Genomic DNA, 266,653 nt, shown 5'->3' with positions numbered 1-266,653 from the left:
AAGGATAGAAAGATGATTAAGATACTTTGCGTTCCCTCAGAGCTCACTTGCTTACAATTTAGAAGTGAGATAAGACAAGAGACAATATAAATAAGCAACAACCAAGGCAGAATGTTACCAAATTCAGAAGAGGCACAATGGAAGTGTAAGGAGAGTTCAAAAGAGGGCAATCTGGCTGGGGAATCAGGGAAGACCTAGTGGAAGAGTCAGCATTTGGACTGACTATTTTAAGGATAGGTAGGATGTCAGCAAGCACAGATGGCAGTCAGTTCCAAAAATGGGCTTGTCACAAAGAATGGCTTGGAGCTATAAGTGTGGGTCTTCTCTGTCGAGTTTCAAGTGTTCCATTTGACTGGAATGTGGAGTACAAAATGGAGAGAGTACTAAGAAGAGCTTGAACAAGCGGATTGGGGCAAGATCAACAATAGCTTTGAGTGACTAGTTTAGCTCTCTGTACACTTTTCCTGATCACTGGAAAATCGGAAGGTACTTGAGCAGAAGAATTAAAAAAACAAGAATATGTGACAGAGACCAGATGTGACTCACAGGCCCCAAATGATTACTATCTGGCCCTTTATAGAAAAAGTCTGTTGATCTCTGGTGTCTGTAGTAATAGTAAATGTTAAAAACATTCGTCATAATATTTTTTCATTCTTGCATAAGGAAAGAAAATCCAATAAATACCTGCTGCCTTTGTTGCCAAGAAGACAACAGAAATTCCTAAGCCTTGTACATGATGGTTGCCCTTCTGTTTCTCTTATTTGGGTTGGGATTTAGTTGAACAGTGTATTACCTGCCTGGTTTATGATGACTTTGATCAGTTAGTTGTGTTACTGTATAATGTAACTAGTTTGACCTCAAAATACAGAGCCTTGAATCAGTAAGTATGGCTATTACAGAATTTTCAGCCTCTTAGATTATATATTTCTTTCATAAGTTATTCAGGAAGTCTAAGAGTTTTAGGAACATGGGTATAATTATAAAATCAGTGATAAAAAGCCAGTGAGACATAAATGCCAAGTATCTTATTTAATTCTTTTTTTTTTTTTTTTTTTTTTTTTTACAGATACAGAGAGAGTCAGAGAGAGGGATAGATAGGGACAGACAGACAGGAACGGAGAGAGATGAGAAGCATCAATCATCAGTTTTTCGTTGTGGCACTTTAGTTGTTCATTGATTGCTTTCTCATATGTGCCTTGACCCCGGGCCTTCAGCAGACCGAGTAACCCCTTGCTCAAGCCAGCGACCTTGGATCCAAGCTGGTGAGCTTTAGCTCAAACCAGATGAACCCGCGCTCAAGCTGGCGACCTCGGGGTCTCGAACCTGGGTCCTCTGCATCCAAGTATCTTATTTAAAATTGCTTTTTATGACCAAGTTGGGCATTTGGTTGCTACTGTATCCTTGTATGGAACGTGTTTGTATGTATTTTTATATTATTGTTGGTATATTTTCAGGATAAATTCCCAAAAGTATTATTTCCGGTTTGAGGGGTTAATACATATGTAGTTTTGTTAAATGTTACCAAATTCCTCTCCAATAGGGTTTTATTATTTTTTATATTATTTTTATTCATTTATTTATTTGTTTGGTTGATTGATTTTAGAGAAACATAAAAGAAGGAGGGGAGATAGATAGATAGATAGATAGATAGATAATGAACAAAGCATTCGTTTGTTGTTCCACTTAGTTGTGCATTTATTGGTTGCTTCCCATATGTGCTCTGGCCAGGGATTGAACCCATAACCTTGGCGTTTTGGGACGATATTTAACTGACTGAGCTAACAGGCCAGGGCCAGGTCTATACCGTTTTTAATTCCACTGCAATATATGAGAAGCACTATTTTAAAGTATTCATATTGTCTCTTAACTAAAATGTGACAGATTGTGTGTATCTCTAAGTTTATTTATATATTTATTTATTTGCAGAGGAACATTGAAGAAGCCGGTTGACTTTCCCCTTTATTGCTTTTAACCTTTTTTTCTTATTCTCTGTATGTAACACAGGCTAGCATTATTGAAAATCATCCCAGAAGTGAGACGTGATATGAAAGAAACATTCTAGGCATTTTTAGGGTTATAATAAACATCTCATACTCTTGTGAGCCCTAGTTTGTCCTCTTATTTAGTCCCAAGAAGTCATTTTCATCAGTGAATTCATACTATTTTAAGATATTCAACTAGTCTAGCTATTGTCTCAGTGGTATCTTGCTGGCCTGAGCTGTTTTCCTTTTGGTTACTTTTCAGGGACTATAAGTGGAGATGAACAGTTTTACAATAGCAGCTGCAGTTTTTTTTGTTTTTTGGGTTTTTTTTTACAGAGACAGAATCAGAGAGAGGGATAGATAGGGACAGACAGGTAGAAACGGAGAGAGAGATGGGAAGCATCAATCATCAGTTGTTTTTTTGTTTTTTTGTTTTTTAATATTTTTTGCAAGTGTGTGTGATTTTTTTTTTAATTTTATTTATTCATTTTAGAGAGGAGAGGCAGAGAGGAGAGAGAGACAGAGAGAGAGACGGGGGGAGGAGCTGGAAGCATCAACTCCCATATGTGCCTTGACCAGGCAAGCCCAGGGTTTCGAACCGGCGACCTCAGCATTTCCAGGTCGACGCTTTATCCACTGCGCCACCACAGGTCAGGCAATCATCAGTTTTTTGTTGCGATACCTTAGTTGTTCATTGATTGCTTTCTCATATGTGCCTTGACCATGGGCCTTCAGCAGACCGAGTAACCCCTTGCTTGAGCCAGAGACCTCAGGTCCAAGCTGGTGGGCTTTTTGCTCAAACCAGATGAGCCCACGCTCAAACTGGCGACCTCAGGGTCTCAAACCTGGGTCCTCAGCATCCCAGTCCCACGCTCTATCTACTGTGCCACTGCCTGTCAGGCAGCAGCTGCAGTTTTAAAGCTACAGTAAACATCCAGTTTCAGAATTTTACATCTCAAAATCAAAGAGAACCTTTTATGGTTTTTAAACTGCATTTACTGCCTGACCAGGCAGTGGCACAGTGGATAGAGCGTCGGACTGAGATGCGGAGGTCCCAGGTTCGAGACCCCAAGGTTGTCAGCTTGAGCATGGGCTCATCTGGTTTGAGCAAAAAAAAAAAAAGCCCACCAGCTTGGAGCCAAGGTCGATGGCTCGAGCAAGGGGTTACTCGGTCTGCTGAAGGCCCACGGTCAAGGCACATATGAGAAAGCAATCGGTGAACAACTAAGATGTCGCAACAAAAAACTAATGATAGATGCTTCTCATCTCTCTCTGTTTCTGTCTGTCTGTCCCTATCTATCCCTCTCTCTGACTCTCTCTGTAAAAAAAATAAAAATAAAATAAATAAACTGCATTTACTTCTGATTATTAAGGATTCTTTTTTTATTATTGATTGATTTTAGGTATTGATTAATGATTGATTGATTGATTGATTGCTTTTTAGAGAGAAGAGAGTGAGAGAGAAAGGGGGGGAGGAGCAGAAAGCATCAACTTGTAGTAGTTGTTTCCCGTATGTGCCTTGGCAAGCCTGGGTTTCGAACCAGCGAGTTAAATGTTTCAGGTCAACAGTTTATCCACTGCACCACCACAGGCCAGACATGATTGTTGAGGATTCCTAAGGGGACAGTGAGAAGGTTGGTGACTTGTGTAGAGAACTAATGGCCTGCTATCTATCCGTGCACTCAACTTCCCTTCTGTGTTGCCAGTGCTTACCTGGACTTCTGTCTTTCTACAGCAACAATGGTGTGGTTGGTGAATATGGCCAAAGGAGACCCAGAAGCCCAAAGGAAGGTCTCCAAAAGCTCCACTTACAATGTACAAAGTAGGTGATTTTTGTTTGGTAATTTCCTGGGTTTTAGGATCTTTGTCGTATCTTCTAGGCTAATAATGAGTTCTAAAGTGATTTTACTTTTTTCTTTGGTCATAAATTCCCTTGAGAATCTCCCGAAAGCTGTGGTAATTCCCAGTAAATAGATAACTATTAAGGAGTTCAGATGCCCCAAACCCCACAGAAAGGCACCCTAGGCTGAGAATTTCTGCCATTGAATACCATTAATACCAGTATGGAAAGGTTCAAGTTGAGGCTGATTTTGAAAAGAAAAAGACAGTTTTCTCTCCAAACATGTTAAAAATGAGTATCTCTTATCTGACATAGCCAGAATAATTTAAAATAATTTTATTTGAGATGTGATCGTGTTTGGACTGAGAAGATAAAATACTGCAGAGGGACATGGCTTTGCTTTCTCGGGGAGGACAATAAGGATTCCCGAGGGCGGGATATGGAAAGGCTCGTGTGGGTACTACAGAAGATACGAAGGAGAACTTGAGTTCGGAATTGTTATTAGAAAGAGCTGAACAGCAAAACAATATCAAAGTCAAGAAGAAAGGAATCTTCTTTTTTAAAGAACAGCTTATGAAGAAGCTGAAAACAGGCAGAGTAAAGGTCGCTAAGAGCTGGGAAAAGGGCCGTAGTTGCCTTTCGTCAGAAAAGGAAGCGTTTCTGTTTTACAGAGCCAGGAACCTGCTGTTTTAGCCCTTGGGTCACTGAGGAGGACACTTTCAACTGAGAATTCCTGGGACCCAGTCAGGCTCGTTCTGCAAGTGAGCAAGGCAGCAGTAAATGGTGGCATGGTACCAGCAGTAGACCTAGCAGGGAAATAAGAAATATATTGAAAGTAATTGCTGCAAGCCTGGTTATTGTGTTAAGCTAAAGAAAATTAAAAGACTGATTGTCTGTGAGTACATCTGTTTATATGTAGGTGAGTATGACTATGTATTTGGCCCATCAAGATTTTATTCTTTGGAGCTTATTTGGGGAGACAGAAACATTCAACAGGTAATTCACACAGTTGTGAGAGTCCTACAGAGGAGAAGTATGAGTTGCTATGGAGTTTATGGTAGAGGAATTTTATTCTGGTAAGTCAGTGAAGGCTTCCCTGAGGAAGTGGTACTAGATGGCCGCTGAAGAAAGGAATTGCTTTCCAGAAGAGGAAGCCACTGGGCAGCACCATGGAGTGAGGAGGGGCAGGGCCACCTGCAGAGTCCCTGGGGGGAGGGAGCTGCTGCTGGTGTCCGGGTGGGGCAGCTCCGGGTGGTATGGGGACTCTCACACTGCAGGATATTTCACACTCCCGGCCCCTCACCCACCAAGTGCTAATCGTGGCTTCAAGTATTACAGTGACCAAAACTCGTCCGTCCGTCAGTTATTTCCAAACACCTTCTGGAAGGAGGTGCTACCCTCCAGTTGGAAGCCACTGTTGGAGGAACTGGAAATTACACTGGAACAAGAGGGATGTCTGTACAAGGAAATAATTATAGCACTGGGAGGTTACCTGCCTGGGAACTTTGTCAAGAATTTGAGGATGAATTCATCATAATATAGAGAAAATTAGTTAAGGGGAAAAGAACCGAGGCATTTTTTTCAGGGAAAACAAGTACAAAAGAAGCTAATGTAATTAGACTCTATTTTGGTTATAGCAGAGTAGTTTCATTTTGAATAATATTTGCATTCTGACAGTATAAAAATGGAACTGAACATAAATTATGACACAGGGGGAGTGTGGAGAGAGTTAAGTTTACCTGTGTGCATGAGAATGGGAACTAGGCTTCACTTCTCTGTAGGAAGTGACTTAGATTTTAACCTGAAATAAAAACATCCAGATAAAGCACCATGTCCATGCTATTTATATATAAATGAGGATAGATCTCAGTTCCAAAAGAAACAGCTGAAAAGGTGGAAAGTAGGAGTGAGGAGGGAGGGGCAGAGCGGGACTGCTGTTTTCATGTATAAACCCTGTGCTTGTATGATTTCATACACTCCAAACCAGGGAAGGTTTCAGTTTTGTGGAGACCTGGTAAGAAGAAGAATACAAATACAAAACTTCAAGGGCCCCTCTCAGAAAAAATCGGTGCGAGGGAGAGGCCTGAAGTTTGCCAGCTTTATTTACTCATGGTAAACCTACCTCTGCTATGAACGTGTGCCATTTTTATTTAAAAAAAAAAATAGAGGAAAAAATGTATTATCAACTTCACTTAACGTGTATTAATTATTTTTTGATGTGGCAAAGATTTTCAACTATCATATTGTGCTCACAATTTTTAGACCGACTGATAGTCATTATGACAAAATGACTACCAGGTGTCCCCAAACTACGGCCGGTGGGCCGCTTGCTGCCCCCTGAGGCCATTTATCCGGCCCCTGTTGCTCTTCCGAAAGGGGCACCTCTTTCATTGGTGGTCAGTGTACTGGAGCACTGTATGTGGCGGCCCTCCAGCAGTCTGAGGGACAGTGAACTGCCCCCCTGTGTAAAAAGTTTGGGGACCCCTGGACTAGCCCATAAAAAAATACACTCCCCCCTTCCCTTCGTCACTAAAGCCAGTGCTGAGTGCCATTGGTTAGGAAGCTTTCAGCTGTAAACATCAGAAAACCTAGCTCATTTGCTTGAAACAAAGGAGAAATGTGTTCTTTTATGTGACCAGAACCCTGAGGTGTAGTCATTTTTGGGGATGGTTAATTTTGTGGTTCATTGGTGTTATCAAGGGGCCAGGTTCTTTCCAGCTTCCTGATGAACCGTCCTTAAGGAGAGGCTTGGTCCTTAGGCCACTGCTCCTCATGGTCACAAGATAACAAGTGCAGTTCCGGGCATCATATCCAGATAAGACAACATCCAGGGGAAGGAAGGAGTGCTTAGTGTCTTCCTAAGTTTCTCATCAAGAGTGAGAAATTCCCAGCAGGCTTTGCCTCATCACACATTGACTAGTACCAAACCCAAAGCCTCAGAGCTTTCTTTGGGAAGAGGAAGATAGGGGAGTACATGCTTGGCTTGGATTGATCAGGATTTACCGTCAGAGTCATGTGGGTGAGACTGCCCTCAGGAATAAGAGGACAAATGGCCGTTGGGTACGCAACCCACGGGCCCTTCATGTTTTGTGGTTTAAGAGCCAGTTAGCCTAGTTACAATGACAGACAAGTGGTTCTTGTTTCCATGTAATATTTTTAAAAGGTATTAAGAAAGTTTTCTGAATATTACAGTTGTCAGTTCTAATTTTCTTGAAGGCACAGGGAGTGAGTCACAAGACCCTGTGACAGAGAGTGATGATGGTGGCTTCAGTGAGGAGTGGGAAGCCCAGAGGGACAGTCGCCTGGGACCTCATCAGTCTACGCCCGAGTCACGAACTGCTGTCCAGGAACTTTCCAGCAGCATCCTAGCCAGCGAGGACCCAGAGGAAAGTATGTACATTGCTTTAGTGGAAACTCATGGATTCCCTTAGGTGCTGCAGCTTCAAACTCTCACAAAATGAAATGAATCAAGAGCCTTATAACAGCCCCACTTTTCATGGGAAGTGGCAATAGCTGGTGCTCTCATAGCACCATTTGTTAATGTCAGATTCTGCCCCTTGGGTTTTCTAAATTGGCCCTTTACAGCCTGATCTTTGGCATTTGTTTTATAAGGTCAGTGATTTCTTTGAAATTATCTTTCCAGTTAAACTTCATGGCTGTAATATGCTTGTGTACAAATACTTTATTAATACTTTATACTCAATGTTTCAGCCTTTTACATTATAATTCCCTTTGTAGACAGCCCCTCCTAACTTCAGATTAATATTTCCTCTATCTGGGACCAATATTAAACTAATAATTGACATTCTTTCATCATCTTAGCACCACCACACAGCCATCATTTTGTGTGTGTGTTGTGACCAAGACAGAGAAAGGGACAGATAGGGACAAACAGGAAGGGAGAGAGGTGAGAAGCATCAATTCTTCATTGCGGCTCCTTAGTTGTTCATTGATTGCTTTCTCATATGTGCCTTAATGGGGGTGGGAGAGGGGAGCTACAGCAGAGAGAGTGACCCCTTGTTTAAGCCAGCAACCTTGGGCTCAAGCCAGTGACCATGGGGTCATGTCTGTGATCCCACACTCAAGTCATTGACCCTGCCCTGCGCTCAAGTTGGATGAACCCGTGCTCAAGCTGGCATCCTGAGGATTTGAACCTGGGTTCTCTGCGTACCAGTCCTACCTTCTATGCATTGTGCCACTGCCTGGTCAGACTAAAGCCTATCTTTTAAACCTATAGTATTTGCTTGACTTTATCTTTTTGTGAAGAACTTATAAGGTTAAAAATGTTTGGCAGCCTGACCAGTTGTGGCACAGTGGATAGAGTATTGACTTGGGTTGCTGAGGACCTAGGTTCTAAATTCCGAGATTGCCGGCTTGAGCGTGGGGTTGCCAGCTTGAGTGTAGAATCATAGAGATGATCCCACGGTTGTTGGTTTGAGCTCAAAGGTCACTGGCTTGAAGCCCAAGGCCGCTGACTTGCGCAAGGGGTCACTGGCTCAGCTGGAGCCCCCCAGTCAAGGCACAAACGAGAGGCAATCAATGAACAACTCAAGTGATGCAACTATGAATTGATGCTTCTCATTTCTCTCCCTTCTTGTCTGTCTGCCTGTCTTTCTATCTCTCTCGCAAAAAAAAAACCCAAAACAAACAAACAAACAAAAATTTTGACAACAGAAACCCTAGGGCCTTTGCATTTCTGTGGAATTTTTAGGATCTGCTTGTCAGTTTTTAGAACACCCAAAACAATTTTGAAAGAGGAGGAAAATGTTGGTGGACTTACACTATTTTTTAAAAGTTTAAAAACTTTTATGCTCCAAAAGATGACAGTAAGAGACTTGTACACCCATGTTTTTGTGAGAGAGACAGAGGGACAGATAGGGACAGACAGAAAGACAGGAAGGGAGAGAGATGAACAGCATTAATTCTTCATTGCGGCTCCTTAGTAGTTCATTGATTGCTTTCTCATATGTGCCTTGACCGGGGGCTACAGCAGACCGAGTGACCCCTTGCTCAAGCCAGTGACCTTGGGCTCAAGCTGGTGAGCCTTGCTCAAAGCAGATGAGCCCGCGCTCAAGCTGATGACCTCGAGGTTTCAAACCTGGGTCCTCTGCGTCCTGGTGCTCTATCCACTGCACCACCGCCTGGTTAGCCAGACTTACACTTTTTTTTTTTTTGTATTTTTCTGAAGCTGGAAACGGGGAGAGACAGTCAGACAGACTCCCGCATGCGCCCGACCAGGATCCACCCGGCACGCCCACCAGGGGCGATGCTCTGCCCACCAGGGGGCGATGCTCTGCCCCTCTGGGGCGTCACTCTGTTGCAACCAGAGCCACTCTAGCGCCTGGGGCAGAGGCCAAGGAGCCATCCCCAGCGCCCAGGTCATCTTTGCTCCAGTGGAGCCTCGGCTGCGGGAGGGAAGAGAGAGACAGAGAGGAAGGGGAGGGGGAGGGGTGGAGAAGCAGATGGGCGCTTCTCCTGTGTGCCCTGGCCAGGAATCGAACCCGGGACTTCTGCACGCCAGGCCGACGCTCCACCACTGAGCCAACCGGCCAGGGCCCGGACTTACACTATTTGATTTCAAAACTTATTTCAGAGCCATTGTAATAAGGACAGGCATATAAATCAATGGACAGAATTAAGGGTCCATAAATAAACCCTTACATTTATGGTCAGTGATTTTTTTACAAAGGTGTATAAATTTCTCAGTGGGGAAAGGATACAGTCTTTTCAACAAATGGTACTGGGACAGTTGGATATCTGCGTGCAAAACAATGAACAACAAGCACTGCCCGCCTCATCCGTCCTGCACACATCAAATGAACTCAGAATGGATCCTAAACCAGAATGTGTAAATGGCAGAACTATCAAACTGCTAGTAGAAAACTTCATGACCTTGAGTTGGACAGAGTTCTTCAATACAACACTCAGAAAAAAAACTTGATAGATTGGGTTTTGTCAAAATTAAAAACTTTTATGCTCCAAAAGATGACAGTAAGAGACTTGTACACCCATGTTCATAGCATTATTCACAGTAGCCATGAAGTGGGAGCAACCCAAGAGTCAAGTCAATGCATAAACACAATGTAGTATATATGTGCTATAAAATATGATTGTCTAAGAAAGGGAGGAAATTAAAGAAAGAAAACAAAAGGAAATCCTGACGTGCTATCACATAGATGAGCCTTGAAGTCGTTATGTTAAGTGAAATAACCCAGTGGCACACACAACAAAGATACTGTATGATTTCACTAGTCAAAATCAGACACAAAGTAGGATGATTGCCTGGGGGCTGGAGGGAGAAAGGAAGAAGTTCTTGTTTAATGAGTAAAGAGTTTCAGTTTTACACGATATAGAGTTACTTCTGTGTATGGATGGTATTGATGGTAGCACAACAGTATGAATATATGTAATGTCCCTGGACTGTGTATTTTATCACAATTAAAAAAATGGTTTTAGCCCTATTCATATAGCTCAGTTTGTTAAGCTTCATTCTAAAACAGAGGTTGCCAGTTCGATCCTTAATCAAGGCACATACAGGAAGAGATTAATATTCCTGTCTCTCTCTCCCTTCCTCTCTTGCTAAAATCAATAAATAAAAATTAGTCTGACCAGGTAGTGGTACAGTTGATAGAGTGTCAACTAGGGATGCTGAGGACCCAGGTTTGAAATCACAAGGTTGCCAGCCTGAGTGTGGGCTCATCCAGTTTGAGAGCGAGGTCACTGGCTTGAGGATGGGATCATAGACATGGCCCTATAGTCACTAGCTTGAGCCCAAAGGTCGCTGGCTTGATCAAGAGGTCATTAGCTCAGCTGAGCCCCCTGGTCAAGGCACATATGAGAAGCAATCAATGAACAGCTAAAAGTGCTGCAACTATGGGTTGATGCTTCTCTTCTCTCTCCCTTCTTGTCTGTCTCTGTCTTGCTAAAAGATTTTAGAAAAGGGTTTCTTTTTAAACATTAAGAAAAGAAAAAGAAGCCACAGGCTGATAGAAAATATTGCAAATCATATTGCAAGTCCTATTAAAGAACTTGTATTTGGAATATATAAAGACTGCTTACAACTCAATAATAGGAGGATAAGCCAGTAAAAACTAGAAAATGCTCCAAACATATTTTACCAAAATGTTTACAATGGTTAAACACATAAAGATACTCAACATAAGAATGGCTGTAATCTTTTTTTTTAAGTGAGAGGTGGAAGGCAGAGAGACAGCTATTTTAGTACCTGAGGTAAAGCCATGGAGCCATCCTTAGAGTCTGGGGCCAACTTAGCTCAAACCAGTCGACCATGGCTGCTGAAGGGGGAGAGAGAGAGAGAAGGGAGAAGGGTGGAGAAGCAGATGGGCGCTTCTCCTGTGTGCCCTGAGCAGGAATCAAACCCGGGACATCTACATGTAGGGCCAACGCTCTGCCACTGAGCCGCCTGGCCAGGTTCTATACTTTAAAAAAAAATAGCCTGACCAGTGGTGGTGCAGTGGATAAAGTGTCAGCCTGGAACACTGAGGTTGCTGGTTCAAAACCCTGGGCTTACCTGGTCAAGGCACATATGGAAGTTGATACTTCCAGCTCTTCCCCTCTTCTCTTCTCTCTCTCTCTCTCTCTCTCTCTCTCTCTATCTCTCTCTATCTCTCTCTCCCCTCTCTAAAATGAATAAATAGGCCCTGGCCGGTTGGCTCAGTGGTAGAGCTTTGGCCTGGTGTGCGGAAGTCCCAGGTTCGATTCCCGGCCAGGGCACACAGGAGAGGCGCCCATCTGCTTCTCCACCCCTCCCCCTCTCCTTCCTCTCTGTCTCTCTCTTCCCCGGGCGCTGGAGATGGCTCCATGGCCTCTGCCTCAGGCTCTAGAGTGGCTCTGGTCGCAACAGAGCGATGCCCCGATGGGCAGAGCATTGCCCCTTGGTGGGCAGAGCGTCGCCCAGGGGCGTGCCGGGTGGATCCTGGTCGGGCGCATGCGGGAGTCTGTCTGACTGCCTCCCCATTTCCAGTTTCAAAAAAATACACACACACAAAAAGAATAATGCCTGACCTGTGGTGGCGCAGTGGATAAAGCGCCGATCTGGAAATGCTGAGGTCGCTGGTTCGAAACCCTGGGCTTGCCTGGTCAAGGCACATATGGGAGTTGATGCTTCCAGCTCCTCCCCCCTGTCTCTCTCTCCTCTCTCTCTCTCTCTCTCTCCCTCTCTCTCCTAAAATGAATAAAAAAAAAAAAAAAGAATAAATAAAATCTGTTCATAATAAAAAATAAAAAAAATACTAGCGATACGAAGTGTGGGTGAACATGTGAGGAAACTGGAACACTCAGGCATTGCTGGTGGGAATGTAAACTGGTACAGCCAGTTGGGCAGTAGGAATTTGACAATTTTCTAAAAAGCTAAACACAGTCATGTAACCTAGCAATTTCACTTCTTGGGGTCTACTCACTGAAAATGAAAACAGTCTGTCCACACAAAAATATGTATGTACAGTCATGTTCATGGCAGTGTTATTTATAGCAGCCCAAAAAGGAACACAGCCCAGGTGTCCATCAGCTGGTAAATGGATAAACACTTAAATATATTCATACGATAGAAAATTATTCATCAGTAAGAAGGAATAAACTGCAGGCATGCAAGTATCATGGATAAATTTCAAAAACATGTTAAGTGGAGGAAACCAGTCACAAAAGACTTCATAATGAATGAGTCCATTTCTATGAAGTGTCTAGAAAAGGCAACTTGTAGAGAGCAGTGTTGGCTTAGGGCCTGGGGTGGGAGGGGACTAACTCCACGGGCACAGGTATTTTCTTAGGGTGATGGAAATGTGGGGGCTGTGAAAATGCTTATGCAATCATTGAATTCTACGCCTACACAAATAGGTGAATTTTATGAAATAAATTGTACCTCAGTAAGCTGTGTTTTTAAAAGGGGATGATACTTATATAGGCCTTATGTGGATTTATTAGAACAGTGTAGACATAAACTAGGCATTCAATGGATGACTGTTATTATTCGTTGTTACTTTTGATATGTAACAGCAGCATCTGCGGTTAAGACCCCAGAGCCAGCCACACAGAATCTGAAACTCCTATTTTAAAAAAAGTCAGAAGAGAAAGAAAGAGAAAACCTGCTCAAGCCTGATTCTGTATGATGTCATTTACTGACTGCTCATTCCATGCAGGGTGGAGGCGCAGTGACATTTTTGAATTGTAAGATCATAGCAAAGAGTGACAAACTTTTTCTGTTTGTAATCTTTTCTTTTTAGGGGGAGTAAAGCTTGGATTGGGGGACTTCATTTTCTACAGTGTTCTGGTTGGTAAAGCTTCCGCGACAGCCAGCGGAGACTGGAACACAACCATAGCCTGTTTCGTAGCCATATTAATTGTAAGTATGCACTAATAAGAACATGCCAGACGCCTCGTCTCAGAACTCTGATTATGCTGTCCCTTTAAGGCAGTCCCTTTTTAACCCCTGCTGGGCTGAGTGGTCCAGTCACCTGGGGAGGAGCTTTTTAAAAACAAATAATTAAACCTCACCTAAGTAGTTCTCTGCCTCACTCTACATTAAAATCATCTGGGACCTTTTAAAACTGTGTGTGTCCCCACCCTGAGATATTCTGATTTAATTTATTTCAGTTTTTATTTTATTTTATTTTATTTTTTTACAGGGACAGAGAGAGAGAGTCAGAGAGAGGGATAGATAGGCACAGACAGACAGGAACGGAGGGAGATGAGAAGCATCAATCATCAGTTTTTTGTTGCGACATCTTAGTTGTTCATTGATTGCTTTCTCATATGTGCCTTGATCGTGGGCCTTCAGCAGACCGAGTAACCCCTTGCTCGAGCCAGCGACCTTGGGTCCAAGCTGGTGAGCCTTGCTCAATCAAACCAGATAAGCCCGCGCTCAAGCTGGCGACCTCGGGGTCTCGAACCTGGGTCCTCGGCATCCTAGTCCGACGCTCTATCCACTGCGCTACCGCCTGGTCAGGCAGGTTTATTTTTTATTTTTAGAGTTTCCCAGGAAATTCTGAGAAGTACTTCTGATTAGGAACTGCTGTTTCAGGCAGCTTAGATGAGTAGGAGATTAGCTGTGTTCATAGGGGAAGTGGAGTCCCACTGGGTCCCTGAGTCTGGTGGGGGGGCGGTTAGTGCATGCTCTCATGGAGGCCTGCTTACAGAGCCAGGCGCTTTCAAAACTAGAGTTTCAATAGCATGTTTCTTACTGATTTTATTTTTTTACTAGAGATGAGATCTCTTTGATGTTTCATATGCGAGTGAAATTATTATAGATGAGAGCCTTTATATTGCATTTATTTTGTGATGACACTTATGATTTATGATGAGGATATAACCGGTTAGAATTTTGTGTATTTTATTTATCTTTAGAGGTTAGTTTTCTGAATGAGTTGTGTCTTTTAATAAGAAAATTACTTGCCTGACCTGTGGTGGCGTAGTGGATAAAGCGTTGACCTGGAAATGCTGAGGTCGCTGGTTCGAAACCCTGGGTTTGCCTGGTCAAGGCACATATGGGAGTTGATGCTTCCTGCTCCTCCCTCCCTTCTCTCTCTGTCTCTCTCCTCTCTCTCTTTCCCTCTCTCTCTCCTTTCTAAAATGAATAAATAAAAATTAAAAAATTTAAAAAAAGAAAAGAAAAAGAAAATTACTATTCTGGATAAACCTGACATGATGCTGAGCCTCCAGAATTTATGGTTAGTGTCTCACTAACTACATTTAAAAATATAGTGAACACAGTATGGCTGCTCTGTGTTTCCAAGGCAGCAGCAACATACTTTTCGTAAACTTCTCTTGACATACTCTATGTGCATCTTTGCCCCCCGTCCCCTGCATAAAAACACTCTTCGCCTCTGGGGTTGTAGCCAGCCAAACTAAGCTCATGGTAGCCACTCAGATTTTGGTATTATTTAATTTTTTTCAAAAATAGTTTTACTTCTTTTCAGGTTCTGTTCTTTATCTAGAATTAGGGGACGAAGAACCAAGTCTGTTTAAGTAATGAGCTCTGTGTGGCAAAGGAAAATGAATGTTGTTTCCAGGTTGAATGGAAATATTTGTTCTAAAGTTTGACCTCAAAGGATTGTATTCAATTAACTAAATTAAAACTAAGACTTGTGATTGAGTTGTTTTGCACAAAATACTTTCATAATTCTGCCTGAGTTGTGTCTTTTCCCCTCTGCCCCGCAGGGTTTGTGCCTTACGTTATTACTCCTCGCCATTTTCAAGAAAGCGTTGCCAGCCCTTCCGATCTCCATCACCTTTGGGCTGGTTTTCTACTTTGCCACAGATTATCTTGTGCAGCCCTTTATGGACCAGTTAGCATTCCATCAATTTTATATTTAGCAGATTTGCGATTCCACTCCCATGGATTTTTCTTCTTTGACTATAATTAAATCTGTGAAGGACAAAGGTGATTTTCCTGTGTCCACATCTAACAAAGTCAAGATCTCCAGCTGGACTTTTGCAGCTTCCCTCCAAGTCTTCCTGACCACCTGCACTGTTGGACATTGGAAGGAGGTGTCTACGGAAAACGGTTTGAACATATGTCATTGTGGTGAACTGAGTCCCCTGGTGCAACTGCCAGATCCAAGGGACAAGGACAAGGCAAAGTGATGGGCCAAGAAGTTGCTTGCTTTCACCAGCAGTTTGACCCTTGGTCACAGGTGGATTTTACCCACACTGCAGACTCTCAGGACTACCATTATTAAGCGGTTACATGAAGCGGTTTACACCAAACAGGACTCATCATCTTAAACAACGTGCTGAAATCAACCTAGGAAGTCTGTGTTGAATCCTAAACCTGCTGAGGAGGTGCTGTAAGGAGAGCAGGTGCCTGAGCGAGATGGGAAGGTGGAAAGGGGTTCGGACTTTCACTTTCAGACTTTTTTGCTGCAGACTTACCATTTTTAAATAAGACTTTTTTTCACCTCAGTCAAGGCAGATAGACAAGTTGATTTTGACAGTTTTTGTTCTGAAGCACTGAGACTCATTGCCATCCCTGGTTGCCATTTCTCCCCAAGGCCAGTATGGATTTATTTGAAGTTGCTTTATCTTAAAAATCTTAACCTCAGGTTCCAAATTCAGTAATTTCTGGAAGTAATGGAACTAGAACTCAATGATTCTCTTTCACCCTTAGGCAAATTCTGGTTTTATCCCCAAATTCCTAACTTTGAGACATCCTTGTAGGTTTGTTTGCCCTGATGTTTCTTTGTTCCCCATCTCTCCCTCCGCTCCCCCGCAAGCCTCTCTCTCCTCCAGCGAAGACGACAGCTCTGTGGCAGCAGACGGTCCCGCATTCTGGGATGTTGCTCTGTGTGGTGCGGAGAACGTGTTGTGATACAGTGCTGTCGGCCGCACTGTCGTCACCTCGTCGGTAGCAAATACAGCGTGTGCCCAAAGGCGGTAGCATTAAAGAGTAAAATGGCCGGTGAAGTGCTGTCTGTCCTGGCTTTTCTTTTTTTAGTACAGCCCATTGTCTCTGGCTGGTGGTCTGTCAAGTCATGGTCAGTTGCATCAGTGCAAAGCAGGAGTTTGGGGAAGTCATTCTTACACTTGGTGAGCTGGGGGAGAACCAGGGTTGGGGAGGGAACCAGGTGCCAAGAGAAGAAAGAAGGGGCTGCAGCAGCCACTGGGACGGGATGAGCTCGTGTCCGGGGACAGGTGAACCTGTTGGGGTGCTCTGTGGTTCCCCGACCTTGCCTTTTGTTCCAGTGCACTCTGTGGGCTGGGCAGTGGAGCTCGGCCCGTGCACTTTGGTTGGACAGCGCACATAAACAGCTATTGCCATGGGCACATGGCACCTCTGAGGGAAGCTTTGCCAGGGCACCGGCCTTCTGTACCGCAGACAACCCTGAGCCCTGTGGTCAGCCGGTAAGCGTGCGTAAGGAACATGGTTTCCCTGTGGCTGAGGAAAGACCAGCTTTTCCTCTGGGTCCCACTGCTTTCTCTCAGCCTCGTATGTGATCTGGTTTGGGACTGGTTCTCCTTGGAGTTTTGAATATTTGCTTTCTGTCATGGAATAGTTCTTGAAACTAGCGTTGGGAGAGTGTCAGCACTAACCTGGACGTAAGGAAGAACGGGCTGCCATCACATCAGGCGGGTGAGGACTGCAGGAAACGGGCCGGCTGTGCAGAGAAAGGGGCGGGGGGGGGGGCTCATCTCCCTTTGTTAGCCCTTTCTTCCAAGATTTTTTTTCTGCTCAGTCTTATGGCAGTGTGGTGTTCTAGAAAGACACCATTCAACAGCTACAACCAGTTTGTGATTTGAAGCTGTCCTGAGGGAGCTCTGATTTAGAACAGTTTGTCTGTGCGAGGGCCCCAGATGTGCTGTATCTTTCCTGAAAGGCTTCTCTGAGGAGGGGCTATGTGTGTGTGTGTGTGTGTGTGTGTGTGTGTGTGTGTGTGTGTGTGTGTGTGTTTGAATCCACCCCATATGTTATTGTCCTGTGTGGAAAGATTCCGATAAATCTGTCACTTTCTACAGGGTAGAACCACATCTCAGCAAAGAGAGGACACGTCTTATTCTTGAAATCACCAATCTCAGAACACAGAACTTTTCCTTCAGATCTTTTTAGAATCAGTTCAGTCATTTCTGAAATATCAAACTGCTCATCGTCCACCATGAAAATTGGTTGTCATTAGAGAGAACAGTAGCAATTCCTCTGAGGGTGCCCCTCACATGGGCCAGCGGTGGCTGTGGGGCCCGACAGTACAGGGCATAGAGCAGGGGTCTCAAACTCAACTCAGCATGTGGGCCGCAGAGCAAGATCACAGCCGTTCGGCAGGCCGCACTAGGTCTACAAAAGGCAACTGTTACGCAACACTTTTCTCACTGCAGTTGAAAACAAAAAAAATCAGCACAAAATTGTTCGACGGGCCGCGAGTTTGAGACCCCTGGCATAGAGCCTGAGTGGCCACACCAAGCCTCTCAGGGAAAGAAGGAAACAGGCGGAAAAAGCGACCACTGATGTCTGGGTCTGACTGCCCTGCAGAAGAGTTTGTATACAGAATGCAGCTCCACACTAGCCTGAGAAAGTACCAACCATCTCTGGAAGATTTGTAGGGTTTTTTCAAAGAAGAAGGACTCCCTTTCCTGTTTTTGATTCTCAGGCTAGTGTGTGGTCTTAGGATCACAGCTCTCACTAAGTGGCTAAATTTCTTGTTCAGAATATAGAGAAGCTTTCTAAGCAACTTTAAACATTCATAAGTGGGCAAATTACTGATTTCACGACAGAATTAATAACTAAACAGGTGGTGTTTTTCCTTTTAAACTCCCAGATCTTTATTTTAAAAAGTTTCCCTTGGTTTTTGCCTGATTGGTGGTGACACAGTGGATAGAGTGTTGACCTGGGATGCTGAGGTCTCAGGTTCAAAACCCCGAGGTCACTGCCTTGTGGGTGGGGTCACTGGCTTGAGCATGGGGTCATCGGACATGATCCCATAGTCACTGGCTTGAATTCAAGGTCACTGGCTTGGCTGGAGGCCCCCTCCCTGGCCTGTCAAGGCACCTGTGAGAAGCAATCACTGAACAACTAAAGTGACATAACTATAAGTTGATGTTTCTCATCTCTCTCCCTTCCTGTTCCCCCCCAAAAAGAAAGTTTCCCTTGGTTTTAAAAACCATTCATAACAGATGCTTGAATAAATATATGTTTAGCACTTTTCCTTTACTTAGCCTCAAAAAAACTTGTATGTGTAGTTTTATTCATAATTTGTAGAATGTGAGACGGAAGTGAAGCCATCACATAAGATCCTCCAGGGTCAGGTGTGTCCAGGAAGTCTCTGACCCCAACTCCCCGCTGCCCAGCCGTGCATATTTCCCTGTTTGAGATCTAGACCTGGAAGAAAAATTGTTGTCACCAGTATGGTAAGATTTGTTCAGTCTCTTCCATGGTGCTGGAGTCTAAAGATGCAACGATGAGCCCTGGCCAGGTAGCTCAGTTGGTTAGAGCATTGTCTTGATATGCCAAGGTTGTGGGTTTGATCCCCAGTCAGGGCACTTACAAGAATCAAGCAATGAATGCATAAATAAGTGGAACAATAAATTGATGTTTCTGTCTCTCCTCATCCTAAAACTCAACATTTTAAAAAAGATGAATATGATCTGTCCTCAAAATACAGCTGTAGTCTCTTGTTTTCTGATACAGCCGTTCTTTAACTTTGCTAAAATATTGGGTACTTGTCAGTAACTGCTTTCACAGTGACTGTTATTGAGGATTTAGAAAATTGATGTTATAAAGGTGACTTGATTTCTTCCAGAAACCCATCCTTTCAGTACAGTACTTCTTTTTCTCTAAATTTGCTTTTGGATAGTTTATAAAGAACAGTCGACCCACCGTTCCCCTCACCTCCAAGGGTGTCCTGATCATTGAGCTTGGGAAAAGACATGAAAATTGGACACTTGGTTCTGCTCTGGGAAGACAATATCATATCACCATCATAAGTTTGAGCCCAGAAGTGATCCTTGTGATCTTTCCTGTTTTTAAATTCTCAAAACACAGGGGAAAGAAGACAGTGGTGCCCGCTCTCCACGACCCTCGTTGAGACAGCCGAGCAGAGTGTACCACAGAGTGTCATCGCGCCCCCTCGCGGGTCATCTGGATGGAGCTGTCCAGTCTTCCTCTCTGGTAGCCTGGAGCTGAAATGAGTCCCTCTTTTTTTTTTTTTAAGATTTTATTTATTCATTATAGAGGGGAGGGGGGAGAGAGAGAGAATGAGAGAGAGAAGGGCGGAGGAGAAGAAAGCATCAACTCCCATATGTGCCTTGACCAGGCAAGCCCAGGGTTTTGAACCGGCAACCTCAGCATTTCCAGGTTGACGCTTTATCCACTGCGCCACCACAGGTCAGGCATGAGTCCCTTTCTTGAACATCAAAGCCATTGCCCAGGGCCGCTGGCAGCATTGCCCTGAGAAAGTAGTTGGGTCCATCCTGGGCCCTAAAGTGTGAGGTATTAGCACTTCAGTCTCATCTGTGTAGCAGGAAAGATTTCCCAGGAAGCAATTTTTCTTTTAAAATACATCCCTGTTGCCTCAGGGCACATTCACTCACCCGTCTGGGGGATCAAGTACAGGATAGGTTTCTTTCCTGTGCAGCAGGCCGGCCGGGGCTGCAGGTGCAGCAGGACCATTGACTCTCGCAGGTTTATTGTCTGGCTTTTGCTTCTACAGACACTGCTTGTTACATGATTCAGACAGGCCGAATGCATCTTTTAAATTCTGGGTAAGATATTTTGCTAGATGATTGCAGATTTTCCTGTGTCTGTCAGAAGAATAAAGCCTGTGTGATGCCAGAAGCTCTCATTTTCTTAAGTGAAGGGAGTGTAATGTGTAACTGGGAGACTGCTCAGCAATGTCAGGAAACAGCTCAGAAACACAAATACATTGTTGCTGTCCTCCCCTCAGCACAGCCTGTGGATAACAGCAGGCCACATCTCTGAACGGTGCGATAGTAAATCTATTTATGAGAAGTCTCAGAATAATAGTTTCTGAAAATATATTTTTCTAGAAAATTTTTAATGTAAAAACTGTCAAAATAAGAACTTATAGGACATGTATGTATGTTGCAGTACAGTGCAAATATTTCATGTGCTAAAGGATAATCTTGTTAAAATTATTATTATGTAGGTCATATCAATGGGAAACACCAACATTACTTTTGTTTGTTTGTTTGTTTTTGTATTTTTCCGAAATGAGAAGGGATGGGGTAGGGGGGAGGCAGGCAGACAGACTCCTGCATGTGCCCGACTGGAATCCACCCGGTGTGCCCACCAGGGGGCAATGTTGGCCCCTCTGGGGTGTTGCTCTGCTGCAGCCAGAGCCATTCCAGCACCTGAGGCAGAGGCCATGGAGCCATCTTCAGCGCCTGGGCCAACTTTGCTCCCATGGAGCTTTGGCTGTGGGAAGGGAAGAGAGAGAGAAAAAGGAGAGCTGGAAAGGTGGAGAAGCAGATGGGCGCTTCTCCTGTATACTCTGGCTGGGAATTGAATCCGGGACTTCCACATACTGGGCCGACGCTCTACCACTGAGCCAACCGGCCAGGGCCACCAACATTACTTTTGTTGACCTGGTAGAGCATAGGTTGTCTTATTAGTCTGTCCTCAAATTCCACCGAACCTTTTAGTAAACAGTGAATAGTACATACAATGTTGAGAATTACTGATCAGAAATAAGTTTGTGGCATAAAAAACCAAAGCGGACCGTTGTCTTCAGAAGGAGCATGTAGAAGATGAACGTGTTCCTGCCTACAGTGACTCGGGGCATCGGGATAGGAAGGGTGTCTTTGTTCTCCTTGGGAATCGGAGGCATCGTTTGCTTTTATGAATCTTGTAGGCAGTGTCACTGGAGTCTGCCACAGAGCATCCTGCTTTTCCTCATTAGCTGGGAGAGGTGTCTGGGCCCCGAGGAAGGTGCTCTGGATGAAGAATGCCCTGGAGCGGGTTGGAGGGGTTGCAGTAACGAGGCTGGGTTTCCTTTTTTTTCTTTTTAATTGAATTTATTGGAGGAGGCTGGATATTATGCATCATTAAGGTAAGTACCACAGTTTCCTGTGGCCCAACTATTCTCTCTGGGGCAGAGGGGGTGGAAGAGGAGGAAGGAGGGAGAGACCCTGCTCACCAGTAGCTTAGGACGTTAAGAGTGAGAGAGTACCACATACTTGAGCACAAGCAACACAATTGTGACTCCATGGTGACTCACTACATTGAACTTGGGAATGGAGAGTAAAGGAGAGGGCCACAAAGGACAGGGTTTAAGATCAAGACAAGAGTTTCCTCCAGAAGCCTGACCAGGCAGCGTAGTGGATAGAGCATCAGACTGGGATGTGGAAGACCCAGGTTCGAGACCCCAAGGTCGCCAGCTTGAGCGTGAGCTCATCTGGTTTGAGCAAAAATTCACCAGCTTGGACCCAAGGTCGCTGGCTCAAGCAAGGGGTTATTCGGTCTGCTGAAGGCCCGCAGTCAAGGCACATATGAGAAAGCAATCAATGAACAACTAAAGTGTCACAATGCGCAACGAAAAACTAATGATTGATGCTTCTCAACTCTCCGTTTCTATCTGTCCGTCTATCCCTCACTCTGACTCTCTGTCTCTGTAAAAAAATAAAATTAAAAAAAGTTTCCTCCAGAAACATAAAATTTGAAGTAAATTTGGCAAGAATTAATCTGAACTGGCAAGAAGGCAAAGAACACATACTTACAATCAGGAAGGAGAGGAAGTATGGGGGAAGTACCTAAGGATAATTGTTTGTTTTTTAATTTTTATTTATTCATTTTAGAGAAGGGAGAGAGAGAAAGGGGGAGGAGCAGGAAGCATCAACTCCCATATGTGCCTTGACCAGGCAAGCCCAGGGTTTCAAACCAGTGATCTCAGCATTCCAGGTCAATGCTTTCTCCACTGCGCCATCACAGGTCAGGCAAGGATAATTGGTTTTTTAGTTAAGGTGATTTAGCCAGAGGAAACCTCAGCAAACAAAATCTGTTTCCATATTTACTTGGAATAGACTTTCTTCATTAAATGACTTGTAGAAACCATGGAGGATGGTGACCTGACCTACCACAGGGACCTCTTATGTTGCACCAAGGTTGGCTCTTACTTGGGCTGGCATTTCTGTCTCTGGTATGGCGCCCTCTAAAGGGAAGAAATGGAAGAGCATGAGAAACCAGGTCAGTAAGAGATCTGACTCTTGGGAGAAGGGGTGGGATACTCTTGATTCCTCTTTGTCTTTTTCTCTAAAGTTTTAAAAAATATGCCTGACCTCTGATGGCGCATTGGATAGAGTGTTGACTTGGAATGCTGAGGTCACCTGTTCAAAACCCTGGGCTTGCCCGATCAAGGCACACCACTCCTCCCCCCTTCTCTCTCTCTCTTTCTCTCTCTCTCCTTTCTCTAAAATCAATAAATAAAATCTTAAAAATTATGTAGTAACCCAGGGTCAATTTCACATGCAAAGAGGAAAGAATGTTAGTCTTCTCCATAGCATACTTCAAGGTAGACTGCAGGGAAATTTTGACTGATTTGTTTTTCTGGGTAGCCAACCTAGTCAGGAACCACTGAAGTCAAAGATATACATACAAGGATGATTTAAGCCTGACTGTGTGATGGCGCAGTGGATAGCGTGTCGGACTGGGACTCAGAGGACCCAGGTTCAAGACCCTTGGGTCAACCGCTTGAGCATGGGGTTGCTGAGTTGAGCATGGGCTCATAGACATAACCCCATGGTCTCTAGCTTGAGCCCAAGGGTCTCTGGCTTGAAGCCCAGGGTAGCTGGCTTGAGCAGAGAGTCACTCGCTCTGCTGTAGCCCCCCAGTCGAGGCACATATGGGAAAGCAGTCAATGAACAACTAAGGTGCCACAACAAAGAGTTCATGCTTCTTCTCCCCATCTGTCTGTCCCTCTCTCTGACTCTCTGTCAAAAAAAGTGCCTGAGCAGGTGGTGGCGCAGTGGATAGAGTATTGGACTGGGAAGCAGAAGACCCAGGTTCAAGACCCCAAGGTCGCCAGCTTGAGCGATGAACAGGTCCCCAGGGTGGGGACCAGCTTCCCCCCGAGGTGCGAAGGAGCTGGGTGCGAACATTCAGTCATCTGGCTTGAGCAAAAAGCTCACCTCACCAGCTTGGACCCAAGGTCACTGGCTCGAGCAAGGAGTTACTCGGTCAACTGAAGGCCCAGGGTCAAGGCACATATGAGAAAGCAATCAATGAACAACTAAGGTGTTTCAACGAAAAACTGGTGATTAATGCTTCTCATCTCTCTCCGTTCCTGTCTGTCTGTCCCTATCCTTCTCTCTGATTCTCTCTCTGTCTCTGGAAAAAAAAAAAAAGTCCAAACAACACTGTCTGCTAGATAAGTATATTTATGCTGAATTTGTGATTTTTTTTAAATTTATTTATTTTTACAGTGACAGAGAGATAGATAGGGACAGACAGGAACGGAAAGAGATGAGAAGCATCAATCATCAGTTTTTTGTTGCGACACCTTAGTTGCTCATTGATTACTCTCTCATATGTGCCTTGATCGTGGGCCTTCAGCAGACCGAGTAACCCCTTGCTTGAGGTGAGCCTCACTCAAACCAGATGAGCCCGCGCTCAAGCTGGCGACCTCGGGTCTTGAACCTGGGTCCTCAGCATCCCAGTCTGATGTTCTATCCACTGCACCACCGCCTGGTCAGGCTGAATTTGTGATTTTTAATGGTGTGCATCCCCTCCAGACATGGCTGTCAAGGTGAGGAACCCATGGTAGCCTCTCACATACCCATCAAATAAACTGAGGAGAGATTTTGGGGCTTTATCCTGCACCTAGATTTCTGTCCATCAAGAACTATAACTCAAGCCTGACCTGTGGTGGCGCAGTGGATAAAGCGTCGACCTGGAAATGCTGAGGTCGCTGGTTTGAAACCCTGGGCTTGCCTGGTCAAGGCACATATGGGAGTTGATGCTTCCTGCTCCTCCCCCCTTCTCTCTCTCTGTCTCTCTCTCCTCTGTCTCTCTCCTCTCTAAAAATGAATAAAATAAAATAAAATAAAATAAAAAACTTCTAAAAAACAAAAAAAAACTATAACTCAAATAATAATTTGAGTGTTTTTTTTTTGTTGTTGTTGTTTACTCATTGGATTTTCTTACATATGCTATAAATAGCATTAAATTTAATTGTTTAGTGAGATGACTGGGGGTTAACTTGCATGAGCCCAGTAGATGTGAACGTGTGATTTCTTCAGATTTTCTGAAGTGTTGAAAATGACCTCGGTGCCATCCTGCCATTGTCATCGTGGAGGTCTGCCTGGGAAGTCTTGTGGAGACTTCTAACCCAGCCTCCCCACTCTGCTCCCCCCAGTTCAGGGCTCAGCTCTGGAATAACCCAGCCAGAGGTCCCCTGGTTTGGAAGCATCATTGAGCCTGAGGACGGAAACGTCCCAGCGGAGGGCGGAAGGCTCTTCTCTCCTGGGTAACCGGCACAGGGCCCAGGAACCATGAGGGTGTCTGCCTTCATCCTGCCTTCTTCCCTGCCTGCTCTCTAGAGCACAGCTGGGAGAGCCGGGCCAGGCTTCCTGTCTTGTTGATGTGGCTACTTCGGCTCTCAGGTTACTGTAGTGGTCGTTTGGAAGTGAGCTCCACAGATGTTTAAGGGCTTCAGCCATTGTTAGATGCCCCTAGTGAAGCCGCCTGCCTGGGGTGAATGTGCTGTTGATGGCATAGCCTGGTTGGCTCTCTGCTGATGGAGGATACTCCCCTGAAAGCCAGAGCGGCATTTTGTACCAGCTGGGCCCAGGCAATGACCCCAGCGACAGGGATAGAGGAACCCGGGTCCTCTGCACCTGTCCACATGTAGCAGGTTATCCTCTGGGGGACTCTTTACCTAACAGGCAAGGATCAAAGTCCCCCTTTCTCATCTGTGTTATAGACAGACTCATGAGATCAGTCATAGACCGGTTACAAGTGATTACGTAACTTCTGTCATGAAAGCTGTGACTCACCAACGCACTCCAAGCATTTGATAATTGTTACATGAATTGATTTTTGTTTTCAAGTCAAATGCACTGGTAAACATTTCTGTGAGGGGAGGCAGCCATCTGACCGAAAGAGTTCCCACGCTAGTGGGAGTTCACCCCTACCAGGTGGGGACGCTGCCAGGCCCTGCTGACATGTCCCTGGCCAGCAGGGTCCGGGTGTCTTCCCCACCAGCCCCTGGCCGCTTGGCAGGCTCTGCCTGTCTGTTCCTGGCAGCACACCAGCCTGCTGGTGGGGCAGGCAGGGAGCAGGGCAAGGCCTGGCGCCCCTCACCCTCACCGGGCCCCTGCCCCTGGGGCTGGAGACAAGTCTGGCCCCATCTCCCCTCTGGGAACGTGGCCAACCCAGCTGTTTACCACAGCCCCTCCCTGATTCACCCTCTCTGCCCCATCCCAGCATAAGTTTCTCACCGCCCAGCCCCAGGATTCTGTCTCTGCCTGGGAGTCCCCCTCCTAGGCCAGGCTTGCGTCCTCCATTTCCCTGAGGTTTGCTGCTCCCGAGGCCTCCTCCTCCCCACCACACTCCTAGTGATTCCCGAGCAAAGCAGCCTTTGTCTGTAGCCTGGCTCCCTGCACAGGGAAGCCCTCAGACGTCTTGTTCATCCCGATGCCTCAGCCAGATGAGGGGAGCCATGTGGGCAAACTCACACAGACCGTGGGGGTGCATCACCTTCGGGAGTGACCTGCGCCCCAGGGTGAGGACCAGCTTCCCCCGAGGTGCGAAGGAGCTGGGTGCGAAATGCAGCATCCCATCCCCGCTCTCCTAGGAGTTGCTCACACAGTGCTTGGTGAATAAATGAGGTAACGGGTGGATTCAGGGTCCACAGGAAGGGATTTCCATGCAGGATGATGTCAACAAGGCACATGCGTGGGAACGTGTCTTAAGTAAGAACAAACATGAACCAGTTTTGCCCTTGTTTACAAGGCTGTGTAGAAAGTGTGGAGCCTGAAGTCAATTGGCCTTATTTGCTTAAGAGACCAGTATTTATAAATTGGTGGTCAGGGTTGAATCCAAACAGGAATCCTCCCCCAGAACACATTTGTGACATCTTAAGAAACGTATGGGTTTGTCCTGTGGGTCAATGTCACCATGCTAAATGTGAGAGGAATAAAGGAGAACACAGTTCTTAATGCTCCTTCTTATCCCTCACTTAACCAAGAAAAACTCCAGAGGAACATACTTGCCCCATAAAAACCAACGTCCACTGAACATTTAATATGAATGTGCCCCAGAGACAATGCTCAACCCGTCACACGCATTGTCTCGGTCACCATCAGCCCACCCTTGAGTAGGGGCCTGTTACCTGCATTTTACAGTGAGAAAATGGGAGCTTTGAGAGGATGAGGAACAGTCCGAGACTTACACGCAGCAAGGAAGTGGGCGGGGCTGCCCCACCGGCAGTGGGGGGTCTGAGGCCAGCGCCCACGCTTCTTATCTCGAGGTCAGAGCCGCCGGGAGACCTGCTTCTGTCCAACTGGATCGCCTCTCTGGGCCTTTGTTTTCTCCTTTGTAAAATGCAGCGTCTGATAACATTTCTCAAGTTTTCTCACTGAACCTGCTGTTGTATCTTGGAAGTTTATTTTAGTATTTATTTCTTATTTACATTAATCTACTGTCTTCTTTTGAAAATGAAGAAAATGGCATGCATGAAGGTTGACTTGCCAGAGATACCCGGCCAGTGAGGGTAGATGCCAGACTCCAGCCCAGCTGGCTGTCAGAACAGCTGTCATGCCTCCCCTCAACCCCGCTGGCTCCCAGGTGTGGGCCCACACGTGGCCCCAGCCATGACGGGATTCAGCAGGCACGTCATCTGCACACCGGGCTGATGTCGCTAACCAGAATCCCATTTGCTCTGTGCTATGTTGTGTTAAATTTGTATGTTCTACAACCCTTTATTGGTAATTATGAAACTCAAAAGGCTCTGAGCACTGAAAGGTCTCCCATAAATTTGTGAGACCTGGCCCTTCTAAACTCTGAGTCTTGATTTATCCTGTGCAGGTAAATATTTATGTTTAGCTTCGGAGCTACGAGTGTGTGTGTGTGTGTTTAAATTGATTTGGGAGAAAGGGAGAACATTGATTTGTTGTTCCACTTGCATCCATTGGTTGATTCTTGTATGTGCCCTGACTGCGGATCGAACTTGCAATGCTGGTGTATCAGGACGACGCTCTAACCAGCTGAGCCACCCAGCCAGGGCTGTGGGTGGTTTTTGTGTTGTCCTCTTTGGTTGGTGGGTTTTGATTCTGGGCCCTCCTGGTGGAGGTATATTATATATAGTTTAGTAACTTCTAAAATCTGAAAAATTCTCAATTCTGAAAGACATTTGGCTGCAAGTTTCTGATAAGGAATTGGGACCTAGCTATATGTAATAGGATTAGAGTTATAGAAGAGCTGTGAAAATAAAGAACCTAGACCTAGTTTTATGTCTGTCTGTCTTTCAGTGGCATTGTACCCTAAAATAGAGGTCCAGGACAACAGGTCCGAAAATTACTGAAGCTAGAGGAGCATTGCTAAGAACGAAGTTAGGAGCACTTGCCCCTCCTTTAGGTTGAGCTTCGGGAAGTCTGTTTCTGACTTGTGAGGCACTCACTGGTCCTCTGACTTTCTGGGTAATGTTTGCAGGCTTTTGGCACAAGGTAACAATACCTCTCAGTTTCTGGGCTGAGAATCATCCAAATAGAGCAGAGATGAGAAGTGCCCTGGGAGTGTGGTGAAGAGAGACCAGGAGGAAAGGATCCAAAGAGCTTGGCTGCTGGCCCCCGGGGTCCCGATCCAGGACCCCTCCCTCGCAGCCCACCCCTGACAGCAGCAACAGAGCAGGAGACACTGAGCCAGAAATTCAGGATCTGAGACAAGAGACGGATGACCTGACCTCTTTCCACAACGACTGAGCATTGAAGCCACTGCCGTAGGACACCAGGTTTGCTCCGAGGTCAGGGCGCCCCCCCTGGGCTGAGAGGGACCCTTCAGACCTGTGCTCGCAGGCTGGCCCCTCACCCCACACTGACGTCTCTCCCATTCAGGAAGCTGAGCTCCTTTAATGTCTCCAGGAGGTCAGGTGACTAGCTCCTCCCGAGAAGACTGGAGTGCAGATGCTTGCAGTGTGTGTGCACACACATGTGTGTGTGTGTGTGTGCGCACGCACATGTGTGAGTGTGTGTGTGTGCACGCACATATGTGTGTGTGTGTGAGTGTGTGTGTGTGCACGCACATGTGTGTGTGTGAGAGTGTGTGTGTGCACGCACATGTGTGAGTGTGTGTGTGTGAGTGTGTGTGTGAGAGTGTGTGTGTGCACGCACATGTGTGAGTGTGTGTGTGAGTGTGTGTGTGTGTGAGTGTGTGTGTGTGCACGCACATGTGTGAGTGTGTGTGTGTGTGTGTGTTCCCATGTGGAAGGAAGGGATGAGACTGCTGAAGCTGGAGCGGCTGGGTGGGAGCCCACCAGGCACCAGGCACCAGGCACCAGGCACCAGGCCAGGTGGAGAGAAAGCCCCTTCCTTCCCTTCGCCCTTGCTGCTCTGGCTCTGGTCTGCTGCCCCTCGCCCTTGCTGCTCTGGCTCTGGTCTGCTGCCCCTCGCCCTTGCTGCTCTGGCTCTGGTCTGCTGCCCCTCGCCCTTGCTGCTCTGGCTCTGGTCTGCTGCCCCACGTCCTTGCTGCTCTGGCTCTGTCTGCTGCCCCACGTCCTTGCTGCTCTGGCTCTGGTCTGCTGCCCCACCGCCGTCCTGCCCCAACTCCAGTGTTTTCACATGGTCTCACCCTCCCCCCGGTTCCCTTCCCTAGGATCTGGATTGCAGGTGGGCAGAGGGGGTGGGTATCTATCAGGCCCGATGTCCCGATGTCACTGAGGGACATCCCAGGCAATCTGTTCTTTCTCTCTGGTTGACCCTCATGTCTGTGGAAAGGGTTGGAAGCTGTATTTCAGCCCCAGCTTTGAGGGTGAAACTCCCCTCCAAAGGCCAGGTGGCTTATCTTAGGACAGACACTCGTCAGACTACTGAGCACTGCACTTCTCACTCTCGTGGTCTTGCTTGGTGTTTCAAGGTCCTGACTTGTCTATGCAGCAAGAGGACTGGTGTGGCATCGGGAAGCACATGGTCAGGTTGAGGGGCAGGCTGGCACTGAGGGTTTTAGCATTCCCCTCCCCCACCCCTGACCTTGACGGAATACATCAAGGGAATGTATATATGTGTGGGAGGGTGGGAGAAAGTGGAGTGATGAATAGAAGAATCCTCAGGTGTGAGGCGATCCTTTTTACTTTTGGGTTGCTAGTGGGCTGGATCATAGGTTCTGTGACTTTAAAAAAAATTTTTTTACATTTTTTTAAAACATTGTATTTATTGATTTTTAAAGAGAAGAAGGGAGAAAGAGAGAGACTGACAGGAACATTGATCTGTTCCTGTAAGTGCCCTGACCAGGGAGTGAACAGGCAACCTCTGTGCTTCAGGATGAGGCTCTAACCAACTGAGCTATCCGGCCAGGCAGTTCTGTAATTTTTATTGTGGAAATATTTGAATATTCAGGTTATAAGATTCATTTATTCTGAATTGACACACATTAGAGTGCAACACCTCACTAGAATGTAAACTCCCCAGGGGCAGGACAACCGATGTGCTGGAGTGGAGCCCCCCAGCTCGGGAGAGCTGAGTGCATGCTTCCCAACTCTGTGTCCAAGGACGGTAACTTTGTGGCTTGAAAACAGCCTTGGGGTCCTCGCACCATGGGAACCGATAGATGCCACAAAGCACTTTTCCTCCAGAGAGCTGGTTTCTAAACAGGTGCCACCACTGGCCGGGTCTCTCCCAGCTCCCGGCACAGAGCAGGCACTCAGATATATGCAGGGAGTGAATAAATGAGTGCACAACCCCCACCAAGTAAAAGCAAAGGCAGAAGAGGAGTAGTGTTTTCTAAGTTCCATTCAACAAATACTGTGCTAGGTGCTGCAGGGATAGAGTGGGCACTTGTTTTTTTGGGGTAGCCCAGCATCTGGACTTCCCCGCCGGGGAAGCTTCCAATTCTCCTTTCTCAGGTCCTGGCAGTCGGGGTGCAGACATGCCCCTGTTGGAGTTGAAGTCTACGAGGACTCTTTCTGGGGGTGGCATGGGTCAGTGTTGCCTAAAGTGGTGGTTGCAGTAGTCTGGTGTCCAGCGGGATAGGTCCTAACCAGAACTGCTCTTGGGCCATGAACTATTACCTTGGCAGGGGTTCCAGCCCATTTCTGTGCCTGATTCTCCAGCTTCCTGTCAATTCTTTGAGCTCCCAATGTCCTTCCTCTAAGCAGCTTTTCTGTTTCAGTCAATGAAGTTCTTTCTGTTGTTTGCTACCAAGAACCCTGTGTGTCAGGTCAGGTCAGATGTGCCGAGCTCTATTTGGGGAAATAACAGGGATCATAAATGGGAGGGAGCAGGAGCAGGAAGAGCCTTCAGGATGTAGACCTGAGGTGTGGCTGCTGGAGGCTGGCTGTCAATCAGCCATGCTTCCCACACCACACTCTCTAGAGGACACCTTCGGAGCACCACAAACCTCTGGTACAGGGCGCGGTGATGAAAATGACAGATCCCTGCCCTTGCAAAGTTTGCAATTTAGAGGAAGAGAGACAAATGTATCACTGTTATAGTTTGCAAGTGAACAGGAAAGACTTCTTGGAGGAGGTGCCATGAGGCGGTTGGGTTTTTGCCCTCTTCCTCTTCTCTCTAGCTTTCCGTCCCAACCCAACCTGACAAAGAGATCTGCCATGGCCTTGGGTCAGCAACCTGCAGAGCGGTTCCCAGCCCAGGTCTGCCTGCCTCCCAGGGCTGTGCTCCTTCTGCACCCTGGGCTCCCTGACCCCCATCTGGAAGGGAGTGTCTTGCAGCTAGTGAGTGGCTCAGGGCCAGTGTAGAGGGCAAGTTGCAATGGGAGGGATGGTCTTACACTTTAGTCTAGAATCTTCTTTCTAGGCCTTTTCTAAAAATTTTCTTTGAGACAGAAACTTCGATTTGTTGTTCCACTTATTTATGCGTTCATTGGTTGATTCTTGTATGTGCCCTGACTGGGGCTCAAACCTGAAAACTTGATGAATTGAGATGATGCTCTAACCAACTGAGCTACCTGGCCAGAACCTCTAGCTACCTTTTTTGTGTGTGCACATCAATTGTGCACTTTTTTTTTTTTCGTGAACAATTATGTGCTGGGCTTGTGCTCACAACATCCTTCTGAGGTAGTAGGATTTGAGATTTGAAGACCAGTCCTTGTCCAAGCCAGTAACTGTTGGAGCCCAGCTGGTGGCTCCAAGGCTGTGCGAACACTGGGAGTTCTGCCTCCCCAAATTCTGGGTCTTCTTTGCAGCTGGGTGGGGAGGAAGAAGTCATGGGCCTGCGTGTCTAAGAAGGGATCACAGAAGGAAAACAAGAACAGATCAGGAAGATGCCTCACTGCCCACCCCCACGCAGGAGAAGCAGCTTCCTCCTGCTTACGGGGGACCTCTGACCTTGCTCAGAAAATTCCTGGCTGATGGGGGCAGGGAGTGGGGCTTTTTGAATGGAAGAAACTATTTTCCCTTTCTAGAGAGGCTTTGGGTAATTCCACTCCCCTTTTCCTGCCAAGGTTTATCTTTGCCTAAGAATTCACACAAGTCCCCAGGGGCCCTGCTACACAGCTGCTGCTTCTCCTCTCTCCATTGATAGGTAAGAAATGGGTCAGTTTTAAAATGCTACGTTTTAGTAAGCATTTTGTCTGAGCAATGATGGCCCAGGGAGATGACCTGCAGGAACTGGGGTTCTTAAGAGGGGGTGAGCTCCCCACTGGTGATTTTTCTCTGCCCCAGGGGAGAAATGACTAATGGCTGGGGTAGGCAAAGGGCTGAAAGCAGAAGAGGATGAGGTTATTAAAGGGACCTCCCACCTCCCACATGCCCAGGGGCCAGTGCTGTTTTCCTGAGGATGGGTAATTTCTCATTCCAAAAAAAAAAAAAAAAAAAAGGATGGCCGGCAGAGTGCCTTGGTTTAGAAAAAGGACAACTAGAAAAGGATATTAAATTTATCACACTTATTGAGCCCCTTCCTTGATTCTATCTGGTGATGCAAGCTTTACCCTGAAGGACTTCATAGCTGAGAGAGGGAGATGCAGATTTCCATGTGAGATGCACCCTAGGTCGACTACAGCAGACAGGGACTGAGACTTAAGTGATGAGACTGGGGGTGGGGTACCCCTCTGCCCCCTGCGGTGTGGGGGAGGTTTAGAGAAGATGACATTTGATCCCGGGTCTTGAGGAAAGAGTAGGAGTTTGCCTGATAGAGGGGGTTTCCAGAGTGCATTCTGGGCAGTGGGAAAAGCTACCTGGATGGTGGGAAAGGACAGTACGTATGTGGAAAACTCGGTTGTGGCTGAAGTGTAGAATTCAGGGGAAAAAAGACAAGCGGGGGCTAGATGTGTTGTATGTGAGGTGGGTGTGGAGGGGGCACGATGGCACCAAACTGGAGGCTTGGGCACAGAGGAAATGGGATTGGAGAGATAACCAGTGCCTGCAGAGTGGAGGACAAGCCAAGGCTTGGCTCAGACCCAAGGGGGCAGAGGCCCTGGGCATCACAGGTCACCGTGGGGGCATGTCCTCCCACCGGGCGGGTTTGGGGGTGGGTGTCATCTGGGCGGGGTAGGGGAAATAGGGCGGGGAGGAAGTCAGCCAGGCAGCCTGGAGGAGAGAAAGTCTAACCTCCGCAGGCGTTCTGCGTGGCCAGGCTGACCTCCTGGGCTGTGACTGGCGCCGCCAGCCCTGCGGGCCGGGCCGTTCCTGGAGACAGGTAGGAAGGCGGAGGGGCAGCCATCCGGAGGTGGGGGGCAGCTCACCCCCGGGCTGCCGCAGGAATTTGCCCGCCTGGCCCTCAGAGAGAACGATGAACCCCCGCCCCCGGCTTTGTCCGCCGCGATGGGAACTGAGCGGGCCACTGCTCCGCACCGCGCACCCTGGGGCCGAGGCTGGGGTTGGGTCGGGGTTTGGGTCGCTGGCGGGAAGGAGTCGCCGGGAGCCTCCAAGGCTGGAGCTGGATGGACCGACGCAACCCCGGCGCCTCTAGCCTTCTGGGACCTTCCCCCGTTGGTCGCCGGTCCCTGCGCTGGGCCCCGAGACGGAACGCGCCACTCCCCGGCGGTGCCCTGGGGTCAGGGTCTGCGGAGCCCCGGCTCCGCCGTCGGGCCAGCACCTGTCCAGCCGTCTCGCGCCGCACGTCGGAAACAGCAACTTGCGGTCTTTGGGGGCTGCCCGGGCGGGTGGGGTGGCGCTAGGCACGAACTGCAGGTGGGGCGCGTTCGCGGTTGTGTTGGACGGACGGAGGAGGGCGTCGCTTCCCCCGCGTCCGCTGGGGACCCTGCCCGGGTGCGACGCGAGGGGACCACAGGCGTAAGCCCGGTGTTCTGCCGCGCGGAGGCGTCACTAGGAGCAATTATAAGTCAAGTTCTTTACTTCTTGGTTCTCTGCTTTAGCTTTGCTCACCCTGCCCCTAAAGGCAGTGACTCCTTCAGATAGGCATCACCTGCCGCTCGTCCCCGCCTTAGCCCCAGAACCCGGCGCCCTCCAGTAACGCCCCCTGCCCTCCCACACACTGTGTAACTACAGGGGGTGCGGGCGGAGGAGGGGTCCCCACCCGACTCTCCCCCGCCTGGCCCAGGAACCTCTAATTTGTGAAAAGAATGACTAAATGAATCATAGTTGGTGCTAAATTAACAGCATTGCGTCGTTAAAGGTGCCAGGTTGAATTCTGAATTTGGCTTACGTTTGCTCTGGTTTATCCTTGTAAACTGAAGTCATTTTATACTTAAAATAAAGAGAACATTGGTAGAATTACAGATTTTAAAATTTAAGCATACAAGCCAGTACTTGTTTAATGTTTTGTCCTGAACGACATTGCCTATGTCATTTTCCAGTGCAGTGACTTGTACGCACATACACATGCACATACACACCACACTGCACCCTGACACGCTGCACGCGCACACCAAACCCTACCAGGCGGTCTGTGCACGTGCGCGCACCACATTGCACACGCGCGCACACAGCTTGGGGGACTTGCTGTGGGAGCTTCCCCAGTACCGAGAAAAACTGGCTTGGATTTAAAGGAGGATACAATTAACATTTTTAAAGCACTTAAATTGAGTTTTTAAAATGTCTTGAGATTTTTAAAAAACCTATATCAACGAGGTTTTTTTTTTTATTAAATATGAACGAGTTTTTAAACAACTCGAGTAATGGCATTTTAAAAAGGAATCTCTTGGCCCTGGCCGGTTGGCTCAGCGGTAGAGCATCGGCCTGGCGTGCGGGGGACCCGGGTTCGATTCCCAGCCAGGGCACGTAGGAGAAGTGCCCATTTGCTTCTCCACCTTCTCCACCCCCCCTCCTCCTTCCTCTCTGTCTCTCTCTTCCCCTCCCGCAGCCAAGGCTCCACTGGAGCAAAGATGGAGCAAAGATGGCCCGGGCGCTGGGAGCAAAGATGGAGCAAAGATGGCCCGGGCGCTGGGGATGGCTCCTTGGCCTCTGTCCCAGGCGCTAGAGTGGCTCTGGTCGCGGCAGAGCGACGGCCCGGAGGGGCAGAGCATCGCCCCCTGGTGGGCAGAGCATCGCCCCCTGGTGGGCAGAGCATCGCCCCTGGTGGGCAGAGCATCGCCCCCTGGTGGGCAGAGCGTGGCCCCTGGTGGGCGTGCCGGGTGGATCCCGGTCGGGCGCATGCGGGAGTCTGTCTGACTGTCTCTCCCCGTTTCCAGCTTCAGAAAAATACAAAAAAAAAAAAAAAAGGAATCTCTTTGCTGAGTTAAAACAGTGAGTCTGATTGCTTTGATTCTGAACTCCCTGTTTTTCAACAACAATGAAATATTTTTAATTGCCCTCTTTTTCCCCTCTGAAACCCTGAAAGGAGTTACTCTTGAACTTTTAGAAGCCAGTTGTAGACGGGCCTTTCCTACCCCTCTTGTGTGAGTGGCGAGGCCGGTGCCCTGCGATGTCTCGGCCTTCCCTCCCGCCTGCCCCTCGGAGGGTCTCCGGGTCACCTGTGGGGAATTGGAAGGGAGGCAGGCGCCCCGCCCTCCGAAGTGCGCTCGGAGGCGGGGGCTCCGGTGGGGCGGCGCCTAGTCCGCCCGCCCGTTCCAACCCCGGCCTCTCCCGCAGGCCGAGATGCAGCTGCTCCTGCTCGTGCCCCTGCTGCTGGCCCCGGCGCCCGGGTCCTCGGTGAGTGTGGCCCTGTCCGGTCCGGTCCCGCAGGACCCTGCTGGGGAGACCGGTGCGGGCGGCAGCCCCGTCCCCCCGCGGTGTCGACAACTTCGTAGGACAGGGCCAGGGTCCAGGAGGAGGGGTGGGAGGAGGCGAGCCCTTCGGCCGAGCCCCTTCAGAAACAGGTGGGACCCTGAAGCCGGTGGAGGTGCTCAGCGGTGCTCCTCTGGCTGGGGCTGCAGTTTGCAGTTACAGGAACGGCAACTTCCCAGCATCCTCCCTTCAGAAGGTGCTGGGTGCACCCTAATCTGGGAACCCCTCTCCGGGGTGGTCTTCCAAGGTGGAAGGAGGGGCAATACTGCCACCAGCCAAGGTGCGGGGCTAGGTGGCCCATTCCACCAGTCACCTGCCGTCTGTGTGGGACCAAACTCAGCTGCCCCTTAGCTGTTTGGGCCCAGGGGTTTGGGGTGCCAGCCATTGTGCGCCCCCTCCCCCGAGGGTTAGCATCTGAGGCAGGGCTGTCATAGAACTTGGAGATGCAGGGGAAGGCTTTGTGTCTTGTGCTCTCCGGTGAGATAGCCACTGTGTTCACGTGGCCGTTGAGCACGTGAACGGTGCCGAGTGCAGCTGAAGAACTGAATTTTTTTTATTGGATTTGATTTTAATTAATTTAGATAGCCACATGGTGCGAGGGGCCACCACACTGATACCGATTTAAAGCGTGGACACAGCCAGCTGGTGATCAGAACAGCTGTTTCAGCCCAAAGGACAGGGCTCCCTGGAGAACATACTTAGGCTCTGAGGAGATGAGGGAATCTTCTAGACTGAGGGGCCCCCCTTGCAGGAAGGGAGGATCTGCAGAGCTGGGCTTGGTCCTGGAGGCTGCGCCTGCCAACTTCTCCTGGCATTGATGGGCTGGAAGGCCAGCCCCGTCCTGTCCCTGGGGAGCTCTTCCTGTCCCTGGGGAGCTCTTCGCAGGGAAGCCCCCCGCCCAGCCTTGCCCAGCCCTCTGCGAGGCAGGCAGGAGAGAGGACTGAAACGGCTGCCTTGGGCGGGCAGGGGGTGCCGCCTCTGGGGAAATGGGAGTGGAGGGTGAGCACCCCTAGGGCAGACAGCATCTTCTAAAGCCCCACCGACCCAGCAGGGGCCCCAGTCAGGGCGGCGGCCTAGAGCCCTCCTTCCTCATGTCCCCTCCACCCTCTGCCAGGTTCCCACCATCAACTCTGCCACCTCATAGTCCTTGCTCCTTAAATACGGTACCACGTCTGAGGTCCTTGCCCTCCTGATACCTGGGTGCACGAAGCTCAGTGGAGGGGTCACGGCACCAGTGTCGAAACCTCAGGACGAAACTCAGAGACACCTACAAACAGCTGCATGACCCAAAGCAAATCACCAGGCCATCCTTTAGTTTGGGGGTAATAATGCCTACTCAGGTTGCCATGCAGATGAAGAGTCAGGGGCCACAAAGTGCTCTGGGTCCTATTACGTGCTTCCTCCCTTGGAAACAGCTGAGTAGCCTTCTCCTTCCTCCTCAGCAGTGGACGAGCTCAAGTGAGGCTGGGCCTGCCGGGCTGAGAACTCTCCTACACGCTTCGCCGGGGTCGGGATCAGGGTCGGGGGAGGCCCAGGCTCACCGCTTAGTTGCACCTGGTCTGGTTCTAGCTGGGGCAGGACCCACCACAGGATCCCTAGTGCTGACAGGGGTCAGCCTGAACAGCGAGTAGAGGATGAAGGAGGAGTAAAGCAGAGGTGTGGTTCTGCCACCATACCTCCCTCACCGCGCCCCCCCACCCTAAACCAGTCAGGGGAGGCTTCCAGCGGCAATGGACTTCCAGTCCCCCTGCCCCGCCTCCCACAGGCACAGCCATCTCTCTCATACCCTCTCACACCTGTGCACACTGGGCAGCTGCCCCCCGAACCCCCGGTAGCCCAGCAGGAAAGGAAGCTCCTTGCCCCAGATGGAGTTGCAGGAGGCGGCAGGTGAGCACAGGCCAGCGTGAGGTGGACTGAACCGGCTGGTTCTGGCTTCACGCCAGCAGCTCGTCAGAGGGAAACTGAAGGTGCTTGTGCCGCTCGTGGCTGAACGTGCTTTCCTCCCTCGGGGCTGCAGTAGTGCACAGGGCACGGCTCTGGGGTCTGGCAGCCTAGGTCCCGCAATCCCGCCTGCTGGTGGCCCTTCCTCCCACGTGCTGGGAGGATGAGGCAAGGGGATGTTTGTAAGGCGTGGTACTTGGAAGGCCCTGTGCTCAGGCCTGTCCCCGCCACCCAATCCTGGCATCCACAGGTGGTTCCCCTTAGAAACACCGCATAGCCTTCTACCTCAGCGGAGTGTGAGCCCCGAGGTCGGGTTGTTCTGAGGATTAAATGAGAACGTGGGTAGCATGTGGACTTCTGATTGCCAGCTGCAGGGTGTCAGATCTTTCTGGTGGGAAACTATTAAGGTTATGTTACTGTTATGGAATCACAAACAGCAATCTTTAACAAGAGAGGCGTGATCCCTCTCTCACTTAAATACCCAGAGGTCAGAAGTCCGGGGTTGTTTGGTCTCACAAAGTCCTCTAGGCCCAGGTACTACTGTCTTTGCTTCACTGTCTGAAGCCTCCATTCCTAAATTACCTCATAGTGTAGAAGGCTGCTCCAACTCCAGCTATCACATCTGCTTTCCACCCTACCGGGAGGAGTACAGGAGAAAAGAAGAAGAACAAATGCACATGCGAGGAATCTCTTAAAGAGATTCCTGGGGGCTGCTGCCCAACACTTACACCTCACCGGTGGGAACTGACTGACTAGCCACGGTTAGCTGCAGGAGTCTGGGAAATGCACTTGTGTGCAGCCTGGCACCCAGCTAGGAGTCCAGGCTTCTCTCACGATGGAAGAAGGGGAAGTAGACACTGAGGGACCCCTGAGAGTCTCTGCCACAGATCGGCAGGAAGAAACCACAGACTCTCCCCGTACCGCTCCTAGGATTAGGTGAACTAATTTTAATAGGCCAGAACTACAGAAATTTCTGGAAGTAAGGTCACCACACAGGGCAGAAGCAGATGCAGCGAGGCTTGGTATAGCTTTCCCACTCTAGTTCTTGGTGAAACGTGGTGCTGCTTGCAGGTGACATCACCTGCACAGGTGGGGCCCTGCCTCCCTGAGAACCGCCCTGCTCTTCCGGCCCTGTGATCTCTTCCCTCCTGGAAAGCCTGCTCTGTTGACCCAGGGGCTCCATGCAAGGCAGTGTTCATTGTCAAACCGGACTCTGCACGGCCGGTGGATACCCTTGTCAGGAGAGAAGCTCTCTGCCCCCAGCATGGTGGTTTCCCCAACGTGCCTGGCAAAGAGCAGAGACTGCTGCTGGTGGCTACTGTGCCGGACGTGAAGACCCGCTCTCAGCTCCTGTGGTGAAAGCTGGCTGCTGCTGGAAATGATGTTCCGATGTCTGGCGGCGGTGCTGAGTTCCGGAGAGCGGGCCCTAGGAGGGGGAGCCCCAGACTCCCTGAACAGGCAGGGGGTGTCGTTTTCAGGCAGGGGGCTGGGTGAGCCTCTGAGTGCCCTAAGCCTGTCTTCTTCTCCAGACTCCCAAGGTGAGGCGGCAGAGTGACAACTGGGGTCCCTGGGGTGACTGGAGTCCCTGCAGCCGGACCTGCGGAGTGGGTATCAGCTTCAGGGAGCGTCCCTGCTACTCTCAGAGGTAGGGGAGGCCAGAACGGGCTGGCCTGTTAAAGCAGGACAGGAGCGAGGAGTTGGCTGGGTCCTGGGCTGGGCACCCTGGGACAGCGCTGCGTCACACGCCATGGATGTGTCCTGGGAATAGCATGGATGGAGTCATTGAAATCAAGTCATTTCCCATGTACTTACACTTGGTTCCCATAATCAACTCGACTTCGGAGGAGCTGGGGCCCTGCCTGCATCACCCCGACCCCCAATCTGTAGCTCCTTATGCAGCGTGGGCACGTGGCAGGTGCAGGAAATTCCTGTTGAATTAACCGTCTGCAACAGTGCTAACCTGTGCAGTTTCTCTGCCTTCAGGCTTTGTCAAGGATAGATATTTGCCACTTCAAGTGACTTGAGACCTAGGTGTCCTGTGCCCTGATAGGTCCTATAGAGGGATGGGTACAAAAGAAGGGGTGATGCCACCTTGCTTGTCAGTGGGTTTAAGTCACTGTTCCCAGAACCTTGTGTGAAGAGAAAGGTGAGAGATTATCCTTAGTGCCTTGTACTCATTTACCCCTTAAATGACAGGATAACCAAACCAGGTGGGGATATGTTACATCTTCTTTTATCTGTAAGAGCAGAATTTGGGGCTTCTCTGGAAATTTGTCTTCAGAGGCAGAGTGGTCCCGAGTTAGACAAACTCTAGGACAGTTAGGCTTCTGAGTCTCCTGCCAAATATAAGCAGGGGGCTCGGGGAGCTTCCCTGAGGGGACCTGTGTGTGCTGCACTTCCCGCCACATGGACTTGCTGCCTCTCTGGCCCGCGAGGAGACCCACAGAGGCTGACGGCCTGTGGGGGCCTCAGGGGGCGTTTGGGGTTGTGGGGTTGGGGCTTCCTAGTGCTCTTGTCCTGCAGGAGAGATGGGGGCTCCAGCTGCGTGGGCCCCGCTCGCAGCCACCGCTCTTGCCACACTGAGGTAAAGCCCAGATGGGAAGGGGGGACCCGTTTCCTAGACCCCATACCCAGCTGACATCCAGGTCCCAGGGGCCCACCAGTCAGTGCACAGTGGGGGCTGCATGGGAAGTCCCTTTCTTGCCCTCACCAAATGACAGAAGTGACAGATCCAACAGAGGGGAGCCCCGGGGCCATCCACCTCCCCAAAGCCGCAGCAAGGGTTTGGGGGAACAGGACCCCACCTCTCTGGGACCAGTGGGTGGGCAGACCCCAGGGGTGGCCTCACTGCCCCCTGTCTTGCCCCCTCCACCCCCGCAGAGCTGCCCTGATGGTGCCCGGGACTTCCGGGCAGAGCAGTGCTCGGAGTTCGACAGCCACGAGTTCCAGGGCCGGAGGTACCAGTGGCTGCCCTACTATGGGGGTGAGTGCAGGTGGGGGCCTCTCCTGGACTCCCTGCTTTCCCACCCTGGGTTTTCCAGCGCTGGTCCCCATTCTTTTGGGATCCCTTTTACACATTAACTTTTCATTTCACATTTCTCATTGCGTATTATAGACGCTTTGTCAATTACGTGTGAGAAGTTCCCGCGTTCCCCCAGCACGCGCCTTCGCAGCACAGCAGCGGCGGCCCTCGTGAGGTCTTTCCAGTCTGAATGCATTTCTCACACGAAGCCGTGGCTGTGCCTCTGCCGCTCTGAGTCCTGTTTCTGGCTTGTCTCCAAAGCACCCCTCAGGCTGCACGGGGCGGGTGGGGCGGGCACTGCTGAGCTTGGCAGGAGCCCTTGAGCTCAGGATCCCTGAGCCCGAGGGCCGGCTCTGGGGAACACTGAGGAGGGTGTATGTAGGTTGTTAATTTTTAGATCAATACATTTAAAAACAACTCCACAAAATGTGTATGTAATTAAAACATTACAAATGAGTCAGAAGATACCTTAGGATAATTACTATTATTATTTTTTTTTACAGGGACAGAGAGTCAGAGATAGAGACAGACAGGAACAGAGAGAGATGAGAAGCATCAATCATCAGTTTTTCATTGTGATACCTTAATTATTTTTTGATTGCTTTCTCCTATGTGCCTTGACCGCGGGCCTTCAGCAGACCGAGTAACCCCTTGCTCGAGCCAGCGACCTTGGGTCCAAGCTGGTGAGCTTTGCTCAAACCAGATGAGCCCACAATCAAGCTGATGACCTTGGGGTCTCGAACCTGGGTCCTCCGCATCCCAGTCTGACACTCTATCCACTGCGTCACCGCCTGGTCAGGCAGGATAATTCTTTTTTTTTTTTGTATTTTTCTGAAGCTGGAAACGGGGAGAGACAGTCAGACAGACTCCCGCATGCGCCCGACCGGGATCCACCCGGCACGCCCACCAGGGGCGACACTCTGCCCACCAGGGGGCGATGCTCTGCCCCTCCGGGGCGTTGCTCTGCCGCAACCAGAGCCACTCTAGCGCCTGGGGCAGAGGCCAAGGAGCCATCCCCAGCGCCCGGGCCATCTCTGCTCTAATGGAGCCTTGGCTGCGGGAGGGGAAGAGAGAGACAGAGAGGAAGGAGGGGGGGGGTGGAGAAGCAAATGGGCGCCTCTCCCGTGTGCCCTGGCTGGGAATCGAACCCGGGTCCCCCGCACGCCAGGCCGACGCTCTACTGCTGAGCCAACCGGCCAGGGCCAGGATAATTCTTTTGAGTATTAGTTTTCACCACTCACTGCAAATGACTTCTGGAAACTGTGGCCCTCTGGATTCCAAGTTATTCAACACTTATATCCTGTATGTGCTTTGGGGTGGGGGGAGAGGAGGCCTTGGCTAGTGGAGGTGTCACCAGTGGGGACTACTGCCATTCTTTGCACCTCCTGAATTCTGAGGTAAGCATATATTGAAAATAATTTAAATATATCCATATGATGGAAATGTTGAAATGTAGAGAAAAGGTTTAAAAGGGTCATTGAGGGATGCCTTCTTTGTTGTGGAGGTGATTACAATCCTATTAGCATTTTGGGGCCATTTAAACAATGTGTGTATAATATTTAAAAAGTTAAAAAAAGGCCCTGGCCGGTTGGCTCAGTGGTAGAGCATCGGCCTGGCGTGCAGAAGTTCCGGGTTCGATTCCCGGCCAGGGCACATGGGAGAGGCGCCCATCTGCTTCTCCCCCCCTCCCCTTCTCCTTCCTCTCTGTCTCTCTCTTCCCCTCCCACAGCCGAGGCTCCATTGGAGCAAAAGATGGCCTGGGCGCTGGGGATGGCTCCTCGGCCTCTGCCCCAGGCGCTAGAGTGGCTCTGGTCGCAGCAGAGCGATGCCCCGGAGGGGCAGAGCATCGCCCCCTGGTGGGCATGCTGGGTGGATCCCGGTCGGGCACATGCGGGAGTCTGTCTGTCTCCCCGTTTCCAGCTTCAGAAAAATACAAAAAAAAAAAAAGAATAAAAAAAAAATTATTTGAACCCTGGCCAGTGGTGCAGTGGATAAAGCATTGTCCTGCAGCACTGAGGTCACTGGCCCGAGCCCAGGGTTGCCAGCTTGATCCTGAGAGCACTGGCTAGATCCTGAGGGCACTAGCTCAATCCCTGAAGTCACCAGTTTGAGCCCCAGTCAGGGCACATATGAGAAACAATCAGTGACACAAGTAAGTGGAACAGTAAGTTGATGTTTCTCTCTCTAAAAAAAAAAGGAAAATAAAAATTAAAAAAGAAAAAATTAGCCCTGGCTGGCTGGTTCAGTGGTAGGGCTTTGGCCTGGTGTGTGGAAGTCCCAGGTTCAATTTCTGGTCAGGGCACACAGGAGAAGCGCCCATCTGCTTCTCCACCCCTCCCCCTCTCCTTCCTCTCTGTCTCTCTCTTCCCCTCCCGCAGCCAAGGCTCCATTGGAACAAAGTTGGCCCGGGTGCTGAGGACGGCTCCATGGCCTCTGCCTCAGGTGCTAGAATGACTCTGGTTGCAATAGAACAACGGCCCAGATGGGCAGAGCATAGCCACTTGAGGGCTTGCCGGGTGGATCCCGGTCAGGCGCATGTGGGAGTCTGTCTCTCTGCCTCCCTGCTTCTCACTTCAGAAAAATACAGAAAAAAAAAAAGAAAAAAAATTATTTTAACCCCACCTCTTTCTTAGGATCCCTGCTAGCATTTCATTCTGGCTTTTTTCACATTATTTTCTCTCTATTTTATATATCTGTAATTATGACAGAGTACTATTCTGCATTCTGTTATAAGCATCCTCCCATATTACTGTATAGTCTTCATGATTTTTAAAAAAATTTTATTGATTTTTAGAGAGAGAAGGGAGAGAAAGAAACATTGATTTGTTGTTTCATTCATTAATTAGCTGATTCTTTATTTTAACTTATTTATTTATTTTAATTTTATGAGAGGGGGAGAGGCAGAGAGACAGACTCCTGCGTGCATCCTGACCAGGATCCACCTGGCAAGCCCACTACGGGGCGATGCTCTACCCATCTGGGATCATTGCTCCAGCAACCAGAACCATTTTTTTAGCGCCTGAGGCAAAGACCATGGAGCCGTCCTAAGTGCCCAAGGCCAACTCACTTGAACCAATCTAGCCATGGCTGCGGGGGACGGGGTAGTATTGATGGGGGAGGGGTGGAGAAGCAGGTGGTCACTTCTCCTGTGTGCCCTGACCAGGAATCAAACCTGGGACATCCACATGCCGGGCCAACACTCTACCAACAGGCCAAGGCCTATTTTAACTTTTTTAAAATCAATTTTTATTTTTCACTTACAGTTGACATACAATATTATACTAGTTTCATGTGTATGACCCAGTGATTGGACATTATATAACTTACTGAGTGATCATCCTGATAAATCTTGTACACCTCTGACACCATACACAGCCACCAGAATATTATTGGCCAGTTTCCCCGTGCTGCATCCCACATCCATCCCATGACTTCTGCAGCAGCCAATCCATACCTCCTAATCTCATCACCCCTTCTTCCAACCCAACGCCCTCCCAGCTGGCAATGGTCAAAGTGTTCTCTGTATCTATGAGACTCTTTCTGTTTTGCTTGTTCCTTTATTTTGTTTTTTTAAATTCTATTATTGATATTTAAGTATTTATTGCTGTTTTATTGTTCATATTTTATTCATTTATTTATTTATTTTTTTACAGAGACAGAGAGTGAGAGAGGGATAGACAGGGACAGACAGATAGGAACGGAGAGAGATGAGAAGCATCAATCATTAGTTTTTCATTGTGCATTGCAACACCTTAGTTGTTCATTGATTGCTTTCTCATATGTGCCTTGACCACGGGCCTTCAGCAGACCGAGTAACCCCTTGCTGGAGCCAGCGACCTTGGGTTCAAGCTGGTGGGCTTTTCCTCAAACCAGATGAGCCCGCACTCAAGCTGGCGACCTCGGGGTCTCGGGCCCGGGTCCTCTGCATCCCAGTCTGACGCTCTATCCACTGCACCACCACCTGGTCAGGCAATTTTTCATTTTTTTTATCTTTATTTTTCTTCTTAAAGAACTCCCCCTTATTTTAGCAAGAGAGTGAGAGCGAGGAAGGGAGTGAGATGAGAAGCATCAACTCAGAGTTGTGTCACTTCAGTTGTTTACTGATTGCTTCTTCTGTATGCCTTGACCAGAGGGCTCAAGCCAAGCCTGTGACCCCTTGCTCAAGCCAGCGATCTTTGGGCTCAAGCCAGCAACCATGGAATCATTTCAATGATCCCATGCTCAAGCTGCCAAGCCTGCACTCAAGCCAGATGAGCCTGCACTCAAGCCGGCAACCTCGGGGTTTCAAACCTGGGACCTTAGTGTCCCAGGTCAATGCTCTATCCTTTGTGCCACTGTTGGTCAGGCTAAAGAAGACCCTTTAGCGTGTCCTATAATACTGGTTTGGTAGTGATGAAGTCCTTTAGCTTTTCTATCTGGGAAGCTCATTATATGTCCTTCAATTCCAAATGATAGCTTTGCTGGGTAGAGTAATCTTGGTTGTAGGTACTTTTCATCACTTTGAATATTTCTTGCCACTCCCTTCTGGCCTGCAAAGTTTCTGTTGAAAAATCAACTGACAGTCTTATGGGAGCACCCTTCTAAGTAACTGCTTTACTCTTGCTGCTTTTAATATTCTTTCTTTGTCTTTAACTTTTGCATTTTAATTATGATGTGCTTGCCTGGCCTGTGGTGGCACAGTGGATAAAGCTTCGACCTGGAACACAGATTGCTAGTACAAAACCCTGGGCTTGCCTGGTTAAGGCACACATGGGAGTTGATGCTTCCTGCTCCTCCCCCTTTCTCTCCTCTCTCTTTCTCTCCCCCCACCCCTCTAAAATGGGTAAAATAAAATTTAAAAAATTATGATGTGTCTTGGTGTGGGACTCTGTACTTTCTGGACTTGTATGTCTATTTCCTTCACCATGTTAGGGAAGTTTTCTGTCATTATTTTTTCAAATAGGTTTTCAATTTCTTGCTCTCTCTGTTCTCCTTCCTGCACCCCCATGATGTGAATGTTGGAATGCCTGAAGGTGTCCCAGAGGCTCTTTGTACTATCCTCAAATTTTTTTTGATTCTTTTTTCTTTTTGCTGTTCTGATTGGGTGTTTTTTGCTTTCTTATATTCCAGATCGCTGATTCGATTCTTGGCTTGATATATACTCTACTGTTGTTGATTCCCTGTAAATTATTCTTCATTTTAGTTGGTGTATCTTTCATTTCTCGCTGGTTCTTTTTTATGGTTTCTATGTCCTTTTTTTTAAAAGATTTTATTATTGATTTTACATAAAGGAGAGGATGAGGGAGAATGAGAATTATCAACTCATAGTTGCTTCACTTTAGTTGTTCATTGTTTGTTTGTTGTGTGTGCCTTGACTGGGCAAGCCCGGGGTTTTGAACTGGTGACCTCAGCATTCCAGGTCAATACCCTATCCACTGCGCCACCACTGGTCAGGCTCTGTGTCCTTTTCTATGCTTAGTATGTCTTTGTTGAAGTTCTCACTAAGTTCCTTGAGCATCCTTATAGCCATAGTTTTGAACTCTGTATCTGTTAGTTTGCCTCCATTTTGTTTAGTTCTTTCTCTGGAGATTTCTCCTGTTCTTTCATTTGGGACATGTTTTTCTGTCTCTTCTTTCTGGCTGCTTCCCTGTTTTTGTTTCTAGGTATTAAGTAGAGCTTCTGTGTCTCCCAGACTTGGCAGCGTGGCCTTGTGTAGGAGGTGTCCGGTAGGGCCCAGTGGCACAGCCTCCCCGTCACCCGAGCTGGGTGCTCCAGGTGCTCCCCTGTGTGGGATGTCTGCACTGTCCTGTTGGAGTTGAGCCTCATTTGTTGTTGGCGTCACTGGGAGGAGTTGACCCCCAGGCTGATCCGCTGCAAGGCCTGGCTGTGAGAAGAGTGGAGGAGCTGCTGTTCAGGAGCTGACCCTGTGGAGCAGGACTTGCTTCCGTGGGGCTTTGGTGCTCACCGTATCTGCCCCTGGGGCGTGTCACTTGTGGAGATGGTAGAGTTGTTCTCTGGTGTGGTTTAAAGCTGACCACCAGGTGCACTGACTCTGGGGCCTCCCAGGAGTTTCAAGGACAGTCACTGCTGACATCACCCACACAAGCTAAGGAGATGCAGATGGCTGCTACCTGTGCTGGGCTGGGAGGAGCTCAGGAGAGGAAGCTGTGTGAACCAAGGCCAGCTGCCGCTAGTGCCAGGCCCGGGGCCACTTAGCAAGAGGTGTAGGGTGTGAAGAGGCCAGATGCTGCTTGTTTGAGAGATTTTAGGAAAGTCCAAAGCATGAGCCAAGACAGGCTGTGTGGAAAAACACTGAAAACAGCTTGGGGTGTGGGGGCATAAATTGGGTGGGCGGGGTCTCAGGGAATCACCTCGCTGGGCAGACAGTGTGAGCCAGGTTGGTGGAAACTCAGATAAGGCACTTGCCTGCTGGCTCTGGGTGTGTGTGTTTGAGGGGTGGGGGTATCTCAGAAAAGGAACGGTGGCCTCTGCCAGCACTCTTGTTTGGCAGAAAGCTACCCTCCAGCTATTGTCCTGATGCCCAACAACCCAGTTCCTCCCCGCACATCTTTCAAGCTGCTGCCCAGTGCTGGCGCCCAGAGGGGGTGAGCCCCACTGAGTCTGTGCACAAGCCCCCAGGAGGCGCTGCCCAGGGCTCCCGCAGCCCTCTGGCTCCCTCCGCCTCAGTCCCCACTGCTTTTCACAGCCGGAAGTATGGGGACTTCTCTTCCCGGCACCAAAACCCTGGGCTGGGGGCCTAGTGTGGGGCTGAGACCCCTCTTTGGGAGGAACCTTCACAGCTGAGATGTCCCTCCCAGTTTTAAACCAGTACGTGTGGGTGTGGGACCAGCACGTCCGGCATCTCCACCTTTCCTGCCAGTCATGGGGTGGCTTCTTCTGTAATTCCCTACTTGTAGGACTTCCATTCAGCCGGATTACAGGCAGTTCTGAATGATGGTGGTTCTGTAGTTTAGTTGTGATTTTGATGTGGTTGTGGGAGATTGCGAGTACCCTCTGTACCTACGCTGCCATCTTGAGCGGAGTCAAGATGGTTGATTCTTGTATGTGCTCTGACCAGGGATCAAACCTACAACCTCTGCACATTCAGGTGATGCTCTTAACCAACTGAGCTACCCGGCCAGGGCCTAGTCTTTATAATTTTTTTTAACGGCATTGTTAACATTCTATATAGATAGATCATTTACTTAAAGAGTCACTGTTAACACTTGGGTTATCATAGAGAATGCTGAGATAGACCTCTTTGAGGGTCTAGTTTTTTCCTCATTCTGGGATTTCCTTTGGACTTGAGCTCCAAAGATGCAGCAGTTTCATGGAGAACATCCCCTCTCCCTGGGACGGGGGTGGGACTCTGAACCACTTGATGGGGTGGGGGTGCTGCTGCAAGGGCTTTCACCCCCCCCCCGTTTGTATGCCCTGCCTGCCCACGTTCCACCGAGGCTTGGATAAGCCTCGAACCTCACGAGCACCTCAGCTCTCCCCTTCTGTCTGCCCCAGCCCCAAACAAGTGTGAGCTGACCTGCATCCCCAAGGGCGAGAGCTTCTACTACAAGCACAGGGAGGCCGTGGTGGACGGGACGCCCTGTGAGCCTGGCAAGCGGGACGTCTGCGTGGACGGCGTCTGCCGGGTGAGGGGCCCCCACCCTGCGCCCCCCGGCCCCTGCGCCCCCAGCCCCTGCGCCAGCCGGGTCAGCGGCCCTCGTGAGCTTGATGTCTTCTCAAGACTAGCTTCTAAGCTGCCTTTCATCACAGCTGCCCTAGGACCCGTTCACCTTTGCCCTTTGAAAACTCTAGCCCCTCGAGATGGCAAGTGACAGACCCAACTAAAACTGACTTTAGAAAAGGCCATCAGGGATGGGTTGGCCGGCTGCAGGTGTAGGAGCACCGCTTCTGGCCGCCTCCGGCCTCCCTCTCCTGTGGCTCAGCGGCGGGGCCAGGCAGTGCCTCCTGTGAGGGGAAGATGGCCGCAAGAGCTCCAGGCTTCAGCCGCCCCAGCTGGCCACTCCCTGGGGGAGGGTGCCCCGTTCCCAGGAGTTTCAGCAACCTGGGTTGCCTCTGCTTGGTCTTAGCCTGGAGCTCTCCTCAGTCACTCTCTCTGAGCAAGGCTTACAGCCCACGGGTTTGCCCAAACCCACTGTTGGGGAGCCCTGTCCAAACTGTGGGAGAGAGGCGGTCCCCAAAGGAAAATGAGGGGTTAGTGCTAGCGAAGGGGAGGTGGGCGCTGAGCAGGCAGCGGAGGCGGTTGTCAGCCCCGGGCCAAGCCCGAGGTTTACTCAGCCTGGGGTGTTTCTAGGCTTCCTGGTTTATCTGGGAGTGTTTTTCAGATTCTTGCAAATCTCCAAAAAATTTTCCAGTAGAGCTACTGAACAAAATCCACATAGAAGTAGACCCGCACTCTTCCAACCCACGTTGTTCGAAGGTCAAGTGTAGTCGCTGCTCTTTCCCGACCTGGCCAGGCAGCCAGGGTTCGAATGCCGCCGTGCCCGTGACCCCTGCGGCCTCCCCGTCTCCCCCTCTTCTCTGCCTGGCAGGTTGTCGGCTGTGACCACACCCTTGATTCGTCAAAGCAGGAGGACGAGTGTCTGCAGTGTGGCGGCGATGGCACAGCCTGCTATCCTGTCACCGGCACCTTTGATGCCAATCACCTCAGCAGAGGTGGGAGGCTTCCAGAGGTGCCCAGGCAGTTGAGACAAGGGTCTGTTGCCTGTCCTGTCCTTGTCTGTCTCCTGCCCTGGCTGAGTCCCCCTCATAGTCCCAAGGGGGTCTGATCTGTCGCTCGGGTCATCCCTGAAAGGCCTGAGGTCATGGCTCAGGGTGGAGGCCAGACTGCTCCCCTGGAGCCCGTGGACCCGTTAAGAGTTGTGACTTCTGCCCACTCATCCAGTGTAATTAATCTCAGACTGCTGCCACCCACGTGCCCCTCCCCGTCCCTTCCCCACCTGTCCCCTCCCGACTCCGGTTGGGTGCTGAGCCTGCCCACGCGTCTGGCCTTTGTAGAGCGGTTTCTTTTCAAGAGCCCTCTTTCCCAGGCCGCCGGCCCTGCTGTCCCCTACCTGCCCTTCCCGGACGCTGTCTGTGCTGCCGGGCACCTGGCATCCTCAGGGCCCGCTCCTCCCTATGCCCGAGTGGACCCAGAGTCTCTCCGTTTCCCCAGGCTACAACCAGATCCTCGTAGTTCCCGTGGGGGCCACCAGTGTCCGCATCGAGGAGGTGGCTGCCAGCAGGAATTTCCTGGGTGAGGACAGTTTGGGTCCCGGGGGGCTGGGGTGGTGGCAGGGAAGCTGGCAGCCCTGGCAGCTGACAGGGGGCTCGCCCTGCACAGCGGTGAAGAGCATCCGGGGTGACTACTACCTCAACGGGCACTGGACCATCGAGGCCGCCCACGCCCTGCCCGTGGCCAGCACCGTCCTGCACTATGAGCGCGGGGCCCAGGGGGACCTGGCCCCGGAGCGGCTGCACGCCCGCGGCCCCACGTCGGAGCCCCTGGTCATCGAGGTGAGCAGGGCTGGCAGGAGAGGCCTCTGGGGTGCAGGGGGCACCTGGTCCCCAGGGACCCGTGGCAGGAGGGCTGTGGGAAGGTGGTGGTGGGGGGAGCGGTTGGCGACAGGCCTCAGTGAGGACCCCCCTGTGCAGCTCATCAGCCAGGAGTCCAACCCCGGGGTGCGCTACGAGTACCGCCTGCCCCTGAGCACCCTCCGGCCCGGCTTCGGCTGGGGCCACGGCTCGTGGAGTGACTGCAGTGCCGAGTGTGGCGGAGGTGAGGGCTGCGGCCCCGTGTGTGCGGGCGGTCCCCTCCCCGGGACACCCAGCCCTGCGGGGGAGGTGGACAAGTACGTGAGACAGCGCGTGTCAGGCGGGTCACCTTGGGGAAACCCAGGGTTTGGGGAACGCCATAAAGGACCCCCACCTAAGCTAGGAGAACCAGAGGGGGCTTCCCTGAGGCCGTGGCCTCTCACAGAGGAAGGTACTCCATTGGCAGTAGAGGCCAAGCCGGGAGCCGATGACCAGCTGTCAAAGCGGGGCTTGGTCACTCACAGATAAAACTCTGAGCCTCAGTTTCCTCATCTGTAAGTTGGAGGTGATGATGGCACTTACCCCAGGGGGTCATTTGAGGCTAATCAGGATGACCAGACGGTGCCTGGCCCCGAGAGGGCGCTTGGTGCCTGTTGACTCCCAGCCGCCCCTGTGGCCGGGCCTCTGCAGGTCAGCAGTCCCGCCCCGTGTTCTGCACCATCGACAGTGAAGTCCACCCTGACCACATGTGCCAGCACCAACCGCGGCCGGCCAGCCTCCGCCCTTGCAGCCTTCACCCCTGCCCGCAGACCATGCGGTGAGGCCCTTGCCGGTCCCCTCTACCCAGGGTGGGTCCCAGGCACTTGGATGGCAGGGATTGGGGTGCCTACGCTGATTAGGTGTTGAGCAAAGGGGTAGGGTGGCCGGGTGGCCCAGGGCTCGCCACAGATGTGGCTGGAGTGGGGGCAGAGGCAGCTGTCATTTGGGGAGGCTGTTGAGGGGCCTGAACACAGGCCCAGGGCTCTTCTGTCCACTCTTCCTCCTTTTTTTTTTTTTTGGTGGGCATTTTCTTGTTGTTGTTGTTGTTGTTGTTTTTGTATTTTTCTGAAGTTGGAAACAGGGAGGCAGTCAGACAGACTCCCTCATGTGCCCGACCGGGATCCACCCGGCATGCCCACCAGGGGGCGATGCTCTGCCCATCTGGGGCGTTGCTCTGTTGCAACCAGAGCCATTCTAGCGCCTGAGGCAGAGGCCACAGAGCCATCCTCAGCACCTGGGCCATCTTTGCTCCAATGGAGCCTTGGCTGCGGGAGGGGAAGAGAGAGACAGAGAGGAAGGAGAGGGGGAGGGGTGGAGAAGCAGATGGGTGCTTCTCCTGTGTGCCCTGGCCGGGAATCGAACCCGGGACTCCTGCACGCCAGGCCGACGCTCTACCACTGAGCCAACTGGCTAGGGCTTCTGTCCACTCTTGAATGCACAAACAGTGCCTAGACGTCCAGGCTGGTGGCAGGAGGGCTGTAGAAGGTATGGAGGGCCCATCTGTCTGAGCCCGCAGGGCACTTGGCTCAGCAGATGCCCAGGAGCAGGCCAGGGATCGGGCCAAAGGGCCTGCGGACGTCTGCAATGCCTGTTCGGCACAGAGACTCTCTTACCTGCACCAGCCTGGAAGTGGTGCCCGGCTGGGGCCCAGCGTGTGTGCAGGGACAGGTGCTCTGCTGGCCACAGGCTCCCTGTGGCTGGTACAGCCCTTCCACCCTCCTGGCCTTGGTGGCAGCTGGCCTCCTGGGATGGTGGTGGGCCTGGCTTTGCACGTATGCTGTGGGCTGCCCTGTCCTCTGGGTCCTTGTGCCCCAGGGCCAGGCAGGGCCACTCCAGGCCACTTCACATGTGGGTGAGCATGGCCCCTTTGACAGATGCCCCCAACTAAGGTAGGACCCGGAGGGAATGGAGTCTGGCTGGAGGTGCCAGGGCCCTGGTGAGAAGGAGAGGGGCCGCTGAGTGAGGACAGGAGGGTTGAGAGGGAGGCAGCGTGTGCAGGGCCAGCGCCTGGTGGGGGCAGGTGGCGAGGAGGGCCTGGCCTCTGGAGCGCTCTTTGCCCCTCACCCAGCTGCACAGGCTCAGACGGTCAGAGGATGGGCCAGGTGGGGGGTCCCCAGTGTGTGGGAGCTGGTGCTCTTTGGGTCTGGGCTCGGCCCCCGCTGCTTGTGGGGCCAGCCTTACTGACTCCTGCTCCCTGCCAGCTGGAAGGCCGGGCCCTGGACACCCTGCTCGGCCTCCTGCGGAGGCGGCTCCCAGTCCCGTTCTGTCTACTGCGTCTGGTCCGATGGGGCTGGCGTCCAGGAGGCTGTGGAGGAGGCCCGGTGCGCAGGCCTGCCTGGGAAACCCCCGACCTCGCAGGCGTGCGGCCTGCAGCGCTGTGCGGCCTGGAGAGAGGAGCCCTGGGGAGAGGTGAGGCCGGCCAGCAGTCGCAGGGGGGATCCGCCTGGGCCTTGGGCCTGGGGCAGGGCTGGGAGCTGATTCCTTTGCCATAGAAACAGACCCTGGGAGATAAAGTGACCCGCTGGGTGGGTGGGCTTGGGAGCTGTGGCCAAGACCGGGACAAGGAGCAGGTGCTTGGACTCCTGCTCCTGTGTCGCCTCCTCTAGGGTCCCAGGCAGGGCCGGAGAGGCTTGGGCTTGGCAGGGAGAAGCAGCGGAACATGTTGTTTGGGGGCAAGGGAGGGGCTCGCACTGTCTGGGGCTGTCAGTCATGACTTCCAACACCTGCGTGTCCAAGTTACAGACGAGGGAAGGTGGGAAGCGCACCGCAGCCTGGTGTCGGTAACTGTGGTTCAGACTGTGTGACCTCAGGGCAGTGACTCAGCCTCTCTGAGCCAGGGAGCGGGATGTGGGCAGTAGGATGCTGTCTACCCCTCATGCTGGGCTGGGGCTCCAGCTCTGTGATCCAGCATGGATTCTCTGGGGAGGACAAGCTCCTGCTGACGGCCTGGTCCTCACAGTGTTCTGTCAGCTGCGGAGCCGGGGTCCGGAGGAGGAGCGTCACTTGCCGGGGTGACGGGGCGTCTCTGCTGCTTGCCACAGCATGCTCTGTGGAGGACCAGCCGCCTCTCACTGAGCCCTGTGTGCGTGATGACTGTCCCCCCGTCAGTGACCAGGCCTGGAACGTAGGCGCCTGGGGTCTAGTGAGTACTTGCCACCCCCACCTCCCCCCAGGAGCCCCACCAATACCTGCTGCCTTGGTCCCTGGGTCTCTGGCAAATCTCTGCACACAGGCCCTCCTTGCGCCTGATGTGCGTCATCAGGCACCTTCCCCCTCCCTCCCTGCCTTCCTCCCTCCTTCCTTCCTTCCCTCTTTCCCTCCCTTCCTCCCTCCTTCCCTCCTCTCTCCCTCCCTCCTTCCCTGTCTCCCTCCCTGCCTCCCTCCCTCCTTCCTTCCCTCTTTCCCTCCCTTCCTCCCTCCTTCCCTCCTCTCTCCCTCTTTCTCCCCCTCCCTCCTTCCCTCCTTCCCTCCCTCTTCCCTCCTTCCCTCCTTCCCTCCCTCTTCCCTCCTTCCCTCCTTCCCTCTCTCTTTCCTCTTCTCCCTCCCTCCCTGCCTGCCTCCCTCCCTCCTTCCTTCCCTCTCTCCCTTCCTCCCTCCTTCCCTCCTCCCTCCCTCTTTCCTCCCCTCCCTCCTTTCCTCCTTCCCTCCCTCCTTCCCTCCTTCCCTCCCTCCTTCCCTCTCTCTTCTCTCCCTCCCTCCCTCCCTCCCTTCCTCCCTTCTTCCCTCCCTCTTCCCTCCTTCCCTCCTTCCCTCTCTCTTTCCTCCTCTCCCTCCCTCCCTCCCTCCCTCCCTCCCTCCCTCCCTCCCTCCCTCGCGGGTACCCTCCTCCCCACCTGCACCCTCAGGGGCTTGCTCCCATGCACGTAGCTCTCTGTCTATGTGTGGGGTTCTCTCTCTCCACCCCGTGGGCCCTAGTGCTCCAAGAGCTGCGGCTCAGGCACCCGGAGACGTCAGGTCGTCTGTGCCATTGGGCCACCCAGCCACTGCAGGAGCCTGCAGCCGTGGAAGCCTGCAGATGTGGAGCACTGTAACACGCAGCCCTGCCATCTTCCTCCCGGTAAGGACGAGGGGGTGGAGCCTAGGGGCCTGGGCAGACAGACCTCTTTGCCCCGCTGTAAACTGCGCCTGCAGGGTCTGCCTCGGCCTTGTGCGGGGTCAGCCATCTGGAAGGCTCTCCTCCCACATCTCTGCAGCCTCACGAGCCCCGTTCTCTCCCTCAGGGGCAGCACCCCTCAGCCCAGCGCCACCGCTCACTGTACTGCGCTCACCGTAGGCTAGCTGCCCTGTGCTGCAGTGCTTGTATGTGGCTTGTGAGGGCTACTAGTTGTAAACTTCTTGAGGGTGGTCCCCTCGCCCCCCACCACCCCACAGGACTTTGCTAGCGGGTGATACTCAGTGAGTGTCTGTTGAATGACAGTGACTGCATGCAGAGGGGGCGGTGGTCCAGGAAAGATGGTCCTTACACACTGCCCCTGCTCTGTCTCCTTGCCCCCGCCCCCATCCCCGCTGGGAAAGGGGGTGTCCCAGGCATGAGGTGCTGCGGGAGGAAGGGCACAGAGGCCAGCACTTGCGTGGTTGAGGATGTGACACGGAGGGAAGGTGTGGGCTGGGCTGGGGTGCGGGGCTGGCCTGCAGGTTCTGCAGCGAGGTGTCTTCAGCCCTGACGTACCAGTGATTGGGGCCCTGTGGGCCGTGATGGGCGCCCTGTGGGATGTGATGGGGGCCCTGTGGGCTGTGATGGGGGCCCTGTGGGCTGTGATGGGGGCCCTGTGGGATGTGATGGGGGCCCTGTGAGTCGTGATGGGGGCCCTGTGAGCTGTGATGGGGGCCCTGTGGGATGTGATGGAGGGCCTGTGGGCCGAGATGGGGGACCCTGTGGGCCGTGATGGGGGCCCTGTGAGTCGTGATGGGGGCCCTGTGAGTCATGATGGGGGCCCTGTGGGCTGTGATGGGGACCCTGTGGGATGTGATGGGGGCCCTGTGGGATGTGATGGGGACCCTGTGGGCCGTGATGGGGGCCCTGTGGGCCGTGATGGGGACCCTGTGGGCCGTGATGGGGGCCCTGTGGGCCGTGATGGGGGCCCTGTGGGATGTGATGGGGGGCCCTGTGGGCTGTGATGGGGGCCCTGTGGGATGTGATGGGGGCCCTGTGGGATGTGATGGGGACCCTGTGGGCTGTGATGGGGGCCCTGTGGGCTGTGATGGGGGCCCTGTGGGCGTGATGGGGGCCCTGTGGGATGTGATGGGGACCCTGTGGGCCGTGATGGGCGCCCTGTGGGATGTGATGGGGGCCCTGTGGGATGTGATGGGGGCCCTGTGGGATGTGACGGGGGCCCTGTGGGATGTGATGGGGGCCCTGTGGGATGTGATGGGGGCCCTGTGGGATGTGATGGGGGCCCTGTGGGCTGTGATGGGGTCCTGTGGGATGTGATGGGGGCCCGGTGGGATGTGATGGGGGCCCTGTGGGATGTGATGGGCGCCCTGTGGGATGTGATGGGGACCCTGTGGGATGTGATGGGGACCCTGTGGGCTGTGATGGGGACCATGTGAGTCATGATGGGGGGCCCTGTGGGCCGTGATGGGGGCCCTGTGGGATGTGATGGGGGCCCTGTGGGATGTGATGGGGGGCCAGTCGTGATCGGGGGCCCTGTGGGCCGTGATGGGGACCCTGTGGGCCGTGATGGGGGCCCTGTGGGATGTGATGGGGGCCCTGTGGGATGTGATGGGGGCCCTGTGGGATGTGATGGGGGCCCTGTGGGCTGTGATGGGGTCCTGTGGGATGTGATGGGGGCCCTGTGGGATGTGATGGGGGCCCTGTGGGATGTGATGGGGGCCCTGTGGGATGTGATGGGGGCCCTGTGAGTCATGATGGGGGGCCCTGTGGGCCGTGATGGGGGCCCTGTGGGATGTGATGGGGGCCCTGTGGGATGTGATGGGGGGCCAGTCGTGATCGGGGGCCCTGTGGGCCGTGATGGGGACCCTGTGGGCCGTGATGGGGGCCCTGTGGGATGTGATGGGGGCCCTGTGGGATGTGATGGGGGCCCTGTGGGATGTGACGGGGGCCCTGTGGGATGTGACGGGGGCCCTGCGGGCTGTGACGGGGGCCCTGCGGGCTGTGACGGGGGCCCTGCGGGCTGTGACGGGGGCCCTGCGGGATGTGACGGGGGCCCTGTGGGATGTGACGGGGGCCCTGCGGGCTGTGACGGGGGCCCTGCGGGCTGTGACGGGGGCCCTGTGGGATGTGACGGGGGCCCTGTGGGATGTGACGGGGGCCCTGCGGGCTGTGACGGGGGCCCTGCGGGATGTGACGGGGGCCCTGTGGGATGTGACGGGGGCCCTGTGGGATGTGACGGGGGCCCTGCGGGCTGTGACGGGGGCCCTGCGGGATGTGACGGGGGCCCTGTGGGATGTGACGGGGGCCCTGTGGGATGTGACGGGGGCCCTGCGGGCTGTGACGGGGGCCCTGCGGGCTGTGACGGGGTCCCTGCGGGATGTGACGGGGGCCCTGCGGGATGTGACGGGGGCCCTGTGGGCCGTGACGGGCAGTGGTAGGATTCCGATGGAGGCACATGGCAGGATACATAAGAACCAGTGGTCTGGAGTCAACAGTGCACCCGGGCTGGGTTCAAATCTCCACTCCATTGCCAGCCAGCCGTGTGGCCCGGGGAACTGCCTCTCCTCTCTGATTCCTGGTTTCCCCCTCCGTGCAGTGGGCTTAGTAAGCGTGACTTTCCAGGCTTGTGATGAGTCACCTGGCACAATGCCCGAACACACAGTGCTCCAGAAGCAGAGAGCTGGCCGTGGTGGTGGTGAGGCTGTGTGGGGGCCCTGGGCCAGGCTCCTGGGCACCTCGGCCTGGCCCCTGTGATGTACGAGGAGGATCCTCAGGCTCCTATGAGCCCAGCTCCCTAGAGCCACTCAGTACCCCAGGGCCCTGGACATCTTCCTGGAAGAGGTGGCCCTGAGCCTGCCCCTAGAAGCACTCACATGGTAGAAAGGAAGGAAATGGAGAGAGAATTTCAAGCCAGGCTGAGTTGTTAAAGAAATAACCTCCACAATGATTTTTATAAATACAAACATAATGTATACTCATGTGGTTAGTCTAGAGAAATTAGAAATATAGTATATGTAGAGAACCTTAAATTGCCTTTGATCTCACCTATTAGTGGTTTAGCATACTTGCTGTGGTGTGTGTGTTGTTTTGTACCTGCTTTTCCCCTTTAATGCCATTTGATATGTGACCATTTTCCAGTGGCATGATTTCTGGGAGCTTTGAAGAAGTTCATGATGGGAGAGAATTGAGGATTGTGATGTTTTCTGGTGGTTCGGTTCTATAGCTAATGCCGCAGGGCATACTGGCAGATGCCGAGGAGGAGGGCCCACGGAGCACAGGAGGAGGCCCACAGAGGGATGGTGTCCCAGTGGACACCCGGGCTTACCCAGGCGGCCTCTGCTTTCTCCTCTTTCTAGACTCTAGAGCAGCGCTTGCACATAGAAATAGAACACCAGACACAGATGTCATTTAAAATATTCTGAGAGCAACATTTAAAAAGTGAAAAGAAACAAGTAAATTTATACTTAATAATTATTTTATTTAACCCAACATGGTATTTTAAACATACAATTGATAGAAAAATTATGGGATAGTTTGCATTCTTTTTACACAAGACTTTTAAAAAAATTAAATCTTTGGAATCCAAAATATAATTGACACAGCCCAGCCCATCCAGATGCTAACATTTCACTGGCATATGTGACCAATACAGTTGACAGAGTAGATTCACTACCCAAGTTGTTGTAAACATAGGTGTTTTCCCAGAAATGAATCAAGCATTAGTGGTTTTTTTTGTGTGTGTGACAGAAACAGAGGGACAGATAGGGACAGATAGAAAGGGAGAGAAATGAGAAGCATCAATTCTTCATTGCAGCACCTTAGTTCATTGATTGCTTTCTCATATGTGCCTTCACCGGGAGGCTCCAGCTGAGCCAGTGATCCCTTGCTCAAGCCAGTGACCTTGGGCTCAAGCCAGCGATCTTGGGCTTCAAGTCAGTGACATTTGGGCTCAAGCCAATGGCTATCATAGAAATAACCCCACGCTCAAGCCAGTGACCCCACGCTCAAGCCGACAACCTTGCGGTTTTGAACCTGGGCCCTCTGCGTCCCAGTCCGACACTCTATGCACTGCACTACCGCCTGGTCAGGCTGAAGCATTAGTATTTATATTTAAAGTTAATCCTAATTAAAGAATTTAAAAGTCAGTTTCTCAATCACTCTGGCCACATTTCAAGCACGCAGTAACTCCGCCTCAGCCCAGGGTGTGAGGGCGGCGACACGTCTGTCCAGCTCTGTGCTTTTAGGGCGGGGGCGAGGCTGAAGGCACAGGTTTTGTCGATAGGCCGCCAGGGAGCCGTGCAGAGGTTTGGAGCTAGGCAGTGACACAGTTATTTAGGAGACATTGGGCACCTGCCTGAGGGTCAGACTGAAGGGGAGACAGCTGGATGGCGGAAGCCGGTGGGGAGCAGGCTGCAGAAATCGAGCACTAGCAAGAGCAATAGAAGTGAAGGGCCAGGTGCCGGCCTCGCAGGCTTGTGGAAAGGGGTCCTAGACTCGTGAAGCCTGAGAATACGGAAGAGACGCGTCACAGAAGGGGAGGCCAGAGGCAGGGTGGGCTTGGCAGAAGGGTGCTTCTCACGTTGAGGTGACAGGGACAGCAGGCGGGGATCCGGGCCGTCTGGGGACTGCATGCAGGGCCTGAGAGAACGTGGTAGGCGATGGTTTGAGTCAGGAGAGAGGTGTTGGCCTGGGTGGGATAGGCGAATAAAATGAAAACAAGATTTTACTATGTCATTATGGAGTCTTTCAACCCTAAATCATCCTTTCTTAAATAGTCCCTGGGGCCGGGCAAGATGTAGTCCATATGGGAATGGAATTTTCACTTACTTTTAAATAGCTTTATTCTATTATGCAATAATTGGCTTATTGTAGAAAATTTGAAAAATGGTAACAAATAGAAGGAAGAGACCCCCTCATCCCAACACACACACACACATACACGCACACACTCACACACACACACACACACACTGATGACGCACTCAGAAACTTCCACTGTGAGCATTTGGGATGTGTTCTAAAAGTCTTACTTTATTCATCATTATAAAAATAAATTCCTGTGGTGGTGCAGTGGATAAAGCGTCGACCTGGAACGCTGAGGTCGCCGGTTCAAAACCCTGCGCTTGTTTGGTCAAGGCACATATGGGAGTTGATGCTTCCTGCTCCTCCCCCTGTTCTATCTCTCTCTCTCTCCTCTCTCTCCTCTCTAAAATGAATAGATAATAATAATAAAAAGTTGGAGGGTCTTCAATAAATAAATAAATTCCTGTTGCCTTAATTTTCTTTACTCAGCCTTTTGCATTTTTCCCTATTTTATAATGAAAATATTTTACATAACTATTATATAAACATTATATACCATAAAATTCACACATTCTAGTGGTATATATAATTCATGATTTTTAAAAATTTTTATTTTAATGGGGTGACATCAATAAATCAGGGTACATATATTCAAAGAAAATATGTCCAGGTTATCTTGTCATTCAGTTCTGTTGCATACTCATCACCCAAAGAGAGATTGTCCTCTGTCACCTTCTATCTAGTTTTCTTTGTACCCCTCCCCCTCCCTCCTTCCCTTTCCCCGCCCCCTGTAACCACCACATTCTTGTCCATGTCTCTTAGTCTCGTTTTTATGTCCCACCAATGTATGGAATCCTGCAGTTCTTGTTTTTTTCTGATTTACTTATTTCACTCCATATAATGTTATCAAGATCCCACCATTTTGTTGTAAGTGATCCGATGTCATCATTTCTTATGGCTGAATAGTATACCATGGTGTATATGTGCCACATCTTCTTTATCTAGTCTTTTATTTTTTTTTACAGTGATTAAAGCCTTTAAGCAAACTCTTGGCCAATACAGCAAGAATCCATAAAAGAGTAGTGTCCTTAACATGTTCACCAAGTCTAAGCTGGCCCCAACACCATGCCAAATCCCTGAAAAATGCAACCCAACCCCAGTTCAGTCTGTTAGGAGCTGTCACAAGGAGCGGGAGTTCAGGAAAAGTCCACATCCAGGAAAAGTCCGCATGGCACTGGAATTGTTGTCACCATTCTATACTTTGCAGCTCACGTCCAAGTCCCAATGACCGCTGCTTCTAGCTGGTAATGATTCAGGTAGACTGGAAAAGCCATCTGCAGCATGTGTGGAGATGGAGCTTCTGTTCTCCTCTGCCTGGAGAGATGAGACCAGGTTGCTTTTCCCTGGAGCTCTGCAACTGTGGCATGGTAAAGAGAACCTTGGGATACACTAAGCTAGGTGGCAAAGGTAGGTTCATAATAGAAGTTGGCAAAAGGGGGAAAGAGAGCTCTAAATTAGGAGTAGGTCCCAGCCTGAAATATGAGTGGGGCATTGAGGTAGGAGGAAAAAAGGAAACACTATATATTAAACCAAGCAGCAGAAAATAGGACTATCAACACCCACAACAGAGATCTTCGAGGGAAGAATAAAAAACCTGACTATTCAGGCAAGACATAGTTAAGTGGCCCTTGTGCAAATGAGATCAGTTTAATTTTGAATATATAGAAGTTGAAGAGCCTGACCAGGCAGTGGATAGAGTGTCAGCCTGGGATGCAAAGGACCCAGGGTTGAAACCCTGAGGTTGCCAGCTTGAGCACGGGGTTGTTGGCTTGAGTGTGAGATCATAGACATGACCTCATGGTTACTGACGTGAAGCCCAAGGTTGCTGGCTTGAACAAGGGGTCACTCACTCTGCTGTAGCCCCCCTATCAAGGCACATATGAGAAAGCAATCAGTGAACAACTAAGGTGCCACAATGAAGAATTGATGCTTCTCATCTCTCTCTCCTCTTGTCTGTCTCTCTCTTGCAAAAACAAAAAAATAAAAACCAAGTTGAACTGTATAGTGAGTAGCTGTATACTCACCTTCTCAATTCTACAAATAGTACTTTGTTATATTTGCTTTTTCATTAGTCTCTTTCTGCCCATTTTTCAATCCAATTTTTTTCCCATTGATTTGAGAGAGAGGAAGAATGAGGGAAAGAGAGAAGGGGGAAATGAGGGGGGGAGAGAGAAAGTAACGTTAACTTGTGTTCCACTTAATTGTTCCATCTAGCTGTGCACTCATTGGTTGCTTCTCGTAAGTGCTCTGACCAGGATCGAACCTGTGACCTTGGCATGCCGGGACAACGCTTTACCCATGGAGCCACCTGGCCAGGGCAATCTAATTACTTTAAAAAAAATTTTTTTTTAAAATTTATTCATTTTAGAGAGAGAAAGAGAAAGAGCGGGTAAGAGCGGGAAGCATCAACTCCCATATGTGTCCCAACCAGTCAAACCCAGGGTTTCGAACTGGAGACCTCAGCATTCGAGGTCGATGCTTTATCCACTGCGCCACCACAGGCCAGACTCTTACTACTTTTAATGTGGAATCTTTTTATTGAAGTAAAATTCACACAACATACGGTGAAACATTTTAAAGTGTACAACTTGGTGTCTTTGGGTGTATTCATAGTACTGTACAACTCCCAGCTTTCCCCTAGTTTCAGAAATTTCCATCACCCGTTAAAGCACCCTGCACCCACTGAGTAATCCCTTTCTGTTAACCTTAGTGCCTTCCCCAGTAACCTGATCCGCTTTCTGTCCTCCTGCATTTGCTTAGTTTGGGTTTCCTCATAGAAAAGGACCAGGAGACCTCTTGTGACTGGTTTCCTTCGAGGATGTGGCTGAGGTTCTCCAGGTTGTAGCGTGTGTGAGCACGCTGCCCTTTTTGTAGACGCATAACATTGTTATAAGGATACACCGCCGTCTGCTCACCCGTTCATCTGCTGAGGGCGGAGAGGGCCGTTCCCCCCTTTTGGCTGTATTGAAAGTGCTGCTGTAAACATTCACGTGCAAGTCTCCATGTGAACACAGGTGTTCATTTCTCTTGGGTATGTGCCTAGGAGTGGATTCGGTGGGCTGTAGAGTAATCCCAGTGTTTAACTGTCTGAGGGATTGGTGGCTGGCATCGTTTTACGTCCCCACCAGCGATGTGTGACGGCTCCACTTTGGTATCTCGTTATGTCTTTGTTTAGCATTTCCTTAGTGACCAGTGGTGTTGCACATCTTCTCGTGTGCTTATAGCCCATTTGTATATCTTCTTTGGAAAAATGCCTGTTCAAGTTCTTTGCTCATTTTTTTTTTTTTCTGAAGCTGGAAACGGGGAGAGACAGTCAGACAGACTCCCGCATGCGCCCGACCGGGATCCACCCGGCACGCCCACCAGGGGCGAAGCTCTGCCCACCAGGGGGCGATGCTCTGCCCCTCCGGGGCGTAGCTCTGCCGCGACCAGAGCCACTCTAGCGCCTGGGGCAGAGGCCAAGGAGCCATCCCCAGCGCCCGGGCCATCTTTGCTCCAATGGAGCCTTGGCTGCGGCTGCGGGAGAGGAAGAGAGAGACAGAGAGGAAGGAGGGGGGGTGGGGGGTGGAGAAGCAAATGGGCGCTTCTCGTATGTGCCCTGGCCAGGAATCAAACCCGGGTCCCCCGCACGCCAGGCCGACACTCTACCGCTGAGCCAACCGGCCAGGGCCTCTTTGCTCATTTTTAATTGGATTATTTGTTCTTTCATCAACTCAATTTAAAAAAATTGTGTATCACTTTTTGGTTTTTGGAGTTGAGAGCAAACATAGATGCTAATTTTATATCTGGCTTTCCTTTTTGCTGAACGAATAATACTAGTATTTTCCATGTGATTAAAGACCTTTAAAAGGGTGTCTTATGAAATCACAGGTACTGCCCATGTCACGCCCGCTGTCCCGGGTTCCCCAGGCCCCGTCTGAGCAGTGGGCTGGGGGCCAGTGTTGGTCAGGGCTCGCCACGGTGCAAGCCCACTCCTCTCCTCCATTCCTCTGCATCCCACCCGGCTGCCTGGGCTCCCTGCAGAAGTCCCCAGCACGCAGGACGTACACACCAATCTCAGGGCCCCCTGGATGTCTTTGGGTCCTCGGGAGGCCCCTGCCTCGGGTAAGAAGCTTGGTGGAAGCCCCTAGCCCAGAGCCCTGGAGCTGGAGGTTGTGGGTGGGGTGAGCGGCTTGGGGGTGGGGTGGAGAGAGGTGGGTCTGATCTGGACACAGAGGAGGAGGTGAGGAACCAGGCGGACATCATGTGTCTTTTGCTTCCTCTTCTTTCTAGATTCCAGAGATCAGAGGTGGGCATCCCGAGAGCAACCCTCTGCTCGGGGTAACTCCCGGGGAGACCAGCACCCCCACCTGCCAGCCCCAGTCCCCGCCTCTTCTCTGCAGCCATCTCCACACCAGCAGCCCCTGTGGTCTGGCTTGGGGCCCCGTGACTGCAGACACAGCCCCCATGGGTGCTGCCCTGATGGCCACACGGTATCCCTTGGGCCGCAGTGGCAAGGCTGCCCTGGGGCCTCTTGTGAGCAGAGCAGGTAAGTGCCTCTTCCTCTTCACCGGGTCAGAGAGAGAAGAGGGTGTGTGTGTGTGTGTGTGTGTGTGTGTGTGTGTGTGTGTGTATGCATGCGTGCGTGCGTGCGTGTGTGTGTGTGTATGTGTGTTGGGGGTAGTGTTTGACAGGCAGGGCAGCCTCTCTGCTCAGAAAGGCGGGTGGGGTGGGTTGCTGAGCTCAGGAATGGGCCCACGGAGCGTGACGTCTCCAGCTGCCCTCACCCTGCTCCCTCTCGCTGTGCTTCCCCCTGCGCCCAGCCGCAGGTGGGGGTGGGGGGTGGGGGGGGTGGGCCTGCTTTCTCTGCAGAGCTCAACCTGTGGAGCTGTAGCTTCAGTCGGGCTCCTACTCCCTCAGGGGCCAGCCAGGCTTTGGGGCCGGCTCAGCCATATACTGGCTGTGTGCTGGTGACTTGGGCAAATTACTTGACCTCTCTGATCTTGGCTTCCTCTGCTGAGAGTTGGGAACAGTGACAGCAATTGGCTGGGGTGACTGTGAGGCTGAACCGATTCTCACGGTGCCTGGCACAGAGAGGGCTCTCTGATCCGGTCCTCCTTTCACCGTTCCCCTCATGGCCTGCTTGTGGGGGTAGATTAAGTGTGGGTTCTGACCCCCTTGCTGCCCCGTCTCCCGTCGAGCCTGATGATCAGGCAGGCTCAGGTTCATTCCCCTCCTCGGCTTTGTGGTAGGCGTGTGTGTGGAGGATTTGCTAACAAATCCTTATTTGTGTTCCCGTTGCCCTCCCTGCTGGCCACTGTGTGGTTGGCAGACGTAGAGAGTGGGCGTGCAGAATGGTTCGCCTCACACGCAGGGACACACTGTCTCCCCCTCGGACCCTCACCTGGTCACCCCCAGCATGGGAGCCTCGGGGTGCTGGAATCTCAGGCCCCTGGAAGGCCCTGGGTAGTGAGGGGAGGGCTGTGATGTCTGTCTAGGTACGGGTGCTGCCCGGACGGGGTGTCTGCGGCTGAGGGGCCCCATCAAGCTGGCTGCGCAAGGCCTCCCAGCAGCGCCGACTCCGGGAGCTGGCCGGGGTGGCGCGGAGCGGCCTCCACAGTAAGTGTCTGATTCACTGGACGAGGCCGGAGCCCGGCCCGGACCTGCTCTGGGCCGCTGTGCAGCTTTGGCCTTGGAGGAGGGGGTCCCTGAAGCCTGCTGGCCTGGGTTGCCCTCTCGGGGACACGCAGCTTCAGCGACGGTCTGCGGCTGGCGTTTCCCCCGACATTCTCCTAGCCGCTGACCGTCCCCCAGGGCCGGGGCTCTGCAGGGTGGCTCCCAGTCTCCCCCTCTTCCTGCCATCCCCTCCAGGCACGGGAGAGCCCCCACCAAGGGCCAGACTGATTCCCAACTTCCTCCCCAGGCGCCCCAGGCCCAGCAGGCCCAGCAGAGTGAACCCAGTGAGTGCCGGGGCTCCCAGTTTGGCTGTTGCTATGACAACGTGGCCTCTGCAGCAGGCCCTTTTGGAGAAGGCTGTGCGGGGCAGCCCAGCTATGGTGAGTGGAAGCCCTTTCTCGTCCCGGTGGGCAGGCTGGTCCCACTGTGCACCCCACCCCCACTCAAAGCCAACAGCCTTCCTAGGCTCAGCTCATTTCTTCCACAAGTACCCAGTGACCACTTACTAGGTGCCAGGCCAGAGGACAGAGCCAGACTGCTCTCATTTCCAGCAGTCTGCACTGGGGGCCGCCAGGTCGCTCGGGGGGTTGGGGAGAGTTGTAGGTGGGGATCCCACAGCGAAGGAAGGCCTGTCCTTCCTGGGGTCACAGACCCCTTCAGAGGCACAGACAGTGGAGGATGGTCAGTGTGGAATGGAGAGGGAGTCCCCACCCTGCCTGGGGTGAGTCCTGGAGGGAAGATATTGAGGCTGGAGCACAGGGCGCATGGGTGTGCTTCTGGGGACCAACATGGGCGTGTTGAAAGCCAGACAGGCAGGTGGTCAGGGCCGGCAGGAGGCTTTAAGCAGGGGCCAGCCATGGTCACATCTGAAAGTGGCAAGGTGGAGCAGACTGTGCTGGGGAGGGGACTGATAGAACGGGCAGGTGGGGCGGGAGGGAGGTTCAGAGTTTGGCAAAGGGCCCTGGGAACAGTGTGAGCATCTTCACAGGCCCCTGGGTCCTTATCCTCCTGAGCTTGTCAAGGAGAAGCCCTGGGTGGCCCTGTGTGCCCTTCATGGGTCTAGTCAGGGATGGGGAGGGTGGGAAGGAGTCAGTCCAGGGAGCTCCCAGGCCTGACCTTCTGGAGGGCTCTAGTTCTGTGGGTGAAGGTGGACGGGCTAATTGCAGAGGCTGTGGTGGTCCCAGGGCGGGGGTAGGCAGAGAACAGACGGTGCCCGCAGGGTCGGGCCAGGGGCCTGGGCAGGGTGGCGGGCGTGCTCCACAGACTGGGACAGGCTCCTGTCTCTGAAGGGACGGTGGGTACTTCTTGGCAGGGCTCTGCTGGGCAGCGTTATAACTGGCCACCTGGGTGACACGCACCCTTACCCTCAGCATACCCCGTGCGGTGCCTGCTGCCCAGCGCCCTCGGCTCCTGCGCCGACTGGACCACCCGCTGGTACTTCATCGCCTCCGTGGGCCGGTGTAACCGCTTCTGGTACGGGAGCTGCTACGGCAACGCCAACAACTTTGCCTCAGAGGAGGAGTGCATGAGCAGCTGCCGGGGGTCTCAACATGCACGCCCTCACCCCGATCCTGGAGCCACTGGCCAGACCACCCACAGAGAGGGTGGTGGCAGCAGTCTTGGAGGCCAGCAGCAGGCCAGTCGGCACAGGACTGAAGCCACAGTCCACAGACAGCCCTTGCCTTCTGGTGGCCTCCAGTGGCAAGACCGGGAACGTGGGCAGGGGGAGGAGCACCACACCCAGGCCTCGGGAGAAAGGACCTGGGGCCAGGAGCTGGGGCCCAGCACCCCCGGACTGGGCGGAGATGCCCGGCGGCCAGCACCGCCCTCCCACGGCTCCTCCTACAGGTGAGCCTCACCTTTCCCAGGAAGGGGGAGAGGGACCCAGGCCAGGAGCTGAGCCTGTTGCAGCTGAAACCCTGAGGTCAGCTGGCCCTCCCTCCCCATCCCTTACCTTGAATCCTCTAGCAGCCCTGCCCAGAGACCGTGCTCCCTGGGGAAGCTCAGGCTTCGGGGTCAGGCGGCCAGTACACATGGTGTCTGGATTCTCCAGCTGACCTTGCCGGGTCTACGCAGTTAGAAACGCTTATGGGCTTCGTGACTTAGCAAGTCCTCCAGCTTCTCCAAGTCTGTTTCTACACCTGTGAAATGATGATATTGTCTCACAGGTTCAAGGCCAATTCCATTTGCTAGAATTCTTGGGACTGTGTCACACTGATGAGAGACTTGGGAAGATTATAAACACAGTGGAACAGGAGTGCAGTTCCGTCCCCACGGGACTCTGCCGTGGGCCGTCTCCCCGGCCTCCCCCTCCCGGGGCCTGTGCTGCCTCTGCCGCGGCCGCAGGAACAGGTCGGGGTGGCGGTGCCGTGGGCAGGTTGGGAGGGCTGCTGGAGTGTGGCCTCCCGTGATGCCAACTGCCCCACAAGTGCCCGTGATGGGATGGCTGACACGCACTGAGGAAGGGGTCGTCTCTGGTCCTGGCACACAGGTCACTAGGGCAGGTCCTCACCCCCCACCTTTCCAGGATCAGCTTGGCGGGCTCGGAGCCCTCTCTGGTGCAGGCGGCCCTGGGGCAGGTGGTGCGGCTCTTCTGCCCGGGCGACACCTCCATGGACTCCCACATCAGGTGGCAGAAAGATGGGCGGCCCACCTCCTCTGACAGGTGTGCAGGGGCCCTCCTGCAGCCCTCTGGCTTCCTCTGGGATGGGAGAGGGAGTGTGGGGTTCCGGTCCCCTCTGGTCAGAGCGTTGGGGCCTGAGGGGGTTGGGGTCCTCATTGTCCTCAGGACCCAGAGCTCAAGTCCCCTTTCTGTTCGCTCAGGCACAGGCTGCAGCCCGACGGCTCCCTGGTCATCAGCCCCCTGCAGGCAGAGGACGCTGGCTCTTACAGCTGCGGCGCCAGGCCAGGCCGTGACTCTCCAAAGATCCAGCTTCGCATCACAGGTGTCTGTCCCCCTCCCCGCTGTGGGTCCCCATGGACCCCATGGTGGAAAGGACTGGCTGAGTGGGCCTAAACTGGGGCACCCCGTGACAGAGGGCAGGGGGCGTTGGTGGGCCCAGGCATCCCGGGGGGGACGGGACTGTGCATTCCAGTTGGGCTGGGTGGAGGCTTTGCCCCTCACGGTCCTCATTTCTCCACGTGCCCCCCACCAGCCTCATAGCCCACCCTTCCTTCCACCCCCTTCTCCCCACAGCTCACCCCTTGCTTCTCCTGGCCTCATGACAGGGGCTGACATGGCCGTGCTGTCTGAGGCCGAGTCAAGGCACTTCCCTCAGACCAGGGGCCCTGCCCAGAGCCACAGCCCTCAGGACTCCAGCCTAAGGGAGAATGCTGGGGGTCCGGGGACCATCTCCTCCACTCATCCCCGGCCCGCAACCAGGTGACAGGGTGGCAGGGTGGCAGTGCCCCCACCCCCCCGCCAGGGCCAGGGCCCGGGCCCGGGCCCATGGAGATCTCAGTGGGTGAGGGGAGAGGGAGGTAAATGGGCCCCAGGCCAGTGTGTGCTGCGGCCAGGCATGCTGCCCGTTCAGGGCTGTCAGGTGAGGACTAGAAACACAAGGCTCCCTGGGCTCAGCCCCCTCCCGCCCCAAGCAGGTGGAACGGGGCGGCCACAGCCCAAGACTCGGGAGCCGCGGGAAGGGAAGAGTATCAAGAGGAAGGGCCCGCTGTAGGGGACAGGCTTGAAGGACACAGTTCACAGAAGGGATGTGGAGGGATGGACCGTACTGGTCAGCCCCTAGTCAGGTGTTAGGGTGGGGTGGGGAGAAAGCTTAGGGGGCTGTTAGACGTTGCCCCGGGCAGTTACTGATGGGCCCCTTACCAGAACAGAAGGTGGTTTCAGGAAGCTTAATCTGGCTGGAGAGGGAGGAGGGGTCCCTGGCTTGTGAAGAGGTGCCACGGATGGGAATGGGGGAGACAGTGGCAGGGACCTCTCAGGGCTGTGGCATGCTTACTCTGCAGGCTGCGCCTGGTCCAGAACCAGCCTAGGGTGGTGGAAGCCCGTCCAGGACAGCGGATCCGGCTGACCTGCCGCACTGAGGGCTCCCCGCCCCCAGCCATCGAGTGGCAGAGAGATGGGCAGGCCCTGTCTTCTCCCAGGTTTGGTTAGCTCTCTCCCCTCCCTACTGTCTGCACCCCTCCCCGCCCTGTGCAGGCCCCTGGGGAAAGGAGCTGCCAGGAGTCACCTCTGGTGACGGGCTCGGCCGGGCCCAGGCCTTCCCAGTGTGGTTAGGGACTGAGCCACAGGCCAGTCAACAGGTGCTGGCCGAGGGAGGGAAGGAGGCGGTCCTAGTTCTGGCTGTAGTAACAGCTAACTCTGAGGGAGCCATGTGAGCGTGAGGCTGGTCTCCACTGTACAACCTGCAGAAGAGCCACGCTGCAGTAGGTGTTCTTCTGTCCCCCTTTTCCACACAAGCTTAACACCACACAGCTCCTAAGTGGCAGAACCAGAATTTGAGCCTACTAAATGAGTATTGCAAAAACCAGAAACCCAAATTATTTTGTATTGGAAAATTTGAAATGATTTATCGCCAGGGTTAAAAGTCAGGCACCTTCAAGTGCATGAGCGCTGGAGCTGGAGGTCAGCTGGCCCTCTGGTCAGACCCCGTTTTCTCCTGGAAAAGGAAGGCCCTGCCTCCTCCCACCTCTGCCCCCGAGGGACGGAGCCCCCTGACTCTGCTTGGTCCCCAGGCGCCAGCAGCAGCCCGACGGCTCTCTGGTCATCAGCCCGGTGGCTGTGGAAGATGGCGGCTTCTACACCTGTGTCGCCTACAGTGGGCGGGACCGAGTGCAGCGACGGGTTCAGCTCCGAGTTCTGGGTACGGTGCCGTCCTGAACGGAAGGGCGGGGCGCCAGTTGCCTTTAGGTGAGGTGGCACAGGTTGGGCAGGATCGGTTAACAGTGCCTCCTTCTTGCGCCCAGGGGAGCTGACAATCACAGGGCTGCCTTCTACCATGATAGTTCCAGAAGGTGACACAGCCAGGCTGCTCTGTGTGGTGACAGGAGAAGATGTGAACATCAGATGGTCTAGGTGAGGCTTACTCCAGGCGGGCCTGCTGCTGCCACTGCCACTGCCACTGCCACCCCCCCACCATGCCTCCCGGCCGGGTGCCTTGCCAGTGAGGCCCGGTAACCAATCCAGGGTTTCTCAGCCATGGCACTGCTGCCAACTTGGACCTGATAATTTTTGGTTGTTTGGGGCTGTCTTGTGCATTGTGAAATGCAAAATGGTGGAAAATAACCTCACCATTCACCCCTCATCATTGCCCTGGGTCTCCCCTCAGTGGAGGGGCTCCACTTACCCTGTAACCCCAGCTAGACACCTGTTGTTCTTGATTTCTTCTTCCCTTCCCCACATCTGACCCTCACTCCAGGCCCTGTGTTGCATGTCATCCACCTGTGTGCACAGCCGCTGACCCGGTCTGTTCTCAGGCTTGCTCCCCAGCGCCCACTGCAGTCAGAGACCCTTTCAAAGCACAAGTGCCGTGTCTGTCAGTCCTGCTTAGCTTATACCCCTCCGCTAGCCCCAGGACCCAGTCCAAACTCCGGACCAGAGCCATGTACACTTCTCTCCAGCTCACCCTTACCTGCATGGCCTTCCTTCAAGCTCCTGAGTCCCATGTTCCCCCTCTCTGCCAGCCAGCTGCAACCTTCTCAGCGTCAGGCCAGGCGACAGCTCGCCGTCTTCCTCGGGGGAGTCTCTCCCGAACACCTGCAGCCCCACCCCAGGGCCCTGGAGGCAGGGAGTGCTCAGCCCTTCCCCTGGCACCTCAGGACGCTCATGGCCCTTTGCTAAGGAGAAGTCAGTGTGGCTCCTCTCTGGGTCAGAGGCACATTTACAGACACTCGGTCACTGTGCCCAGTTGGTTTGAGTGTGTTACATCTGAGTTATTTTGCTTTGGTAATGTCCTAACTTTTTTTTTCCCCCTTTTTTCTTTTTTTTTCTGTATTTTTCTGAAGTTGGAAACGGGGAGAGACAGACTCCCGCATGCGCCCGACCGGGATCCACCCGGCACGCCCACCAGGGGGTGACGCTCTGCCCACCAGGGGGTGATGCTCTGCCCCTCTGGGGCGTCGCTCTGTTGCGACCAGAGCCACTCTAGCGCCTGGGGCAGAGGCCAAGGAGCCATCCCCAGCGCCCGGGCCATCTTTGCTCCAGTGGAGCCTCGGCCACGGGAGGGGAAGAGAGAGACAGAGAGGAAGGAGAGGGGGAGGGGTGGAGAAGCAGATGGGCGCTTCTTCTGTGTGCCCTGGCCGGGAATCGAACCCGGGACTTCTGCACGCCAGGCCGATGCTCTACCACTGAGCCAACCGGCCAGGGCCAATGTCCTATCTTTTGGGTACCTTGTCCCACCTCTTCCTTGAGGTGAGGGTCATCTGTCCACAAACAGGGAGCACCTGGTTCTGAAATGGTCTTTGAGGGCCTCCTCCTGGCCCTGGACAGCTCTCCCACTGTCCTCTCCCTTCCAGGAACGGGCTTCCGGTATGGGGCGATGGCCACCGTGTGCACCAGTCTCCAGATGGCACGCTGCTGATCCACAACCTGCGAGCCCGGGACGAGGGCTCCTACACGTGCAGCTCCTACCGCGGGAGGCAGGCCGTCAGCCGCAGCACCGAGCTGAAGGTGGTCCCGCCAGGTGAGGAGGCTGCCTGCTCTGAAGAGCGGGGTTGTGTAGCGGGCTGAGGAAGAGTGCGTCCGAGGGGCTCTGCTCCCAAGTCCTGGCTCAGCATGACAGTTCCTGGAGTGTGACTCGGGGCAGAGGCTGAACTGTCCTGAGTCTGTCCCCCTCACCTGCGCAGTGTGGGCTTACACCGCCTGGCGGGGTTGTAGTGAAGATGAAAGAAAGAGTGCGCATGACAGGCGTCTGGTAATAGCTGATGGACGATATTAAGTATCACTTTTTACACTTACTGCTTTAATTTTCAGAAATATGATTGACTAGAACTTCATAACAATACTTAAGGCACTCAGACCACTAAAATCTGTCCATTCTAATGAAGGTGGCAAAACATGGTCCTACGACTGAAAGTGCCTTTATGGCCCTCTGACCATGTAACCCAGAAAACAGGGCAGGGATTACTGTCACATCCTTACAAATGAGACAGACATCCGGAGAGCTCAAGTGATATGTCCACCAGTCCGCAGCAAGTTCATGGCGTAGCTGGTGCTACAGCCTAGGTCTTTTACCCCTCGTAGTTAATGTTCTTTTAACTAAGCTATTGCATCTGTAAGTGGGCAGAATTTTACTTGCATTATTCAGTAATTTGATGTTTTCCAGCTCTCGTTTTGAGCTGTTATATTATCAAATTTCAATGAATCTAGATACCATATTGTAATCTCCATTATTTTAATACCACTAAGGAAAAAAAGGATGCCGAGATACAATGCTAAGACACCATCAATTAATATGCAGTCCAATTTGACAGGTTAGAATATGAAAATAAGTGCATCTCAGAACTGATGAAACAGACTGGTTTAATGTTCAGACTCACAAGAGCTCTGTATTCAGATAAGCCCACCGGAGAAGGGAGGGAGCTCTGCCCTATGCCTGGCCTGACCATCCTGTGTACCCTCGGCCCAAGGTCATTGAACAGCAGGGGGCGCCTTGGGCCAGGTAGCCGGTTCTCACGGGGCTGGAAACAGACTGGGGGAGAAGGTGCCAGGGACTCCTGAGCTGGTCTGCCTGCACGTCAACGGTCAGGGCGGCACCAGGGGCACGGCTGCACTCGGGGTGTGCCCTGGGTTCCAGCTTGAGGGTGGGACCTGGCTCATGGCAGAAAGGTTGCTTAGTGAGCTGGACTGACACCCAGGCTTCCACTTTGTGAGCGCCTCAGAACAGTGACTGGGACTCACACGCAGGGCCCAGCCCAGTGCTCGGCACGGCTAGGTGCTCAGATACCTGGTGACCGAGTGTGTGTGCGCATGAAGGCGCCACCGTAGTGGCAGCACCCTATGCAGGGGTGACTTTTCCCCTGTGAGGATGCCCAGCAAATTGATCGTCTGTCTACAGAATAACCAATCTCGCAGGACTGAAGACAAACCCGAGTGCAGATAGATTTGAGAAAGAGCTGCTAGGACCCTGATGGTGTCTGTGATTAGCTACAGGCATGTCTGTATGGGAAACCGCCTTACAATCAGAAACTTGCTTGATCAAGGCTGGTGGGGCTCCTGCTGTGTGTGTGCACCGTTCTGATAGGACCTGCCTCTCGGAACAACACTCACAGCCTCCGTCGGCCATTTCTCTGTCACCACACTGGCTGAGAGTGTTCCTAACTTAGTTTGGGGGCATTGTGCTTGAGCTAGCCACACTCTAGTGTAAGGGACACACTTCTGTTGTGAGGACCCCTCAACCTTTTTGCCTAAAAGATTGGTTTGAAACAAAATACTCTAGGGGGTCACTCAGCTCTTTAAATGAGGGGGAGTGAGGTTATCGGGCAAAACACAGTTGAATATTCAAATTTAGCTCAGGTTACTGTGCGGCTGTTAACATCATCTCCGTTCCAGATGAGGAAAGAGAGGCACACAGTGTACGTACCGTGCCCAAAGGCAGCCTGGGGGTGAGTAGGAGAGCCCAGACTGGGCCCAGGGGGTCGGGCTGTGGAGCTGGTGTGCTGACCCTGATGCTGAAGCACCTACCCTCTGGGCCGTGCTAGGCTACAGCTGAGATAAAGCTGATATGAAAGGTACTGGTTTTTCAACCACATGTGTAAGTGGCTTGCTGATCATGTTGGTTCATGTAAGCACACGTGGTCAGCACTCTCGTTATACTGACATATCGAACCTTCTTAGTCACAGTCTGTTAGCTGCACTTTGGCAGGAAGCATGGGGTAGAGGGGTAAGCCTCCCCTAATCCAGGGGGGCTAACTTTAGGGAAGGTGCTACTCAGGCCTAAGCCAAGTGGGAGCGAGAGCCCCTTCCAGAAAGAAAAGGGAAGTAGCTAGGCCGCTTGAGTCCTAAGATGAAGCAGCAGAACGGAACTCTCACGGGCGTTTGTAAGATACAGAAGCTCCCAGCAGATGCAGAGGAGGCACCCAGCACTTGCACCCAGTCTATAGTAGTAGAGCCACTGTTCACAAGACTGTTTCCCCATCACTTCGCCTAACACAGCCTGCTTTCTCAGGGGGAAGAGAAAAACTGGAGCGGTGGGGACTAAGTGACTGGGATATGCTGGGACTGCTGAAGGCACAAACTTTTGAGGTTCGAGAAAACCAGCAGAAAGAGAGAAGATGGCGCTTGCCAACTCAAAACTTTCCTTAGGGCTGATCCTACTCTCTCTTATTCCAAATCTAGAGGCCAAGGCAGCCATCATTGAGCTCCTCAGGTCTCAACAGCGAGGGTAGGGAGTTAACTTCAAGAGAGATTTAATCATCTAGTCCGTCAGTACTGGACAGTCTGGTCGTCTGCGCACCAGGCTGGAAGACTGTCGGGAGGACCCCTGCACGCCACAGTAAGGCCAACAATGGATGGAATGCCTTCGGTCAAGGTGGTCGAGTAGGTAAATGCTGTGCTTGTCTCCTCCCATGATCACATCAGTCTACCTAAATTACAGAACCCCCTTTACTGAGAACCACCTGAAGAGCAGCTGAACAGAAGTCCTGAACCGAAGGACAGAAGCAGCCACGAGGAGACTGGTGGGAGGGGCAGATCCCACACCCACAATGTGGTAATTAAGAATGAGGAGGGATATCTTGGCTTCAGAGGTCCCCCTTGAGGAGTGAGGGGGTCCCAGCCCCAGGGCACCAGTGCCAAGAAGTCTCTCATAATATCTGGCTGTGCAAACCCCTGGGGACTGTGTCCAGGTGAGTTGCAGGGCTGCTGGAGTCCCAGGTATTTCCTTTAGAGGCCATGCATGAACTCACAGACTCACTCTGGGCTGCAGGGCGGGGGCAGCAGCTTGAGGAGTGCCAGCGACATACGGGGAGGAAGTGAAATGGGCAGCAATCTCTGGGCAGGAACCACTGCTCCTTGGTTGAGCCCTTCCTGCACCCAGCCAGCAGGGGCTGATGGGTGCCAAACCCATTATCCTGGCTAACACTGTTGGCCCTGCTCCACCCAACTCAGCCAGCCTGAGCCACTTCCAGTCACTTTTCCACAAAAGCAGCTGGCCTGAGCCTATGCTCTGAACTTGCGTAAAATCTCCCAAAGGTCCACAAACCCCAAACAAGCAGCAGCTGGCTTCGGTATGCCCTGTACCTCTTGCTAAGGGACCTCAAGCTTGGCACAAGAGGCAACTTGTCTCAACTTGCACTGTAACTCCCATTAGGTGGCCCGAACCTAGCATAAGGTGAGCCAGTGTTGGCCAAGAGTGCAGCTTCAACTAGGCGGTCCCAAACCCAGCACTAGTGCCAGCTGGGCTTGGTTTGCAGCTTAACCTCTCCCAAGCATCTTCATGCCCAGAACAAGTGGCAACCAACTGCAGATCACTTTGTAGCTCCCATTAGGCAGCCCCAAGCTGGGCACAAATGGTGGCTGACCTTGGCCTGTCCCAGAGCCCTTCCCAAGAGCCTCCAGAACCAACACATCCAGTGGCCAGCTCCCGCCCACAGCAGAGCACCACCCAATCAACTCCACAAACGAAATACTGGATGGGCCAACTTGGCTGGCATCAGAGCTCCACTAGAGCAACTCCTGATCCATGGGGTCAGCCCCTGCACAGCAGCTCGTCTGCTGTAGTAATGGCTGCTCCTTACAGCCAGCTAGCCTCAGGGTCAATCCCATCCACTGACGTGCCAACAGCAATCAAGGCTCAACTACAGACTGACCAGGCGGTGGCGCAGTAGATAAAGCGTCAGACCGGGATGCCAAGGACCCAGGTTCAAGACCCTGAGGTCGCCAGCTTGAACGTGGGCTCATCTGGTTTGAGCAAAAGCTCACCAACTGGACCCAAGGTTGCTGGCTCAAGCAAGGGGTTACTCGGTCTGCTGAAGGCCCACGGACAAGGCACATATGAGAAAGCAATCAATGAACAACTAAGGTGTTGCAATGCGCAACGAAAAACTAATGATTGATGCTTCTCATCTCTCCGTTCCTGTCTGTCCCTGTCTATCCCTCTCTCTGACTCTCTCTCTGTCTCTGTTTAAAAAAAAAGGCTCAACTACAACAGGAGGACTCATACAACCTACACAAGGGGACACTGCTCCACTGGGCCTCACAGGACATCTACCCATTAGGCTACTCTGCCAAGACTGGCAGACATAGCAGACCTACCTAATAGACAAACACAGGGAGTCAGCCAAAATGAAGAGACAGACATGTTCCAAATGAAATGGACACAAGCAATCTCAAAGTTCAAAACACTAACTATAAGGATGCTCAGTGAGGGAAAATTAGATGAACTCAGAACCTCAACAAAGAGAACTCATAAAGAAGATCTAGTCAAAAGTGAAGAATACAATAACTGAAATAAAAACAACATTAGAGGGAATCAACAGCAGATTAGATGAAGCACAGGCTCCAATCAGTATCTGGAAAACAAGGTAGTAAAAACCAAAAAATGAGGGTAGTTTAAGCAACCTTTGGGATAAACCAACGTTTGCAGAATCGGAGTTCTAGAAGAAGAGAGAGCAAGGGATTGAAAATTTGAAGAAATGACAGAAAATTTCCTTAACCTGGCAAAGGAAACACACACAACTGCAGGAAGCGCAGAGTCCTTAAACAAAATGAACCCAGAGGCCCACACCAAGACTCATAATTAAAATAAAAAAGGTTCAAGACAGAGAATCTTGAAAGCAAGAGAAAAGCAGTTACCTAGTAGGGAGCTCCCATAAGACTGTCAGCTGATTTCTCAAAAGAAACTGCAGGCCACAGTGGGATGAAATAGTCAAAGCAACGAAAAATAAGAACCTATAACCAAGGTGACTCTACCTAGCAAGGCTATCATTTAGAATTATAGAAGAGAATTTTTTAGACAAGAAAAAGCTAGAGTTAATCACCATTAAACCAGTATTACAAGAAATGTTAAAGGAAGAAAGAAAAAGATAAAAAATATGAATAAGAAAATACAGAAAAGGGCCCTGGCTGGTTGGCTTAGTGGTAGAGTGTCAGCCCAGTGTTTGGACGTTCTGGGTTCAATTTCCAGTCAGGGCACACAGGAGAAGTGACCATCTGCTTTTCCACCCCTCCCATCTCCCCAATCTCTCTCCTTCCTGCAGCCATGGCAGGACTGGTTTGAGCAAGTTGGCCCCTGACACTGAGGAGGGCTCCATGGAGCCTCTACTTCAGGTGCTAAAAATAGCTCAGTTGCCAAGCAACAGCCCCAGATGGGCAGCACATCACCCTGTAAGGGGTTTGCTGGGTGGTTCCTGGTTGGGGCACATGTGGGAGTCTCTCCTCTCAAAAAAAAAAAAAAATAGGAAAGAAAATATTTCACTGGCAAAGGCAAATAGTAAAGGTAGTGGATTAACCAACTATAAAGCTAGTACAAAGAAGATCATGTGTAGTTACAATAAGAAGTCAAGGGATACACACAAAAGTAAAAATTAACAACAAAGGTGGAGGGGTGAGTAAAATTTGCAGTGAGTTTAAAAAAGACCTCGGGCTCTACACTGAGAAAGTGCAGTCGAGGACTGAACCTTTTTTTCCTTGCGCAGGGGCCATGCTAATCTTCTCTGTATTGTTCCAATTTTAGTATATGTGCTGCCGAAGCGAGCACTGAACCTTTTTTTTAAAAAAAATTATTTTTATTTATTCATTTTAGAGAAGAGAGACAGAGAGAGAGAGACAGAAAGAGAAAGGGGGAGGAGCAGGAAGCATCAACTCTCATATGTGCCTTGACCAGGCAAGCCCAGGGTGTTGAACCGGCAACCTCAGCGTTCCAGGTCGATGCTTGATCCACTGCACCACCACAGGTCAGGCATGCAGTGATTTTAGAATACGTTCAAACTTAAGCAACCATCAACTTAAAATAGACTGCTATAAACATAGTTGGTATACATGAAGCACATGGTAACAAACCAAAATCTATGAGATATATAAGAAATAAGGGAGCCTGACCAGGCGGTGGCGCAGTGGATAGTATGTTGGACTGGGATGTGGAGGACCCAGGTTTGAAATCCCAAGGTCGCTGGCTCACCAGTTTGAGCACAGGGTCACTGGCTTCAGCTGACTGCATGATCACTAGCTTGAGCCCTAAAGTCACTGGCTTGAGCAAGGAGTCACTCGTTCTGCTTTAGCCCCACCCCCCACCCCCAGTCAAGGCACATATGAGAAAGCAATCAATCAACAACTAAGTTGCTGCAATGAAGAATTGATGCTTCTTCTCTCTCCCTTCCGGTCTGTCTGTCCCTCTTTCTGACTCACTCTCTCTCAAAAAACAAAGAGAAGGGAATCCAAACACACTACAGAAAGTCATCAACATATAGGAAAGGAACAGAGAAGAACTACAAAAGCAATCAGAAAATGGCAATAATGACATACCTGTCAATAATTACTTTAAATGTCAATTGACTAAATGCTCCAATCAAAAGACACAGAATGGGCCCACACGTACGCTGCCTACAACAGACCCACTTCAGATTGAAAGACATGCACAATGAAAGTAAAGGGATGGAAAAGGCATTTCATACAAATGGACCCCCCCCCCCCCCAAAAAAAAAAAAGCTGAGGTAGCAATACTTATGTCAAAGTTGTCAAAGTAAACTTGAAAACAAGGGCTATAATGAGATGAAGGGAATTCATAATGATAAGGGGATTACTCCAACAAGAGGATATAAATGACACATTAGAGCAGATGGACTTAATTGATATTTCAGGACATTTAACCTACAAGCAGAATATACATTCTTTTCAAGTGTATGCAGAACATATTCCAGGATACACCACGTTAATCAGAATAGACTGATAACTACAATTGAAACTGAATCAATAATAAACTCCCAACAAACAAAAGCCCTGGACCAGATGACTTGACAGGTGAACTTTACCAAACACTGAAAGAATACCTATCCTCCTCGCTATTCCGAAACAACTGAAGAGAAAGGAAGTTTCCCAAAATCATTTTATGAAGAAAGCATTAGTGTGATACCAAAACAAGACCAAAAAACTACAAAAACACTACAAAAAAAGAAAATTATAGACCAATATTCCTGATGAACATAGATACAAATATCCTCAACAAAATATTAGCAAACTGAATTCAGCAGTACATTAAAAAGATCATACACCATGATCAATCAAGTGGGATTTATTCCCAGGATGCACAGCTGATTCAATATCTGCAAATCAAAGTAACGTGATATACCATAAAAAATTATATCAATAAATGTACAAAAATTACTTGACAAAGTCCAGTATCTATTTATGATTTAAAAAAAAACTCAGCAAAGTGGAGATACAGGCAACATACTTCAACATGATAAAGGCCACATATGACAAACCACAGCCAATATCATATTCAGTGGTGAAAAGCTGAAAGTTTTTTAAGATCAGAAACAAAACAAGGATGTACACTTTTACCAACCACTTTTATTAAACATAGTATTGGAAGTCTTAGCCACAACACTCAGACAAGAAAATAAAAGGCATCCGAATTGGAAAGGAAAAAGTAAAACTGTCGTTATTTGCAGATTATATGATACTAAATAAAAAGAACCCTAAAGAATCCACCAAAAAATTATTAGAGTAAATGAATTCAGTAAAGCAGCAAGAATACAAAACTCATATTTAAAAATTGGTTGCATTTTATACACCAGTAATAAACTATCAGAGAAAATTTTAAAATCTAATTTATAATCGCATCTAAAAACATAGCTAGAAATAAATTTACCCAAAGAGGTGAAAGATCTGTACATGGAAAACTTTAAGACACTGAAGAAAGAAACTGACCAGGCGGTGGCGCAGTGGATAGAGTGTCAGACTGGGATGCGGAAGGACCCAGGTTCAAGACCCTGAGGTCGTCAGCTTGAGCGCGGGCTCATCTGGCTTGAGCAAAAAAGCTCACCAGCTTGGACCCAAGGTCGCTGGCTTAAGCAAGGAGTTACTCGGTCTGCTGAAGGCCCACCGTCAAGGCACATATGAGAAAGCAATCAATGAACAATTAAGGTCTCGCAACGAAAAACTGATGATTGGTGCTTCTCATCTCTCTCTCTCTGTTCCTGTCTCTATCTATCCTTCTCTCTCTGTCCCTGTAAAAAAACAAACAAAAAACCTGAAGACTATACAAATAAATGGAAACATATACCGCGTTCATCTATAAGAAGAATTAACATTATTAAAATGTCCATACTACCCAGAGCAATCTACAGATTCAATGCAATCCCTATCAAAATACCAATAGCAGTTTTTCACAGAAAAATAGAACAAATAATCCTAAAATTTATATGGAACCATAAAAGACCCTGAATAGCCAAAGCAATCTTGAGAAAGAATAAAGCTGGAGGTATCACACTACCTGATAACAAATTATATTACAAGTCCACAATAATCAAAACAGCTCGATACCAGCATAAAAAGAGACAGATTAGGCCCTGGCCGGTTGGCTCAGTGGTAGAGTGTTGGCCTGGTGTGCAGGAGTCCCGGGTTCAATTCCCGGCCAGGGCACACAGGAGAAGTGCCCATCTGCTTCTCCACCCCTCCCCCTCTCCTTCCTCTCTCTCTCTCTCTCTCTTCCCCTCCCGCAGCCAAGGCTCCATTGGAGCGGCGTTTCCCCAGGCGCTGAGGATGGCTCTGTGGCCTCTGCCTCAGGTGCTAGAGTGGCTCTGATTGCGGCAGAGTGATGCCCCAAAATGGGCAGAGCATCGCCCCCTGGTGGGCGTGCTGGGTGGATCCCGGTCGGGCGCATGCGGGAGTCTATCTGACTGCCTCCCTGTTTCCAACTTCAAAGAAATACAAAAAAAAAAAAAAAGAGACAGATTAATGGAACAAAACAGAGAACCCAGAAATAATCCCATGCCTATCTGGTCAATTAACCTATGACAAAGGAGGAAAAAACACATGGGGTAAAGACAGTCTCTTCAATAAATGGGAAAACTGGACCACTTTCTTACAGCATATACAAGAATAAACTCAGCTTGGCCTGTGGTGGCTCAGTAGATAAAACATTGACCTGGAATACTGAGGTCACCTGTTTGAAACCCCAGGCTTGCCTGGTCAAGGCACACAACAAGAAATAAACAAAAGGACAGCGTACCTAATGGGAGAAGATACTCACCAATGATACATCCAATAAAGGTTAATATCCAAAATACATAAGAAACTCATACAACTTAACACCAACACACCCCTCCCCACCAAACAACCCAATTAAAATATGCGCAGGAGTTCTGAATCGACATTTTCCCAAAGAGGACATACAGGTAACCAATGACCAACAGACATGAAAAGATGCTCAACATCACTAATCATTAGGGAAATGCAAATTAAAACCACAGTGAAATATCCTTTATACTTGTCAGAATGCCTGTCTTGGGCCAGTAAATGGTAAGAGCTGCTGAGGATGTGCTGTGCACTAGTGGGAGTGCGGACTGGTGCAGCCACTGTGGAAGTCGTCATGGCGGTTCCTCAAAAAATTAAAAATGCAACTACCATTGGAGCCAGCAATCTCAATTTTGGGTCTTTATCTGAAGAAATTCAAAACACTAATTCAAAAAGACATACACCCCTATGTTCAATGCAGCATTATGAACAATGGCCAAGACATGGAAGCATCCGTATCTTGTGTCTGTTGATAAGATTATTGGATAAAGAAGTGGTACATATATACAATTACTCAGCCATAAAGAATGAAATCTTGCCATTTGTGGACAACATGGATGGACCTGGAGGGCATGATGCTGAGTGAAACAAGTCAGGCAGAGAAAGACAGATACCATATGATTTCACTTATATGTGGAATCTGAAAAACTAAATGAGCCAACAAAACAAACTCAGATAACAGAACCAATCATTTCCAGAGGGGAAAGAGTTTGGGGGAATTGGGTGAAAAAGGGGAAGAGATTAAGAAGGACAAACTGCCAGTTATAAAAACAGTCACAGAAATGTCAAGTACAGCATAGGGGAAACAGTCCACAATATTGTGATAACGATGCGTGCTGTCAGATGGGCACTAGACTTACCGGGGTGATTGCTTTGTGAGTTATACAAACGAGTTATATAAATGTTGCACTGTTGTAAACCTGAAACAATACTGTATGCTAACTGTAATTGAAAGAAAGAAAGAATGGGTAGAAATTGTGATCCTTTCTTGTAGCTGTACATAGAGGAGTTAAAGGCTTCAGAGTCACTGCATTTTGGGGGGAATCTGGCAGTCCCAGTGCCACTTTCCTTTTAAGGAAATAAAATGGTAGGTGAGACTTCTCAGTGCACATCGAGCTCCTTCCCACTTTCTCCCCCGTTGTTCTGCAGCACTGGCCGCCCAGCCAAGGGACCCGAGAAGGGACTGCGTCGACCAGCCGGAGCTGGCCAACTGTGACCTGATCCTGCAGGCCCGGCTCTGTGGCAATGAGTACTACTCCAGCTTCTGCTGTGCCAGCTGCTCCCGAGTCCAGCCTCACGCTCAGCCAGTCTGGCAGCAGGGATGAAGGCCGGCTCTAGCCCCAGTTCTGAAACAATGCTGCAGGGCTGGGGACAAGGGCACAGAGACTCTCGCTCACCCCTCCGTGGCTGGCTAAGGGAGTTATCTTCTGGAGACACTGCCCCACCCCTGCCAGTATCAGCCTCCCTCTGAGTCCCAGCAGTGTTTGCATCTCCAATGTGACCACGGGTCGCTGAGTTGTCAAGAAGAGAAATCTGTTTGGAAAAGGACACCCTTTACTTTACAACTTCCCTCTTAATTTCTGTTACACAGGATCAGTTCACTGCCTTTTAAAACAAGCTACCAGGGTTCTCCTTCATTTAAAGCTGGCTAGGGAGGTCCTAACGATTTCAAGGATAACCCCTTACTCCTGCTGTGACAAGGAAGGATTCTTTGCTCTCCCACCCTTCTAGGTAGGTAGCACAGGGCAACAGCTTCAAACCCATCTGTGCATCCAGTTAACAGCGTAACATTTGTGAAAGCTCTGGGCGAAGTGAAATGTAACGTAAGGCTCAGTATAGGGATTTGGTGTGAAAGAGTAGCAGTTGCATTATTATTTGAGCATGAAAGAACTGGAAAGGCTCCTTACTGCCATCGGGAAGCTGTGCCTGAAGTCTTCCTTCTGAGGCCGACGTGCAGAACTGGCTAGGAAGACTGCCTCACACCTGTCGGGGCGGATGGCTGGGCTCGTTCAGTAGGAGTCTGAAGCAAAATGTTTGCTGCCAGATAAAAGCCAGACTATTATTAAAACCAGCAACAGCAGGATGGGGGTGACTAGTGGAGGGAAAGGCAATGTAATAAGAAAGTGGCTTCAGAAATGGTTTGAACTGGTAAGTCATTCTTCATCTCAGAACCTCCAATTCCTTGCTGCTAACAGAGGCCCGGATTCAGTGAGCTTGAGTCCCTTTCCACTTGAACTGTCCACAAATCCTCCAGAGGGCTGGCTGGGCTTTGGGACAGAGGTTATTTGGGAACACAGCACAGTCATTACAGGGAAAGGTTTTTAATTACCCCCTCTAGCTAGCTCTGGCTGGTGGCCAGGTGAGGAACACTTCTTGCTCTACTTATCATTCAACAAAGAAAACACGGACCAAGGCAGAGGTCTTTTCCTCTGCATTAAAAAATGTATATTGAACATCGCCTTTCAGGTACCATGGCTGGTTTTGCTATAGAAATTGGAAAATAAAGGCCACTTTCTTAGACTCCTCAGTTCTTTAAACCAGTATTTGACCTATTAGCGACACATTTTCAGAAGGTAAATTTGAGGTTAGCTAGCTCTTAGAACTAGTCACAGAATAGTGGGCTAAGGTTCAAAATGAGAGTAAACCTCAGCCTAAAACATTGGTTCTCAACCTTCTTCCATAGTGGGAGCCTTTTAAAAATGGAACCTGGGGTTTCCCTCTTCAGAGATTTGAATTGAGTTGGTTTGGGGTATGGCCCGGGCACAAGGATCCGAAAAACTTAAGTGATTCTATTGAGTAGCCAAGGTTGAGAATCCCTGCTCTGCCCTAGACCTCTGACGGTGCATCTTGTTCCAATGCAGATTCTGCTTCTGAGGTGCGGGGGTGGGGCTGAGGTTCTGGACCTCGAACCAGCTCCTTCAGGAAGTCCATGCTGTTGTCTACCACACTCTAGGCAGCAAGAATCTGGCATCTGAGATGCACGTAGGATCAACCAAAGCCTAAAGAATGAATACAAATATGAATTTAAGAATATACTGGTCCCGGTAAAAGATTCTGTAGCCAGCAAACTAGAGATCTGGAGCAGAGCAAAAGGGAGAGAGAGCAAGACCAAAAACTGGGAGTCGATTCATTTGCTAATAAAAGGAGAAAGAACAGCCCTTCATCGGCAAAAGCTTCTACCACGAACATTTATTTTTGTTAAAGCAGATTATAAATTCTCATCAGTACAAATATATATAACTTACATTTGATTGTAAGGCCAACGTTCAAAAGTAAAAATGAGATGAGATCTCACATTATTACCAGAGGTCAAGTGGCCACAACTGGCAACAGGATGCTCTGCTCACCACAGGGAGGAGGAGACGAAGACACGCACACATGCACGCACACGCACAAACACACACACACACGGACACACATCTAAAACCAGAAACTCCAGCCCCACAAAACTTGTGGGAACCAAACTTAAAGGATAAAACAAACCCACAAAAGCCCACATGACAAACCAACACAGTAACCTGCGTTCCAGTCTATGGATATGATGTCAAATTGTCACCTTAGTGTTAAAACAAGTAAAGGATTAACATAAGGAAACTGCAGCAATATATAAAAGAAAATAGTCTCTATAGAGCATATTTAGACTGATTCCATTAAAATAATGACATTAGAATTTCATCATAGAGGTTTAAAACCAGGACAATACTACTCTCATTTTATTTAAACTAGAACCTAGTGACTGGATTGGTCGTAAGCATGATTGTTGTTGCAATGTGCTACTTACAATGACTGATACCAAATAAGCTAGGGATCCCGTCTGCACCTCCAGCTTGTCCTCTTTACTTCAATCGGAATCAACGATAAATCAATCTTATGTACAATTTCTTACAGCTAACCCTTTTACCTTTGGCAAGATTACTTACAACTCGTACAACTTTTTGAGAACTATTTAAAATATTCTAAATGCATAAAAATAAAGATTTTGGCTTTTTTGATATATATTTATAATATTTATTCTTACTCAAAATGGAAGCTCAACTTTTACCCCTAAAATATAGCTCTGCTGGGCAGCTGCTGCTGTGCCCTCTGGGAATTCTGGCTGCACCGCTTGCCTCGCATCCCGGCCCAAGCACAGGCCACCTGTTCTTGATCCCTAAGACAGGCCGGTACTGAGAGGAGGCAGGTGCGTGGCCTGAAAAACAAAGGGAGATCGTTTTGCTTCCTGTTGTGTTTTATATTCCAGTAAATGTGCTTTGAATACAGATTCCTGTTCAGATATGTCTGCCTCTCTGTTGCCAGAGATTTGTAAGGGGCTGAGGCAGGAGGAGGGGGACAGAGGGCAGTATTTTCTTGGCTTTGTTAGCCTAACTAGGACAGCTCTTCTCTAGGAATGGTTTTCTCCACTTCTGTCAACAATCACCCACATAGCACTCTGCCTGGACGTGCTCCTTGGGACCTTTGCGATTAGTGAAAAGTGTACTGATCCAGGACCTCCACCCTCCCGCCCCTTGCCTAAGTACAGACAAGATACATAAGCCGTAGGGACTGCTCAAAGTTCAATTTCAAACGTCTTCTGTAAGTCACTGGAGAAAGGGTTGGTGGGGGAGGGGTTAGTACGCTGCTTGGACTTGCTTTCTAACGCGGCCCACTGGGCTTCGAAAGGATCCACCGGGCAGGTGCCTGCAGGGACCTCTGTGTGCTGGTCTCCTGAGGCCACCCTGCCGTCCTCCACACCATTGAAAGCTGCAGAGCCATTGAAGTGCTGAGCAGGAGGCTTAAAGAAGGGACTGGCAGTAGCACTGCTCGTCTCGTACGGAGGGAATGTCTGCTGTTTGACCAGGCTGGGGGACGGGTGGGGGTGGGCAGCCTGAGGGTGGCCTGCGGTGCCAAACACGTTGGCTACCATCTGGGAGGGAGTGATGCCCACCACAGGCACATTAGGGGCTGGATAGGGCATCCCGTTGGCCACAGGATAGGCCTGGGCAGGGACAAAGGCTGGCGGCAGGGGCGGGGCCACACCCACTGGCACGGGCTGGGAGGCGAGGAATGCATTCCCTTGGAAAGGCGGCGCTGGCTGAGAGATGGCAGTGGGCGGAGGCGGCTGGACAGCCGGCTGCAGAGGGACAGCTGAGCCCGGCGGCGGCGGCTGAACCCGGACACTCTTGGACACCTCTTCCAACCAGCGATCGGCCTCAGAGGGAGTGCGTCTGTGACCAGCCTGGAAGAGACCTGGAGAGGCAGCACCAGAAGATGGACCCCACTCGGTCCCTGGAATCAACAACATGGAGACAAAAGAATCACCTTTAGGGGCCTCTTTCCTTACCTGGTAACCTTCGTTATTAGAATGACTAACACGTGGAGCACATTCCTCTAGTGAGCTATGCTGTGCTAGCTGAGTTGTGAGGCAGGAGGAAGAGAACCCACTGGACCTTGCTGCTGTCTCAGCAGTGGCGAGGAGCTGTCTGGACGCGCTCCACGGCACTGACCCAAGGCAGCTGGCTGCCATCGGCAACCCTCCCTGCTGCTACGGCTCACCCGGGGCACAGAAAGCACCGTGCACAGGCCCAGGGGCCCCGGTGATTCACCTTCTGCTCTACCAGAACAAAAAGAAAAAAATCAGTGACTTGATGCTGTACCTGAGGCCCCTGCCTGGCTTCCAGACACATGTTGTCTTTCTGGTGAACTGCCTTTATTGCTACTTAAAATTATTTTTGGTTTTATGGTTAAATGTTCTTTAGAAAAATTAGAAAGTACAGGCCCTGGCCGGTTGGCTCAGCGGTAGAGCGTCGGCCTGGCATGCGGGGGATCCAGGTTCAATTCCCGGCCAGGGCACATAGGAGAAGCACCCATTTGCTTCTCCACCCCCCCCCCCCCCCCAGCTTCCTCTCTGTCTCTCTCTTCCCCTCCCGCAGCCAAGGCTCCATTGGAGCAAAGATGGCCCGGGCACTGGGGATGGCTCCTTGGCCTCTGCCCCAAGCGCTAGAGTGGCTCTGGTCTCGGCAGAGCGACGCCCTGGAGGGGCAGAGCATCGCCCCCTAGTGGGCGTGCCGGGTGGATCCCGGTCGGGCGCATGCCGGAGTCTGTCTGACTGTCTCTCCCCGTTTCCAGCTTCAGAAAAATACAAAAAAAAAAAAAAATTAGAAAGTACAAAAAATAAAAAATAGAGTGGCTTTTATAGCTTTTTTATGCCTGCCATTGTAGGAGGCTGGGTCTCCTCACCCTGCAGGCATGTCCACACATCTCAAATCCAGTGACAGACTCCCTCAGGGTAGGACCCAAGAAATCCATTGAATGAAAGTTCTAGATGATTCTGTTCTATAGTCTTAAGAACTAACTATTTCACCTCTTTAGTTCCCCATCCTTTCTTAATAGCTTATTTCCAGGAGAAAACATACTTTTCCTAAAAGGGCTCCTCCCTGGTTCCCACTCAGGCAAATGGCTGATTTTTGAACCAGGGTCACTTATCTGATCCCAGAATCCTCACCACCATCTGTGGCCACCTTACCCGAATGTGTGGCTGCAATTCCCTTGTTAACAGCATCAAGGGCATGGGCCCAAGGGTTGGTTTCACGCACAGGCATTGCTACGGGTGCTAGAGCAGTATGGGCTGGCTTAGCAGCAAGCACATGGAAGGCTGAATCAGTGCCATTAGCTACAATGGGAGCAGACAACATCAATGGAGTTAATTCATGCAGGGTGTACAGGTGACCCCTTGCAGCTGGGTCAGTCAGGCCAATGTGCAATACTGGTGGAACAGATAGTCAGAAAAGCTGGCGTTGAGCTAACCATACCATGTTGTAATGAATAAACAAACCTTTTGGCAAAGAGGGAATTAGAGGTTGTAATTAAAATGGCTATACTGAAAAAGTCAAATGACTGTTCTAGGAAACTATGTGTATGGGAAAATGAAGCCTAGAAAAACATTTTCAAATTAAATCGAACAGAGCTGCTTTGTCCTACAAGCAGCAAAAATCTAACTCTTGCCCTGGCCAGATGGCTTGGTTGGTTAGAACATCGTCTGGAAAGTACAGAGGCTGCCTGGTTCAATCCATGATTAGGACACATACAAGAACAGACTGATGTTCCTGTCTCTCTCTCCATCCCCCTTCCTCTCTAGCTAAAATCAATAAAAAAAATAAAAATAAAAATCTAACTCTGCATGACCAGGCGGTGGCACAGTGGATAGAGCATTGGCCTGGGACACTGAGGACCCAGGTTTGAAGCTCTGAGCTCTCCAGCTTGAGCCCAGGCTCATCAGCTTGAGTGCGGGGTCACCAGCTTAAGTATGGGATCATAGACATGACCCCAAGGTCTCTGGCTTGAACCCTAAGATTACTGGCTTGAAGGCCAAGGTCACTGGCTTGAGCAAGTGGTTACTTGCTCGGATGGAGCCCCCTAAGACAAGCACATATGAGAAGTGATCAGTGAACAACTAACATGCCACAACTAAATGTTGATGCTTCTTATCTCTCTCCCTTCCTATCTGTCTTTCTCAAAAAAACAAAAACACTGGCCGGTTGGCTCAGCGGTAGAGCGTCGGCCTGGCGTGCGGGGGACCCGGATTCGATTCCCGGCCAGGGCACACAGGAGAAGTGCCCATTTGCTTCTCCACCCCTGCCCCCTCCTTCCTCTCTGTCTCTCTCTTCCCCTCCCGCAGCCAAGGCTCCATTGGAGCAAAGATGGCCCGGGCACTGGGGATGGCTCCTTGGCCTCTGCCCCAGGCGCTAGAGTGGCTCTGGTTGCGGCAGAGCAATGCCCCGGAGGGGCAGAGCATCGCCCCCTGGTGGGCAGAGCGTTGCCCCTGCTGGGCGTGCCAGGTGGATCCCGGTCGGGCGCATGCAGGAGTCTGTCTGACTGTCTCTCCCTGTTTCCAGCTTCAGAAAAATACAAAAAAGAAAAAAACAAAAAGAAGAGGGAAAAAAAAAAAAAGAAAAAAAACCAAACAATACCAATGGGATAAATATAATGATGCTGTATTATATGCTAGGCACTATGTTAACAATACTTCAGTGTGCATTATCTCACTTAATTCTCTCAAAAACCTAATAAGGCTGGCATTATCCCCATATTATAGATGAGAAATCAAAGTTGGTATATGTTTTCATTTGCTTGATAAATCTGTAACTGTCTACAGAATCAATTTCATCTCCCTCTTTTGAAGATTTTTTTCTTTCAATAATGTTCTTAATATCCCAAAGCACCTCCTATTCTCTCCTTCTGTCCCTGAGCCTGCTCTTTTACTCTCCATCAGTTTCACCTCCTCAGCCCAGCTATCACATTTAATATGGAACAGACAGCAGGCACCTTCCCCTACCCTACCCTACAATCCTTCCCTCTTCAGGACTGGGCAACCATGCTATGTGGCACTGGTACTATTTACCTAGGGCTTACTAAAAGACTAGCTCACCCTTAGACGGGAGCCCCTTAAAGGCAGAGAAAGAAGTATGTTCTATTCAGTTTTACACCTACTGCTTTGTGAACAGGCATATCGTCAGTAGAATGTAACAGGTACTATATTCAGAAAGACCTGGTTTAAATCCTGGTCGTGCACTTTACTTTTTTTTTTTTTTTTTTTTTTTTTCTGAAGCTGGAAACGGGGAGAGACAGTCAGACAGACTCCCACATGCGCCCGACCGGGATCCACCCGGCACGCCCACCAGGGGCGACGCTCTGCCCACCAGGGGGTGATGCTCTGCCCCTCCGGGGCGTCGCTCTGCCGCGACCAGAGCCACTCTAGCACCTGGGGCAGAGGCCAAGGAGCCATCCCCAGCGCCCGGGCCATCTTTGCTCCAATGGAGCCTTGGCTGCAGGAGGGGAAGAGAGAGACAGAGAGGAAGGAGGGGGTGGGGGTAGAGAAGCAAATGGGCGCTTCACCTATGTGCCCTGGCCGGGAATCGAACCCGGGACCCCCGCACGCCAGGCCGACGCTCTACCGCTGAGCCAACCGGCCAGGGCCTGGTCGTGCACTTTGGGCAATTTACTTAACCCCTCTGAGCCTCCTTTTCCTTATCTGTAATGCTTATATCAAAGGCTTGTTGTGGGGATTAAATGAAATGAGAACATACATGAGGCCTTACCATGATGTGACAGGAAGCACTAGGTGCTCAATAAATTGTGCCCGTTCTTATTGGTATTCTAAATATTTGTCAGATGGAGTGAAAAGCTCTTTGGTGCACATGGCTATAAAGGTATAAAAGGCTTGATGGTGTTGTTTTAAAGGGACTCCTTGGAGGAACAGCATGCTGGAGCTTACCCCATGAGAACAGGGCAGTGTCCACAGCAAAGCTTTTCTGAGCTCTCTCACAAGAAATGAAGAGATGATGATTACAAGAAGCTCAGGTTCTAAAAGTCTATAATGTAAGTTTTTCAGACTTTGCTGAGCTCTGTGTTAATACCAACTGTTAACTCAGTATCCAAAAACAACTCTTCTATGCTATAAAGTCAGATTTTTTTAAATTTATTTTTTATTTATTTTTTAAAGATTTTATTTATTCATTATAGAGAGGAGGGGGGGGGAGCAGGAAGCATCAACTCCCATATGTGCCTTGACTAGGCAAGCCCAGGGTTTTGAACCGGCAACCTCAGCGTTTCCAGGTTGACGCTTTATCCACTGTGCCACCACAGGTCAGGCATAAAGTCAGATTTTAGAACACTTGTTATAGATGGTGACATGAACTCAAGAGCCTCTTGAGACAGGGGAGAGACTAGACGAGTCTGGGGCACCTCAGCCTTGGCACTACTGATACTTTGGGCTGGGTAGTTCTTTGCTGTGAGGGTGGCTAGCCCGTGCACTGGAGATGTTCAGTGGCATTCCTGGCCTCTACCCAGGTGCCAGTACCAATTACCCCTTACCTAGTTGTGAAACCCAAAAATGTCTCCAGACAACAAATGCCAAGTTTCCCTTGAGGGACAAAAAGAGCAGGAGTTGAAAAGCACTGCACTAAAGAAAGCGCAGCACCGAACCCGGCAGGCACTGCTGCTGGAGCCCGGGCGGGGCTCTGACTCCTCACAGTGAAGTGGCAGACAGAGCGGTGGCTGGGACCACAGATGCTCCCAGCAGAATGGGTGAAAGGCAGGGAGGTACATGCAAAATGAGGAATGCAGACATCTCAGCAAACAGGAAGGGGAACAAAGCACAAGGACAATGTCATGGGGAAATGACTCCGTCTGAGACATTAGCAAACAGGAAAATGGATGGGTCTGACCAGCTCTTGGAAAGCTCAGGATGCCAACTTACAGTTAGTGGGCAGCATCATAAAAATGATAGTTTCAAAGAGAACAACTGCACAGGCGCAGAGGGCACTAACCTTGAAAGGCAGGAGACTGTGGTGCCACCACTGTCACTGGTTTGGTCATTGGGGCGGATGAGAAGGGGTCCTCGGGGGGCATGCTGAAGGCATTGGTGATCTGTGAGCACAGGGAGCTGATGCTCTCGGCTTCCCCTTCTGCCTCTGGCACTGCGAGACAAACAGAAAGTGGTCCAGATAGGAAACTGAGCAATCCTGAAATACCCCAGCAAGATACAGGCGGCATTTTATACTGCATTTGTGAAAGAAAAAGTCTCAAGGAAAAGCAGCTTCAAAATTTTACTGACCACTATTTCAATGGCTTTTCCGATGAGAAGGTCAACAATTCACGTACTAAGGTCTAGCTGCCCCCTTGCACGTCCCCGGATTCCTTTATTTCCTCTCCTGGGCGACACTGTGGAGAAGCTGGTGTTCTCTTTTTGTGCCAACATGTTCAGTTAGCTAGATCTTTCTGGAAGACACGAGCAAGCTGTCTTCCAACCAGTTCACAGGGCTGTGGTGTGAGTCAGGTTCTGAAGCTACTTAGCAACTATCAGAAAACAGGTTCAAGTCAAGGGCCCTGGTGGATGCTCGGTCCTTTTCTCTTTGATAAGCTATGACAGTGTTGTCACTCATTTTCCTTCAAAGAACCAGGTAATAATCTGTGATAACATGAAAAAGTGAAGTGAGGTCCACGGCTCCTGAGGCTTTGTTCGCAAAGCCTTTGGGATACCTCTGTGTCACTGAGGAAGATATCTACGTGTGCTCTGTGTGCACAGCTATGAAAAGAGAATGATGGTTTCTGGTTCTCATTTGCTCCAGAAGGAGACTGAACACAGGTACTTAAAGCATCTGAAGTTTCAGGTTTTACAGAAGCTGAGAGCGGGAACAACCCTCAGTAATTGTCTAGTCTCCTGTTCTTTAGGCCTAGTTTTATCCGTCAAAAGAACTGAACTCCTGTGCTTTTATTCCGACACCAGTGAGAGTGCCCTGTTGAGACAGAGCTTCCTCGTCTTCTGTTGTAGCACTGGCTGGATGGGTCTCGGAGTGAAGGAAAACAGAGTCCAACAGAAGCACTGACCAGATCTGACACTTTAGCTCCGGATCTTATGATGAGGATAGAGCTACCGGGGCTGAGCTGTACAGAGGCCACACAAAGGACTGTGTGGCAGTCCTGAAAGGTAATGAATATGTGTGAGCAAGCCCACTGTCTCTGATGAACAACAGATCTTAGATTTATGTGGGAGGCCCGTTTAGAGTTTCCTCCCTATGGAGCCAACCAGCCACAAGGACAATCAGCACTTATCCCTTTCTTCTGGTTCATCTGACAGTAATGCTATTTAACTGGATATGTTTCCAAAGCCTTTATAATCAATTCCCTGCTGGGTCCCAAATGGCATAATAAGAATGGAAACTTGAGACCCTTGATGTTTGGACGCAGGTTAGATGAGAGGTGATAAGCACACTTCTATCAGGACAAGCCCCAAACTCTAATGCTCAGGCTCGGAATTCCCATCATGGCTCTATTACCTGTCTGTTAAAGAGAAACGAAGGATTTACATCTACTCCATGAACCTTAATTTTCTCCCAATGGGAAATAAATGACACAAGATACATCTAACCATAAACCAGCCTGAGGGGTGGTTGGGACGGGGGTAGGCTAGTTTGGGGGACTAGTATTTCCACTGGAAGTGACGGTAACATTTCAAGGCTAGAGCACCCAGTGAATCAGGCGGGTGCTTCGTTACCTGCATTTTTTATGGGAAAATCAGTCTTCCTCTGCATGGTGGAAGGCAGGTCATTGATGCGCAGGGAAAGCTGGCGTTTGAAGGGTGACATCTTCTGGCTAAGAGCAGGAAATCCTCGGAAAGAGCCTTGGCGAGCAAGTTGTTCAATCGGCGCGTGGCGGCGAGGGATGGCATGAGGATTGTTCATCTCCAGAGAGGCAGTGGCATCCGAGGTGGGAGAGGTGGGAGAGGACGGGGACGGCGCAGTGCTGCCCAGGGCCACCGATGACCCAACAACTGTTTTATCTGTTTCAGCTCAAGAAAGTCAAGAGAAAGAGGACCTTAACGATGTCTTCAAATAATCTGAGTTCATACAGCTGAGGAACTCAAAAACCTTCCTAGGTCCTTTGACCCATCACCTTCCCAGATTCTCTTATAAAAACAGGGTTCAGATCTGTTTTTCAAACAAACAAAAGGTTTAACCAACTACATGTCACATGTTATATCTACTAAGACACAAATATTAGATCTTTGATTCTCATGCAGTGATTCGTAATTTAAGACTTTGAACAAGATTACAAAAATAGTATGTATGAATAGTACCTATGTGAAGTCCTTAAAAAACTGATGGCTTATGGTTTTCAATGTTTGTCTGCTTATTTGTTTGGGGCAGAGGACTTTGGGAGTGGCAGTAAGAAAGGTCTAAATAGGCATAAGTCTGATCAGATGTTAAAGAATGTCATAAAGCAGTCTTTCAATCATGGACAATATGCATTGTGGCTCATTTGAATAAAAACATACAGAAGTAAAATTTTAAACTTAAATGTAAGACTGCTTCCATGTATCAGCTAAGTCCCATTTGAACGTGGAGAACCTCTCCTCTTTCCCTCCCAATTCTCTGTAGTTGCTGGGGCTCAGTCACTGTGGCAGCAGCTGTGTGTAGCAGTGTTATTTGGTGGTATCAAAGGAGATGCTTTCAGGCAAAAAGTCACTGACGCACACTAAATAACTGTACACACATATTAAATTTTCTAATAAAAAAGAGCATAGTGTTCTTTATTCTATGGTATCCTGGCACAACTGTTTATTAAAAAATGGGAAAAAAAATCACAATCTAATTTAAATTTAAATAAAAATATGTATTTTTTTTTTTCCTGTAGTTGGCAACGGGGAGGCAGTCAGACAGACTCCCGCATGTGCCCGACCAGGATCCACCCGGCACGCCCACCAGGGGGCTTTGCTCTGCCCATCTGGGGTGTCGCTCTGTTGCAACCAGAGCCATTCTAGCGCCTGAGGCAGAGGCCACAGAGCCATCCTCAGCGCCCGGGCCAACTTTGCTCCAATGGAGCCTTGGCTGCAGGAGGGGAAGAGAGAGACAGAGAGGAAGGAGGGGGGAGGGGTGGAGAAGCAGATGGGCGCTTCTCCTGTGTGCCCTGGCCGGGAATCGAACCCAGGACTCCTGCACGCGAGGCCGACACTCTACCACTGAGCCAACTGGCCAGGGCCTAAAATATGTATCTTTTTTAAGGGGGTATTTTTCCAAAGTGAGACGCGGGGTGGGGGTGGGGGGGAGGAGGCGGACAGAAAGACACCCACATGCACCCGACGGGAATCCACCCGGCATGTCCACCAGGGGGCGATGCTCTGCCCATCTGGGACATCGCTCTGATGTAACAGAGCCATTCTAGCACCTGAGGCAGAGGTCATGGAGCCATCCTCAGCGCCCGGGCCAACTTTGCTCCAATGGAGCCCTAGCTGTGGGAGGGGAAGAGAGAGACAGAGAGAAGGGAGAGGGGGAAGGGTGGAGAAGCAGATGGGGGCTTTTCCTGTGTGCCCTGGCCAGGAATTGAACCTGGGACTTCCACATGCTGGGTTGACGCTCTACCGCTGAGCCAACTGGCCAGGGCTCTTTTTTTTTTTTTTTGGCTTAAGAATAAGAGCTGTATTCAGGTCAGTATTATATTAATATTACCCAAAATGACTGTTTTAGAACTGAAAGAGAATATAGTAAAAAGTTAGCAAAATTATATTAATGTATATTTAAACTGAACTGTTTAATTCCAAAATATTTCTTGTTTGTTTCAACCCCAGCTATACACAAGAATGCAAAGCATGTTCCCCAAGCCCTACCACTTAGTTTGAAAATACACCCACCCCACCTTCAGGCACCAGGTTCCTGAGTAACTGGAATGCTGTGCAGGCATTTCCTCTATGCTGCCATGTGTACCTGAAAACAACTCATTCTGCACAATTCACATGCTGCTAAGACAGGGCTATAGGAAAAAGAGTGGGACGAGCTTGTCCTCACTGCCGCAGAACAGACAATACCTTTCTTGGCATCTTGGATTTGCTTCATGATCTCCTCTCTTTCTGCTTGTTCAGTGGCTGTTGTGATGCGGAATGATCCTTCTCTTGTAAAAGTGGTCCGACTGGCATCAAACGTAGCAGTCACTCCACACTCCTTCTCCCTCTTCTGCTTCCGTTCTAAGCAGGCTGCAAATGCACAGCCTACGGCGTGGCTCAATCTTTCACCCTGTATATAACAGAAGGTTCACAAAAAGTTAGTATTATTATTATTTTTTTTTTACAGAGACAGAAGAGACAGAGAGAGAGTCAGAAAGAGGGATAGATAGGGACAGACAGACAGGAACGGAGAGAGATGAGAAGCATCAATCATCAGTTTTTCGTTGCGACACCTTAGTTGTTCATTGATTGCTTTCTCATATGTGCCTTGACCGTGGGCCTTCAGCAGACCGAGTGACCCCTTGCTCAAGCCAGCGACCTTGGGTCCAAGCTGGTGAGCTTTACTCAAACCAGATGAGCCCGCGCTCAAGCTGGCAACCTCGAGGTCTCGAATCTGGGTCCTCCACATCCCAGTCCAACGCTCTTTCACTGTGCCACCACCTGGTCAGGCAAATGTTATTTTTTATTTTTATTTTTTATTTTTGTATTTTTCTGAAGCTGGAAACGGGGAGAGACAGTCAGACTGACTCCCGCATGCGCCCGACCGGGATCCACCCAGCACGCCCACCAGGGGGCGATGCTCTGCCCCTCCGGGGCGTTGCTCTGTGGCGACCAGAGCCACTCCAGCGCCTGGGGCAGAGGCCAAGGAGCCATCCCCAGTGCCCGGGCCATCTTTGCTCCAATGGAGCCTTGCCGCGGGAGGTGAAGAGAGAGACAGAGAGGAAGGAGAGGGGGAGGGGTGGAGAAGCAGATGGGCGCTTCTCCTGTGTGCTCTAGCCGGGAATCGAACCCTGGACTTCTGCACGCCAGGCCGACGCTCTACCACTGAGCCAACCGGCCAGGGCCAGCAAATGTTATTTTTAAAGTTACCGTAGCAACAATTACAAATGAGCTTGGATCAAAATAAGTCTGTTTTTACACAAAACAAAATGTTGGGAACTCGAGCTTAGATTTTGATATACTAATATGCTAAATTATTTTAAATGAATAAATTACCTTAGATAATGCTTATGATCCTTTACTGTAGCAGGCATTAGGTAAAGTGACCATCAGCAACCTATGTTTGTGTGAGCAGCCACTGGGACTGCCTTCTTAGTCAAGCTCCTCTGTCACTCAAGGTAGCTCTGGCCACCAGATTAGGAGACAGTGCTGAAGGTTCTAAGTCCTAAATCTTGAAATGCCAAACTCAATTTGACATTTAGGGAAACAGTGGGAATATTTACTAAGCATTTCTAAGAACCACTGGAAAAGCATGTCAAATTTCATGAGCTTAAATATACTGCCAACATGTCTGAAAAAAGGGTACAAATTTAAAACTTAAAATATATAAATACAACTCCAGCGATGAGAAGGGAGTCAGGTAAAGGAAAGCTTAGCTTTCTCAGTCCGCTCTTTTGGAATACTCCCCCCAAGTATGCTTTCCCATTCTAGCCCGCAGGGCGTTTTGGCTTTCTCCGATACCTTCTCTATTTTTCTAGCTCTCACCCCAACACCACCTCCCGACCACACACAGGCAAAAGTTAAAGCATGTTTTCATCCACACTTTCTACCTTTTTTTTTTTAAATTTTTATTTATTCATTTTTGGAGAGGAGAGGGAGAGACAGAGGGAGAGAGAGAGGAGAGACAGAGAGAGAGAAGGGGGGGAGGAGCTGGAAGCATCAACTCCCATATGTGCCTTGACCAGGCAAGCCCAGGGTTTCGAACCGGCGACCTCAGCATTTCCAGGTCGACGCTTTATCCACTGTGCCACCACAGGTCAGGCCCCCTTTTTTTTTTGTGACAGAGACAGAGAGTCAGAGAGAGAAACAGCTAGGGATAGACAGACAGGAAAGGAGAGAGATTAGAAGCATAAATTCTTCATTGTGGCACCTTAGTTATTCAGTGATTGCTTTCTCATCTGTGCCTTAACCGGGGGGCTACAGCAGAGCGAGTGACCCCTTCCTCAAGCCAGTGACCCCTTCCTCAAGCCAGTGACCCTGCGCTCAAGCCAAATGAACCCACGCTCAAGCTGGTGACCTCGAGGTTTCGAACCTGGGTCCTCCTCATCTCAGTCAGAAGCTCTATCCATTACACCACTGCTTGGTCAGGCCATACTTTCTACTTATAAAGGAATTAAACAGAAAAAACATACTTGTTTGTTGGAGGAGAGGAGGGCTTATATAAACTAAATATTGTTTTAAAGATACACTAGATTGATTACTAAGAGTAAATTTAATAAATCCAATCGATTGTTTTTACCAAGGTTATTTTTATTTTATTTTCATATTCTTGTTCATTTTACTTATTTATTATCGACTATATTCCCATGCACCTTTTCCCCCAACCCTCCTCCCAACCCTCTGTCTTATGGTAACCTTCCCTTTGGTCCTGTTTCTATGAGTCTGTTCTTATTTTGTTCTTTTCTTTTTTTTTTAAGAGTCCACATGTAAATGAAACCATATAGTATTTGTCTTCCTCTGTCTGACTTATTTCACTTAGCATAGTACCTTCTAGGGCCATCCATGATGTTACAAATGTCAAGATTTCATTCTTTTTTATTGCTGCATAGTATTTCATTGGGAATTATCTGTACTTTAAAGCATTTCCCTAACTGCATAATTAAGAAGTTAGAGATCGAGTCCTGACCAGTAGTGGTGCAGTAGATAGAGTGTTGTTGACCTGGGACGCTGAGGTTCCAGATTTGAAATCCTGAGATCACTGACCAGAGTACAGGTTCATCTGGTTTGAGTGCAGAGTCATCACCTTGAGCATGGGATCATCGTCACTGGCTTGAGCCCAAGTTCACTGGCGTAAGCAGGGGGTCGCTGGCTCAGCTGGAGCCCATGCCCACCCCTGCCCAGTCAAGGCATGTATGAGAAGCAATCAAAGAACAAGTAAAGTGCCTCAACTATGAGGCGCTCAACTATGAGGCTTCTCATCTCTCTCCGTTCCTGTCTCTCTTTCACTTGCTAAAAAACCCCACAAAAGTTAGAGATGAGGTAATAACTATCGGCATCATTAACAGTGAGAAGATATGTTTGAGAACAGTGACCCTTTTTGTGTTTTCAAAATCAAACCATGTAGGCAGCTACTCCAACATATAGCTCTGAGCAAGTAATTTAATTGAATTTTGTATGCCAATATCAGGTATCACAAGGAGAGGTAATGTTTGAAATGCTTCTTTGTCCCTAAAATTGCACATGACTATGAACTGTAAGATTTCATGTGACTGTTTAAAAACTGACAGACTGGCCCTGGCCGGTTGGCTCAGTGTTAGAGCGTTGGCCTGGCATGTGGATGCCCGGGTTTGATTCCCAGCCAGGGCACACAGGAGAGTACCCATCTGCTTCTCCACGCCTCCCCCTCTTGCTTTTCTCTCTCCCTCTCTTCTTCTCCCCTCCTGCAGCCATGGCTTGATTGGCCCTGGGCACTAAGGATGGCTCCATGGCCTCCACCTCAGGAGCTTAAAAAAATGGCTCTAGTTGCAACAGGACAAGGGTCCCAGATGGGCGGAGCATCACCCCCCACCCCCAACCCCCACCATGGGCTTGCCAGGAGGATCCTGGTCAGGGCACATGTGAAGTCTGTCTCTCCCTCCCCTCCTCTCACTAAAATAAAAATTAAAAAAAAAGACTGACAGACTGAATTCTTTATGGACTCACAAGCATTTCCATCTAACCTTTTAGGAGGATGAAATAAGGGTAGGTACGAAAGCCTGAAATAGGAGAGAGTATTGAGAGTCTTAGAACTTGTGTGCACTGTCACACAGCTCTATGACAAGGACAGAGCTATAGGCCAAAGAAGCTTATTCTTTCTCCTCAGGTTTAGGATACAAGTTCTTGAAGACAGATTGCTCCTCAAGCCTCATCCCAGACCCAGCTGGAGAAACAGCTTTAATAATAATAGTCACTATTTTTAGAGCAGTTATCATGTGCCAGACCCTATGCTAAGAGTGCTTATATTCATTATCTAAGTTTTCACAACTGTAATCTCCATTTTATAGAAGTGAATACTGAGGCTTAGAGAATGTTAAATAACTTGCCACAAATCCTACAGTTAGAATGAATGAGAATTGAGTCTGGAACTTAGATTTGATCCAGAGTCTAAGCTCCTAATAGATGTTTATATCACTGTCATCAAGAACTTAAAACAACCCTTTTGGTCAGCTTGACCAGGCAGTGATGCAGTAGATAGAGTGTTGGACTGGGATGTGGAGGACCCAGGTTTGAGACCCTGAGGTCGTCAGCTTGAGCGCAGCTCATCTGGTTTGAGCAAAGCTCACTAGCTTGAGCCCAAGGTCACTGGCTCGAGCAAGGGGTCACTCGGTCTGCTGTAGCCCCCTGGTCAAGGCACATATGAGAAAGCAATCAATGAACAATTAAGGAGCTGCAACAAAGAACTGATGTTTCTCATCTCTCTCCCTTCCTGTCTGTCTGTCCCTCTCTCTGACTCTCTGTCTCTGCCACAAAAAAAGAAAAAGGAAAAAAACACTCTTTTGGTCAATTTTAGAGTATGGTCACTACTTCTCTTCCAAGTTAAACCTTGGCAAGAGTTTACTGAGTTGTAGCCTTCATGAATGGCTATGCTTCCTTATTCTGTCTGGACTTTTAAAAACTCAGAAATTATACACTCATTACCTCACTGTAATTACAGCAAAGATCATCATAATCATGTGAAAGACTTGTCTTTCATGTCAGAATTTTGGGTAATTTACATAAGGGCCATACAGTAAGTTATTCTCTATTTTTTAAAAAAAACAAAAATTTCTACTATCCAACAATTTTTAGCACACTTCCTTACACCATAACTTAGTATTCTACTTTTTTAATTAATTTAAAACATACTCCAACTCAGGTTTTTTCATTTGTAATAGAATCTCTTTGTAAATACATTTATAAGCACCTTTCAAATGCCAGTATCTATCTTCTACCCAGATATCTTAGCAAACAAATACATGTAAGAACCTTTAAAACAGTTCTAATAATGAAGTTTCGAATAAAGTTTAGCAGCCACCCTCACTAGAACACTTCTACTTTCCTTTAATGACCTTGGATCTCAGCTAATCATCTGTTCTCTGAGGTGCAGGGTCACACCAAGACTGTGGATTACTTGAATAAAAGGAATGAAAGCAGGTTAGTTCAGGCACTCCCAAGTATTGTTAACAGCATGTACTTGTCAAAATTGTAGTGGAAACTGCTTGACTGAGCCAACCCAGAAGGAGCTTAGCTAACTGAGGCTAGTCATGAAATATCCATGTTGAACTCACTGTGTCCTTGACGGCCATGAAGCAATGACAGATCCAGCGCCGAGTGGTGCCATCACGACATATGTAAGAGAAGGCTCTATCAAAGTTCCTATCCGGGGCACAGAAAGACACTTTTTCTATTGTCTGGTCAACTATGAGGTCCTAGAAAAAGAGAAGCACAAAGGAACAGAAAACTTATGAGGTTATCCCAGCTTCTCAGAAGAAACACAGAGTGGTCATTTCATAATATAGAATCCTGACATCTAATGCACCGAGCCTATGGAATAGTGAGACCTGAGGCCAGCAGTCTGAATACTAAGAATCTGACCTCAGCGAGACCCCATGAGGCCCTCTGCCCAGATGCCTCCCTCACCTCATTTTCATGTTCTAAAACATATGCTTGCAGATTCTAATCTGATCATGGTAGACTGTATGTTTGATTTGCAATATATGTAAATCAAGATATTTAATCCAATTTCCATATAACTTATTTAATAACATTCCCAGATAGTTCTATATATACTTCTATATATTCAAAACAAATATGAAGCTATAAAATATCCCCTAATTTTTGTGAGCAGTATACTTATTAACTTATTGATCATTTAATTTTGAGGATTTTCTGTTTATATACTTGCTGAATGACCTAATATATACATAGTATACACATTAATCAAAATGTTCTTTTAAAGCTAGGGGCTCTGAGGCACCTGTGTGTGATACCCCCATGGTCTAGCATTCCCAGATGCTGAGATGGGGCTGTAAGTACTAAAACATACAATCAAACTAAATGGCGTATATACAGCATCACTGAGAATGCCCATTGTTCCACAAATTTGCCAACTTTTAAAAATTTTGCAATTTTGGTGGCTCATTATGATTTTATTTTTCATAACCTTGATTACTATGAATTTCCTCTTTACCAAAGTGATTGTCTTTGGTTGTCTGTCATTTTCCTATTGATATGTAAGAGTTATTTATATATTCTAACTATATGAACCTTTTATAAATTATACACATTGCAAAATTTATTTTCCACTCATAGTGGGTCCAAGAGTGACAATCCACCCATTACTGTGATTACATGTGGAAAGAACTAATTTATGTCAGTGCTATAAGCAGCCACCAGGGGGAAACATCACTTGCTTACTAACGTACAAAACAAAAACAGCCTCCATGTACAAATCTCATCCCAAAAAATTATAAAAACAAATTTTATCCAAAAAAATTATAAGAACTATGTAAGTTCTTAAAAATAATATAATTAAAATAATCGTTTCTAAGACTCATGTGCATTTAACACTACCAGTTCTCCTGAACATTAAAAAAAGAAAAAGCTTTACATGAAAGGTCAAAATAACTAACAAGCAGCTATATTAAGATCACATAAATGTATCAGGCAAGGGACCCATCAAACTGCTCTTTACCTGCCAGTCTTTCTCCCCGGTCCAGTGACATTTGAGTTTTTCTAAAAAACTGCATTTTATTTATTTATTTTATTATTTTTTTTACAGAGACAGAGAGAGAGTCAGAGAGAGGGATAGACAGGGACAGACAGACAGGAACGAACAGATGAGAAGCATCAATCATTAGTTTTTTGTTTTGCATTGTGATACCTTAGTTGTTCATTGATTGCTTTCTCATATGTGCCTTGACCACGGGCCTTCAGCAGACCGAGTAACCCCTTGCTCGAGCCAGAGACCTTGGGTCCAAGCTGGTGAGCTTTTGCTCAAACCAGATGAGCTCGCACTCAAGCTAGCGAGCTCGGGGTCTTGAACCTGAGTCCTTTGTATACCAGTCCGACACTCTATCCACTGCGCCACCACCTGGTCAGGCAAAAACTGCATTCTTGTTAAAATTCCTCCAGACTTTAGGTCTCTTAGAAAATTTAAATTAATGATTAATGTACTTACATAATGTACTTATGTAACTCTAAGGGAGGAGTCTATGTCAATATTCTTATTTAGGCCTGTAGGATCACTTTCTCTCAAATGCAAAATGCTACCTATGACTTGAGATATTGTGTGGATTCTAAGTAAATGTTAATAACCAAATGAACCACTTACTAGTCCTTGAGATTTCACTTAAGTCAGGTTTTCAGTTAAATAGCAGGTCCAGCCTGACGTGTGCTGGCACAGTGAATAGAGAATTGACCTGGAATGCTGAGACCTCAGGTTCGAAACCCCTGGCTTGCCCAGTCAAGGCACATAAGAGAAGCAACTACTATGAGTTGATGCTTCCCACTCCTCCCCCCCAATCTCTCTCTCCTCTTTCCCTAAAATCAATAAATAAAGTCTTTAAAAAAATAGTAGGTTTGCCTGACCAGGCGGTGGCGCAGTGGATAGAGCGTTGGACTGGGATGCAGAGGACCCAGGTTCGAGACCCTGAGGTCGCCAGCTTGAGCCCAAGGTCGCTGACTCCAGCAAGGGGTTACTCAGTCTGTTGAAGGCCCTCGGTCAAGGCACGTATGGGAGAGCAATCAATGAACAATTAAGGTGTCGCAATGCGCAATGAAAAACTAATGATTGATGCCTCTCATCTCTCCATTCCTGTCTGTCTGTCCCTGTCTATCCCTCTCTCTGACTCTCTCTCTGTCTCTGTAAAAAAAAAAAGTAGGTTCAAATATCACTTTCTAAAAATACAATGCTGTGGGGTTTTTTTAAGGAAAAAGAAGAAATTTCTATTTCTAATGTGGTCCATCATCTTTCAAAAAAAATTTAAACTGTGGTAAAAGGTCTATCATCTTTTACATGAAATTTGTGGGGGTAAACATTTTTTAAAAATGTGTAACAATAAAAACAGAACTCAGATCTTAACATTAAGTGAAAACACTTGGTGGGCTAAACATGCTGTGTCATGTAGAGCAAAATGCTGAGAAAATACTAGTTTTTATATGGTAAATGAGTAACGAGATTGGTTTCCTAAACATTAACTAGTCTCAGAAGACGTACTTTGGACAAAAGGGAAGGGTACAGTGACTGCAGCTGCTTGATGGCATTATATTTGGCATTAGGGATTAAAAACCACAAGAGCAGCTACATTTAAATTTATAAAAGTTTTACCTTAGTTTTTTCATCCACAACTCTGAGTCCATCTGCTGATACCCACAGGACTGCCTTAACTGCTTTCTTTCCAGTCTTTTGAGAGAAACCAAAAAGGAAGGAGGGGAGAGACACACATATATAATATTAAAAAAAAAAGTCATCTTCCATCATAAACACTGACTTCTGCCTTCCAAAACCATAAGTACAAATGTAGTCTGGAAGGTTGCCCAAAACCATATATTAAAACCAAACTGCAGAAACATTCAGGAAAAAACAAGCCAAAGCCATTATTCTAGAAACACAATGCAAAACAATATGATAAAATTAAGTAAAAAGGAATGGCTATATGGAACTAAAACCAAGATACCACATTCCATAAAGGGCAAAGAATTCATAAATAGATTCTTCACTCATTTAAGAAATAAACCAAGAAAACCAGGAGTCAGATAAATTTAAATACATAAGGAGTTACACCACAAGTAGCTTCTAAGAATGTATTTAGAGTAGAAAGTAATTCATGAATCTAAATTGAGATGCTGACCATTCAACTGTCCTTTGACCCCAAATGTATATATAGCTGGACCCTTGGTCACCTGAAATTTTCATGTTAAAAACCCAAGAGTTCTTCATTATTCCTTTAACACTCTTTAAAAACCATTACTTCTTCTCTCAGGATTAACACAGAACTAGTTTAGTTTTTAATTTGACATGAAATGCATGGAGACATTTTGGGGACATAGGAGAATTAAAAAAATATTGAAAATATTGTTATCATAACATGAGAAAGACTTCTTTTACACACAAGAATCACACGGAAACAAGCTGATGTATAACTTCTCCTGTGATGGAAGGAAAATGGGAGAGTGGGAGTTTGTAATGGAACTTTAATTTCTTTCTAACTGCTTCAAGGATACAAGCAAAATAAAACAAAAGCAAAGTGAAGGCTGAGAACAGGTATCCAAACACCATGAAAAGCATACATCAAAAGAGATCAGGTACTACAGGCTGGAGCAGCAGATTATAGAAGGGACAAAGGAGGATAAAGAAATGTTTACAGTTCTCCTCTCTGTGTGCCCAAGCCCGACACTCCTCAATATAAAAGGCATGGCCTTATTTAAATGAGCTGTGTGACCTATTCCGGCTCATCATCGCCATCACCGCCTGACATCTGATGAAAGCCTACTGTATGCCAGACTGTGGAAATACTTGAGTTCAAAGCCCACTGAAAGGTGACGCTCAGATAAACCAAAAAATAAAATAATACAGTGTAAGTGCTATAGTAGGGCTGAAAACAATGTATAATGATGTCAAAAAGGAGGCATGGTCAAATCTATTTGTGGAATTGAGGAAGGTTACTCAAAGGATAAGACAAACTGGGAAGTGAAATAATTTTCCTAAATGTCCCAGGTGGGGGTAGGGAGGGAGAAAACTGACAGAAGTAGTGGACATACCAGGCAGAAAGAACAGTAGTATAGGACACGGCAAGTCTGGGCTCTATAAATATTGGCTTGAAAGTAGGAGGGGTGAGCAAGGCCTGGTGGGAGTTAAAGACAGGCCTGCTAAAGAGCCCCAACTAGTTCTGTGGGCCATGGAGAGCTACTGGAGGAATTCAAAAACGATTAAACAGATTTACATCGTAAAAATTTCACTTTGGCAGCAGTGTAGAAGGGCTGGAAGGAGACTGATGGGAGGCAGAAAGACCACAACATTCTAAGTGAGAGGAATGAGGGTTGAGCTCCCTTGCTTGAGATAGGGATGGAGAGGAGAGAGTTTTACATGGTAAATGTAAGTAAGGGAGAAGTTGTGGATTCCTCTCTGGTTCCTGGCTTGGGAAACTGGGTAGAGAGGGTACCACAAACTGAATAGGACTTCAGTTTTAAACAAGCAAAGTTTGAGATGACTGTGCAATGTCTACATGGAGACGTCCAACAGGTAATTAGATGTATAGGTCTGAAGCTCAGTAGAGAATTCAAAGATAAAATTTTAGATTTGGGAGACATGAATCATGGGAATAATAAGAGGGCCAAGGACAGAAGAGACTATCAATAATTAAAGAATTGGGAAAAGGCCTGACCAGGAGGTGGCGCAGTGGATAGAGTGTCGGACTGGGATGCGGAAGGACCCAGGTTCGAGACCCTGAGGTCACCAGCTTGAGCGTGGGCTCATCTGGCTTGAGCAAAGCTCACCAGCTTGGACCCAAGGTCGCTGGCTCCAGCAAGGGGTTACTCGGTCTGCTGAAGGCCCATGGTCAAGGCACATATGAGAAAGCAATCAATGAACAACTAAGGTGTCGCAACGAAAAACTGATGATTGATGCTTCTCATCTCTCTTCGTTCCTGTCTGTCTGTCCCTATCTGTACCTCTCTCTGACTCTCTGTCTTTGTAAATAAAAAATTAAAAAAAAAAAAGAATTGGGAAAAGATGAGTTAAGTCTTTGAAATATGAGAAAAGGAAGAGCCAGAAGGACAAGAGGATGGGGAGAGATTCGGGTGACTGAAACTAAGGGAGAAGAGTTTCAGGAAGTAATGGGGCTTGACTTGGAGTAGAGAACACATAATACAATATATAGATGATGTATTATAGAATTGTACATCTGAAACCTACACAATTTTATTAACCAATGTAATCCCAACACATTCAATAAAAATTATTTTAAAATAGTATTCATAAGTATTTTAAAAAGTAGTAGTAGTAATAGGGAGGGGTTCAAAATGTCAAATGTTACAAAATGATCAAGTAAGAAAAGATGTGGAAAGTGTCCACTGGATTTAGCAATGAAGAAGACATGGTATAGTGATAGAGGCTGTGATGGTTAATTTTATGTGTCAAATTGGCTAGGCCAGTGGTTGGCAAACCGCGGCTTGTGAGCCACATGCAGCTCTTTGGCACCTTGAGTATAGCTCTTTGGCCAGTTTAGGAGTATCGTAATTAAGCTAATAACAATGTACCTACCTATATAGTTTAAGTTTAAAAAATTTGGCTCTCAAAAGAAATTTCAATTGTTGTACTGTTGATATTTGGCTCTGTTGACTAATGAGTTTGTCGACCACTGGGTTAGGCTATAGTTACCCAGATGTTTGGTCAAACACTAGTATCGATGTTATATGGTATGATTAACATTTACAATCAATTGACTTTAGGTGAAGGCGATTACCCTGATAACATGGGTGACAGGGCTCAGCCAATCTGTTGAAGGCCGTAAGGGTAAAAATTGAGGTTTCCTGGAGAAGAAATTCTGCCTCAAGTCTGTAACATAGAAATTCCACCCGAGTTTCCAGCCTGCTGGTCTGCTCTACAAATTTCAGACTTGCTAGCTCCCACAATTGCACGAGTTGTTTCTTTTCTTTCTTTCTTTTTTATATTGTGGATGCATTTATGGTACTAGTAAAAATATAAAAAAAAATACATGGAGACGATGAACATTAAATTCCTGATAGCACAGAGTAGGTCAAGACAAAAACAGGATATGGAAGAGAAGGGGTTAAACACGAGTCGTTTCTTAAAATCAACACCCCCTCTCTAAATATAGGTATAAATACAGATAATTTAAATATATATGAGAAAAAATAATGGTTCTGTTTCTCTGAAGGGTCCTGATTAACAGTGGTGGAAGTCAGATTTTGGTAGATTGAGAAGTAAATGAATGGCAAGAGGAGGTTATGAGTATTAAATATGTTCTTTGAAAATGCTTTTCTACAAAAAGGAGAGCTATAGGGCAATGAGGGACAGGCAGAGGATCAAGGGAAGTCTTTAAGAATTATAATAAATTAGCATTAATGTACCAGCAACAGAATAAACTTGGGAGTGAGGCAAACATGAGTCTGAATTCAGTGCAACTATTCATAAGGTAAGCAAGTTATGTAGTCCTCTGAGCTTCCATTTCTTAATCTATGAATTATCTGCAGGGCTAGTAAAAGGATCAGAGATATGTTCAGTACCTGGAATTTAATAGGACAATAAATAATTGATAACCATTTATCATCATGATAGGGGGAACTCAACAGTTATTTTAGTATGCGTAACAGTGGCCTTAGTTATAACCAATAAACTTAATGGTTACCAAATTAAATTAAAGCTTTGTTCCAGAAACTGGGATATCTAAATGGGCCTACATGACTTAATCAGATCTGCAAGCAATCCACCATTGTGCCCCTGGGGGACTGCAAGCAATCCACAATTGTGCCCCAGGGGTCTGCAAGCAATCCACTGTGCCCCAGGAGATCTGTAAGCAATCTACCATTATGCCCCAGAGATCTGCAAGCAATCCACCTTTGTGCCCCAGATCATTGAGCAATCCACTATTGTGCCCCAAGGGATTGCAAGCAATCCACCTTGTGCTCCAGGGGACTGTAAGCAATCCACCTTTGTGCCCCAGGGGTCTGCAAGCAATCCACCATTGTGCCCCAGTGGTGCTGATATGATCCAATTAACTTTGATTATGATCCAATTAACTTTCCCTTGAAATTCCAAAATTCCTAACCTACCCTTTTCTTTCCTTTATAAAAAGAATGGCTTGGGATGGAATGTAGATAATGCATTTTTAGGGTATATAACCCTCGTTTCCACAGACCATCAGCCATCTGAATAAAGCACCTATAAAGATTCAATCTCTGTCTCTACTTATTTGGCTGCGTGGTGACAGGCAGCAATGAATATTTCCAGTTTTGATTATATAATTAATGAACTTTAAAAAAACTTCTCCCAACAGTGAAGTTTCTTGAAAGAGTGATACCTTTCAACAACAGATCATGCTTATACGCTGAATGGGAAAGCTAGTAGAAAGATGGAGAGTGAGGATCCCCTAAAAGAGTAAGTTAGAAAACAAAGTCCTCCAGGTGGAAGGGGATGGTGCTAAAAAACAAGTGTTAGACAGAAAGGGGGATACTGCCCTTCCTTGAAATGGAGACACGGAGCGAGGCTGGGTAGAAATGAAGACACTTATAGAGGAGAGAGTGGCACGTGGAGGAAGTTTACTCCAGAGCGCCACAAATTTTATCTGTGCAGAAAATGAGGTCACCTACTTTACTTTGCGGGGAAAGGAAGGTAGACAGCGTAAGACAGAGGGATTTACAATAGCAGTCTAAGGGCAGTATAGTCCAGGGACTCACAGCACAAACTCTGAAACCAGGCTGCTGTCTAAGTTTGAATTCTGGTTCTGCCACTTACTCGACTTCTCTATGCTTCAGTTTCCATACCAGTATAAATGCAATAATCTTATATATCTCATGGGATTAGGAAGATTCAATGACTTAATTTCCACAAAAGGTTTAGAACTAAGATGATCATATAATTTCCTGTCCAAACTGGAACCCCTTTTAAAGTGAAACAAGCGTTATACCGGGGCTGTTTCAGGCAAACTGGGACAACAGTTATCCCACCACCACCAATTAACGGCCCACATTTAGTCAGTGCCCATGCTGGAAGGTAAGCTCTCTGAAGGCAGAGTTGTTTCCATCTTTATTGTTCACTGCTACATCCTTGGAGCTTAGAAAAATGCCTAGTACAGAGTAGTAGTTTAAGAAATATTTGTTGAAAGAATAAATGTGCTAAATATCTGCTGTAGAGAACAGGAAACAGCTGATCAGTGACAGAGAAGTGGCAAATGGCACTGAAAATCCCATATAAGAACTTCAAATTTGAAGTTTTATTAACCTGCTGATTGAGCAATTATAGACTGTAGTATTCAGTATCTGAGCCAACAGATAAAAGTACTTCAAGGTTGGGAGACTGATGGTAGGAAAAATAAAAGGCCATTTTAAAATGGGCTTGTTCCCCATTTAGTGTCCTTACCATATATAGGGAAACAGAACATTTTCTTGACCCAATTATACTGTTATGGAAACATCTCTACTTTTTGAGGTTGTCTTTATAATGGTGTTGGACTAACCTATCCATGAAGCACTGCATTGGTCTTATTTCATGGCCTCTGATCTCTTTAAAGGGAATAGATGACAGAAATTATTTTTGTATTTATTCATACACCTGGGGGCTACGTGTCACTCCAGTTTGCCATCTTACAGTTACCTCCACCAGTCTCTGATATTAAGTTTCAAAGACACCGTTAGCTAAAACTAAGTCCAGACTTCCCCTCAGATTCCATATTCTCTATTATTATTGGTAACTTTAGGTTCTTTCATTCAGATAATATAAACTAAGATTTCTAAGAAACTTTTTAGAAAATAGTAAAAGTCATAGACGATGGAGGTTTTTGCTTTTGTTTGCCCGAAACTGCCCACTTAAGATAATACCCAAGGAGATAAGAACAATTTAGCTAATCAAAGAACAACAACAACAAAAAGGATCGCCTGACCAGTGGTAGCACAGTGGGTAGAGTGTTGACCTGGGAAGCTGAGATCCCAGGCTTCAAACCCTGAGGTTGCTGGCTTGAGTGTGGGGTCACCAGCTTGAAGCCCAAGGTTGCTGGCTGGAGCAAGCGGTCACTGGCTTGGCTGGAGACCTCAGTCAAGGCACATATGAGAACCAATCAACAAACAACTAAAGTGCAGAAAATAGGAGTTGATTCATCTCTCTACCTTCCTGTCTCTCTTGCAAAAAAAAAAAAAAAAGAGAGAGAGAAAGAAAAAAGATAATCCAGAGTAAGTATGAAATGAAGAATTTATGTACATCTTAGTGACACAAACACTTCTTATTTTTTGTTTTTGAGAATAAAGCAAGTTTTATTCAGGTAGGGAAGAAAGAAAGAGGCCGGGGTGTGGGTGCCCCTGTGAAAGAAGCAAAAAGTCTGTGTCCAAGTAGATGCAGGCCAACTTGAGAGTGAGTTCGCCACAAACATCTCTTAAAAAAATGACAACATAATACTTCAGAAACTAGTAACAGTGTGGAAGGGGTAATGCAAATGTGAGACATTAAGAATTATTTCAGCCCTGGCCGGTTAGCTTGATCGGTTAGCAGGCGTCCCCAAACTACGGCCCACGGGCTGCATGCGGCCTCCTGAGGCCGTTTATCCAGTCCCCTGCCACACTTGCACTTCCGGAAGGGGCACCTCTTTCACTGGTGGTCAGTGAGAGGAGTACTGTGTGTGGCGGCCCTCCAATGGTCTGAGGGATAGTAAACTGGTCATAGTAAAAAGGGATAGTAAAAAGTTTGGGGACCCCTGGAGCATCAGCCCAAAGTGCAAGGTTGCTGGTTCAATCCCTGGTTAGGGAATACAAAGGAACAGATCAATGCCCACCCCTTTTTCTCTCTTTCCCCCTTCCCTCTCTGACTAAAATCAATGCATATATTAAAAACATTTTAAAAATAATTATTCAGGCCTGACCTGTGGTGGCGCAGTGGATAAAGCAATGACCTGGAAATGCTGAGGTCGCCGGTTCGAAACCCTGGGCTTGCCTGGTCAAGGCACATATGGGAGTTGATGCTTCCTGCTCCTCCCCCCTTCTCTCTCTCTCTCTCTCTCCTCTCCCTCTCTCCTTTCTAAAATGAATAAATTTAAAAAAATAAAATAAAAATAATTATTCATTATCATTCTTCCAACACTTCCTATTTTAATAATTTCAAGGTTATAGATAGAATTCACACTGACTACTGTCAATGTACTAATAACACAGTTTTACAACAAAGAAAACTGCTTAGTCTTTGAGGAAAGAAGGTGAGTCTACCATGGAGATAACGTCAGTAACTTTAAACTGAAACTGGTGAAATCTAAGTGGAAGGTTCAAGCTAACCCACGAGGAAAAGATGACAAATGTAGGTATAACTTTCAAGTAACCACTCAACTCTCTAAATATCCAACTTAGAATTTTTAAATTAACATCTGCCTTACATCCCTTTTATTATGGGTAGACAGAAACCCATGCAGAAATTGAGCAGGCTGACCACGAGAAAGTGATAGTAGGCAGTGGAACTATGACAAGTCACTCATGCTACAAGAGAGGCACAGGTAACCTGAACAGAAAACACCAGCGAAGAAACAAGTGGTTGCAAAAACAAGGAAAGGGTAACTTAAACAAGCTCAGTATACTCAAAGATCACTTCCCTTAGATTTAAAAACTACTCACAATAAAAGGCAACTGAAATAACTAATTACAATAAAGACCTGCCATCTACCTATCAATCTATCTCCAGAGGTTTTATGTTTGTTTGCTTTTTAGTAGACACCCTTTATAAAAAATAAATTGAAAAAGGTTGACGATCACAAGTTGGTGATATTCTTGGGTAGGCTGACAACTGCTCTTTCATTTTACATATTGGCGTTCTCTGGGAAAGTAATTGAGATTCCCAGTTGGATAAATAAGTTTTTGAATTGTTTAAATCAGAAGAGATTGGCATCCTTTTTCTGTGAAGGACCAGATAAATATCTAAGACTTCGCAAGCCATACATTCCATGTCATGACTATTTATCTCTGTCACTGTAGCACAAAAGCAGCCACAGACAATATGTAAACAAACTGACATGACTCTGTTCCAATAAAACTTTATTTACCAAAACAAGTTGTGTGCCACAGTATGCCAACCTGATATATATCATCTATACCCTGGAAAGTGATCATTAATTAAATCTTTTTGAAAAGATAATTCATTTTATCAAAATATTAAACCTGTTTGAAATTGTATCCCTGAATTATTTTTCTTCTCCATCTTTATTGTTGTTTTCAAACGTGCTTATCTCCTATTATTTTAAACTTGGATCTCAGGTGCTTTCCAGCTCCAAAGTTCTATGATTCTCCAAATCTCAGTGAGATAAGAACATGCAATTAATCAACATAAACAGAAGTAGTATTTGGAAGCAAGACAATTCTGCTGGGCATATGACAGATAAGAGCAGAAAGGTTAAGCAGATGTTCTAACGTAAGATAAGTAAATAAATGCTATAGACGCATGGAAGACAACCTGGCATACCTATGAGGTGTTACAAAGCAACAGCAGCAGTTTGGGCAGGAGGGGCAGAGTATGCCACTCGTTCTGAGCAACAGTGATTTCTCATTCTATTTTACAAAGTTCTTTCTACTACAAACCAAAGAGGTCTTCAAGAGTACCCAATGTGGCCTGACCAGGTGGTGGTGCAGTGGATAGAGCATCGGACTGGGATGTTGGAGGACCCAGGTTCGAGACCCCGAGGTCACCAGCTTGAGCACAGGCTCATCTGGTTTGAGCAAAGCTCACCAGCTTGAACCCAAGGTCGCTGGCTTGAGCAAGGGGTTACTCGGTCTGCTGAAGACCTGCGGTCAAGGCACATATGAGAAAGCAATCAATGAACAACTAAGGTGTCGCAACAAAAAATTAATGATTGATGCTTCTCATCTCTCTCTGTTCCTATCTGTCTGTCCCTATCTATCCCTCTCTCTGACTCTCTCTCTCTCTGTCTTTGTTAAAAAAAAAAAAAAAAAAAAGAGTATCCAATGTGTAAAGAATCAGAGGTCAGTCTTTCTGTCATACCGACACAGACATAACCCAGTCACTAGAGAAATAATATATTAATAGGCAACCATGATATTGGTGTGTCTTAACACTTCTTTCTTTTCATAGAAAACTTAGGTTCCTTTTTTTAAAACCGAAGAAGGGCCTTAAAGACTTATTTGATGACATTTAAATTTCTGAACAGAATTGTGTAATAAACAAATTTTGTTTTATAATTCCAAGAGTCAGAGAGTATTCCCAAAGGACAAAGTAGTGAAGGGAAAGAAAGAAACACAACTTTGTACAGGATTTGAGACTGGCACTATCTGTAATGGCCGCTGCATTGCAAGGACAGTCACTTTTTTTGAGAGAGAGAGAGAGAGAGACAGGAAGGGAGAGAGATGAGAAGCATCAACTCGTAGTTGTGGTACCTTAGCTGTTGATAGATTGCTTCTCATGTGTGCTTTGACTAGGGGGGATCCAGCTAAGCCAGTGACCCCTTGCTCAAGCCAGCAACGTTGGGCTCAAGCTAGCGACCACTGGGTCATGTTGATGATCCTGTGCTCAAGATGGATGAGATCACACTCAAGCCAGCAACCTTGGGGTTTTAAATCTGGGACCTTAGGGTCCCAGGTCAACGCTCTATTCACTGTGCCACCACTGGTCAGACAAAAGTACAGTCACTTTTATAATATTTAATTTTTTTATTTATTCATTTTAGAGAGGTGAGAAAAGGGGGGGCAAGAAGCATCAACTCCCATATATACTTTGACCAGACAAACCCAGTGTTTCAAACTGGTGACCTCAGAATTCCAGGTTGACGCTCTATCCACTGTGCCACTACAGTCACTTTTAATATGGGACACTAATATATAATATTTTTTGCATTTTCTTAAGTGAGAAGGGTCTTTAAAGGCTTTGGGGGAAAAAAATAAGGATGGTAGCATGTCATGAACCAAACTGCAAAGGAAAGAAATTTTGAGGCAATTTAGCTCTCTTAGTTTGCCAAATTACTTTAATTGAGGACGAGGAATGCAGAAATTATTCTAGTATTAAATTCATATTTCAAACATTTATAATAGCAGAAATGAAAATTCCATAGGCATCTCAAGCTCAACCACTACAAAGCCAAACTCATCATACCCCTTCTCACAATGAATGATTTCCCCATACCCGCAACTTGGGTCTTCTCTTGTTTTATACATACGTCCCTAGGTTGAATGAATGAGTTGGAGCATGGTGTCCTCATCCCAGTAGTTCTGTTACTTTGGTCTGAAATGCCTTTCTCATCTTAGTTTAAACGGAACTCATAGCTTTTTTTTTTTAATTGATTGATTTTTAGAGAGAGGAGAGAGAAGGAGGAGAAAGAAGCCAGAAGAATCAACTCGTAGTAGTTGCTTCCTGCATGTGCCTTGACCAGGCAAGCCCCAGGTTTCAAACCGACGACCTCTGTGTTCCAGGTCAATGCTTTATCCAACACGCCACCACAGGTCAGACCCAGAACTCATCATAGCTTTAAGTCTCAATCTTAGGTATCATTCTCTCCTAAAAACCATCACAATTGCTCACATTCTTCCTCTCGGTTCTTATTAATGTTACGCAATTTGGTAACCATTTTTCCAGTCTGATTTCTCCTACTACAAGGTGAACTTGAAACCAGTGCATTTGTCATTCATTCATTTATTCATTCACTAACTTATATTTTGGAGCAGCTACTATGGACCACATACCACTCTAGGCATTAAAGACTCAGCAGTGAACAAAACAAGTGAAGGTCTCTGTCCTCAGAGAGCTTATGTTGTAGTAAGAAAGAGCTGAACAATAAGTAAAATGTATGGTATGACAAATGGTGATATGCCCAAAGAAAAATAAAGCTAGGAAGAAAAAAATAGTGTGTGTATATGGAAGAGCATGGAATTTGGAATTTAAAATAGGGTCCTGGCTCTGGCCAGATGGTTCAATGAATAGAGTGTCATTCTGCTGCACTGAGGTCACGGGTTCAATGCTTGGTCAGGGCACACACAAGAAACAACCAATGAGTGCACAACTAAATGAAACAATGAGTTTATGATTCTCTCTCTCTTTCTCTTCCCCTTCTCCCCTTTTCATCTCTCTCAAATCAATGGGAAACAATTTTTTTAAGAAAAGGGTTGTCCAAGAATGGGACATTTCAGCAAAGAATGAGAAATACAGCAAGTGCAAAGATCCTGAGGGAGAAGCACACATGGTGTGCTCAAGAAATACCAAAAAGCTAATGTGGCTGGAACAGAGTGGGCAAGAGAAAGGGTGGGAGAAAGTAGGAAAAGGGAGAGAAGGAATTAGTGTATGGTAGCTACAAGGCCCAAAAGACTCTGTGTATGTCAGGAAACTACTGGAGGATCTGGGGCAGTGAAGCAACACAATCAGACCTCTGTCTTAAAAAGATTACACAGGCTGATATCTTGAGAACAGATGATCAGGGGAAAACAATGAAAACTGGGAATGCAGAATACTACTGCAATAATTCAGCTGAAAGAAGCAGCTTGCTTGGACCAAAGCAACAGTGGCGGAGAGAGTAAGACAGAAACTGTCTAGGTCCTGGTCCGTTGGCTCAGTGGTTGAGTGTCAGCCCAGTGTGTGGAAGTTCCAGGTTCAATTCCCAGTCAGGGAACACAGGAGAAGTGACCACCTGCTTCTCCATTCCTCTCCCTTCTCTGTCTCTCTTCCTCTCCTGTAGCCATGGCAAGTTGGCCCTGGGTGCTGATGAAGGCTCCTTACCTCAGGCACTAAAATAGCTCAGTTGCTAAGCAAGCAATGGAGCAGCAGCTCCAGATGGGCAGAGCATCTCCCGGAAGGGGCTTGCTGGGTGGATTCCGGTTGGGGCGCATGCCTCCCCTCCTTCACAATAATAATAATAACAACAACAACAACAACAATACAGAACTGTCGATGGGGCCTGACCTGTGCTGGCGCAGTGGATAAAGCACCGACCTGGAACACTGAGGTTGCCGGTTCGAAATCCTGGGCTTGCCTGGTCAAGGCATATATGGGAGTTCATGCTTCCTGCTCCTCCCCCCTTCCCTCTCTCTCTTTCCTTCCTAAAACAAATAAATTAAAAAAGAAAAGACACTATGGGTGAACTGGATATAGGATGTGAGAGAGAGAAAAGTCAAGATCAGATCCAGAATTTCTGGCTAGAGAATGGGAATAGAGTCGCTGTATATGAGATGGGGAAGACTAGGTGAGTGTAGTTTGGGAGAGAAAGATAAAGAATTTGGTTTATGACATGTTAGCATAAGATGTCCGTTGTGAAATGTCTAATAATGACAATGATATATAACATCCTCTATGGCAGGCCATTTTGTAAACTTTACTCATTTAATCTTCACAACAATCACATGAAGTTGGTATTCTCCTTTTTTTATAGGCAGGGAAACTGAGATAGACTGTTAAGAACCCTTCCAAAGGTTACACAGCTAGTCAGTGGCTGAGCCAGGATTACATGCAAGCAATCTGGCTCCCTAGAGTCTGTGCCCTCGACTCTTATGCAATACTGCTTCTAAGATGGAAATACCACTGTGGAGTTCAGGGGAGATGCTCAAAGATAAAAATTTCAAAATCATCAGCATTAGAGATGGTATTTAAACTCATGATACTGGATGAGATCATCAAGGGAGAGGTATAGTTGAGAAACGTCCACAGAAGTAGGCAGTATTATCAGAAAAAAACAAGAGTATGATCCCTAAACTCCAAAGGAATGGAGTGTTTCAAGGCAGGGGAGGAATGGGCTATGTCAAATGCTGCTGATAGGCTTAGTAAGGTGACAAGACCATCGGAATAGTAACACAGAGGAAGAACTGAAAAGAACAGCTTTGGTGCAGTGGTGAGGGCAAAAAGCTTGTTTAAACGAGTTTAACAAAAGAGCAGGAACTGAAGGCACTAAGAAGAAACCTTTTTTCAAAGGATGGTTTGTTTTTATGCTAATGGATGAACCAGTAGAAAAAGAAGACCGATTATGTAGGACGAGGGGGTAGCAGTGCTGGAATACGTAGGAGCTGGAATAACTAGAACCTACTAGAGCACCTAGCCTTAGCCAGCAGCATGTCCATCCCTGGAATGGGAGAGAAAACAGGGCATATGGGCAGGGATGCAGGTAGCTGAGTAGATGTGATAATGGCATGAGAATTTTCTGATTGATTCTAATTTTTTTTCAGTGAAGTAGGAGGCAAAGACATCAGCTGAAAGAGAGAACAGAATAAGAAATTCTGGAGGTTTAAGAAAAAAGAGGTAGGTATCAAATAGTCATCTAAAAATAAGAGAGTAAATGGGCTTTAAAAATGGGCTTGTTTATTTTTGTATCTGGATAGCCTAGGTTAGTCCCTAGCATGGTTTAGACCAGTATTTTTCAACCGCAGGTCAGCAGACCAGTCCAACAGAAATTTCATGCCGGTCCACAGAAGAGTTAACCATGATGTTCTATGGCGATTATAGACCCAATGATCTCAGTCAAATTTGCTTATGCTCAGGGTGATTTCTGCCTTAGTGGTCCCAAAATAAGTCTCCTATTTTCATTGGTCCCCAAGTGTAAAAAGGTTGAAAACTACTGGTTTGGACAAAAACTATGACTTGAAGTTTGGGAATAACTGGTTTTCAGAAATACAAATTAAAAAATGAATTTAAAAAACTCCAAAGGTTATTGAATTTTTTAATCTAGAAAAAGTCTGTGACCAAGTTATGTGACATACTTGTTGGTATGTCACAGGAAATAATAAAACCACGGATGAATGGAAATCTTCAGATTACTCTTGGGACATTTTGTTTATCTTCAGGAATTTGTTTATAATGCACTTCAAAGAGAAAAATAAACCAAATCCTAAAAGATGCATCAATAAAATGCAAGGAAAATAAAATTTAAAGATAAAAGGGCATGGGAATTTAAAAGACAGGAAGGAAAGAGGCAGCAAATATTCTAACACTTTTAAAGAAAAGGATCTGGAGTAAAAATAAGCACTAAGCACAATCTGTCACAGAGCAGAGAACCTGGGAAATCTAAAATAGAATGAATATAGATAAACGCACACTGATTTAAGAGGGCCAGAACACCATGAAATATTTTATTCTTGAGAATTGGTTGAAAACAATATAACCACATATTACTTTTAAACCATACATTGTCTAAAACATAACCATTTCTAATGACGGGATTTAACAATTGTAAAAGCATAAATACTTGAAAAAATATTTGGCAGTTCACTAATAGGATTTACTACAACAGGTATGATAATATTTTTGGTAATTTTAATACAGTTTGACATGGTTACCCACTTCTCCTTAAATCAAAGTAATATAATAGCCCTCAGAGGAGTTCACAAACTCAAATGCATTCAGGGTTAAAAGCAGGTAACAAAATGAGCGAGGTGGGCTGAGTGTAAGGACAATAGGGAGTTGCAGGGATTGTGGCAAACAGGCAACCCAAGGGCATAGTCGCTAGCTGCTCAGCTCAAGCACTGTTGTCACATAGAAAGTATGCTGTTTTGCCAGATCCTCTGATTCTTAAGAGATATCCTAGTTTTTATGTGGAAACTTTCAATGTTTGAAATACTGGCAACTAATCCAAATTTTATAAGCTGTGCACAGGCCACACAATGCATGTTTGTGGAAAGCATTCAGGCCCTTGAACAGTCTTGTGTCCTCTGCAACTAGGCACTTCTTCATTAATTATTGTTAAGGTATACCTGAGGAAAGCAAAGCCCAATACTTTTGAATGTGAGAACATCAATACGCAGTAGATGAAAGAACATGGCACCAAGTTTCAGAAACACTTGGGTTCAGGATAGGCACTGCCATTTATTACTGGCTGGGTGATCCCTTTGAGCTAATTCATTCATTTGTGAAATGCAGTTTCATGAACTATTCTAATTCACTGAGCTGTTGTAAGCAGCAAATTAGAAAGCAGGTTAAAGCATATGATAAACTATAAGCTCTATATAAATACAAGTAAATGCCTGTAAGATAACAGAAAATACATATTGGTCACAGCCCTCAGGTCCCGGCATAGAGCTCCTGAAACCCTTGTAATTTCGCATCATGAGCATCTCTTGTTCTAATATTTGGTCTTTGACCTGTTCCTGACACAGGCCTCCTAAAACCCTTATAAATTCTTAAATAATAAGAGCACTAGGAGCATCTTTTGTTCTAATGAGGTGACTCTGGGGGGAGCGCGTGGATTAGGGCTGGTCAAAAGAACAAGCTATGATTAGAAGCTTGAAAATTTCAGCCCTACTCCCCATTCTCCAGAGAGGGAACAGGAGCTGAAAGTGGAATAACTGATCATGCCTATGTGAGAAAGCTTCTATAAAATCCCAACATTAGGCTATGACAGCTTCCAGGTTGGCAAATGCATCTGCACTGGGAGGGTGACACACTCCAAATCCACAGGGACAGAAGCTCTTGACCTTGGAACCTTCCCAGACCTTGTCCTATGTATCTCTTTATCTGGCTGTTCATCTGTATCCTTTTTCATATCCTTTGATAAACTGGTAAACAGAGTGTTTTCCTGAGTTCAGTGAGTTGCTGTGGCAAATTAAACCTGAGGAAAAGATCACGGGAACCTCTGATTCGGAGCCAAGCTGGACAGAAGTTGTGAGTTACCTGGGGATCTACTAGCAATTGGCATCTGAAATAGGGTGGGAGCACTGTTGTTGGGCTGAACCCTTAATATGTGATTACAACACTCTCTCCAGGTGAAGTATCGGAGTTGAGTTAAATTGTAGGACACCCAGCTAGTGTTGCAGAGAACTGCTTGGTGTGGGAAAAATTTCCATGTATTTGGTGACCAGAAGTGAAGTGTTTTGTGTGATAAGTAAGGGAGACACAGGAGAAAGACTCATAGAAGGTAGACTAAACTGAGTTTTTCAAATACAATGATTTTAAAAAGAGACCTAATAGGGAAGTCTATGCATTTCACATTTATATGTTCAGACAGTTGCTCATAAAAATGGGAATATAGATTACTTAGCTCATGAGAGTCCTCAAATACATTAAAATTGAATATATTCTTGAATTCCCTAAAATAATGAGGTACTTAATGTAGCTACTTTGGAAGAAATTATTTCAGGTTCTCAGTTTTTTTTCCTTCTCTTTTAAGATGTGTACAAGCTTACAATGGGTTAACATGAGTCCTGTAACAGACCCAGGAGTATCTGTTCCCTGTGGTTAAAGCTTTGGTAGGCACCGCTCTCTCAGCTGCTGATGCGGGAATAGGGAAGTGACTAGGCAGTCAGGTCCAGGATGCAATTTAGGGAAAAGAAGAAGCAGTCCTCCTGGCCATGCCTTACAAATTCAGAATCAGGGCTAATGATTCTTACATCTACCTACTCTTATGCAAATATGCTTGAGAGAAACTTTTGGATAACTGTTGTTCTCAGTATCCTGGATCACTAAAACATACCTGATGTTAATTCTAAAAAAGTATCAAAATTCACAAAAAACTGTAGTGAGTAAACATTCCCTATCTTATACTGTCCTATGAGAGTCTTTATTTTCAGCTTTCATCAAACCACAACTGACCTAGCCAACTCAATAAACCACATCTCTTTCACCAGCCTATTTCTAGTAGAACAGTGTAGAAGTGAGCTGAATGAGCAACTTGAAAGATTTAAAAGGATCCAAAGTAAAGTTTTGCGTTTAAAAGCATATTTCTGGTAAGCTTATAAGCGATGCTTTCTCCTCCTTGGTTCCCCTTCACACTAACTGAATGATTTATTGTAATTTTTAAAATTGCATATTAGGATAAAATAACCCTGCCATAGAAAAGATTCTCCCTGCAGTAATGTAAGAAAACATTCTGATAGCCACATTTGTTCATGAAGGCCATTATAGATTTAACATCTTTAAGAAAATCCTGTAGGAGTCAAACTCACTAGTATGATTTAAATATCTCCAAATAAATAAAATGTTGGTTTGAACAAAAAAGAATCTTTAAAGCTATAATTAGTGAAAAAGTAAATTAACTAGAGGTCAATCCAAAGTTAATTACTATCTTTAAAGAAAGAGAGTAAGTTTCCAGGAAGCTATTTATTAGCATCTTTTAAGTTAAATCTTTTTAAGTTTGTTTGTAAATAATATGAAAACTGATTGTATAGCACAGTGAGTATGAGTGTGGGCTCCGGAGGCATATTATCTGGGTTCAAATCTTAGCTTCTACCACTTATTCTGTCTGTGAATTTAGGCATGTCACTTAGCCTCTGCAAAACTTCAGTTTCCTTGTAAAAAGGGAGAATAATAATTTCAACGTTAGTGTAAAGATAAAGTGAGATGATTCAAAATTTTCTTCCTCACGTGATTTAAATTTATCATGTAGCAAAACGCAGTGAAAACAGCCAAGAAGCAAGTGGGACCCAGCTCGGCTATCCAATATATGCACAGTGACCCTATTAGATATGGCAATGAAAACTGCCACCTTTGGATTGATTTTTTTTTTTTGTATTTTTCTAAAGTTGGAAACGGGAGGCAGTCAGACAGACTCCTGCATGTGCCCGACTGGGATCCACCCGGTACGCCCACCAGGGGGCGATTCTCTGCCCATCCGGGGCATCGCTCTGTTGCGACCAGAGCCATTCTAGTGCCTGAGGCAGAGGCCATGGAGCCATCCCCAGCGCCTGGGCCATCTTTGCTCCAATAGAGCCTTGGCTGTGGGAGGGGAAGAGAGAGATAGAGAGGAAGGAGAGGGGGAGGGGTGGAGAAGCAGATGGGCGCTTCTCCTGTGTGCCCTGGCCGGGAATCGAACCCGGGACTTCTGCACACCAGGCCGACGCTCTACCACTGAGCCAACCGGCCAGGGCCCGGATTTTTTTTTTTTTTAATTTTATTTATTCATTTTAGAAAGGAGAGAGAGAGGGAGAGAGAGAGAGAGGAGACAGAGAGAGAAGTGGGGGAGGAGCAGGAAGCATCAACTCCCATATGTGCCTTGACCAGGCAAGCCCAGGGTTTCGAACTGGCGACCTCAGCATTTCCAGGTCGACGCTTTATCCACTGCGCCACCACAGGTCAGGCCCGGATTGATTTTGATGTGAGACCTACCTTTGTTCCCCAATGCCACATTATAACTTTAAAAAATATATATTTTAACATGTTTTGTCTATATATCAAATCAATTTCTAATACTGAGCCTTCATAGAAAAGGCTGTTTTACCATAGTAGATGGTAAAAACTGATAGTCTGGAAAATAATAAAAATTGTGTAATTGTGGTAATGTGGATTGTTTTGAGAAATTCTAAACAGTCTATAAAAAACATTGCCTTAACAATTAAGTACCAATTAATAACGATGCAAATGTTTATAGGATTTTTTCTAGATATAGATCCCACATACTAAAAACTTGTTAATTTGACTCAGACTCAAAATATGGCTATTAAAAAATCTTATGGTAGGTAGGCCCTGGCCAGTTGGCTCAGTGGAAGAGCGTTAGCCCGGTGTGTGGATGTCCCGGGTTCGATTCTGGCTAGGGCACACAGGAGAGGCACCCATCTGCTTCTCCACCCTTCCCCCTCTCCTTTCTTTCTCTCTTTCTCTCTCTTCCCCTCCCGCAGCCACAGCTACATGAGAGCAAAGTTGGCCCAGGTTCTAAGGACGGCTCCATGGCTTCCGCCTCAGGTGCTAGAATGGCTCCAACTGCAGCAGAGCAACGTCCCAGATGGCATGAGCATCACCCTGTGGAGGGAATGCTGGGTGGATACCGGTTGGGCACTTGCGGGAATCTGTCTGTATGCCCCCCACCCCCTTCTCACTTCGGAAAAATACAAAAAAAAAAAAATCTTATGGTGACTTGTGTGGGTCAGTTATATGACTTTATAATTTCAGATTGACAGCAGTAACTAATTTAAACCATTCAATCTAAAATCCTTCAAATTTGTTTACATTTACTATAAAGGTGAACTAAACAAGAACATGTATAAATGTGTTATTATTAAAACCTTTACTTGAGAGGGAAATGGAAACTATTTGTTCTTTAAAACAAATTTCCAAAATAATAAAATGATCCAGTAAAAAAACCAATTGTGATGGAATTTTTATATTCAAATAAACTTTTTACACTCAGTTATCTATTGACAATAGTTTTATCTTATACTGTCTCAGTCTGTATTATTTTGTAACACTCAAAACTAAATGTAGACACAAAAATGTTAAAATACATTTACCTACTTATACATATATTACTTCTAAGGACATCTGAACATTAAACAATCATTACATGAAAAACATCTACAAAAAGAACATCCCATTATGACAGATATTTGACAAACTAATCAAGATAGGTTTTCTTAGACTGGTAAGTAGCCCAGGTTAAAAATCATAGGATCCCAAAGAAAAGTTTATGTACTTTCACTTACTTCACTTGAAATTTAACTTAGGTTGAAAAAAATAGCATTGAGTGTAAAATTTGGGATACATTTAATTTTCACTTGAATTTAATATTTTTTCCCATTTCTCTGTCAATACTGAACACTAAATACAACCCACTTGTTAAAAACTCAGCTAATATGCTAATATGAAGTTTTGTAAGATCAAATTAAATTTAACACCTAGTCTTAGAGACAACCCTTTGTAAACCTACTTTATTTATTTATTGGACTTTCCAAGGACTCGTCAGATTTAGTATCAACAGAAACAGGTAATATCATAAATAGCAACTTCCAATTCATTAATTCCATATATAGTCAAATCAATTCCTGAATTATAAAGATACCAAAGCTGTTATTTCTTTTCTTTTTCTTTATTTTAAAAATATGTCAGTGCTATACTAGGGGTGTAACTCCTTATAAAGCAAGCACAAATGTGGCATCAAACTTACTTTTCCAAAGAAGCCTTTGAAGAACTTCCTTTCCTGGAGGAACAGGGGGACAAGTCGAGCGCTATTATTGTATGAGCTAAATGTCCCACGGTTTCACACCAATAAGCACATATGGAAGTTGGGTAAAGGGCAAAGTAGGAGAAGGGGAGGGAGTGAGTTTTAAAGAGTTATCCATACCAGGAGTGACATGAAAATGCAGGGACACATACTGTATGGCCTAAGAATCCATGGAAAGAATGAGAAGAAATCAGAACCTGTATCCATGCAGAGCAACTAGTTAGTTTAGTATTCTCCATGTACTTTTAAAACAGAGATTATCCAAATTTGGTAGCAGAGAAAAAGATTAGGACATAGTGGTTTCCCAAGATTATATTTCAAAATTTCATAATAGTGAGTAGTAAACAACAGATTAGTCCCATATACATTTTTTAACTGAAAAGTAGTCAACTACATGGAAGTCATCAATTAAAAATCCAGTTCACATTCAAATGACCACATAATCACGTAACAACACATAAAATTAAATTATGAGTGTGCAGGAAGGGTCCTTGTCAGACTTTTTCTTACTGAGTTCAGGATGTCACTTAGAGAATCCTATTTATGCATGAGGATTCATTTGTATGTTTGCTGATCAATTCTACAACAATCATGGGGAAATAATAAATATGTTCTATTCCAAATATAGAATATATCATCTATAGAGAACACAAAGCTAATGATTTCACTGGAGCAGAGAAAACAAATATATGAGAGCAAAACCACATCTGTGGACCACAACTGAGATTTAAGAAATAGTTTTTTTTTTCTGTTTAAAAGTCACTGTTTTAGAATAAATAAACTTGCATGGACAATTATACGTCTACAATTCTGAAACTATGTACATGAAAGAGACATAGCTATTTATGGTCCCAGCACCAATTTTAAAGCATATACAATCTTTAAAAACTGGCCACCATTTAAAAATCTAAAGAATTCATTCAAAGTAGATGGGTTTTAATCTGCCCAAGCTAGCTTAATTTTCCATTTCCTTTTTTGGTTAAACTGTACCTTTACCTTTTATAACCAGTTTTTAATGATGGTCAAATGTCTAGAAAAAGATAACTGTACTGAAATTTGACTCTCTTAGACAATTTATAAAGTCATTCACACACTGAATAGTTTGCTTGCTCCCTAAGTTTTGAAAATGACAAACAGCATCAAATATTTCCATAAAATGTTTTAAACTTAAGATGAAAAAATAATAAAGTAATTGTGGTAGTTATCACAATAAGAGTAACTTTACTTCTGCTGCCAAGTTTGGGGATTCTAGTTTTGTTAGACTGTGAGCAACCATCAGCTTTTAAGGATGCAGCCAATGTTAAAAGATTCACCATTCTTGAGGGATAGGAAGATAAGGGAAAGAGATCTATTAATATTTAATTTAGTTCCCAGAAAAGCACTTGTTAAACATGGAGTTTGCCTTCTTTTTATAAAAGATCTCAGATGTTAATGAAAATAAGATGATGTGCAAAATGCATAAAAAGATAGTTATTAGATTAGAGAATATTTAAAAAACAACAACAATTAAGTTATGATTCTTTTACCTGCTAAAACAAAAACATATATTAGAAAAAAATATATCAAATAGTGAATAAAAAACCAACATATTAGAAACTGGTAGTACAATGAAACTAGTCTAAAATGAAGACAGAGAGAGAAACATTTACAGAGACAATGGGAAGAAAAGACCTTTGAAAAAGAAGGGCATCTTGGATGAGTGTCAAGCAAGATAACCAAAGGCCCGATGCAACTTTTACAGAATAGATTGATAAATGACATTATCCCTCACCCAGCACTGACTATAACATAAAGACACTGAAAATGAACAATAGATTGTCTACAGATAATATCTCATACGATCTAATCCTATGTGGCAAATCTGGAAATTATATCACAAAGTAAATTGAGTTAAAAATAGCTATAAGTAACTTTATGTATACAAAGTAAAAAACAATTTAAACATTTAGGCTCTGAGAAGCATATAAAGCAAGATAGTTGAAAACACTATCTTATTTAGTTATAGTATCTTTTCATTTGAGAATATTAAATTTGCAGATAACTTCTAATTGAAGTTAAAATAATCCCAACTATTAAGGAACTACTTCAAGGAAAAAGAAAACTATATTTGCAAACTACCCCGCTTTCTCAATTGCTCACAAACTTAAAAAACACTAGAAAGTTAGATAGACTTTTAGTTAAAAAATCATTTAAGTGATAGTCCTGGCCAGATAGCTCAATTGGTTAGAGCATCATCTGGAAGCACAGAGGTTGCTGGTTCAATTTCCAGGTCAAGGTACATATAGGAACAGCTTGATGTTCCTGTCTCTTTCTCTCTCGCTCTCAACTCAATAAAATAAATGTTAAAAAATAAAATGAAAAAAATAATTTAAGTGATAAGTTTAAGATGTTTGTTTTGCTACTTAACTGGTACATCTATCTGTGCAATATAATTCTTCAAATTTTAAAACTTTGGCATTTAAACTAGTTCTATAGATATGCTATTTTCCTTCAAACTGTAGGTTCACTTTTACATTTGCTTGCATTTATTTGAAACTCTGAGAGGAAGCTTTATGGACTATAGAAATAAATAAAATCAACTCCAGAGACATAGCTTTTGGCATAAATATGCATCTGGTATGTCTGACTATAGATGTTTGTTACAGGTTATAGATGTTTGGGTCAATGTTTGTTACGATCAATGGTAAGGGGGGGAGGCAACTAGAAATTTCTGCACAGTAAAGTTATGAATTTTTGTGGACTAATGTGATGAGACGAACAACAAGCTGAAGACTCCCAAATTTTAGGAACCTTTTCAGCGCAGCACTAGAAAGAGTATTTATATAGAGGAAGTTTGAGAATAATAAATAGGAAATTTAAATTGGTTGCCTAAAAACTTAATCTTATTTTTATTAATTTATAAATTTACTAATTAATTTATTTTTGAGAGAGAAAGAGAGACAGACAGGAAGGCAGAGAGATGAGAACCATAAACTCATAGATGTGTCACTTTAGTTGTTCATTGATTGCTTCTCATACATGCCTTGACTGAAAAGCTCAAGCCAAAACACTGACCCCTTGCTCAAGCCAGTGACCTCTGGACTCAAGTCAGCGACCATGAGGTCATGTTGATAATTGCACATTCAAGCCAGTGACCCTGTGCTCACGCGGTGACCTCAGGGTTTCAAACCTGGGACCTCAGCATCCCAGGTCAATGTTCTATCCACTGTGCCATACTGGTCAGGTTTCAATCATATTTTTAAAAATACATGTTTCTCTATGTAATATTATAAACATTTGCTCCAAGTTTCCTGGATAGGACTGGTCTGAAAATTTTTAAAGGACTTCTTGAATGAAAGTTCAGAAATGGTCAATTTCCCCTCGAAGTTCAAAAGTTTATGTATGTCCAGAAAAAGAGTCAACATATAAAAACTTCATTTTAGTCCTAAAATACCACAGAGACAGGCCCTGGCCGGTTGGCTCAGTGGTAGAGCGTCGGCTTGGTGTGCAGGAGTCCTGGGTTCAATTCCCGGCCAGGGCACACAGGAGAAGCGCCCATCTGCTTCTCCACCCCTCCCCCTCTCCTTCCTCTCTGTCTCTCTCTTCCCCTCCCGCAGCCAAGGCTCCATTGGAGCAAAGTTGGCCCGGGCACTGAGGATGGCTCTGTGGCCTCTGCCTCAGACGCTAGAATGGCCCTGGTTGCAACAGAACAACGCCCCAGATGGGCAGAGCATCGCCCCCTGGTGAGCATGCCGGGTGGATCCTGGTCGGGCGCATGCGGGAGTCTGTCTGACTGCCTCCCTGTTTCCAACTTCAGAAAAATACAATAAAAAAAAAAAAGAAAAAAAATACCACAGAGAAATAAGAACCTTTTAGAGATATGCAAAAGGATTTCATAAACTCTAAAACATGAAATATAATTATGGATGTGGTGATTATTATGAGATTTAATTTGACCACATATAGAGGACTGAATTCTTTTCTGTAAATTCATTCCAGAAATATTTTTTGAGTGGCTACTGTGTGCCAGACACTGTATTAAGCACAGGTATAATTTTTTTAAATGGGAATTTGGTTCCTATTTCTGGTAAAAATAAAAACTTATTAAATTTTATTATCTAAATAGTCCTGTATTCAAATAATCATGCTTATAGTTTATAATCTTCTTGGTTAAAAAAGTGTAAAGGTGCAGGTTCAATTCCTGGTCAAGTCACATAGTAGAATCAATCAATGAATGCATAAATAAGTGGAACAACGAGTTGTTTCTCTCTCTCTCTCTAAAACTCAAAAAAAAAAAAAAAAAAAGAATAAAGAAAAAAATAAAAAGGTAAAATAAAACAAAAATATTCACTCAACTAAAAAATTCTTTTTGGCCCTGGCCGGTTGGCTCAGTGGTAGAGTGTTGGCCTGGTGTGTGGATGTCCCAGGTTCAATTCCGGTCAGGGCACACAGGAGAGGTGACCATCTGCTTCTCCACCCTTCCCTCCCTCCCCACCGCAGCCATGGCTCGAATGGCTCGATCAAAGTTGGCCCCAGGGCCTGACCTGTGGTGGCGCAGTGGATAAAGCGTCGACCTGGAAATGCTGAGGTCGCCGGTTCGAAACCCTGGGCTTGCCTGGTCAAGGCACATATGGGAGTTGATGCTTCCAGCTCCTCCCCCCCTTCTCTCTCTCTGTCTCTCCTCTCTCTCTCTCTCTGTCTCTCCCTCTCCTCTCTAAAATGAATAAAAAAAAAAAAAAAAAGTTGGCCCCAGGTGCTGAGGATGGCTCTATAGCCTTGCCTCAGGTGCTAAAATAGCTCAGTAGCCGAGCAACAGCAGAACATCACCTGGTAGGGGGCTTGCCGGGTGGATCCTGGTGGGGGGTGGGGGTGGGCACATGCAGGAGGCTGTCTCTGCCTCCCCACCTCTCACTTTATAAAAAAAAAATCTTTATGGGTTTCTGCCAGGTAGTGGTGCAGTGGATAAAGCATCAACCTTGAATGCTGAAATTACCAGTTTGAAACCCTGGGCTTGCTGGGTCAAGGCCACATATGACTAGCAATCAATATACAACTAAAGTGAAGCAACTATGAGTTGATAGTTCTTGTTACCCCACCCTCTCTGTAAAATCTTTAAAATAAAGAACCTCTATGGTGAATAGTGGCTATCTCTGGGACTGAAAGAGATTTTTTTTAAATTTTATTTATTCATTTTTAGAGAGGAGAGAGAGAGAGGGAGAGAGAAACAGAAAGAGAAAAGGGGGGAGGAGCTGGAAGCATCAACTCCCATATGTGCCTTGACCAGGCAAGCCCAGGGTTTCGAACCGGCGACCTCAGCATTTCCAGGTCGACGCTTTATCCACTGTGCCACCACAGGTCAGGCTGAAAGAGATTTTATGTACTGTTTTTATTCATTTGTATTTTATACAATGAACATTTACTAACTACATAATAAACAGACGTTTCTATTTAAAAGTAGGTTTGAGCCTGACCTGTGGTGGTGCAGTGGATGGAGTGTCCACCTGTAATGCTGAAGTTGCTGGTTTGAAACCCTGGGCTTGCTCGGACAAGGCACATACAAATGTTTCTCACTCCTGCTCTCTCTCTCCCCACCTTTCTCCAAAATCAATAAATAAAAATCTTAAAAAATAATAATAAAGGTAGGTTTGAAAAAAAAAACCCTACATAGGTCCTGGCCATATAGTTCAGTTGGTTAAAGCATCATCCCAATATGCTCAAGTTGCCGATACAATAATCCCTGACCAAGGCAATACAAGAATCAACCAATGAATGCATAAATAAGTAGAACAACAAATGTTTATCTCTTTCCCTTCCTCTCAAATAAAGAAAGAAGCAAATTTAAATGCTTTTAAAAACCTAGAGAGTTAAGAGGGTTAAACTGCTTATTAAACAACTAAATAAATACTATCTCTTAATACTTTCTGGGCAAATTTAAACTATCCCTACATATTCCTCATTTAGAGAGTGAACATGTAACTATACTCTGAGTTAAAAGACTTTCTAAAGACTCATTCCACAGTGACCCTCTAACCGTAAATTATGTAAGTTATAAAACTTTAAATAACTATTTATAGTTTGTTTCAAGTCTATCTAGTCTGTTCACTGATTTGCCTGTTGTTTTTAGTCATTAGTATTATAATGTTTAAAATGTTCTTTAATGACTATAAGACAAATTATTGTGTTACTCTTTTAAATGTTCTCAGCTAAACTTATTTTCCCAGTGAACTTAAAATTATTTTGTTAAAGAGGAGACTGAATTTATATTTCTTGGAAAATTACATTACCTGAAACTGTATTTAACTGGGGAATATATTCAGGTGGACACGGCAAGTCTATACGTTATAGTTTCACGTACCATAACACATGGATAGAAGTCCCTTTAACATTATAACTGAAGAGCACAGGCAGACTAGGAAAGACTTCAATCACATAAGAATTTAATGACTTAAATTTTTTTTTTTTTAAAAAGAATTTAAATGACCAAACTCTAAGGTAAAGGGTATATGTGTGTGTATAGATATATGTGTACTTGTGTCTATATTGGTTTTTTACTTTTTTAGTTCTTTGCATGGTATAATTTTATTTTTTTCTTCCTTTCCATTTTACAACAGACTCAGGCATTTCTTCCAAAATATAATCCATTTCTTTGAGTGACTGCTTCCTTAATTTTATATTTTTTATATTGAGGAATTACAGAAGAAAGGGCATACAGAATGTACCGAGAAGCAGAAAAGTTTTGATTATTAGGTAAATTGAGGAAAAAAGCACTCATCAGTAGGCAAACTGGTAGCAGCCCACCATATCAGCAAACCCAAAGCAACACATATTTAATGCTATTTGGGCAAAGGCATGCAGAAGTAATGCTTAATTAAGGCTTTCAGAGCAAGGCGGGAGGCCACACGCTGGAGAGCAGGGAGGTTGTGAAGAGGGCTGTCAGAGTTTATGAAACAGTCTTCAAACCTACCCAAAATATGAAATTAACACTTTAATCTGAACCTTTTGAACTCTGAACCCATTCTCTTCTTTTATTAAATACAGAGGTATGTGCCTAGGATGTGTTCTATGTCATGACAGGCAAAGTAAACATTATTTATTTAAGAAAAGGATTCTGCATTTCAGGTACGCTGAAGTCTGTGCAAGAGGCAGGGAAATATATTGTCTGTTAGAAGGGTGCATAGAACGAAACTGGGAGTAACAGTCAAGATAATTAGGTCCTCCCAAAACACAAACCTCGCTAGCCATCAGCACAGATATCTCTATCTTCTATTTTTTTCCTGGAAAGCTGTTTCTTATAGTAAATTTAAAATCAATAATTTATAACACAGTTAAGACACTAATTATAATGGTTTTATCTTGACTTTAAAATATTCTTCACCCATAAGATTTCATACCACTTGTTTAACTGGGTCTGACTCAAAAGTACCTTTTGGATAATGTCTGGCCTAAATTGAAGAAGTTGGTCTTTATAATTTATACTTTTGGATGAACAACACAAATCTTCATTAGTGAACTCACATCTTTGCCTTAAGAGAAACACTGTTCCTACTGAATTGTGCATCCCTAAAATTTACTGAGCAAAATCTTTAAAGAAAATATGTACAGCATATAAACCAACACTGGCAATCATCAAATACATACAGCTTTCAATCTTTTTACAGCATCTTCACAGATGTGCATTCCTCTTGACTCATCAACTTCTACATGGCCGAGGTACTGCAGAAAGAAGAAAAAGTTTAGGGCTTTGGTTATGTCTACCGAGTAGCTACTACAGGGTAGGTATTAGATGGTAAAAATTGAATATTAAAACTCCTATACTCAAGAAACTCACAGCCATTGTAGAAAGTTAAGAATGTTACTTTACTTACCCTCAGTGTCCTCATATGAATGAGATTTATAATGTCTCAAAGAGTTATTATAGAAAAGTACATGGTAGGCACTAAATGTTATCTGAACCTATCAAACCTGAGAAATTATAACCGGTGCTAGACACAGTTACTGTATCTCTAAACATAAAAATAATCCTAAATATACATATATGTATGTATGTATGTACACACACATACACACATGCTTGTGCATACTGAGGAAGGCATAAATAAAAATACCAGCTATTCCAAGGCTGAAGAGTTCACATACTCCTTATATAGGGAACACAGAAGAGTAGGGCAGAAATTTAAAACAAAATTTAAGAAGGCAATGAATCTGAGCTTCAAAAGATGTGTAGAATTCAAAAAGGCAGAAATGGCAAGTTTGCGAAATATTTTAAGCAGAGAGAACATTACAAGTGTAGAACACGATAACTATATATCAGCAAGTACTACTATTTGGCTGGAATATGAGGCATATGCAGCTTGGAATTGGAATGCTAAAAGAATCTGTACTTAATCTAAGTGGCAATGAAGAACTAATAGAACTTTTTCTGGTAATATGATTCAAATTGTACCTTAGTATGGGAATAGTCTTGGATTAGAAAGCAGAAGGGATGGTGGCCATACTCCAAGTGTTCTCTTTTAAGAAGAAATTTAGGGTCTGGTTCTGTCCCACCCTTTACCCTGTCCCACCCACTGAATGAAACTGTAAAACTTGCACAGAATGCATGGAGCACCTACTTGAGATTTCTGTGAAGAGTAGAAGATAAATCAGAGAGGAATACTGAAATTCAAAGTATTTCTGAACTGGCAGGGAGTTTGCCTCCCTCCCCTGCCCTCCTCCTCCTTGGTACCTCATACTGTGACAGAGAAAACTCTGGGAAAAGCATATAGCTCTGGCTCAAGGGACCAGGCAAGGGAACTCCTTATTCTTGGAAATAAGAATAGCAATCCTTCTGCCTTTTATTTCTTTCTTCTCTGTCTTCTCTCTTATCCCAGCCCCAAGAAATCCTGTGGTTGTGGTGCTGCTGGTAATTAAATGTCTAAAGAACTGTTAGCAGCTGTAACTGAATAAACATCATATAAAACAACAAGAATGTTCTTTTTCACTGTGGATAAAAAGGGGCTCTGCAATAAGTCTAACAGAAAGTAACCTCACAGGGTGATCTGATCATAAATCCCCACTCGCTTTCCCATTTATTTGCTGCTATAGTCTTTTCAGTGATATAAGCAGTTATACGCATGGGATAAAATAACATTGGGCCATTGTAAATTGAGATGGAATAACCGTTTCAAATCTCTTCTGCATACATGGCCTAGACATTGCTTCCCTGTCCATATGTCCTTAACACTAAGGCTCATACATCTGCATCAATTATCTTACGTGGGGCAAACGATTACATGTGTGATGCGATGGAGCGCTCTTTACACAATGCTCTGTGTGTGGTGAAGAGAGTGTTGGAGTCCAAGTCTGTGGTTCCGGGTGGGGGAGCTGTAGAAGCAGCCCTTTCCATATACCTCGAAAACTACGCAACCAGCATGGGGTCTCGGGAACAGCTCGCTTTTGCAGAGTTTGCACGGTCTCTTCTTGTTATTCCGAATACACTGGCAGTTAATGCTGCCCAAGACTCGACTGACCTAGTTGCAAAGTTAAAAGCTTTTCATAATGAGGCTCAAGTTAACCCAGAACGTAAAAATCTAAAATGGATTGGTCTTGATCTGGTCAATGGCAAACCTCGAGACAACAAGCAAGCAGGGGTATTTGAACCAACTATCGTTAAAGTTAAAAGCTTGACTGCTTAGTGTATCCCAAGGTTCTCTTTACCACGCCACAGTTGCAGAGCTCCAGGGAAAAGCACCCTGGTCTCATCTCTCCAGGCAGAGGAGAACAGATGCTCCATCTCCACACATGTTGCAGATGGCTTCTCCAGTCTACCTGAATCATTAGCAGCTAGAAGCAGTGGTCATTGGGACTTGGACGTGAGCTGCAAAGTACAGAATTGTGACAACAATTCCAGTGCCATGCAGACTTTTCCCGGACTCCTGCTCCTTGTGACAGCTCCTATCGGACTGAACTGGGGTTGGGTTGCATTTGCAGGGATCTGGAATAGTGTTGGTGCCAACTTGGACTTGGTGAACATGTTAAGGACACTATTCTTTTATGAATTCTTGCTGTATTGGCCAAGAGTTTGCTTAAAGGCTTTAATCACTGTAAAAAAAAAATAGAAGACTGGATAAAGAAGATGTGGCACATATACACTAGGTATGCTACTCAGCCATAAGAAATGATGATATCGGATCATTTACAACAAAATGGTGGGATCTTGATAACATTATACAGAGTGAACTAAGTAAATCAGAAAAAAAAACAAGAACTGCATGATTCCATACATTGGTGGGACATAAAAACAAGACTAAGAGACATAGACAAGAGTGTGGTGGTTATGCGGGGGGGGGGCGGAGGGAGGGGGAGGGGGAGGGGCACAAAGAAAACTAGATAGAAGGTGAGGGAGGGCAATCTGACTTTGGGTGATGGGTATGCAACATAATTGAAGGACAAGATAACCTGGACATGTTTTCTTTGAATATATGTACCCTATTTATTGATGTCACCCCATTAAAATAAAAATTTATTTATAAAACAAAAAAAGCTTGAAATTTGCGACAGAAGCTGCAATTACCATTCTTCGAATTGATGATCTTATTAAATTGCATCCAGAAAGCAGAGATAAGCATGAAGGTTATGATGATGCTATTCACTCAGGAGCCCTTGATAACTGATTTGATTCCTTTTATTTATATCAGTGTCAGATACACCTGTCTTAAGCCTGTGTATTACACATTAAAGTACAAAAAAAATAAAAAAATAAATCCCCACCCGGCAGGTCAAGATGGGTCATGCCTCAGGTCTGTAACTTCCCTAGTAAAAGCTTATCTTTGCCTTAAGCAAGCCCTGTCCATTGTTTTTTTAAACACTTTTGTTTCTTAAATTCTTCTTAAAAATGGAAACCACGCCTCTGAGGAAGGGGAACTTCCTCTGTGTTCAGTGGACTGTGATTCCAGAAAGGTGGAGCCAACCCGCTTCTGCTTTCCCCCCCTCTCTCTGTATCTCCCACCATTTGGCCCTGGAATGGAGGTAAAATAGTGGGAACTTGTGGGAAACACAGGCATACAGAGTTTAAGTAACTTGCCCAAGGTCATTCAGCTAATGAATGCTCAAACCCAAGCAGCCTGATCCAGTCTTATAATGCTCTTATAATGAATTTTTCGTTTTTACTCCGATCTTTACAATGATGAATAATACATACATAAAACCAATGTAGAAAACTACTGCTGTACTCTGGTAACAAAATACTTGGGGCATCAATCACAAAAATCATAAACTAAGGCCAAAATAATTAAATGTCTAAAGAATTGTTAGCAGCTGTAACTGAATAACATCATATAAAACAACAAGAATGCTCTTTTTCACTGTGGATAAAAAGGGGCTCTGCAATAAGTCTAACAGAAAGTAACCTCACAGGGTGATCTGATCATAAATCCCCACCCGGCAGGTCATGGTGGGTCGGGCCTCAGGTCTGTAACTTCCCTAGTAAAAGGTTATCTTTGCCTTAAGCAAGCCCTGTCCATTGTTTTTTTAAACACTTTTGTTTCTTAAATTCTTCTTAAAAATTAAATTTATTGGGGTGAAACTGGTGAATAATAAGATCATATAGGTTTCAAGTGCACATATCTACGACACATGATCTGTACATTGCATTGTGTGCCCACCACCCAAAGTCAAATCATCTTCCATCACCATGTATTTGGCCTCCTGTACCCTTTACTACAGCCCCCACCCCTTCCTCCTGGTACCCACCATACTGTTGTCTGTGTCTATGAGTTTCAATTTTATATCCCACATGAGTGAGATCATATGGTTCTTAGCTTTTTCTGACTTATTTTGCTTAGCATAATATTCTCAAGGTATATCCATGTTGTTGCAAATGGCAGTATTTCATCTTTTTTATGGCTGAGTAGTATTCCATTGTGTATATATACCACATCTTCTTTATCCAATCCTCTACTGAAGTACACTTTGGTTTTTCCATGTCTTGGCCACTGTGAATAATGCTGCCGTGAACATAGGGGTACATTGTATCTTTGTGAATAAATGCTTCCCAATTTTTCAGGTAAATTCCCAGAAGAGGAGTTGCTAGGTCATATGGTTACTCTATTCTTAATTATTGATGGATTGATTGATTTTAGAGAGAGTGAAACATTGATTTTATTTTTATTTTTATTTATTCATTTCAGAGAGGAGAGGGAGAGACACAGAGAGAGAAGGGGGGAGGAGCTGGAAGCATCAACTCCCATATGTGCCTTGACCAGGCAAGCCCAGGGTTTCGAACCAGCAACCTCAGCATTTCCAGGTCGACGCTTTATCCACTGCGCCACCACAGGTCAGGCCTGAAACATTGATTTGTTGTTCCACTTATTTATGTATTCACTGGTTGATTCTTGTATGTGTCCTGACTAGGGATTAAACCTGCAACCCTGGTGTACCAGGACGATGCTCTAAACCAATTGAGCTACCTAGCCAGGGCCTGTTCTTAATTTCTGAGGAACCGCCATACTGTTTTCCATAGTGGCTTTTCCAGTTCACATTCCCACCAGCAGTGAATTGAGGGTTCCCTTTTCTCTACAACCTCTCCAACACTTATTATTACTTGTCTTGTTGATCTTGTCCATTTGTTTGTCTAGGTTAATACACCTTTGAAATGCCTTTTTTCGGATCACCTTCAAGGGAGCACATAATCTTATCCTGCAGTCTATCCAGTCAGAGATTTCCTTGCCTTGCTTTCTCCCATGTAATATAATCTTCCTTATGCTCCCCCCACCTAATTCTAAATGTATAAAAAGAAACTGCAAACTGTCATCTGGGAAACATTTTTCTCAGGAGCATTTGAGATCTCACTTCTGGCATGTAGTCAGTTTGGCTCAAATAAACTCATAAAAATTCTCTACAGGTCTGGATGTTATCTACATCTACATGGTGAATCAAATAACACATATATAAAGTTCTAAGCTGAAAGAGTATAGGGCAAATCTGAATGATATAAAACCAAGAATACACCCCCCCACACACACACACACACAATCATGCCCGCATAATGACCTTCCAGTCAAAGACAAATTGCATATACAACAGTGGTCCCTTAAGATTAAAATGGAGCTGAAGAATTCCTACTGCCAAGTGACATGTAGCTGTCTTAATATCCTAGTGCAAGGCATTACACAATACAGCTGTGTTACAATTACCTACAGTATTCAGTGCAGTAACAGGCTGTAGAGAAACAGATTTTTGTCACCCCAGAATATGTCTCTCTAGCATAAGGATTATTTTAGGCTGGCTAATTTTAACAAACAGCATACATGGAAAAAGCTCTAAAACTCAAGTAGAAGTTACCCAAGTATACATTTACCTTTGTAAGGGAAATCTTCATTTGTAAGGGGGTCTGCCTTGCTGTACCAGGAATAGGGGAATCAATTTATCTCTAGAAACTTTTATCACTGCAGAAGACAAGGATTTAAATCTGCTAAAGGCCTTATCCCTAGTTTACAGTTCTTTTCCTCGTAACCTTTCTTAACTGACACTCCCCACACCCAACATCTTCATTTGTCTTCAACTGAAGATTTATTGAAGGCGGTGGCTTCAGCCATTTTGGCTCAGTAAGAGATAGCATAAACTTTAAGACAGAGTCCACATTTAGTTGTCTTTGTTTACCTCTTTTTCTATTAAAAGAAAAAATTTAATTCAAAATTATAGGCTGTTAGAAATGTCAAGGTTTGGTGGTTCTGGCAACTATGTAGTTCCAGATGTTTAGATTGAACTCACACCCAGAAATTATGGAGTACTTTGTTACTGAAGACTACTTTTTCATCATTTAGTTATATGCTATAGTGATAGAAGACAGTGATGAATGAACTTTTAAAATAATTCTTTGGTTGAATTGAGCTCTACAAAGTATTATATTTCTTCATGTTCAGCTGATATGTAGCTTTTTTCAAAGCCCAATAATATATTCTTAATTTCTTGGTTCATTGAAAAAAGAAAATCAAGTACAAGGAAAGAGTAAAATCTCCACAACTGAGTTGTCTGGACCCACTCTTCTGACATTTTAAAAAATTCTGACCTTGGCCAGGTAGCTCAGTTGCCTAGAGTGTCGTCAGATATGCCAAGGTTGTGGGTTTGATCCCTCATCAGGGCACATACAGGAAACAACCAATGAATGCATAAATAAGTGGAACAACAAATTGATGTTTCTCTCTCCTAAATAAATTCAAAAAACCAAATTCTAACATCTCATTCTTGGCACATTGTTGAGTTTTCTAAATCTGCTCTTTTTAAAATTTAATCACTGACTTGAAATGCCAAATATATAATTACATTATCCTGACTTTTCTATTTTGTCCTACTGGTATTTCTAGTTTGGCAGCATAACATGCTATTTAAAAATCATCATAGTTTAAGAATATATTTTATATCTGCTTTGCATGATCACTTTCACTAATTATTCTCTTACAGAATTTTCCTGGATACTTCTCATGTTTCTTCCTTGGGATCAACTTTCGGGCTAATTTTAACCTTACTAGCATTTGGGATTGTCAGTGTTTGGGATTTTGGTCATTCTAAAAGATATGTAACCCATTATAGTTTTATTTATATATAATTTGTCTTTCCTTTCTGATTGCTTTTAGGATTTTCTTAGTCTTAGGTATCTAAGTCTCATTCATATGTTTGGGAAACAGACAAATATTTTTAGTAGCTTTATTGAGATATAATTCATGTACTATACAATTTAACCACTTCAAGTGTACAGTTGAATAGTTTTTGGTATATTATTAATTCTTTTAAACTGTGGTAAAATACAATTTAAAATTGTATTTATGTATTTTTTGTATTTACATAAAATTTGCCATTTAACCATTTTTAAGTATACAATTCAGTGGTATTAGTTACATTCACAATATTGGGCAAGCATCACCACTATCTATTTCCTAAACTTTTTCATCACTCCAACACAACCATTAAGCAACGACTTCTCAGTTCTCCCTTCCCCAGCTCTTGGTAATCTCTAATCTACTTCCTGTCTCTATAAAATTGCTAATTCTAGATGTTTCATATAAGTGGAATTGTTCAATATCTGTCCTTTAGTGTATAGCTTTCACATAGGTTTGTCTGTATAGCATGTATCAGAACTTCATTCTTCTAATGGTGGAATAATACACCACTGCATGTATATACTACATTCATATCCATTTACCTGTTGACAGACACCTGGGTTGTTTCCACCTTTTGGTTATTATGAATAACGCTGCAAACAACATTGACACATAAGTATGTGTTTACTCCTTGCTTTCAATTCCTTTTGTTATATACTTAGGAGCAGAATTACTGGGTCCTGTGGGGGAATTATATGTTTAGTTTTTTGAGGAACTGTCATGCTGTTTTCCATAGTGTTGTACTGTTTTACAGTCCCATCAAAATTATTAGGGTTTCAATTTTTCCGCATATTTGTCAGCACTTTACTTTCTGTTTAAAAAAAACTTATACCATCCTAATTGGCGTGAAGTGGCATCTCATGACATTAATTTGCATGCCCTGAATGACTAATGATGTTGAGCATCTATCTTTTCATGTGCTAATTGGTCATCTATCTTCTTTGGAGAAATGTCTGTTCATATCCTTTGCCCATTTTAAAATTGTCTTTAAATTATTTTATTTGTAAAAGTAGTTCTATATTTTGATATATGTTTTCCAACTATTTGCTGCTATTCTGCAGGTTGTTTTTTCACTTTCTTGAAAATATTCTTGATGCACAAAAGTTTTAATTTTGAAGTTCAATATATCTATTTTTTCTTTTGATGCCATATTTAAGACTACACTGCCCCAAAGTCATGAAAATTTACCCATGTTTGCTTTTAAGAATTTTATAGTTTAGAGCCTGACCTGAGGTGGCGCAATGGGATAAAGCATCAACCTGGAATGCTGAGGTTGCTGGTTCGAAACCCTGGGCTTGCCTGGCCAAGGCACATATGGGAGTTGATGCTTCCTCCTCCTCCTCCTCCTTCTCTCTCTCTTTCTCTCTCTCTCTCTCTCTCTCTCTCTTTGTCTCTCTCCTCCCTAAAAATGGAATAAATAAAGTTGTGTTGGGTTTTTCTTAAAAGAATTTTATAGTTTAATATGGTGTGAGGTAGGGATCCAACCATAATCTTTTGCATGTGGAAATCAGTTGTCTGAGCACCTATGGGTGAAGAGACAATTCTTTCCTCATTGAGTGCACTTAGCACCCTTTTCAAAAATCAAACAAACATAGATGTAACCGACTTTTATTTATCCTATTTGCTTCTTCAATTTGAGGATTCAAATACTGCTTTCAATGAATTCATCATCTTTTCTCCTCCTGAAAATCCCATTAGGCCTGTTGGTACTATTAGACTTTTAAATTTGTTCATCCATGCTTCTTTTTTTTTTTTTTTTTTTTACAGAGAGATAGTCAGAGAGAGGGATAGACACGATCAGAGAGATGAGAAGCATCAATCATTAGTTTTTCATTGCTCGTTGCAACACCTTAGTTGTTCATTGATTGCTTTCTCATATGTGCCTTGACTGCGGGTCTTCAGCGGACTGAGTAGTAACCCCTTGCTCGAGCCAGCAACCTTGAGTTGAAGCTGGTGAGCTTTTGCTCAAACCAGATGAGCCCGCGCTCAAGCTGGCTACCTTGAGGTCTCGAACCTGGGTCCTCCGCATCCCAGTCCAACGCTCTATCCACTGCGCCACCGCCTGGTCAGGCCATCCATGCTTCTTTTTTTCATATTTTCTCTTCATCATCTTGTGCTCCATTCTGAATAATTTCATCAAACCTATCTTTGAGTTTACCAATTCCCTTTTTCAACTAGGTCTAACTCACTAAATTCAATTTCAATAACTATTTTTCACTTTTAGAAGCTCAGATTTGATTCTTTGTCTAATCTATTTTTTTTCACTGTCCTTTTTTCCTTATGGTTTGAATTCAGTTTTTTAATGTCTTTAATTATTTTATATATACATATTTTATAGTCTAAATTTCAAGTTTTTAAAGTGCTGATCCTCTTGTTCTTTATTGTATCTGCTAAACATTTCCAAATATAATTTATAACTTTATTAAAACTATAAGATCATAACAGTGTGTACCTTATGGGATATGGGGAATAGGAGGAAGATATAAGGGTGATAAATGAGGGATGAGGCCCTGGCTGGTTTGCTCAGTGGTAGTGTCAGTCTGGCGTGTGGAAGTCCTGAGTTCAATTCCCAGCCAGGGCACACAGGAGAAGTGCCCATCTGCTTCTCCACCCTTCCCCCTCTCCTTTCTCTCTCTCTCTTCCCCTCCCGCAGCCAAGGCTTCATTGGAGCAAAGTTGGCCCAGGTGCTGAGGATGGCTCTATGGCCTCCGCCTCAGGTGCTAGAGTGGCTCTGGTTATAAAGGAGCAATGCCCCAGATGGGCATACCATTGCCCTCTAGTGGGCATGCCAGGTAGATCCTGGTTGGGCGCATGCAGGAGTCTGTCTCTCTGCCTCCCCACTTCCCATTTCAGAAAAATTGAAAAAAAGGAAAAAAAATAATGGATGAAAATTTGAGGGGTGAACACACAATATGGTATACAGATATGTGTTGTAGAATTGGACATCTGAAACTGGTATTAATTATTATATTTTAACCAGTATCACCTCAATAAAATAAAGAAAAATAAGTTCATCTTCACTGAAGCTCAGTTTTTATGGGGGATCATGCATTCCAGATTGTGGAGTGGTTTTATATTTGCTTATTAATTAGAGCCTAAGACCTACTATATATTAATTTGAGGATTCTTATACCACTCAGTCTATAGCATATGATGTCCAAATCCACAGCTTCATTTTTTCTTGGGAGACTCCTTTTTTGGGGGTGGGGAGAGACTTTTTTTAACCCAGGATTTGAATAAAGGCAAGATTCCTTGTTTGTTTTTTGTTTTTTTACAAAGGCAGAGAGAGAGAGTCAGAGAGAGGGATAGATAGGGACAGGCAGATAGGAACAAAGAAATGAGAAGCATCAAACATCAGTTTTTCGTTGCGACACCTTAGTTGTTCATTGATTGCTTTCACATATGTGCCTTGACCGTGGGGCTATAGCAGACCGAGTAAACCCTTGCTCAGGCCAGTGACCTTGGGTTCAAGCTGGTGAGCTTTACTCAAACCAGATGAGCCCACACTCATGCTGGCAACCTCAGGGTCTTGAAACTGGGTACCCCGCATCCCAGTCTGACGCTCTATCCACTGAGCCACCGCCTGATCAGGCTCCTTTTTTTTTGCTTTTCCTTCTAGTTCTCTATTTCACTGATTGTAAAGCCCACTGAAGGTTCTGTTTCTATGTTGGGTCCTCAGTTATAATTCTCTGCATTTTATGTGTCCAGGGCCTTGAAAATGGATGTTAAAACCAAAGGCTCTTGGTGAAGACAAGATGGCGATAGAGTAGGCAGACGTACCAACTTCTACCTCCCAGAACCAAAGTGGATTACAAACTAATTTTAAGAACCATCATCTGGAAAAACCAACTTTTGACTAAACTAAGAGGACTCTTCGATCAAGGAACACTGAAGAAGCCACACTGAGACTGGTAGGAAAAAACAGAAACAAGGAGAGGGCTGCCCAGCTCCCCTGACCAAATGGCAGCCGGAGAGACTCGCATGGCGGGAAGTGAGTTTAGCAGAGAGGGGAGGGTCCTGAGTCCCAGGAACAAAACTCCAGCCTGCAGCCCCAGAGCCTAGAAGAGGCAAATAGACAGTATTTAGCTGGAAACAAGACAGGATACTGTTTGTGAGAAAGAGACTGATTTCTCAGACCCAGAATTCGTCTTAAAGGAACCTCACAGAAAACCTCTCTCACAACCACTCACCTGGGGCTCCGGGGGACGAGGAGAGAGGAGAATACCAGAGTAGCAGGAAGAGTGTAATCTAGGAGGCACAGGGAGAAACATTTTGGGAGACAGCCACCCTATTCCCTGGGACAAATCACTCCCCAAATCTGAAGTGAATATTTCCCCTGGAAACAGCAATACCAGCAAAGGGAAGCAGGACACCAGCCAAACAAGCTCTCTTGCGGCACTCAGAGCAGAGTCACTTAGAAGGAGGGAGCTTTCAGGACTACAGTAGTGAGTCTTAGGGTCTGAGCTGCAGTGCCCCCATCCACACAGCTGAGAGCTTGCCTGAGGGCGGGCGGTGGCGGGACGCGGAAGCGCAGTTCTTTCGGCAACGGCGGAAGCTGGCTGGCCATCACTGAGGCCCAGGTGTGAGCTCAGTCTTGCCCGGCTGAGGAGGAGGGGTCGTGAAAAAGTGGTCAAGCCCAGCTGCAGGCCGCCTGTAATCCAGCCTGCAGGCGAAGGATAGGAGCCCAGAAGGGGAGGAGACCCACCCTTGAGCAAGGGTGCAGAAGCACAGCCATGCCCTGCCCATGGAACCGAGGCTTCTGGCCTGACATAGGAGCCAGCTCCTCCCACAGGGGTGGAGCCAAAGCCCAGAACAGGCGGAGTCTCGCTACTGAGCGTGGGCACACAGTCCCGTCTAGCCTGTGGAGCCAAGGCTTGCAGCCATCCCACAAGAAGGCTCCTTCTACAGGGGTGGGGCGAAAGCCCAGAATCAGGCGGAGACCTGCAGCTGAGCAAAGGTGCTCACCCCTGCCTTCAGGGCCAAGCATAATGCCACCCGCGGGGGCGGGGCGAAGGCCAAGGCCACCGAGGCTTGTACACCCGAACACGTGATCACAGCCACTCCTGTGAAGGAGAGGCGGAAACCACAGCAACAACCCCAGTGGTCAGGCACCGGCAACGCCCATACCCGAACGCCCTAGGCAGCAACAGCAGAGAGGGTAGCGGGCCTGCAGACAGACCACATCTAGGGAACACAGAGGCCACACCCAGTGGACTCCAGTGGCCAAAACTTTCTTTTACACAGACAAAATGAGAAGGCAGAGAAATGCAACACAAGTGAATCAAGAGAAATCCCCAGAAAAGGACCTGAATGAGTCAGATATAACCAATTACCAGATGCAGAGTTTAAAATAACGATTGTCAGGATGCTCAAAGATATTAGAACAACAATAGATGGTCATTATGAACACCTAAATAAAGAGATAGCAAATATAAAAAAGGACACTGAAATAATAAAAAAGAATCAGTCAGAAATGACAAATATAATATCAGAAATGAAGAACACAATGGAAGGGATTAAAAGCAGGATGGATGAAGCTGAGAATCGAATCAGCAAGTTAGAGGACAAGATAAACGAAGGCATGAAAGCAGAGCAGAAAAAAGAAAAGAGACTCAAAAAGTCTGAGGAAACTAAGAGAGCTCTGTGACAACATGAAGAGAAATAACATCCGCATCATAGGGGTTATTGAAGAAGAAGAGAAAGAACAAGGGATAGAGACTTTGTTCAAACATATCATAGCTGAAAACTTCCCTCAATTAAGGCAGGAAAATGTCTCACAAGTTCAAGAAGCACAGAGAACTCCATTAAAGAGAAACCCAAAGAAATCTACACCAAGACACATCATAATTAAAATACCAAAGCTAAGTGATAAAGAGAAAATATTAAAAGCTGTTAGAGAAAAAAAGACTATCACCTACAAAGGAGCCCCCATAAGGATGACTTCCAACTTCTCAACAGAAACACTTGAGGCCAGAAGGGAATGGCAAGAAATATTCAAACTAATGCAGAACAAGAGACTATAACCAAGACTACTTTATCCAGCAAGGCTATCGTTTAAAATTGAAGGAGAAATAAAAAGCTTTCCAGACAAAAAAAAAAAAAACAAAACCCTCAAGGAATTCACTATAACCAAACCAATGCTGCAAGAGATGCTAAGGGGCCTGTTGTAAACAGATCAAAGGAGAAAAAGAATATAGAAAAAGAGGAATACAGTTTTAAAGAATAAAATGGCAATAAACAACTACATATCAATGATAACCTTAAATCTAAATGGATTAAATGATCTGATCAAAAGACATAGAGTAGCTGCGTGGATAAGAAAACAGGACCCATACATATGCTGTCTACAGGAGACACACCTTAAAACGAAAGATGCATATAGACTGAAGATAAAAGGATGGAAAAAAATATTTCATGCAAATAGAAATGAAAAAAAAGCTGGGGTAGCAATACTTATATCAGCCAAATAGAAACAAAAGCTATTGTAAGAAATAAAGAAGGTCACTACATAATGATAAAAGGAGCAATGCAACAGGAAGATATAACTGTTATAAATATCTACGCACCTAAATATATAAAGCAGACTTTGATGGATTTAAAGGGTGAGATCAACAGCAATACTATACTAGTAGAGGATTTCAATACCCCACTAACATCACTAGATAGATCCTCAAGAAAGAAAATTAACAAAGAAACAGCAGACTTAAAGGACATAATATATCAACTGGATTTAATAGATATCTTCAGAACCTTTCACCCTAAAGCAGCAGAATATACATTCTTTTCAAGTGCTCATGGTACATTCTCTAGGATAGACCACATGTTAGGGCACAAAAGTGGCCTCAACAAATTTAAGAAGATTGAAATCATATCAAGCACTTTCTCTGATCACAATGGCATGAAACTAGAAATCAATCACAACAGAAAAACTGAAAAATACTCAAACACTTGGAAACTAAATAACATGTTATTAAATAACAAATGGGTTAACAATGAGATCAAAGAATAAAAAAATTCCTAGAAATAAACGATAATGAGCATACATCAACTTAAAATTTATGGGATACAGCAAAGCAGACCTGAGAGGGAAGTTCATAGCATCACAGGCATACCTTAAGAAGCTAGAAAAAGTCAAATAAACAACTTGACCCTGCATCTAAAAGAACTAGAAAAAGAACAGCAAATAAAGCCCAGAGGTAGTAGAAGGAAGAAAATAATAAAGATCAGAGCAGAAATAAATGACATAGAGGCTAAAGAAACAATACAGAGGGTCAATAAAACCAGGAGCTGGTTCTTTGAAAAGGTAAACAAGATGGATGAACCTTTAACCAGACTCACCAAGAAAAAAAGAGAGAGGACTCAAATAAATAAAATTAGAAATGAGAGTGGAGAAAAACAACTGACACAACAGAAATACAAAATATTGTAAGAAAATACTATGAAGAACTGTATGCCAAAAAACTAGACAACCTAGATGAAACAAATTCCTTGAAACATATAATCTTCCAAAAATTATATGTAAGAATCAGAAAACCTAAACCGACCAATTACAACAAATGAGATAGAAACAGTTATCAAAAAACTCCCAAAAAAGAAAAGTCCTGGGCCTGATGGCTTCACAAGTGAATTCTACCAAATATTCAAAGAAGAACTAACTCCTATCCTTCTCAAGCTATTTCAAATATTCAAGAGGAAGGAAGACTTCCAAGCTTCTTTTATGAGGCGAGTATAATTCTGATTCCAAAACCAGGCAAAGACAACACAAAGAAAGAAAATTATAGGCCAATATCCCTGATGAATTTAGATGCTAAAATCCTCAACAAAATATTAGCAAACCAGATCCAGCAATATATGAAAAAAGTCATACACCATGATCAAGTGGGATTTATTCTTGAGAGGCAAGGCTGGTACAATATTTGCAAATCAATCAATGTGATTCATCACATAAACAAAAGGATGGAGAAAAACTACATGATAATTTAATAGATGCAGAAAAAGCATTTATAAAATCCAGCACCCATTCATGATCAAAACTCTCAGCAAAGTGGGAATACAGGGAACATACCTCAACATGATAAAGGCCATCTATGACAAACCCACAGCCAACATCATACTCAATGAGCAAAAATTAAAAGCAATCCCCTTAAATTCAGGAACAAGGCAGTTGTTCACCACTCTTATCCAAAATAGTTCTGGAAGTGCTAGCCACAGCAATCAGACAAGAAAAAGAAATAAAAGGCATCCAAATTGGAAAAGAAGAAGTAACTATCATTATTTGCAGATGATATGATATTGTATATAGAAAACCCTAAAGTCTCAGTCAAAAAACTACTGGACCTGATAAATAAATTCAGTAAGGTGGCAGGATATAAAATTAATACTCAGAAATCAGAGGCATTTTTATACACTAACAATAAACTGTCAGAAAGAGAAATTAAGGAAGCAATCCCCTTTACCATTGCAACCAAAAAAATAAAGGAATAAATTACATTTAAGAAATAAATTTAACCAGGGAGATTAAAGACTTGTACTCGGAAAATTGTAAAACATTGATAAAAGAAATCAGGGAAGATACAAACAAGTGGAAGCATATACTGTGCTCATGGTTAGGAAGAATAAACATCTTTAAAATGTCTATATTACTCAAAGCAATTTATAAATTCAATGCAATAACGATTAAAATACCAATGACTTACTTCAAAGATATAGAACAAATTTTCCAAAAATTTATATGGAATCAAAAGAGAACACAAATAGCCTCAGCAATCTTGAAAAGGAAGAATAAAGTGGGAGGTATCACACATCCGGATATCAAGTTATATTACAAGGCCATTGTACTCAAAACAGCCTGGTACTGGCACAAGAACAGGCATATAGATCAATAGAACAGAACTGAGAACCCAGAAATAAATCCACACTTTTATGGACAGCTAATATTTGACAAAGGAGGTAAGAGCATACAATGGAGTAAAGACAGCCTCTTCAACAAATGGTGTTGGGAAAATTGGACAGCTACCTGCAAAAAAATGAAACTAGACCTCCAACTTACACCATTCACAAAAATAAATTCAAAATGGATAAAAGACTTAAATGTAAGCCGTAAAACCATAAGCATCTTAGAAGAAAACATAGGCAGTAAGCTCTCTGACATCTCTCGCAGTAATATATAATATTTGCCGATTTATCTCCATGGGCAAGTGAAATAAAAGACAGGATAAACAGGCCCTGGTCGGTTGGCTCAGCGGTTGAGCGTCAGCCTGGCGTGTGGGGGACCCGGGTTTGATTCCCGGCCAGGGCACATAGGAGAAGCACCCATTTGCTTCTCCACCCTCCTCCCCTCCTTCCTCTCTGTCTCTCTCTTCCCCTCCTGCAGCCAAGGCTCCATTGCAAAGATGGCCCGGGTGCTGGGGATAGCTCCTTGGCCTCTGCCCCAGGCACTAGAGTGGCTCTGGTCACCGCAGAGCGACGCCCCAGAGGGGCAGAGCATCGCCCCCTGGTGGGCAGAGTGTCGCCCCTGGTGGGCGTGCCGGGTGATCCCGGTCAGGCACATGCGGGAGTCTGTCTGACTGTCTCTCCCCGTTTCCAGCTTCAGAAAAATACAAAAGAAAAAAAAAAAAAGACAGGATAAACAAATGGGACTATATCAAACTAAAAAGATTCTGCACAGCTAAAGACAATAGAAACAGAATAAAAAGACAAACTACACAATGGGAGAATATATTTGACAATGCATCTGATAAGGGGTTAATAACCAAAATTTATAAAGAACTTGTAAAACTCAATACCAGAAAGACAAACAATCCAATCAAAAAATGGGTGAAAGAAATGAATAGACACTTCTCCAAAGAAGACATACAGATGGCCAATAGGCATATGAAAAAATGCTCAACATCACTAATCATTAGAGAAATGCAAATTAAAACCACAATGAGATATCATCTTATACCAGTCAGAAAGGCGCTCATTAACAAAACAACACAGAATAAGTGCTGGCGAGGATGTGGAGAAAAGGGAACCCTCCTGCACTGCTGGTGGGAAAGGAGACTGGTGCAGCCACTGTGGAAAACAGTATGGAGATTCCTCAAAAAATTTAAAATTGAACTGCCTTTTGACCCAGCTATCCCACTTTTAGGAATATATTCCAAGAACACCATAGCACTGTTTGAAAAGAAGAAATGCACCCCATGTTTATGGCAGCATTGTTCACAATAGCGAAGATCTGGAAACAGCCCAAGTGTCCGTCAGATGACGAGTGGATTAAAAAGCTTTGGTACATATATACTATGGAATACTACTCAGCCATAAGAAATGATGACATCAGATCATTTACAACAACATGGATGGACCTTGATAACATTATACTGAGCAAAATAAGTAAATCAGAAAAAACTAAGAATTATATGATTACATACAGAGGTGGGACATAAAAATGAGACTCAGAGACATGGACAAGAGTGTGGGGGTTATGGGGTGGGGGGGAGGAGAGGGAGGGGGTTCAGGGCGGGAGAAGCACAAAGAAAACCAGTTAGAAGGTGACGGAAGACAATTGGACTTTGGGTGATGGGAATGCAGCATAATCAAATGTCAGAATAACCTAGAGATGTTTTCTCTGAACATATGTACCCTGACTTATCAATGTCACCCCATTAAAATTAATTTAAAAAAAACACACAAAAAACCCAAAGGCTCTTGCCTTGCCTGTGGTGGCACAGTGGATAGAGCCTTGACCAGAAAGTTGAGGTTGCTGGTTCAAAAACCTGGGCTTTCCCAGTCAAGGCACATATGACAACCAATCAATAAACTAAAGTGAAGCAACTATGAGTTGGTATTTCCTGTCTCCCCACCTTCTCTCTGTAAAATCAATAAATAAAATCTTCAAAGCCCCCCAAGGCTCTAGCTCCTAAATCCTCTCCCTCTCAGGCTGCTCCATCAGTTAGCATGATTTCTGCCTTGCTTTCCAAGTCCTTCTTAATTTCTGATAACTGGAGAGATCTGTTTTATTGAAACTGTGCTTTAAAAGATTTGTGATTTTTACTTTTATATTCACATTGTTGATCTATCTTAATTTTTGTATAGAGTGTGATGTAGGGAAGTTAAATTCTTTTTTCCTATGCAAATATCCAGTTTGCCCATTACATTTGTTGAAGAGACTATTCTTTCCCTATTAAATGGTCTTGATATTCTTGTCAAAAATCAATTGGCCATAAGTGTACAGGCTTATTTCTGTACTTTCAATTCTATTCCATTGTTATATATACATAATCCTTATGCCAGAGCTAAATGTTTTGATTACTTTAGCTTTGTATCAAATTTTGAAATAAAATAAAAAAGCATGAGTCTTTTAACTTTGCTTCTATTTCAATATTCTTGTTAGGCCAATCAATGTGATGAACTATATCAAATTTCCTAATACTGAATCATTTGTGGGTCTTTGAGTTAAACCTTTATATTCTTAAGTGGAGTTGGTCTGTGATTTTCTTATTGTTTTTATGCTGTCTTTGTTAGGTGGTTGTATCAGAATTTTGTTAATACCATTAAAAAATCTGAGCCCCGGCCTGACCAGGTGGTGCAGTGGATAAAGCATCAGACTGGAATACAGAGGACCCAGGTTCAAAATCCCAAGGTCGCTGGCTTGAGTGCAGGCTCATCCGGCTTGAGCACAGATTCACCAACTTGAGTGTGGGGTCACTGGCTTGAGCGTGGGATAACAGACATGACCCCATCGTTGCTGGCTTGAAGCCTGAGGTCGCTGGCTTGAGCAAGGAGTCACTGCTCTGCTGTAGCCCCCTGGTCAAGGCACATATGAGAAAGCAACTAATAAACAACTAAGGTGCTGCAATGAAGAATTGGTGTTTCTCATCTCTCTCCCTTCCTGTCTACCTGTCCCTGGCTCTGTCTCTATCAAAAAATAAAATAAATAAATAAATAGATAGATAGATAGATAGATAGATAAATAAAAAATCTGAGCCCTGGCCAGATGGTTCAGTTGGAGCGTTGTCCTGAAGGACCGATGTCGCCAGTTCAATCCCCAGTCAGGGTGCATGCAGGACCAGATCAATGTTCCTGTCTTTCTCTCTCTTTCTCTCTCTTCCTTCTTCTAAAATCAATAAATAAAAGCTTTTTAAAAATGTAAAAACCGGCCCTGGCCGATTGGCTCAGCGGTAGAGCATCGGCCTGGCGTGCGGGGGACCCGGGGTCGATTCCCGGCCAGGGCACATAGGAGTAGCGCCCATTTGCTTCTCCACCCTCACCCCACCCCCTCCTTCCTCTCTGTCTCTCTCTTCCCCTCCTGCAGCCGAGGCTCCATTGGAGCAAAGATGGCCCGGGCGCTGGGGATGGCTCCTTGGCCTCTGCCCCAGGCGCTAGAGTGGCTCTGGTCGCGGCAGAGCGACACCCCGGAGGGGCAGAGCATCGCCCCCTGGTGGGCAGAGCGTCGCCCCTGGTGGGTGTGCCGGGTGGATCCCGGTCAGGCACATGCGGGAGTCTGTCTGACTGTCTCTCCCCGTTTCCAGCTTCAGAAAAATACAAAAAAAAAAAAAAAAGTAAAAACCATCCTTTCCCCCCACTTCTACACACTGTAGTATAAATAGCATAAGAGTTATTCTTCAGGATTTTGAAAGAAGTGACCTGTGAAACCATCTATACTCACTCTTTTAGGGGAAATAGTTTTAAAAACTTTATTTACTTCATGGTTAGGAGTCTCTTCAACTTTTCTTCCACTTTAACTAATTTTAGCAATGCATGTTTTCCTAGAACATTCTTAGTTAATCTAAATTTTCAAATTTATCACCATTAACTATACAGTATTCACATAATTCGAGCCTGTAGCTTGGTCTCCCCAACTTCCTATCTCTAGTATATGTGCTTTCCTTTTTTTTTTTAAAGGCTCACTTCTAGTACTACCTCCAAGTTATTTAATCTGTTTCCATTTTATATTAATAAAAGAATGAGAAAGTACAGTTTTATAATCTCTGAGTTACTTTTAGATGCTAAGCAATGAATACAGATTTCAAAGTGTTTCCAAGGAATTTTATTCTATCATCTTGACCAACTCAACTCACATATGGGTATTTATGCCAACCAAAAAAAGAGGGTAGACTTGGTGGAAAGAAGAGAACAAAAATACCTCCTATATGGACTGAATCTTAGTGGCATAATTTAGTTTAGAAATGTGAAGATAGAAATCATTCCTCTGTCTTAATAGACTGTGAGAAAAACATGACCATTGAAATAAACATTATTAAAGAGGTCCCTTTTCTTCTCTGAGACACTGTCTCTCTGAAGAATTGCAGCTGATTTATGCTTTAATGGCTAAAATATTTGACACTGGGACTTCTTTTGTCTGTATGCCTTTTTCAAATTCCCTCTAAGCAAGGGACTTTATTCACAAAAAAAATGGACTTCAGAAGAACTATTATGTGGAATTTCATTCTTGGATGAAGTCATTTTTCCCTTTTATTGAAAAAATTATTTAAAAAGTAGATTTTACCCATTTTAGTAATGTTATTCATGAGAAGAAATGCAGAGCTCTTATGTGAGAGACTGTATAGTGAGCAGTTCTCAACATCAACAAAAAGTGACATAATAGTCATTAATTTATAAAATGCTATAAACAGGCCTATTATCATATATACATAGCTCATGGTATATAGCAAATATAGGGTGCAGATGTGCTTGACACATCAAAACTTGTTTGGGGCCTTTCATCAAACAGAAGTATTGTAATAAAATCAAATTAATGTGGGCCATTTTTTATTTGTTTCTTTTTGTATTTTTCTCTAGTGAGAAGCGGGGAGGCAGACAGACAGACTCCCGCATGCACCAGACCGGGGTCTACCCGGCATGCCCACCAGGGGGCGATGCTCTGCCCATCTGGGGCATTGCTCCGCTGCAATCAGAGCCATTCTAGCGCCTGAGGCGGAGGCCATGGAGCCATCCTCAGCACCTGGGCCAACTTTGCTCCAATGGAGCCTCGGCTGCAGGAGGGGAAGAGAGAGACAGAGAGGAAGGAAAGGGGGAGGGGTGGAGAAGCAGATGGGTGCTTCTCCTGTGTGCCCTGGCTGGGAATTGAACCCCCAACTTCCACATGCCGGGCCGACGCTCTACAGCTGAGCCAACCAGCCAGAGCCCGGGCTATTCTTTAAATATAGAGTAAATTTAGAGTATTAATTTCATTCAAACAAGTCATCTGATGTAAGAATATGTATTATAAAACTAATCACATAAGTTTAAAGCTAAAAATAAAGATATCCAAATACTTCATCTTTAAAATGTGACACTAGGTGACTAAAGTTAAGTGATTTAAACAAGGTCACATAACAAATTAACAAAACCAAGAAAATAACTCCGATCTTTTGATTTCTAGATCTTTCAATTATCTCACTATCTTCTTTCAACCATCTCACTTTACTTCTGCAACTCTCTTATTTAAGTAATGGTTTATAGTTTACTGCTCTTAAATACATTATGTTCATGTTGTTACTCTTTTTTTATTTTTATTTTATTTATTCACTTTAGAGAGGAGAGAGAGAGGGAGAGAGAGAGACAGAGAGAGAGGAGAGAGAGATAGGGGGGAGGAGCTGGAAGCATCAACTCCCATATGTGCCTTGACCAGGCAAGCCCAGGGTTTCGAACCGGCGACCTCAGCATTTCCAGGTCGACGCTTTATCCACTGCACCACCACAGGTCAGGCGTTACTCTTTTTTTAAAAAAAGGTGGTTGATCAAATAGGGAGAGTCATTCATTTTGGTAATGTTGCTTATAGCTGAAGTGGGGCTTGATCTTCCTCATAGCTCAATATTTGTTGCATAAATGAAATTACACTGCTTTTCCTAATTAAACTGTACCACTGCTAACCAAACAGAAGATATGGAGAATTTGACTTCATAGAAATATTATAGCTGAAAAAAGAAGAAGAGTTGACAGACTTGGAATATCACCATTTTGAAATACTTAATGAATTATCCTGACCAGGCGGTGGTGCAGTGGACAGAGTGCTGGACCGGGATGCAGAGGACCTAGGTTTCAAACCCTGAGGTTGCTGGCTTGAGCGCTGGCTCATCTGGCTAGAGTATGGGCTCACCAGCTTGAGTATGGGGTTGCGAGCTTGAGCGTGGGAGCACAGACATGACCCCAGGGTTGCTGCCTTGAGCCCAAAGGTCACTGGCTTGAGCAAGGGGTCACCCACTCTGCTGTAGCCCACCAGTCAAGGCACATATGAGAAAGCAATCAATGAACAAAACTAAGGTGCCACAATGAAGAATTTATACTTCTCATCTCTCTCCCTTCCTGTCTGTCCCTCTCTCTCTGTCAAAAAAAAAAAAAAGCCATAAGCAAAAAATGAAAAGTTTTAAAAGATGCCATTTATAACAATCAAAACTGAATGCTTGGTATTAATCTTCACTCACAAAGGTACTCTTCCACCAACAGCCTTCCCTAAAATAATATATGGCCACTCTATACTATCAACTGCTCAAATCACTTCACTTTCTCTTTGTGACACTTTATAAATCTAGTCTATCACTACATGCTACCAGCTCTATCTACACAATGCATCCAGAATCTGACACCTTCTCACCACTCCCACTGCTATCATTCTTAAGTAGGCCATTACCTCTCACTTGGATTTCTACAATAGCCTTTAACTAATCTCTCTGCTTTCCTCCTTGCTCAGCCCAACAAAGCTATCCCTTTAAAGTATTGATATAAGTCATATGTTACTCTTTTGTTCCAACTCTCCAGTGGCTTCCCATTTCACTGTAAATAAAATGGTCTGTAAGGCCCTGCAGCAGGAGTTTTTCAAAGGAGAGAGTTTAGAAAATGTATGGGGGCGCCTGACCAGGCGGTGGCGCAGTGGACAGAGCATCGGACTGGGATGCAGAAGACCCAGGTTCAAGACCCTGAGGTCGCCAGCTTGAGCGCGGGCTCATCTGGTTTGAGCAAAGCTCACTAGCTTGGACCCAAGGTCGCTGGCTCGAGCAAGGGGTTACTCAGTTTGCTGAAGGCCCGCGGTCAAGGCACATATGAGAAAGCAATCAGTGAACAACTAAGGTGTTGCAACGTGCAACGAAAAACTAATGATTGATGCTTTTCATCTCTCCGTTCCTGTCTGTCTGTCCCTGTCTATCCCTCTCTCTGACTCTCTCTCTGTCTCTGTAAAGAAAAAAAAAAAAAGAAGAAAATGTATGGGGGCATTTTTGGTAACAATAACTGGAAAAATTATTTATAAGTAATCAGCAAGGGGTCATGGATGACAAACTTCTTGCTACCTATATGACATTTGAATGTCTTGACATTCATTTAAAATAGATAAGGCCCTGGCCGGTTGGCTTAGTGGTAGAGCATCGGCCTGGCATGCAGGAGTCCTGGGTTCGATTCTTAGCCAGGGCACACAGGAGAAGGGCCCATCTGCTTCTCCACCCCTCCCCATCTCCTTCCTCTCTGTCTCTCTCTTCCCCTCCCACAGCCAAGGCTCCACTGGAGCAAAGTTGGCCCAGGCACTGAGGATGGCTCTGTGGCCTCTGCCTCAGGCGCTAAAATGGCTCTGGTTGCAACAGAGCGACGCCCCAGATGGGCAGAGCATCGCCCCCTGGTGGGCATGCCGTGTGGATCCCGCTGCCTCCCCGTTTCCAACTTCAGAAAAATACAAAAATAAATAAATAAATAAATAAATTAGATAAAAACTTGTAATTATTTTAGGTTAGGTCCTAACTCCATTTTACATATAACACACCACAGTATTTTTCTGCACAAATGCAACTGTTGTGTCAATCAAAGGAAGATTGTACTTTGATAAGAATTTTACCAGAAGTTGTTTACCATTTCAAAAAATAATATCACCAACTGAAGTCCACTTGTGGTTCATGAATTACCAATATATCATATCAGTCTACATTTGCAGCTGTCTCACCCACAGTGATTCTACATCAAGTTGTACTACTTTGTTTTCTAGTGTAGTTATGTCCAAGTGTCTACAAGCTGGTATAATTTTATTAAATTTTCTTTTGTTTCTTATTTATATATTTAATTATGTAAGCACAAGTAGGTTATACTATACAGACATTTTATTTAGAATGGTATAAAAAGTTTTGGGCTCTGGCCCAAAGTTTTGTAAAATATTTGTAATAAAAATACAGGCGATAGGTCTGATAGCATTGAAAAGTACTAAACCACACCATCAGGCACCCTGCTACTTACCTGATCTCACCTCTACTGTACCATCTGCTTTAAACACGCTGTCCTCCTCATTGTGCCTCCAACATTCCAGGCACTCTCCTGCCCCAGAGCCTTTGCATTGCTTCCTCTTCTGTCTACAATCTGCTTCCTCAGATACCTGAATGCTTGCTTTCTTACGTTCTTTCCTCAAAAGTCACTTTTTCAGTGAGGGCTTCCCTGACCATCCTATTTTAAATTTCAGGCTCCTCATTCCCGACCATGCACTCCCTTTATACCTAATTCCATCTTGATATATCAGGTACTTATTATACATATTTATTTGTTCACTGTTAAAACACCCACTGGAATGTATGCACTGTGCAGAGACTTAGTCTGTTTTGTTTGCTGTATTCCCAGTGTCTAGAACACTGCCTGGCTAACAGCCGGCACTCAGTGAATATCTTTTGAATTTATTGATAAATTATTAGACTTATAGAGAAAATAAAGTAGCACATTACTTAGCTCTACATTAAGAGATAACACTCATAATAATGAAAAATTTTATAATAAACTCAAGACAAAAGGAGATAATTTATGGCTATAGGACAGAGTGAAAATGCTTTTGACCTATACAATGTTAAAAAGAAAAGCATAGCCCTGGCCGCTTGGCTCAGCGGTAGAGCGTCGGCCTGGCGTGCGGGGGACCTGGGTTCGATTCCCGGCCAGGGCACATAGGAGAAGCGCCCATTTGCTTCTCCACTCCCACCCCCTCCTTCCTCTCTGTCTCTCTCTCTTCCCCTCCCACAGCCAAGGCTCCATTGGAGCAAAGATGGCCTGGGCGCTGGGGATGGCTCCTTGGCCTCTGCCCCAGGCGCTAGAGTGGCTCTGGTCACGGCAGAGCGTCGCCCCTGGTGGGCATGCCGGGTGGATCCCGGTCGGGCGCATGCGGGAGTCTGTCTGACTGTCTCTCCCCGTTTCCAGCTTCAGAAAAAGAAAAAAAAAAAAAAAAGAAAAGCATAGGCCCTGGCCGGTTGGCTCAGTGGTAGAGTGTCGGCCTGGCGTGCAGGAGTCCTGGGTTCGATTCCTGGCCGGGGCACACAGGAGAAGCACCCATCTGCTTCTCCACCCCTCCCCCTCTCCTTCCTCTCTGTCTCTCTCTCTTCCCCTTCCGCAGCTGAGGCTCCATTGGAGCAAAGATGGCCTGGGCGCTGAGGATGGCTCTGTGGCCTCTGCCTCAGGCGCTAGAATGGCTCTGGATGCAACAGAGCAACGCCCCAGAGGGGCAGAGCATCGCCCCCTGGTGGGCATGCCGGGTGGATCCCGGTCAGGCGCATGCGGGAGTCTGTCTGACTGTCTCTCCCCGTTTCCAGCTTCAGAAAAAGAAAAAAAAAAAAAAAAGAAAAGCATAGGCCCTGGCCGGTTGGCTCAGTGGTAGAGCGTCGGCCTGGCGTGCAGGAGTCCTGGGTTCGATTCCTGGCCGGGGCACACAGGAGAAGCACCCATCTGCTTCTCCACCCCTCCCCCTCTCCTTCCTCTCTGTCTCTCTCTCTTCCCCTTCCGCAGCTGAGGCTCCATTGGAGCAAAGATGGCCTGGGCGCTGAGGATGGCTCTGTGGCCTCTGCCTCAGGCGCTAGAATGGCTCTGGATGCAACAGAGCAACGCCCCAGAGGGGCAGAGCATCGCCCCCTGGTTGGCATGCCGGGTGGATCCCGGTCGGGCGCATGTGGGAGTCTGTCTGACTGCCTCTCCGTTTCCAGCTTCGAAAAAATGAAAAAAAATAAAAAAAAAAATAAAAAAAGAGAAGCATAGCTGATATGAATTTGAAGGTAAGAGAGTAAGGGATTTTAATATTTTTATCTTACATGGTAAGGAATCAAGATATACCATCTAATATTAATAAAACAAAAAATTCTATGAGGATTAAACAACAATAGAAAAGCTAAATATACATATAATCTAATTCCAACCAAAAGTCTGGATGGAGAAATGGCAAAGAGAAGATGGAAGGGCAGGATGTATGAGTTATCCCTTCACTTCTTTATAGTGGAAAATCAATGATAAATATGGTTAAATTAAGCCTAACCAGTGGTGGCGCAGTGGATAGAGCATCGATTGACCGGGGACACTGAGGACGCAGGATCGAAAACTGAAGGTTGCTGGCTTGAGTAAGGGCTCATAAGGCTTGAATGCAGGCTTACCAGCTTGAGTGCATGGTTGCCAACTTGAGTGTGGGATCACAGACATGATCCTATGGTCACTGTCTTGAGCACAAAGGTCACTGATTTGAAGCCCAAGGTCGATGGCTTGAGCAAAGGGTCACTGACTTGGCTGGAGTCCCCATCAAGGTATGAATGAGAAGCAAACAATGAACAACTAAAAGTGCCACAACTATGAGTTGATGCTTCTCACCTCTTTCCCTTCCTATCTGTCTTTGTCTCTGTCTCACTTCAAAAAAAAAAAAAAAAAAAGAGCCTGACCAGGTGGTGGCGCAGTGGATAGAGCGTCGGACTGGGATGCGGAAGGACCCAGGTTTGAGACCCCGAGGTCGCCAGCTTGAGCGCGGGCTCATTTGGCTTGAGCAAAGAGCTCACCAGCTTAGACCCTAGGTTGCTGGCTCCAGCAGGGGGTTACTCGGTCTGCTGAAGGCCCGCGGTCAAGGCACATGTGAGAAAGCAATCAATGAACAACTAAGAAGTCGCAACGTGAAACGAGAAACTGATGACTGATGCTTCTCATCTCTCTCTGTTCCTGTCTGTCTGTCCCTGTCTATCTCTGCCTCTGTAAAAAAAAAAAAAAGAAAAAAAAGAAAGAAAGAAATAAAAAGAAAAGGCAGTAAAATCATATTACCTAAGAAACTAAAATATTACCCATGGTAGAAACAAATAATGATTAAGAGTGTCACCGGGGAGTGGAATTAGGGGTAAAAAGATGTTTTATAACCACAAGTATGTAATATTTTGATTAAAAACACTTTTTTAAGTTTAAATTATATTCAACACTTTTAATAAACTAATTTTTAATTCACAAACATGGTATAAAGTTACAATATAGTGCTTAGGAACACAATCCTCTGGCCCTGGCTGGTAATCTCAATGGTACAGTGTTGACCCGGCATATGGAAATCCTGGGTTCGATTCCCAGTCTGACACAGAAGAAACCACCATCTGCTTATCCTCCCCCCCCTTTCACTCTCTCTCTCTCTTCTTCCCCTCCTGCAGCCATGGTTCGATTGATTCTAGCGCATCAGCCTGGGTACTAAGGATGGCACTACAGAGCCTTTGCCTCAGGTGCTAAAAATAGCTCTGTTGCGAGCATTGGCCCTATATGGGGGGGGGGGTGTCCACCAGGTGGATCTAGATTGGAGCACATGCGGGAGTCTATCTCCTCTCCTCTCATTTAAATTAAAAAAAAAAAAAAGGAGCATAACCCTCTAAGTCAGGACCAGTGGAGTTTGAGTCCTGGTTTAAAGTAATCAGATTATTACAAACTATCCCCTAATAATATCTGTAACTGAAATCTTACTGCATAGTATGCCACAAAGAAATGAAGAGTTATTGATTAAAGTTGAAACTTCTTTGCAAAATATAGGGCAAATCATGAGTAACTGAAATGCTTGGGATGACTAAAGCATTAACATTTCACAATTTATGTTAAATGCTTATCTGAAATATCTTATTGCTCTGATCCAAAGACATGTTTTTCCAAATTTTTAATGTTTCAGACAGAAGAGCAAATTATGATGTAGCTGTCATTGCCAGCATGCTAGCAAACTTAGAAATGAATACAATGTATCTGTTCAACCAACTGTCACTTCAGTTAATTTATTCATTGGTATCACACATGATTGAACATTAACTTAAGTTTAGAAAATCCTTACTTACCACCTAAAGTATCTTCCAAAAAGTAACAGTGTGAGGCAGCTTTGAAAGGAAACATTATGCATGCAGAAGACTGCCTACATGACAGCCATTCTTTTAATTGGTTTCCCTGCTTATTTATTAAAAATGATACATGACTACAAGAAATGTCACAAGTTCCAAAGGATATACATTGAAAAGTAAAAGATCCCCAATCTTTCATTCCCATGTATTATTACATATATATAAATATATGCACGATAGGACACAAGTAGGGTTTTTCTTATAGTTGTTCATATAAAAAATAATACAATAATTAATAAATTAGAATCAACGGTGTCTCACATACTCATAACTGTAAACCTACTTTTGCCCCACCCTGTATATTTTTCTTTTTAACTATAAATACACTATATATGCTTTTCTGTATCTTGCCTTTATTATTTAATAATATATACATAAAGTCATCTTTCTGTATAAACAAAGGCAGAGAATACTCTTTCATTGTCTATGTTAATGATCATCCCTATCAGTTTGAGACAAGAAACTAGGCATCATCCTTAATACCACCCTTTTTCAACTGTTGCCTTTCTCTCTTCATTTCTTTTCATCTCCACAGTCACCACCCTATTTCCACCTACCATTATATTTCTCCTCTAGATTACTGTTGTAACTTTTCACTAGACCCCTAGCATCCACTATGGACTACTTCCAACCACAAAGAAGACCATCTCAGCAATGGGAGATAAATGGTGGTGATGATTATACAACATGAATGTTCTTAATATCAATCACTGTAGTATACCTAGAAATGGTTAAAATGGTCAATTTTGTGTTACGTATATTTTACCACAATAAAATTAGTAATGGTTCCCCATTACCCTTGAAGTCCAAAATTCTTAACATGGCCTACACAGCTCTGCCCTACTTCTTTCCAGGTTCATCTCATACAGCTTCCTATGCTAGAGCTTTCCTGAGGCTCCTGACGCCATTCTTTCCTCCCGTCATCAGGGCCAATTTATACACACTTTCCGTAATTCTGAAATGCTCTGCCTCCCTTTTCAGTTAATTTATCCCTACTCAATCTTTAGAAATCAGGCTAAACTTGATTTTCTCAGGGAAGCCTTCCCTGCTCCTCTAGTCTAGGTAATGTTTTGTTACATGTTCTTAAAGAGCCAGATTCCCTTTTTTTAAAAGTATTTATCTCAGTTTGTAATAAAATATTATTAACACAAATATCTCATTAATGGCTGTCTCCTACACAAGGAGACTATAAATGCCACAAGAGCAAGAACTATGTCTTTTTTTCCTTGCTTAGCATGTCTGGCACATAGCAGGTGTTCAAAGAAATTTACTGAATACATGAATATAGATCTACCTTATCCTTTTTTAACAGCAGCAAAGAATCCCACTTAAAAGAGACCATAATTTCAAAGTCTAATCCTAGAATAATGGACATTTACTTCTACATTTTTGTTATTACAAACAATGCCAGATGACCACTTATGTCAGTATACCTTAAATGTAATTCTTAAATGTAAAATAAAATTGCTGGTCAAATGAAAAGTGCGTTTAAAAGTTTTACCTGGCCCTGGCCGGTTGGCTCAGCGGTAGAGCGTCGGCCTAGCATGCGGAGGACCCGGGTTCGATTCCCGGCCAGGGCACATGGGAGAAGCGCCCATTTGCTTCTCCACCCCTCCCCCTCTCCTTCCTCTCTGTCTCTCTCTTCCCCTCCCGCAGCCAAGGCTCCATTGGAGCAAAGATGGCCCGGGCGCTGGGGATGGCTCTGTGGCCTCTGCCCCAGGCGCTAGAGTGGCTCTGGTCGCAATATGGCGACGCCCAGGATGGGCAGAGCATCGCCCCCTGGTGGGCAGAGCGTCGCCCCTGGGGGGCGTGCCGGGTGGATCCTGGTCGGGCGCATGCGGGAGTCTGTCTGACTGTCTCTCCCTGTTTCCAGCTTCAGAAAAAAAAAAAAAAAAAAAAAGTTTTACCTGACATAAAAATGAGACCAAGAGACATGGACAAGAGTGTGGTGGTAACGGGGGGGGGGGGGGGGGGGGGGGGGGGGCGCGGGGGGGGGCACAAATAAAACTAGGTAGAAGGTGACGGAGGACAATCTGATTTTGGGTGATGGGTATGCAACATAATTGAATAACAAGATAACCTGGACAAGTTTTCTTTGAATATATGTACCCTGATTTATTGATGTCACCCCATTAAAATTAATAAAAATTATATAAAAAAAAGTTTTACCTGATATTTACAAGTTGCTTTGCCAAGAGGTTGTATTTTATATTCCGAGTAACCAAAAGTGTATAAGAGTGTTCATACTTAAAAAAAAATTTTAAATTCATTTTAGAAAGGAAGGGAGAGGGAGAAAAAGAGAGAGAGAAATAGGAGCATCAATCTGTTTCTGTATGTGCCCTGACCGGGGATTGAACCAGCAACCTCTGTGCTTCCAGATGATGCTCTAACTAACCAAACTATCCTGCCAGGGCTCATTTCTTTTTTTTTTAATTTTTATTTTATTTATTCATTTTTAGAGAGGAGAGAGAGAGAGACAGACAGAAAGGGAGAGAGGAGAGAGAGAAGGGGGGGAGGAGCTGGAAGCATCAACTCCAGGGTTTCGAACCGGCGACCTCAGCATTTCCAGGTCAACGCTTTATCCACTGCACCACCACAGGTCAGGCTAGGGCTCATTTCTACATACTACATATTCAACTTTTATAACAACATGTGCCAACTTCTAGGGGGAGGGCAGTAGAGAAGTGTTAGTTTTTATGTTGGAGAGGTGTTTTTTCTTTTTTTCATACTATACTAAACATTAAAAATTAAAATATGATTATTCCTATAAAAGAAGTTTCCACAATTGAGGTAAGTAAATAAAGCTAAGTGATTAGAAAAATATTTATTGACACTATGGAAAAATCTGTATATTTTCAAAACCACGTATTTATTTGACCTGTAGATTCTAAAAATCACTTTTCCTGTCATATAGATTCTTTGTTTCTGAAGCTTTAGTCCATGTTTTGACCCTTTGAGTAGTACAGATGTTCATGTACATCCTCATGCTTCCTGACCATCCAGAGTATGATCGTATACGTGTAAGGCAACATTAAAAAAAGGCAAATATATGTTCTTCTTGTTTCTATAAATTGGTTATCAAACAAACATGATTATAAGTTAATAAAACTGTATCTGGCAAATATATGTTCTTCTTGTTTCTATAAATTGGTTATCAAACAAACATGATTATAAGTTAATAAAACTGTATCTGGAACTAATTTCATTTTTTGAAAAAAAAACCTCAACCCCAGGGGTCAGTGAGCATAAAAAAAACTCACTATTCAAAGGGTTAATCAACAGTACCAAGGCAGTAAAAAGGAAGAGACAATCACAATTAAGAATACTCACACAAAATAATAGAAAAAAAATAGAGAAAAAAGTTCACATTTTATATTAAACTAAATTTTTTCCTCAAGAGATTAACATTTTGGACTAGATCCTTCTGTTTTAGGCCCCACACTACTAATACATATCACAGTGCACTTATATAATTATAAATGGCCTATTTCACTAACCAGTATAGCATGTACAGTTCTCCCATGTCCTTAAAATTGACCTTTCTTCTCCAGTGTTGAGAAGTAGTAAGCCTGACCAGGCGGTGGCACAGTGGATAGAGCATCGAACTGGGATGCTGAGGACCCAGGTTCAAGACTCCGAGGTTGCCAGCTTGGGCGTGGGCTCATGTGGTGTGAGCAAAAAGCTCACCAGCTTGAGCCCAAGGTCGCTGACTTGAGCAAGGGGTTACTCGGTCTACTGAAAGCCCATGGTCAAGGCACATATGAGAAAGCAATCAATGAACAACTAAGGTGTCGCAACGAAGAATTGCTTCTCATCTCTCTCCCTTCCTGTCTGTCTGTCCCTATCTGTTCCTCTCTCTGACTCTCTGTCTCTGTCACACACACACACACACACACACACACACACACACACACACACACACACACACACACACACACAAAAGAAGTAGTAAGAAAAAGCACCTGAACAGCACCCCTTTCTCTAGATCTTCACTATGTTCTTAACCTTGGAGCTTCCATTTCTTGTTCTGACAAACAAAGGCATTCATTTACCAGAGTTTTTCAACTGCCAAACTCTATATCCTTCATATGACATCAGGGTGGATAACTCTTCTGCAGACTGGCATGGGTCCTCAGACCAGTGGTTAAAATATACTGATATAAACAGGCTCTACATTATTAAAAATTATAAGATTAAAAAAAAAAAGCCCTTTTGATTTAACTCTTCTGATTAAACTTTTTCTAGCACACACCAGGTCTGTCTTTAAGAAAGCAGATCCCCTTGCCTGACCTTTGGTGGCACAGTGGATAAAGTGTTGACTTGGAATGCTGAGGTCACCAGTTCGAAACCCTGGGCTTGCCTGGTCAAGGCACATATGGGAGTTGATGCTTCCTGTTCCTCCCCTCTTCCTCTCTCTCTCCCCCTCTAATGAATAAATAAAACCTTAAAAAAGAAAAAAAAGAAAGAAAGCAGACCCTCACTACTTCTGCCCTGCCACTTAGCCAGCATATCTTGCAGAAATTAATTTGATTCTTGATAATTTGAAGTATTTTAGGTATTTCAAGATGAGTATTCTCATCAGAAGTGACCTTATTTGTGATTATTCCAGATTTATACCAGATTATATACCTTCTCATATATTTAAACTTTCAATTACCATATGAATAAAAAACTACTGTTCCAAAATAAAATTTTTGGTTTAGAAAACCAATGAATAAACATAATGAATAAGTGCTCCTTTACAAAGCAAACTGCAAAATCTGAAACCAATACCTCCAGTTTTCTGTGTATCATCGCTCATTCTTTCCCCAAAGGATTTAAGCACCTCCACCAGCCTAAAAGAGATCTCAACTTGAGAAAATGTTGAGAAAGCTACATAAAGGAAACACCTTCTTTCACTATAAAGAGAAAAAATACTAATTAATTATAACCTATTTTATTAATTCTACCATTGAAGCAGAACATGAAGGTATTAATCTTAGTGGGTTTCTTTTAACAGTCCTTATTAATGGGACTTTCCATACAAAAGAATGTCAAATCTTTTCCACATATAGAAACATGAACTTTTACCTTAACTGGGAAGCTACATTTTCCACTTCGGACCCCTTCTTCATCTGTCTGCCACTGATGTGGACGACTGGCCTCTGGAACATAAACATCTTTCTTTCTCCTAAAACTTTGCCGTAGTTTGTTCATTTTAATTTTTACAACCTGCAGACAGAGTTAAAGAAATATGGAAAAGAAGTTATTACCTACTCATATAGTTAAACATTGAATTACAATGCTAATAAAAAACTAACATCCCAAAGTAAAGATTTTGTCTTGGGGGAAAATGAGCAATTAGTATACTTCCTTTTAGAGTAAACTAAGCTCATACAAGTCATTTCACATTTTGAAGACAACTATAATACAAGTCTTGTAAAACAACAAATGACCTCTTAGGATTTGAAGAGATGTTTTTCTGAGAACTTTCAAGCACTTTAAATGTAATGAAATATATGAGTATCCCTACTGATCTACCTCTCAAATCCATTCTCACTCCTGAAAATGAAAATGTGTTCATGGAGGCCAGATTATAGACTGCTAACAATTTCTGAAAACTTTCATACTTATTAGGAAAATATTTATTCTAAAACATGTTTTTCTATTTATTTTTCTATTTATTTATTCTAAAAATTTGGGGACCTTTTTGGTTAATATTTGAAGCTACTAAGAAAAGAAAGGATATAATCACCTTTTTATAAAAAGATGCTTTACAAAAGGGAATAAAGTTTTGTTTAAATGTACTTAAAGTTTTAATTTAAAAGTTCTACTAGGATAAAATTATTCTAAGAAAATTTCTTGCAAGTATTATGACTTCAGAATATACTTTCATATCTATAATCAATACAGATATGAAAGTAGTCCAAATCTCATCATTAACTGTAAATTAAAAAGTGTTAAACCTATAATAAGTTTTTTGTTTTGTTACTGGAAGAAGCACTTCTCTAATGCTTTCAAAGGTGCAGCAGAAATCACAAAACTGCAGGGAAGGAAAAACTAAATGATAAGAAACAATAGAACATTCAAGAACCAATGAAGACACATAATGAATAAGTGTCTCTTTACAGAGCAAATCTCAAAATCTAAAACCAAAACCTCCAGTTTTTTGTTAAGCAGCATTGCTAAGCATCTCAATCCGCCTAAGAGAGATCTTAACTTGAGAAAATGAGTGACAAAGCTACATAAAAGAAACATCCTCTCTGTCACGAGGGTTAAATAGCAAGGGATGTAACATTAATTCCCACAAGACACTAAGGAAAGACTTGAAAATCAAAGTTTGCATCCTGAGGAAAATCACTTTGTATTTTAAAATGCAAAATGCCACAGAAGAACTATTATTGAATTAACTACTTCACAAAAACAAATCAATCATACCACACATCTTAACAGGGAAAAATACTGACAGACAAAATGGCAATGTAAAAATCTCTGGATTTCCTAAAAATAGATTATTTCTCAATTCAAAATTCATTTACAGAGCATATGAAGTAGATGTTAAATTATCAAAGGACTGGACAAAAGGTAGTCTATTCCTCTGCCTTTAAGTAGATCACTCCCTCCTAAACTCAACTAAATGAGTCTACCTTAATCTAATAGACTTCCAAAAAGAATTCCTTGACAATACATCCTATTATACTCATTCATACTACATTTTGAAAATACACACAAATATAAGAAAATAAAAAGCACCTATATCCCTTGTTCAAGTTGGCACTCTAAGAATCTTTAGGAAAAAAGCCTGTATGAGCCCTCCTTAATTTCTTTCTCTTAGCAAAACAGACTACCTCCTACCTATACCTGGGAGTCATCCTTGCATTCACCCTTTCTCTGACCAGTGACTCTAATGGTTTTACTCCCTTAGTAAATCTTTAATACATCCCCCCCATCACATTAGGTCTACTAGCCTTAGACATTTTTGCTTAAATTATTGCAAAAGCCTTTTTACTTAATGGTCTCTTTGCTTCCAAGAGAGGTCCATGCCACTTGGTTCTCCTGACTACCGCCAGAGTGCTCTAAAACACAAATCTGACTATGCAATTACTCTGCTTAAAATCCTTCAGTTGCAAAAAAAAAAAAATCCTTCAGTTGCTTCACTTCACTTTCAAGATAAAGTCCAAATTCCTGAGCATAGCAAACACAGTCCTTTTCATTTGGTTTCACTCACCAATCTTTTCACCAGCCCCATTCACATGCTAAGCTCCAGCCATGCTAAACTACTGTCCTCAAACAAGGCAGGCCTCTTTCAGAGCTTCTGCATATGTTCCCTCGGCCTAGAACGACCTTCCCTTATTTGCTTCTAGTTAAAGTCTACTCATTTTTAAAGTCAGTTCAGCTTTTAAGGCACTTATGAGAAACAATCAATGAACAACTAAAGTGCCGCAACTACGAGTTAATGCTTCTCATCTCCCTCTCTTCCTGTCTGTCTGTCCTTCTCTCACTAAAACAAAAGGAAAAAAAGAAAAAGAAAAAGTCAGTTCAGGAAGCTAGCTTTTTTTTCTGACAAGCCCTTACCTGACCTGGGTTAGGTCCTTCCATTTCATATGATTCCCATTAATACCTACTGCTTACTTCTATTACTGTACTCATCAAAACTTACAGCAATTTTCTATTTCCTTAGTGGTAAACTGTATTTTGTTTAAATAGTATCCCTGCATCCTAACATAGTGTCTGCCATATATATAGCATACTATGAATTTGAAGAAAAAAATAAAATAGATCCCCATAGTATTAGATGATATTTGGTAAGAAGGGTAAACACATGTAAGACCAAAGAATCATCAGAGTTGAAAGATACTGCAGATGAAATAGTAGGTCAGCCTTCCACTGACAAAAAAACCACTTTGACAACCTCCTAAGAAAGACATCTGGCCCTGGTCAGTTGGCTCAGTGGTAGAGCATTGATGCAGTGTGTAGAAGTCCCAGGTTCGATCCCCAGTCAGGGCACACAGGAGAGGCAACCATCTGTTTCTCCATCCCTCTCTCTCCCTCTTCTCTTTCTCTCTCTTCTCCTCCCATAGCCATGGCTTGATTGGTTCAAGTGCATCGGCCCTGGGCACTGAGGATGGCTCTATCAAACCTCCACCTCAGGTGCTAAAAATTACTCAGTTGTGAGCATGGTCCCAGATGGATAAAGCATTCGCCCCAGATGGGGGTTGCCTGGTGGATCCCAGTTGGGGCACATGTGGGAGTCTGTCTCTGTAAAGGGAAAGGGAAAGGGAAAGGGAAGAAGGAAAGGAAAGGAAAGGAAAGGAAAGGAAAGGAAAGGAAAGGAAAGGAAAGGAAAGGAAAGGGAAGGAAGAAAACAAAAGGGAATACATCCAACCTATACTCCAATTATGATTTCCCAATCTTTCTTTTATAAGTCTTGCTCTTACTCAAGGTTCTGTATTTGAGGTCACTGACACTGCATCAAATACATTAATTTAAAATTAAATCATCACCTCTTATCTCCCATCCCTTAAGTCTTCCCTCTCTGACCCAATCTGTTTGGGGCAATAAAAACTGAGATCATATTATGTGCTCGGCCCTATTGTTAATGAAGGCAGTTACAGAAATTAATATGACAACTTCCCTGTAGGTGACTCGGTCCCCTCATAAAACGTTAATTACCGCACATTATGGTGACTGTAATAACAGCACTATACAGAGTATGCTCTGGAAGTAGAGTCTAGGTTCAGGATACATTTACTATTGGGGATATTGCCTGAGTTAAGTCTTAAAGGCTATATTCTCCTACTATTTGAAAACTATTATCCAATCCCACTAAGAAGTCTCTCAGGTCATTGAGAAATGAGTGACATTCTGACACACATCTTTGTTGTTTCACTTTCATCTTACACATTAACATAAAAATATCCATCACTATTCATGTTGAAACTACTCAGTGAACTACTTGTGAAACACCGGCACAACACCAACTATATGCTATGTTAGAAGAGGGTAAATGTTATGCAGAAAAATGTGAACAGGGTTAAGAGGGGAATTAGAAGTGTTGGAGGCAGGGATAAAATTTTAAATTAAAGCAACATTTGAGCAAAGAATTGAAGGAGGTAAAAAAGCCATGCAAGTAGGATGAGAATTCCAGAAAAAGAAAATAATCAATGCAAAGCTCCTGAGGGGGTAGTCTGCCTAGAGTGTCTGACAAACAGAAAGGAGGTCAGTGTGTCCACGGCAAAATAAAGACAAGAAAGTAGGAGAGATGAAACCAGACAGGTTGCACAGGGCAGAATCACACTGAGCCTTGTAGGCCAAAAGCTTTCATTTTTCCTCTGAGAGAAAGGGGGAGCAGCTGGAGGATTCTAAAGGGAAGAATTTTCGTTTTACATTTGGCTGCTGGATTTAGAATGAATTGATGAGGACAAGAATGGAAGCTGGGAGACAACTAGGAGGTAACTATCATAATTCAGCAGGTGGAGGGTGAACTGGGTCCAGGTGATTCATGTAGAAGTGGTTCTGAATCTTGTTTGCATATCAGCTCTAGAAAATTCACTATTCACTGATACAGTATGTGTTGAAATCAGACAATTTATTTATTCATTTTAGTGAGAGAGCGAGAGACAGAGAGAGACGGAGAGAGGGACAAACAGACAGGAAGGGGAAGAGATGAGAAGCATCAATTCTTTGTTGTGCCACCGAAGTTGACATTGATTGCTTTCTCATCCGTGCTTTGATTGGGGTGCTACAGCTGAGCCAGTGACGCCTTGCCTAAGTCAGCAGCAACCTTGGGCTCAAGCCAGCGACCTTTGGATTCAAGCCAGTGACTTTCAGGCTCAAGCTAGAGACCATAGGGTCATGTCCATGATCCTGCACTCAAGTTGGTGAGCCTGCGCTCATACTGGATGAGCCAACGTTCAAGCTGGTGACCTCGGTGTTTCAGACCTGGGTCCTCACCTGACCAGGCGGTAGTGCAGTGGATAGAGCGTCAGACTGGCATGCGGAAGACCCAGGTTCGAGACCCCAAGGTCGCCAGCTTGGGTGTGGGCTCATGTGGTGTGAGCAAAAAGCTCACCAGCTTGAGCCCAAGGTCGCTGACTTGAGCAAGGGGTTACTCGGTCTACTGAAAGCCCATGGTCAAGGCACATATGAGAAAGCAATCAATGAACAACTAAGGTGTCGCAACAAAAAACTGATGATTGATGCTTCTCATCTCTCTCTGTTCCTGTCTGTCTGTCCCTATCTATCCCTCTCTCTGACTCTCGCTGTCTCTGGGAATAAGAAGAAAAAGAAAACCTGGGTCCTCTGCATCCCAGGCCAATGCTCTATGCACTGCACCACCGCCTGGTCAGGTGAAATCAGACAATTTAAATGGGAGAAAACTGTATCAGATTCCACTATGAATGCTGGAATCAAAGACAGTTTTCTAAAACAAAGTAACAAAAGTTTCAAAATATGAAGTTTTATCTACTATACCAATCAAAAGATCAGCTGAATTGTCATCCTTTCCATGGTAATTAATCTTATGCTCAAAAAGATAAACATCTTAAACACCGCCTAAGTCAGGGGTCGGGAAACTATGGCTCATGAGCCAGATGTGGCTTTTTTGATGGCTCCACCTGGCTCGCACACAAATCTTTAATAAAAAAAAAAATAACGTTAAAAATATAAAACATTCTCATGTATTACATCCAATCATTTCCTATGCTCATGTTCATGGTTGCGGTGGCTGGAGCCAATCACAGCTGTCCTCCGGGACAACACCAAATTTTTATTGGATAATGCATAACATACACGGGTCGTGGTGAGGTCAGGAAGTAAACTTCCCTCCTTTTAATCAATTAGTCAGCTAGCTAATTGCAGAAACCCTTTGACGAAGAAGATGGCTAAAAGAAAAAAAGATGAGAAGTATTGTACTTTTCAGCAGGAATAGACAGAGGAATTCGCCTTTGTGGGGAGAGCAGGTTCTGCAGTGTGTCTAAGATGCAATGATAAAATTGCATCGATGATACGGTCAAATATAAAGCAGCACTTTGACAAACGCCATACTACATTTGCATCGAAATATCCAGCGGGGGACAGCAGGAAGAAAGCATGTCAAGAGCTACTGTGCAGAGTGCAAGCTAGTCAGCAGCAACTCCGTGTTTGGACCCAACAAGGTGACTGGAATTCAGTTAGCTTTGCTGGTACTTTAGCAATTGTGAGAAATGGAAAGCCATTCACAGATGGGGAGTATGCCAAAACATTCAGGCTTGATGTTGCCAATGAACTTTTGACGACTTTTCGGATAAAGACAAGATAATCCAACAAATAAAAGACATGCCTCTGTCGGCAAGCTCTGCTCACGATTGTACTATCATGATGGCAAATCAAATTGAGGCAACACAAGTGAAGGACATAAATGCAGCACCATTCTTTTCTCTCGCTTTGGGTGAGTCAACAGACATAAGCCATTTATCCCAGTTCAGCGTGATTGCAAGGTGTGCTGTCGGTGATACACTACGTGAGGAAAGTCTTGCTGTTTTGCCTATGAAAGAGACAACAAGAGGGGAGGATTTATTCAAGTCTTTCACTGAGTTCGCTAAATAAAAAATCTACCGATGGATAAACTTATTTTGGTGTGTACTGATGGTGCTCTGTGCATGGTGGGGAAAAACAGCATTCGTAGCACCTCTTCGTGAACATGAAAAGAGACCCATCCTAAGTTTTTACTGCATCCTACATCAGGAGGCGCTTTGTGCTCAGATGGTGGTGAGCAGCTTGGTGAGGTGATGTTGCTGGTCATTCGGGTGGTCAACTTTATTGTTGCCTGAGCTTTAAATAATCGTCAGTTTAAAACACTGCTGGATGAAGTTGGGAATAATTATCCTGGTCTGCTTCTGCACAGCAATGTGCGTTGGTTGTCAAGAGGAAGGTGCTCAGCTGTTTCACGGCTTGTCTGAGCGAAATCCGGACTTTTCTTGAAATGAAAAACGTTGAGCATCCTGAGTTAGCTAACACTGAGTGGCTCCTGAAGTTCTACTATCTCGTGGACATGACTGAACATTTGAACCAGCTCAATGTGAGAATGCAAGGCGTTGGAAATACAGTCTTATCCCTTCAACAAGCATTGTTTGCATTTGAAAACAAGCTATAACTCTTCATCGCAGAAGTTGAAACAGGTTGTTTACTACACTTTGAAAAACTGGGAGAGTTTAAAGATGCATGCACAGCAAGTGACTCTGCTCAACATCTTGGATCTCCAGCAGCTAATGGGCTTCACATCTAATTTCCTGCATTCAAAGCGCAATTTGGAGAATTTTGTGATTGCACTTGTCTTTTTAAGTTCATCACCCATCCGCACGAGTGTGCAGTGGACAGCACCGACCTGAGTTACATCCCTGGTGTCTCTGTTAGAGATTTTGAGCTACAAGCTGCTGACCTGAAGACCTCAGACATGTGGGTGAATAAGTTCAAGTCACTGAATGAAGACTTGGAAAGACTTACACGACAGCAAGTAGAGTTGGCGAGCAAACACAAGTGGGGAGAAATGAAAAAACTTTAACCCGCGAACCAGCTGACTGTCAAAACTTAGAACACGCTTCCCATCACATACCACACACTGCAGCGTGTGAGTATTGCTGTACTGACAATGTTTGGCTCTACGTATGCATGTGAGCAGTCTTTCTCACATCTAAAGAACATTAAGACCAACCTACAATCACGTTTAACGGATGGAAATCTCAACACCTGCATGAAGCTTAACTTCACCACGTTTCAAGCAGACTACAAAGCCATCAGCAAAACCACGCAGCACCAGAAGTCGCATTAATGGTAAGCAGTACTTTATTTATCATTGGTTAGCAACAGTATAACAACGTTATTAAAAAGAATTCAGAGACTTATTGTACTTTAAAACTGTTGGTCTTACATAAAATGCACACATTTACTTGTATTTAGTGTTAAACATATTGTATGGCTCTCACGGAATTACATTTTAAAATATGTGGCGTTCATGGCTCTCTCAGCCAAAAAGATTCCCGATCCCTGGCCTAAGTGTGTGAGTGTATAAATGATTACACGTATACACAGTAGTCACTCTACTCATGAAAGAATTAAAAAAAACAAGAAAGAACAATAAATATATATTAGCCATCTACTATGTGACTGGTACTATATTAAGAGTTTCATGTGCAACTTTACAAACTGTTAAGAAGAAACTGTCTGTGACCACAGGAGGCCCATATTAAAAGAAAGAGAGAAACTAATTGCCAGATCAGTTCCTAAATGCTTCCTACATGACATCATATACAGATAATGGCAAAATAAACTCCAAACAAAGCAAAGCTTTCTAAATGAATCTCTGTGAAAAAAACAAAACAAGATCCAACTTGTTATGCTCACCAACCAAAGAGTTTAAATTTCCTAAAAGAATCTTTTATGGCCACCTCAGTCATGTAAAGCAGTGATTTTCAACCTTTTTACACTTGAAACTGGTGAAAATTGAATTATTTCAAGAACTGCTTAAGGCAGAAATCACCCTGAGCATAAGCCAATTCAGCTAAGATATTGGGTCTATAATATTCATACAATGTCAGAGTGGGTAACTCTTTTGTGGACCAGTACGAAATTTCCGTGGACTGGTATACTACTAAGATGCCTTTAAACAAACAAAAATTCCCTAACAGAGAATAAGGAACAGTAATTTTGCTTCAAATGGAAAGCTACAAGTGGGAAATGACCTTAGCTATTGGAAAAACATAATAAAACAAAAGAAGAAGAAAAAAAGACCTGGTTGCACAAAAAGTATAATTTCTTTTTTTCGGGTATAATTTTTAACAATAGTTTATCAACACTACATATGCTGTCAGCTCTATGGTTCTAAAGTTGGGTTATTTTAATTCTAAAAAAAAGCTTTAATAAGAACCATTTGTCAGTAACTCTATAATGATACAAGACTTTTTCTATAGTGGTTATTTACATTGGAATGGATTACTCAGGAAGACTGGAAAAGTCTCACTTTTTTAAAAGTATAGCTTAAGGATTCTGGGAACTATACTTTATACACCCCAAACAAGATACTGGTCTAACAAAAGAATTTCATATATAAATTGTAAGAAATATTGGATAAGGTAGGAATGTGCTTTAGAAAATTCACTGAGGAAAAAAAACTACAGTTCATACTTCACACACCCAGGAAACTTGACCCTGACATTTAAGATTGTTTCCCTATAAGGAAAACAAAACAAAGTTAGCCAAAATGGTAAAATAACTATTTTTTTACAAAAGTTTAAGTTGGTTCCAAATGTAAGAATATATAAACTAAAATATAAAACCATGGGTACTATTTAAAACATCTGAAAAAATATATACTAAATTCACAGATTTCCTTAGATTACTGTCAGGAGATTCTAATCCTCACAGAGAGTTAAGTCTCAAAGACAGCAGCACTAAAAGCAAAAATCACATATTGGGAAGATTTTAAATCATCCATAAAGTACAGTACTATACTATCTTGCAATAAATCCACACAGCCAGAGATTTCTCTTAGTATGGAACAGTTTGCTGTTTTAAACTGAATGCAGTAGAAGTAGCAAGTTTATGTTTAGGAACTATGCTGTGAGAAAAATATCTATTTAGCACTAGAACCACACAGCATGCTCATACAATAGGAGGCACAAAAACACTGTACAGCACAAACTCATTGAGCAGAACAGTGAGAGATATAAATTTAAATGTAGTGAAATAATTTTTAACTTTTATTTTATTGTTCTCTGAACAAACAGGGCTGAATGTGAATATATACAATTCACTGTATTCTTTATCACACTTCTATCCCAGAATTCTACAGAGGAAATTACAAGAAAAAGAATGTATGGACTATTCATTTACTAAAAAAATAATAAAATCATTTTTTACTCATAAAAATATCATATTAAATCATAATTACATTAAATTAAAACATTTTTTTACAAGCATAAAGTATTTCATTAAAAAAAATTTTTTTTATTTTTACTATTTCTTATGATGCAGAACTTGATTTCAGGATTTAGAGTGAAGAAAAAGGCCCTGGCCAGTTGGCTCAGCGGTAGAGCGTCGGCCTGGCGTGCAGGAGTCCCGGGTTCGATTCCCGGCCAGGGCACACAGGAGAGGCGCCCATTTGCTTCTCCACCCCTCCCCCTCTCTTTCCTCTCTGTCTCTCTCTTCCCCTCCCGCAGCGAGGCTCCATTGGAGCAAAGATGGCCCGGGCGCTGGGGATGGCTCTGTGGCCTCTGCCTCAGGCGCTATAATGGCTCTGGACACAACAGAGCGACTCCCCAGAGGGGCAAAGCATCGCCCCCTGGTGGGCATGCCGGGTGGATCCCGGTCGGGCACATGCGGGAGTCTGTCTGACTGCCTCCCTGTTTCCAGGGAGGAAAAAAAAAAAAAGAAAATAGAGTGAAGAAAAAAACCTTTTTATTTGATCAAGTTAAGTAAGTGAAAAATGTAAGGAATCCTAGATTCTTAACATGGCCAAAGGATTTAGATCATACTCAATCCTACTCAATCAATGAATCCTAAGAATTCTGGATTAATTTGCCAAACTGGCGTAATTTGCCTAACAGGAAACAATTTATAATGAAAGTTGTACCACTGACTCAGCTGTTTCACTGAGGCACTGAGCCAAATGCACAGCAACACAGTACAGATTCATCACCTATAAAATAAATATACATATGTCTGATACTTAACTTATAGGACTAATAAAATTCATTTTAAAAGTTCAGTCAGTTTTGTGAAAAAAGTTAATTCACAAACAGATTCATGGAAAGGTAGAGAGAACAAAGGGTTTTATTTTTTCCCAAACCCTACTTTTCAAAGAAAGTATTCATTCAGCTTCTGTATAAACCTAGGTGTCAGTAAATTTAAAATTTGTTTATACTTCAGTTCAACTTTCTTTATTAATAGGCTACATGTTAGGCTATCCTGACAATTGTATTACCTAATTTCAATAGCTAAAACTAAAACTAATTTTGCTTTATCAGCTGTCAGAACAAAGATTTAAAATCAATAAATTTAGGAGATGTCCTAAAGATTGGTATTTGAGAACACTGTCGCAGTGTGAACGTGGAAGCTGATCAGCCACATGCTCCTCAGCCCTGATCACCACTTAGACCAAACGTCCTCGGTCAGGGTATCACGTGCCCCACGGGCCCTTCAGATTCAGCAGTGCCCTAAAATTATACAGAAATTTGAATGGCCAGACTTAAACTTTCATCAGAATCTCAAAGGATTCTGTAACAATCAAAAGTTTAAGAACCACTTATTTAAACAGTGGTCCGTGTTCTTCTTATTATCTGATGTTAATTTTAGGCTTTGCCTAACTAATTTTCATCTTTCCATTCATCTTATCCATAAAAGCCTTTCTTTCTTTTGTTTTCATATATGGCTTCTTTATTTACTCCTTAAAGATAATAATGGAGGCCCTGGCCAGTTGGCTCAGTGGTGGAGCGTCGGCCTGGCGTGCAGAAGTCCCGGGTTCGATTCCCGGCCAGGGCACACAGGAGAGGCGCCCATCTGCTTCTCCACCCCTCCCCCTCTCCTTCCTCTCCGAGGCTCTACTGGAGCAAAGATGGCCCGGGCGCTGGGGATGGCTCCTCGGCCTCTGCCCCAGGCGCTAGAGTGGCTCTGGTCGCAGCAGAGCGACGCCCCGGAGGGGCAGAGCATCACCCCCTGGTGGGCAGAGCATCGCCCCCTGGTGGGCGTGCCGGGTGGATCCCGGTCGGGCGCATGCGGGAGTCTGTCTGACTGTCTCTCCCCGTTTCTGGCTTCAGAAAAATACAGAAAAAAAAAAAGATAATAATGAAAAACCAGAGCTTCATAAAACGAGAAAGGCCTTGTCTATGCTTAATACTGCAAAGGCGGTGTAAAAGGCTGAACCTATGTATTTTTAAAAAACATTTTCTTAAAAAGCTCTGTCTTCTGAGAAATTTTTTAGTTACAAAACCAGTTTTATCTTTCAGTTGATAATCTGCCTTTCAATTGAGAGGACAATTGTTTAACTGGATTTGCGATTCAGCTGTATTTACCTTTACCCTTTAAGGCAGTGGTCCCCAACCTTTTTTGGGCCACGGACCAGTTTAATGTCAGAAAATATTTTCACTGACCGGCCTTTAGGGTGGGACAGATAAATGTATCATGTGACCGAGACAAACATCAAGAGTGAGTCTTAGACAGATGTAACAGAGGGAATCTGGTCATTTTTAAAAAATAAAACATCGTTCAGACTTAAATATAAATAAAACGGAAATAATGTAAGTTATTTATTCTTTCTCAGCGGACCAGTACCAAATGGCCCACGGACCGGTACCGGTCCGCGGCCTGGGGGTTGGGGACCACTGCTGTAAGGCACTTTCAGACTTAAAATTACAGAATACCCATTACCCTAACCCCACACAACACAGACAGACTTCAAGGATTCAATTTTTATCATAGAACAAAATGGCTTTGCTCTGACAGAGCTAGGATTTATTTAGCAAGAACTTTTTGATGAAAAGGGCAGAACTGCTGAGAATGCTAGCCTACTTTTTACACTACTTTCCTCCTCTCAGCATCTGTCAAGTGTGGGATGAGAAAAGGTGCTGGAATCTAGAGAGGCACACTAGAATAAAAATATATCTGGGTCCAAGAATTTAGAAAAGAGACAGACAGACAGAAATGCCACTGGAAAAATGATAGAAAGTTAAAAACAGTTCTGTTCTCCTTTACTGACAAATAACTTCACAAATTAGCTATCCACATCATCTTCACAATTCTTTAACTCTCTCCAACCTGACTCCTCCTTTTCCCTCACAACCCTCTCCCATTATACAAACCATCAACAAAAGGCTTATAAAATATATCTTAAATCTGTCCCCAGCTCTCCATCTCTACCATCAGAACCATGGTCCAAAACAACTTTGTCTCTTACCTAGACTGGTATAAACCATCAACTAGTATTAACTTCTTTTTTTTCTCAATTAGTGTTAATTTCTGTTTCCTCTATTATCCCCCTCAGATCAACTGTGTACACAAAGTAGTCAGGTGTAATCTTTAAAAATGTAAAATGGGCCCTGGTTGGATAGCTTGGTCGGGAGCATCGTCCCGAAGCACAGATGTTGCTGATTCAATCCCTGGTCAGGGCACATATAGGAACAGACCAATGTTCCTCTCTCTTGTTCTCTCCCTTCCTCTCTCTAAAATCAATAAAATGGACATTTGAAAATGTAAAATAGATCATGGCACTACATAACAGTGCATCTTCAAATTAATCCAAACTCTTAGCATTCAGAGTCAGTATGGCACAATTCAAATTGCCCACACACTGCCCAAGAAGTTCTTGGAGCAGTGCCAAGCATGCCACAAATGCTCAGTAAATGTTAGCATATTAAGGGAAATCCCCAGTCTGCCTCTCTTACTTTGAGATGACATTCTCCACAACTATGACCCTTTCAGCTAACTGCAAGCTCTTTCTCACTTTGAGCTGCTGTTTCATTTGTCTGAAATGCTGTTTCTCTCTGTCTGAAATGCTTTTCTCTTAGACTCTTCAAGAACGTAAGTTGACTGGTGGTGGCATAATAGATAGAGCATCAACCTGGGATGCTGAGTTCTCACATTCAAAACCTGACATCGCTAGCTTGAGTGTAGGCTCACGAGCTTGAGCGTGGAGTTCTTGGCTTGAGCATAGGATCATCAATGTAATCCCATGGTTGCTGGCTTGAGCCCAAAGGTCGCTGGCTTGAAGCCCAAGGTTGCTGCCTTGTACAAGGGATCACTGGCTTGGTTGGAGATCCCCTGGTCAAGCAATCAATGAACAACTAAAGTGTCATAACTAGGAGTTGATGCTTCTCTTCTTTCTCCCTTCCTGTCTCTCTCTCTCTCACTAAAATAAACAAAATTAAAAACTTCTGTCTTGGCCCTGGTTGGTTGGCTCAGCAGTAGAGCGTCGGCCCCGCGTGTGGAAGTCCCGGCTTTGATTCCTGGCCAGGGCACACAGGAGAAGTGCCCATCTGCTTCTCCACCCTTCCCCCTTTCCTTTCTCTCTTTCTCTCTCTTACCCTCCCGCAGCCAAGGCTCCACTGGAGCAAAGTTGGCCAAGGTGCTGAGGATGGCTCCATGGCCTCCACCTCAGGTTCTGGAATGGCTCCAGTGGCAACGGAATGATGCCCCAGATGGGCAGAGCATTGCCCCCTGGTGGGCATGCCAGGTGGATCCTGGTCGAGTGCATGTGGGAGTCTGTCTGACTGCCTCCCTCCTTCTAACTTCAGGAGAAAAAAGAACAAAATAAAAACCTTTTGTCTCCTACTCACAGTTCAAGTCTCAATCTAAATGTCATCTCATTGAAGAGGGTTTCTTTTCCTCTAAATACCATTTTCAGTAATTCTTTATTATACTACTATTCTCATTTCCTTCACAGTGTCTTAAAGTTTGTAATTACTTTTTTGTTTCATTGGTTAAACTCCTTAACCCTTTGAGTAGTGAGTTTCTTTCATGCTCACTGAGTTTTGTTTTTTTTTCAAAAAATGAAGTTAGTTCCAGTTACAGTTTTATTAACTTAAAATCATGTTTGTTTGATAACCCATTTATGGAAAACAAGAAGAACATACATTTGCCTTTTTGTAATGTTGCCTTACACATGTATGATCGTACTCTGGATGGTCAGGAGGCACGAGGACATACATGAATGTTCAGACTACTCAAAGGGTTCAACATCATCAGATGAATAAGCATTCAACCAAAAAATTCTCTAAGAAGCAATAAGTTTTGTTCTACCCAAAATAATCTTAACTAAAGTGGATATTAATTTTCTCTCACCATGAAGCTAAAATATTGGTGACTAATATAAATATGTCACAGCCTGCGCTATGATTCATTATACCTACACCCTTCCCTTAATTGTTAATTAAATATAACCCTGTGGTTCAACAAAGTATTGTGCTACGTGCTAGAAGAAGAGGAGCCAGGATGAAAAAATAAAGGTTATTTCCTCCCTTAAGGTCTTGAATGCTATAAACATATAAGATGCGAGAACCAAAAAGGAGGCATTACAAGTAGGGGATGGGGTGGAATGAAGAGTCATTGTATGTCTCTACAAGTGTATATTTCATCAAAGCTAAGATACCAATATTGCAACATGCATCATTATTTTTATATCATTTTTTTAAGTGAGAACAGGGTTAATAGACAGAATCCCATATGTGTCCTGACCAAGATCCACCCTGCAACCCCAGTCTGTGGCCAATGCTCAAATCAACCAAGCTATTTTTAGTGCCTGAGGCTAATGCTTGGATCAACGAGCTAGCCTCAGCTCCCAGGGCCGATGCTCGAACCAATCAAGCCACTGGCTGTGGGAGGAAAAGAGGGAGAGAAGGGGGAGAGGGAGGGGACAAGAAGTAGATGGTCATTTCTCCTGTGTACCCTGACCAGGAATTGAACACTAAGCCCATGCTCTATCCACTGAGTCAACTGAGAAAGAGAGCGAAAGAAAGAGAAAGGAAGAGAAGGAGAGAGAGGGAGAAAAAGAACAAAAGAAAGAAATGCTGCCCAATTAATTCTTAATTAATAACTGTTCATTGATATGAAATACCATCAATCTCTCAGTATGAGAGATACATCCCAGTTTCAAAGATGTTAAAGTTTGAGGAAAAGAGGAAAAGGAGAAAAAAGAGGAAGAGAAGAAAGAACAAGAGGAATAAAAGAGGGGGAAGGAGAAGAAATAAAAATAAAATTACCATTTTTGCCTGCCTGACCAGGCAGTGGTGCAGTGAATAGAGCATCGACCTGGGACACCGAGGACCCAGGTTCAAAACTCTGCGGTTGCCAGCTTGAGCATGGGCTTACCAGCTCGAGTGCAGGGTCACTGGCTTAAGTGCGGGATCAAAGACATGACCCCATGGTTGCTGGCTTGAGCTCAAAGGTTGCTGGCTTGAATCCCAAGGTCACTGGCTTGAGCCCAAGGCAGCTGGCTTGAGCAAGGGGTCACTGGCTCAGCTGGAGCCCCACTCCCCGGGTCAAGGCACATATGAGAAAGCAATCAATGAACAACTAAGGTGCCACACTAGGCTTTGATGCTTCCCATCTCTCTCCCTTACTGTCTGTCTCTGTCTCTCTCCCTCTCACTACCAAAAAAAAAAAAAAAAAAAGAAAGAAAGAAAGAAAGAAAAAAAGCAGAGAGAAAGGCCAGCAATTAATGAAACAGAAAACATAGAGAAATCAAAGTCAAGGATTGTTTTCTTTTTCAATTCTTTTTTTAAGAGGGGGAGGGAGGGAAGGAGAGGCGGGGAAGGAGAGAATTGGGGAGGGAGAAAGATGGAAGGGAGGGAGGGAGGGAGGGAGGACAGGGAAGGATAGAGAGAAAGAAACATCAATTTGTTGTTCCACAAATTTATGAATTCATTGGTTGATTCTTGTATGTGTCCTGACCAGGAATTGAACACGCAACCTTGGCACCTTGGGATGATGTTCTAACCAACTTAGCTACCCAGCCAGGGCCAAAGTCAAGCACTGGTTTTGTGATGAGGCTAATAAAATATGTAAAACCTCTAAGAAAACTAATGAAAAGAAAAAAACCAGAAGGCATAGAAAATATTGGGGATAAAAAAGAGGAAAATATTACTTAGCAGAAAATTTAGAATAAAAGAATGCTTTGAACAACTTTATGCCAAATATTTTAAAAACTCAGACAAAATGAACGGATTCTTAAGAAAAAAAAATTTTTTTAAATTGACCTAAATAGAAACAGAAATTCTAAATAAAACCATGTAGCAAATTGCATACCTGCCAAAAAATATTAAGCCCACATGCCTCCCCACAAAATATTAAGCCCAGACAGTTCAACAGAAGATCAGTGAAACATTAAAGAAACAGATTATTCCAGTCTTATATAAGTCCTTTCAGAAGGGTAAAGAAAGATTAGGTCCCAGCCCATCCTTTGAGGTTGGCAATAATCTGGAGACTAAAATCAAATCAGGTCAACATAAGAAATAAAAATTATGACCATCTGATCCATGCTGGCACAGTGGATGGAGTATCAACCTGGAATGCTAAAGTCGCTGGTTCGAAACCCTGGGCTTGCCTGGTCAAAGCATATAGAAGAAGCAACTACTATGAGTTGATGCTTCCTGCTCCTCTCCCCGTTCTCTCTCTCTCTCCTCTCTCTAAAATCAATAAATAAAATCTTTAGAAAGAATTATAAGCCAATTTTACCCATGATCATAGATACAAAAATCCTAACTGAAATACTAATAAACTAAATCCAACTGTATAAGAAAAGATCATGATGATTAATTTGGGTTCCCTCCAGCAATGCAAGGGTAATTCAAAATCAGAAAATCTAGAAATATCATTAATAGAATAAGGGAGGATAACCATATGATTATCTCACTAATGTAGAAAAATCGTCTAATAACATTCAATATTTATTCTTCACACACACATACAAAACCTTAACCAACTAACAATAGAATGTCTTTAACCTATAGAATACCTAAAAAAAATCTAGAACATTATTAATGATAAAACATAAGAAGTACTTCTTTTTAAAAATTAGGTGCAGCATAAGAATGCCCACTATTAACAGTTGCACTGAATACTGTACTAGAAGTCCTCACTAGCCTAGCAATGCAAGAAAAAGAAATGGTGTAAGCTTTGGAAAGGAAGACACAATTCTCACTCATAATACTTTAATAAAATAACTTAGTAAGGTGGCTGAACACAGATGTCCATACCAAAAAAGCTTATAGCAGCAAATAGAAAATGGAAAGAAAAAAAGAAAAAATATACTATTTAAAATAGTAACATGAAATAAGGTGTCTAATAGTTAAATCTCAGAAGACTTGAGAAGTCTTTATGGAGAAAAGAACACTTAACTGAAAGGTATTTATATGCAAATAACTAGAAAGATACACTATGTTTAAGGATAGAAAGGCTCAATATGATAAAAAGAATAAATTAAATGCATGTGTAAATTAAAATCTACAGAAATATTGGGCTCACATACAAGTCCCTTTTTTTATTGATTTGAGAGGGGAAGAGAGAGAGAGAGGAAGAGGGAGAGGGGGAGAGAGAGGGGAAGGGGGAGAGTAAGAAAGGGGGAAGAGAGAGGAAAGGGAGAGGAAGTGGGGAGGGAGGGGGACAGAGAGTGGGTGGTGGGGGGAGGGGAGAGGGAGAGAGGAAGTTGGCCGAAGAGTAGAAGTAGTTGCTTCTTGTATGTGCCTTGACCAAGCAAGCCTGGGGTTTCAAATTGGCAACCTCAAAATTCCAGGTTGATGCTCTACACCAGTGGTCCCCAACCCCCAGGCCGCGGACCGGTACTGGTCCATGGGCCATTTGGTACCGGTCCGCAGAGAAAGAATAAATAAGTTACATTATTTCCTTTTATTTATATTTAAGTCTGAACGGTGTTTTATTTTTAAAAAATGACCAGATTCCCTCTGTTACATCTGTCTAAGACTCACTCTTGACACCTGTCTTGTAAGTTCGACAATTATATTTAAAAATACCACAATTTTTACGCCAGTCACATCATTTTATTTTGTGCATTTATCCATCCCACCCTAAAGGCTGGTCCGTGAAAATATTTTCTAACATTAAACTGGTCCACGGCCCAAAAAAGGTTGGGGACCACTGCTCTACACACTGCGCCACCACAGGTCAGGCCATTAGTTGCTTCTTGTATGTGCTCTGACCAGGGATCAAACCTGCAAACTTGATGTATTGAGATGACACTCTAATCAAATGAGCCAGGGCCACAAGTCCCAATTTTTAATGTGGAAGTAGGGGCAGGTCCTCTCTTGGCTTAGAAGGAAGAAATGAAAAGAATACAAGGGAAAGGAGCCAGCTGGGGTAACAGAGTCAGCCAGTGATAAATTATCTATATCCCATAGTAACAATACAAAACAAGAACAGCAGGATCTATATGTAACTATGGCCAGTGATCTGGAAACCCCTTCCCCCTTGTTTACCCCACCAAAACTTTCCCTCCCCTCTCCTTGAGTCCTGGGAAGCCTTAAACAAAGAAATCACATGCCCATTGCTTAGATACTGTAAAAGCATATAACCTATAAGAAAATCAACTTTGGGGAGCCCGTGTTTTGGAGCTACAAGCCCCCCATTCTCCTTCCTTTATTGAGTTATCTCAGTGTCTATCCTCCATCGGGTCGCTTCCTGCAACATTAATAACAGCTTTTGAGAGCTTGTTTGGAAGTTCTAGAAGGGGAATAGTTGTCTGCTCCATTGGGGAAGGTCATCCTCTTCAACCAAGGTTGCAGCTTCAGGACGGACACACGTGGAGTGGGCAGAAGTAAGGGGACACTTGCCTAGCTAGCCAGATCAGACAAATCAACCGGGAAGACAAATGTGGTAACAAATGTTGCAGCCAGAACTCCCTCACATCCTAATAACAGCTTTTGAATTTTTTGCATAATACGACTCAAGTTACTCCTTCCTGTTTATGGATATTTTTGCAATTTACATAAAATTATTAGTCACTAATCACAGGAATTTCATTTTAACTAAATTGTAGTAATAGTTGACATGGCACTTCAGAATTGAGAGCTGCACTGAACAAGCATGAGTGAAGAGCACAAGATCAGTATTCACCCAAGTTCTAGTTGAATATGCTGTTGACCCACTGGTTTAAAGATCAACCAAACCCACTGTTTCACCACAATGTACGTTCTGATAACCATTCCTGCAAGTGATAAAATGCGGCCAACATTTTACATAAACATTTTACATAACACATAAGATTTCAGTTCTTGGTAATTATCTGTGAACATTGCCAAAACACCGTCTCTTAAAAGCCACCTAAAAATGTAAACATCTATTCTGAATACAAATTGCTTTTTAAAGAGGAAAACAGATAAAAACATTTATAATACAATGATCATACTGGCTCAAAGGGTATTTTAGTTCACCTATATGTATTCCTCATACATATAATGCCCTTGTACACATGAGACCTATAAGCAGTTGCTCAGTTTGCTTTACAGTAGATCTGAACTCAATCAAATGTATGATTTTCTTTAGGTTTAACTTATTCAAATTTAATTTTGGTTTAATTAAGTTTTGTGATATCTTATATTGTTGCTCAAAATTTCCTAATACAGAATTAGAAACAATGATCATGTTTTACTGGTTGCTAGATGATAATACTAACAGTTAACACTTATTGAATGCTTACTTTGTGCTAGTAACTGCTTTCTATATATCAAATCATTTAATCTGCACAACAACCCTATCAGGTGTATAATACTACCACCATTTTACAGATAGGGAAACTGAGGTACAGAAAAGTTCAGAAACTTTCCCAATGTCACACACGTAAGTGGAGAAATTTAGGAATCATACCCAGGTAGTCTGTCTGCAGAGTTCCACACCTTTAATTACTATGTTATACTTCTTTTCACAATATTTAAAAGATATAGAAAATTATTATGAATAAAAAAACTCACTATTAAAAATTATCAGTAAGAGTTAACAGTTAAGCAATATTAGTATCAATACAACTTATCATAAGTTGATATTTCACAACTATTTCAAAGTTTCATGGCCATGATTAAGAGTTTTGAAGTAGGACAGACCTGTCTCTGAATCTTGGTTGTGCCCTTTACGAGCTGTGTGACTTTGGACAAGTTTCGTAACTTCACCAAGCCTCAGTTTCCTCATCTGTAAAATGAGAATAATAAACATCTCACAAAATTGTTGTTAGTAACAGAATTATTGCTACATTACAATGATATGGTAACTCTAAACAAAATACAGGACACAAGATAAAAAGGAGGTTCTCATACTTCCCCAGAAAACAGGACTTTATTATAAATACTGTATATACATAGAGAAAGAGACAAGATGTTTGTTCACACCAACTCCCTCAAATCCCATTCCACACATATCCTTATAAGACAAGTAGTATTCAAGGGGCCCAAAATAGGAAAAGCTATGTCAAGAAGGAGTAATTCCTGGCATTGGTAAAAAGCAATTTTTATAAGAGAAAAACAAATAAATAGACATGCCATCAAAGTAGGGCAGAATTATCGTTACCACTGAAGAGTGATCATGTCCAATCATACCAGCATTTTACTAGACAAAACAAATTAAACAGTCACTATTGCTGTCTTTAGAATCTCAATTTCAAAATAAATAAACACATTTCTTTTTTAAATTTATTTTTATTTTTTATTTTTTAAGTCAGTGAGAGGAGGGGAGGCAGAGACAGACTACCACATGCACCCTGATCAGGATCCACCCAGCAAGCCCACTAGGGGGCGATTTTCCGCCCATCTGGCACTTGCTCTGTTGCCCAGTAACCAAGTTATTTTAGTGCCTCAGGAGAGGCCATGGAGCCATCCTCCGTGCAGGGGCCAACTTGCTCCAATTGAATCATGGCTGCAGGAGGGGAAGAGATGGGGAAGGGGAAGAACAGGGAGAAGGAAGAGGGAAGAGGGGAGAAAGGAGAGAGAAGGAAGAAGGGAGAGGGGAGAGGGAAAGCAGCGAGAGGTGGAACAGTGGAGAAGCAGATGGGCACTTCTCCTGTGTGCCCTGACTGGCAATCAAACCTGGGACATCCACACGCTGGGCTGACGCTCTACCACTGAGCAAACCAGCCAGGGCTACAATATTTCTACCAATGCCTGTATTTATCAGTAATATACCTATTTGTGACAAGGTTAAGTATTTCTTCGAAGGGGATGAATTTAGCAATACACTATAAAAAATCTTTTTAAAAAAAGAAAAACTATTTTACAAAAGTCCTATACGATAGTTTTGTTAAATGGTTCATTAAGCCTGGCCTGTGGTGGCGCAGTGGATAGAGTGTCAATCTGGAATGCTGAGGTCACAGGTTTGACCTGTGGCTTGCCTGGTCAAGCACATATGACAAGCAATCAATGAACAGCTAAAGTGAAGCAACTATGAGTTGATACTTCTCACTCCCCACCCCTCTCTCCTCTCTCTGTAAAATCAATAAATAAAATCTTTTTTAAAAAATGGCTCATTAATACTATTATCAAGGTGAGTTTTTATGAATGTCACCAGTCCATATAATAATGAATTACATTAATTATTAAAATGACTTATTACATAAGAATTATTAAAATGTCTATGTGTTTACTGTAGCTCATGGGATATTGCAAATATTTGGGCTTCTATTCCTAATAAGATGAATGTCACTAGAGGTTTCTGAGCAGAGGAATAATGAGATTTACACTTTTAAAGAATCACTTTAGCTACTGTGTTGTAAACAGATCATGAAGCTAGAACCAATAGGAGGCTATTCAGCTACTGTAGGTGAGAGGTGACAGGGGCTTGAACCAGTGACAGCTGTGGCTATGGAGTAGTGAGATTGGTCCACTTTTTATCTGTGCCCCCAGCAACAGTAGTGATCACATCTGCAGCAGAGTTGCAGTAGAAATCACCGTATGAATAAATTTACAATAACCCACTGTTATTTTTCAGGACCTTCCCAAACTGGGAGGATTTTGGATATATCTTAAGAGGAGAGCTGACAGGCCCTGGCCAGATAGCTCACTTGGTTAGAGCACTGTCCTGAAGCGGAAATGTTGCTGGTTCGTTCCCCTGTCAGGGTACATACAGGAACAGCTCGATGTGTCTTTCTTTCTTTCCCTTCCTCTCTCACTGAAATCAATAAATAAAAATTTTAAAAAAGAGTAGAGCTGACAGGATTTTGTTAATAAATTGGACATGCACAGAGAAAATGAGGAGGGAAAGATGATCTTATTTTTATTTTTTATATAGAGACAGAGAGAGAGAGTCAGAGAGAGGGATAGATAGGGACAGACAGACAGGAATGGAGATGAGAAACATCAATCATCAGTTTTTCACTGCAACACCTTATTTGTTCATTGATTGCTTTCTCATATGTGCCTTGACTGTGGGCCTTCAGCAGACTGAGTAACCCCTTGCTCAAGCCAGCGACCTTGGGTCCAAGCTGGTGAGCTTTGCTCAAAGTAGATGAGCCCGCGCTCAAGCTGGTGACCTCGGGGTCTTGATCCTGGGTCCACCGCATCCCAGTCCGATGCTCTATCCACTGCGCCACTGCCTGGTCAGGCGGGAAAGATGATCTTAAAGCTGCTGGAGGAGCAATCAGAACAATGGAATTGCCATTTACCAAGATGAAGAGGACAGAAGGTGCAGTAGGTTGAAGCGGAGCAAATCAGGAGTTTGATTGTTCAGTCTGATAAAATGTAAACATTTATGAAAGATATAGCTATATGTCTAACCTTTTTAAATGGCTAGCTCCAAGTCTAACACACATATTATCTTCACCATTAAACAGTCCAAATCTCCAAGTCTGAATGTAATATCTCCTCCATTTGAATCACTACTTTTTTTTCACTTATAACATTTATTACTTTTTATGTACTATAACTATTGGAGTATATCATGTCTCATAGAACTTAGGCACCTTGAGAGTAGAGTTCACGGTTTATAATTGTGTAACAGTAAAGAAAGCAACCATTTATTGAGTACATTTACCAATTAGCTTATTTAATCCTACCTGATCACTTCTTTTTTTTTAAGATTTTTTTTATTGATTTTAGAGATAGAAGAGAGAGGGAGAGAAAGAGAAAGAGAGAGAGAGAGAGAGAGAGAAAGGTGGGAGGAGAAGAGGGAAGTATCAACTCATACTTGCTTCTCACATGTGCCTTGACTGAGCAAGCCCAGGGTTTTGAAGTAGTGGCCTCAGCATTCCAGGCCAATGCTCTATCCACTTTGCCACCACAGGTCAGGCATTGATCACTCCTATTATGAGCAATTAACACACGAGAAAATTCAGGTTCAGAGACATTAAGTAACTGATGCAAAATTACACAGCTATTAAATAGGCTGACATTTAAACCAGGTTGGTCTGAACCAAAAGTCAATGTTCCATGTTGTCACTGATTAACCTCAGTCCTAATTTAAAGTCTTGCCTACAAAAGGCACCTAATATATTTGTACTAAATAAATAACTATGTAGATAAAAATAATAATAATTCTTTCTTGAGACAGAAGGTGTATTAGAGTCAGACCAATGATCTAATCAGAATTGGAAGAAATAGAAAAAAATGATAAGAAAGTCCTTATTAAGGCTTACAAAGTTTAGCGTAATTTAGCCAATGACTTCAGGCCATCCATACTGGCGTACTTGGATGCCTCAAACCTTCCATGCTTCTTTTTACCTCAAAGTCACTAATCCATAGTTCTAAGAACCTCTCACTTTTCCCTAAATTAATTCCATTCATCCTTCAGAGCTCTGCTCAAATATCACTTCTTCAAGGTAGTTGTCCTTTACCAGGTGGTTCCTCTCACCTGAACTAATCTCTATAAAAAGTTCGTATCTTCTACTGTACTTCTTTACTGATCATAATATAAATAAATACATACTTAATACCTCTCTTCTCTACAAGAATACAAGCTACATGAGGGCAGGAGCCTCATATGTCAAGGTCACTGCAATAATTCACACAGGTTTAAAATTGCTTATAATATTGCTTATTATAAATTATTAATATTTAATAAATAATTCAATAATAAGTAAAGACAGCGGTTACAAACTATTGCCAAGTAGACTGTAGCAGACCAATTCTCCTGGCAAGAAAAAATATAAAAACTGGATTTAAAAACAAAATAAATCAATAAACAAAGAAGGCAGCCAGGATGTGAGAAGCCAAAATACCCAAAGGAAAAGGGAATGCAGAGTTAAGACTGGCGATCTCTACATCGTCTTCCTTCTGAGGTGACTATCTGCAGACCAGAGCTTGTGGCAGCCTCACAGGGCTGCAAGAGACAGAAATTAGAGTTCAGGGTTTATCGTGACAGGCAGGATTTGAGGGACTAGGATTCCAAGGAAAAGGCAACCACAGAAAAGTTGAGTCTGGATGTTCAGTATTGTTTTTGCCTCCAGGGTATTTACTGAATCTAACCTGCATGGGGGTAAGGGGCCAATGGCTAAGCAAAGTGCTTATTTTAAAGCAAAATAGGTAAGCAGAACTTTCAGTAGCCTCACAGTGCTGGAAAAAGATAAATTATAGTTCAGGGCCTGCAAAGAAGGAGCGGCTCTGGCAAACACCCCGGATTCCATCTGATACCTCTGAAAGACAACACTCTCGGAGTAAGGGGAAACTAGATTTAACTCAACCCTTAAGAAGCCTAAAACAAAGACTTAAGTCATCTCAAGCCTGTATTAGATCAAGGTCATCTGCTCCTACTTTTACCTACCATCAGAAGAAAATTAAATCCTCTCTAGAGAAAAATATCATCAAGACCCTCTATAATTTCTTATACACAATGTCTGACATTGATTTTTTAAATTACCAGGAATGCTATGAAACAGGACAAAATGACTAAAACCAAGGAAAAAAGTAGGCAATAGAAAAAGACCAAAAAGGGAATGAGATATTGTAATTATCAGACACAAGCTTTAAAATAACTGTGATTAATATGTTCAGGAAAACAGATGACAAGATGAGAATTTCACCAGGGAGCTGAAATCTATAAAAACAAATGAAAAATAATTAAACTGATATTCTAAAATTAAAAAAATATAATATGAAATTAATAAACAGATCCTTGTAACAGCACATTGGACACTAAATAAACTACAAAACAGGTCAACAGAAATTACCCAGAGGAAGGACAGAGAAGGGAAAAGATAGAAGATACAGAAAAGCACATGAGACATATGGGTTTGCAGAGGAAGACCGAACACACGGATATCTAGAATCCCAGAGAAAGCAAGCGAAAGAGCAGGGCAGAACCAACATCAGAATATCCCAAACTTCACAAAAGATACCAGCCACAGATTCAAGAGGGCCTATGACACTTAAGGGTCTTAAAACACAAAGAAAACCACTGAGAAGCCTTATTGAAAGCTGAGGAAAATCAAAGACATTGCTTCTCTAAAAAAAAAACAATGAAGTTGGAAGACAATGGGATAATGAAAGAAAATTTAAAAATGCTTTCAGACAAAAAGTATCAGTAGACTCACACTTAATAAAAGGAGTTACTTACAAAGAAAATAATTTCAGATGAAAGTGTAACGTAAGAGTCAAGAATACTATATAGAAAGAGGAAATATGTGAGTAAAATTAAATAACTAAAACAATAAAATTAAAACAAGCAAAGAATAAAAGGGGAATGATAAATGAAATGAAAGGGCTGTAAAGGTGCTTGTATTATCCAGAAAGTAACAGCAATAATCTATGTACAATAATGGCCATCCTTCTCATTTCTTATTCACACTCCTTTACTTTGCTACTCCTCCTATTAAGAGGTGGAATCTATTTCTATCTTTTGAAGTTGGGTTTGGCCATGTGACTTGCTTTAGCCAATAGGGCATTAGTAAATGTTTGCAGAGACTAGAGGTATCTGTCTTTTCTTGATATTCTTAGAACTTTAAGCTATCAGGTAAATGAGTCTGTCTGCTGGAAAGAACACATGGAAAATAAACTCCTCACCCCTAACCTGGTCAAAAGCCTGCCAAACCAGCAATCATGTGAGTGAGGTTCTTCTATACCATCCAGCCTTAGTCAAACCACTATCACACCACAGAGATCAATATAGCCCATGCCAAACTGCCAATCCACATACTCATGAATTATTAAGGTATTTATTTATTTATTATTATTATTTTTTACAGAGGCAGAAAGAGAGAGAGAGAGGGATGATAGACAGGGACAGACAGGAACGGAGAGATGAGAAGCATCAATTATTAGTTTTTAGTTGCACATTGCGACATCTTAGTTGTTCATTGATTGCTTTCTCATATGTGCCTTGACCACAGGCCTTCAGCAGACTGAGTAACCCCTTGCTCGAGTCAGCAACCTTGGGTCCAAGCTGGTGAGCTTTTTGCTCAAACCAGATGAGCCCGAGCTCAAGCTAGTGACCTCAGGGTCTCGAACCTGGGTCCTCGGCATCCCAGTCCGACGCTCTATCCACTGCGCCACCACCTGGAAAGGCTTCAGGTATTTATTTTAAGCCACTATGCTTTTTATGAAAAAAAACTAGCTGATACAGAACTAATATATGTAAGTAGATCCAGTGGTTCTCAAACAAGGTTGACTTTGCTCCCCAGGAGTCACATAGCAATGTCTGGAGACATTTTTGGTTGTCATAACTGGGTTGATACTACTGGCATCTAGTGAGTAAAGAGGCCAGGGATGCTGCTAAATATCATACAAGGCCTCCACAACAAAAAATTATCCAGCCTGACCTGGATAATCCTAGGCTTGCCTGGTCAAGGCATATACGAGAAGCAACTACTATGAGTTGATGCTTTTCACCACACCCTCCAAACATCTTTTTCTCTTTCTCCTCTCTCTAAAATCAATAAATAAAATCTCTTAAAAAAATTACCCAGCCGGAAATGTCAACAGTGCCAATGTTGGGAAACTCTGAAGTAATGCACAATAGAATGAGGAAACCTTTAGAACAACCCTATTCAAAAGAACTTTCTGCAATGATGAAAATGTTCAATATCTGTAGCCACTAGCCACAGTGGGTTAGTAAGCACTTGAAATTTGGTTAGTTTGACAGAAGAACTAGAGTTGGGTTTTTGTTGTTGTTGTTGTTGTTTTTTTGTATTTTTCTGAAGTTGGAAACGGGGAGGCAGTCAGACTCCCGCATGCACCCGACCAGGATCCACATGCTGGGCCAACACTCTACCGCTGAGCCAACTGGCCAGGGCCAGATCTATATACTCTGATTGATCAATATCACCCTGTTAAACTTAATTTCCTAGCTCTGGCCAGTTACCTCAGCAGTAGAACATTGGCATGGAGTGTGGAAGTCCTGGGTTCGATTCCCGGCTAGGGCACACAGGAGAAGCACCCATCTGCTTCTCTACCCCTCTCCCTTCTCTTCTCTCTCTCTCTCTCTTCCCCTCCGCAGCCATGGCTCAAAATGGTTTGACAAGTTGGCCCCAGGCGCTGAGGATGGCTCCGTGGCCTCACCTCAGGCGCTAAAATAGCTTAGTTGCTCAGCAACAGAACAGCAACCCCAGATGGGCAGCGCATCACCCAGTAGGGTCTTGCTAGGTAGATCCGGTCGGGACACATGCAGGAGTCTGTCTCTGGCACCCTGCCCCTTACTTAATAAAAAATAATAATTTTTTTAAATAAAAATTTAAAAAATGTTTAAAGTGATTTAAGAACTGCTGCATTTTAGAGGCCTTCAAATTGTACCAAATGAATAGTTTTTAATCAAATCACTTTAGGAAATGAAATAGTCCTTTACTGTATTACTTACTCTCCTGCAGCAGGCCGCTACCCTTTCTTACCCGCTTCGCTACCCCCACTCCGTCCATCCACAAGAGAAGGGAGAAGTTGATCCAATGCTGGTACAATTCCACAGACTATTTTTTTTAACCTATCAGCATTAAGTAGGTCAGTTTTCTGCTCTAGTGGGTGTTTTGGCAATAAGTTTTCTTATTAGACTACAGTGGCTACTCTGCCTGGTAAGCACATACCACAAAATAAAAAAGACTGAATAACTCTCCTGAGGGAAGAACAGGCTGCCTGATATCTAGAAGAAAATCCCGAGTCTTAACTAAATACTACCAGGAAATTCTGATAGAAAACAAAACAAAACAAATAAAGAAGATTCCAATTCAAAATTTGTTCTATATGGTGAAGTCTAGAGATTTTAAAGGTCCTCAGTGTCTAGCAACCCACAAAGATATTGTTGGGACTCTAATATGTGCTCAGCCCAATTCCAATCACTGAGATTATAAATTAAAAATAAAAAAGTAATAAAAAAGACACACTCTATCAAATGTTTTATTAAGAATTATAATAGAGCCTGACCAGGCAGTGGCACAAGTGGATAGAGTGTTGGCCTGGGACGCTGAGCACCAAGGACCCAGGTTCAAAACCCCAAGGTCACCAGCTTGAGCGTGGGATCATAAACATGACCTCATGGTCACTGACTTGAGCCCAAAGGTCACTGGCTTAAAGCCCAAGGTCTCTGGCTTGACCAACGGGTCACTGGCTCGGCTGGATCCCCCTGTCAAGGCACACATGAGAAGCAATCAATGAACAACTAATACTGTTCTTATGTCATGGGTACAGAAATACAGTGTGTCCATAAAGTCATGGTGCACTTTTGACCGGTCACAGGAAAGCAACAAAAGACGATAGAAATGTGAAATCTGCACCAAATAAAAGAAAAACCCTCCTAGTTTCTGTAGGATGATGTGGCAGCATGTGTGCATGCGCAGATGATGATGTAACACTGTGTATACAGTGGAGCAGCCCATGGCCATGCCAGTCAAGATGTGGACGGTACAGAGGAAAGTTCAGTGTGTTCTATGGCTCGCTAAATTCGAATCCGTGACCAAACTGCAACATGAATATCAGCGCGTTTATAATGAAGCGCCACCACATAGGAATAACATTACCCAGTGGGATAAGCAGTTGAAGGAAACCGGCAGTTCGGTGGAGAAATCCCATTCTGGTAGGCCATCAGTCAGTGACAAGTCTGTAGAGGCTATACAGGATAGCTACCTAAGGAGCCCTAAAAAATCTGTGCGTGAGCCCACATTGAACTGCACTGAATAGGTATGAAACTGGGAGAGTTTTCCTTTTATTTCCTGAAGTTGGAAATGGGGAGGCAGTCAGACAGACTCCCGCATGTGCCCGACTGGGATCCACCCAGCATGCCCACCGGGAGGCGATGCCCTGCCCATCTGGGGCGTCATTCTGTTGCGACCAGAGCCACTCTAGCGCCTGAGGCAGAGGCCATAGAGCCATCCTCAGCGCCCAGGCCAACTTTGCTCCGGTGGAGCCTTGGCTGCGGGAGGGGAAGAGAGAGACAGAGAGGAAGGAGAGGGGGAGGGGTGGAGAAGCAGATGGGCGCTTCTCCTGTGTACCCTGGCCGGGAATCAAACCCAGGACTCCTACGCGCCAGGCCAATGCTCTACCACTGAGCCAACCAGCCAGGGCCTGAGAGTTTTCCTTTTATTTGGTGCAGATTTCACATTTCTATCGTCTTTTGTTGCTTTCCTGTGACTAGTCAAAAGTGCACCATGACTTTACGGACATACTGTACATACATAATGAAAATAACTTTAAAATCATATGATTAGTCATTGTTTAAGATGGAACCATAGGCCCTGGCCAGTTGGCTCAGCGGCAGAGCATCGGCCTGGCGTGTGGAAGTCCCAAGTTCAATTCCCAGCTAGGGCACACAGGAGAAGTGTCCATCTGCTTCTCTACCCTTCCCTCTCTCCTTTCTCTCTGTCTCTCTCTTCCCCTCCCACAGTCAAGGCTCTCTTGGAGCAAGCTGGCCCGGGCGCTGAGGATGGCCCCATGGCCTCCACCTCAGGCACTAGAATGGCTCCGGTTGCAGTGGAGCGATGCTCCAGATGGGTCAAGCATTGCCCCCTGGTGGGCATCCCAGGTAGATCCTAGTCGGGCGCATGTGGGAGTCTGTCCCTCTGCCTCCCTGCTTCTCACTTCAGAAAAATACAAAAAAAAAAAAAAGCCATAATGTATAAATCTGCTGATTTCCACTAGTACCTTTCCTCTCCAATACACTACTGTAAACTGTATGATCAGAGACACACTGATAATTTGTATCACCTTATTCTATAGGCTTATGTGACAAAAGGCCATCAGAAAAAAAACCTGTTTTATCAACGTATCAACAAAAATGAAAAATAAATGCACCAAAAACCCCTATAACATAACCCACATTATGAAGACATAACATGTAAAGGAAATTTTAAAAACAAAAAAAGGCAAAAAACAATAAGAGATGAGAAAAGAGGAAATATAAATCCATAATAAAAATATTTGACCCAGTAATTCTATTTCTAGGAAATATTACACTAAATATTATACTTGTATTATACTAAAAGCATAGTAGAAAAATATTTATCGTAGCACCATTTATATTAGAAAAAGATTACAAAGAAATATAAAAAAATGGGGACTGGTTTTTTATATATACCTTGCAGAAATTTAAATTAAAAAACAAAACAAGGCCCTGGCCAGTTGGCTCAGCAGTAGAGTGTCAGCCTGGCGTGCGGGGGACCCGGGTTCGATTCCTGGCCAGGGCACATAGGAGAAGCGCCCATTTGCTTCTCCACCCCCACCCCCTCCTTCCTCTCTGTCTCTCTCTTCCCCTCCCGCAGCCAAGGCTCCATTGGAGCAAAGATGGCCCGGGCGCTGGGGATGGCTCCTTGGCCTCTGCCCCAGGCGCTAGAGTGGCTCTGGTTGCGGCAGAGCTACGCCCCGGAGGGGCAGAGCATCGCCCCCTCATGGGCAGAGTGTCACCCCTGGTGGGCGTGCCGGGTGGATCCTGATCGGGTGCATGCGGGAGTCTGTCTGACTATCTCTCCCCGTTTCCCAGCTTCAGAAAAATACAAAAAAAAAAAACAAAAAAAAAACAAAAACAAAACAAAACACCTTTTCCAGCTGTACTTGTTAGGGACCATAATAAAACCACTAATTATTTCTAATGGTGAAGATTCCTTCTCCCTTATGTTTCAGACAACTTTGAATAAGTTATTGTACAATTAAACCATGGCATACAATGTAGCTTTTTAAATTTTATTTATTTATTTATTTTTTGTATTTTTCCAAAGTGAGAAGCAGGGGAGACAGATAGACTCCTGCATGTGTTTGATGGGGATCCACCCGGCATGCCCACCAGGGGGCGATGCTCAGCCCACCTGGGGCATTGCTCCACTGCAACCAGAGCCACTCTAGCACCTGAGGTGGAGGCCATGGAGCCATCCTCAGTGCCTGGCCAACTTTTTTTTTTCCTCCAATTGAGCCTTGTCTGTGGGAATGGAAGAGAGAGACAGAGCGAAAGGAGAGGCGAAGAATGAAGAAGCAGATGGGCGCTTCTCCTGTGTGCCCTGGATGGGAATCAAACCTGGGCTGAAACTTTACCACTGAGCCAACCCGGCCAGGACCTACAATGTAGCTTTTAAGTTTATGAAGTACTAGCTAAAACAAGTCCCTCCTCTGAGAACACAGAATATTGGGATAGAGGGCAAATGTAGTTTGAAAAGAATTCTGAAGTTATCATTGCTTTGATTTGCTTTTAGAGACAGTAACTAATTTATTTTGAAATTTCGCTAAACATGAAAGCAGAATGAGATTTTTGTGTTTACCAAAGGAATTTTTAAAATGTTCTCTACTTAAACATCAAAGATCACATCCTTCTTTGAAGCCTTCCCCAAACCACCAAAGCAAAGTCAGATATCCCTCTGCTGTTTCTCAAATCATTCTTCAGATCATTTTGTCACAGGAGTCATTACCCTGTACTGTCTTCTTTATAAGACTGAATTCCTTGAGGACAAAAACTAGATCTTAAGTATTTTGTACTCTTGATACTTAAAAAATGTCCCAGCACACAGTAGGCCCTCTACAAAATGCTTGTTGAATGTCTATATTCAAACTCCACTTTTCTGCTTATCAGATACAATAACTCCCTTAGGCAACTTTTTAAATCTCTTTCAGCAACAATAGGGACACAAAACCATGACCTATTTTATAGCATTGTGTGAGGAATTAAAGCACCATGATATATAGATGGCACCAAGAAATACTACTTTTTATTTTTTCCTCTGGATAGTGCATCATAAAAATATTAGAGAAACTCATCACCTTAAAGAGAACTGAAATGCTTGAAACAAACTGCACAATCACCTTGTAGAAATTTAAATTAAAAAACAAAACAAAACACCTTTTCCAGCTGTGCTTGCTAGGGACCATAATAAAACCACTAATTATTTCTATTGGTGAAGATTCCTTCTCCCTTATGTTTCAGATAGCTTTGAGCACTGGTGAGACAGATGAATGGTTCTCCACCTTTAGCACACACAGTCACCTGGAAGACTTGTTTTGCATGGGGGGGGGGGTACTGCTGTTTTTTGTTTTTGCTAGAAAACTTATTAAGGTACAGATTGCTGGGCCCTATCCCCAAGGTTTCTGATTCAGTAGATCAGGAAAGGGGCCCCAAAATTTCCATTGCTAACAATTCCCAGATGATGCTGACGATACTGGTCCAGCAACCACAGTTTGAGGGTCACTTATAAAGGCAATGCAGCCATCAAAGCCAGTCTTGCCCAGCAATTTCTTTTTGACCCTATGGAGATTATCTATCTCTCTTTCTCTGAGATTGCAAATATAAAACCAATATAAACTGGAACTGCTTGCAGCCATCTTCTCTGGCTACTACATGAAGAAAGCTATCTGTCTTAGAAGGCAAAGAGGCAAAGAAAAACAGAGCTGAGAGATAAGGACTAAAACTAAGAGTCCCTGGCAGTTATCTGAGCCCCTGCTAAGTCAGATTTGACTCTGGATTATTTAGCTACGTACTTGGGCCAATAATTCTTTTCCCCCCTTAAACTGGGTTTCTGTCCCCTGCAACTATTAGGGTCCTAACTAAAACTGTGGTGAGTAGGAGTGGAAGAGATGAAGGCACGAGGCTCTAATAACACACAGACATCCATTATAATACTAACTGAAAAGGAAACAAACTGGAACAGTGAATTTATACAAGATTACATCTGCCTGACTGATGGTGGCACAGTGGATAGAGTGTTGACCTGGGATACTAAGGTACCAGGTTCAAAACGCCGAGGTCACTGGCTTGAGCTCAGCCTCATCTAGCTTGAGCGCGAGATCATCAATACGACCCCATGGTTGCCGGCTTGAACAAGGGGTCACTGGTTGGGCTGGAACCCCCAGTCAAAGCACATCTATATGGGAAGAAATCAATGAACAACTAAAGTGCCATAACTATGAGATGATGATTCTCATCTCTCCTCCCACACACTCACTAAAAATAAAAAATTTTAAAAAAATTTAAAAAAATGACATTTTGGCTATAACCTATAATCTAAAAGATGTTACCACATTTGGTGGTTTCTTGGAAACTGATTTCCTGGCTAGAATTTGTGACCAAAACCCTTTCACAAGTTTACAAATAAGCCTTAACAGATACCACAAGAAATTAGACAACTGTGCCTTACCTAATCTCACTTAGCTTTATTAGTTATAATTTATAGTGAGCACAGATCTCTAAGTCTAGCCACAGAGTGTCATAAACTTTATTTGGCCTATAATATCAGTAATTAAAATGTGTGCTTTTACTCTCTATTCACTTATTTACATCTCTATTACAGAAAGATAACCTGATAGGTATGTCCAGGAGGTAGAAGTTGAAGAGAGAATCAGACTTACAAGCCATCTGTATTAATATGACAATCGAAGTCAAGAAATTGGATAGTCTGCCAAGGATAAGATGTTCTGCAAAGATTCCTAACCTGGCCTGGCCTATGGTGGTGCAGTGGATAGACAGTCAACCTGGAATGCTGAGGTTACTGGTTCAAATCCCTGGGCTTGCCTGGTCAAGGCACATACAACAAGCAAGCAATAAACTAAAGTGAAGCAACTATAGTTCTCACTCCTCCCACCCCAACCCCATTTTGTAAAATCAATAAATATTAAAAAAAAAAAAAAAAAAGATTCCTAACCTGGTTCACACATGAGCTTTAGCCGGGGTTGGGGGAACGAGGAATCTATGAAGTTCCAAACTGCAGGTAAAGCTTACTAGACATGTGCATTTTTCTAGTAAGAGGGGTCATTACTTATGTCTGATACTGAGAGGACAAGACCCAAAAAAGCATTAAGAATTACTGGTTCAAGGAAAGGATATATTAGAGAAAAGACTGATGAAATGGGGATGGAAGGAGACTTGGCTTGGGGTGGTGAACACACAATATACAGATGATGTATTATAGAAGTGTACGCCTGAAACCTATGTAATTTAATTAACCAATGTCACCCCAATAAATTAAATTTAAAAAAAGAAGAGACTTATGAAGAACACTTGTATTCAGAAGAGAAATTGAGAATTTATCAATTACTAAGTACCTATTAAAATTGTGTTATATGACATTACATATCATATTTCATTTAATCCTGATTATAACCTTGTGAGATGGGTACTGGTAGCTTAATTTTGCAATAAGAAAACTGAGGCACAATTAATGAGGAGACTTGATAAAGGCTAAGAAACTATCCAAGCTACCACACTGTAGTGGAAGGTAAGATAAAACATCAAAGAATGGGGCATATCATTTCATCTCCAGTGTTCATCATTTCTTTCAGAGCAAGCAATATATCTGAGAACTAATTGTTCAGGTCAAGAATATATAGTCTGGGCCCTGGCCGGTTGGCTCAGCGGTAGAGCATCGGCCTGGCGTGCGGGGGACCCGGGTTCAATTCCTGGCCAGGGCACACAGGAGAAGCGCCCATTTGCTTCTCCACCCCCACCCCCTCCTTCCTCTCTGTCTCTCTCTTCCCCTCCCGCAGCCGAGGCTCCATTGGAGCAGAGATGGCCCGGGCGCTGGGGATGGCTCCTTGGCCTCTGCCCCGGGTGCTAGAGTGGCTCTGGTCGCGGCAGAGCAACGCCCCAGAGGGGCAGAGCAACGCCCCGGAGGGGCAGAGCATCGCCCCCTGGTGGGCAGAGCGTCGCCCCTGGTGGGCGTGCCGGGTGGATCCTGGTCGGGCACATGCGGGAGTCTGTCTGACTGTCTCTCCCCGTTTCCAGCTTCAGAAAAATACAAAAAAAAAAAAAAAAAAAAAGAATATATAGTCTGGACCCCGGCTAGTTGGCTCAGCGGTAGAGCATCGGCCCATGTGTGGAAGTCCCGGGTTCGATTCCTAGCCAGGGCACACAAGAGAAGCGCCCATCTGCTTCTCCACCCTTCCCTCTTTCCTTTCTTTCTTTCTTTTTTTTTTTTTTTTTTTTTTTGTATTTTTGTATTTTTCTGAAGCTGGAAACGGGGAGAGACAGACAGACTCCCGCATGCGCCCGACCGGATCCACCCGGCACGCCCACCAGGGGCGATGCTCTGCCCACCAGGGGGCGATGCTCTGCCCCTCCGGGGCAGAGGCCAAGGAGCCATCCCCAGCGCCCGGGCCATCTTTGCTCCAATGGAGTCTCCGCTGCAGGAGGGGAAGAGAGAGACAGAGAGGAAGAAGGGGGGATTGGAGAAGCAAATGGGCGCTTCTCCTATGTGCCCTGGCTGGGAATCGAACCTGGGTCCCCTGCACGCCAGGCCGACGCTCTACCGCTGAACCAACCGGCCAGGGCCCCTCTTTCCTTTCTTTCTATCTCTCTCTTCCCCTCCTACAGCCAAGGCTCCATTGGAGCAAAGTTGACCTGGGCGCTGAGGATGGCTCCATGGCCTCTGCCTCAGGCGCTAGAATGGCTCCGATTGCAGCGGAGCAATGCCCCAGATGGGCAGAGCATTGCCCCCTGGTGGGCATGCCAAGTGGATCCCGGTAGGGCACATCCAGGAGTCTGTCTGTCTGCCTCCCCCCACCCTACCCCTGCTTCTCACTTTGGAAAAATACTAAAAAAAAAAAAAAAAGAATATAAACTCGAGATAACAATAAGAACAAAATTACTGAATGCTTTTAATTAAGGCATTAAATTATTAAATAAATAAAATTATTTCTATGGTTGTATAAATCTGAAAGCTTGGCAGTTTGGCAAACTCTATTAATGCCATCGTAAAAGTAACAGTTTGAGTCCAAAGTAGTCATTCTAGGGAATGAAGGTTGGGATAAGGGCCACTGAGGTTGCAACTGCTATTTAGGAAAAGTTCACAACAAGAAACAACACTGCCAACAATCAGGGTCAATAAAATATGGCAAATTTGCCTAAATTACCCTTCTTTCCCCCAATATTTATAAATTCTGGCTCGTAATCTAATGAAAATATTTAAAATAAAATAAAGTACTTCCTATTTATTGTCTAAATGAGCCTAGAAGAGTCACAAGTTCTTGCTGGGATCCCTTCCCCCCTTCTAACACCTTGGCATGATTGGTAGCAACTTTCATAGCAAGAAGGTCTTAATCCACTCTGAAGTGGTGTTTCAGAATGTCACGAGCCAGAGGTAAGCAAGAAGCACAGTCTAATCTTTTTTTTTTTTAAATGGGGCGACATCAATAAATCAGGGTACATATATTCAAAGAAAACATGTCCAGGTTATCTTGTCATTCAATTCTGTTGCATACCCATCACCCAAAGAAAGATTGTCCTCTGTCACCTTCTATTTAGTTTTCTTTGTACCCCTCCCCCCCCCATAACCACCACACCAGGGGTCCCCAAACGTTTTACACAGGGGGCCAGTTCACTGTCCCTCAGACCGCTAGAGGGCCGGACTATAAAAAAAAACTATGAACAGGCCCTGGCCGGTTGGCTCAGCGGTAGAGCGTCGGCCTGGCGTGCAGGGGACCTGGGTTCGATTCCCGGCCAGGGTACATAGGAGAAGCGCCCATTTGCTTCTCCACCCCCCCCTTCCTCTCTGTCTCTCTCTTCCCCTCCCGCAGCCAAGGCTCCACTGGAGCAAAGATGGCCCGGGCGCTGGGGATGGCTCCTTGGCCTCTGCCCCAGGCGCTAGAGTGGCTCTGGTCGCGGCAGAGCAATGCCCCAGAGGGGCAGAGCATCGCCCCCTGGTGGGCAGAGCATCGCCCCTGGTGGGCGTGCCGGGTAGATCCCGGTCGGGCGCATGCGGGAGTCTGTCTGACTGTCTCCCGTTTCCAGCTTCAGAAAAAAAAACAAAAACAAAAAAAAACTATGAACAAATCCTTATGCACACTGCACATATCTTATTTTAAAGTAAGAAAACAAAACGGGAACAAATACAATATTTCAAATAAAGAACAAGTAAATTTAAATCAACAAACTGACCAGTATTTCAATGGGAACTATGCTCCTCTCACTGACCACCAATGAAAGAGGTGCCCCTTCCAGAAGTGCGGCAGGGGCTGGATAAATGGCCTCAGGGGGCCACATGCGGCCCGCGGGCCGTAGTTTGGGGACCCCTGCACCACACTCTTGTCCATGTCTCTTAGTCTCGTTTTTATGTCCCACCAATGTATGGAATCCTGCAGTTCTTGTTTTTTTCTGATTTACTTATTTCACTCCGTATAATGTTATCAAGATCCCACCATTTTGTTGTAAGTGATCCAATGTCATCATTTCTTATGGCTGAATAGTATACCATGGTGTATATGTGCCACATCTTCTTTATCTAGTCTTCTATTTTTTTTTTACAGTGATTAAAGCCTTTAAGCAAACTCTTGGCCAATACAGCAAGAATCCATGCACAGTCTAATCTTTTGCACAGGGATTAAAGGTAGTTATTCACAGATATAGCCGAATGTAATGTTACATGTATGCTATAGGCAAGGCATCGTTTTTATCTGTCTCAACTATCCTCTTCTTAAGACTGTGACTAATATTAAAATACTTTATTGTTGAAGACAAATGCAAATAAACTGAGTTCTAGGGTGAATAAATGGTTCCAGTCATAGCTAAAAGAAATCTTTAACATAGCTGTTTTTCTCTTTAGAAAGAGAACCTAAAATGAAGTTGATGTGCACTTCAGGTGGGAATGGAAACTGGTAAAGCCTTTTTGTGTGTGTGTGTGTGGCCAAGACAGAGAGTCAGACAGAGGGACAGATAGGGACAGACTGACAGGAAGGGAGAGAGATAAGCAACATCAATTTTTTGTTGAGGCTCCTTAGTGGTTCATTGATTGATTTCTCACATGTGCTTTGACCAGGAGGCTACAGCAGACCGAGTAACCCCTTGCTTGAGCCAGCGACCTTGGGCTCAAGCTGGCGAGCCTTGCTCAAACCAGATGAGCCCGTGCTCAATCTGGCGACCTCGGGGTCTCGAACCTGGGTCCTTCACATCCCAGTCCGATGCTCTATCCACTGCGCCACCACCTGGTCAGGTTGGTACAGCCTTTTTAAAACATAATTTGGCAATATGCATGTGAAAGCTTTTTAAATAAACAGATATGGAGGAATTTATCAACAGAAATCATCAGACCAATCAGGTAATTTATACCAGTAGTTCTTAAGCTTTAACATGCATCAGAATCACCTACAGAGCTTGTAAGACCATAGATTGCTGGGCCCCAATAGAAGAGTTTCTGATTTTGTAAGTCTGGATGGAGGCCAAATATCTGTCCTTCAAACAAATTCCCGGGTAACACTAATACTATACTGGTCCAAGGATCACACTGAGAACTACTGAGCTATACAAGAACTTTTATAAAGCCATGAAAAATGTAGATCTATATTTATTGATGTAATGTACATATGCAGTAGTGTGCTAATAAATCTGGATGAAATTGGGCACAAAGAGGGAAGCCCTGATTTGTAGCATTTGCCAACTTCCATGGTGTAACTGCTATCATCATAGCTAATATCAAGTTACCAATGATCTGGGTTTGCATAATTCATTAATAATTGGTTCTAGTGAGCCAGTGCACACCATCTAGAAAAGATCCCAAAAGTATTTAAGGTAAAATGGCAATAGCAATTGAATAGAAAGATTATGAGAATTTTAATTTCTTTATGGTTTTCTATATTTTAATTGTTTTATAATGAATATCCTGATTTTTTTTATAATAAAAAGCTATTAACATTTTGAAATAAAGTAATTAATTTAGAGTTCTTAATACTTGCAATTTAGCACCCCCTCTATGAAAGGGGGCAGTGATGTTTAAGTGCAGGCCTAAGTGTACTTGTGCACTATCCTTCTATGCTAAGCTGGCCTTGCCAAAGGGAAAAGAGAGAGAAAGAGAGAGAGAAAAGGATAAGGCTCAACTGGGAAATTTTTAATTCTAGTCCTGGAACATCCAGAGCTAGATGTCATCTTTATAAAATGAAGCATTAATACTTGTCCTAGAGTCCAATTAGAAAACAGATGAAGACAGCCTGCAACCTGCGGCAGACCTCGATCCACAAAGAGAACAAGAGCATAACCCCTCTGGCCTTGCCTCATCCAAATGCAAGCTTGATTAACATTTCGCTCCAGTGTTGTGAATGAGAGAAAAACCAAAGACCGCACAGATGTTCTAGAATAGAAGACTAAATAACTTAAAGCCATAAAGTGGAATAAAATATGCAAGGTTGATATAGAAGTATTTCCAACAACATGGGAAAATGGTCATAAATTACCGTGAAATGAAAAGTGTAAGTTATAAAAACTGTACATATGATCTTATTAATACACAAAAACATACATTTGTTCATCTGTATATAAATTTGTATGTGTAAGAATATTTAAAGACCAGAATGATACAGCCAAAGTTAATAATAATCATCTCTGGATTGGAAGTATTACAGATGATCTCTTAATATTTGCCTATTAGTATTTTCAAAAATATCTACAAGAGGCTCTGACCAGTTAGCTCAGTCAGTTAAGAGCATCATTCAGAAACAAGGTTGCAGGTTTGATCCCTCGTCAGGACACACACAGGTAACCAAAAAATGCACAACTGAGTGGAACAACAAATGCTTCCCTTCCCCCTCCACTCTCTCTCCCTTCTTCTCTGAATAGCACTGACAAAGCTCTAAAAATTGAACTGACATTGGACCCACAACCCACTGAAGGCTAAAACAAAAATATCAACATTTGCTATGAAATGTAAAGAAAACATAGAATCTCATTATATAATACTCAAAATATCCAGGATACAAACCAAAACTACTCAGCATAAGAAGAACAAAAATCGCAACTCACATGCAAAAAGGCAACACCAATGAAGAGAGACTTAGATATTGGAATAATCTGACAGCGACTTTAAAGCAGCTACTATGAACATCAACCACTCTTGAAATAAATATTAAATTATAAATTATCAGCAAAAAAATAAATAAATAGAAGACATAAAGAAGAACCAAATAGAAATTTTAGAACTGAAAAAGACAATAACCAAAATATAAGCCTTACCACTATAAAACTCTTGGAAGAAGAAGTATGGGAAGAGCTTCATGACATTAGATTATGGAATGATTCCATGAATATGACACCAAAAGCAAAGACAACAGTAAAATGAGATAAGATGAACTACATCAAAATTGAAAACCTCTGCTCATCAAAGGGCACAATTAAAAGAATAAAAAGTCAGCCTACAAAATGGAAGAAAATGTTTGCAAGTCTTATATTTGATAAGGGCTTAATATCCAAAACTCCTACAACTCAACAACAACAAAACACCTTGGCCCTGGCCGGTTGGCTCAGCGGTAGAGCGTCGGCCTAGCGTGCGGAGGACCCGGGTTCGATTCCCGGCCAGGGCACACAGGAGAAGCGCCCATTTGCTTCTCCACCCCTCCGCCGCGCTTTCCTCTCTGTCTCTCTCTTCCCCTCCCGCAGCCAAGGCTCCATTGGAGCAAGGATGGCCCGGGCGCTGGGGATGGCTCCTCGGCCTCTGCCCCAGGCGCTAGAGTGGCTCTGGTCGCAATATGGCGACGCCCAGGATGGGCAGAGCATCGCCCCCTGGTGGGCAGAGCGCCGCCCCATGGTGGGCGTGCCGGGTGGATCCCGGTCGGGCGCATGCGGGAGTCTGTCTGACTGTCTCTCCCTGTTTCCAGCTTCAGAAAAATGAAAAAAAAAAAAAAAAAAAAAAAAAAAACAACAAAACACCTCAATTAGAAAATAGGCAAAGGACTTGAATAGACATTCCCCAGAGAAGATATTCAAAATCAGCACATGAAAAGATGCCCAGATGCTCAATATCACTAATCATTAGGGAATACATATCAAAACCACAATGAGATACTAACCTCACACCCATGCATCAGGATGGCTACTATTAAAAATTAAATAGAGCCCTGGCCGGTTAGCTCAGTGGTAGAGCGTCGGCCTGACGTGGAGTCCCGGGTTCGATTCCTAGCCAGGGCACACAGGAGAAGCGCCCATCTGCTTCTCCACCCCTCCCCCTCTCTTTCCTCTCCCGCAGCCAAGGCTCCATTGGAGCAAAGTTGGCCCGGGCGCTGAGGATGGCTCTGTGGCCTCTGCCTCAGGCGCTAGAATGGCTCTGGTTGCAACAGAGCAACGCCCCAGATGGGCAGAGCATTGCCCCCTGGTGGGCGCCGGGTGGATCCTGGTTGGGCGCATGCGGGAGTCTGTCTGACTGCCTCCCTGTTTCCAACTTCAGAAAAAAATACAAAAAAAAAAATATTTAAATTAAATAGAAACAGAAAATAGCAACTGTTGGTGAGGATACGGAGAAACTGGAACACTTGTTCTGTCAGTGGGAATATAAAATGGTACAGCCACTATGGAAAACAGTATGACAGTTTCTCAAAAATTAAAGATAGAGTTATTATACAATCCAGCAATTCCACTTCTGGTTATATACACCCAAAAGAATTGAAAGCAGGAACTCAAAGAACTATTTCTATACCTATGTTCATAGCAGCATTATTCACAATAACCAAAAGGGGAAGCAACTCAAGTGTCCATCAAAAGATAAACAGATAAATAAAATGTAGTATATATGTGTGTGTGCATATGTAAAATGGAATATTGTTCAGACTTAAAAATGAATGAAATTCTGACACATGCTACATCACAGACTATCTATCCTTCAGGATATTATGTTAAGTGAAATAAGAACCTATGGCTTGCAAGCCAGATGTGGCTCTTTTGATGGCTGCATCTGGCTCGCAGACAAATCTTTAATAAAAAAAATAATAACGTTAAAAATATAAAACATTGGCCTGACCAGGCAATGGTGCACTGGATAGAGTGTCAGACTGGGACACAGAGGACCCAGGTTTGAAACCTCGAGGTTGCCAGCTTGAGCATCCGGCTTGAGCACGGGCTCACAAGCCTGAGCGAGGGGTCGCTGGCTTGAGCCCAAAGGTCACTGACTTGAGCAAGGGGTCACTCGCTCGGCTGTAGCCCCCTGGTCAAGGCACAAATGAGAAAGCAATCACTGAACAACTAAGGAGCTGCAATGAAGAACTGATGCTTCTCATCTCTCTCCCTCCCTGTCTGTCTGTCCCTATCTGTCCCTCTCTCTGACTCTCTCTGTATCTGTCAAAAATAAATAAATAAATAAATAAATAAATAAATAAATAAATAAATAAATAAAATATAAAACATTCTCATGTATTACAATCCATTCATTTCCTACTGCTCATGTTCATGGTTGCGGGTGGCTGGAACCAATCACAGCTGTCCTCTGGGACAACACCGAATTTTTATTGCATAATTCTTAATATACATGGGTCATTGTATGGCGCTCACAAAATTACATTTTAAAATATGTGGCATTCATGGCTCTCTCAGCCAAAAAGGTTCCCGACCCCTGACATGAGGAGTCAAATTCATAAACAGAAAGCAGAATGCTGGTTGCCAGTGGTGAGAGGGAGAGAGAAACAAGGAGGTATTGTTTAATGATTACAGAGTTTCACCCGACCAGGCATTGGTGTAGTGGATAGAGCATTGGCCTGGGACGCCAAGGACCCAGGTTCAAAACCCTGAGGTCGTCTGATCAGGCAGTGGTGCAGCAGATAGAGTGTCGGATTGGGATGCAGAGGACCCAGGTTTGAGACCCCAAGGTCGCCAGCTTGAACACGGGCTCATCTGGTTTGAGCAAAGCTCACCAGCTTGGACCCAAGGTCACTGGCTTGAGCAAGGGGTTACTCGGTCTGCTGAAGGCCCGCGGTCAAGGCACATATGAGAAAGCAATCAATGAACAACTAAGGTGTCACAGTGAAAAACTGATGATTGATGCTTCTCATCTCTCTTCGTTCCTGCCTGTCTGTCCCTATCTATCCCTCCTCTCTCTGACTCTCTCTGTCCCTGTAAAACAAAACAAAACAAAACCCCTGACCTCACTGGCTTGGGTGCAGGCTTAACAGCGTAAGCACGGGGTCACCAGCTTGAGCGTGTAATCATAGACATGACCCCATGGTCTCTGGCTTGAAGCCCAAGGTCACTGGCTTGAGCAAGGGGTCACTTGCTCTGCTGTAGCCTCCCGGTCAAGACATATATGAGAAAGCAATCAGTGAACAACTAAGGTGCCACAACAAAGAATTGATACTTCTCATCTGTCTCCCTTCTTGTCTCTCTTTCTCTCTCGCAAAACAAAGAAACAAAAAACCCCAAAATTATAGTTTCAGTTTTGCAAGATGAAGAGGTCTGGAGATTGGTTGCACAACAATGTGAGTGTACTTAACATTATTGACCTGTGCACTTAAAAATAATATAGTAAATTTTATGCTATGCTAATCACTTCCTTATCACAAATTTTAAAAAACATTTTGTTAAACATTTCATACACAGAAAATACTACATCTGTGAACAATGAGGAAGAGGAAGGACACGCACAGGAACAGTAACACAACTTCTGTTTTGCCAAAAACCTGTATAAGCATGAACTGAATGCCACTTTTCTATTGAGAATTCTTATAATTTTAGAAATCTCATCAAAAAAGAATGGTAAATAGGTGTACCACAAACCCCAAAGAAATATAATTAATGCCTTTAACAGTTATTCAAAATTCTTTTTGCATTTTAAAAGAGTATCTATACAGTCAATTATCTTTACAAGAGAACCTTACCATTTACCTCCTTCCAGGGACTGAATAAAGTGCCATAGACTAAACACAACCACATTTGCAATTTCTAAAGAGGGTTTTTGGAGTTTTTATTGTTGTTTTATAGCTTCAGTCAAAAAAGCAGTATCTCATTAACATAAGGAATTTTTATTCCCTTAAACACAGGACTTGTGGCCTGACCAGGCGGTGGTGCAGTGGATAGAGCATCAGACTGGGAGGCGGACGACCCAGGTTCAAGACCCCGAGGTCGCCAGCTTGAGCGCAGGCTCATCGGGTTTGAGCAAAGCTCACCAGCTTGGACCCAAGCTCACTGGCTTGAACAAGGGGTTACTCGGTCTGCTGTAGCCTCACGGTCAAGGCACATATGAGAAAGCAATCAATGAACAACTAAGGTGTTGTAACGTACAATGAAAAACTGATGATTGATGCTTCTCATCTCTCTGTTCCTGTTGTCTGTCCCTGTCTATCCCTCTCTCTGATTCTCTCTCTATCTCTGTAAAAACAAACAAACAAACAAAAAAACAAACAAACACAGGATTTGTGGAATGGAGGCAACATAAAGCAGTGTAAACAAACCTAGAGAAGGTGTTACTGGCAATTTACCTACTCAAACTTCTGAAGAGCAAAAGCAAGCTAAAAAAAAATGCTGTAAACAAAAACCCAAGTTAATTGTTTAAAGTTTTTATACATGTTCGTATATATGTGCATTTATTTTATTGTTATTTAAGATGTAATATTTTATGCTACCTATAATCATTATTCCCAATCTATGTCTACTGGAAAACATCTCATTTTGCTTTCAAAAGCAAAACTAAACAAAGAATAAAACAAAACAAAAAACACCTCAGCTTTCCCAATTATTGTACCTTTTTTTAAAAGTGATTTTATAAATAAATAAATAAAAATGATTTTATGGCAGGTTAGGGGGCGGAGGGGACGAGAAATTTCAACTCATAGTAGCTTCACTTTAGTTGTTCACTGCTCACTTGTTTTATGAACCTTGACAGGGCAAGCCCAGGGAATTGTACACTTGAAATCTATATAATTTGATTAACCAATGTCACCCCAATAGAAAAAAAATACAAATTACAGCAGATTATATTTTCCAAAGATGGCTGCAATGGCAGATCCCATCCCATAGGTCTTCTTATAATATGATGATACTCCTCTCTTCATATGGTAGGGTCTACGCCCACACCCTTCTCTGAATCTGGGTGGACCTTTCTGACTACCTCAACCAACAGAAAATTGCAGAGTAATACCATGTGACTTCCAAAACTAAGTTAAATATGCCATGCAATTTCGCCTTGTTCTCTTCTCTTGGGATGCTCTGTCTTGGAACCCAGCCACCATGCTGTGAGAAAACCAAGCAGCCAAAAGGGAAGGTCATGTGTAGGTGTTCTGGCTGACAGCCCAGGCTGAGGTCCTTGCCAACAGCCAGCATCAGCCACCAGACACTTGACTGAGTGAGCTTTCAAATGATTCCAGCTCCCAGCCCTTGAGCCAACCCTACCCTTCCAGCCACTCCGCCTCACACCACATGTTGACAGAGACAAGCTGTCCCCACCAAGTGAGCCTTACCCAAATTGCAGATACATGAGCAAAACAAATAATTGGCATGTTTTAAACCACTAAGTTTGAGGTGGTTTGTTATGCAACAATAGATAACTAACATGTGCTCATGAATACACTTTGGAAAATGCACAAAAGAGAAAGAAAGAATTTTAACTGTGTTAAGTTCCATCACTGTTAACATTTTGACACATATTTTACAATCAAGAAAATGTTTCACCCCACTCACCTAAGATTTCAACTGCTTCGGTTTTACCAAAATAAAGGGTTACATTTTTAAGCATAGCCAACTGTTTGCATCTAACAAGAAATACGAAGGGACCTGACTGGAGGTGGTGCAGTGAATAAAGCATCAACCTGGGACGCTGAGGTCCCAGATTTGAACCCCGAGGTCAGTAGCTTGAGCGCAGGCTCACCAGCTTGAGCGCGGGATCACAGACATGACCCTATGGTCAGTGGGTTCAGTGAGGGGTCACTCACATGATCCCATGATTGCTGGCTTGAGCACAGAGGTCACTGGCTTGAAGCCCAAGGTTACTGTCTTAAGCCCAAGGCTGCTGGCTTGGCTGGAGACCCCAGTCAAGAAACATATGAGAAGCAATCAAGGAAAAACTAAAGTGATGCAACTACAAGTTGATGCTTCTCTTCTCTCCCCCTTCATTCCTGTGGTTAAAAAAGAAAAAAAGAAAAAAAAAGACAAATATTAGCATTCATTCTACTTTTCTGACCCTTGCTCTTTCTCTTTCACTTACCTGTCCTAAGTGAGCTGTCTGAGGATGGCTGGCCCACCAATATTTCAATATTCCAATCTATGGATGTGTATCAAAGATCTTCTGTTGCAAAAGCAGCTGCACTGGCCCTCTTCCCTGGAAGAAGTTGCTTAAGGCCCAAATCTGAAATTTTCAAAGAAAGAAAATATTAAATATAAATATCTCCTTTCAATCACTTGTAATTTCATCTCTACAACTAAATGGAGGCTGACAGACTAGGTTAAGATTACATGGAGGTGAATGCACAGGCTTCACTAAAAATGGAGTTGGGTAGATTCAACTTCCAGCTTGAATTCTTACTGCGTAGTTACATTATCTTAGGTAAAGCACAGAGTCTCGTCATGTGATGAAGACTGAGGAACATGATCAAAACCTTGGGTTGGGAGTCAGAAGTCCTGGTTCTAAACTGAGTTATCATTCTGCCTTGCTGTAAGAACTCATACTTCTTTGGGCTCAGAAACATCATCTCTAAAAGGAACGAGCTGCATTAGATAATAGTTTCTGAAATCTAATCCTTGAACAGGTGCCGGTTATGACCAAACATGAGTGTAAAGTTACAATTGTGTTTACTATGAGATTGTCCTTCCTATTTTTTTTGGTGTTAAAATGAGATGATGTGATAGACAGTAATTGTTTTTTACATAACCCTAAAGAGTGGAAATCAAAAGTTTATAGCCCTGTACAAATAATGTAAAATTCTTTTAGATATCTATATGATGTATATGAACTCTAAAATTCCTTCTCCTCTTAACATTCTGCATATTCATTCACTACTCAGAATATATAGAAAAGATTTATATGGTCCGAAGGAAAAATTAGTTAAAAACTGAAAAACATTAAAAAGTTATTTCGTATGGACATCTACGTTCAGATAATAATGTTTTTTAAAAGCCCACAAAGCCTGACCAGGCGGTGGCGCAGTGGACAGAGCGTCTGACTGGGACGTGGAGGACCCAGGTTCAAGACCCCGAGGTTGCCAGAGGTTGCCAGCTTGAGCGCGGGCTCATCTGGTTTGAGCAAGGCTCATCAGCTTGAGCCCAAGGTCGCTGGCTCGAGCAAGGGGTCAGTCTGCTGTAGGTCCCCCCCACCCCAACCCCATCAAGGCACATGTGAGAAATCAATCAATGAACAACTAAGGAACCGCAACGAAGAACTAATGTTTCTTATCTCTCTCCCTTTCTATCTGTCTGTCCCTATCTGTTCTTCTCTCTGACTCTATCTCTGCCACACACACACACAAAAAAAAAAAAAAGACCACAAAGCCCTGGCCAGATAGTTCAATTGGGAAAGCATTGTACCAAAGTCTAGAGGTTGCCAGTTCGATCCCTGGTCAGGGCACATTAAGGAGCAGATCAATGTTCCTGTCTCTCTCTCTCTCTCACTCACTCCCTCTCTTGCTAAAATCAATAAATAAAAAATAAAATAAAATCCCACAGAATAAGAAAAGCTGAATTTCATTTCCAATAGATGCTCTCACAAAACAATTTCAGATGTAATTTGCAAACTGTATTTTTAGCCAACAATGTGTTTCACTTAATTTCTTCCAGGGCCTGATTCTATAACAGCATTTATAATGCTTTTGAAGTTTTAGTTTCAGTTTTAACAGTTCTGTTAAAAGAGAGCTAAATACATACCCCAAAAACATAGAGGAATAACAATAGGTGTGGCAAACGCTTTTCAAATATGCCAGAAATCACACTGGGTACATTACTCATGCAAACACTTGACCTGTATTTGACCATAATAAGCCAATTAGGTTTTGTTCTAATTATATTATTTAGGTTTTGGCCTGGCCGGCTGGCTCAGTGCTAAGAGCGTCGGCCTGGCGTGCAGAAGTCCCAGGTTCGATTCCCGCCAGGGCACACAGGAGAAGCGCCCATCTGCTTCTCCACCCCTCCCCCTCTCCTTCCTCTCTGTCTCTCTCTTCCCCTCCCGCAGCAAGGCTCCAATGGAGCAAAGATGGCCCGGGCGCTGGGGATGGCTCCTTGGCCTCTGCCCCAGGCGCTAGAGTGGCTCTGGTCGCAAAAGAGCGACACCCCAGAGGGGCAGAGCATCGCCCCCTGGTGGGCAGAGCGTCGCCCCATGGTGGGCGTGCCGGGTGGATCCCAGTCGGGCGAATGCGGGAGTCTGTCTGACTGTCTCTCCCCGTTTCCAGCTTCAGAAAAATACAAAATATATATATATATATTATTTAGGTTTTGTCCATGATTACCTTTCAAATATTTCTGCCTCCATTACAGCACAATAAACTAAAATTATGAGTATTAGTAATTTTCTAATATCTTTGGATTGGAGGATAGGTGCTACCTTAAAGAGGAAATATTAATACAGAATATTATTGAAACAGAACCAGAAAAAAAAAATCTAAATTTCTAAAAACACAATTGGAAACACTAGCATTGTGAATTCACAGAATTAAATAAAAGGCTGCTGGTTCAAAGATTTGGCTTGCCAAACTTTTCCTTATGAATAAATGCTCAATACCCACTGGACATTTTACACTACCTCCAAGATGAAGAGTCTTCTGCTAACACTATGAACGCATATGAACTCCATCCTTTGACCCAACAGTCCGATCCTACTAAAATAGTTATCCTAAGTAAATGGATAGATGCAAATATATATGTACAGAAGAGCTATTACATTTGCCTACCACATAGTAGATGTTCAATAAATATTTGATGAACAAATGAATCACAGTATAGTTTATAATAGCAAAAACTATTAACAGAAACATCCACAAGTAAACAATAGCATAGCCATACACTGAAATCCTATATAGCCATTAAAATAATGCAGATCTATAATTATTATTTATTTTTTTATATTTTTTTACAGAGACAGAGAGAGAGTCAGAGAGAGGGATAGACAGAGACAGACAAGAACGGAGAGAGATGAGAAGTATCAATCATCAGTTTTTCGTTGCAACACCTTAGTTGTTCATTGATTGCTTTCTCATATGTGCCTTGACCATGGGCCTTCAGCAGACCGAGTAACCTGCTCAAGCCAGCGACCTTGGGTCCAAGCTGGTGAACTTTGCTCAAACCAGATGAGCCCGCGCTCAAGCTGGCAACCTCGGGGTCTCAAACCTGGGTCCTCCACATCCTAGTCCAACACTCTATCCACTGCGCCACCACCTGGTCAGGCAATGCAGATCTATAATTGATTTAAAATACCTTTAAAGTAAAATATAGATGTTAAAAAGAAACAGTAAAACATGTCACAGGTCCTCAGGAAAATTAAAAATAGAATTACCATATGATTCAGCAATTACATTTCTAGGTATATACTCAAAAGAACTGAACTCAAACAGGGACTCAAACAGATACTTGTACACCAACGCTCACAGTACCATTATTCACAATAGCCAAAAGATGGAAACAACCCAAGTGTCCCTTGACAGAAACACATAAACAAAATATGGTATATACATACAATAGAATATTGAGCCTTTAAAAAAGTAATGTTTTGACACATGCCATAACATAAAGGAACCTTGAAGACATGCTAAGTGAAATAAATCCAGACAAAACGACAAATACAGGGTGGAACAAAAGTAGGTTTACAGTTGTTCATATGGAAAATAACACAATAACTAATAAATAATATGAGCCCTTGGCCAGGTAGCTCAGTTGGATAGAGCATCATTCCGATGCACCAGGTTGTGGTTCGATCCCCAGTCAGGGCACATACAAAAATCAACCCATGAACCTGACTGGTGGTGGTGCAGCAGATAAGGCATTGACCTGGAATGCTGAGGTTGCAGTTTGAAGCCCCAGGCTATGAAAAGCAATTGAGGGAGGAGTTGATGCTTCCCACTCCTCCCCCATTGCCTTTCTCTCTCTGTCTCTCTAAAATCAATAAATAAAATCTAAAAAAAAAAGAACATATGAATGCATAAATAAGTGGAACAACAAATGGATGTCTCTCTCTCTTCACCCTTCCTCTCTTTCTCTAAAAATCAAATACAAGAATAAACTGTGTTTCGTGTACTCACAAATGTAAACCTACTTTGCCCAACCCCCTATTGTATGACTCCATGTCTATGAGATACTCAGAATAGTCAAATTCAGAGACAGAAAGTAGAAAGGTGGTTGTCCACGGGCTGTGGTGGGGATAAAGGTAGAGGGAAAATAGAGAGTTACATTGATGCATAAAAATGCCATGAAGGAATGTCACCCCATTAAAAAAAAAAATGCCATGAAGGTGACAGCTACCAATGTAGACTGACATAATAAGTTGTACTGGAAAATTAGATACCATGAGGGGCAATGCATTAAGTAATATGATTTTCCAAAACAATTAACAACTCTTATTGAAGTTCTGAACAAAAGAAAGTACAATTTTCCCTCAGTTTACTCAGCAATTGCAGTCCTGGAAAATTCAATGTCTATTAAAACCATGCAGCCATGGCTGGGTAGTTAGTTGGTTTAGAGCAGGGCTCGGGAACCTTTTTGGCTGAGAGAGCCATGAACGCCACATATTTTAAAATGTAATTCCATGAGAGCCATACAACAACCTGTGTACCTTACGCACTATCCAATAAAAATTTGGTGTTGTCCCGGAGGACAGCTGTGATTGGCTCTAGCCACCTGCAACCATGAACATGAGTGGTAGGAAATGAATGGATTGTAATACATGAGAATGTTTTATATTTTTAATATTTTTTTTATTAAAGATTTGTCTGCGAGCCAGATGCAGCCATCAAAAGAGCCACATCTGGCTCACGAGCCATAGGTTCCTGACACCTGGTTTAGAAAATAATTCATTAAATAAATAAAACGATGCAAAAAATACTTTGTGTTTTAATGTGAAATAATTAAGATCAGATAAGACCAAACATGTTTTTTACCTACAAGAAGGTCTGGGGGAATGTTCAATAATCATGCAGAGCTCTCATACTTTGTGGTATGTTTGGCATTTTTGGCTTCTGCTCATTGAATGCCAATGCTGCAACCACGCCGCCCAAACCTTTGTGGCAACCAAAAGTGTACCCTTCAAAGATCCAAACACCTAATAGGGGAGGTACTGACCCTTAAGAACCAGTGACTTCAAGAAAGACTAGATCCCAGTGCAGCCTCCAGACAGCCCTTTGCATGACGCCACGAAACTGAATGTAATGATAAAGCCTAACCAATGTCTAACTTTGGCAAAGGAGGAATTCTCAAATAGAGAAAAAATGTATTATTAAGAAAAATGTAAAGGCAAATAAAAACCTAAAGATACCCTAAATCAGTGGTCCCCAAACTTTTTACACAGGGGGCCAGTTCACTGTCCCTCAGACCACTGGAGGGCTGCGACATACAGTGCTCCTCTCACTGACCACCAATGAAAGAGGTGCCCCTTCCGGAAGTGCGGCAGGGGGCTGGATAAATGGCCTCAGGGGGCTGCACACGGCCCGCGGGGCCATAGTTTGGGGATGCCTGCCCTAAATAAAACTGATACATCAAACCAAAGGTTGGCAGTCTTTTAACCCATAAAGTAACAATCTTTGAGGACAGTATTGTTTTGTTAAAATACAACAAATGTCCCAACTGAAAAACACTGTAACATTCAAAGAGTATGTTACAGTTTACAAAGCATTTTAATTTTTATTGTTTAATTGCAAACTTTACTATGCTTTATAGCATAGAATTGCTTTAAGTTATAGGTTATAATTTATTGTGGTTTTTTAATAGGTTATAATTTAAGTGAACTCACAGTTTAGAAAGTAGACAAAGGACTAAAGAAATATGAAGGTAAATATTTATTTTGCAGAATGGAACAAGTGTGTATTAACTGAAATTGTTTCAGATGTCCTTAAACTTAGAAATTACCATTCTATAAGATTTATATTATATCATATCTATAATAGATAGCAATTATGAGATAGATACCATTATTCTTTTCATATTACTTATAAGGAAAACAATCTCAAAAAGGTCAAAGTCACAGTAAACTGACACTGACAGGACTTCAAGCCCTCTGATTTCAAATTCTGTGTTCCTTCCAACAAACTATACTGCTTCACAAAGGATCCGACATGGTGAAACATGGTGAACAGGTAGAAGAAAGCTTATCAGTTAATACAATCAGAAGTGTTGATGGCAAAAGATCAATATAAAGCCTCGATCTATTTTGATATGATAGTTATATTACATATATCAGTTTTTCTCAATATGAGAAATTTTTAAATGATAATACTATAATATATACTTTCATGTCTCATATGAAAAAGAAAAATATAGTAAAAAAGAAAAAAGTAAAATTTTAGCACTTATTACAGTGATATATAATCTCTAATTACTTCCTCATAATGGAAAGATTCTAGGCCAGAATCCTACTTCATCAAACGTTCCAGAATTCCACAATAGATTCTAACAAGAGTTAACAAACTCTTTTTCAAAACCTTTCAGTATGGGAGCGCACTTTCCCTTTCCAGCAAAGACTGAAGACTGCTATCCCTGGCTGAGCTGAAACACAAAAGATGTCTCGCCAGAGCAGAGCAAAGCAGACTGGCAGAGGGCACGGAGAAGCCCAGCAGCCCAGCGAGGAGCAGAGCAGAGCTGTCTAGCCTGAGAGGGTCCTGACCCCAGGGCTGCCTCATAGCCACGCTGTTTTCACAGACTTGCTATATCACAATTGAGCTGTTTCGCACTGAATCAAGATTCCTTCTTCACTGCACACCAAATTGAGGATTCCTGATGGTGCTGAATTGGCACCATAGACCATCGGTTGACACATCTTCCTTACTGAAATAACTTAGGCTTAGTAGTAAGAAACTTGCCCAAGTTCAAATAACAAGTGTAGAGGCAGAACCTGAACCCCTATTTTTAAATCTCCAAATCCATGCTATTACTATACGCTATGGTCTCTAGCTCTTGAAAGCAAGCACAATGATTTTAATTCTTGGCTTAGTCTGTACAGGCTGCTACAACAAACTACCTGACTGGGTAGTTTAAACAGTAAATCTTTATTTCTAGCAGTTCTAGAGGCTGGGAATTCCAAGGATAGGGAGCTCACAGATTTGGTGCCCTCTTCCTAATTCATAGATGGTCATCTTCTGTGTCCTCACATGGCAGAAGGGGGCAAGCGAGCTCTCTGTGGTTCTTTTCAAAGAACACTATTCCCATTCATGAGAGCTATACCTACATGACCTAATTACCTCTCAAAGTCCTCACTTCCTAATACCATCACATTGGGGATTTCAACACATGAACTTTGGGGGTACACAAACACTGAAAAACAACCTTTCAGTTTGGGGAGACATGCATAACTATTAAGAACTTTATAAATCTCGATTATCAAAAGTGCCTCTAACATAGTCACTAGATCAGGCGTCCCCAAACTACGGCCCGCGGGCCGCAATGCGGCCCCCTGAGGCCATTTATCCAGCCCCCACTGCACTTCTGGAAGGGGCACTTCTTTCATTGGTGGTCAGTGAGAGGACCACTGTATTTGGCAGCCCTCCAATGGTCTGAGGGACAGTGAACTGGCCCCCTGTGTAAAAAGTTTGGAGACCCCTGCATCCTCTCAGAAACACTAATCTGAAATTCATCTGAGAAGAGCTACATTGAAGGCTACATGAATTAGCTCTCATTTATGACTGGTAAATTAACTTTAAAACTAAACAATACTGTGCCATGCCTCTTAATAATACACTTTCACAATTCCAAACACCTATATGCACACAACGGTTTATAATATGACAAAAATAAAAGCAAAGACATATGTAAAAGGAAAAAGTAATATGTCTTATATATTTTTTGCCTTATTATTTCAGCTGATGAAACACGGAAGTTAAGATCATTTATCAGCAAGCACAATCTTCTTGGACACATTTTTATTTATTTATTTTTTTATTTTATTTTTTTTCATTTTTCTGAAGCTGGAAACAGGGAGAGACAGACAGACTCCCGCATGCGCCCGACCGGGATCCACCCGGCAAGCCCACCATGGGGCGACGCTCTGCCCACCAGGGGGCGATGCTCTGCCCCTCCTGGGCGTCGCCATGCTGCGACCAGAGCCACTCTAGCGCCTGGGGCAGAGGCCAAGGAGCCATCCCCAGCGCCCGGGCCATCTTTGCTCCAATGGAGCCTTGGCTGCGGGAGGGGAAGAGAGAGACAGAGAGGAAAGCGCGGCGGAGGGGTGGAGAAGCAAATGGGCGCTTCTCCTGTGTGCCCTGGCCGTGAATCGAACCCGGGTCCTCCGCACGCTAGGCCGACGCTCTACCGCTGAGCCAACCGGCCAGGGCTTGGACACATTTTTAAAGGGCAGAATAATATACTCAGGCTTCCTTAAAAAATAGTTGGTAATGATCTACAAGACATTAATTCAAATTCAAAATCCAAGAAGAAAGAATAATTGACATGCTATTTAAAAAAAAAATCTTTTTTTAATTTATGCTTTTGAAATCATCAGTAGTATAAATCACTGGAGTGAAGGCTTTAGGAGTTATAATATGCAAGCATATTTGTTATAACCTACACACACAAACTTGAAAGTTCATCTTTTAATATTTTATCCCTTCTTTTTGTTCCTCTTTTCTAAAGAGGATCTTTATTTCAGTCATAACTATGGCTGTCTAAGCCAAAATCTCTACCTCAAACAACATCTATTTCCTCCCTTGTGCACACTATTACATTCCTTTTTCTTTTCTTTTTTTTATAGTTTATTTATTTATTTATTTTTTGTATTTTTCTGAAGTTGGAAACGGGGAGACAGTCAGACTCCCGCATGCACCCGACCGAGATCCACCTGGCATGCCCACCAGGGGGCGATGCTCTGCCCATCTGGGGCGTTGCTCTGTTGCAACCAGGGCCATTCTAGCACCTGAGGCAGAGGCCATGGAGCCATCCTCAGTGCCAGGGCCAACTTTGCTCCACTGGAGCCTTGGCTGCGGGAGGGGAAGAGAGAGACAGAGAGGAAGGAGAGGGGGAAGGGTGGAGAAGCAGATGGGCGCTTCTCCTGTGTGCCCTGGCCGGGAATCAAACCTGGGACTCCTGCACGCCAGGCCGACACTCGACTACTGAGCCAACCGGCCAGGGCCATACATTTCTTTTTCTTAACCTAAAATTTACTCCATTACAAGTCCCACATCTCTAGATACTGCACTAACTTTGATTAGCAGCTAACAGAAACTATTTATATATGCAATAGAGCTTAAAAGAGTATCAATGACCTATTTCTAAAACACTACCACAAATACAAATAACAAAGCATTTCAGCCCATTGTTATATCAAAAAAAAAAGTTTGCAATTCATTCTAAAATTTTCTAATTAAGTGCAGAGATTAAAATTAGATTTCAATGTCTTACCCAAAAACCTCTAAATATGGCAATCCCTGACACATTCCAGATTTTTGAATACTGATTGATAAGCACTTTTGAATGTGTGTGTGTGTGTGTGTGTGTGTCTAAAAGGAGAAACCAACAAGTATAGACTCACTTGAATATATTAAAGCTACCATATATATGTATATAAACATACTAATCATTTCATCAGCACAAGGAAACGCTAAGAAGTAGGGGCTATAATTCCAATTTTCAATATAAGAAAACATGGCTTTGAAAGATTAAAAAGAGTTCTAGTCAAGATAGTGTAATACATGCTGCCAAATAACAACTGATATATATACAGATGTATAGCCTAGCCCCGTGATGGCGAACCTATGACACGTGTATTAGCACTGAAACGCGTAGCCATTTTCGATGACACACGGCTGGCTGCAAACCAGAGAAGTTTGGTGCTGCATGCTGAGAAGGACGTTTCATCCTCAGCTCCTGCACGGCCAGGTGCAGTAGCCGAGGATAAAACATTTGCTGTAGTGTAGACACTCTGTGCCGGAGGTCTGTAGGCCAAAACAACAGAACTCTGGCACAAAGCGTCTAGTTCTGGGACTTCCGGTTAGGCCGTTAGGGGATCTTTGACCTCACTTCCCGCTGGCAGAGCAGGGAGCAGGGGAATGCCGCGGGGGACATATCTCTGGGGGCCCTGTGATCCCTGTTACCAGCAACCACATAACCACAGCAACCATCATCCAATCTACTGTTCTGGGGTGTCGAGGATTTCTAATTGACCATCATTACTGAGATAAGTGAGAGGGAAGCTGGGAGAGGCGAGGGCCTGTGCTATGGGTGCCGTTTCCCGCCACTAGAAATAGCAGCAGCCATCTTAATTTACATAAGATGCAATCTGCAGAATTTCAAGACAGCATCTGGGCTCAGGTGTTTGTCGACTTGAGGTCAAAGCTTGAGAATCTGGAAAGGTGCTGCTTGGAGAATCAAGAGGAGTGCCACTACAAACAGGAAATTTGGAGTGCCTGGAACCGATTACCAGACACTTTTAGCACCCTGAAAAATATAGCAATGGCTTTACTCACAATTTTCTGCTCTATGTACTTTTGTCAGACCTTATTCTCAGCGTCAAATAATACCAAAACCAACAAAAGAAACATTGAGAGATGAAGTTAATAGGGCTTGCTTGGGCTTGAAGTGTACAAAATACCAACCTTCAATTGAAGATTTAGCCAATGAAATTCAGCAACAGAAAAGTCACTAACAGGCAGGTTAGTTAAAGAATTCCCCCTCCCCCTCACTTATCTTAGTTCACGGCACCCCACACAAGTTAGATAATATCAAGACCATCAAAAGAAACCGACTGACAGATGAACAAAGAAGTTACTAAGCAGGTAAGTTAAATAATTAGTTTTTGGCTTATTAAATACAAATATATATTACAATTATATATTTTTGTTATTTAAACTATAAATATCATGAAATTATGGTTTTTTTCTCAAAGTGACACACTATCCGAGTTATGCTTGGTTTTTTGGCAAATTTTGACACACCAAGCTCAAAAGATTGCCCATCACTGGCCTAACCAGTGGTGGTGCAGTGGATACTGTGTCAATCTGGGACGCTAAGTTTCCAGGTTTGAAATCCCAAGGTCGCTAGCTTGAGCATGGGCTCATCCAGCTTGAGTGTGGGCTCATTTGGCTTGAGTACAGGTTCACCAGCTTCAGTGTGGGATCATCAAAATGATCCCATGGTTACTGGCTTGATCCCATAGTCACTGGCTTGAGTCCAAGGTTGCTGGCTTGAGAAAGGGGTCACTGGCTCAGCTGGAGTCTTCCCCCCCTCCACACCGCCCCCCATCAAGGCACACATGAGAAGCAATCAATGAACAACTAAAGTGCCGCAACTATGAGTTGATGCTTCTCATCTCTCTCCCTTCCTGTCTCTCTCTCAAGAAAAAAGTTAAGAAAATTAATTATATATCAAACTTATAAGTAAATAATGCATAGCCAACTCAAAAACATAATATAAATATCTCTCAATGATAGGAAACATAAATACAAAAGTCCAGGGTCTACTGGGTTCCTGGTTGAGAAGCAGGTGGTGGCAGCCAGGAGTTTGGTGCCCAGCTGTACAGGGACTAAAACTGCTCCACCTAAGACAGAGGACCTACCAGAGCTAGGCCAGAGCTAGGGCTGGGGTAGGACTCCCTTATAAAGAAAACAACTTGCCAACTCTGCCAGGAGCTATGGCTTACAGGAAATAACTCCCGGGAAGGTTGCAGGACACAGACACAGCTTCAAAACCAAGAAAGAAACCAGGCCACCTGCTAGTTCTGTATGCAGTATCTACAATATCACTAATATCTCTGAGGGGCAGTAATTCTAAGCCTGGTTCTAGAACGGGTCCCAGAGGCAACCATAAAACTATTATACAAGGAGAAAGTGAACACAGAGAGACAGTGAAAATTAACCAAATCTCAAAAATATTATATATCTTTTAAAAATTTTTATTTATTGATTTTAGCGAGAAAGGAAGGGAGAGGGGAAGGAGAAAGAAAGAGAGAAAGAGACAGGAACATCAATCTCTTCCTGTATGTGCCCTGACCAGGAATCAAACTGGCAACCTCTGCACTTCAGGATGATGCTAACCAGGGTGAGAATATTATATATTCTTAGTATCATACAATAACAATGCTGATATATTCTAAATGGCATTCCAGTCTCCATTTCCTGAATTAAGACGGTTTCTGGTGGTCCCTCACACCCCTCTGTATTTATATAATAAATCCTTGTTACCTAAGGGAACCAGAAAGAACCTAACACTTTTAAACCTTTTCTACCTTCCCAACAAACCAATTATCATGATAATCTAAAATATTATTTTTTAAATGCAGTAAAGTTACAAAAACCTATTTCTAACTGGCAGCATCTGACAATTGCAAAACTAAACATACAGTTTGCCACAGTTAAAGTAAAGTCTTTTGGTCCTGGTCAGGTACATCAGCTGGTTAGAGCGTCATCTGAGATGCCAAGGTTTTGGGTTCAAACACCAGTCAGGGCACAAACAAGAATCATTCAATTAATACTTAAATAAGTGAAATAACAAATCAATATTTCTTTCTCCCTCTCCATTCCTCTTTATTTTTTTTTCTTCTTTTCTAAGTGAGAGGAGGGGAGATAGATTCATGCATGCGCCCTGAGATCCACCCAGCAATCCCCATCTGGGGCCAATGCTCTGCCCATCTGGGGCCATGATCACAACCAAGCTCTTTTTAGTACCCAGGGCTGATGCACTTAAACCAACCAAACCATAGCTGTGGGAAAGGAAGAGGGGAGGAAGAGGGAGGGGGAGGGAGAAAGAGGGGAGTAAAAGGGGAGGGAGGGGGAAGGGGAGAAAGAGGGGAGGAAAGGGGAAGGAGGGGGAAGAAAAGAGAAGGAGAGGGAGGAAAGGGGAGGAGGGGAAGGGAGGGAGAGGAAAGTTGAGGGAGGGGGAAGGAGGTAGAAGAGAGGAAAGGGGAGGGAGGGGGAAGGAGGGGAGTAGAGGAAAGGGGAGGGAGGGGGAGGGGAGAAAAAAAGGAGGGGAGAAAGAGGGGAGGTCAAGGGAGGTGGGGGAGGGGGAGGGGAGAAAAAGGGGAAGGCAGGGGAAGGAGGGGGAGGAGGAGGGGCAGAAAAGCAGCCAGTTGCTTCTCCTGTGTGCCCTGACCAGGAAGCAAACACATGCCAGGCTGAAGCTCTACCACTCAGCCAACCATCTAGGGCCAGAAAAGTATCTTTATAACTAAACTTATTGACTATGTCCAAGCAAATTTAAGTGATGTAGGATCTCTCAAATTTAGCCTTCCTATTATCAACCAGACACAGGACTTCCCTACCACTAGGAAGGGAGTGGTTTCCAGCTTCAGGATGACACAATCAAAAGGTTCTGAAAAGGAATTAAAAATAGTCCCTAAAAAGAATAAGTCAGAATAAAAAGTGTGTTTTAGTAAAACAAGCATAAAATTTGTAATCTATCACTTAAATTCTAGACCTACTTCTGCCACTAGCTATGTGACTACAACTAACCTAAACTAGGCTTCAGGTTCTTTATTTATAAAACAAGGACACTTCACAAAGTCTCTTGGGCTCTACTAATTCCAACATTGTATCATTCTTTGAAAAATGATAGAAATGTTTGCTAAATGTAGACTAATTCAGCATTTACATGTTTTCTAGAGCTTCAAAGAACTTTACAAATGCTAATGATGCTTATCAACCATTCTCCCAGGGGAAAAAACTCATAAGCAGAATATAAAAAACAAAACATTTTTATGACATAGTTTTCCAAAGTATTTTTAATATGGTTACATATATGCTAGAACTTTAATTGAGGTATAATTTATACATGAAAATTTACTTTTAAGTTACACTTCTGAGTTTGAAAAACACACACAGTCAGGTAACCACCGTGATAATCAAGATATAAAACAGATCTAGACAATGAAAAAGAGCCCCAAAATGTCCTCATGACCGTTATGGTCAAACTGTCCCTATACTCCTCAGCAACGACTCATCAGTTATCTGTCCCCTTTAGTTTTGCTTACTCCAAAACATCATAAAATTGGAATCATACAGGATATGTAGCCTTTTGAGTCTGGCTCCTTTCACTTATCACGTGTTTGATTCCATCCACATTGTTGTATGCACTGACAAACAGTATTCCACTGTATGGATGTACCACAGTTTATCGATACACCCGTTGAAGTACATTTGGGTTTGTTTCCAGTCTTTGGCATTAGCATACATTTCTGTGTGACTATAAGTTTTCATTTCACTTAAGTAAATACTTAGGCATGAAGCTATTGGATCACTATGGTTAAGAGTATGTATAACTGTTTGTGAGAACTTGCCAAACTGTTTTCCAAAAAAGACTGTGCCAACAGTGAACAAGAGGTTTTTAATGGTTTTAAGGAAAACTAAGTTCAGATCCTCTCACAAATTTCATAGAAAGATCCTAAATAGATCTAGATATTTTCAGAGGAAATTATTTTCCTGTACGCTATTTATAGAAAGAAGTTAACAAAGGAAGCTAGACTTTAAAATTAGTAGTCTTTAATCTGTTTGAAATCACACTCACAGCTCTATAGGCCACTAACTCGTGTGTGTGTGTGTGTGTGTGTGTGTGTGTGTGTGTGTTTTAACCCATTCTAGCTAGAATGTGGATTTAAACTGCTTATTTAGAATGAGAAATTCCACAATATACAGATGATGCACACCTAAAACTTACATAATTTTATTAACCAATGTCACTCCAATAATATCAATTAAAAAAATTTTAACCACTAAAAAGAAAAGAAAAACAAGAATGGGAGATTCCAAGTGGTTAAGTCTGTACAAATTCTGGTTACTCTGGACATACCATAAATGGCAAGGAAGCAGAAAGAAGACATATAAATAAAAGATTTGATCTTTCCAACTCATTTGTTCAACTGGCCCTCAGAAAAAATTCTTAGTTCTTAATAAGATCACCTAATTATGAACCCTCCACTTCTCCCTATCAATCTCCTGGTTTCATTTTTTTTTAATCCAGTTTAAATTTCACAGTTCATCAATATACTCACTCCTCATATTCAATTCAATGTTTCCCATGTCTCTTTCCTCTCTCACTCTCCTAGCAACTCAAATGAACCTTTATGACTACAATAGAGCAGTGGAATACTGAAGAAAATCACATATCCAGGGAGACTGGTTACTGTCATAAATTCACAATTAACAACCTCAACCACAGCAATATTACTCTAAAAGCTCCCTGTAGTGACTGGTTTTTTGTTTATTTAACGTTGATTTTAGAGAGAAAGGGAGAATGGGAGGAAGGAGAGAGAGAAAAAGCAGAAGAAAGGGAAGAAGGAGGAAGGAGGGGGAGGGGAGGAGGGGGAGGGGAGGAGGGGAGGGGAGGAGGGGAGGGAAAGAGGGAAGGGAAGAAAGGGGAGGGAAGAAATGGGAGGGAAGAAGGGGGGAAGAAAGGGGAGGGAAGAAGGGGAGGGGAAAGAGGAGGAGGAGGAAGGGGAGGGAGAGAAGGGGGAGGAGGAAAGGGGAGGAGGATGGGAGAAACATCGATTTGTTATTCCACTTATTTATACACTCATTGGTTGATTTTTGTTTGTGCTCTGATTGGGGATCAAACCTACAGTCAGACGGTATTTATCTTCTTATTGTGCACCTGCACTACACTACAAGCCCCATGAAGGAAGAGATTATTAATTCAACTCAAACATCACTGAGAACCCACTACATGCAAGAAACTGTGAGACTTATAAAGAATAAGGCAAACTGACAAGGATCTTGTTTCCACGTAAATGTACATAATCTATTTAGGAAGAATGTATACACAACTATAATGCAAAGCAGACAATATGACATGTAGTATTAGAACAAAGTGCTATGGAATCAAAAGAGATAAAATATAGAGAAAGTGATGAATAAGAAAGTCTTCATATAAGAAGATTATGGCTTGGAAAGAAAACAAAGAAAGAGCATTCAAAGCAGACCAAACAGACTTAATAAAAAGACTAAAAGAGAGAAAGTAAAGAGTGTATAGGGAGAGGAGGTTAGAAAGATCACTGCAGCCTGACCTGTGGTGGCACAGGTGTCAAACCGCAATGCTGAGGTTGTCAGTTTGAAACCACGACTTGCCTGGTCCAAGGCACATGCAAGAAACAACTACCACAAATTGATAATACCCGTTTCTCCCCCTGCTTTTCTATCTTCTCTCTAAAATCAGTAAATATTTACAAATTCAATTAAAGATCATTGCAGCTAGACTTTCCAGGAACTATTCAGTAATGTTTGATGATGTTAGGAAACAGGAAACAATTTTCAGTGAGTGTGATACAGAACTTAACTTCACCCATTATAAAATGAAAGTTTTTTGTTTTTTTCTTTTGTTTTGTTTTTACAGAGACAGAGAGAGATAGACAGGAACAGACAGACAGGAACGGAGAGAGATGAGAAGCATCAGTTTTTCATTGCGGCTCCTTAGTTGTTCATTGATTGCTTTCTCATATGTGCCTTGACCACGGGCCTTCAGCAGACCAAGTAACTCCTTGCTCAAGCCAGCGACCTTGGGTCCAAACTGGTGAACTTTGCTCAAACCAGTTGAGCCCGCGCTCAAGCTGGCGACCTCGGGGTCTCGAACCTGGGTCCTCCGCATCCCAGCCCGACGATCTATTCACTGGCCACCGCCTGGTCAAGCTAAAGTTTTTTTATTTTTTTATTAAAAAAAATGTTTTTTATTTTAGTGAGAGGAGAGGAGATAGATACCCTGACCAGGATCCACCAGACAAGTCCACTAGGAGGTGATGCTCTGTCCTTTTGAGGCTGCTGCTCAGCTGCAACCAGAGCCATTTTTAGCACCTGAGGCGGAGGCCATAGAGCCATCCTCAGCACCCAAGGCCAACTGGCTTGAGTCAATCAAGCCATGGCTGCAGGAGGGGGAGAGAGAGAAAGAAGAGGGGTGGAAAAGCAGATGGTCGCTTCTCCTGTGTCCTGACGAGGAATCAAACCTGGGACATCCACACACTAGGTCAATGCTCTACCACTGAGCCAACTAGCCAGGGCCAGAAGTATTTTTTTTTTTTTTTTTTTACAGAGACAGAGAGAGAGTTAGAGAGAGGGATAGACAGGGACAGACAGACAGAAACAGAGAGATGAGAAGCATCAATCATTAGTTTTTCGTTGCGCATTGCGACACCTTAGTTCAGGGGTCGGGAACCTATGGCTCACGAGCCAGATGTGGCTCTTTTGATGGCTACAGACAAATATTTAATAAAAATAATAACAACGTTAAAAATATAAAACATTCTCATGTATTATAATCAAATCATTTCCTACCGCTCATGTTCATGGTTGTGAGTGGCTGGAGCCAATCACACCTGTCCTCCGGGACCACACCAAATTTTTATTGGATAATGTATAACGTACACAGGTTGTTGTATGGCTCTCACAGAATTACATTTTAAAATATGTGGTGTTCATGGCTCTCTCAGCCAAAAAGGTTCTCGACCCCTGCCTTAGTTGTTCATTGATAGCTTTCTCATATGTGCCTTGACCGCGGGCCTTCAGCAGACCAAGTAACCCCTTGCTCGAGCCAGTGACCTTGGGCCCAAGCTGGTGAGCTTTAGCTCAAACCAGATGAGCCCGTGCTCAAGCTGGCGACCTCAGGGTCTCGAACCCGGGTCCTTGGCATCCCAGTCCGACGCTCTAGCCACTGCGCCACCGCCTGGTCAGGCCAGAAGTATTTTCAAGTAATTAAAAACTAATGCCCTTTCCAGGTCTAAATTCCAAATGATGGAGCTCATACAGATAACTAGATTTTTTATTATTATTATTGATTTTAGAGAGAGAGAAAGGGATAGAGATAGAAACAATGATCTGTGCCTATATGTGTGCTGACCAAGGATCAAAACTGCAACCTTTGCGACTCGGGATGAGATGCTCTACTCAACCAAGCTGTCTGGCTATGGATACAGACAACTAGTTTTAAAGTAAAAGATGCTTGGTATGCATAGTGGGGGCTGGCCCTGGGTGAACTCTGAGCCCACGCCTCTTGAGAGAATGAGGGCCTGCCAGAAGCAGACAAGGAGCCACCTGAGCCTGGCTGCAGTGCAAGAAGGATAAAGGGCAGGGGACGGAGATGATAACAACACCAAAGCACCCAAAGCATCCTGTGGTCTGGGGTCTTCACCCGGTGGGAAGCCACTTAACTGATGGGTGAGCCTTCAACATCCAGGGCCACAGCTTAAGGTCACCCTGGGTTTCCAAACCCCAGGCTCTCCTAGGCCAAGGTCTCCAAAGTGAGCACAGAAATTAAGAGGCGTCCTTTGGTTTATGAAGATCACATGTCTATCCATTCATTCACTTACTAACTATTCATTCATTCCACAAACACTGAGAGCCTACTTTGCTAGGCAATTGGAGGATATTAAAAAATAAACAAACGCATTTGGGGCCTGACAAAGAGTAAGTATACTTAGTGTTAGCTATTAGACACATACTGCGTGTATATAAACAGATCCACTTTGGGGTCATTAGTTCAAGAAACAGTTAGCCACCTTTCTGACTACACAGTTTACCATCTGTTTGGCCCTGCTTCTAGTTCACTGATTTAGAGCAAGTTAATTCTCTTTCCTAAGCATCTGGCTTCCTCACCTATGAATGAGACTAATAAAATATTGTAAGATTTCTGTGAGGATCCATTTAGATGAGTGTGTGAGTACACTGGCTATGCAAGCCAGCCCTTGATGAAAATTAGCTACTGTGATTATTCTTCATAACCATTATCAACAAGCATGTACAGAGAGCCTAATATTACCAGACCCTGTGCTCAGCCACAGAGGGTCTTTTTAAAAAATAGGATGTCATGAAAAATGTAAGTCAGGGGTGATACTGTCCTAAAACAGTGATTTTCTACCTTTTTCATCTCATGGCACACATAAACTACTAAAATTTTGTGGCACATCAAAAAATGTCTTTTTTGCCTATCTGACAAAAAAATAGGTATAATGTTGATTCATTCACACCAGACAGCTACTATTTTTGCAGTTGTCATTTTTTTACTTGACAATCTAATGGAAAAGAGGTTAGTGCCCTGACTAAATAGTCAAGTATTGCTTGTTTTAAAAATTCTTGCAGTGAACTGGTTGAAAATCACTGTTCTAAAATAAAAAGCTAAAAAAGACAAAAAAGTAAAGTAAAAGGTGCTCATTAAAAACACGTTTGGCCTGACCAGGTGGTGGCGCAGGGAATAGTGTTGGACTGGGATGCGGAAGGACCCAGGTTTGAGACCCCGAGGTCGCCAGTTTGAGCGTGGGCTCATCTGGTGTGAGCAAAAAGCTCACCAGCTTGGACCCAAGGTAGCGAGCAAGGGGTTACTCAGTCTGCTGAAAGCCCATGGTCAAGGCACATATGAGAAAGCAATCAATGAACAACTAAGGTGTTGCAACGAAAACCTGATGATTGATGCTTCTCATCTCTCTCTCCGTTTCTGTCTGTCTGTCCTTATCTATCCCTCTCTCTGACTCTCCCTGTGTCTCTGAAATAAATAAATAAATAAATAAATAAATAAATAAATAAATAAACAAACCGCACGTTTGATCACCCTGGCTGGTTCGCTCAGTTGGTTAGTACATCACCCTGAAACAAGGTTGTGGGTTCGATTCCCAGTCGGGGCACATATAGGAAGCAACCAATGAATGCACAAATAAGTGGAACAACAAATGAATGCCTCTCTCTCTCTCTCTCTCTCCCCCCCCTCCCCCCTCCACCCGTCTCTCTAAAGTATCAATTGATAAAAAATATAAAAAAAAACAGCCTGGCCCTGGCCGTTTGGCTCAGTGGTAGAGTGTCGGCCTGGCGTGCAGAAGTCCCAGGTTCGATTCCCAGCCAGGGCACACAGGAGAAGCGCCCATCTGCTTCTCCACCCCTTCCCCTCTCCTTCCTCTCTCTCTCTCTCTTCCCCTCCCGCAGCCAAGGCTCCATTGGAGCAAAGATGGCCTGGGCACTGGGGATGGCTCCTTGGCCTCTGCCCCAGGCGCTAGAGTGGCTCTGGTCGCAACAGAGCAACGCCTCGGAGGGGCAGAGCATCACCCCCTGGTGGGCAGAGCGTTGCCCCCTGGTGGGCGTGCCGGGTGGATCCCGGTCAGGCGCATGCGGGAGTCTGTCTGACTGTCTCTCCCCATTTCCAGCTTCAGAAAAATACAAAAAAATACAAAAAAAAAAACCAGCCTGACCAGGCAGTGGCACAGTGGATAGAGCATTGGACTAGGATGTGGAGGACCCAGGTTCGAGATCCCGAGGTCGCCAGCTTGAGCACGGGCTTATCTGGTTTGAGCAAAGCTCACCAGCTTGGACCCAAGGTCACTGGCTTAAGCAAGGGGTTACTCGGTCTGCTGAAGGTCCATGGTCAAAGCACATATGAGAAAGCAATCAATGAACAACTAAGGTATCACAACAAAAAACTAATGATCGATGCTTCTCATCTCTCTCCGTTCCTGTCTGTCTGTCCCTATCTATCCCTCTCTCTGACTCTCTGTCTCTCAAAACAAAACAAAACAAACAAAAAACACATTTCATCAATTTCATGGGGAATTTATCATGATTTTTAAGATGGTCTTACATTATCAGTCTAAACACCAATTTTCAAAAGTCCTACTTGTTCTCTCCAAAATTTTAATCTAAAGGGAGTATTTTCTTTTTTTTAGGTGAGAGAAGGGGAGATAGGCAGATTCCTGCATGCACCATGACTGTGATCCATCTGGCAAACCCGTTCTGGGGCCGTCGTTCAAATACTGAGCTATTTTTAGCACCTGAGCCCGAAGCGCTTGTACCAACTGAGCCATCCTTAGCGCCCGGGGCCACACTCAAACCAACTGAGCTACTGGCTGCAGGAGGGGAAGAAGAGGAGGAGAAGCAGACGGTCGCTTCTTCTGTGTGCCCTGACCAGGAATTGAACCCAGGACATCCTTACGCCAGGCTGACACTCTATCCACTGAGCCACCAGCCAGGGCCCAAAGGAAGTATTTTCAACAACATGAAGGAACCAAGAAATGTAATAAGTCAAACAGAGAAGGACAGATACCACATTATTTTATTTATATGTGTAATCTAAAAAAAAACAACAAAAAAACAATAAACCAAAGAAAATAAAAACAGACATATAGATATAGAGAGCAAGTTGATGACTGTCAAAGGGGAGGAGGTAAGGAGCTAGGAATAAAAAAAGTGGTACAGAGAGCAAAAAAAGGAAAGAAACTATAGTATAAAGCAATAAAATAATCTACTTTACATGATGAGTTAAAAATACCTATTAAAATAATCAATTTGCACCTATATATCACTTCAAACTCTTGAGTAATACACACACACACACACACACACACACACACACACACACACACACATACCCCAAAGGGAGTATGAAATGGGGCTATGGGGGCAGGGAGCATTCAAGATATTTAATATTACACCTAGTCCAAATTTAAAAGTAAACTAATTACACACTTCCAAAAAGAAAAGCCAAGTATTTAGCACTATTCTCAAAAGTCAAGAGTCATATTTTTACTGGTATTAATTTATAACACTTCCATAAGCCTTTAAAGAATCTTACTGACAGGTGGTCATATATTCATTCAATAAGAATGTATTGATTAACAATCAAACCCCAGAGAGTCTATCCAGAGCTAGAGCACTATACACAAAATCACAGAATTTTAAAGATTGAGAGATTTATTAGAATAATAACTACAATTTTAAAGAATAACAAAGTGAGAGGGTAGGACCTCACCACACCAGATATTTATTACAAAGCTGCAGTAAATAAAGAGAGTATAGTACTGCCCTGGCTGGTAGCTCAGTTGGTCAAAGTGTTGTCTAATACACCAAGGTTGTGGATTTGATCCCCAGTCAGGGTACATGAAAGATTCAACCACTGAATGTATAAATGAATGAAATACATCAATGTTTCTCTTTCTCTCTCTCTCTCCCCCATGCCCTTCCTCTTTCTCAAATCAATAAAAATTAGACAACAAAAAAGGACAATATACTACTGGCTCAGGGAAAAGCAAATAGAGTGTAAAAAACATAGAAATATGATATATAACTTAAGATCCTCACTGATGATCAGTGAGAAATGAATGTTACTCAATAAATGATGTTGGCCTGATCTGTGGTGGCGCAGTGGATAAAGCGCCCACCTGGAATGCTGAGGTCGCTACTTTGGAACCCTGGTCTTGCCTGGTGAAGGCACATACAAGAAGCAACTCTAAGTTGATGCTTCCTGCTCCTCCCTGCTTTTCTCCCTCTCATTCCTCTTTCTAAAATCAACATATAAAATCTATAAATAAAGGTGTTGGTACCACTTATTTTCTATATGAAAAAACTGAAATATTCATTATTTCATTATAGTTTTTAGACTAATTTAAATATTTCAACATTAAAAATTTTTTTAAGTCCAATACCATCATTTTATGAAAGAAGATCAAGAGAAGTTAAAAACATTTAGTCATGCTTCACCTGTAGTGGTGCAGTGGATAAAGTATTGACCTGGAATGCTGAGGTCGCTGGTTCAAAATCCTGGGCTTGCCTGGTTAGCAAGAAGCAACTAGTACAAGTTGATGCTTCCCTGTTCCTCCCTCCCTTTCTCTCTCCTCTCTCTAAAATCAATAGATAACCTGACCTGTGGTGGCGCAGTGGATAAAGTATCGACCTGGAAATGCTGAGGTCGCCGGTTTGAAACCCTGGGCTTGCCTGGTCAAGGCACATATGAGAGTTGATGCTTCCAGCTCCTCCCCCACTTCTCTGTCTCTCTCTCTCCCTCTCTCTCCTCTCTAAAAAAATGAATAAATAAATAAAAAATCAATAGATAAAAATCTTAAAAGAAATAAAAAGCATTTAGCCAAATCAGAGTATATAGCAGCACAAGAATTAAACCCATATTTCACGATTTGTTAACTCAAGAATTTACATCCTCGGTGTGCTCTCCCTCCCAGGAGCACACCTCCGCCTTTATCTTTCCCCTCTCCTTCCCCCACAGGCATGCATCTCCTAAACTGTTAGGGTCGCCACCCGGCTTTCCACCAGGGAGCTGTGGGCAGCAGAGGTTCACCTCGGGCTGAACCCCAGAACCTGTCTCCAGGGCCCCCTTCATTCTGACTTCTCAGTGAGCCAAAGTATCTTTGCCTAGGCTCACCTGCTGCTTCTTCTAAGTGCTTCCTTGTTTCACTCTCCCCAGCTTTAATAAATGTACTTTTTAAATAAAAAAATAAAGAATTTACATTCTCTCATTCAAAATATACAAAACACTTCCCATCCACCCCAACCTTTTTTTTGTTGTTGTTTTTTGTGATAGAGACAGAATCAGAGAGAGGGACAGAGACAGACAGGCAGCAGGAAGGGAGAGACACAAGAAGCATCAATTCTTCCTTGCGGCACCTTAGTTGTTCATTGATTACTTTCTCATATGTGCCTTGGCTGGGAGGCTACAGCAGACTGAGTGACCCCTTGCTCGAGCCAGCAACCTTGGGCTCAAGCTGGTGAGCTTTGCTCAAACGAGATGAGCCAGCACTCAAGCTGGCGACCTCAGGGTCTCAAACCTGGGTCCTCCGCATCCCAGTCTGACGCTCTATCCACTGCGCCACCACCTGGTCAGGCTCAACCCCAACTTCTTTACATCAAATTTGATATCAACAATGACACCAAACCAGAAGTGGAGGAAGTCACAAAAGGTGTGGTGAAGGAAAAAGCCAATACTTCCATTTCTTTCCATTCTCAAATTTTCTTTCAAAGAAATTGGCAAAATATCTAGCCTTCCCTCAAAGATTAATCTTACTTCAACCCAAACTAATGACAAAGATGAGTTCCATGGTTTCAGTATGCAGGGAATCGGGAAAAAAAATATTTTTAAGAACTGTGATTCTGTGTCAACACATCATAAATATCTATGAATATCAAGTATTTGCCTGACCTGTGGTGGCGCAGTGGATAAAGCATCAATCTGGAAATGCTGAGGTCGCTGGTTTGAAACCCTGGGCTTGCCTGGTCAAGGCACATATAGGAGTTGATGCTTCCAGCTCCTCCCCCCTTCTCTCTCTCTATCTCTCTCTCTCCCTCTCTCTCTCCTCTTTAAAAAAAAAAAAAAAAAGTATTTAGGCAGTGCTATTAGGCCTAACATTTTTCAGACACAAAATTCATCAACCTTAAATCTAACTCAGTTTGATTCCAGACAATGTTAAACATTTACACTTAGAGATTTTCACAAAGACCAGTTAAACAAACACTGCTGACTGTCTGAAAGTACGGTAACTTCTCCAACTCCACCACTCAATTAAGGTAAAGAAAGAAGCCCTGGCCGGTTGGCTCAGCGGTAGAGCGTCGGCCTAGCGTGCGGAGGACCCGGGTTCGATTCCCGGCCAGGGCACACAGGAGAAGCGCCCATTTGCTTCTCCACCCCTCCGCCGCGCTTTCCTCTCTGTCTCTCTCTTCCCCTCCCGCAGCCAAGGCTCCATTGGAGCAAAGATGGCCCGGGCGCTGGGGATGGCTCCTCGGCCTCTGCCCCAGGCGCTAGAGTGGCTCTGGTCGCAATATGGCGACGCCCAGGATGGGCAGAGCATCGCCCCCTGGTGGGCAGAGCGCCGCCCCATGGTGGGCGTGCCGGGTGGATCCCGGTCGGGCGCATGCGGGAGTCTGTCTGACTGTCTCTCCCTGTTTCCAGCTTCAGAAAAATGAAAAAAAAAAAAAAAAAAAAAAAAAAAAAAAAAAAAAAAAGAAAGAAATGACATCTTTTCTAGGAAAGCACTCAGTATCAGGTTACTAGGGTTGTCCACCATCTGTTAATTCAGATAAAACTGTCCTTCTATAAATCAACCCCCTAGGATACATTACAGAAGTACTGATAGTAACAGGAAAGAAACTGGTAGAGAGCCTATTTGCAAACTTAGAAATCTCAACTTAAACTTTGGCTAACACAACCACATAACAATATGCTCTATCAAGAATGCAAAATTGGCCTGACCTGTGGTGGTGCGGTGGATAAAGTGTTGACCTGGAATGCTGAGGTCACTGGTTCGAAACCCTGGGCTTGCCAGGTCAAGGCACATAGAGCAAGCAATCAATGAACAACTAAAGTGAAGCAACTATGAGTTGATACTTCTCTTTCCCCCTCTTCTCTCTGTGTAAAATCAATATATAAATCTTTAAAAAATACAACTAGCCTGTGACCCAACATTTTCACTTCTAAGTAGCCAAAAGAAATGAAATATGGTCACAAAAAGAACTGTACAAGAGCCTGACCAGGCGGTGGCACAGTGGATAGAGCGTCGGACTGGGATGCGGAGGACCCAGGTTCGAGACCCCGAGGTCACCAGCTTGAGCGTGGGCTCATCTGGTTTGAGCAAAAGCTTACCAGCTTGGACCTAAGGTTGCTGGCTTGAGCAAGGGGTTCCTCGGTCTGCTGAAGGCCCACAGTCAAGGCACATATGAGAAAGCAATCAATGAACAACTAAGGTGTCACAATGAAAAACTGATGGTTGATGCTTCTCATCTCTCTTTGTTCCTGTCTGTTCCTATCTATCCCTCTCTGACTCTCTGTCCTTGTAAAAAAAAAAAAGAAAGAAAAAAGAACTGTACAAGAATATTTATAGCACCCTTATTCATAATAGGCAAAAACCAAAAATATTGCAAATATCTACCAATAGAATTGAAAAACAAAATCTGGTATATCTATAAAATAGAATACTAGGCCACCTAGAAAGTGATCTGTTGTTTATAATAGTGATGTAAATTTATTATTTAATGAAAATGTCTTATTTTTATGAAATTCTGTCTCATTTTAAAATACACTTAGTTGAAGATAATTTTTACCCGAAAAACAACCTTATTTTTTGTTTAGTAACTCACTTGAGTTTTCTTGCCATGATTAAACTTTTGAGGAATTTTTTTTTTGAGGAATTTTTTAACTGCTGCTTTTAAGACAAATCCCAGGGTTTTATTAAATGATACTCCTATAGAAACTCTTAAATATATTTGTGTATATATATTTTTTTTTTATGCATTCTTGGTGTATGTTTATCCTGAGTAAAATGCTTTCTCCAGAAACTACCCACATATAGAAAAAGGACTAGCTTATAATGGCTACTATGATGATACGATGAAAGCCTTAAGGAGATACAATTTGGACTTGAAGTAAAATGAATACTTAAACTGTTCCCTTAATAAAAATAATAATAATAATAATAATATAAGTATATAAAACAGAGTGAATCTAAAAAGCATGTTAAGCAAAAGAATTCAAGATAAAAAGGATATAGTAGAGCCACTTCTTTATCCATGGTTTTGCTTTCCATGGTTTCAGTTACTTATGGTCAGCCACATTCCAAAAATATTAAAATTTCCCAACCATTGACATCGTCTGTTCTTGACATCCAATCATCAGCATTGTCATGGCTTAATGCTCCAGGATAATCCAAAAGAGGATGATCCTTCTATGAAAATTAATAAAGCGAAACCTCACTACTACTGAAGTAATGGGTCTTAGTAGTAATTAAAGTCTTAGTAGACTTTAATATAAGTCTACTCCAGGGAAACCTCCTGACTCTAATGTCCGGGGGCCAGAAGGGGGAGCCATAATATAGTTTCACTAGGGGTTCATTGCAGGAAGAACTGTCAATTACAGACCCCAACAGGAAAGAATCACCAGTTACACATCCATATAGGAAAGGTGTACAGTGCATCTCCCACAAGAAATCGAATACCCCAGCAACTCAACCAATGAGAAAGCCTCATAACCCTGAACTACTGCTTTTATCCAATGAAATTTCATTCAAAACAATCCCTCCCAATTTTCTCCTTTTTCTCAATAAAATAATGGTCTTCTCCTTTGTTTGATGGCTTTTGCTATAGTTTTCTTGTCCTGAATTCCAATTTTTTGCTGTACCCAAATAAACCCATTTTTGCTGGTAAAATACGGTTTTACTCCTAAGGTCAATATGATGTATAGTCAGAAGGTCAATCGTTTCCTCAAGCTCCATCACAATGACTTCGTCATTCACCTCAGTTCATCTCATGTAGGCATTTTATCACCTCACATTAACATAAGAAAGATGAGTACAGTATGATAACATACTTGCAGAGAGATCACATTCACATAACTTATTATAGTATATTGTTATAATTTTTTTTTTACTTTATCAATCTCACATCATCACAAGAAAAGTAAACAGAGTACAGTAAGATATTTTGAGAGATACCACATTCATATAACTTTTATTAAAATATATTGTCATAGTTTTTCTACTTTATTACTGTTGTTAATCTTTTACTATGTCAACATTATAAATTAACTTTATTATAGGTATATATATATAAATCATATATATATAAATCATATATATATATATATGAAAAAAACCAGTACAGAAAGAGTTTGGTACTATCCCCTGGGAATTTTAAAACATATCCCCCACAGATATGCAGAGACTATACTGTACATATTATTCCATTTATATGAAATTCAAGGACAAAATTAGAAAGTATTGCAGGTAGGGAGGGCAAAGCTAAACTGAAAGGGCCATACAACAACTTTTTGCTGATCATTTATATGTAAATTAAGTCACAGCTTTGAATATAATCTATCCCTAGTTCCATATAAAAATTAACATCAACTCAAAATAAAAATAAAAAAACAAAAAAGAACAGAAACCTAATTTCACAAAAAGGAAACACTTATCATATTTTAAATCAAATAAATACAAATTCCAGAAACCAGTTACTATTTTCTCCCTATCAAATTAGCAAAATTTTTTATTTTTTTTTAGAAATTTGCCTTCACTTCTGGACTCTGAGAGTGGGAATATGTGACTTCTTTTAATTATTTTTTTATTTACTTATTCATTTTTTTAGAGGGGGGAGAGAGAGAGAGAGAGAGAGAGAGAGAGAGAGAGAGAGAAGGGGGTTGGAGCAGGAAGCTTCAACTCCCATATGTCCAGGGTTTTGAACCGGCAACTTCAGCATTCCAGGTCGATGCTTTATCCACTGCGCCACCACAGGTCAGGCAGCAAATATTTTTAAATGATAACACTGCTGGCAAGATATATATCTCAATCACACACCTTGCAAATGTAAATGTAAATTGGTACACACTTTCTAGAAATCAATTGTGCAATGTTTTGCTCTCTTGAGAGCCCTAAGAAATGTACACCTTGACTTGATAAGTTCCAGTTATAGGAATCTAAAAAATATAGAAATGTATGCCTGACCAGGTGATGGCACAGTGGATAGAGAGCCAACTTGGTATGCTGAGCACCCAGGTTCGAAACCCCAAGGTTGCTGACTTGAGCACAGGCTCACCAGCTTGAGCACTGGATCATAGACAGGACCCATGATCACTGGTTTTGAGTCCAGAGGTCGCTGGTTTGAAGGCCACGGTCACTGGCTTGAGTCCCCCAGTCAAAGCACGTATGAGAAAGCAATCAATGAACAACTAAACTGCCACAACTGTGAGTTGATGCTTCTCATTTTTCTCCCTTCCTGTCCATCTCTGTCTCTCTCCCTCTCTCTCATTGAAATATACATAATATAAATTTGTGTCTAGCAATATTCACTAGAGTTTTGTTTATATTAATTGGAAATTTACAAATCTAAATATGAACACTATGAAAATTGGTTGCATAAATGAAGATATAGCCTGACCAGGCGGTGGTGCAGTGGATAGAGTGTCGGACTGGGATGTGGAGGACCCAGGTTCGAGACCCCGAGGTCGCCAGCTTGAGCGCGGGCTCATCTTGTTTGAGCAAAGCTCACCAGCTTGGATCCAAGGTCGCTGGCTCGAGTAAGAGGTTACTTAGTCTACTGTAGCCCCATGGTCAAGGCATATATGAGAAAGCAAATCAATGAACAACTAATGTGTCGCAAGGAAAAACTAATAATTGATGCTTCTCATCTCTCTCCATTCCTGTCTGTCTGTCCCTATCTATCCCTCTCTCTGACTCTCTCTCTGTAAAAAAAAAACAAAAAAAAACAACAACCATAAATGAAGATATAGCCATTAATGTTTTTCAGCTGTTTTAAACTTTTCAATTAACTGTAATGATATTAGAATGCATCTTTTCGAAAAAGAGCAGACTCCAAAATTATTATATATATATATATATACAGTAAAGTATGCATGAGGAAAAAAATAGTCAGTAAATGTTGATGTATTTTTTTTTGTTGTTGTATTTTTCTGAAGCTGGAAACGGGGAGACAGTCAGACAGACTCCCGCATGCGCCCAACCGGGATCCACCCGGCACACCCACCAGGGGCGAGGCTCTGCCCCTCCGGGGGCGTCGCTCTGCCGCGACCAGAGCCACTCCAGCGCCTGGGGCAGAGGCCAAGGAGCCATCCCCAGCGCCCGGGCCATCCCTGCTCCAATGGAGCCTCGGCTGCAGGAGGGGAAGAGAGAGACAGAGAAGAAGGAGGGGGGGGGGTGGAGAAGCAAATGGGTGCCTCTCCTATGTGCCCTGGCCGGGAATCGAACCCGGGTCTCCTGCACAGCAGGCCGACGCTCTACCACTGAGCAAACCGGCCAGGGCCGATGTAATTTTTTTTTTTTAAATAATAATTAGGGGCCAACATCATGTAAACTATAGTTATAGCTCTTAAGTGTCTAGGATTCATAGTAAGAACACAAGTGATACCCCTCACTCACTAGGTCTACTGGAGGGGGAGAAAAAGAAAAAAATAATAAGAACATTCATTAAAGGAACACACTGTTAAATAATTACAGACAGAGGAAGAGCCAACTTATCAAATGAAGTCAGAGTCTTTCAGGGCATGGTAACAGATCTATAACAAGAAAGTTACAGAAGTCAGTACCATGCAAATATACACCAATTATGTTTAATTTGAGCAAGAGAAAATATTGAGATGATTTAGTGATTTTCCATAGTACTGAACTCAGCTCTTTCATAAAGAAACAAAAGAAGAAGGGAAAGGCACAGCAAGAAGTCAAGCCAGAAACCTGATTTCCCAGGAAATTAGTTCTTACTTGGCAAAGTACTGGCCTCAGAGTCACAAGGCGCAGAACTCTACAGAGATGAGAAATATAAATTCAAATACTCTGAAAGATACATACTTTTCCCTTTGCTCTTAAGACCTCCAAAAGAGAATAATTAATGCCTATTAAAACATATGGAAAGTTGAAAGCATCATTTAGTTAACTGTTCTACAAAGAGAATACGTTTCTTTCAAAATGCTAAGTTTCCCAAGTTGTAAAATAACTATTTTTATAATTTTTAAATGAAAAGTAAAATACCATGCTATTTATAACTTTCAACTAGGATTACATGGAATAACTTTGATATTAATGGTATTAATTCTGGATTTTAAATTTAACAAGGTTAGGCCCTGGCCAGTTGGCTCAGTGGTAGAGCGTCGGCCTGGCGTGCAGAAGTCCCGGGTTCGATTCCCGGCCAGGGCACACAGGAGAAGCGCCCATCTGCTTCTCCACCCCTCCCCCTCGCCTTCCTCTCTGTCTCTCTCTTCCCCTTCCGCAGCCGAGGCTCCATTGGAGCAAAGATGGCCCGGGCGCAGGGGATGGCTCCTTGGCCTCTGCCCCAGGTGCTGGAGTGGCTCTGGTCGCAACAGAGCGACGCCCTGGAGGGGCAGAGCATCGCCCCCTGGTGGGCAGAGAGCTTCGCCCCTGGTGGGCGTGCCGGGTGGATCCCGGTTGGGCGCATGCGGGAGTCTGTCTGACTGTCTCTCCCCGTTTCCAGCTTCAGAAAAATAAAAAAATAAAAAATAAATAAAATTAAATTAAAAAAAAAATTTAACAAGGTTAATAAAAATCCTTAAAATTTTTCTCCATAATGTTTTTATATAGAACATTTCCTTGATTTCAAATTCAAAAAGTTGAATTTCCAATTAAAAAATAAATTTCCAATTAAAAAAAATAAAGCATTGGCCCTGGCCAGTTAGCTCAGTCATTAAAGCATCATTCTGAAACACCAAGGTTGCAGGTTTGATCCCCTGGCCAGGATAATATGGGAAGCGACCAATAAATGCACAACTAAGTGGAACACTAATGAATGATTCCTTTTCTCCCTCTCTATCTTCCTCTGTCTCTCTAAAATCAATTAAAAAAATAAAATAAAAGCCCTGGCCGGTTGGCTCAGCAGTAGAGCGTCGGCCTAGCGTGCGGAGGACCAGGGTTCGATTCCCGGCCAGGGCACACAGGAGAAGCGCCCATTTGCTTCTCCACCCCTCCACCGCGCTTCTCTCTGTCTCTCTCTTCCCCTCCCGCAGCCAAGGCTCCATTGGAGCAAAGATGGCCCGGGCGCTGGGGATGGCTCTGTGGCCTCTGTCTCAGGCGCTAGAGTGGCTCTGGTCGCAACATGGCGACACCCAGGATGGGCAGAGCATCGCCCCATGGTGGGCGTGCCGGGTGGATCCCGGTCGGGCGCATGCGGGAGTCTGTCTGACTGTCTCTCCCTGTTTCCAGCTTCAGAAAAATGAAAATAAATAAATAAATAAATAAAATAAAATAAAAAATAAAGCCTTAATATGTGAGCTTCCTTTAGAAAAAGATTACATGATATAATCAAAAAGGGTCTTAATATAAAAAGGTAATAAGATAGGCAAGTTATAAAGGGGGGGACATAGTGAAGAAGAGAGAGAGAAAAAAGAGGGGGTATAATAGAAGCTTTTCTTCAAGTCACCTGTTTAAAAACCTGACCCTGCTTTCCATTAAATGGTCCAGCATTGAAGCTACTATGGAACTGTGGACACAAGGTTGCCAAGTATGCAGAAAAATGGCAGTTGAATTTCATTTAATGTTCAAGTGTAAAGTAATGTAAGAATGAAATTATACAACTGAATATTTAAATCAGAGGGTTCATTTATTCTAAAATGCTTGCCTCAACACCATGACCCCAAGAGCCACCCAATACCAAAAGGCCAATAAATTGCTACTTGAAAGAATTAGTAACAAAGAAGAAAAGGTTATTAATTTTGTGACAAACAAATCAACAATAGGTAACAGTCTCAACAAATGGTGCTGGGACAACTAGATATCCATATTGAAAAAATTAAGTTGGGTCCCTTTTCTCCATACCATGCACAAAAATTAACCCAAAATGGATCATAGACCTAAATGTAAGAATACTACAAAATTATTAGAAGAAAATATAAGCATTAATATTCATGACCCTGAATTAAGAGGTAGTTTCTCAGATATAATACCAAAAGCATAAGCAAAAACAAGTTGGACTTCATCAAAATGAAAAGCTTTTGTGCTTCAAAGGACACCATGAGGAAAGTGAAAACACAACCCACATACTGGAAAAAAAATGTATATGCAAATCGTTTATGATAAGGAATTTGTATCTACAATACAGAAATATTTTTTATAACTCATAATTCGATAACATAAATATTCCTTTTTTTTTTTTTACATTATTTATTTGAGAGAGGCAGGGAGAGAGAGAGGCAGGAACATCGAGCTGCTGCTGTGTGTGCCCTGACTGGGGAATCGAACCAGCAAGCTCCTTGCCCTGGGATGATGCTTCAACCAAAAAGCCAGGTCCAATATCCCCATTTTAAAAAAGGACAAAGTATCTGAATAGATATTTCTCCAAAGAAGATATACAAATGGCTAATAAACCAATGAAATAATTCTCTACATCATTAGCTGACAGAAAAATGCAAAAGAACACCACAATGAATTATCACATCACATCTTAACTGCAATGGCTATAATTGAAAGACAGATATAATAACAAGTGGTAGTGAGAACAGAAAAATTAGAATTCCCATTCCCACTGCTGGTGGGAATATAAAATGGAAAAGCTACTTTGGAAAACTAAGTTACCATATGACCCAGCAATTCCACTACTACATATATAGCTAAGAGGAAAAAAACACATGTCCATACAAAAACTTCTACATGAATGCTCATAGCAGCTTTATTTCAATAGCCAGAAACTAGAAACAATCCAATGCCTATCAACAGGAGAATAGATTTCAACAACTGTTATCCATATACTTGAATACTACTCAGCAATCCAAAGGAATATATTACTGATACACAAAATAACAGACACATCTTGAATTAATTAGGCTGAGTGGAAGAAGCCAGCCTCTCAAAATATACCATATAATTATTTTTATATAAAATTCTAGGCCCTGGCCGGTTGGCTCAGCGGTAGAGCGTCGGCCTAGCGTGCGGAGGACCCGGGTTTGATTCCTGGCCAGGGCACACAGGAGAAGCGCCCATTTGCTTCTCCACCCCTCCGCCGTGCTTTCCTCTCTGTCTCTCTCTTCCCCTCCCGCAGCCGAGGCTCCATTGGAGCAAAGATGGCCCGGGCGCTGGGGATGGCTCTGTGGCCTCTGCCCCAGGCGCTAGAGTGGCTCTGGTCGCAATATGGCGACGCCCAGGATGGGCAGAGCATCGCCCCCTGGTGGGCAGAGCGTCGCCCCCTGGTGGGCGTGCCGGGTGGATCCCGGTCGGGCGCATGCGGGAGTCTGTCTGACTGTCTCTCCCTGTTTCCAGCTTCAGAAAAAAATGAAAAAAAAAAAAAAAAAAAAAAATTCTAGAAAATGCAAATTAATTAATTCATAATAACAGCAGATTAGTAGTTACCTCTGGGGGTGGAAATAGAGATGGAATACCTAGGGGCACAAGGAAACTTTTGGAGTAGTATGTTCCCTATCCTGACTGTGATGTACAAATAGGTAAAAACTCATCAAATTGTATACTTTAAATATGAGCAATTTCATTGTATGTCAATTCTACCTGAATAAAGCTGTTTAAAAAGAAAAAAAGAAAGCCTTGGCCGGTTGGCTCAGTGGTAGAGCGTTGGCCTGGCATGCAGGAGTCCCGGGTTCAATTCCCGGCCAGGGCACACAGGAGAACCGCCCATCTGCTTCTCCACCCCTCCCCCTCTCCTTCCTCTCTGTCTCTCTCTTCCCCTCCTGCAGCCAAGGCTCCATTGGAGTAAAGTTGGCCCGGGCGCTGAGGATGGCTCCATAGCCTCTGCCTCAGGTGCTAGAATGGCTCTGGTTGCGACAGAGCAACATCCCAGATGGGCAGAGCATCGCCCCCTGGTGGGCATGCCAGGTGGATCCCGGTCGGGCGCATGCGGGAGTCTGTCTGACTGCCTCCCTGTTTCCAACTTCAGAAAAATACAAAAAAAAAAAAAAAGTCAAAATAGTAACTGATCCCAGTAACTGATCCCAACATGGTAACAGCTTAATTTTCAGCATCCATTGATGTAGCAAATAGTCAAAACATCTAAAGCTACTATGAACTAACTCTAGTCTTTAAAATAAAGATTTTTAAACTTCATCTCAACATTTATATATATAAAGTCTACCAGAAAGTTCTGTCCGTTTCTATCACAAAAAGTTTCAACATGTAAGCACATGTTTATTTGGCGCATGTGTGCCTCTGTATTTTTATCACTTAATGTATACATACTGACATAGCAAATTAACTAAAACAAAGTTGATTCACATTAGTCTTATGTGTGAAGCGATAGTGTACCCATGGCTACTGATAAAGTTCATTTACACCACTGTAATTTTTACGAATTTCAATAAGGAAGAAATGCTACAGAAGCAGTCTGTCGCATCCACCATATTCCCTGGACTTAGCACCCTCCGACTATCACTTGTTTTTGTCCTTACAAAATTTTTTGAAGGGTAAAAAATTCAAAAATGAAGAAGGTATCAAACAAGCACTGGTTCAATTTTTCGCATCAAAAGATAAAACATTTTTCAAAAATGGGATATACAAATTGCCTTCACGCTGGCAAGAAATCATTAATAATAATGGCAATTATATTATTTAATAAAGTTTATTGACGGTAAGAAAAATTTGTATTTTGTTTTATTCCAAAAACGGACAGAACTTTCCGGTAGACCTTCCTTTATATATATCTATATCTATATCTCTATATCTATCTATCTATATAAGATATAGATAGATAGATATAGATAGAGAGAGAAAGAGAGAGAGAGAGTATATAATATATATCCTTCACATATATGTATATACTTACGTACAAAAGTTCTAAATACAGGGGTTCTCGGGTTACGACAGTCTCGACATAGGACATTTTGAGTTTACAACGCTCACTCCCGTAAAAACTTAAACTAGTTTGGTTGTGTGTGGTGGAAGAATACACAGTAACACAGCACACGAACGAGGAAGTTGGCATGCCCCAGTACGCTTACCTACATCATTCTAGACTGTTAAAAGCACAAGTGTTCCATTTGTGTTAGGTTAGGGCAAGGGTCGGGAACCTTTTTGGCTGAGAGAGCCATGAACACCACATATTTTAAAATGTAATTCCGTGAGAGCCATACAATATGTTTAACACTAAATACAAGTAAATGTGTGCATTTTATGTAAGACCAACACTTTTAAAGTACAGTAAGTCTCTGAATTCTTTTTAATAACATTGTTATACTGTTGCTAACCAATGATGAATAAAATACTTCTTACCATTAATGCAACTTCTGGTGCTGCATGGTTTTGCTGATGGCTTTGTAGTCTGCTTGAAACGTGGTGAGGTTAAGCTTCATGCAGGTGTTGAGACTTCCATCTGTTAAATGTGATTGTAGGTTGGTCTTAATGTTCTTTAGATGTGAGAAAGACTGCTCACATGCATACGTGGAGCCAAACATTGTCAGTACAGCAATACTCACACGCTGCAGTGTGTGATGTGTGATGGGAAGTGCGTTCCAAGTTTTGACAATCAGCTGATCCGCGGGTTAAAGTTTTTTCATTTCTCCCCACTTGTGTTTGCTCGTCAACTCTACTTGCTGTCGTGCAAGTCTTTCCAAATCTTCGTTCAGTGACTTGAACTTATTCACCCACATGTCTGAGGTCTTCAGGTCAGCAGCTTGTAGCTCAAAATCTCTGACAGAGACACCGAGGATGTAACTCAGGTCGGCGCTGTCCACTGCACACTCTTGTGGATGGGTGATGAACTTAAAAAGATGAGTGCGCTCATGAAATTCTCCAAAGTGCGCTTTGAATGACTGCAGGAGATTAGATGTGAAGCCCGCTAGCTGCTGGAGATCAAGATGTTGAACAGGGTCACTTGCTGTGCATGCATCTTTAAACTCTCCCAGTTTTTCAAAGTGTAGTAAACAACCTGTTTCAACGTCAGTGATGAAGAGTTACAGCTTGTTTTCAAATGCAAACACTGCTTGTTGAAGGGATAAGACTGTATTTCCAACGCCTTGCATTTTCACATTGAGCTGGTTCAGATGTTCAGTCATGTCCATGAGATAGTAGAACTTCAGGATCCACTCAGTATTAGCTAACTCAGGATGCTCGATGTTTTTCATTTCAAGAAAAATCCGGATTTCGCTCAGACAAGCCACAAAACGGCTGAGCACCTTCTCTCTTGACAACCAATGCACATTGCTGTGTAGAAGCAGACCAGGATAATTATTCCCAACTTCATCCAGCAGTGTTTTAAACTGGCGATCATTTAAAGCTCGGGCAACAATAAAGTTGACCACTGGAATGACCAGCGACATCACCTCACCAAGCTGCTCGCCACACATCTGAGCACAAAGCACCTCCTGATGTAGGATGCAGTAAAAACTTAGGATGGGTCTCTTTTCATGTTCACAAAGAAGCCTTACGAACGTTCTGTTTTTCCCCACCATGCACGGAGCACCATCAGTACACACCAAAATAAGTTTATCCATCGGTAGATTTTTTTCTTTAGCGAACTCAGTGAAAGACTTGAATAAATCCTCACCTCTTGTTGTCTCTTTCATAGGCAAAACAGCAAGACTTTACTCACATAGTGTGCCACCAACAGCATACCTTGCAATAACGCTGAACTGGGATAAATGGCTATGTCTGTTGACTCATCCAAAGTGAGAGAAAAGAATGGTGCTGCATTTATGTCCTTCACTTGTGTTGCCTCAATTTGATTTGCCATCATGATGGTACAATTGTGAACAGTTCTTGCTGACAGAGGCATGTCTTTTATTTGTTTAATTATCTTGTCTTTATCCAAAAAGTAGTAAAAAAGTTCATTGGCAACATCAAACATGAATGTTTTGACATACTCCACATCTCTGAATGGCTTTCCGTTTCTCACAATTGCTAAAGCACCAGCAAACCTAGCCAAATTCCAGTCACCTTGTTGGGTCCAAACACGGAGTTGCTGCTGACTAGCTTGCACTCTGCACATTAGCTCTTGACATGCTTTCTTCCTGCTGTCCCCTGCTGGATATGTCGATGCAAATGTAGCATAGCGTGTGTTGAAGTGCTGCTTTATATCTGACCATTTCATCGATGCAATTTTATCATTGCATATTAAACACACCGCAGAACCTGCTCTCTCCACAAAGGCGAATTCCTCTGTCCATTCCTGCTGAAAAGTGTAATACTCCCATCTTTTCCTTTTAGCCATCTTCTTCGTCAAAAGGGTTTTGTCTGACCAGGCGGTGATACAGTGGATAGAGCGTCGGACTGGAATGCAGAGGACCCAGGTTCAAGATCCCGAGGTCGCCAACTTGAGCACGGGCTCATCTGGTTTGAGCTAAAGCTCACCAGCTTAGACCCAAGGTCGCTGGCTCAAGCAAGGGGTTACTCGGACTGCTGAAGGCCCATCGTCAAGGCACATATGAGAAAGCAATCAATGAACAACTAAGGTGTCACAATGCAAAACAAAAAACTAATGATTGATGCTTTTCATCTCTCTCTGTTCCTGTCTGTCTGTCCCTGTCTATCCCTCTCTCTGTCTCTGTAAAGAAAAAAAAAAGAAAAAAAGGGTTTCTGCAATTAGCTAGCTGACTACTTGATTAAAAGGAGGGAAGTTTACTTCCTGACCTCACAACAACCTGTGTACCTTACGCATTATCCAATAAAAATTTGGTGTTGTCCCAGAGGACAGCTGTAATTGGCTCCAGCCACCCACAACCATGAACATGAGCGGTAGGAAATGAATAGATTGTAATACATGAGAATGTTTTATATATATATATATATATATATATATATATATAAATACAGAAAAATACAAAAAAAATAAATAAATATATATATATATATATATATATTTTTTTTTTTTTTTGTATTTTTCTGAAGCTGGAAACGGGGAGAGACAGTCAGACAGACTCCCACATGTGCCCGACCGGGATCCACCCGGCACTCCCACCAGGGGCAACGCTCTGCCCACCAGGGGGCGATGCTCTGCCCCTCCGGGGTGTTGCTCTGCTGCAACCAGAGCCACTCTAGCGCCTGGGGCAGAGGCCAAGGAGCCATCCCCAGCGCCCCGGCCATCTTTGCTCCAATGGAGCCTTGGCTGCGGGAGGGGAAGAGAGAGACAGAGAGGAAGGAGGGGGTGGGGGTGGAGAAGCAAATGGGCGCTTCTCCTATGTGCCCTGGCCAGGAATCGAACCCAGGTCCCCCGCATGCCAGGCCGACGCTCTACCGCTGAGCCAACCGGCCAGGGCCGAGAATGTTTTATATTTTTAACGTTATTATTATTTTTATTAAAGATCTGTCTGCAAGCTAGATGCAGCCATCAAAAGAGCCACATCTGGCTCACGAGCCATAGGTTCCCGACCCCTAGGTTAGGGTGTGTTTTGACTTACCCCAAAATTCAGGTTATGTCACTGTTGTAGGAACAGAACTGTGTCATAATACATATGTGTATATATACATATGTATATTTAGAACACATTATTTTTGTCTACTGATAATATTTGATGAGCAAATGGATTTTAGAACCCTTTACTAACAGCAGAAAACCCTCTATCCAAAGAGTTGCAGGTAACAGACTGAAACTGTTGATAAGGATATTCAATGTTAAGGAGACCGAATACTTTAAATATTACCTTAAATAAATTAGAAGTCGGGTGTAGCCTGACCAGGTGGTGGCGCAGTGGATAGAGCATCGGACTGGGATGTGGAAGGACCCAGGTTCGAGACCCCGAGGTCGCCAGCTTGAGCACAGGCTCATCTGGTTTGAACAAAGCTCACCAGCTTAGACCCAAGGTCACTGGCTCGAGCAAGGGGTTAATCAGTCTGCTAAACACCGGCAGTCAAGGCACATATGAGAAAGTAATCAATGAACAACTAAGGTGTCGCAACGAAAAACTGATGATTGATGCTGCTCATCTCTCTTCGTTCCTGTCTGTCTGTTCCTATCTATCCCTCTCTCTGACTCTGTCTCTGTTAAAAAAAAAAAAAAAAAAAAAGAAGTCGGGTGTGTAATGAAAAATATATCTATGCGCTTGACCTGTGGTGGCACAGTGGATGGAGTGTCAACCTAGAATACTGAGGTCGCTGGTTCGAAGCCCTGGGCTTGCCTGGTCAAGGCACATATGGGAGCTGATGCTTCCTGCTCCTCTCCCACCACCTTTCTCTCTTTCTCCTCTCCCTAAAATCAATAAATAAAATTTAAAAAAAAACAACAAAAAAAACATCTAATAGGTTCCATAGCTATAATTCGTGACAAAAAATAATTTAGGGACTAGCTATAACACTGTTAATATGGGTTAAATAATTAAGAATTTACTGTGACTTAAAGGCAAAAATATAGCTGAATTATATTCAGGTTTTCGCCTGACTTGTGATGGTACAGTGAATAAGCGTCAACCTGGCATGCTGAGATCACTGGTTTGAAACCCTGGACTTGCCTGGTCAAGGAACATAGGATAATCAACCAATGAGCAACTAAGTAAACTATAAGTTAATACTTCTTGTTCTGCCTCCCCCTACTCTGTAAAATCAATAAATAAAATCTTTTAAAAATATATTCAGTTTTTCCACAGATTGGACTATAGACAACAGAGTCAAGAAGAACTCAAGATTGTTTTTAATGTCCAAATGATGTTTAAGTTTCATCATACTTGTGTAAAAGCACAAGTCTCTTTTACAGTCCATGTAAAAAATACAGATAAAGCTTTCACCCCCTATTTGCAATCCTGGATCCTTAAACAGTAGCTAACATTTACTAAGCATTTACTATTAGCTAAGTACTGTGTTAAACACTTTACATGAGTTACCTCATATAATCCTTAAAGCAATTCATTTTATAGATGAAAGACTGAAGTTAAAGAGTTAATTTTCCTAGCCAGGCCTATGGTGGTACAGTGTATAGAGTGCCAACCTAGAAAGCTGAGGTCGCTGGATCAAAACCCTGGGCTCGCCAGCTCAAGGCACATACAATAAGCAACCAAGGAACAGCTAGAGTGAAGCAACTACTTTTCATTCCACCTCCCTCTGTAAGATCAATAAATAAAATCTTAAGAAAAAAAAAAAAGTTAACTTGCCTAAAGAAGTAGAACTGAATATTAACTCAGGCAATCGAAGTTCATTTACTTGATATCATAAAACTCAACCGCCAATCTGGATCTCCCTACCATTCATTCAGTGTATTTACATATGCCAGAGAATACTAAAAAAGATAAAACAAAGTCCTAACTGCTAAAAATATATAACTTTATGAAGAGATTAAATATCACAAAATAACTCAACAATATGATAAAATACTAAAACTGTATGGTCTCTAAAATCGTGCTAGAATATAAGAGAAAGAAATCACTAAGAAACGAACAGCTGGCCCTGGCTGGTTGGCTCAGTAGATAGAACGTCAGCCCAGCATGCAGACATCCTGGGTTCGACCCCCAGTCAGTGCACACATGAGAAGCAACAATCTGCTTATCTTCCCCTCCCTCTTCCCTCTGTCTCTTTCTTCCCCTCTTGCAGCCAGTGGCTGAATTGGATTGAGCACTGGCCCCAGGCACTGAGAATAGCTCAGTTGATTTGAGCATTGGCTACAGACAGGGGTTGCAGGGTAGATCTCGGTCAGGGCGCATGCGGGAGTCTTTCTCTCTATCACCCCTTCTCTCAATTAAAAAAAAAAAAAAAAAGAATGCTCATTACATCATGAATGTTATAGAAAGTACACACCTGCTTTCACTGAAAACGATCCAAGAGATATATAGCTTTTAACAGTTTTCTACAAATGCAGAAAGATTTTTCTTCCACCTCTGACCAAATCCTTAACTAAGGAAGGTACAGGACCTAACTCATGAAATAAAATCTATTTCTGGTTTAATAGTAAAGAGGACTGTGTTAACTGTTCGGAAGATAAATTGATTCTTTCTAACTGGCATTTAGAACTAATTTAAAATCTATACTGTTCAACTGTTTTTTTTTCTAGGAGTAAGGTTAATGGTTCCCACTGTTAACAAAAACTCATACATACTTGGAAGAGAATCATGTAATGCTAGAAACATAGCCAGTGACCACATGATAAAATATTAGCTTCATCTGTCCCATGTTTTAGTCTAAATCATCAAAACAAAACCAATCACACAAAAAATAACAAATGTTTAAAATACATGTATAATTTTAAAGTCAACTCTGGTTTTCCTAACTGCCACTAATCACAGTATCTGGAATATTAGCCCTTCCTAGAAAGAGAAGTCTGTAATAGGCCTAATATTGTTATCATCGTAATTAACTAACGTTGCCACATGTTGAGTGCCCATTATTGGGAAGGCATTAAACAAAATGCTTTTCATTTAATTCTCACCATCAGCCTAGGAAGGAGGATAAGCTCCATTTTATAGATGATAAAACTGAGGTTAAGAGAGGTTTAATAAACTACTCAACCAGTAAATAATAGAGCCAGGATTCAAAAACATGGTCATACAATTACAAAACTTTGACTCTGTCTATTCTACCATGCTTCCTCAGAACACAAATTATGTCTTTTTCAATTTTATGAGTTACAAATATATTTCTGTCATCATCAGGCTATTCTACGGTTCTGTAAGATTCCAGGTTGAAAAAAGTTTTAGATGAAAGAATACTGAAATCTAGCCTGACCAGTGGTGGCGCAGTAGCTGGAGCACCAACCTGGGACACTGAGGACATAGGTTCAAAACCCTGAGGTTGCCGGCTTGAGCACAGGATCATCAACATGATCCCAGGGTCGCTGGCTTGAGCCCAATGGTTGCTGGCTTGAGCAAAAAGTCACTGGCTTGGCTGGAGCCCCCTGGTCAAGGCACTTACAAGAAGCAATTAATCAACAACTAAAGTGACACAACTATGAGTTGATGCTTCTCATCTCTCTCCCTTCCTCTCTCCTTCTCCCTTTCTCTCTCTCTTAAAAAAAAAAAAAAATACTGACAGATAAAATTCCTCTTAACAAAGTAATTAAATAGCCTTGGTCAGGTATCACCATTGGTTAGAGCAGTGGTTCTTAAAGTGTGTGCCCTATGGTATTCCAGAGAAATATGTGCCTGTTGGGGACCAAAAAACCAACAGGGTTTTTAGAGTTTAGATTTTTGGGAGACAGAGGTGTGGGGAATTGGCTGTAAACTGACAGTCTGCCAAACCCCCCACCTCACTTGCCTGATTAGGTTGCAAAAGGCTGTTAAGCTGTGGTGCTGGATTGTTTATACTACCCCCCATGTTCCCCGGAAAGACTGGAGGCAAGTTTCTTCTATCCTTTGTTTGGTATAAAATTAAGATTTGCTAATGGCCTCACTTTGCCCTACAAATAAAGCAAGATGCGGTTTTGGGGTACACTTTGTTCTTGCCAGCAGCAATTACAGGGCCCTCCTGACCATGTATTTTCTTAATTCCGCACTGCCGGGGCCTGGAATTACTAGCTGTGCTGGTTTGCGGCATGTGCCCAGATATAAAAATATAGTGACTCTATTATACCATTTCATTACAGAAATACTGTTTTGTTAACACATCATTATTATATTTTTAACACATCATTATATTATTTTTAGATAAATACACCCAAATAAAATGGATAGATTTCTCAAAAAGAAGCGTGATATTGAAGAATCTGATTCTGGAAGTGAGCAAGAGTTAAGTGTAAATAAAATAGGACTTGAAGGCTGACTGGTAGAATTTAAATTATAGCATTTTCCATCACTTAATACTGAACAATACGATTGAATTAGAAACCCATTCATGGAAGCTTCAAGTGATTTTGGTTTAACATTAACAGAAGAAGAACTGGCAGCTATATCCACTGAACATGGATTGATGATTAAACATAAGGAATTGTCTCTTGAAGCCTTATGGATTGCTATAAAAGAAGAATATGTGGAAATAATCTAAAAAAGCTTTGAACATTTTACTACAATTTTCAACATCCTATTTATGTGAATTAGGATTTTCTACCCTCAACACAATTAAGAGTTAAAAGAGAGGAATTCTTCAATGTATTTACAAGGAAATGAGAGTTTGCCATTCAAATATATGTCCAAACATTGAAGAAATTGCTAGGACACATCAGGCTCATGATTCTCATAAACACAAGAATGAAAACAACACATTTGTACCAGGACCTGCCGAATTTACTAAATCCTACTAAGAATGTATCTATGTAGATAAAAAGATCATTTTTTTTTATTTTTAACCCCTCTTTTTTACGAATTCTAAAAAGCATAACTCAAAAAATGTAACACAAAAATGTTTTTTAATGTCAGAATAAATTTAATTTTGTCGTATTTATTTCATTAAATTACTACAAAAGCATGCTTGGACTTTATATTTTTTCCTTTAATATTTGACTTAATTATTATAACATATTTCTTAGAAATTTGTATATAGGGCACCTACAATTATTTGTATGATTTCAATTGCGCCCCAACTTCAAAAAGTTTGAGAACCATTGGGTTAGAGAATTGGCCCAAAACACAGAGGTTGCCAGTTCAAGCCCTGGTCAGGGCACACACAGGAATGGATTTATGTTCCTGTCTGTCTCTCTCTCTCTCTTGCTCACTGTCTCTCTCTCACTTGCTGTCCCCCTTCCTCTCTGGCTTAAATCAATAGATAAAAATTTTTTTTAAATGTTTAAGTAATTAAATAAATCTTCAAAAATTATTCAAAGTAATACCTCATGACAGAACTTGAAAGGTACCTGAAGTGTACTTTTGCATAGCTGACCAGGAAAAAAGCATCATTAACTTTTACTTTTCTAAGGTCAAATCTTTTTTTTTTCTTTACAGGGTCAGAGAGAGAGTCAGAGAGAGGGATAGATAGGGACAGACAGACAGGAACGGAGAGAGATGAGAAGCATCAATCATCAGTTTTTCGTTGCGACACCTTAGTTGTTCACTGATTGCTTTCTCATATGTGCCTTGACCGTGGGCCTTCAGCAGACCGAGTAATCCCTTGCTCGAGCCAGCGACCTTGGGTCCAAGCTGGTGAGCTTTTGCTCAAGCCAGATGAGCCCACGCTCAAGCTGACGACCTCGAGGTCTCGAACCTGGGTCCTTCCGCATCCCAGTTCGACGCTCTATCCACTGCGCCACCGCCTGGTCAGGCTAAGGTCAAATCTTTATAAATAAAGTTATACAGTTTGCTTTTTCTGTGTTCCTGGCTTCCCTTACTTTTATTCAGGAAACCAGCAGTGTTCTACAGCTTTCAATCCCTCTTCCTCCCTAACTAAACTGGAAAAAACTGATCAAATAATCATTTTCCTAATTAACTATATATACCGTAATACTAAAACAAGTTACCATAATTAGGATTTTGCTATCTAATAAAAAAATTCAAGATTTCAATTCTGATTAGAAGAATGTAAGATATCAGCAAGCACATGGGGAGAAACAGAGTTTTGGTGAAAAGAGAACTCACTGAACTTTTTTTTTTTTTTAAGGGAGTGAGGAGAGAGAGGAGTGGAAATGAGAAGTATCAACTCATAGTTGCTTCACTTTAGATGTTCAGTGATTGCTTGTTGTATGTGCCTTGACTGGGCAAGCCCAGGGCTTCGAACCAGCGAACCTCTGTATGCTAGATTGTTGTTTTATCCACTGCGCCACCACAGGCCAGGCTGAACGTTAATTATCAATATAGCTGTACCTTGGTTAATCCATTTAAGATGACAAGGGGTCTCTTCCATTAGAAAAGACCAGTGAGAAGGCTTGACATAGTTATGATTGCTGGGGATCTTTCAACCTTCTTCTAAATTCACATGATCCTACCTAGGCTCCCATCCTCTAGGACAAGAAATTCTTACTCTATTCACTTGCATTCTGACATGGCTTCCTGAGTGGAAGAAAACAAGGAAGAGTTAAAGCAAGCAGTGGAAACTGCACAGAATGAAAAATATGTCCATGAGAGAATGTTACAAATAGGATCATCCTCCTTTACATATGTCACTCCAGGAAAGCTGCCAAGAACAGCTCACTCCTCTAGACATACTTCCTGCAGATGCTCCAGACTCCTCCTTAAACACATGTCAGTATCCTCCTTTTGCCCCAAGATTTCCAAGTGCATATTTTATATTCTCAAAAATATATGGCAATATCACAACAGCATCCTATCTTATCAGTGTCTGTGTCTCATATCTGAACAAACATCCTAAAGCCTTATAGAGTACTTCTATCTTTATTAATAAAATTTCCAATGTTACTGACACAGATTTTCTTTACAAATAAAGTATTTATCATGTCAAGATTAAAAAAAGATAGTAAATTTTAAAAATATATTTAAGGAGTACAATAGTTTCCATTTTCCCTATCCCTATCAAGGAAACATGACAGTTTTGAAATCAGCAGAATTCAAGGTCTATTCTGTAGAAATCAAAATCTGTTCAACCCAATAGATGTGTTTTGGCAAGTACAAAATAAATTGTAGCTTTTCAAGTACTCTATTAAATAAGACTTTTTTTAAGGTGATAAGTCCATCAAGAGAAGACCTTTTCTAATAAAAGGAATTCTCCCAGCAAAACAAAAACCAAATATAGGGCCTGTACTTTGACAGAACTAGATTTTTGGAAACAACATTTCTATTAGGATTTATTGTACAGGTGGTTAAAGGGCAAGAAGCAAAGGAAGCAGATTAGAAGCTATTTATAAAAGAAAAAACTTGACTGAAATAGAAAACAAACTCAATTAACTACTGTTAACTGAATTCCACTTTTTAAAGTCATTTACATGAATAATCTTTGATATGGAAAATTGAGTCTCACTAAATTATACAGTCAGGAACATACAAGTATCTTTGGGATTTAAACCACTATAGATTAAGAAATCTCACTGTAAAAACGCATTGAGCAATCAGAGCTATTTACAGATAAGTATGATTGAATTATGGATGAGTAATAAGTCAACTGACTAAAGTCCATTTATGAAGAATCAAGTAAGTAATCGAACTGGTCAATGTTCACAATTGTAAAAGACGAACTTTTATATTTTCCCACACTTGATTAAGATTTTGCATTTCCCTATCAGTTAGTAAAGAACTGAAATATCTGTACAAATGTGCTCACCAACTGTATAATGATTTAAAGAATAACCATTCTGGTGGTAAGGATACTACATTTAACTCAATGCAAGGAATTCAAAAGCTTTCATCCTTGGAATCTTTGCCCTGCAAAATTAGTAAATTTATTTTGTGAAAATACTGCATTTTTTCAACTCAAACATGCAATGATTATATGCTTTACAGTCTCCCAAACAAAAATAAAAATTTTAACAAAATATAAAAATCTGAACTAGAACTAAAAATTATCTTTGAGAGAGAAAAAATTAAACACCCCAATGCAAAGAAAGCTACATCAGTAGTTTCTTCACAACTTCACAAAACATTAAAAAATTTAAAAATCTCTTTGTTTTCAATGCTGCTTTCTCTGTTCTTATAGGCATAAAGACAGATCTAAATCAACTCTTTCTAAATAATAAACCACCACCCAGGAAGCTCAGTTGGTTAGAGCAGTGGTTTTCAATCTTTTTACACTTGGGGACCAGTGAAAATGAGGGAATTATTTCGGGGACCATTAAAGTAGAAATCACCCTGAGCATTAGTGAATTTGACTAAGATCATTGGGTCTATAATCATCATACAACATCAGGGTGGTTAACTCTTTCCCAGACCAGCAGGATATTTCTGGTGGACCAATCTGACCAGAGGTTGAAAATCACTGGGTTAGACTTAGAATATCGATCCCACGGTCAGGGCACACACAAGAATCAGTCAATGAATGCATAAATAAATAGAACAATAAATGAATGTTTCTCTATAAAATCAATCAATAAAAATAATCATCACCATCATAATCACCTAGTTTTTTTTTAATAGAAAAATCAAACCAAAAACAGCACAACACATATATATCTTAAAGTAAGTATTGTGGATTATACATATTTAGGTCCTTCAAACAAATTAAATTTACAACATATGCCACATCCAGTTCATTCTCAAAAGAAATCCATGAGAACAAAAGTTCCTGCTTAATAAACTATTTACTTTGTTGTTAATTAAGCCTCTATTCCAGATGCATTTTACTGTCCAGTATTATCACTATTTCTTCTCTCTTCAAAAATCTAGAAATTTAAAATACACAAGTAAACACTATCTGGTTCCTTCAGAATGCTTTTACATTAAATGTTCTGTATTAGCATAAGGCCATTTATATGTTTTATATTAGTGTAAGGCCATGAAAAGTTTTAAGAAAACTTTCAGTCTAAATAAAAAACACCTTTTCGCTTTTCTCTTTTGATATGTGTCTTATTTGTTTTCTTCTTATTGTCTATACACGAACTGTTCTTAAACCGCTGTTTCAATGCTAACCATTTACCGTCAATATTCTGTGTATACTAACGGTTAATTTTTGCTTGTTTTTTACAGACAATGCTTTACAGTAGGGTGGTAAAAAAGAAAGGGTAAACAAAGGGGCACAGGTGAAACAAAGTGTACCACATCTGAAAAACACCACTCAATTTCATTCCTCTGCCTCAAATTCCCTTAGGTCCTCATGGCCAAAGATTCTCAATATCTAAAAAGAGCCACAACACAATATGTGATAAGGCAAAGACAGGAGAAACCAATTAGAACTGAAGAAATTTAATAGACTGTATCACCACCTGAGAAAGAATTAGCACAAGAAAGAAGAAAAACAAAGAAATAACAAACCCAGTCCCTAGACACCCCTTCTGAGGACTGCTTTTGCTATACCGCATGGCTCAGAACAGTTTTTCAAACTCTTTTGGCTGTCAGAAATACACTTGACATTGTGACCTAGTACACACATGGATGAGAAAAATTTCCCAAAACAATACTTTCCCTTACCAAGTGCAATGCTAGTCAATTCTGTTCATCTATTTCATTTTATTTTCAATGCTGATGGTAATCCACTAAAAACTGATTTTATAAATTATTTGTAAATCATGAACCACAGTTTGAAAAATAGGCTTAAAATAGAGTATCCTTTATATCATATTATGATCTTTTTTGCAATGTGCCTCTGTCTCTAGCAGGTCTGACAAGTATTTGAAGGTTGCCACAATACTGTTTTCATTTATAGCAAGTGGTTCTCAAAGTAGACCAACATAAGCATCACCTGAGGTAAATACAAATTCTCAGGATGCACCCAGACCTACAGAATCAGAAACACCATGGGGCCAACAGTCTGTACCAGCTCTCCATGTGATTCTGGTGCAAGAACTCACCACCTCATTAAAGAATTTTAGTCTTTCTTCATCCTCTACAATCCAATAAATAGTGCTCACATTACTGTGTAACAGTCACAATTCTAAAAGTTCTCAAATATTATCTCAGGTGAAAAAAAACGACTCTATGAAGTAGGAATTATTATCCCTGTTATACAGGTGAGAAAACTTTTGCACAGAGAAGTTTAGTTCTTCAAGCGAAGTGGTATAACTGGATTCAAACATCTCTAATTTGGCAAGGGGATACCTACCCTCTTCAAGACTTTCCTCTCTCTGCTCAAGTCCCCAGTTCTACTCCTTTATACTCCTCCCCCTTTCTCTTTCAAATCTCCCATCCTGTCAATGTCCTTATTTTCTAATATTATTGCTGTCATCCTAAAAGAAATTTCTTTTCTGAAATACTGAAATGTAAATCACTTAACCTTGCTTTAGGGCCTTTTCTCTGGTCCTCGATGGCATCTTAGTATTATGAAACTGAAATTTCTTTTATTTCTGAAGTTCTTAGAGCTTATTAATGGCCTCATTATTAATTTCCCACATCTACTGTACTGGCCAGTTTCCACAAGACCATTGCTCTCTTCCTGAGCAACTTGCTCCCTCTCGCTCCTACTACGCCCTATCTTATACTCTCTTCCTACAAGGAAATAATTTCTCCCCACCCACCTGCGTGTCATTTTGCTAGACTCCTAACTAAAAGAACTTCCACTCCCCAGTTAGACCCCTCACCCCAGTCTCAAGCCGAGCTACTACTCCTCGAGGATTTTTTTCCTGGTTTCCCGGAGATCCTCAGACCCAGGAGTCCTTAGCTGAGTCTTGGGTCTCCCATCCCAGACCAGCTGTGGGGTGCAGGGCGCGCCGGTTCCTTCCCAGGCTGGCCAAGGTCTCCACGGGTCCGACCCTCCTAAGCCCCGCAGCTCCTTAACTCCCCAGGAGTCCTCCTCCCTCCGACAACCGCCTATCTCAGGAGGGTCCCCAGTCCCTCCCTGCCATTCCTCCAGGTCGCCCTCTGTCATCCGGACGCCAGACGCCCTGGGTCTCCCATCTCCCTCGAACCCGGGCCACTCCCAGTTTCCTGACCCCCCAACCCCCTGGCTCTCTCTGCTCAGCCGTTCCCGGGCGACCCGGGTTCCCCTTCTCCCTCGAACCCAAGCTGTCCTGGGTATTCCCGAGTCACTCCGTCCTCGAACCAGGTCATTACAGGTCACCCCACTGTGTGGGACCCCGGCCGCTCCCGTCTCCCCAGGGACCTACCCCACACACTGGCCGCGGTCAGTGTCCCAGACCCGAGCAGCACTACGTCCCAAGGGACCTCCTGGCCTGACCGGCTTGGGTCCGGCCCCAACCTACCTGGCCGACGTGAACTCCGCTGTCTGTAGCCGGGCCATTCTCCCACCAGCCCAGTCAGCGCGAACTCGCCGCCGCCGCCCCCGCCTCCGCCCTGGCCCCAGCCCGACCCGGCCCGCAGTCCGGGGCCCCTTCCTCTGTCCTCTGTCTCCCGAGCGCCGAGCTCGAGTTAGCGCCCCGCGACGGCCCTCAGATTTCAGGTCCGCGTTACCGGCACTCACCTGCCGCTGCCCCCGACCAACTCCAGCGCCACTGCCTCTACCTCGGCCGCCAGTAGCCACCAAGCGCCACCACCTCCCCCATGACAACAGGCCCACCCCGTCTTATACTTCCTACCTTCCCATTGGCTAAAGAGGTAGCATCTCTCTTCTGTGATTGGTTTTCTTTACCCGTCCGTCATAGCTTCCTTTCCGCCCCTTTTCCTGGACCCGATATTAGCTCCCGCCCAGACCTGGAGCGATCTAGACGAAGCTTTAGTTGTAATTGGTTGAAGGTTGGACAGTTCGGAGTTATGATAGGCTGTCTAAAGTGTCTGTTAAATCAACTGGTAAGCGGTGTGAAGGCCACGGTTAATGCAAGCACAGTTTGGTTGCGCAGTAGAAAGCCAGGAAGGGACAGAAGCTCACGTCTGAGGTTATCCGGGAAGGGTTAACTCTTTGTTGTAGGGTTTACTCTGTAAACTCACCCCTTTCCCCAATTTATCACTACTCGCTTAGTCATAGGGTAGTACTTACAAAACACCAACATCAGAGGTTGTATTTAAGAAGTGTCACTCACTCCTTGGGAGAAAAGCATTATACAGGTAAGTTTTTCCTTTTCTTGAGGTTCCAATGCTCCCACTTTCCTTGAAGTTCTATCCCAGAAGTCTCCGTTTTAAAAGGCAAAGCACACCACTTAATAAGGAGAAAGCAGTCCAATTCGGTTGTAGTTATAAACGTCATTAATAAACTGAAGCGCCGCGTTGAGAGTTCTTCAGCTCCCAGGTTCACCCCTGGCTGGCCCCTGCCAAGTGACCAGGTGGCCATCAGCAAGTTTGGACTGAATGGGCCATGTTTTACCCCTGTGATACTCTGGAAATGAGAATTCCTTTCCCCACAACTTGATTTTAATGTTCAGCAGTTCTTAAATAGCCCTTCTAGATGTGTGTCAGATACTTAAAAAGCTTGCCTTTTTTCTTTTTTTCTTTTTTTAACTAAACCGCTCCTCTTTCTAGCAGTCTAAATTAGGACCATTGAATGAATTGCTCTTCTTTTCTCACATTGGCACAATGCACAAGAATAAATGATTGCATTTTTTATTCATTTGGGTACAAATCACAGTAGGCACTTTTGAGAAATCTGGTGTTGCTATAAAAAATCTGCTCCCAGAAATATATTCGTCATTAGCTTTTCGCTTTTCTTTTTCATTTCCACCTACTTTTCCTGCTCCTAAATAACAAAATGTTGTCCTGATTACTCTCTCAATTTCTAAATCAGATTTAAATGTAACTTCCTCACAACTCCACCTATAATACACAAATCCATGGGCCGTGACACATACGCCCATTGATGGATTGATATAGATCAAGGAGGTAGTTCCCTCACAATTATTATTTTATTATTGGAAACTTGTGTGGAACCAAGAATATGAACTTTGGAAATTTTGTGTCAGCTTCTTTCTTCTTTCCGCTAACTCCTTGTCCCATATCCCTTCTATTTACCCTCCTGTCCTTTGCAGAGCAAGCTACAGGAGTCTAAAACAGCATGGTACATGATCCAGAAAAAAATTGTCCATTTTCTAGCCTATAAACTACAAAGCTCTATCACCAAACTAAGCAGAAATTATTCCCTCCGGTAATAATCACAATAAGGTGTCTTTTCCTAGTTATTTCCCAGAACTTTCCTCCCCCTTCTCTCATCTTCACCTTCCAATTTAGAAATAACTTCCCCTTCAATTCAATGACTCATAAAAAGCCTGTAAAAGGAAAGTGGAAAAGCCAAAATAACTTTAGATGTCTGAATCATTCAGTTGAAGGAAAGATCAGACATTGACCATGATAAGATGAAATCCAAGACATAAGGCTTGAACTAACATTTCATAACAAATAAAGTAACATGCAAACATTAAGGTACTCCAATAAGAAGGAAGTATCAGTATGCCCTTTACACAGCCTTTTAATATATTACCAGCAGCTTTCTTCTCTGTGGTCTTGGCAGTGTGTCCTACCTACCAATTTTAAAACAAGTTAGAAGGCAATTAATGTCCTCACAGAAAGGAAACAATAATGTCACAGGAAGGCATGGTCATTATGATGGGACTTTGGGTAATAGTGGCTCTTGCACATCCATAGTGACTAGTTGCCATAGAGAACATAGAATTAGGCCATTTGCCATCTAAGTTCAGGAACTCAAAAATTACTATCACAAAACTAGGAAAATTGCCATTAAAAAGGTATTTATAAATATTTTTTGCTTACACATACATATACACTATACTTTTCCCATTCCTTGTGGAAATCAGTTAATAAAAGAAACGTAAAATAAACATGTACAACCCAGCAATAAAAGAGAAAACCTTGAAGGAGAAAGGTTTTAAAGAATATTCTTTGATCCAACAGTAGGCTATTGTGTTCTTAAAGTAATGCAGTACTGGAAAGGTGATTGCTTTTACCCTATGTCTTGATTTTACATGCACAATGTAACCTTATAACGTAATTACTACGTCCAACTTCTCTTTTCTTTCCTATGTTATGTGTTTCTCCACCTCTCTCAAGGCCCCCTCTTAGAAAGCAAGAACACTGGAGTCGGGGAGTCTGCAGCTTTGTGTTGTGTGGCTGGCTGTGGAGGTGGTACAGATGGTATCTGTTCAGAGACACTTAAGCAAGACCAGGATGGCAGGTATATTAAAGGCAAAAATAGCCTTTATAAATCCTAGTTAAGTGGGAAATGAAGGACTCAGAGTGAGGTCTCAATATCTAAAGAGTAGTATGGTTTGATTTGGGCTTTACTGTATGCTGATGCTACTTTTTGCTCTCTTTTCTTTGCTATTCCTGCCTTTTTCATCACATCACTTTCCAAGGGAGTAAGATCCAGTCTGCTTTCATTTCTATTTTAGCCTGGGGGCAATCTTACTAGGAAAAAGCTCCAATTTTTCTTTTTTTCTTTTTTTTTTTTTTGGATCCCCCCTCCACTCGGGATCCTACACACTATTGCAAATGAATTAGACCCTTGTCAGGTGGCTCAGTGGATAATGCATCATCTCAGCACATCAAGGTCACAACTTCCAGCCCCAGTCAGGGCATGTAGGAGATGCAATCAATTAGTACACAACTAAATGGAACAACTAAGTGAAACAATGACTTGATGCTTCCTCCCCCCCCCCCCATCAATGGGGGAAAAAATAGCTGATTACTTGGCACCAAATGGACTATAGAAACAAACAACTGCCTGACCTGTGGTGGCACAGTGGATAAAGCATTGACCTGGAACACTGAGGTTGCCAGTTCAAAACCCAGGGCTTGCCTAGTCAAGGCACATATGGGGGTTGATGCTTCCTGTTCCTCCCTCCTTCTCTCTCTCTCTCTCTCTCTCCTCTCTTTCTAAAAATGAACAAATAAAAAATCTAAAAAAAAAATTAAAAAACAAAGAAACAAACAACTGGTGGAGAAGAAAATCAGTCAGACTGCAGACAAGGGCCAGAGCTGCCTGCTGCTAGCAGTTGAAGGCAAGCCAAGATATTTGATAAGAGGTGATTCCCTGAGTTAGGAGGCTGACAGGGATGAATGGGTTAGAGAGGAGGAGGAGGAGGCCCTGGGTAGGGGGTGGGGAGAGAGGGGAGAGATACAAGAGAGAGAAAGATGAGCAGAAAAAGTGTAAGGGAAGCTAGAAAGAATGCTAAGAGGTCACAGAGCACTGGCCAGCTTAGAGTCCTACCCCACCTCTCTGGTTTTGGACTTTACACCAGGTTGCACAATTATGCCACCAAAGTGCAGCCTCTGCCACTGGCTAAAAGGAGAACCATGCCAGACTTCTAACCTATGGGACCGTTGCTTTACTGCTACCTAAAAATCCTTTCTGAGCTGAAAGCCTGCTGCTTTGGCACCGGTTCCAAGCTGACAAGGAAGGATAGATTCATGCAGTCAGCCAGCCAGTGAGTGTATCTTCATTCCATTTCATCAAGGTGACCACTGGCATGAAGCTCTGGATGAACAAAGGGAAACTATCTAGAAGGAGATGTATTTGCCATCCCAAACTGGGGAGCTTCCAGCACAGGAAAGTGCCAAGCTGCTTTCCATGCTGGAACAAAGCACTGTGGTTTCAAAGTTCAAGGCTCTGTTCCACGGATAGGAAGAAGAAAAAAAAAAAGGATTAGTAGAAGAGAGTGTTCTTTCAGGCAGAACAATTTGCTTTCCAATTATAAGGCTCATGTGATTTTTAAATAGCACATCATACCTCCTCATTACTCAATGCATGCATTTTCATCCTCAAGAAAAAGTGTACCCCCCTTCCTATCCTGCAAATTATAAGTAAGATGGTTTGAATGCTTCTAAAATGGATGGGCTGCCGCTCTTTGCTCTGCCTTTGTGCTATTGAATAGAGCCCCGGTTACTATCACCAGATCTATGGGTGGGCCAGCCATTCTTCTGCAGCAGGGAGTAGGCCACTCAAAGCACTTAGCATCATTTAAACTTTTGTCTACCCCTGTTTTACCCACACACACAGTTTCCTGGAAACATGGCTATACTCCAAGGATTTCAGAAAGTAGAATGCCTCCTAGAACTCGTTTCCCAATCACTTGAAATCTCATAAGAAAGTAGACCTGAACTCAGATTCTTGAACCTAAATGTGTTCAAATCCTGGCTCTGTCATGTACTAGTTGTGTGACTTTGGGAAAGTTGATTCATCTTCCTAAGCTTCAATTTCTCCAACTACAAAATGGAACGTATATTAATAGTTTTTTTTATGCAAAACAAATCACCCCCAAACTTAGTGGCTTAAAACAACGTTTGTTCTCTTTGTACCTGTGGTCAGACATCCCGGTAGAGCTTAGCTGGTCCTCTGGCTCTGGGTCTCTCACAAGGCTACAGTCATCTCGTGGCTCAGTAGGCATGGATCTGCTTCTTACCTCACTTCATCACTGGCAAGTTTCAATAGCTCACAGGCCTTCAGGCTAAAGCCAGAGTCTCATCAGTTACTGGCCCAAGACCTCTTTCAGTGCCTTGCCTTGTGGGTCTTTCCATAGAGCCTCTCGAAACATTGCAGCTTACTTCATCAGAGCAAGCAGCAAGAGGGCAAGAGAGAGGGCCAACAAGAGAAACCGCTAGTCATAGTCTTTTATAATCTAATCCCAGAAGTGACAGCCCATCATTTTTCCTACATTCTATTAGTTAAAAACAAGTTATTAGGTCCAGCCCGCAGTCAAGGAGAGGGGATTATACAAGGAGGTAAACAGCAGAAGGGAGAGATCATTGGAGCCAGTTTAGGAGCAGACTACCTAACAATGATAATAATATTGGTAGTAATAATACCTACTTGTAGATTTCATTTAAAGATTAAGTGAAAAAAATATTCAATTCAGGGCCTAGCCCTGGCATATATATATATTATATAATTAGCATACATAATAACTATTATTACTGTTAATATATATATGTGATATATGTGTATATATATATATATATATTGTGACAGAGACAGACAGAGAGAGGGACAGATAGGGACAGACAGACAGGAAGGGAGAGAGATGAAAAGCATCAATTCTTCATC

The 266,653-nt window shown here is 44.1% G+C and overlaps 3 protein-coding genes and 4 non-coding genes across 15 annotated transcripts in view; 3 read left to right on the top strand and 4 right to left on the bottom strand.

Annotated features, from left to right (window-relative positions):
- Positions 1 to 16,229, top strand: part of PSEN1 (presenilin 1) — a 71,213-nt gene extending 54,984 nt beyond the window's left edge. For both annotated transcript variants that reach the window (XM_066343088.1, XM_066343089.1), the window contains 4 exons: positions 3,718 to 3,804; positions 7,039 to 7,212; positions 13,062 to 13,180; positions 14,995 to 16,229. In XM_066343088.1, coding sequence (XP_066199185.1) covers positions 3,718 to 3,804; positions 7,039 to 7,212; positions 13,062 to 13,180; positions 14,995 to 15,150 — 536 coding nt within the window. In that variant the 3' untranslated portion in view covers positions 15,151 to 16,229. The remainder of the gene's footprint in view (positions 1 to 3,717; positions 3,805 to 7,038; positions 7,213 to 13,061; positions 13,181 to 14,994) is intronic.
- Positions 16,230 to 33,006: 16,777 nt separating this feature from the next.
- PAPLN (papilin, proteoglycan like sulfated glycoprotein) lies at positions 33,007 to 84,900 on the top strand. The gene is made up of 27 exons (XM_066343079.1): positions 33,007 to 33,081; positions 35,436 to 35,495; positions 39,041 to 39,156; positions 40,035 to 40,095; positions 40,392 to 40,494; positions 48,028 to 48,158; positions 49,062 to 49,185; positions 49,685 to 49,765; positions 49,853 to 50,025; positions 50,164 to 50,287; positions 50,734 to 50,860; positions 52,284 to 52,491; positions 53,042 to 53,224; positions 53,998 to 54,139; positions 63,083 to 63,163; positions 63,332 to 63,587; positions 64,537 to 64,657; positions 64,962 to 65,094; positions 66,085 to 66,562; positions 67,242 to 67,379; positions 67,538 to 67,659; positions 67,943 to 68,096; positions 68,678 to 68,815; positions 69,407 to 69,534; positions 69,638 to 69,746; positions 71,186 to 71,352; positions 82,056 to 84,900. Exons 2-27 carry the CDS (start codon positions 35,442 to 35,444, stop codon positions 82,229 to 82,231), a joined length of 3,828 nt encoding a protein of 1,275 aa, XP_066199176.1. The 5' UTR covers positions 33,007 to 33,081; positions 35,436 to 35,441; the 3' UTR covers positions 82,232 to 84,900.
- LOC136377816 (U6 spliceosomal RNA) lies at positions 77,263 to 77,367 on the bottom strand. The gene has a single exon (XR_010746443.1). It is a non-coding gene; the product is annotated as a U6 spliceosomal RNA (small nuclear RNA).
- On the bottom strand, positions 84,070 to 261,243 carry NUMB (NUMB endocytic adaptor protein). Of its 8 annotated transcripts, XM_066343083.1 has the most exons (14): positions 261,131 to 261,243; positions 211,301 to 211,441; positions 188,224 to 188,337; positions 185,157 to 185,241; positions 164,671 to 164,811; positions 131,511 to 131,585; positions 123,837 to 123,869; positions 103,667 to 103,741; positions 100,626 to 100,766; positions 95,245 to 95,449; positions 92,938 to 93,231; positions 91,211 to 91,360; positions 87,409 to 87,555; positions 84,070 to 86,171 (listed from the first exon to the last, which is right to left on the bottom strand). In XM_066343083.1, the coding sequence occupies exons 5-14, from the start codon at positions 164,794 to 164,796 to the stop codon at positions 85,453 to 85,455; spliced, it is 1,965 nt and encodes a 654-aa protein (XP_066199180.1). In that variant the 5' UTR covers positions 164,797 to 164,811; positions 185,157 to 185,241; positions 188,224 to 188,337; positions 211,301 to 211,441; positions 261,131 to 261,243; the 3' UTR covers positions 84,070 to 85,452. The 8 variants fall into 8 exon arrangements, with proteins under 8 accessions (XP_066199180.1, XP_066199177.1, XP_066199178.1 ...); XM_066343080.1 differs by lacking the exon at positions 188,224 to 188,337; XM_066343081.1 differs by lacking the exons at positions 188,224 to 188,337; positions 261,131 to 261,243 and adding an exon at positions 260,913 to 261,002.
- TRNAA-CGC (transfer RNA alanine (anticodon CGC)) lies at positions 94,346 to 94,421 on the bottom strand. Its single transcript has one exon. It is a non-coding gene; the product is annotated as a tRNA-Ala (tRNA).
- On the top strand, positions 132,930 to 133,066 carry LOC136377933 (small nucleolar RNA SNORA20). The gene has a single exon (XR_010746536.1). It is a non-coding gene; the product is annotated as a small nucleolar RNA SNORA20 (small nucleolar RNA).
- On the bottom strand, positions 240,617 to 240,692 carry TRNAS-GCU (transfer RNA serine (anticodon GCU)). The gene has a single exon. It is a non-coding gene; the product is annotated as a tRNA-Ser (tRNA).
- Positions 261,244 to 266,653: the final 5,410 nt, after the last annotated feature.

This window comes from Saccopteryx leptura, chromosome 6 (genome assembly GCF_036850995.1).
Source record: "Saccopteryx leptura isolate mSacLep1 chromosome 6, mSacLep1_pri_phased_curated, whole genome shotgun sequence".
NCBI classification, from domain to species: domain Eukaryota; kingdom Metazoa; phylum Chordata; class Mammalia; order Chiroptera; family Emballonuridae; genus Saccopteryx; species Saccopteryx leptura.
The sequence above is the reverse complement of the archived record's forward strand: the minus strand, read 5'-3'. Positions and strand labels throughout refer to the sequence as shown.

Excerpts from the sequence above, each read along its gene's own strand:
- PAPLN (XM_066343079.1), top strand. The coding sequence starts at position 35,442 with ATGCAGCTGCTCCTGCTCGTGCCCCTGCTGCTGGCCCCGGCGCCCGGG. Across the intron at positions 50,288-50,733 it reads CAGTGCCGAGTGTGGCGGAG|GTCAGCAGTCCCGCCCCGTG; the intron begins GTGAGGGCTGCG and ends GGGCCTCTGCAG. Across the intron at positions 67,380-67,537 it reads CGGCCCACCTCCTCTGACAG|GCACAGGCTGCAGCCCGACG; the intron begins GTGTGCAGGGGC and ends CTGTTCGCTCAG.
- NUMB (XM_066343083.1), bottom strand. The coding sequence starts at position 164,796 with ATGAACAAACTACGGCAAAGTTTTAGGAGAAAGAAAGATGTTTATGTT. Across the intron at positions 123,870-131,510 it reads CTGTAAAAAGATTGAAAGCT|GAAAGGAAGTTCTTCAAAGG; the intron begins GTATGTATTTGA and ends CTGTTCCTCCAG. Across the intron at positions 91,361-92,937 it reads TTTTCCCATAAAAAATGCAG|TGCCAGAGGCAGAAGGGGAA; the intron begins GTAACGAAGCAC and ends TTTGTCTCGCAG.